This window comes from Zootoca vivipara, chromosome 9 (assembly GCF_965207765.1).
Source record: "Zootoca vivipara chromosome 9, rZooViv2.hap1.1, whole genome shotgun sequence".
NCBI lineage: Eukaryota > Metazoa > Chordata > Lepidosauria > Squamata > Lacertidae > Zootoca > Zootoca vivipara.
In genome coordinates, this window is record NC_142592.1 from 65,928,517 (window position 1) to 66,140,030 (window position 211,514).

The following is a 211,514-nucleotide window of genomic DNA, read 5'->3' on the forward strand; positions in this document are numbered from 1 at the left end:
ACATGTATAAAGAGCATTTACGTGGCTATACTCAGATTCTGCAGGAATTGCTTTATTCCGTTTTAAAACGCTGTACTCTGGTTCATGCCCGGCACTTGCCCGTGCAGGTAAGTGGAGTATGGCAGCTATCAGACCTCATAGAAAACCGTTTCTCGTTCCCTCCATTTGATGAGTCAGACACCCACGGAATGCAAAACAAGTGTAACATTTTTCATCTGACAACTGTTGGAAGGCACTCAAGCTATCAGCGCTGCTAACATTATCAGATGCTATTTCTTATTTAAGCCACAAAAATGAAGCTTGGCACATTTAAAGTTCACCTGGAGACAGAGATGAAAAACACATCCCAAAGTGCAGATTTTTTTAAAAAAAAATGGGAGCAGGGTGGGAGGGAGAGAGACCCTTCTGTGTTGTTTTTTCAGCAGACTTCACCCTGTGGCAGCCACGAGGTACAGCCCAGCCACAGCTGCCATTCCATTCCACCTGAAGAGGAGTTCTGTGTGGCCAGAAAGCTCACATACTGGTGGCTGGCAGACCAGTTAAAAATTAGGCTGACTTCTGATATCGCATTTGCAGGCAGGCAAGATGATGATGATGATTATTATTATTATTTATACCCTGCCCATCTGGCTGGGCTTCCCCTGCCACTCTGGGCGGCTTCCAACAAACATTAAAATACATCAAATATCACAGATTAAAAACTTCCCTAAACAAGGCTGCCTTTAGGTACTGTATTTTCTAAATGTCAGGTAGTTGTTTATCTCTCTGACCTCTGCTGGGAGGGTGTTCCACAGGGCAGGTGCCACTACCGAGAAGGCCCTCTGCCTGGTTCCCTGTAACTTGGCTTCTCGTAGCGAGGGAACCGCCAGAAGGCCCTCGGAGCTGGACCTCAGGGTCCGGGCAGAACGATGGGGGTGGAGACGCTCCTTCAGGTATAAATAGGTACCACTTCAGCGAGAAGGTAAATGGCGTTTCCGTGCGCTGCTCTGGTTCACCAGGAGCGGCTTTGTCATGTTGGCCACATGACCCGGAAGCTGTATGCCAGCTCCCTCGGCCAATAATGCAAGATTAGTGCTGCAACCCCAGAGTCGGTCACGACTGGACCTAATGGTCAGGGGTCCCTTTACCTTTACACTCTCCCCTTCTGTGTTTTCCAGCATTGCTGGACCGAGGCCGTTTAGGGCTTTAAAGGTCAGCACCAACACTTAGAATTTTGCTCGGAAACGTACTGGGAGCCTGCATTGCACTTCCTCCTTAATGTCGCATCAGCCCAGTTTAGAGGAGCTGTGGTTTAGCAAATGCGGGGGGGTTCTGAAGCTGTGGGGCAGAGAGATTGATTCCTACCCATTTCCTCCTCCGCTGGCACAGAGAACAATGCAACACAAAGGCAGGTTATGGGGGAGTTTACTGCCAATATTTCCTTTCACATGCAAGTTCTTTTCCCACAGAGACTCTGAAGCTCAAATATTGAACACCGCCCCGTCTTAAACACACACACACACACAGGGGGAATGATGAATTGCAGCAGAACAGAAGCTGAAGTTTGAAGCCAACAATTACTCTGCTCTGAAGACTTTTGTCTCTCTAGGAACCGGGGAACAAAATACCCTTGAATATATTTTTATATGTGAACAGGGCTTTTTCGCTTGTGCTCACAGCCAGCCGATTCTTTGAAAGAAATCTGGGTTACGTAAAGTTCTCTCTTCTGCAGAGGCACGAAGGAAATTACCTGGCTTGTACAGGAGCATTTTCATGCGCAGAGTTTGGGGAGGCAATTAATTTTCAGAGCGTTTTTTGAGGGAAGGATCACATCAGAAACACCATTCAAGTTCTAGATTTTTATTTTTTGCGGCAAAACAACAGTTAATTCCTATGCATGCGCACTCCAAATAAATCTAATTGAGTTTTAAGTGGGATTGCTCTCAAATAAATGGGCATAGGATTGCAGCATCTAATTGTTTTCTTTTCTGCATTGTAAAATGTGGGCGGGTTCAGTCACTGTTGCAACTGGTTAATGAGAGCCAGTTTGTCAGATTGTTCCAGACTTGAAAAATCCAGACTTCCAGACTTGAGTGCTGGATTACAGAATCACAGGCCTGGAAGGGGTCCCCAGACATCATCCAGAACGATCTCCTGCCAAAAAAAGACCAATTGAATAACAATAGCATCATTGTCACTATGACCATAGCTGCCAAGTACCCCGTATTTCCTGGGAAACCCCCGTTTTTCCTTACCGTTTCCCGGAGGTCTCCCATTCCAGCTCCTCTCCCGTTAATTTACCTTATTTTGGTTCCTGTCGGCGGCTATTTTGCTGGTGTTGCTTTGCCCATCTATGGGCACCAGAAAATGGCCGGTGCCGGGGCTGGAAGTCGCATCTACGCATATCCAGAAGTGTGTAGACGCAACTTCCGGTGTCGCTTTGCCCATCTATGGGCACCGAAAACGGCCGGCGCTGACACCGGAAGTTGCATCTACGCACTTCCGGACATGCGTAGATGCGACTTCCGGCGCCGGCCATTTTCAGTGCCCATAGATGGGCAAAGCGATACCGGAAGTTGCGTCTGCGCAACTTCTGGTGTCGCGCGACCGCCGATCCCGGATTTCTCTGCGGGAGACTTGGCAGGTATGACTATGACTTCTACAAGTTTGTGTTGCAACTGTTATTTCCTTTTGTAACCTGCCTGACAACAGGTCTGTCCCAAGACATTGTACAGCCTGAGACACCGGGTGGCAGTGGGGAGGGGAGAATGACTCCCAACCTCTACTAAATCAAGGTGAATAGTAAGGCTAAGGACCCCTGGACGGTTAAGTCCAGTCAAAGGCGACTATGGCGTTGCAGCGCTTATCTCGCTTCAGGCTGAGGGAGCCAGCGTTTGTCCAAAGACAGCTTTCCAGGTCATGTGGCCAGCAGGACTAAACCACTTCTGGTGCAATGGGGCACCGTGACAGAAACCAGAGCGTACGGAAATGCAGTTTACCTTCCCGCCACAGCGGTACCTATTTATCTACTTGCACTTGCATGCTTTTGAACTGCTAAACTGCTAGTTGGCAAGAGCTGGGACAGAGCAACGGGAGCTCACTCCGTCGTGGGGATTCGAACTGCCAACCTTCCAATCGGCAAGCCCAAGAGGCTCAGGGGTTTAGACCTCAGCGCCATCCGCATCCCTACATGCATAGTATCCAACCAAGACTAGCCAAGTGATTGTGGCTCCCCTTAAATCCTGCAAGCACCTCTTCCCTTCCCTGGAAGAGAAATGCAACATTTACAAATTAAACAACTAACAATTTGCTGCCCTTTCATGACAGCTAACTCAGCCAGCCGAGACAGGCACCTCACTCTGCCCAAAGGCTGGGGTTGCCCTGTGCCTCAACTTGTCATTTTGCAGAATGATTGGCAAGGCAGCAGAGATCTTGAATGGGGAAACCCCCTCAGCGAGAGCAAGAAACCTTCCTTTCTGCATTACTATGGCCACTTGCTGTATGGCGGAGAAGCTGGGCTGCTCTATGTGGTGTTTTAGCGCCACCACTCTAGGTGGCCAGAGGGTGGTATTGCAGGTACAGATGTTAGCCTGGGGAGGAAAGAGTTAATTCCGGCACCTCCTTAGCAAGGCAACAGGCGCCCTTCTGCACTGGAGTGTTCAGAGCCTTTGCACAGCAGTCACTGGCTTGAGAATCAAACTAATTACCTCCATAATTACCAAAACTAATTGTCTCGCTAATTGCCAAGGATCTTTGGAGCAGGCATTATTTCCTGCAAATGTTCCACCAGCCAGGGTTATTGAGCCTCTTTGTAGCTGAGAGGTACCTCGTGTCTCTCTGCCACCTCCCCAGCAACAGATAGCCTTGCCTTGATTTTCCTCATTGCCATTGACTTGCCCAATCCAAGATGGCTCCCTCAGCTATCCCACGTGCAGGAATCAAGTTCTCATGACCGTCAAGGGATGAACCAACCTGTCAGGAGTATGGGCAGGAGTCAGGCTCTGGGGCCTGTAGTGCTTTGCAGGACTGGGGCCTGCCTCAGCTTGTGCTGGAGAGGCAAGGAGTGACCACTCAGGTGAGTTCACTTGATATCTCACTGCACCTGGTGGCAGGAGCTGGGAGGGATAAAAGCTCAGCATTTCCCTTCGGCTCTTTGCCACAGCAATGCTATCCCTGCCTGGTTGCACCTGGCTCCTTGCTCCTTGGACCCTCGCCTTGCCGAAGCCTTGCTCCCTGGACCCTTGCCTTTGCCGACGCCTTGATATTCGACCCTTGGACCTCTGCCTTGCCGACGCCTTGCTCCTTGACTCCCAGACCTTCGCCTCTGCCTTGCTCCTTGACCCTGCGACTGCCTGCTGCTGGACCCTCAACCCTGCACCTGTTCCTGCTTCTACACCACCATCTTGCCTCTGGTCCTGACGTCCTCAGCCAGGGCTTCAACCGCCCGCCGACTGGACCGTGACACAACCATTGCCTGACGCAGTCAGGAAATGGATATTCTCTGAGCTTTTCCCTATTAGGATGGGGTCCTGGGTTAATTCTGAGGTGGCCATCTTAGGTCTCCTTCTCTGATTTAGCTTCTTCTGAGAGTGGAATATATTTGCTTTTAATTATCACCTGCAGCGCATTCAACACATAATGCTGCTAATGGGATTTCCCCTTCCCTTTTCCAGAAGAGTGAATCTTTCCTAGAGGCCTTGATTAGACTGAGGCCAAGCAAGAGAGAAAGGGCGCAGGTGGCGCTGTGGGTTAAACCACAGAGCCTAGGGCTTGCCGACCAGAAGGTCAGTGGTTCGAATCCCTGCAACGGGGTGAGCTCCCGTTGCTTAGTCCCTGCTCCTGTCAACCAAGCAGTTCGAAAGAACGTCAAAATGCAAGTAGATAAATAGGTACCGCTCCAGCGGGAAGGTAAATGGCATTTCCGTGCGCTGCTCTGGTTCACCAGAAGCGGCTTAGTCATGCTGGCCACATGACCTGGAAGCTGTACGCTGGGGCTCCCTCGGCCAATAACACGAGATGAGCGCCGCAACCCCAGAGTCGGTCACGACTGGACCTAATGGTCAGGGGTCCCTTTACCTTTAAGCGAGAGAGAGAGAGAGAGAGACAGACAGACAGACAGACACACACACACACAGAGAGAGAGAGACAGACAGACAGACAGACAGACAGAGACAGAGACACACAGACAGAAGATTTCCACCCTACGGTAGTTTTACCAAAGGGTATCTCTCTCAGTGCAAACTTCATGCTTCTTGCAAACTACAAGACTCCGTGGCTAAAGCCTTAGGCCTGTGTCTCAGATATCCAGCCTCTGCTTGGCCACGATGGAAAGATGTGTGGCCTTACATACCCCTGTCTTCTTTTTAGTTCTGTAAAATGTAGAAAGGTGGGGACCTTCAGCTCCCACAACTGCCTCATAGGGGCAAGATCTACCAAGACAACTTGCAGTGCTCACTAGGCCTGGCATTCCTGAGCAGCCCTTGTTTCTTCTAATAAAGAGTTAACTTCACTTCTCGGTGTGATTTATTGCTGACCCACTCCTGACACCAGCTCCTGACGATTTCCTTGTGAAACGGGATTGAGCGTGAAGCCACGCTGGGAAGTCTAGCTCTCTGAAGGGGATAGGGCCAGTAGCCATCGATGGACTTCTTTTCCATGAGTAGGGTCATCTGGCTGACTATGGGACTCTCTAATCTCTGGCTGTGTCCCCAAGAGGACGCCTTGGGGCAGCAGCTTGAGACATGGAGGGTTACCTGGAAATCAGGCAGGTTCCTGTGAACTACAGGAGTCCACTAAAGCAGTCCTTCCTGCCACTTCATTCTCTCCATTTTGATACTAATGAGGGCCTTTGCTGAGATGGTGACAGAATTTTCTTCTTGAATTACACTGGGCAAAGGAGCGGGCGGGGGAGATGCAATACTCTTCTACATCTGGCACCTCCTTTCCAGAGGTGACATTTTATTCCAGCAGATGTGATCCCAGTTGGGGGGGCATCCCTGCTCAGCTCAGAAGAAATTCCTCCGCCCTCCCCAGAACAAAGACCCCCTTCGCAGGGGCAAAGCGATGGACCTTTGAGCCACGGAATCCACCTTGTCAGCAACTACGCTCAAATATTAAAGATAGTATGCAAATGCCTTTTTTATTCTTTAATTTGAATCAGAGGTTACCTTCAAATGTTTTGGTTTTTTTTAAAAAAAGGAAAAAGTGCTATCTTTGCAAGGTTATAAAAATCATACGATTCTCCCGAGAGACGAGGCCAAGACGAGGCTGTCGAAATGTAAAGCTAATATTGAAAAGAATTTTTATGCCAGGAGTGATTGTTGGAGAAACAAGGTGTAGCTGCCCTTCTCATCCGTGCAATCTTATTACGTTGGGGCTGGTGGAGGGGGTCAAGGGCCTGTCCCTGCATCCCCGTGAGGTCCCATGTGTGTGGGGGGGGGATAAGGGGCAATAACATCTTCCTCGAGTGGTAGTAGACCAGGCATCCCCAAACTTCGGCCCTCCAGATGTTTTGGACTACAATTCCCATCATCCCTGACCACTTGTCCTGGTAGCTAGGGCTCATGGGAGTTGTAGGCCAAAACATCTGGAGGGCCGCAGTTTGGGGATGCCCGTAGTAGACCTTTGAGCCGTGGCTTTATCAGTGAAACCCAGAAGGTCATTAAACTGGATCTGTCTGTCTCGGGAGACAATGGAGGAATGAGCCTTTGGGGGTGAAGTCAAACTCAATCCATTGGAGAGTTATAGCACCTGCTGTGGTTGCAGAGACCGATGCAGGAGAGACATGTTTTGTTGCAGCTGGGGAAGATGAAGGCATCCGGTTGTGCTTCTGCAAATGCACCATGGCGTTTCTTCTTTCTGCGTTCCTCCCAGCAGTCATTCCTCCTCTGGTCCCTGCTGTGGATGCAAACCTGTCTGTCTCCAGGCACTGCGGTCATCTGCAAGGGATTCCCATATGGCAGGGTCATCTTGGTGTTGGTCGCTAGCATCACAATCTCCCAAAGCTTTTTAGAGAGGTGAGCTGTTGTCATAGCCGCCTTCCCGATACGCTTTTCCAGTTCTTCTTCATTATCATCATCATCACCACCATCATTTTTTATTTATACCCCGCCCATCTGGGATTTCCCCAGCCACTCTGGGCATCTCCCAACAAAATATTATTGATAATAATAATAATAATAATAATAATAATAATAATAATAATAATAAAGCAATAAAACATAAAACATTAAAAACGTCCCTAAGCTCAGTGTTCATGGAGAGGTTGCTTGTTATGGTGGATCCCAGACGGACAAAATAAGCAACCACCTCCAACATGTGGTGCACAAAAATGTTAATTGTGTGGCATCAAACAAAGAGGGATAAGAGGCAGGAAGCTCAGGCCTGAAGGCCAAATATGGCCCTCAAAACCAGACCACACCCCTCGCTGGCCTGCTTCAAAATCTCCTTGAACATTTTTGCCTGTTTGGAATGTGTCCTTAAACTCTGAACATGCCTGGGTGGAGGTTCGAGAGAGGTGTGTGAGTGCGCAGAGAGGTTAGAGTACTGCAGGAAGGTAAAATGCCCACCTGTTGCTTTGGCCAGTTTTGCCCCTGGCCCTTGCTCATCCCTGGTACATTTGCTTTGGCCAGTTTTGTGTCCTAGACCAAAGGATGGAGACCTGTTGCAGTGCAACAGCCGGCGGAAACCTATTCGGAGACCCCAGTTTTCATGGGCCTGTTAACAAGGCAGATAACTGTTTTAACAATTCACACATTACCCTGTCTATTGAGGCCCTGGGATGGCTCCTGGCACCTACGGAACATTATGGCTGTGCTTTGAAATTTGCTTTCTATATTTGGAAAGGCTGTTTCATTTTTAGATCTCTTACAAAGAAGCCCCGAAGGTCTCCCGAAGAGTGGAACAAGGTGAGGGAGGGGAAATGTCGGAATTTGTGCTGAGTCCAAGGACGGTGGAGAGACGTAATTTCAAATATCTCTTCCTCAGAATCCAGAGAGTCTTTAGGTGATTTTTTTTTCCGGAGAATGTCACAAAAGACTTCACAAGTTGTTTGATTCTGAAGGGCTAGGGTTTCCCATGTGACCAAGACAGAAAATATCACCCTTGCTCCAGTAGAATTCAGCAAACTTTTTCAGCAGGGGGCTGGTCCACTGTCCCTCAGACCTTGTGGGGGGCCGGACTATATTTTTTGGGGAAATGAACAAATTCCTATGCCCCACAAATAACCCAGAGATGCATTTTAAATAAAAGCACACATTCTACTCATGTAAAAACACGCTGATTCCTGGACTGTCCACGGGCTGGATTTAGAAGGCGATTGGGCCGCGTTTGGCCCCGGGGCCTTGGTTTCCCTATCCATGATGTATCCAAATACGTTTGTCTACTATGTGGCAAATATCATCATCTCCAAATGTGTCAGCTGATTCGTGTTTACCTCAAATTTCATATTGGTTGGGATCATTTGAGGAGGAATGGAAACTGGCTTCCAAAACAGGGTAAAATAGTAGGGTAAAATAGCAGTAGGACTGAGAGCTTTGGGTGAGGTGGGAATCTGCTTCCCATTTCTGCCACTTTCAAAAGCCAAAATATCTGGCTCATCACTAATCCACATGAGTAATTTAAACATTTGGTCACAGGCGCAGCAACTCTGGGGATCTGAGGTGTCTCCAACCCTCCCCCCTCCAATATTTGTCAGAAAGGGGGCCACGTTGTGCATTGCAGCTTCAGCGGCCAGAGTCTCCAGGGCTTTTTCAGGGGAAACTCACAGGAACTCAGTTCCAGCTGCTCTCAGGTGGGCGCCATTGCATTCTAAGAGAACGAGGGAGGCGTTCATGGCGAGCTCTGGCACCTGTTTTTCTAGAAAAAGAGAGCACTGGCCACTCAGCCTCCTCCAGACGACGCAATGTCGCACACACGATGCACACCGGGCCTCCTCAATCTTGGGAGTAACCTAGTGCCCTTGTTTGATCAGAGTACTCTTCTTCCTGGATATAACTTGCTGCTCTTGCGTCTGGTCTGGAAGCTGCAACTGGGACAGAATGCAGAGCCAGACTGCTCATAGGAACAGCAACATCTTACTTGGCTGCTGAGAGAACCGGACCACCTTTCCCTTCCTTCTAAAGTCTTTTGAAAACCTGAAAAAGTTTAGACAGGTCTTTGCAACATGATTTCCCCCCTTTTCATCAATCAGTATTTATGGGTGTTAAGTTGATAATTTTTAATGTTTTTTATGAACCTTTTGTTCATTCTCTCTCTGTGTGTGTGTGTTATAGATTCTTAAGTAATAATAATAAACCATTCCCTGGTTTTGCAGCATGATCTGGCCCTCGAATATTTTTCTTTCTTTCCGCAACACCTTCTGCAGGTAACCCACAGAACAGCTCTGCCAATGTCTTGGCTTAAAAACACACAACCATTATTTGCAAGTTAACTGATTTGTATAAACACTCCATCAAGCGCCCATATAAACAAGTCGTTCATGTGCCTGGTTTTTTTTTCCACCCCGTGTGCCAAGTTAGCATACCCGGGGGCAAGATTATTCCCCTCTGGAATCATCCTTGCTCCTTTCGCACTTCACAACCCATCTCCAGTTTTTGCACCATTTAAAACACACACACACACACACACACACACACACACACACACACAAAATACCATCAATTAAACTGTAATCACAACGCACCTCAGTAATTAATGCAGGAGAGCGACTGGAAGCTCTTCTGAATACCAATGAGCTATGCAGGTGTGCCTGCAATTCCACACTACAATGCAGTTCAAATGTTGCCAATTAGGGAATTAGAACAGGTAAATAAATAAGAGAAGGTTGCAGGTATTTAGCCAAGGAGATGCACACTTTAAAAGGCTGTCTGCGGAAACAGCAATGTAGGGAAAACCAACCTGAATGGAAGCCTCTTTGATTCACAGTGCCAAGACAGTATAAAACAAATTGGGGGGATGGGGAGGGGGATATAAAGGGTTTTGGGAGAAACCCAACCCTGACTTCTTATCCATGAAGACTGGGGCGGGGTGGGGGGGAGATCATTGTGCCTTTCCTGGACATAGAATGGGAGAGAGAGGGGCATGCTTTATAAGATGAAGACATCCCCAAAGGAAGAGAAAATGGGGACACAGCCCAGCACCTATGAAAGGTATTCAGAAGCATTGCTGCCTCCAATTGTGCAGCCAGAGCACAGCCATCCTGGCTAGTAACTGCCCACCTATGAGGCAAGGTGAGATGACCGCCTCAGGCGGCAGATCCCAATGCAGATCTTTATTACCCCTTGTTACTGATGTATGTCTTCTCTCACTCCTTCTTCCCTGGTGGGGAGGGGGGCAGCATTTTGTGGTTCGCTTCAGGTGGCAAAACGTCTTGGGCATGGCCATCGATGGCCAAAATGCACCCCTTGTCTCCATTCAAACACATTTGCCAGTCTGCCACCCATTCACTCAGTTTGGAGAGGTCCTTTGGGAGCTCTTTGCAATATTTTTTGTTTCCAAGGACCCTGAACAATTTAGTGCCATCAGCGAGCTTGGCGCCCTCTCTGCTCACTTCTAACTCTACAGATCGTTCATGAAGAAGCTGGAAAGCACAGGCCCCAGAACCCATCCTCGGAGGACTTGCACTTTCTACTTCTCATCATTTGAAGAACGGTGCATTTAAACTCCATCGTCTTAGGATGCAGCTCCCTGAACTCCTAGCCTAGCCTGGGACGCCGGGGCTTCTCTTTAGCTCTGCATCAGCAGGTCCATGTTCAGCCCAAGTGGAAAGAATGGGATCTTCTTCCAGCAGCAGCAGCAGCAGCAGCTCACTGGCCATATGCCACAGCAGTCCCTTAACAAACAGCTGGCTGGCAGCAGGGACCCATGTCAAAACAGTTGCACTGGAGCGTTGCAGCATCTTAAGATCGCAAAACAGGGGATCTTATTCAGAAGGTTAGGGACGTGGGCCTAGGGCTTGCCGATCAGAAGGTTGGCGGTTCGAATCCCCAAGACGGGGTTAGCTCCCGCTACTCGGTTCCTGCTCCTGCCAACCTGGCAGTTTGAAAGCACGGCGGGAAGGTAAATGGCGTTTCCATGTGCTGCTCTGGTTCGCCAGAAGCGGCTTTGTCATGCTGGCCACATGACCTGGAAGCTGTACGCCGGCTCCCTCAGCCAGTAAAGCGAGATGAGCGCTGCAACCCCAGAGTCGTCCACGACTGGACCTAACGGTCAGGGGTCCCTTTACCTTTACCTATTCAGGTGGTTATCTTCATTTACAACTGAAAAGAATTGGACCAAGCAGCTGGAGAGTTGTTTATCATTATTACTTATGTTTACACGCAGTAGTTGCATGTTGATCTGCTCTATGAACTGAGTGCAATTTTAAAACACTGCAGCAGGACCCCACAAGCCCTGTAAGTGGTACTATGTTACCTGTTTTATTAAGGGCACCATGTTGGCGACCCATGACTTAGATGCATTATTTGAGCTGGCTGCTCTGTGCGCACATGCATGGGCATGGGAGTCTGAAACGAGGCCCTTCCCGAAGCTACACAACTCCAAAGAAAACACATTCATCATTAGGGTGTAGAAATGCTAAAAGAATTAAACTTCGCAATTTGGAGAGGAGACTGATGAGAAATCGAAGGAGAGCAGCTGTTCACCATTATGCCAGGGACTGGCTGTACGGAGAGGAGTGGTGGGAGGCACCAATGGGTGAACCCCTGGGGAAACCTCAGAGGGAGGGAGGCTCCGAGCCTGGAAATTGGTGGTGGGACACAGAGGAGAGTTCAGAGGGAGAAGACTGAGAGTAGAGGCTGGATGGGGCAACAGGGTTTAGTGAGCAGGAGGAACCTGTGAAAGGAAGCAGTTCAGGCTCCGAGGCTGAAGTAGAGGAGCAGGCTAGAGATAGCCGAAGAAGCCAGGGAGTCCCTCATAAACATGGAAAAAGAAGGCTTCCAGAACACCACCTGGCTTAGCGTAGATTAAATCCCACTGACAGTCAGGCTGTCTCTCCAAGATTTACCATTTGAATACAGTTATCTGGGGGAAAAATTGATTTACAAGTACGTTCATTGATAGCAGGAAGTTAAGAGATATGAAATAAGAAGCCAAGCCGAAGTTGTTTTAAAAAGCCCTGAACTCCCTATGTTATCTATCTTTCTATTTTTTATTCTTTGTTCTGTTTCTTTTTTCTTTTTATATTCTATTTTTCTTTTTAGTTTTATTTATGTATATTTGATGTATTTACGTGTTTGCAACTAATAAAAATAAATTCAAAAAGAGAAAATTAAGAGGAAGAGGAAGAGGAAGAGGAAGAGGAAGAGGAAGAAGAAGAAGAAGAAGAAGAAGAAGAAGAAGAAGAAGAAGAAGAAGAAGAAGAAGAAGAAGACGCCGCCAGGGAGTCTCCCTCTCCTGCTGTGACAAGCTCCCTTCCTGCTGGCCTCTAAGAACTCACAGAGTAATGAGGGGAACAGAACAGAGGCCAGTGGTGCGCAGACGCAGTTTGAGACTGCTTGGGAAACATCTGGGAGAGGAGCCTTAAGGGTGGTGGAAGACCTTCAGTCCTGGCAACTGCTCCAAAGGGACAAGTCCTACTAGGGATTGTTGCTGTGACAACGAGGCTGAGTTGTATTTCCTTTCCATTTAAGTTCCCCAGCATGAGATATTTTCTTCCTTTCTTGCTGACCTGCGTCTGACTCCCGCATGGGACACATGAGCCCCAGTGAAATGAGTGGGGGCTCCCTTTCCTTTCCATGGGTCCTGCGACCTACCTAGGCTTCCCTCCCCGCAACGAGACGGCGTCAGGGAGAGACAACCCTCCGTTTCACAAAGCGCGTTTTATTATCGATGTCGAGAGAACATAATTGTCAGTACTTGGTGACAGCACAGCACAATCACAGGCTACGGTTACCGTGTAATCAAATGCCTTATTACAATTATAATTTGCAATCAATGAACTCCCATGCAATGGAGGTTTTAGAAACATGATTCCAGCAGAGGGGGAAAAGACAGATGACCCTCCCAGTGACACAATTTTGGCAATAAATTAAACCCACATTCTCATGATTATGCAAAGGAAAAACACAATTCTTTGAGGAACGCAGCAGCAGGAGGCCAACACAAGCCCAGGGAAGGGCTGGCAGCAAAAGCAGGTTCTGCAGAGAAAATGGCAGTGTTGGGACAAAATATTCTGCCTCCTCCTGAGGTCAGTGGAAGGTTTCTGCCTTGCCTTCCTGCAATCACCAGCAAGTGGGTTTCACAAGCTGTCCTCTGATGTGTGATATCTAGCATAATGAGATTCAGGTCTTGGCCACACTGATTGAGCTGCCGCATCCTATGGTCTTGATTTGGCCCTTCTAGATTCTCCCTCTCTCTCTCTTCCGCCTGCCCTGCAAATGGGCTGCTGGATTGCTCTCGAATAAAACGCCCCATTCTGCTGCTGGAACTGGAGTTGATGGATTGACACTTGACGCGGAGGGGCTTCTATCCTCCTCTGCCAGCCAGGCTCTGCAAGGGAACGAAAAGCAGCAAGGTGAAATTTCAAACCCACCGTGAAGGGAAACAGTGCGCCTGAAAACAGAAGGGTTGAGGGGGGCTGATTTGAGATTTCGACAAGGACTAGAACCTCCAGACACTTTTAGTATGATTTGGCATTCCTTTATTGTTACATATGGATTGGAACCATCCTTTGAAGATGACCCTCATCACAAGCCTGGCAGATTTGATAATCAGATAACGCAAATGTGCTTTATTTTAGTTATTTTAACCCATGTACTCATTCAACATGCCTACTTTATAGCTTGGTTTTTCCATCTTTCAAGTTTCACTTTTTTTGGTGTGTGTGTGATTTAGTAAGACCTTTCATAATACATTACACTGAAAAAACAAACTAATCTAAAAAGAAAGAAAGAAAGAAAGAAAGAAAGAAAGAAAGAAAGAAAGAAAGAAAGAAATAAAGAAGAAGAAGAAGAAGAAGAAGAAGAAGAAGAAGAAGAAGAAGAAGAAGAAGAAGAAGAAGAAGAAGAAGAAGAAGAAGAAGAGAATACAAAGTCCTCATTCACAGAGAGAGAGGTGAACCTTTCTAGCTCTCACCTGGCGAGGTTCCCTTTTTTCTGGGATATCTTCCCTTCCCTGCCCCTGGCACAGGTAATTTCCATCTGCTGTTAAAACTGTTCTCTCTGTTTTATATATATTATAGAATGAAATTTAAAAAACTTTACACCCTCCAACTCCCCAAAAAGGGGCCAGGACATCATCTGACCCAATGACACGCCCAAAAGGCAGGGCGATTATTCTCCCAACAGCAGCAGCCCCACTCCACCTGCCCCCACGACAAAATCTGAGCCCAGTTGCATGCCACCAGGAGGCTGCATGTGAAACGGCTGCAGACCAAGAGAGCTGCAGGTGGCTCAAACAAGTGAGCTAGAAGTGTTCATGTTTCTCTTAATTGGTTCTCTGGGAAACAATCAGACTCTTGCTTCTCAAACTAATAACTCTGGGAGTCAATTAAGACTGGGCAGAAAGCCAAGTTCTGCCAGAGACATAGCAACTACTCTCTCATTGGTTGAAGGTCAGCACTGAACTCTGTTATTAAGGAATGCTAGCACATTTGTGTGGTGGTGCAGGTGAGAGTTAGAAGGAGACGTGCTGTATCAGATGGCTCTCTCTCTCTGTGTGTGTGTGTGTGTGAGAGAGAGAGAGAGAGAGAGAGAAAGAGAGAGAGGATTTATTTTGCTTTGCTTTGTATATAGAAACTGTTTTTCTTTTTTCTTTTTCTTTTTTAAATTTAAAATAATCTTTATTGAAATTCTTTAAACAACATGTAGAAAAGTAAAATGTAGAAAGCAAATAAAATAAGACAAAAAACCAAACAATTAAACAAACATAGCAAACCATAATACCAGCACAAGAGTTCGCCTCAAATGAAAAATAATGTCTAACTTAAAATAACCTAACATAACATAACGTAACATATCATAACAAACATGACATAACATAACATAACGTAATATAACAAGCACAATTTAAGAGAAAAGAAAAGGAAAAGGAAAAAGAAAACACATATTTAAACCAATATTGAATTGCACATTGTTAAAATCTGTTATCCCACACCCTTCCCCCCCTCCACCATATCGTGACTTCCAAACTCTCCTGTATTCTGATGTATTCCGTTTTTCTTTTATTTAATAAATCCTGTATATAGTTATTCTGCGTCCAGACATCTAGTCATTGAAACCTCTGGAAGTTTCCGTTTTGTGCAGCGATACTCTGCTACGTTTGGGATAAAGCCGCTAGAGCTACGCCTGACACTTTATCAAAATTCTGCCCACAGGACTGCAAAGGAAGGCAACCCATGGTCCCAGTCAGAGAGCCCTCACCAACACCACCCTTTTGAAGTATCCTTTATGCATCCTGAATACAAACTGCCTCTGTGTCACCTTGCAGGTGGGGAGACAGGCAACATACTTTTTGCCTCTCTTTAAGTGAGGGAAGGCAGGTGGCCACTGCTTGGGGCTCCAGCCATATGCAACACAACTGGGCTCTGTCTGGTAGAAAAATCCTGGGCGAGTTTGGCTCCCTCCACCTCTTTGGTTGCTTCCTAATTCTTACCCGCTTCCAAACGCTCCACAAAGCCACTATTGCAGTGAAGCTGTTGGCTTAACTGACACCCCCAAAACTGATACTTGACTCCAATGAAGTCTAAAATGTCAAGATTCATCCCTCGTTACACCCCTTCTCCCCCCCCTCCATTTGGTACACTTGGTGCTCCCCTCCTTTTGTTGAAATGTACACTGTATGCTCCCTGGGGCAGGAACCTTTTCTTCCTTCCTTCATTGTTGTTGCTGCTTATTCTGCAAAGCTCAATGTGCCTTAAGGGTGCTATTTCAAATAACAAACAGCAGCAATATTGCAATGATCCCAACAACCTTTTTTTTGCGATCTATATGAAAATCAACACCTGCCACTCAATCTTGAGAAACAGCACTGCCAGCAGAACGGGGGGGAGCGCCGACGTGCGGAGACCAGACACGTCCCCTTTGCAAACACACTTTGCGCGAAAGCAGCTTGCACCTGTGATGAAAATCGGCAGCCGCGCCACATTTCCCAATCTTTTAGCCTATTACTAAGGGCTTGGTGAGTTCCTAACTGCCCCTGTGTGCAAATTGAGCAGATGAAACCAAACATGCTGTAAAACAGGCATGTCCAAAGTCCGTTTCGGGGGCATAATCCGGCCCGCCAGTCGGTTTAATCTGGACCCTGTGGCAGTTTATTTCCTAAAATCCTCAACAACTTCAACAATTTTGGGGTAAAATCATAAAAAAGCTCAACAATTTCAATCCTAAAAAGGTCAACAACTTTGGTTGGCCCCACGGCCCTTCACTTCATCAAATCTGGCCCTCTTTGGGAAAAAGTTTGGACACCACTGCTGTAGAGGGAAGTGAGGTGCAGACGGGGCTCGTCAACCCAGTTCGGCAGCCCATCTAGGAGAAGGAAACTCTGATCCTAAACCTCCACTGCCTTCCTTGCAGGATATCTTTGGGAGAAGAAAAGGCTAAGGAGCAAACCCTACAGAGATCCAGAGTGGAGTGCCCAAGATGGTTGGATGGTGCCTTGTACGCCTCCTTCCAACAGCTCCTGCAGCCAAGCTGGTGCCAAACACATTGCCCTCCTTTCTTTTGCATCACATCATCAAGGCCAAGAGCTACATCATCTTGTTTCCTGGGCAGCCCAAGACCTCCAGACACACTGGCGAGGCTTGCGCCCAGGGAGGTCCCTTTGGTGCTCCGGTGGCACCCTCCTTTGCCTCTCAAGACAGATGGATATCAACAACAAAGGCTCCTCCTCACATTACCATTGTGTTGTGGAGGCTCCTGAAGTGGGGTACAAAGGGGGAAAGTTTGCCCCAGCATATTTTCCCTCCCGGTGTTCTTGCAAGGCATTTTTTTCCCACCTGTGATGGCACAGTGCTGCAGGGTCCAGGGGTTTATACAGAGTGTATGCTTGTGAGATTTTACTTTCTTGGGCTCCTTGATCACTGCAGATGGTGACAGCAGTCACGAAATTAAAAGACGCCTGCTTCTTGGGAGAAAAGCAATGACAAACCTAGACAGCATCTTAAAAAGCAGAGACATCACCTTGCCGACAAAGGTGCGTATAGTTAAAGCTATGGTTTTCCCAGTAGTGATGTATGGAAGTGAGAGCTGGACCATAAAGAAGGCTGATCGCCGAAGAATGGATGCTTTTGAATTATGGTGCTGGAGGAGACTCTTGAGAGTCCCATGGACTGCAAGAAGATCAAACATATCCATTCTGAAGGAAAACAGCCCTGAGTGCTCACTGGAAGGACAGATCCTGAAGCTGAGGCTCCAATACTTTGGCCGTCTCATGAGAAGAGAAGACTCCCTGGAAAAGACCCTGATGTTGGGAAAGATGGATGGCACTAGAAGAAGGGAACGACAGAGGACGAGATGGTTGGGCAGTGTTCTCGAAGCTACGAACATGAGTTTGACCAAACTGCGGGAGGCAGTGGAAGACAGGAGTGCCTGGCGTGCTCTGGTCCATGGGGTCACGAAGAGTCGGACACGACAACACAATGCTTGTGTGCATTTTATTCCACGTTCGCTTGTTTCACCCATTCATATAACCTTGATGGCTTCTTCCTTGCAACAGGAGGGCATCTTCCACAACAGAATCTTATTATGAAAAGCCTGGCTACATGTTACCCTCATGGTGTGAAGAGCTTGAACTGGGCTCTGACTATTAAAAAACCTGAAGTTCCCTGGAGACAGGCAGGGTAACCTATAGGGGTTTGCAGGAAAACAGGAGCCCTTGCGGATCTTTCTCCCTCTTGTCTTCCTCCTTGTCTATGTCTCCACTCCTCTCCCCAAAGACAGTTAGCCGCTCAAGGAGCTATGCAGGGAGAAAGGGGGCCAGAACCCTCTCTATAAGTTCTCTTTGCCTGCCTCCGGGCAACCTTGGGAAATCTCAGCAGCTAAAGCCTGGCTTACGCTTGGATACTTTCCGTGTGATGAATGCAACACATAGCCAGGCTCTTAACATTCGACACTGCATAAATTTAAACACTGCATAAATTAACATAATATCTTTCAGGGGCAAAGTGGGGGGTGGGGTGAGAAATGCCACAACTTGAAAAGCAGAACCCTGCTACTTCTCTTTAGGAATCTGCCAGGTGAGGCAGGAAAATACAGGTGGCTGCCCATCACACAGATTGCTGACAGATTAAAAAACAAAACACCATTCCTACTGTAAGGATTGGGGGGGAAACAACCACCCCCACATTTCCACTGCAAGAGATGCCCTGTATGACACAGAGAAGATTGAGTTGGGTACGCAGGGGGTTCCATTCTGTGTTTTTGAAGCAGCAGCAGCTACACCTGCAACATTTTGGATTAATTGCTCAGAAAACTTGCTAATTGTTGGACATTTCCCTTGGTTAAAAACAATCTCTCTCGCATGTGCGCCAAATTATTCACTGCAATGACTTCAATCAGAACAGCAGGCGCAGGACTTTCAGGCAGAATCGTCTGTGCCTCCTCAGCATACTTTTTTAGCTGCTTAGATAAAGGACAATATTATAGCAACGATCAAGACAAACAATTCTGAGCACAAGGGGCTTGGCTGATGAAGGGAAATATATTCCCACCCACCCCCAATAGCTCTCAATATTATTCCTAGAACGAAGCTGATGAACCTGCGCTGGGAAATATTTAATTTTTTATGGTAGGAGGTGGTCGTGGCAAGGAGAGGCACTAGGACAGGGGTCCGCATGGTTTCCCTCGCCTGAGGCTGGTTCACTTCAGTGGAGATCCCTCCGTGTGCCGGATTGCGCCCGCGCCGGCGATTTTCGGCATCTGTGCAGATGTGATTTTCGGCACTGCGGAAGCAAGTCCCCGCACCGCGCTACGCCGGATTAGTGCAGCGTACGGGGACTCGCCGAGCGGGCAGCTCATAGGCCAGTTAAACGACCCCCATGGGCTGCTTGTGGCCCATAGGCCTTAGGTTGCCGACCCCTGCACTAGGAGCAAGACTGCATCTGGTTGCTTAAGAAATTGGCACGGTGCATGGGACAAGACCAACTGGCTACATCCCTGCTCAATGCAACCAAGCTAGCTGTCAGCCCACAGGCTTATCTAGTCCAGCAACCTGCTCTCACAGGGGCCAACCGGATGCTTATGGGAAACACAGAAGAAAGACATGTGGCAGTGAGTTCCACAGTTTAACTAAGCACTGCATGGAGAAGCACTTTCTGTTATCTGTTCTGATCCAACAGTCAGCTTCATTGAATGCCCATGAGTTCCAGTGTTATGACAGAGGGAGAAAAGCTTACTGCTATGTTTCCCCCACTCTTGCTGTAAGTGCGCATTAACGCTGATTGCCGTTGGCCGGCACTGCCTTGCCTTGATAAGCATGGTCACGATAAACAACTGTCGTAATCGGAACCCTGCTCTGGTGGAGGGGAGGAATATATCAATAATATGCTTCGCTTTATCAAACTGCCTTGAGAGAACTTCAGATAAAGATTTAACTCGAGATACAGCCAAGTGTCAAAGCCCTCAATATTAGCAGCTCCACAAGGTTTTTCTAAGGGAGAGATGGAGTCGGGAGATTACTGAGTGCGAAATACGGAGTGTGCAGATGACAAGACGAGCCGATTGCAATCGAGGCAGGAAGGAAAGAGGAGTCAATAAATTCAATTTATGAGCAGCACAAAAAGAGTCTTCGGCAGCATCACCACCTGGAATTCAGATTCCCTCTTGTGTCTGCTTCTCGGCGTTATTGAGCCAGTTTCCAAACACAATTTTTGTTGCTGCTGTTCTTCTTCTTTGGTAGCCGATTTCGGATTGACTTCGCCCCCTGATTTCCCTCTCCTTGGCTTATTTATCCCCTCACATGCATCCGTCTGTGTTAATCACAGTCTGGTTCTCATACAGCCTTTTTCGGAGCAGCTTCAAAGCCAACTATTTGTTTAGACTCTTCAGTCACCAGCAGCTTAAGGGGGGGGGGGAATTGCGCCCCCACCTACGGCACCACGAAGACTACAAAAACATCATCCCTCGGGATGTATGTGTAAAAATATAGCTACCTCTAACCCTTTTCAATCATGATAAAAGCGCTATCTGTTCCCATATGGGGACATCCAAACATATATGAGCATAGTTTAACTGCTATTGCTGCTCTCAAAGGACTCTAGGAAACACCATTTTGGTAGGGTACTGTCTTAGGGACCCCCAGCCTCCTCCTAACCTGCCTAGGATTCCTTGGGGAGAATCCAGGACCACCTGCTTTAACATGCACCGTAAGCTGTGTTCTGTATATCCATATCCTAGAACAGGTTCATAAGAGTGGAGTGAAATCCCACTAAACAGTTAGAAGGCCATCGAAACTTAACAACTGTCTGCGTCACGGAGGAAGTGTGGTACTGGGGTGCTTGTAATGTCTCCGGGAAAACCCTGGGCTTCGGCAATGAGGAAACAACGCTGCTAAAACAGTCTTTACTAAACTGCAGTCATAGTTTATTAGAAAGCTGCACACATGACGACATCCACCCGGAAAGGAGGAATTGCACAAGATGAATGAATGGGAGGGGAACAGGTTACCACAGGCATCCCCAGACTTCGGCCCTCCAGATGTTTTGGACTACAATTCCCATCAGCCCTTACCACTGGATCTGTTAGCTAGGGATCATGGGAGTTGTAGGCCAAAACACCTGGAGGGCCACAGTTTGGGGATGCCTGGGTTACCACTAAAATACCTGTATCCCAGCTAATAGGATTCAGGTGCACATAATAAGATTCCACACTTAAAGTCACATACATCACTGCAGAAGGCACAGCCGTGATAGTATGTGATGCTCAGCAAATATGCGAATGGCAGCCACGACTCCACCTTCTATTCCTGCTGTTTCGGAAAGTTTGACGGTAATGTCTAACTTTACGCTGCTTTCAACATGCTGCAATAATGATATTTCTTTATGCTCTCTCTCCGTTGGTTTGTTATTTATTAACAAAACCATTTTTTAAAAAATAAGTAAGAACAGCGACAGATTTTGGAACTGTTGGGGCATCGTTGCCAAGTAAGGAAAATGTTTCGTTGTCTGTCTACAGGAGGACTTGACAGACATACGTCAAGAATGCTTTGATGGTGTTTCCTGCTTGGCAGGGGGTTGGACTGGATGGCCCTTGTGGTACCTTCCAACTCTATGATTCTATGACTTCTGTGGCATGGGGGGAAATGAAGCACAAAATGAACCTTTGCTCAGGCATTAGGTAGGCAATTGCGCCTCATCAGTGGAGCATTATCTGAACTGGGTGCGCAATCTCTGGGCTTAAGCCTAGTTGGACCTGCGAGGCCTCCCCATTTAGCCTGCAATGCTGTTTCAGCCAAGCCACACCCATGCGCCCTATGCTTGGCATCATATATATGACACCAGGTGTGGGGGCAGGTGAAAACCTGGCTCAGCCAAAAGGGGGTTTGCAGGCACCGCCGACCAGGTGATCGGCAGTGCCTGCAACACCGTATGCAAGCCAATATGAAAGGGGTTCCCTAAGACCAAACCGTCAGCCGGCTGCCTGGGTTTTCCTAAGCTCCTTTCAAAGCGCTGTCTTGTGTGGAATGCTTTGAAAGAAGCCCTGAAAGTGCAGGGCAAAAAAGGTAGCACTGTGGTGTCAGGTGACTTGGCCCATCCACCTGTCAAACTTGGCCTGCAAGGGGTAGGGGACATAACCATCTGGCCCACCAAACAGATGCAGTTCTTCACCCTTGATGTGTAAGGAGACTGTGCAGGCCACACGTCAGCCTCAATAGTTATACAGATGTCATAGACTTTGGTGTGTGGGGAAGACTTGAATTTTTATAGCAAAACCAAATTGCTGTTTGGTGGCTGTGGGGTGGGGTGGGGGGAAACAGAGGCACGACTTACAGGGAAGATATCCAAATCCTCTGCAACAGGAGAGTTAGAATCATAGAATCATAGAGTTGGAAGAGACCACAAGGGCCATGCAGTCCAACCCCCTTCCAAGCAGGAAACACCATCAAAGCATTCTTGACATATGCCTGTCAAGCCTCTGCTTAAAGACCTCCAAAGAAGGAGATTCCACCACACTCCTTGGTAGCAAATTCCACTGTCGAACAGCTCTTACTGTCAGGAAGTTCTTCCTAATGTTTAGGTGGAATCTTCTTTCTTGTAGTTTGAATCCATTGCTCCGTGTCCGCTTGTCCAAATGGTGAAGAGAATTAAGCAAAGCCGAAATTCTAGGTTCTTATCTGAGTTGCACAACACAGACGCTGAGGTATCCCATAGAATTTGAGGGTGGAAGTGGAGACTGAGGTCATTTTGAACAGTGAGGACCAGTGGAACCCAGACGAACGAGATTTGCTTTTGAGCAGGGCAACGGTGGCTGGTGGTTTGAGTATCGGGATTATAAAGCTTCCTCCGTTCTTCCCCAGCAACCTCAGACTTTGTAGGCTTGAGTGGAGATAACAGAATAAAGGAGGACTCCGTGCTGCTTCACCAGCTGAATCAGAATAGCAGGAGTGCTGTGAGGGGCTACTATACTGGAAGAACAAGCGTGAAACTCGGAGACGACAGCGAGGGAGCGAGCAGCACACAGGGCAGGCAACGGGGAATAGGCAACAATCATGTATCTATAAAGATGCCGTAATTGGCCCTTTCCATCTCTCGGTTCCATGCATACGGTCTACGCCAGCTTACTGCGTTCTCTTGAGAGACTCCACAAAGTAAACTTGGCAAGCTGCCTTGACAACCATTATAAACTGGCGTGTCCCTGGATTTGCAGACATGCAAAGCAAGCAAACGATAGCCATACAAGCTAGAGCGCGGCTTCTGGCCCTGCCGGTCCACCGGGGACGCTCTCTGAAAAGAGAGCGGGCCAACTTCGTGGAAATGGAATTATAACAAGAGCAGAAGAGGATAATTTATAAAGCACCAGCAGAAGCGAGCCAAGAGGATGTGTGCAACTGCCTTTGCTGGCAACGTCCGCCGCCGAGCCGCTGGATGCATTCCAGCAAAAAGTTCAGAGCTCTGCTGAAATAAATGGGAACTGAGTAAGAGCAACGCTACCAAAAGAAAAAAAAAAGGGGGGGGGACACTTTCCTCTAATTATTGTTCTCCAACTGCCCACCACAAGGGAAACTGCAGATAAATGCCAAGGCGCTTGCATCACCTCCTTCTAGAAGGCGACCTGGTCAGTACTTCAATTGCATGTGGGGAAATGGTTAGCATAATTAGCAATGAACTATCACTTAAAAAAAAGATACAATTTATTAAGGTCTATAGAGAAAAATAAAAAACTTAGTATCATTCCCCCCCTTTTTTTAAAAAAAAATCCAAACTAAGACTTTGATCTAGATACAATAAAAACATTAAAAGGGGAGAGCAGAATAGAGAAAGAAAAAGAATGAAGTAAAGAGAAAATGAGCAGGGGGAAAAAGAGAAAGGCAAGAAAAAATAAGATTCAGAAAGTAAAAAGCTTCCGATTCTTCATCTGTCCCCTATATAAAAACAATATCCAAAAGAAACATATTGGACAAAAGCCCAGTCCAATATGACACCCAACAAAGCCACTTTCTATAAACAAACATTATCTCCAATCCTCAAATCCAAATACCATTATTTGTTTTTATTTTTCAAGCAAAAAGTCTATGAGAAATTTCAAATCTCTGACAAATGTTTCAACAATGACATTTCTCTGATTAAACCAATGCACCATCCGGAACAAAGCCCAGGCGTGTCAGGTGACCCCTCAGGTGCGCAACTTCTACCTGCCCCCCTGTTTTTGCAGCCTGTTTATTAAGCCCCTGGCAGACAGCTGTATATGGATGGTTGGCTTAATTCAGCTTGGTGGGTGAAATACTGAGCGGGTCTAGGCTACACCACCAAGCCCCTTGGCATGAGGGGAAGTGGGCAGAGTGTGTGACCGCAGACTTCGTGTTAGGAGAATGACACGAAAAGTGGCAGGCACAAAGGGTTGTATCCACTGATGGAATGAACTTTGATCCAGCAGAGGCTTCTACCTCCTCCGAGATCTATTAAAGAGGTTTGGGATGAAGTGGGAGACAGAACAGAAGACAGCAGAGGCGGATGGGGAACCTGGAGAAACAGTCTCTCTACCCATTCCTCTGAAAGAAGCTTCCACCGTATCGAAGAGCGCTCTGTCCGCCGTTGGATTGTTCGGGTTTTGCTAAATTAGTAGCATGAGAAACCATCAGATTGCTTCTTCACACAATCAACTCTAGGACAAGCAATTAACACTGGGCAGAAAGCCAAGGTCTACTTTTGTCATAGTAACTGCGCTCTCATTGGTTGAGTTCAGCACTGAGACCTGTTATCAGAGAAAGCTAGCACAGTACGTGGTGTGGTGAGTGTGGTCAGTGTAGGAGGAGAGGTGCTGTATCGGTTGAGAGAGAGACAGAGAGGAAAGGATTTATTTTACTTTGTTTTGAGTTCTAAAGTTGTACATAGAAACTCTGGATTTTCTTTATTTTAATAAATCCTGTATATAGTTTTACTCTGCATCCAGACGTCTAGTCATTTAAGTTACCGCCAGAAGCTTCCGGAAAAACCTGCACAAACTCTGCTGTGTTCAGGTTGAAGTTACACCTGACACTTAAAAACACTAAGAAACAATATTCATGGTGCTGCCATGCAAAGATCCAATAAGAAATTCTATCGGTCTTTTGTTCCCCAAACTTCTGGTTCATCGTTGAAGGGTTTGCCCTTAGCTTAGCTGGAACAGGGAAGGCAGACACAAGGCTGGAAAAGCCCAAGAACATTCTAAAATAGGTAGAGTGGTATTATTGGGGCAAGGAAGGAGGTTATATCTAGCAAGGAGGGTGCCAAGCGATGCTGTATAGATTTGACAAAATGTGAAGAATCTATACTTGCAACAGCGTAATTCAAGGCCAGCTAGAAGCAGCGAAAGGAGGGGGAGGATTTAAATGCATTTCAAATGCAGACATGGATCCCAACCCCTAGCAACTGCAGCTAAGCTCACCCGCCGTCAGTTTAAGCAAGGTGTATGGTGAGAACTACAAAGAGACTCTATGAATTGAAAGCAAATCGGGGGGAAGAAATCCAATATTAGATTGTTCACAATGCTAAGTGTTAAACAATACCGTAGAAATAAATGGAACAGAATCGGCCGGATCCCTAGACCACACCGTGAAATAATGAAAAAGAAGTGCAGAGAATGACAACGACCTTGCAAAATGGTCTAAGGCACGAAACTGCCCCAGAAGGCCCAGAGCAGGGGGTAGGCAACCTAAGGCCCATGGGCCACAAGGAGCCCACGGAGGTTGTTTAACCGGCCCCTGAGCCGTCCGCTTGGCAAGCCCTCATGCGCTGCACTAAACCGGCGCATGGACTCGCTTCCGCAGTGTTGGAAATTGCGTCTGCACATGCACAGATGCCAGAAATCGCGGGTGCGCGCTCATGTGCGTGCGCAATCCAATCCACAGAGGGATCTCCGCTGGAGTGAACTGGCCCAGGCAAGGTAAACCTTGCCGACCGCTGGCCCAGAGGGAGCTCCACCGAGGTACCACCGTTTCCCTGCCCCCCCTCTCATCTGCTTTTTGGGACTCACCTGCTTGGCATGGTTGACACACTTCAAGTACTCGCTGGCCAGAACTGAGCAGCTCAGTGTCTGGTGGGAGTTTTCCTGGTAGCACTGGAAGATTTTGCTCTGTAAGTCAGCACACACAGGGCGAGACTCGTAACGCCTGCAATGGAGAGATAGATGGAGGAGGAAGAAGAAGATGATAGGTGTTGAATAGCAGCTTTCACACCAATTTACACTAATTTTTATGAAACAATGTATTATTATATAGAATATGTCACTGGCAGAAAGCAGGTTATTTGTTTTCTTAATTATATGATCAAGATTCATCCAGTCCAGCACTCTGTTTCAATAAATTGCCATCCTCATGCCCTGAACCCTCCCCTGTTGCTTGATATCAGAAGATATCGTAAGGGTACTCTTGGAAATCAGATGAGACTGTTAGCTTCGTGTGGGCTAGTACATTTTTGGGATGGGCTAGCAAAATATATGGACTTATTTCCAAAGCTAGTTTCATACAATGTCCAAAAGAAACATTCATTCATTCATTCCCTTCACCCCAAGGTCCCAAGACTGGTATAGCTCAAGGAAGTAACACATGCAACATTAAAAGAAAACAGTGGACACAGCGCAATCACAGAGCATTTCTTCTCCCAAGAATTAATGAATGCGAACCAAGATTTCTCAAGTACTCAGTGTATATTGCCAGCCTTCCCTAATCCATGAAAACACAATACGTTTTGGCAGTTCAGCTGGTTTCCACAGTTCGCCCAGCCAGTCTTTCTACAACAGATTTACAACCAGCGTTTTCAATGTTGACAGAACCAAGATTAACTCAGTACCTTCCCTCCTTACAATCCGTCTTAGGAACCTACCTCGACATTTACTAGATTCGCAGGAATTATGTAGTCACTCGTGGTTTGGGTTACCTGAATTGCCTCTCTCCAAAGGTCTCCCATCATTATCATCTTTTAGAAATTACGCTGATGCAGATTTACATAGAAATAGCTGGCAATTTACTGGCCAATGTCTGCGCTGTCCAGCTGCATAGATGCTACGCAATCCTACGGCATTAGGTATCAACCTTTCTTCCTGTTGTTCTCACTATAGCAGAAATGGGAACTGAAAGTTCCCCATGGGCCAGATCCTCAGTTTTCCCCTCTCTGCAGGCCACCCACCTGTCAAAGTTCAAAGGAGCATTGAACGATAGAAGCAACTACAGCCCAGGTGCGCGCGCACACACACACGCACACACACACACACACGGTCCCTCTGCCATCATCACTCTCCAGCACCCACCACCAGACTTGAGAAGTGGTTGTTTCTGCTGTTTGGTAAATGAAAACCACATAGCATTCGAAATACACCTCATTCCTCTCTTTTGAAAATCAATATGTGAACTCACACGTTTTCCCCATAAATCCAATATGCAGCTCAATCGTATCTTCCATGTAGTATCATTTTAAGTAGAACATGGTAAGAGAGAGACGCTCATCTTTGAGTGTGTCCTCCAATGAATATTTTCATGCTCCTTATTTCGGATTGGGTTGGGGATAACCATATTTTAACAAAAAGGATGAAAGTGAGATGCAAAGCAGTAAACTGCTCCTTAGGAGGGCTCGGTTCTTGGCAGCCTTGCAAGATGTAGAAGCAAAAAAGAAACCAGAGGGTGACTGCTAAATCTCCTTTACTTTACAGCACATGCCAGATTTTTTTTTTAAAAAAAACCATCTCTCCAGCGCTCTTGATCATTATGCTGTTTCACTGCAAAATGTTGGGAAGCCAAATTCAAAACCCAGCCTAGTGGCCTTGCTTTGTAGGCTCCAAAAGTTGAGACTTCTGTAGATACTTGAGGCCAAGAGGCTTTCATAGGATCATCGAGTTGGAAGGGACCACAACGGTCTTCTAGTCCAACCCCCTGCAATGCAGGAATCTTTTTTGTCCAACGTGGGGCTTGAACCCACAAGATTTAAGAGTCTCATGCTCTACCAACTAAGCGATCTTCCATGTACAAATGTGCTCTTGGTAGCTTCTCCTGCTGTCAACAAGTACCCTGATAAAGCTAATGCTTTGAATGTGGAAGATCCTGGGTTCAATTCCTGGGTTCAATCTCCAGGGTTTTTTTTTATAAAAAAGATTCATGTAGCAGCAGATGATAGGAAATACCCCTCCCTCCCTCCCTCCCTGGAACCCCAAAGAGCTGCTGATGGACAAGCCAGGATAAAGGCAGCTTCCTGCATTCCACATCACAATAACATGTGTCACCCCTAAATGTTCCAGATCCAAAGACCTCATATTGAGAGAGGGGCTTCCCTGAGGAGGTGCAGGCTGCTGCCAATGGAGAGGCAAACGTCTGCCTGAATAGCCCTCCACCCCTTTGGATACAGGATGTGACCGAGTCAGGAGGCACAATCCAAAATGCACCCCTATGTCATTTGCAGAACTGATCTGCACATTGCATTTCCTAGTCAAAAAGTTGGGTTTTCTGTCTGGAGAGACAGGGTGCGGTGTGTGACACTGCTATGCCAACTGCTTCCTCACCAACTTGCGACCTTCTGGATTTGAGCTAAAGGAAGCAATTCTCCCGTATTAGCACATTCATCTACTATGCTTGCAAGGGCTGGGGGGAGCAAGAGCAAACTCACAAGGATGATCCAAAGACTGAGTAGCACAAAGGGAGCTGGGTATGTTTAGTAGGGTTGCCAGACTCAATAGAGGACAGGACTTCTGTGCCTTTAATTGCCCTGCTCTCTTTTGAGTCTGGAAACCTTAAAGAGAAACTAGCAGACCCTTTGCTTGGAAATTAAACAAAGGGTCTGTGGGTTTCTCTTTAAGGTTTCCAGACTCAAAAGAGAGCAGGGCAGTTAAAGGCACAGAAGTCCTGTCCTCTATTGAGTCTGGCAACCCAAATGTTTAGCCTGGAGAAGTGAAGGTTAAGGGGTGATATGATAGCCATGTTCAAATATATTAAAGGAGGAGGGATATAAATAGAGGAGGGAGAAAGGTTGTTTTCTGCTGCTCCAGTGAAGCGGACACGGAGCAATGGATTCAAACTTCAAGAAAGAAGATTCCACCTAAACATTAGGAAGAACTTCCTGACAGTAAGAGCTGTTCGACAGTGGAATTTGCTGCCAAGGAGTGTGGTGGAGTCTCCTTCTTTGGAGGTCCTTAAGCGGAGGCTTCACAGCCATCTGTCAGGAATGCTTTGATGGTGTTTCCTGCTTGGCAGGGGGTTGGACTGGATGGCCCTTGTGGTCTCTTCCAACTCTATGATTCTAATGTGTAATGGTGCTGGAAGCAGACTTTTGCAGACTGTCAAGGCCAGGAGCCAGAGTGTTGTCCAGAATTGGTTTACTTGTGACAGGTAGTTATAACCCACCTTTTAGGACAAAGGCCACCCCCCCCCATGTGTGCTTCCTCAGAGAGGCTCTTTGGGGAACCTCGGGACATGAGTCACTGAAAGGACCCACTTGCCTCTATAGCTCTTCTTTAGAGTGAGCAGAAATGGGCCTGAGCTGAGCGCCACCCTTCTTAATTGTGTCCTCAGAAGTTGACTGTGTCACAATATGAGAGCTGATGCTGCGGCTTTTGTGACTGATAACCGTGAAGGCTACAGCTGCATCCACCCCCCCCCCAAAAAAGCTCGGAGGGACGCAGCATGCACATGCTTCGTATGACTTATGACTCACCACTCTCATGATTCACCACTTCTAATGAAACCTAATGGAAGCCCAGCTGCGGACTGCTAATAGGGTTTGTTTGGAGAGTCACTGCAAGCAAAGCAATTAACCTAAACTTAGAACAGCTCCTGAACTGTTCAGATGAGGTAATTCCGATGGCAAGGCTTTGCTCCCTTAACAAAAGCATCCTCAATGTGCAGGACAGTTCAAATTAAGAGTGGTAGACACGCGGCCTCTCAAAATTCTCCACCCTATCATCCAGTTTATCAAGAGGGAGGAGAAATTCTTCCAGAAGCTTCTTGCAGGAGGGGAGCTCACCATTCGTAGAAAAGGTAGGACTGCTCCATTCCCTTTTTCTGTTTTTGCTGCCACAGCAAGTGCTGCATAGGCAGCTGCCTTAAACCGAGTCAAGACATTCTGAGCTTAGGATCTTCCTTGACAAACAGAATCGTAGAATCCTAGAATTGGAAGAGGCCCCGGGGGTCATCTAGTCCAAACCCCTGCAATGCAGGAATCTAACCAAAGCATCCACGACAGGGAGCCATCCAACTATAGTGGTACCTCGACTTACAAAGACGATCCGTTCCGCGGCCGTCTTCGTAAGTCAAAGTCTTCGGTTGTCGAAGCGCCCGTTCTGCGCATGCGCCGACCGCGCGCACTGCGAAAAGACTTCCGGGTTTGTCTACTTCGGAAGTCGAAACCTTCAGTCGTTCAGATGTCGAGGTATGACTGTATGTGTTTGCTTTAGAAGCAAAAGGGCAAGGGAGATTTGTTCCACAGTTAGGGGTGGAAGCTAATAATTCAGAGAGAAGTTCAAATCACAATTGTTATGGCCAAGGCAATGTATGCCTTAACGCAGTCAAGTGGAAGAAAGGTTTCACAGAGCTTCGGAGCTCTCAAGAAGTACAAAGCGTAGGCACTTTTTGCATGTGAGTTCTCCTATCCTCCAAAGGAAACCCTGAGATGACCAAGTATCAATATGTCTGGCTGTGTAAATGGGATCACTTCCTTAGCAGACAATGCACTATATTAGCCTACAAGAAAGAAGTCCTGGCTGCATATTGAACAATTCCATTTGCTGTGCTCCCCTAATGCGCTGTTTACCCATTTGGAAAAAGGCCAAGCAGCATTAACTGCCTAGCATGAGCTAGCTACAAAATGTGCAGTAAAGTATCCTCCAGTCCAGAGATTTTGCCTATACCTGTACAATACGACACAACAACATATCCAGCTAGCCTGCCCGTTCACTGCGATGAATATGCTGTATTATATACAGTCCTGTTAGTGATCTTCCAGAAGTTCTAGTATTTATTTACACCCAGCCTTATCGATAAAATAATGTCAAAGCTGCTTCCCAAAATAGGTCAGGATCCTGCAAAACACAGCCTGGAAACCGTTGCAACTAGGCTGTTGTTTGCAAACTGGCAAAACGGATCGGTCTGCTTCTACTTCCCAGTTCAACAGCAGTAACAAGCAACCAATAAGTTGAAACTGACACGGGGACAAATAGAAGAAGACGGTTTCACCCAGGTATGGTTCCCATTTATCACATACACAGCCCAACAAGACAATGGCAAAAATCCACCAACAGCATATGAATCAATATGGCTAACCTGACCCAAAACACTCACCCACCCCACTCACACACAAAACAAAGACCGCCACAGCCAACCACAAAGGAACAACCATATCCTAGGCCAACCCCAACATCTCTCACCACTAAAGGAACACAAGCGAACAGCAGAGAACCTACACAAGCAACGCTGACAACCCCCCCACATATTAAGCAAAATAGAAACATCATCACCCGACCCGACCCCACCCCACCCACCCTCCCCCATCTACCTCTCTTCCCCTTTTCTTCCCAATGTCTCAACAAATGAAACTGATTTGTAAAAATGTTATGACATTGCACATATCTTTGTAAACCAAGAAAACCTTTAATAAAACACAACAACAACAGTAGTAACAAGCAATATGGAAAACAATATTACGATTCCTCTTTGACCTTTCAAGCAAGCATTTCAAAACTGGATGATGATAAAGCTTTTGAGCCTTAACTGAAATGCTCTACTAGTTCCACCAAAGTGGAGAAGCACCTTCACATATACTTTGCAACAACAACAACAACAAAAAAAAACCACACACAAAACGGTTTTCTAAGAGACATGGAAAGAGCTGCAACGTGTGATCATAGCGCACTTGCTACATTGCTTTAATAACTGGCTTGTCAATTGAAAGCAGTCTTCTAATGCACAAGCAATATGATTTGGTGAACTGAAAATTAAATTCTGATTGACCAAGCCATTCCAACCCCCACCCCCACCCCTATCAAACTCTGAAGGTGGTCTTAAAAAATGTATAACCTGATTGTATTATTGCACACACCACTCCTATTTTGAGCAAAAACAGCTCTCCCGGGGCAGAGAGACTGTGCCAAATGGAAGGCTTTGCAGGTTTACATAAATCTAATTTAAAATCTGTTCATTAATTTATTTTTGTAGGGATGCTAGGCACTTCGCAACAACGTTACAAATTAGATGATTTACTGCTCGTTTAGGTGCTCTTGTTCTTTTAACAAAAATTCAGGGGTCAGCAAACTTTTTCAGCAGGTGGCTGGTCCACTGTCCCTCAGACCTTGTGGGGGGCCGGACTATATTTTGGGAAAAAAAGAACAAATTCCTATGCCCCACAAATAACCCAAAGATGCATTTTTAATAAAAGCACACATTCTACTCATGTAAAAACACCAGGCAAGCCCCACAAATAACCCAGAGATGCATTTTAAATAAAAAAGGACACATTCTACTCATGTAAAAACACACTGATTCCCGGAGCATCCGCTGGCCGGATTTAGAAGGCAACTGGGCAGGATCCAGCCCCTGGGCCTTAGTTTGCTTCCCATGAACAAAATCAACTCCACCCTTCCTTTTTCCGGATGTCTTCCTATGCCACTGAGAACACTCACTGTCCTTCAGTGTTACCAGCTCTTGACTGACTAACCATCCAAAATATATCCAGTGAAGTCTTCTCCATCCACAATTCCTGCCCCTCATTCACTGAACCTCGCATGAGACCTTATTTACCTTCTGGCATTCCTTAGCCTTTCTTAGCATGCCCCCTCAATGTTATGTGGCTTTTAACCTGTTTATAAATGTTGTGGAGTTTGGAGCAAGCAGTGAACTGGCTATGTTTGAATTATGACACCAAATTATTCGGGGTGAGAGAAGGATGTGGCAAAGAGCTCCAAAATCAATGCCCCAAACTGTTTGAATGGGCAGATGTCGTTCAATACAAATAAGTGTAAAGTGATAATCTTAACTGATGCACAGTATACACGGATAGGGTATGAACCAGCGGCAAATGTCCAGGAATGGGTTCTCAGTGGAAAGCTCAATGAAACGTTGAACGGTGCCAGTGGGCAGCTACTGCAAAAAATGCAAATTTCATGTTGGGGATCACTTGGGAAAGGTTTGAAAATATTCTATTTTGTCTGCTCACTTCGGCAGCACATTGGAACGATACAGAGAAGAAACAAAATAAAAAAATTCCTTCCAGCAGCACCTTAAAGACCAACTAAGTTTTTATTTTGGTATGAGCTTTCGTGTGCATGCACACTTCTTCAGATATACTGAATTAGAAGTCCCCAGACGCTTATAGGTAGAGAAAGGGTGGGGAGGGGTGGTGGAAATGGGTGATAGACTGACTGATCGCTGTTGACGACTGCAAACGACTGTAAATGGACTTGCATGAAAAAGCAAGGGGTGAGGTGGCCGAGGATCGCTTTATCATGTATAATGAGATAAGAATCCAACGTCTCTGTTCAAACCAGGTCTCTCCATGGTTTTAAGCTTGGTGATAAGTTGCAATTCAGCAACTTCTCTGGAAAGAGAGCTTCTCTGGAAAGAGAGCTTCTCTGGAAACTTCTCTGGAAAGAGTAGTTGATGAATTGCAACTTATCAACAAGCTTAAAACCATGGAGAGACCATGGAGAGACCTTGCTTTTTCAGTCAGTCTATCACCCATTTCCACCACCCCTCCCCACCCTTTCTCTACATATAAGCGCCTGGGGACTTCTAATTCAGTGTATCTGAAGAAGTGTGCATGCACACGAAAGCTCATACCAAAATAAAAACTTAGTTGGTCTTTAAGGTGCTGCTGGAAGGAATTTTTTTATTTTGTTTCGACTACATCAGACCAACACAGCTACCTACCAGTACCTGTAACTAGATACAGAGAAGATTAGCATGGGCCCTGTGCAAGGATGACACGCAAATTCGTGAAGCGTTTCATATTTTTGCCAGAAGCCTTTTTGCTGGGTATTTCAGGTCAAGAAATATTTATGTATGCTACAACAGCAGCAAGAGTTTTTGCTAGCCCAAGGCTGGAAGTACCAACGAAAGAACAATGGCAAGAAAAATCGATGAACTACGCTGAATTAGCAAAGTTAACAGACAAATTACATGAAATAGACAATAGTGACTTTAAAAAAGAATGGAAACCTTTCACAACTTACCTACAGAAACCAAAAAAAAAGAGATGGACTCACTGGCAGGTTTTGAATAAACATTCACAACTTTATTTAAGTAGACTGTGAAGAAAGACAGTGCAAAAACATGTATAGGTAGTTATTTAACATGCAGAAGATCACAAGTAATGTTAACAGGCACCCAAAAATTATCAGGAATCTCTCTCTCTCTCTCTCTCTCTCTCTTTCCCCTCACTTTGCAGCAATTTTTAAATGGTTAAGTCTCAGGTTGCTTTGTTCTATTACATGCTCCATGTAAAAAAAATTCTTTTTTCAGCAGATGATCAAATGCTTTGGAGTAAATACACTAATTCCTGTTGGTCTCCATGGCAAAGGGAGGGGGGGGAGTTCTACCTCTTCTTTTTCACAACAGAATGACACTCCGGGGATAATGATGCTGAAATTTAGTGTTGGGCACCTTTAAAGGTGTTTGATGCTGAGTATTGCAGTTGACCTTAGAGAGAAAGAGAGAGAAGCTGCTTCCACTTAAGGATAGAGTACAGTATATATTACTGATATAAAAGGAAAGCACAGTTTCTGTGGTAGTGTGAGGCACTATAAAGATTTTATTACTGTAAGTTTCAGGTGGCTGTATTGCTCCCAGGTCTACTGAGCCAGGAGTGAGTTATGCAGCTCTTCCTAAAAGAGTGCCAATAAAAAATTTACCATGCGACTGGACTGTCATGTAGTTGGGCTTCTGTGGGTCGTGGCTTTAGCCGCCTCTATTTTACTCTGAATATTTAGTTTTGCAGAACTGGAGCGGGAAAGCAAAGTACTGTATTACTTGTCTGCTCTTACCAGTAGTAAGTTATCCCCCCCCCAAAAAAAACCCTATCCTCATCACTGCAGTATGAACTTAAGGCTGAACTCAAGTTCTCAGCAGAGAACTATCAAAGTAAAATAAGGGTATGGTCCCTATGGAGGAGGAAGGATGCTCTGAAATCACCTGCTCTGAAATCACCTTTCTCAACACTACCTGTTAGACAGCTGCCCTGCTCAAAGAGGCTCCTAGCCACTGGTGGCTTCCATTGTTTTAACCCGGGGTCCCTTGAGCCAAGGCTGGAAGCCCTGTCCACATTCCAGCTGACAATTTGTAAAACTGTGAAGTTGAAGGGTCTGCCCAACCCCCTGCAATGCAGGAATCTTTTGACCAGCTTAGGGCTCAAACCCATGACCTTGGGACTATGAGTCTCATGCTCTACTGACTGAGCTATCCTACCTCACTCAAGGGTAGGGGTGGATATTTATCCAGATATTGGGCTCCAATCCCATCAGCCCCAGCCAGCATTGCTAATGGTCAGGGGATGATGACCACAAAGAAGACCAAAAAGAAGGCTGATCGCCGAAGAATTGATGCTTTTGAATTATGGTGCTGGAGGAGACTCTTGAGAGTCCCATGGACTGCAAGAAGATCAAACCTATCCATTCTGAAGGAAATCAGCCCTGAGTGCTCACTGGAAGGACAGATCGTGAAGCTTAGGCTCCAATACTTTGGCCACCTCATGAGAAGAGAAGACACCCTGGAAAAGACACTGATGTTGGGAAAGATGGAGGGCACAAGGAGAAGGGGACGACAGAGGAAGAGATGGTTGGACAGTGTTCTCGAAGCTACGAACATGAGTTTGACCAAACTGCGGGAGGCAGTGCAAGACAGGAGTGCCTGGCGTGCTATGGTCCATGGGGTCACGAAGAGTCAGACACGACTAAATGACTAAACAACAACAAGGGGATGATGGGAATTTTAATTCAACAACATCCAGCTGTAGGTTAGGCCAGGCACCCCAAACTTTGGCCCTCCAGATGTTTTGGACTATAATTCCCATCTTCCCCGACCACTGAACCTGTTAGCTAGGGATCATGGGAGTTGTAGGCCAAAACATCTGGAGGGCCAAAGTTTGGGGATGCCTGGGTTAGGCCATCCCCTGCAATGTTCTCCAGATATTTTTGGACTGTGACTCCTCGTCATCCATGAACACTGGGCTTAAGCTGGCCACCTGGGAACTTAAGGAGGAAGAATACTACTCTAGAGCAGGGCTCGGCAACCTGAAGCCCATGAGTCACAAGCGGCCCACGGGGGCAGTTTAACTGGCCCACAAGCTGCCCCCGAACCGAGCCGCCTTCTTGGTGAGTCCCCACATGCTGCGCTAAACAGGCACAGTGCGGGGACTCGCTTCAGCGATGCTGGAAATCGCGTCTGAACATGCCCAGGCACCAGAAATTGTGTGCGTGATCTGGCCCACGGAGAGATCTCCATGGGACTTGACCAACCCAGGCAGGTAAAACCTTGCCGACCACTGCTCTATAGGACTTCCAGGTAAAGACAAAAACATGAAAGCCACCGGCTGGCAAAACTGCATGCAATGCCGCCACCACTGGCCAGTTTTTGCCCTCCCCCTTTTCTTTCCTCAAAAACCATTGAAATGATCCCTTTGCTTGGAGACATGAAATTAGGGTTGGAGCAGATTTTCATTCAGCCCTATAAAGTCACATCCTTACAGGTTTCACCACCTCCTCTTAAAAGGCACAGTATCTTAGTCATTATTGGGAAGATTGTTTTTTAAGGGGGGAGGGGTTATGCACATAGCACAACAGACTCTTACCCACACCAATGTAAAGGCAGTTCCATTGCAGCCCCTGCTCAGTAGGGGCTGAGAACAACCCATCGAGAAGCGAAAAGCTCAAGGAGAAGATAATGAACATAATTATAGTTAGTTATTGTTTGGTCCCCGTACAGACCCATTTTGTAACACTTCTGCCAGCAGAGCTATTTTATGCAATGCCTTTTTCACGTGGCAATCTTTTCATAAATCAAAGCAAAAGCCAATAGCTGGCAGTTTCTCCTGCAGCCTGTTTGACAATAGAAGTTAACATGGAGCCCTGCCTGTTATCAATCTTCATAAATGCGCCCCCGCTATGGAAAAAGCTCATGTCACAGTTCGCGTGCCCTTCGCTAATAATGCAAGCAGAAGAGTGAGCCTGGGGCTTTAATGGGTCTTCAAAATTACGTGTGTGCGCGCATTTTAGTTGGGGATTTAAGTGTCTTCGGGGTTTTTAGCCATAACAAATGCCTGCTTCCTTCCTTCTTTCAACATTTGAAGTGAAAGACACCCCTGCTTCCTTTTCTTTCATTGTGTTCAACTGCAATGGAATTCACATATGGGTTTCCCTCCATCCTGGTCCACAGAGCAAAGATGCGAGGTAGCTACCCTCAAATTTGGAATTTCATTTCTTCGGGGATTTAAAAAGTCTAACTCTGTGTGTGCAATTTGCAAAGTAAGCCTTTTATGTACAGGAAAGCAAGTTATGGTAAGAAATGAGCAATTGTTTCTTTTGTGGCTGATTTTTAAAGTTTTTTTTTTGTCTGTGGCTGTGGAAATATTCCCTCCAAAAACTTTTGAGTCAAAGGAAGGAATTCAGGGGAGTAGTGAAAAGTGTCATCGTCATTTTTATCTACAGCTAGGGATGACGGGAGTTGTAGTCCAAAAACAGCTGGAGGCCCAAGTTTGGGAAAGCCTGATCTACTGTTTCAGCAAGTTCTCTTCCAAAAAAAGAAAAAGGAAAAAGCGAAAAGGAAGATAGGAGCCATTTCCTGTAGTATCCCATCCAATCCCACCTCAGTCAGGCAGAGGCAGGGTGATGACATCACACAGCTGCATTTGGTTCGATGACGACATCATAAGGGCAGGAAACTTTGCTTGGATAGTGTTGCCAGGAAGCCAAATCAAAGTGAAGGCAATCAGATTTGGCTGTATATAAGTGGTGACATCAGCAAGCCAAATAAGGTGAGGTAAAAATTCCCTGCCCTTGCTCTGAATTGGTGTTTTCAATTTTTCCTGTGAAACCACCCCCAAAGAGCCAAAACTATGTGTGCAGATATCTGCACCACGAAGGCAAACTTTTTTTTGCAAAGCATCTGCACCCCAAACAATCGGCTTAGCCCTTCGTTTTGGTCATATCTTTTCAAATGTCACCTACCCTGAATCTTAAGAGACTGAAAATCCTCCCCTTCTCCCACTCAAACAAATAAAATATACAGTTGTAAAAATTTTTAAAAAATTAATTGGGGGGGGGAGATATGGCAGTCATGGTGAGTTAAGCTATTGATAAGGAGCCTGTCACTTCTGTTTGATTCACTCCTTTTTAGCATGTATCTACACGAAAGAGGTTTGGTCTCCAGCAAAAGAACAAATAAACCACATCTGACTCAGATGTCATACATCAAGCCTGAGAAGGCCCATAAATCTTGCTTAATCATTACAGAGGAGGAGGCTGATTTATAGCGAGGTTTTCACAGAGCAGCGCAACCTGCGGTTCAGGAGGGGCCCTGACAGCTTTTGTATTTAAGCTCTACAAGGTCTAAGGGCAAGAACACATCTTGCTTGTCTATGCATTGTATGACTGGAAACTTTCATGGCCGTTCGATTTTTTGATTTTTGATTTTAAATGTTACCTAGGAACAGCCGATATCATCGTAAAACCACCTCCACATTTTCAAGTCTCATCACTTGGTAAGTCCCAGATATGCTAACATAGGCTGAAGGCCAGGGCTAATTCAGATGTTACAAAATTGTAAATGCGAACCAACCCCCCCCCCCAGCATGGGTAGGCAAACTAAGGCCCGGGGGCTGGATCCGGGCAATCGCCTTTTCAATCCGGCCTGCAGCTGGTCCGGGAATCAGCGTGTTTTTACATGAGTAGAATGTGTCCTTTTATTTAAACGGCATCTCTGGGTTATTTGTGGGGCATAGGAATTCGTTCACCCCCCCCCAAAAAAAACCAGTCTGGCCCCCCACAAGGTCTGAGAGACAGTGGACCGACCCCCTGCTGAAAAGGTTTGCTGATCTCTGCCCCAAAGCAACTGTAATTCAATAATAATAATAATAATAATAATAATAATAATAATAATAATAATAATAATTCATTATTTATACCCCGCCCATCTGGCCGGGTTTCCCCAGCCACTCTGGGCAGCTTCCAACAAAACACTAAAATACAGAAATCCATCAAACATTAAAAGCTTCCCTAAACAGGCCTTGAGATGCCTTCTAAAGGTCTGGTAATTGTTGTTCTCTTTGACCTCTGATGGGAGGGCATTCCACAGGGTGGGAGCCACTACCGAGAAGGCCAATTCAGATGTTACAAAATTGTAAATGTGAACCAAACCCCCCCCCCCCAAAGCATGGGTAGGCAACAACCAGATTACCAAAAAAGGACCAATTGCAAGAGTATGTCGCTTTATCAGCTCAAATTAAGCACTGTGAGCTCCCTTTGCATCCGTGGGAGAATTAAGGACATATTTAAGCCTCATGAACACAGGTAGGTTTTTTATGGAATAAGCTGCACATTAGAACCATAGAAATGCAGAGTTGGAAGGAACCACGAAGGTCATCATTTAGGTATAAGAACTAAGCGGTGATGTGATCCTCGCGAAGATGCCCCCTCTAAACTCCTGCGTTTCATCTGAAATAGCCTCCTCTGTCTAAGTCTACGCCTTTTGCTCTTTAGTGGACACTTTCATTCAAGATGGCAGCCAGATGGGGAGGGGAATCCAGAGAAACAGACAAAAGGGCAAAAGAGGAAGAGTTTACGCTGTCAGAATGAAAGGTTTCTGTGGCTTCAGTTACAAATCCTTTGCAAGACAGCAATTGTAATCACAAACACAGGGAAGCTAACTGCTACGGCACACAAAGATGGGTCAGATTTCTGACACTCATCACTTCTGCAGATTCTTTCGCTTTGCTTTCAGCACGGGGAGAACAAGGTTCGGTTAACCTTTCCCATCCACTACCACAAAATAGATGTTCAGACAGTAACTACAGCTAGTTAGCATCAGGTTCAATAGGAAGAATCTTAGTTTTCATGGACCATCCCCTCTGAAAAATTTACGAGATGGATCCAGTTCCTTATGAAATGAAACATGCCTTTTAGAAATCAGTTTGCCATGCACTAAAGCGATATTTTTTTGAGAGGACAATGCTCTTTGTGGTAGATTAATTTTGCACAACAGCTCAAGACTTGGGTGAGGCATTATATACAGCCCCCCACACCCTGGTAATAAAGAAATAAAAGAAAGAGAGGATTGCTGGAACTCATGCCCCATGCCCTCAGAGTAGTATGTTATATTAGGTGTCTCCAAAAATGTTTACACATCACTTGGGAAGACAGGCCCAACTAATACCAGTCTATTGGAAGAAGCAAAGATCACCAGTAGCAATGATTCTTCAACATCAACTTCACTGGACTGGTCACGTTGTGCGGATGCCTGATGATCGTCTTCCAAAGCAACTACTCTATTCCGAACTTAAAAATGAAAAGCGTGGTGGTCAACAAAAGAGATTTAAAGACTGCCTCAAGGCAAATCTAAAAAAAATGTCGTATAAACACTGACAACTGGGAAACACTGGCCTGCCAGCGCTCCAATTGGAGAATAGCCTTTACCAAAGGTGTCATGGGCTTTGAAGACACTCAAACTCAGGACGCAAGGGAGAAATGAGCTAAGAGGAAGGTACTCTTGGCAAACCCTCACCATTATCAACTCCTGCCTGGAAACCAATGTCCCCACTGTGGAAGGACGTGTGGATCCAGAATTGGCCTCCATAGTCACTTACGGACTCACTGTTAAGACCGTGTTTATGGAAGACAAACTTTACTCAGCTACGAGTGATTGCCAAAGATGATGATGATTAGGTAAAAGGATGACCAGGCTCCCAACCAGCCGAGCGGTAATGAAACAATGGGAGACCTGGGACTCAGAATGAAGTGGGAATCTGAAACAGCAAGGAAGCCTGACACTGAAGTTGCCAAGGAGAAATAAAGCAGAACTGGTACCTCCAAAGCTTTGGGCTGCTCCAGAGGCAGTGCTGCCCTTCCCATGAATTTAGAAATCCTGGCAAACCCTAGTGTATATTAAGCATGGCTGACAGATACACAGATTTAATGACTAACCTGTGGCCAGGGAAGGCTGGGGAGAAATTGTGCAGGAGAAGGGAAGGAGTCTGCCGCCCCAGACCTCCTTGCAGCCTCCTAACCATTGTTAAAGTGCAGGGCGAGTTATCTCTGCACCAATCACAATTGCACAAAACTAGAAAAGGAAGAATGATAAAATTGTGAGTCCACTGTGGACAGGCAACTAATGCGGATGAAAATGTTATAAGCCACCCTGAGCGCTCCATGCTATCCCATGAATGCAAAGCCATCAGAAAGGGGACGCACATACTATGTACTCCTAATAACTAATAATGGGAGGCAAGTCTGAACTTACTTCATGTTGCATTCTCTTTCATGAATGCTGGAAAGTACCTCCTAGTAGCAGCAGTTTCTGGCACTTGTTGCAAACAACGCATGTGCTGTTTAAATGCTTCTTCTCCCTGGCACCATCTTCCTTAAGTCTTTGCACTCTGGACCAGCCTCATTTCTTCACTTCCCATTAGCCAAGTGCTTCATCATGATGTCACTCAATGGTGCTACCATTCCTTGGGAACGAAATCAAATGGGCAGCCACAGCTAGATTAACAGCAGCGAGGGCAAGCTATGAGAAGGACCATAAGGGCAAAGAAGGACAATGGTGGCAAGCAGCAGTTGCAAAGCAAAAGGGTCCTGACCAGTTGTGAAATGTCATGAACACTTGGTTATTTACTGACAACATTTCAGCGAAATCTCTGTCTGTGTGTGTGTCCCATCCCAAGGAATTTGGTTACAGAGATTGTGCTACTGCCCAAGTGAATACTGCAATCAGAAAATATTTGGTACGATATTACTAACAGATCTTTCCCACACCAACTAAACAGTGCCAATTCCCACAAAACTTAAAGCTTTGGACAATTGGCTGGGTGAATTACAGGATCGTTACATGGGATTCATTTCCACTGAAGCATTAGACATTAGTCTTTGATGGAAGTGGGACTTTGGACTCGATGGATCATTGATCCAATCTGCTACAATAAGGCAAACGTATTGTTGTTGTGCATGCGTGTGCATATTAACTGAGACACAAACTTAACTGGATTTTGTTGCCAGCGTTTGGCAGCCTGAAATGCGTTATTGATCCACTGACTAGTAAAAAAAGAAGGTTATGAAGGATGCTTGCAAGAGGAACATGTCGTCAAATTCAACCTGCAAAGAACCATTTTTAAAAAAATCAAAGCTGTGTTTTGCAAGAAATTATTTTTAAACATTGACTTTGTTAGTAGGGGTTACACTGACTTGGATTCTAAAAGGTATGATGGGTTTTCCGTATAGAAAACCAACCCATTGAGTACAAACCTGGGTGCATAAGCAAAGGGCAAAAATTCCTTGACTTACACGAGGCAGCAAGTGAAGGTTATACCAAGGTGCAAGTGGTATCAACAATGCTCACTTGCTCAAAGCAGCGCTGATAGAAAGCACCTTGTTCAAAGAGTTCTTCCACTGCTCAAAAGGTTTCGTCTCTTCAGATTAATTCTAGCTTTGTCCCCATCCTCCTCCCTGCTGGGTTCTGTAAGGTCAGCACTGAGACCGAGGAAGAAGCTGCCAGGCAGTGCCAGCCCCTAGACTAGGAGTAAGTAAGAAGGGCAAGAGTAAGTAAGAAGGGTTGTGGAGCAGTGCCCCATTTGCTCTAATGCAGGGGTCGGCAACCTAAGGCCCATGGGCCACAAGCGGCCCACGGGGGTCGCTTTACCGGCCCACAAGCCGCCCCCGAACCGAGCCACCCACTCGGCGAGACCCTCATGCACTGCACTAAACCAGGACTCACTTCCGTGGCGCCAAAAATTGAGTCTGTGCATGTGCAGATGCTGAAAAACACGCCTGCGTAGATGCAGACGCCGGAATTCACGGGAAATCACACGATCTGGCCCATGGAGGGGGCTGCGCAGCAGTGAACCGGCCCAGGCAAGGTAAGCCTTGCCGACCCCTGCTCTAATGGACCAGCCTCTGGTGGGCACTGTTCCTCAATGTTTGCAAGCAGACGAGAGGCGAGGACAACCCTGCTCACAGCCATGTGCTCACACCAAACCTGCGAGTCCCCAGAGCTTTTCTCAGAAACTCACCCTTGGAGTGTGGGCAGGTGTTGGTGAATCCTTTCAGGGCCCTATAAATGGTCTCTTCCCACCAGGGACTAGCCATCATTTTCATTTATTAGAAGGTCTGTTGAGAATCCTGGAATGTACTTTTGGAGCACTAGTCAAGCAAAGATGCTTTGCCAGGCCCCTGTGAACACAGACCCAAACCTTGCACAAGTCAAGTTCCTGTCGCTTGGGGAGATTCTTTTGTAAAAAGGAGTGTATGAAGTTTAGCAGCTGCAGCAACAGCAACAGCAGCAACAGCAGCAACAACAACAGAGGTTTCAATAGTTTTTGTGTGAAGTGAAAATATATAGAGTAGAAGAAATGTATTAGAATAGAAATTTTGACCTAACAAGTAGAAACCTGAAGATGGTTATGAAAGTAATAGTAAAAACTGAAACTTATGCCCATGTCACAGTCCAGAACTGAACTCAGTTTTTAGTTTCTGAATTCCCATCTGGAAGTAGAGTGGCTTAGTGATTTGAGCATGCGCCTTCTGACCATGAAGGTATTTTATTCATAGTCCCTTAAAAAGGAACCGGTTGTCTCCTTTTACCTGGCTGTATGGAAAGATGGCAAATCCAGCTCTCCTAACTACCTTCCTGCAGTGCCAAATGTGAAGGTCTTCTTCTGCCAAGCTCCCCCCTCACCCGCCCCGCCTGGTTTGGCACCCAGCAACACCGGATGAGGCAGTTAAATCTTTGCCAGTCAAAATAGCTGAGGCATATTAAAGGGGAAAGTTGTTGGTACAGCACAAAATAAACTGAATTTCATTTTCAAAATTAATAACACCAGAGCTACTGTACTGATTGCATTAGTCATTTCCATAAATAATTAAAAACCTCAATTTGCACAGAATTCCCAATCTGCTGCACCACGGCAGCGCAAAACACAACGACCTTGCTGCAAAATCGACTCCGTCTTGCCAACAAGGACAGGGGACCTCCAGCGTTGGCACCGGTCCGGTCACCCTTAGCCGTGTTGTTGCCCCATGAGGCTTGATCCGCGGCCGGATGTAGCTCTCCGCAAAGACGCCTTTCTTGTTTTCCAGCCTGCTCAATAAATACAGCTCAGCTAGCAGGCCAGAAATAGGTAGGCTCAGTGCTTTAGATGTCATGGCAGCCAAGCACCAAACTGTGGTTTGGCAGTCAGGAGCGCCCCGCAGGTTCTCAGACACTCTCCCCCACCCGCATCATCCATATCACCTCCGTTTTCTAGTTTGCTCTAACGTCTGCATCAGCCAGTGAACTACGCTTAGTGCTAAATGACATTATTTTTCAGCACAGGGAAAATATTGGCTGCATGTGGGTCTGTCTCAAAAATGGCGATCTGAATCAGAGACCACTGCATGCCCATGTGCTTGTTATTTTAAGCAAAATGAAAAAATTCCTTCCAGTGGCACCTTAGAGACCAACTAAGTTTGTTATCTGTATGAGCTTTCATGCGTATGCACACTTGTTCGGATACACTGAAACAGAAGTCACCAGACTTCTTGTTACAGTGGTACCTCGCAAGACGAATGCCCTGCAAGACGAATTTTTCGCAAGACGAATGCGTCTTGCGATCTGATGGTGACCCGGCAAGACGAATTCGTTTTGCGAAAAATTCATCTTGCGAATCGCGGTTTCCCATAGGAATGCATTGAAATTTAATTAATGCGTTCCTATGGGCAAAAAAAGAAATTTCAATGCATTCCTATGGGAAACCGCGATTTGCAAGACGAATTTTTCGGAAAACGTTTCTTGTCACACTCAAGATCTGGTGACAGAATCAGAATTCAAAATGACCACAACAGACTGGAGAACTGGGCGCAAGCTAACAAAACGAATATCAACAGGGACAAATGTGAAGGTTCTGCACTTAGGCAGAAAGAACCAAATGCACAAATATAGGATGGGGGGACACCTGGCTTACTAGCAGTACATGTGAAAAGGATCTAGGGGTCTTGGTGGACTACAAGCTTAGCACAAGTCAACAGTGCAACTGCAACTTGGCTCAACCTTTGCCAGAAATGCCCCCATCACCAGCCCTCCCACCTAGTCATTATGGGACTTCATTACGCAACAGTACGAAAGAATCTTTACTTTAATTTGCTTGTTTTCCTCTTCCTCTTCCGTTCCTTCTATGCCATGCCTCTTAGACTGCAAGCTATTATTTTAAATGTAAACTACCTTGATTGCTTTGGGAGAAAGGAAGTATATGAATGTAATTAGTAAATAAATAAACCAAGCTAACCAAATAGAACAAGCTAAGAGAGAGAGACAAAGGGAAAGAAGACCGTCTTAAAGTTATGACTCAAGCCATTTGTGGCTCTACAGGTTTGGAGTCCTCACCTTGAACCGTGCCCAGGACACCTGAAAAAGCTGGCACAGTCACCTGCTGACTATTCTCTCTGCTGATCCTTCAGATCAACACAACTTCAAGAAGGAGAAAGGAGCCAGTTAATTACAAGCAGCATCAGCAGCAAATGAGCTGTAATGGGAGGTGTTGGGAATGTAAATCAGACCATGCCCACGATGCAGCTAAGACGGCATCTGTGCACGCAGCTTGCAAAGTAATGAGGCTGTGACGATGTCCTGGCATCCTGCTTTGATCGCTTCATCTTGTTCAAGAGCTCTGCAGGGATAAGAGAGGTTCGTGGCGCTGACCTCTTCCCTCCTGCAGCTTTGCCCAGGCACAAACGAGACACACAATTTACAGATATTTGAGTTGCAACTCCACCTGCCCTCCACTGTTACCCTTATGCAGAATACTGGCAGCTCAACAGGTGTGAGAAGGGCAGGAGGTGCGGAAACAGCATAAGCCGTTCCACGTTTTAACATGCAAAAAGGTAACTGACAGTCTATCCTTCCCCCTGTAACCAGAAACACTATCCTTCCCCCTATAACCAGAAACAGGTGGCCCGCTACTTTACACGAAACAAAAAGGCACCCATATAATCAGCCGTGCAGACGTACATCCCTTTTCATGCAAGCCGGTGAAGTCACTGGGATGTGCTTAAATGCGCACAGATGTTCAAAAATCTGCAAAGTGGCTCTCACTGCAAAATGGGGGTGGGCGGGGAGGAGAGCGCTTGCAAAACTCATCCATACAGGAGAAGAAGGCACACGAGATAGATTGCAGCTTTTAGCCTCCCACCTTGTTTCCATACTGTAATTGGGAAATGGGTGACTTGTACTCATGTAAATTCCCAACAAAGCATGTTCAATACATGAAAACAAGAGGCTTTCGAATCTCTGAAAGGAAGCTGGGAGCCAGATGTATCACGGCGAAGTATCACTTGCCAGCGTTGAGCGTGAACCGCTCCTTCCCATTGGAGGCGGAGGCTTGTGAAACTGCAGCCGGCAGCAAGAACTGCCCTTAATGAGCACATCTATCAATTTTCAGAGGACTTGGTTGATTACGGATACACAAAAATAAGAAACGTGCCAATTTAACTGTTGGGCACTGATGTGTAAAGAGAAAGAGAGAGAGAGAAGAGAGAGAGTTTCACTCACTCACTTGATTTCATAAAAGGTCTATTGAAAATTACGCCATCTATCCTTGTGAGCATGCATGGGAAGCTGCTGGAATTTTTCCACATGGACCACCAACTCTACCCATTTTAACAGTGTGATGGGGCAAGTCCCAGTTATCAAGAATGGACATTGGACTGGGTGCTTTCCTTCTTTTCTTAAAGTTATCAGAGACCAAGCCCATATGTTTTTTTTAGGAATCTTTTTTTTCCTTTAAAAAAATTAAGAAGATGCTTCAAGTGTTCAGCTGTGAATGTGACCAACATAAGTGTTATAGCTCATTGAGAAGCCTTTAAAGAAGACTGGGAACCTTTTCTAGTCTATATAAAAAGTCATTTCCATATGTGAAGACCACAGCAGGGTTTGAAGTGTAAGAAAACAGCAGAATATATTAAGAAGCATGGTAGAGAGGATGAAATTTGGTAAGACGGAACCTTAAAACACAACTGTATGTAAAAAAACAAAACAAACCACACACACAATTGTATGTAATTTGGGTTACAAACATCCATGTTGGGTGAGCAGGAAGCCACTACTTTTCTTGAACTGGAATATATATTTGTTGAGTAACAAATGTAATTTTCTATATGGAAAAAAGAATAAAATGTTATTATAAAAAAGGGGGAATCCTTAGTTGGCTGCTGAAGCTCCCTCATTGGTCTGCGTTCTGTGTCAAACCTGAGTTTCTCTGCGTGTAAGTCTTTTCCCAGTAAATATTTTGATGTTTTACTAATACCAAAACTGCTAATGGCATCTCAAATGAGTTTCCATTTCCCAACTTTCTGTGTTTAAAAGAGAAATTTTATTCTTCAAAGTACTAATACCAGAGGTGACTAATCTGTGGTCCTCCAGGTGCTGTTGGACAACAGGTCTCATCATCCATCCCCTGACCACTGGGCATTCTGGCTGGGTCTGACACATACTGGAGTCCAATATCAGCCGGAAAGGAACAGGTTAGACCATGGGTAGGCAAACAAACCAAACCCCCCAAAGCATGGGTAGGCAAACTAAGGCCCAGGGCCAGGATCCGGCCCAATCGCCTTCTAAATCCAGCCCACAGACAGTCCAGGTATCCGCGTGTTTTTACATGAGTAGAGTGTGTCCTTTTATTTAAAATGTGGGGCATAGGAATTCATTTATTTCCTCGCCAAAATACAGTCGTCGTCCCCCCAACAAGGTCGGAGGGACAGTGGACCCGGCTCCCTGCTTAAAAAGTTTGCTGACCCCTGGGTTAGACCTCCCTGTGCAACACTGCCACTCCCCAACTACATATATAAGGGCAGCTATGCAGACCTTTAAAAACCCAGGAAACTGCAACACAAAATCTCCCCACTTAACCTGACCTCAGGACCAGATCAGCCGAAAACACAAAGGGCTTGCAGCACAAATGATCAAATATGGATCAGTCTCCATGGCTACTAGCTGTGCTCTGCAATAATGCATCTGAATACCAGTTGCTGGAGGCCATGTGGGGCTGAGGGACACAGTGTGCTCTTATCTGTTTCCCCAGAGGCATCTGGTTGGCCACTGTGAGAACAGGATGCTGGCCCAGGTGGGCCTTTGGCCTAATCAAGCGGGCTCTTCTTATGATCTCCAGGGAGAAATGATGTGACGATCCTGGGGCCACCACCAAAAACAGCTTTAAAGACCCCCTCTTTGCATACCTATGGTATAAAGAGGAACTTTTATTTCATCTAATGACGGGGAGTGGGCAGAAACAATATGAAAAGGCTATCTACATCATACCGTGTTTGTGAATATCCCGAATATCTTCTTGTGCTCTGTAACAGAGCATGCAAGAGAGTCTGCCTATACAGAAGCAACAGCAGAAATGAACCCAAGTTGTTTGGGACACATAACAAACCAACAACTTGGATTATGCCTGTAAGACACTGGGAATCTGGAATGCACTCCATAGCATTGCTGTAAAGTGCTCTGGCCAACACCTCTGCATTGGCCGGCTGTATCACTTGCTCTTCTATTGTTTCTGCTTGCCTGCAGATCAATGCCAGAGGGACGCGGGTACCATTTATCAATGCCAAGTGTGATCAGGAGATTAAGCATAAAAACATAAGAATTTAAGACAGGTGAGGCGGATAAAACTGGATGACATGAGCATAATCGTGGCTCTTTGATTCAGAACTTCATAGGGTATCGTGCAATGACTTCCCATGCATTTAGAAATGGAAAAGTAGATTGGCTGGTTCTGTGTCCCGGAACAAGTTGGATCCACTGAACAACAGGTTCCCTTGACACATCACCAACACTAAATCAACCCATGACAAGCTATTGCATGATCTAAGGTAATCAACATGGTACGATTTCTCCTACTGATCTCCAAGCAAAGACAATGCAGTTTCAAGCACATTCTTATGTCAACACTGGAGATCAGCAGGTATCCAAAACAGTGGTTTAAAAACCTGTATTTTGAGGGATGCAGGTGTTCACTGGAAGCTTACCAGAAGGCTCCACAATCAGACAATCAATGATGGCAGACAGATGTCTCTCCAAAAGGCCATTTGCCAGCCGCTACTGATAATCCACTGCAATGCACATCCTTTCTGGAGTGCTAATTCAGAATACACAGGACAACGATGAAGTCAAATCAATCTGCTCAGAGCTCCACATAGACTGTGCACCTGAGAAGATGCCCCAGTGTGTGTGTGTGTGGGGGGGTTGCAATAAACACGTCAACGTGGAAAGGTTTATCTGGGGGACTACGGATTGAAAGCCAGTGATCTAGAACAGGGGTCCCCAGACTTACTGCGCAGTGGGCCGGAGGGCAGGGGAGTGCGCGCGCAGCGGGCCGGAGGGCGGGGGAGTGCGCGCCCGTGCGCATGCGCACACGCGCCCGTGCGGGGGAAAAATTGCCGAAAATCGCTTGTGCGCATGCGTATTGGCCTCCCCCGACCCGGAAGTGCATCGGAAATGACCTCTTCTGGGTCGGGAGAGGCCCATACGCATGCGCACAAAGGATTTTCGGCGATTTTTTGCCGATTTTTTAGATCGTCGCCGCGCCGCGTGCCGCAAGAGCGGGCGGCGGCAGCGGGCGGCGGGGGTCGTCGCGGGCCGGATTGGGAGGCCGATTGGGCCGCATCCGGCCCGGGGGCCGTAGTTTGGGGACCCCTGATCTAGAACATCAATTATGCATCAGGGTGCTTGAGACTGAAAGCATACTCATTTCTGTTAGGATTTCATTCTCCTATTGCTTGGGTCACGTGATCCTTATTTACATTCCATACTGCTGAAAGTGTGGGAACGGAAACTCAGACTACAGAACTTCCGTTCTTTGTGCTTTTGTTTTCTGCTCTCTGTTCTCTGCTCTCGGAGAGACAAGACGCAAGTGTGAGACGCTGTTCACACTAGCCATGTTTTGTTGTTTTAATTTGCTGTAAATAAAAAGAAACTTTGTGATGCCACATACCAACTCAGCCTCGCTTCTTGAGGAACTGTGATAAGCGTGCCTACAGCTTCATTGGGTGTATGTTACAGTTCTCCTCCATACAGGGGATGTACGGGAAATTTCACCTTTCTACCCAACATGAGAGGTTGGGATTTGCAGGGGAGGGCAGTTGCCCTGTGCTCGCCCCAAGGAAATGAATGAAGCATATGCCCTTGCACCTCTTCCATTCACTTCAACAAGATATCCGCAGAAGTCGGATATGCAGACAGCAGCCTTGACCTTCCTAATGAACACATATCTTAGGGCTTGTCAGCTTGTCTGCATATACGGCTGCTCTCCCTCTTTGTTCCAGTATAACTATGCTGGTATAGACTTCCATCTGGAATAAAGGGACCCCCAGGCACAAGGGAATTGCACTGCTATAGCTATTATGATCCCTTTAAAGCCGTTTTATCGGGATAAGAAAGTGTGCTCTAACCAGGCTCCACAATCTAACACATGCTCACAAATTGTCACAAAGGACATGCTCACAAATTGTCTGATGAAACTTTTATTTCAGAGGTCTATATAAAAGTATGCAGGATTTGCAGAAAGTGGCGAGGAAGAGGATTTTACTCCCTTTCTCATTATGCTAGACTATACCCATGAAGTTGATGGGCAGGAGATTCACGATGGACAAAAGCAAATACTTCTTCCCCACAACACATACATAGATTTATGGAATTCACCATCACAAGATGTGGTAATGGTCACTAGCTGCAATGGCATTAAAAGGCATTTAGACAAATTCATGGAGAATGTCAACCAATAAGTACTGGCCATGAGAGCCATATGGACTCTCCATCTTCAGCATGCCTTTGAATGTCACCTCTTGGGGGCAAACCAAAGCGAAAGGGCTGCTGGCTGGCTTCCTGGACCCAGTGAACTGGTCACCTTTGGAAACAAGGTGTTCCTTTAGATCAGGGTTTCCCAAACTTGTGTCTCTTACCGTTTTTGGACTACAACTCCTGTCATCCCTAGCCAGGAGGACCAGTGTTCAGGAAATGATGGGAAGTGTAGCCCCAAAACAGCTAGAGACCCAAGTTTGGGAAACCCTGATTTAGATGCACCCCTTGGTATGATCCAGAAGGCCTCTTGCAGATGCTCGGGCACAACAACGTGGCACATGGAAAGAGCACACATCATTATCATGCAAACCTATGAACATGTATTTATAGAACTGTGATTTGGTAAAATGGAAATACATGCACTCCTTTGGCACCTCCTGCTTTCACTGGATGCAGAGTACACATTTATCTAGCTAAAATGTGCTTAATTAATATTTCATATAGCAGTGGTGGATACTCTACATTCCTAATGGATTGTATTGATCAAAGGAAGAAAGGAAAACGTCTGTGCTGCTGTAGGGAAAACTAAAGTTGTCAGTTATAAAGCGATCACTGTTCAAAGGTTTAAGACTTGAATCAGAGCTTCTGTAAAATCTAGGCAACTCCTCCTCAACCTGCAAAGGAAGCTGCAATATTTAAGACAACTATCTGGGAACCAACTGAAGCGACGACCCCCACAAGGTAGAGCATCAAGTCTGTATTAGCAGCAGATAGTGCTAGACCCATGAAGACAGGTATGCAAGGCTGCCTTCTTTAGGAATTCCACTAACCCTGATCTTCTCTCTGAACTGCCTAAAGTCAGGAATATGTTTGCGGAAGTTTAAAACTAGTTGGTAATAAGGTTGTTGTAAGCTGCCTTCAGTTTGTAGAAAGGCACAAGTTAAGAAGATTTAAAATAAGAGCAACTTCCACTTTTATTTTTCTGATTTTGATTGGGTTTCCATTAGCAGCATTCTAATACACCTTGTACCTTAAAACAAGAAACACATCAAAGTCATGCCTAGTATCTAAGCTTCATCTCAGCTGGGCTATTAGCTTTCTGAGTAGTTCCAAGCAAGTGCCTAAAGAATGGCTTAATTCACTACAGAATATGGTTTGCTGTTCCTAGGGTTTGCCCTTCTTCCAAGCACACTATTCTTCCTTCCTATTTGTACCATGTTTTGAAAATGCAAAGTGCTCTCAAGACCTGCTTTCCTTTATCCTCACAATCACCAGGCTAAACAAACACGAATTCATCCCAAATCATAAATGAGGAACTGAGGCTGATGTGAGAGAAGATGTGGGTAAAATAAATCAATGGTCTTAACTTTCTAGATACAGGAATCAGATGTAACAATTGCCTTCAACAACTGATCTGCTTTAATTCGTTTCATTTATTTTTTGGCATGCTATCTTTTATCTGTCTGGCTTAGTTGTCTCAAAAAGCAAGGTGAGGTGGTGAACCTACGGTATGTCTGAACTATACCACTTCTGACTTCTCTGACAACATATCACAAAGAAAACAAAACAACAAAAGAGAAAATGGTGGCAATATCTCTGCTGCGACCCACTTGTTGAAGACTAGTGATCCTAGACCATTGTTGGTCTCCCAGTACAATTTTTTACTTTCTAGGTATGTAATTCCTACACATGGCCAAATCTGTGGTGTGGGTGCCGCAAATGTCGTGTTAGTGGCACACCTCCAGAAATGAGGAGAAAGACACTCTAAGCTCTGCTACCAGCCAGACAAACTGGGAGTTTGCAACCTGGAGAGCAGCCTAGCCTCAGTCATTGACAGAGAAAGGACAAGTGCCAGGGCTTGTTCTCACCTCCCTACCAGAAAAAAACAACAAACCTCTACTCTGGGACTGCAGAAGCAATGGGAACATTACTCTGGACTCTGATGCCAGCCAAAATCTCTGGGGAGTACTTTGCATTGTTGTAATGTGTTGAACTGCCTTGAAGGCAATTTGATCAAGGGCAGGGTACAAATCTTTAAAATAAGAACAAAAACAATGACCTGAGGGACCACTTGTAACATGCAGACAGGCCTCCACATCTGCATGGGACAACTGGCCAGCAGGCCAGAAGCCAAACAATATTATGGCAAAGCAGGATGAATATACTACAAAGCATCTTATATTGTTGCACGGTTGCCAAAACAAAATAAAAAAATTCCTTCAGTAGCACCTTAAAGACCAACTAAGTTTTTATTTTGGTATGAGCTTTCGTGTGCATGCACACTTCATCAGATACACTGAAACAAAAGCCACCAGACCCTTGTGTATATTCAGAGGGTGGGGGTGATGGGAATGGGTGATGGGCTGATAGGAGTGGTAAACCTGTTGATGACTGTTAACGACTGTTAATGACTGCAATTGGTCTTGCGGGGGGGGGAGCAAGGGCTGAGGTGCTAAGGAAAGCTTGATCATGTATAATGAGATAAGAATCCTATGTCTTTGTTCATTCCAGGTGGCTCCATGGTTTTAAGCTTGCTAATGAGTTGCAATTCAGCAACTTCTCTTTCCAGTCTGTTTCTGAAATTTTTCTGTAATAAAACAGCTGCTTTGAGATCTTGTATAGAATGTCCTGGGAGATTGAAGAGTTCTCCTACTGGTTTCTCTGTCTTGTGGTTCCTGATGTCAGATTTATGTCCATTTATCCTTTGGCGTAGGGTTTGGCCTGTTTGTCCAATATAGAGAGCTGAAGGGCACTGTTGGCATTTGATGGCATACACAATGTTAGAAGATGAGCAATTAAATAGTCCTGAGATGGTATGTTGGATGTTGTTGGGGCCAGTAATGGTGTTGTCCGGGTGTATGTGGCAGCAAAGTTGGCATCTGGGTTTATTGCAGGCTCTGGTACCAGTGTCCATGTTAAGTCTGGTGGTTGTATTATTGTGGGTGAGGAGTTGTTTAAGATTGGGTGGCTGTCTGTAGGCAATGAAAGGTCTTCCTCCCAGAGCTTGAGAAAGAGAGCTGTCATTGTCCAGGAGAACAGTTGGCCACCACAATTCTATGTCTTGGGGAAATCAGTGCAAGAGCTTGAGGCCCATTCCTGATCTCACTGCACATCAAGATGTGTAGGGAAACAAGTATCTATCTGATACTCCAAGAAATCGTGCAGTCAATGACAAGACAATCAAGTGGTCCACCAGAGACCTGGAATATCAAATCAGGCTTAAGCTGCCTGCCAAAAAGTCAACCAGACAAAGCAGGATAACTCCCCTCATACATCTATTCTATTGCAGGGCAGAAGCTTGGCTATTCCCCATTCTGAACCCCTAACTGAATGATCAGAATGTTACTTGGCCCTGATAGTCATGGGAAAATAAGATGTCATCCCCAGAGGTGCCAAGTTTCCTGCCTTCAGCCCTCGAAAGTGAAGTGTAAGAAAGGAATCCAAGAGAAATACAAAATGCAATTACCCAGTAAAAGCCCGAAGCCTTTTGCCCAAAGCCAAGCTTTTCCTGTAATACTGCACTTTCCTCTCCCCCACCTTGTTCTTCCTTATGTAAACTTTTCATTATGAACAAGACATCTTTGTAACATAATCATTCTGGTTATAATGCAACTGTGAATAACATAACGCCTGCATTAGGAAAAAGCAGCAGGGCCTGGTAATGTTGTTTTAATATCATTTGTGTACTGCAGGAACTGGCTCAACCTGATCATTTAGAATTCGATCAATGTGAATTAGTGTCTTCAAGGGAGATAAACCATTTGACAATTTAGGATTTGATCAATGCAATTTGAGCTTCACAAAGATTTTTTTTTTAAAATCATCAGGTATGTTTTGGAATATTAAAGCAAATTAATGCAGCACTGGAACAGGCAATAAGCAGGCATCAGGGTAAGTACTGCAGACAATGTACAGTGAGCGTGCCAGTTTCCCAATAAATTCTAGATAGGTTATGCAGTGTGCCCTCCATTCCTTTTAAACTTGGCAAATTAGCCATTAAGACTACTCAAACCACATCTCATGTAATTCAAAAGGACTAAAACTAAAAGTTAAACAGGAAGGGAATGGAAGCTCAAGGAAAGAGATGAGTTGCTTGTTCGTTTCACTCTTGGAAGTACTTTTGTGTCAAGACAGAAAATAATCACAAAGGCTGCTTTCAAAGAAGGTAGAGCTGAAAACTATGCAGAAAGTATAAAAATAAATTAAAAGAAAGCCTATCATACCCTGAATTAAGAACAATCAATTCTGGGGAAATTTCCAGGTTATCGATGGCTTAAAAAGCAGAGACATCACCTTGCTGACAAAGGTCTGTATAGTTAAAGCTATGGTTTTCCCAGTAGTGATATATGGAAGTGAGAGCTGGACCATAAAGAAGGCTGATCGCCGAAGAATTGATGCTTTTGAATTGTGGTGCTGGAGGAGACTCTTGAGAGTCCCATGGACTGCAAGAAGATCAAACCTATCCATTCTGAAGGAAATCAGCCCTGAGTGCTCACTGGAAGGACAGATCCTGAAGCTGAGGCTCCAATACTTTGGCCACCTCATGAGAAGAGAATATCCTTGGAAAAGACCCTGATGTTGGGAAAGATGGAGGGCACTAGGAGAAGGGGACGACAGAGGACGAGATGGTTGGACAGTGTTCTCGAAGCCACCAACATGAGTTTGACCAAACTGCGGGAGGCAGTGGAAGACAGGAGTGCCTGGCGTGCTATGGTCCATGGGGTCACAAAGAGTCGGACACGACTAAACGACAACAACAACAATCGATGGCTACTAGTCACAATGGTGATACGCAACCTGCAGGATGAGAGGCACCTTGCCTGTGAACATAGCTGGTGTGCAGCAACATCGCCCTCATGGGCTGCTCATAGGCTTCCCCCAAATGCGTCTGGTTGGCCACTGTGGGACAAGATAGGCCTTTCATCTGACCCAGCAATGCTCTTCTTGCATTTTGTGCCCACACGTCTGTACTGATCACCACTGATTATGGGAAATACCTTTTAATTGACTACAGTCATTGGATGACATTCATCTGAGCAGTGCAGGAACTAGCTCAACCTGACCGGTTAGAATCTGATCAATGCAAATGTTATGTCTTAAAGGGAGATAAACCGCAGCAGTAGTCATACATATCCTATAGGTTCTTATTATACCTGGAGGCTATTTCCTGAGCTGTGCCCACTGTCTTCGAGGAGCCACAGGTGGGAGCTGAGAGCTGGGGGGGGGGGGACGAAAGGTGGACAAGCTACCCCAGAAGGAGCACAACATAATTCCCCATCAGCAGTCCCATCCTGTCCCCCCGCTCCTAACACCCCATACACTCCAGCACAAGCCCTGTGTCCATTCTTGATTACCAGGCAGAGGGCCTTCTCAGTAGTGGCGCCCGCCCTGTGGAATGCCCTCCCATCAGATATCAAGGAAATAAACAACAGTCGACAGTGGAACTTGCTGCCAAGAAGTGTGGTGGAGTCTCCTTCTTTGGAGGTCTTTAAGCGGAGACTTGACAGCCATCTGTCAGGAATGCTTTGATGGTGTTTCCTGCTTGGCAGGGGGTTGGACTGGATGGCCCTTGTGGTCTCTTCCAACTCTATGATTCTATGAACTATCTGACTTTTAGAAGATACCTGAAGGCAGACCTGTTTAGGGAATTTTTTTATGTTTGATGTTTTATTGTGTTTTTGACATTCTGTTGTGAGCTGCCCAGAGTGGCTGGGGAAACCCAGCCAGATGGGCAGGGTATAAATTATATTATTATTATTTATTATTGTTGTTGTTGTTGTTGTTTAGTCATTTAGTCGTGTCCGACTCTTCGTGACCCCATGGACCAGAGCACGCCAGGCACTCCTGTCTTCCACTGCCTCCCACAGTTTGGTCAAACTCATGTTCGTAGCTTCGAGAACACTGTCCAACCATCTTGTCCTCTGTCGTCCCCTTCTCCTAGTGCCCTCAATCTTTCCCATTAATAATTAATAATTATTATTAATAATAATTAATAATAATAATAATACATTTAGCCTCTCTATTCCAATAGGAATTAATACTGGCAGCATACCTTCTGCAGCACAACTACTATCCAAATTAGACCCAGTATGTGAAAACTTCGCTTAGAAAATCAAGCAGGAAGTGAATCTTTCAGTGAAAAACTTGCTGAAAATTTTAGGCATGTTTGCCATTTTGAAGTGGAGCTGCTTTGCAACAATACCACAATTAGCTCTATTAATCTCACACTCCCAACTTGAAGTCACACTGACACGCAGCACATTGGTTTATGCATTTAACAGAATTATAAATTTAGCAGTTCAACCTTATTTAATTCTCCTTTTACAGACAATTAAGCAAGCTCTTTAAAGCACTTTTAGCTGGAAAAATCTGTCCTCAATCCTCACGTTCAATTAAACTGAACACGAGGCATCAGAAGAGCATCGATGTTTAGTTTTCCAGTGAATCTTTCATAATTTACTTATCGAGCTATACTCCAGAAGACAGTTAAAATAACATCTGTTTAAATTAAACTCTTGGGAGCATGAAAATAACACTGTGACTATTTTTTAATGCACATTTATGTATCAAGGCAGACAGGAAGCCATCTTCCCCCACCCCTCCTAATATTTCCACGGGCCGAAAAAGGGAAATAAAAAGATGTTAATGGGCTGTAAGAAAATCACATGCAATATAGGGTCTTGAATTAACAGTAAAATAATATGCCCAGTAATGTTTTAATATCATGTTTTATTAACCCAAAACACTGAATTATGGTCGTATCAAACACTACATGTCAATTGCTTCTGTACCCACAGAGACAACGTGTGCATCTAACCCACTGTTTCCCAATCTTGGGCCTGCAGCTGTTTTTGGACTACAACTCCCATCATCCCTAGGGATGACCAGTGGTCAGGGATGATGGGAACTGTAGTCCAAAAACAGCTAGAGGCCCAAGTTCGGGCAGCACTGTTCCAGTGAATAATAAGCTATGTATACATTTAAAGCAAACTTTGATATTTTCAGGTTCCAGAGAATATGCTGGTCTCTCTGCTTAAGGGACATCTTACCCACTTCCTTCCTATTGTCACTTCTGCCCTGGAAGTTGAAATCGCGCAAGCAAGAAAGGAGAAGGAAGGTCCTGTGGCTGAACTACTAGAAAAATGTGGGCTTCCTCTTCAAATAATAATAATAATAATAATTTATTATTTATACCCCGCCCATCTGGCCGGGTTCCCCCAGTCACTCTGGGCGGCTTCCAACAAAACAGAAATTCTAAAATACAGAAATCCATCAAACATTAAAATACAGAGATCCATCAAACATTAAAAGCTTCCCTAAACAGGGCTGCCTTGAGATGCCTTCTAAAGGTCTGGTAGTTGTTGTTCTCTTTGACCTCTAGTGGGAGGGCATTCCACAGGGTGGGAGCCACTACCGAGAAGGCCCTCTGCCTGGTTCCCTGTAACTTGGCTTCTCGTAGTGAGGGAACCGCCAGAAGGCCCTCGGAGCTGGACCTCAGTGTCCGGGCAGAACGATGGGGGTGGAGACGCTCCTTCAGGTATACCTGAAGGATGGGAAGGACTGATACCCTGCCTCCCAAGGAAATACACCTCTGGGTTTTCTATCTTTTTTTTCCTATAAAGGCAAACAGATAACTCCAGAGTGCTGTACCTTAATTGCATGTCTGCAGCTTGCAGGTATTATTTGTCGATATTATTTGTATGAAAAGGCATGCCTATTTGCATAAGTTTGCCAGCAGTGCTTTGTGTCAGGTTATACATAAAACATTTTGTACTGGGAACGTTTAGCTTGGGAAATAATGCAATCAATTGTTCTTCCCAGGCTGTCTTAATTTCTAGTCGTTTCAAGCTCTTAAGTAAGGAAAGCCTTAAACTAAACAAGAAAGTGAAGAATGGTCTTGCTGGATAAGATCAAAGCGCCCGTGCCCAGTCTATAGTTGTCATGGCTAGAAATTTGGGGTGACCCAACCCCCATGAACTTGCCTATTCTTAAATAGTTGGGGGGGGAGATAAGCCTGCTTAAGTAATTCATGGGCGTGGCGCTGAGCCTCTTGGACTTGCTGATCAGAAGGTTGGCGGTTCGAATCCCCGCAACGGGGTGAGCTCCTGTTACTTGGTCCCAGCTCCTGCCAACCTAGCAATTCGAAAGCACACCCAAAATGTGCAAGTAGATAAATAGGTACCGCTCCGGTGGGAAGGTAAACAGCGTTTCCGTGCGCTGCTCTGGTTTCGGGGTTCCATTGCGTCAGAAGCGGCTTAGTCATGCTGGCCAAATGACCCAGAAAAACTATCTGCAGACAAACGTCGGCTCCCTTGGCCTGTAAAGCGAGATGAGCACCGCAACCCCAGAGTCGTCTGCGACTGGACTTAACTGTCAGGGGTCCTTCACCTTTACCTTTAAGTAACTCATTATTATAAATAAGCCCCGGTACTACTTCTTATCAAGTGCTGTCATGACCCTTTTGAATGTCTGAGAGAACTCAAACTCATGCATGTGGCAACTTTGAGAATGAAAAATATAGAAGGCTTAGTCTTGCCCCCCCCCCAATTCTTTTTATTGATTTTCATAAGGCTTAGTCTTGAGTCACCATAAGGTGACTTTTCTCCTATACATCTATACTGTAAGGAAGTGTTTTTTAGTACCGTAGTACCTCTGGTTAAGAACTTAATTCATTCTGGAGGTCCGTTCTTAACCTGAAACTGTTCTTAACATGAGGTACCAATTTAGCTAATGGGGCCTCCCGCTGCCACAGCACCGCTGCCACCACACGATTTCTGTTTTCATCCTGAAGTTAAGTTCTTAACCCGAGGCACTACTCCTGGGTTAGTGGAGTCTGTAACCTGAAGCGTTTTTAACCCGAAGCATTTGTAATCTGAGGTACCACTGTATAGTGGAACCTTGGTTCTCAAACTTAATCCATTCCGGAAGTTCATTTGACTCCCAAAATCGTTCAAAAACCAAGGCACGGCTTCTGATTGGCTGCAGCATCTTCCTGCACTCAAGCGGAAGCCATGTTGGATGTTCGGGTTCCAAAAAACATTCGAAAACCAAAATACTTACTTCCAGGTTTTTGGCATTTGGGAGCAGATTTATTCATCAACTAAGCCGTTCAAGAACCAAGGTTCCACTGTATATGGCAAGTTCTGATTTTACCACACTGATTGCTTTTCGAGACCATTATACCATGCAACTATTGGTTTGTTTGTTTTTTAAAAAAAGCAATTTATTAAATTTTTCAAATAAACACATTAAACAAAACATTCAACAACAAACACAACACACACAATTTTCCTCTTTTTAACATCTATTGCCCTATCTCGAATTCCCAATGCTCTGCCGAGCTTTGACTTCCCTCCCTCCCGTCATTTGGTTTTCTTATCAACTCTTATCTCGCAGTTCCTTTACTCCTTCTATTTAAAGTCATTTCGTAGGATTTATTTCAATCCTGCAAGTGTCTTTAAACTTCTACAATTCCTCTCCATATAGTCCACAAATTTACTCCAGTCTTTTTGGAACTTTGCCTCTCCCTGGTTTCGGATCCTGCTAGTCAGTTTTGCTAATTCCGCATAGTCTATCATTTTTGTCTGCCACTCTTCGATCGTCGGTAACTCCTGAGTTTTCCATTTTTGGGCTAACAAAGTCATTGCCGCAGTTGTCACATACATAAATAATACTTGATCTCCTTTTACAATCTCTTGTCCTATATGACCCAATAAAAAAGCCTCCGTTTTTTGGGGGGAAAGTATATTTAAAAATCTTTTTCAATTCATTGTATATCATTTCCCAAAATCTTTTAACTTTTTCGCATGTCCACCACATATGATAAAATTCACCATCCTTCTCTTTACATTTCCAGCATGTTTTACTACTCATTCTATACATCTTAGCTAATTTTACTGGTGTTAAATACCATCTGTACATCATCTTCAAGACATTCTCTTTCAGGGCAGTACATGCAGTAAATTTCAATGTTTGATTCCACAATTTCAACCACGCATCATATTATACCCAAAATCTTTTGCCCATTTTATCATCACATCTTTTGTCAGTTCATCCTTCGTATACCATTCTAACAACAAATCATACATTTTTGACAACAATTTTGTTCTGCCTTCCAACAATTCTATTTGAAATTTGGACCTTTTATCTTCAAAACCTATTTTTTAAATCATTTATAAACACATCATTTACTTGGTGATATTGCAACCATCCAGTCAGAAATTCTTTAATTTCATCATAGGGTTTCAACTTCCATCCCTTTTCTGATTTCCTCAATATCTCCTCGTAGGTGGCCCTCCTCCCCTCCATATTTATCTTTTTAACCGTCAACACCTCCACTGGTGAAACGCACCATGGGGTCTTGGTTTCTAACAGCAATTTATTTATTTCCCACACCTCATATAAAGACCTCCTTATCACATGATTTGTAAAACCTTTCTGAACTCTTTTTTTATCATACCAAAGATATGCATGCCAACCAAATCTGTTGTCGCATCCTTCCAAATCTAATAAGTTTGTATTTCCCAATGTTATCCATTCTCTAAACCAACAGAGACAGAACGCCTCATAATATATCCTCAGGTCCGGCATGGAGAATCCAATATACCATGCAACTATTGAATGGGGTGTGGGAAGAGAAGGGGAGACTCCTCAGGAATCCCTGTAAATTGGGTCTGAGAGTTTCTGGGCATGAAGAAACCATCCAGCGACTCATTTTGCAGTCCAAAGGGAAAACCATGAAGGAGACTCCTTGAAAGGCTCCATATGCTTCCATATTGACAGGATTGCGCTTTTAGTGTTTTCCATTTCAGTTTGCTATCAGATGGTTCCTGCATTTCAATTCAACTACTACAGTGGTACCTCAGTTTATGGACTTAATCCGTTCCAGAAGTCCGTCCTTAATCCGAAACCATTCTTAAACCAAGGCAAGCTTTCCCTAATGAGGCCTCCCGCCGCCGGTGCCCCTCCACCGTTCGGCTTCCATTCGTAGACCAAGGTAAAGTTCGCAAAGCAGAACACTACTTCTGGTTTTGCAGAGTTCATAAACCGAATACAGTAGTTCGTAAAGAGGGCTGCTCTTAAGCCGAGGTACCACTGTATTTTAAACTGCCTTTTGTTCTATTGTGTAGTCTGTATTATGTGCTAAAGTTTATTTTTTAAAAAATGTTTTTAACGTTTAAATGTTTTTTAAATGTTGCTTTCTGTGGGTTTAACAGAAACAGGAATCGGGTCGGCACTTTATGATGTGGAAACATGCCAGATCACCGCAATAATTAATATAGAGCAGAGCTTTCCAAACTTTTCATGCTGGTGACACACATTTTAGACATGCATCATTTCATGACACAGAAATTCAGGGTTGTTTTTTTTTACTAGCAAACTGGAGGTTAAACTAACTTCCTTTCCAGCCCCAGGAGGGGGGCAGGGAGCATTTGCACGACACACCTACACACTGCAGCCAACATGCTAATGTGTCGTGACACTCAGTTGGGAAAGCTCTGATATAGAGCTACCAATATTTGCAGTGCATTAGAAATACTTCAGATGTTTTGGACTGTAAGTCCTGCCTGCCCCAGCCAGGATACAGTGGTGCCTCGCTAGACGAATTTAATTCGTTCCACGGGTCTTATGACGAAAAATTCGTCTAGCGAATCCCATAGGAATGCATTGAATTTTTTTTGATTTTTTTTTTTGCCCATAGGAACGCATTAATTGAATTTCAATGCATTCCTATGGGAAACCGCGATTCGCTAGACGAATTTTTCGTAAAACGAATTCGTCTAGCGAGGCAACCTCCACTAGAAAAAACCTTTCGTTAAGCGGAAATTTCGTTAAGCAGGGCATTCGTTAAGTGAGGCACCACTGTATACTGAAAAGGCAGAGAAGCATCCTTTGGATGCTTTCCTATGGGAAGGCTGACGACAAGGCTCCTTTATGCTCTTTATCAAGTTCTTAAGTAGCTATAATGATATGTTGTCATGGGGGCTGAGAGCCTTTCAGCAACAACAGACTTCCAGATAACAACAACAGAGTACTGGTCTCTGTCTTCTACTGACAGCATTCATCAGAAAACAGCAGGAAAATGGGGGGGGGTTAACATTTCTGAAATGAAAGCCATGAAATATGATGGATGATGCCTTCCTGCAAGAATTAGCAAAAGAAGAAGGAAAGACCAGGGCAAAAGGTCAGAGCCACTTCGGTCCTGCAATTACTGGATCTTCATTAAGCCCCCCGGAGAAATAAAGAGAATTCAACCCAACCTTCAACACAAGGGCAAAGTTAAATTACTGATTTAAATACCTTTCAAGGCATAGAAGAGGGGGAAAGAGATTTTACCAAAATGCCTGAAATCTAATCATAGAGGTAGAAATATAATCTAAGGTGCTTTAAAAAACAGAAAGCACTATATGATTAATAAAATTAAAGAAGGGCCCCTTGTCCATTGATTTGCAACCTAATGTAATATTTGGGATTCCTATGGTGGTAAGTAAAAATAGTGCTAGCAATCATCCGCTACATCTTGGTGGGCCTGATCCAGGAGGTGCATCCTTCTTTGAAGATTCTGTCCCATTCTTCCCAATATGCATCATGCAAAAGTTAAGGGCATGTGTCTGCTTTGAATTTCTATGCTGCGGCCAGGACACATTTCAGCCGATTTGGAGCCCTTGTCACAAGGCTTTCCCTGCAATGCCAATACCCGCAACTCATCTTATTTCCATTTTCACTTTCCCAGCAAAGGCTGGGGAAAAAATGAGATCAGATTCATGGTCTTCCTTCAAAAATAGTACAAAGGTAAAAAAGAGAAAAGAAAAAGAGGACTTACTTGAATCTGGCATCTACTTCCTCAACGGCTTTTTGGTATTGCTCCGTGGTGACTTTATAGAACTGCGAACTCTAGAAATACAGAGAGAGGGAGAGAAATGAGGGTGAACAAGCAAAGAAGTGCATGCCAAATGAGAAAAGCTTTTTTTTCGGGGGGAGTTTAGTAATTCGTGAGGCCCTAACGAGACATCCACAGCTGCTCTCATTCCAAGTCCGACAATTACTAACAGAATCTCGTTAAATTTGCCGCTACTCTAAGTGGTGAAAAACTTACTGGGTGGAATTCAGTGTCACCTTATTATGACTGTTCCGTCAGTGCAAGTATTTCTGCTTGCCAGATGGAACAATCTTCCCTCTCCTGCCCCTATGCACTGTTTGGGGGGGGGGTCTCCTAATCTGGGGGGTGGCACAGGGAGGGCCAGAAGGAGAGGGGAGAAAGCCCTGTTGCGGTAGGACGGCTCATTGCACTAGTTGAATTCAGCCCATTGCCTGGAAAGTAGATAACCAATTTACAGCGGTACCTCTGGTTAGCAACTTAATTTGTTCTGGAGGTCCGTTCTTAACCTGAAACACCACTTTAGCTAAGGGGCCTCCTGCTGCCGCCGGAGCACAATTTCTGTTCTCATTCTGAAGCAAAGTAAGCAGAGTCTGTAACCTGAAGCGTTTGTAACCTGAAGCGTTTGTAACCCGAGGTACCACTGTATTCCTAATCATTCCCACATCCAGCTTCTTCAGACGTGCTTTTCTCCCATCCTTCTGCTCCTCCCTACCTGTTTTCCTTGGTCCTCTTTCCCCTCTGCTTCTTGTTTCCTAGGCTCCCCACTTCCATCTATTTTCTGCTTCTTCTGCCCTCTGTCACTGGGCTCCCCTCTACCTGTAACATCCATGGCATTCGGGGCTCATGTCTCCTTGTCTTCCATTCTGACTCTGCTCCCCAGCCTTGCTCTCAGCTTTGTGACATCAGAACAGTTCAGCCAATGGCAAGATCAAATGCTCACAGCAGCTTCTACTGCTTTCTCTATTGCCCATTGCTAGAGCTTGCCGGGTTGTTGTTTTTTACAAACTTATATAACCATGAGAGGGAGAGAGAGGGAGTGGAGCTTTGCTTTAGTTTTACTGTATAGTTAAAATAATCTCTGTGCATAATTGGACCCAGAAATGGCACCCACATATAAACCTGGGAGGAGGTGGGGAGGGCTTTTGCAGAACCTCCCAACTGCTTGTGCCTCTCAAGGGGGACATGCTTTGCAGAATCAGAATTACTGCGTGGCAGAACCACACATTCTATCTCTACACATGTCGTGAAATGCCATCTGCAAAGTGAGGCTGGGGAAGGCAATTTTTAGTGGGGAAAGTGGTCCAATGAAGGCTCTGCAACCGCATCACTGCTCAGAATCTGCCACCCTCTGTAACAAGAAGATCCCAAACCCATCTTTCCAACCCAGATGTGGAACTCTAGCTGGTGGTTGGGGCAGGAGGGCAAAACTTCAAGGCAGATTAAAAACCGTGCCGCTAATTGTAATGAGGCCTAGAAGCTGGTTGCTAATTTAATGCAAACAACAGCTGGATTGCTTATCCATAATGCCGGGGGCATAGAAAGTGGATACAGAACCTAACCCAGGCACCCCCAAACTCGTCCCTCCAGATGTTTTGGGACTACAACTCCCATCCTCCCAAGCTAACAGGTCCAGTGGTCAGGGATGATGGGAACTGTAGTCTCAAAACATCTGGAGGACTGAGTTTGGGGATGCCTGATCTAACTCATCCTGCCTTGATGCAGGGGCTACATACGAGGTGATTAAAGGTTTAGAAGGCAAGTTGCAATAGCTGGCCTGTACCAACATGGTGATTAAAATAACACCTCTGTATTACACCATGATGCCTTATGCATTTCGTATTTATATAGACTACACTTCACGCATAATAAACAGACACCATGCTAGAACCCTGCTCTCAGCACTCTTTAAATGAGACTAGCTAATTTTTAGATTGGGATCTGCATATGCATTTCTTCTCTGTGCCCTGCTACAATCTTCATGGTCAACCAAGAATGTCCTCTTGGACCAAACCATAGTAAACATAATCCTTGCTATTAGAGACCCCTTTTATGTAGTGCATGGGTAGGCAAACTAAGGCCTGGGGGCCGGATCCAGCCCAATCGCCTTCTCAATCCTGCCCGTGGATGGTCCGGGAATTAGCATGTTTTTACATGAGTAGACCATAAAGAAGGCTGATCGCCGAAGAATTGATGCTTTTGAATTTTGGTGCTGGAGGAGACTCTTGAGAGTCCCATGGACTGCAAGAAGATCAAACCTATCCATTCTGAAGGAAATCAGCCCTGAGTGCTCATTGGAAGGACAGATCCTGAAGCTGAGGCTCCAATACTTTGGCCACCTCATGAGAAGAGAAGACTCCCTGGGAAAGACCCTGGTGTTGAGAAAGTTTGAGGGCACTAGGAGAAGGGGACGACAGAGGACCAGATGGTTGGACAGTGTTCTTGAAGCCATCAACATGAGTCTGACCAAACTGCGGGAGGCGGTGCAAGACAGGAGTGCCTGGCGTGCTATGGTCCATGGGGTCACGAAGAGTCGGACACGACTAAACGACAACAACATGAGTAGAATGTGTGCTTTTATTTAAAATGCATCTCTGGGTTACGGTATTTGTGGGGCATAGGATTTTTCCCCCCTTCAAAATATATTCCGGCCCCCCACAAGGTCTGAGGGACAGTGGGCCGGCTCCCTGCTGAAAAAGTTTGCTGACCCCTGATATAATGCATCACTTCCATTAAGCAAACCTGATAACAAACCTGTAAAGGAGACCAGTATTATTATGATCCTATTATGGACTGGGGGCTGAAGACAAAAGAGAGCACTTTGCTTAAAGTCATCCAGCAACTCCTTGGCTAAAGCTAGACCAATGGTGGAAACTTCCAGCTTAATTCTATCCTATATGCTTCAGAGACGGTTACATGATAAATCCTCCCAACAGCAACAGTAATAATCTAGCAGTAAACATTATCACGTTCCAAGTATCCCCACCTCACATCACTGGCTGCCACGCGGGTAAAGGAACTCACAATGTCCATGTGGTAAATATTATCAGACATTTGGCTTGGGGAGAGCTTACTTATGGGGGACATCATTTTTTGAGACATCTCTATGGCTTGCAAAATGGGTATTCTGTCCCTCGGGCACCAGCTTTCTTAAACTGAAAATCCCCCAGAGTTTTTGAATCAGCAGGTAGAAGCTTTAAACCTCAAGACACCCTCCTGCCTATCAGATCAAAACCACGGGTATGTAAAGTCAGAAGAAGGAAACATCACAAGACATTTTCTTTCTACTTGTGCCATGTTAGAGCAGAAGACAGGCAACAGGAAACAAGAGTGAAAGAAACTACTCCATCTGAAAAGGTAAAAGGACAGATATTTAATCATCTGAGCCTGTGTCTTATGCACTACCAGGCAGTTCTGAATTCGCTGGGGATCTACAAAAATCATTGGAAAAATCATTAAGCTGAGAAGAAGGGCAAGATTGTGTTTGGAGCCTCACACTTTTTACGCAAATTATAATAAATTGTGTAACAGATACCACAGTCAAAAGGGCACACAAATATTTGACAGAACATGGTGGTCTCTCAACTCGGAGCTTGCTCCTGCGATCCAGACCTAATAACTCATTTGTCTGCGGACCCAAGTTCCAAGCATGTGATTTTGGGGGTAGTTTATTTTTTAATAAATCATTGTTGGCTGCTAAGAAAATGAAAATGAAATCCTCTTCACACTGCTGACCCCCACTGCATTTAGCAATCTCGCTCGCCCAATGACAGTCACATCCAGGTTCCTCAGATACAGATAAAATCAATAGGGATGTGATTAGACAAGCAGACGGACGACAATGCACATACGGACAGGTCACCATTTGAGATGATGAATAGTCCTCTATCAACCAACAGTCCCCTCTGATGCTAACATTTACTATAATCTTATTTGGGCAGCGATTTATCTTTCTTGTGCCTGATCAATAAAGATGAACACAACAGTTGTAAGGATCGATTGCAATTTTTTATCATTTTAAAGCATGAAGGCACATTTCTGACACAAAGGCAATATTCATAGTGTAGTTGTTCAGCTTTTTCTTTCTTTCTTTTTAAATCTGCCATTTGAGCGAGCAGCTGAGTCGCTACACGTTGAGAGGCTTTAATCTGACTGCAGACTATCAAGCAGCCGTTTATCAACTTAGATTCAGTTTAGCGTGGCTTTCAAATGGCACAGCTTTCGCTTGAAGTTGTGTAAAGTATGTACGCACACACCACATATGCAGAGTGGTGTGCAGCAAATGAGCAAATGGGCTTTCATTGTCTAACGAAATTCTTTATTTTAAAGAGAAACTCCAGAACTATGCAAACATTAGCTAGAAATGATCATAGTTGCTTTAATGGACTGTCCATTAGAAACTGCTTTACTGTACAGGTTCTAATGTACTGCCAGAGAAATGGCTTTTCGCTTCTCGGCTGGTTAATTGAAATTGCCACTTAACAGGATGATAAATTGTGGGGATATATTAGCTTTAGGTCAGGGTAAAGAGGGGATCAAGGGTTCCATCCTGAAATGGGCTCTGGAACCCTTCCCCAAAACAGTAGGATGGAAACACGCAAGGTCTTCACATTTTCCACTTGTGGCATACGAACCAGAGACAGAGTATTAAATACAGAACCTAATGTGCAACAAATTCCAAACGTGCAAGAGACAAAAACTGACCACAGGCTGTCTTTTTGGATGCACAATCACATGCTGGGCCCTACAGTTTTAAAAATTCCCTGCATTTTAGATTCAACTTGCAGGGCAAACTATGTTAAAGAATTGCTGGCCAAAATGGCAGACATTTCCAGGTGGAATATATTTCAGTGGAACAGAAGGAGGGAAAAGGTACCCATGGCTCAATTTACTAGCACACCTTTGCAGCATGACAGCCGCCAGAAAAACAAGCCGCATGGGTCCTCTTCTCTTAGGAGAGCAGTGTGTGTGAAGCAGCACTTCATGAGGTTGCTGCCATTTTATTTTTGCCTCGTAAATACAACAGAAAAGCCAATTTTATAGCAATTTTCATCTTATAGTATATTACAAAATTGCATGTTGACACAATCAGAGCAAACCTAATGAGAAAGAAATGTGGTGGCATGCAGCTACTACAAATGCCTTTACACCAGAATATCAACTCAGTGTTTCTTCTACGGGAGCTTGCAGGGTATGCTGTAACAGAGCAACGGGCAAATCTTCTACTCTTTCAGTTCTGATGGGACTTGAGATTGTAACAGAACCTGAAGGTGGGGCTGGAGGGATAACAAGCAAGGAAACAGCCTGCACACCAACAGGAAGCTCTGGCAAGGAACGCTGGGGGAAACCAACTAGATCAGCCAGGAAGCATATGAGCAGCGATAGGCCTATTGTACTGCTTAAGCCTCTGTAAAGGTTTTCAGATCAAGCTCCCTCTATGACTAAGTGTTACTGAGTGCTCACTAGAAGGACAGGCCCTGAAGCTGAAGCTCCAATACTTTGGCCAACCCATGAGAAGAGAAGAATCCTTGGAAAAGACCCTGATGTTGGGAAAGATGGGAGGGCACAAGGAGAAGGGGACAACAGAGGACGAGATGGTTGGACAGTGTTCTCAAAGGTACCAACATGAGATTGACCAAACTGCAGGAGGCAGTGGAAGAGAGGAGTGCCTGGCGTGCTCTGGTCCATGGGGTCACGAAGAGTTGGACACGACTAAATGACTAAACAACAACAAAAGCTCTACTGCTCCCATGCTAGACCGTCTTTTCTTCGCCATCCCATTCCCCTCCTCCTGTGCCCCATAGCTCAGCAAGGTCCAACACAGGTAGATAAAAGTGATCTACTTGGCATTGCGTGCTTGGACGTTCAGAAAGCGCTTCTTCGCAAAGTGCTTGGTTCAGCTACGGAATATCCGCAATAAGCAGTGATGGACACCAACTTGCATGGCTTTAGTTGGATAGCTCAGTTGGTTAGAGCATGGTGCTGATAATGCCAAGGCTCCAGGTTTGATGCGACAGCTGTGTATTCTTGCATTGCAGGAGGTGGGACTGGGTGATCCTTGGGACCCCTTCCAACTCTATAATTCTAAAAGATAAATTCATGGAGGATAAGGCTATCAATGGCAAGTACCCAAAGTGGCTATGAGCCACCTACACTGTTAGATTTAGTGTGCTTTTAAATGCCAGTTACTGGGAATCCCAAAGAGGGAAAGTGCTCTTGTGCTCAGGTCATGATTTGGGGCTCCCCATGGGCATCTGGTTGGCCACTATGAGAACAGGATATTGGATTAGATGGGCCACTGGCCTGATTCACAAGGGCTCTGCTTATATTCTTCCCACATTTTTCTTTCTCCGATTTCAGTACTGTTGTTTCCTCTGTTACCGTACACTGTTTGCAAGTTATACTCAAGTGACTTACATTCATTCATTTACTTATTCATCATTCATTCAGATAATAGATCCTCCCAAAGCAGCTTAATAATAAGTAATTATTAATTACTATTGTTTTATTGTTTTGTTGCCACATTATTTCATTGCCAACTCCTTTGGGAAGATCTGTGACCCTGAAAAGTGGCACAGAAATAGTTTAAAGAAAGCACATAATTTAGCTCGTTAAATATAAATCAGGGGAGCGGGGAAGAATAAAACCTTTTAAGAATTCCAAAGTCAGCGCCTGCATTCCCAGCCCATGATATCAGCAACCTCAGCTCATCCCATCTGAAAGCCAACTGGGAAAGAAAAGTCTTTGGGCTCACCAGAAATAAAGGCAGGAGCCAAACACAACTCTCATGGAAGAGATTTCCATAACACACAGTGGCTCGTGGGTGGGTGGGGTATTCAATATATGTTTTTTTTCCTGCGTTAAAATACTAGTACTGGAAATAAATAAATAACCACTGAAAAACCCCTCTATTGTGTGTCCGTCATTCTAAATCTATTCACTGGCATTGGCAGACCCAGAGGAAAGGTCTCAGAATCCACTCCTGGGCAAGTTATATGGGTGCAAGTGGTTCTTGAATGCCTTTCTCAGACACTGTGATTTATTGAAAACGGGCCTCTTTTTCGATAAAGCTGTGGCAAGGGTTAAGTTAAAAACAAGTGAGGAGCTACTTCACCCAACCAACTTCTGATGTGGAACGAAGCTCACTGGCTTCCATTTAAAAAGTAATGTATGAATCACACCTTCAATGGGACATGCTCTACAACATCCTCGGGGGGGGGGGGGGGGAGGTCCCAGCAGAAAATGTTACAAGGTCAGTTGATTTCTCAGTGTTTGGAAACTCAGCAAGTATGTGTGTCTTTAACCTAAATTGAATATCATCTCAGGGTGCTTCATTAGAAAAGGTGCTAAAAGATCTCATGTCCTCTAAGCAGACGAAAGGTTATCACCATTGAAATGCATCTGAGTCCTCACTTGCGCTTCACAGAAACAGCTGCTGGAACAACCTTTACTTCAGAGACAGAGTGTATCTCCTTTCCGTTGTGGAAGTTTGAACTCTTATGCCTCATATTACAACAAATTCAGATGAAGTTTATGTTCACACTTTTAACTCACTCTGTGTGGGGATTGGCGAAAACCCACTTTACCAAATAAAAACTCTTAATGACAAATGGGAGTCCCCCTTAGGGTGGACAGGGGACCTTCAGGGTCAACAGACTGACATCAGAACCTACAAAAGGTCACTGAACTTGCAAGTTTACTGTACAGGGAAACAACTAGAGCACCATCACATGTGACAGAGACACACCTGTCTACCTGGTGAAACACATACCGTGTTTCTCATATTATAAGACACGTCTTATATTTATTTTTTCCTCAAAAAAACACACTATGGCTTATTTTCAAGGGATGTCTTATTTTTTTCCTCCTCCTCCTGCCGCGGCCGGCATTGCTGTTGCTCCTATCACTATGTCTTATTTTCGGGGTATGGCTTATATTCCTTGAATGCTTAAAAATCCTGCTATGGCTTATTTTATGGGGATGCCTTAAAATATGAGAAACAGGGTAGATGGGTGTCTCTCACACTAGTGGTGTATGAGATGTTTGCCTACACCATAGATGGAGAATCTCTGGCCTTCCAGATGCTGTTGGACTCGAAAAATCCCATCAGCCCTAGCCAGCATGACCAATTCCAATATCTGGAAGGCCACGGGTTCCATACTCTTGACCTAACAGCACAGATGTTCATGTAGGAACCTCGTGCATGTCCAGAAAGCCTTGGCAATAATCATAGAATCATAGAGTTGGAAAGGACCCCAAGGCCCATCTAGTCCAACCCCCTGCAATGCAGGAATCTCAGCTAAAGCATCCATGACAGATGGCCATCCAACCTCTGCTTAAAAAACTCCAGTGAAGATCTTGGAACTCCGTCAGTCCTAACAGTGAACTCCATTTATCCCTAGGCGATGTAGTTAAGCCTGTGAGTCTTTTCCCCATGTTCACACTCTCACACCGGGTGCACATGTGTTTTTCCTCCTAAAAGGGGACATCCATTCAGGAAATTGCCACATGTGAAGTAACCCTTAGTCCCTCATCAAGATAGCGATTTCCCCTTTGAAGACACTGCTGCCTGGAAGTGTTGCTCCATTCCTTGACAAGAATAGAAAGCAACCCATGTTTATCTTCAAGATTATGTCTGTTCACTGGAAAACATGTGTTCCCTTACATAATTCAAAACAAATGGCTACAACTCCAAGAGTACATGAACAATATTCATGTTAAAAGAAAAATCAAACAAGAAACATAAGCCATGTTAAAGGGGGGGGACACATTCTTCCCAACACATATTTCAGTTACACACTTACGCACTACCCTTCATCCAATTAGGATCACAGGGCAACTCACAGTATACGAACAAAACAATAAAAATACTATCCGTAAACGGTTTAATAAAACCAGGTGTTTACAACTCTTCATATCAGTACCAGTACGTTTCCGAGCACAATTCAAAGTGTTGGTGCTGACCTTTAAAGCCCTAAATGGCCTCGGCCCAGTATACCTGAAGGAGCATCTCCACCCCCATCGTTCAGCCCGGACACTGAGGTCCACATGGAGAGCATTACAGCAGTCTAAATGTGAGGTTGCTGTGGCAAGACTATCCTGGATCTGGAATGGCTGCAGGGTGTGAAAAGAGGCACTCAGCCACTGCACCCACCTGGGCTTCCAGTGGACGTAATAGAGATGGTATGGAGAAACTGTCCAGCTAGCACCTCCTGTACTATCTGTCATGGGGCAGAAGTCAGCTCTACCTGCTGAAGGGGGAGAGAGCAGAGTGACTCCACCTGCAGCTGATCAGCCTTCAAGGACACAGAACAGAAGGCACTGATGAGAACCAGCTGGCTCCGGACTTCTTAAACAGAGCTCTCAGCAGCAGTCAGATGCCGGAAACAACACCTGTGGTTCCTGGCCCTGCTTTGATGCTTCCTGCTCTCCATCTAGAGTCCCTGACCTCTGGACTGTCTGACTTGGTATGTGGATTCTGCTCTCAGACAAGTGTTCATTGGAGACTCCTAGCCCCTGCATGCTCGGCGACAGGACTTGGACGGGACTATGACACTACCTTGCCCCAAAAGAAGATATATGCTACTGAGCAGTAGCTGTTAACCTCAGGGTTAAAGGAAGGACCTCTTGAGAGTGCACAAGCACCTCTTTTAAGGTGAGTGGCACTGCCCCATTGTGAAGAGAGGCATTCCCTGCCACTTGACCCCACCAAGTCAATTTCTCCAACCTAGCTTTTTATAAGCCAATATGGACAGGAGTTGAGGGCCACAAGTGATCAGCTACCTAGTTTCAAGCATCTTTTGCTTCTATGGTGTCAAAGCATTCTAAGTAGACTGTCCAAACCCACCACTCAGGTAAAGCTAACTAACTGGAACCCCTTCTCCAAAGGTACGGATGCATCACATCACTACTAAAACATTCACCAGCTAATTTTAAGAGATGCGACAGAAAATGGAAACCTCTCATCAAAGGACGTACCTATTTCACAAGCCTTGTAGCTATTCACTCAACCATCTAATCTGCATGTAATTGAAGCACATTCTGCTAATACAAATGTTCTCGATCCCTGGCACATTCTTAGATGCTCAATGATATCTACACATTCTATTGACAGGATGCCTAATCAAAGCCATTCGTGTTTACAACTTTTTGTTCCTTGGCGCCTTGTATCTGGGATACTACATATTACAAATCTCATCCTCGCCAAGCCACTGTTTGTGATTCTTCTGTACTCTGAAGGCCCTCTGTCATCTCGCACTGCTTTGAGAAGGCTCCAGAGGCTTAATTGGCAAGCAAAAACTTGCCATTGTTCCCGCTCTGATAATACCAGCATTTCAGACTGTGAACACGCATTAGCAGAAATGGCACATCTATAATATTGCTGGGCATCTACTGAATTCTGTCCCGCAGGACGCTAGCATATTTCTTCACATTCAAAAATATGGAAAGGCGGCCGGGGGGGGGGGTGTAATTTAGTTTCTCACTGAAATGAAACCGTCTCTGGGGATTAAAATACCTGCTGATGAATGTTATTCCACAATGGCTTGGGCATCAAGACCAAAAGAAGACACCGCCTGCTTTGCATCCTTCAGTGCTATTTCAGGATCAAAGGAGCATACCCTCTTGAGGTGCCATCCAAGTAGCAGAACAAGACAGACAAGCCATAAAGTTAGTTGTCTGTGGCTGCCATAAAATATGGATCTCTGTCTCATATGGATCTCATATGGATCTCTGTCTTGGCAACTTACGAACAAAGAAAGGCAAGAAGATAGACATATGTCTTTATACTGAGCAAGACCACTGATGTGTCTAAGTCAGTACTGTCCACAATGTCTGGCAGGGGCTCTCCAGGATTTCAGACAAAGGTCTCTCCTAGCCCTTCCTGGAGATACTTGGGTCTTCTGCATACACATCAGATGCTCTGCCACTGAGCTATGTTAGGTAAAGGTAAAGGTAAAGGACCTGACCGTTAGGTCCAGTCGCAAATGACTCTGGGGTTGTGCACTCATCTCGCTCTATAGGCCGAGGGAGCCGGCGTTTGTCCACAGTCTGGCAAACCAGAGCAGCGTACGGAAACGCCATTTACCTTGCCGCCAGAGCAGTACCTATTTATCTACTTGCACTTTGACGTGCTTTCGAACTGCTAGGTGGGCAGGAGCTGGGACCGAACAACGGGAGCTCACCCCGTTGCGGGGATTCGAACCGCTGACCTTCTGATCGGCGAGCCCTAGGCTCTGTGGTTTAGAGCTATGTTATTTCCCCAATTAATATTGTTCAGTCCAGCAACCATGCCTCAATAATCTCTGGAGTCATTGCATGGTATCTCTGCTTCCAGTATTTTTTAAGGATGGCAGGGTTGATAAAATCCCATGCACAATGACCTGAGCAACTTAGATAGAGGGTGAGACAGAAATAAAACTCATAATGATGGATAATTCCTTGTAAGACTTTGGGCTTTTTAAGAATTATAGATTATATTTAACCAGGATATTTTCTATTTGTATTTTATTCTAAGAATTGCCCTGCTCAACCAAATCAAAGGCCACGTGCCTTTCAGTACTCCATCTTTAGCTCTGGTCTGTTGGAGGCCCCCTGAAAAGTTGGAAGGAGTTTGCAAATCATTCCTGTTCTTTACATTCATTCATGAATGGCGTTCCCTCAACTTATGAATGGACAAAAGGAACATACTCCCAAATTATTTCTTTATGCATCTCAATTTTACATACAGGTGAAACTCGGAAAATTAGAATATCATCGAAAAGTGCATTTATTTCAGTAACGCAACTTAAAAGGTGAAACCAATATATGAGATAGATGCATGACATGCAAAGCAAGATATATCAAGCCTTTATTTGTTGTAATTGTAATTATTTGTCATTAGGCGGGTCAATTATAAATGGAATGTAATTAATGACATGTAATAGTGATGTTTATTTTTGTATTTGTTTTATTACTGTGGAATTTCCAAAAGAAAGCATTTGTAAAAATAATAATAATAATAATAATAATAATAATAATAATAATAATAATAATAATAATAAGTTGCATTACTGAAATAAATGCACTTTTCAACGATATTCTAATTTTCCGAATTTCACCTGTAGGTACATTGAGGACCACAAAGAATTAGTATGTTGCTTTTGCCCACTCATAGGCATAAGTTTAGGGAAGTTCTTTATCTGTGATATTTTAATGTATTTTGGTATTTGTTGGCCTGAGTGCTCACTGGAAGGACAGATCGTGAAGCTGAGGCTCCAATACTTTGGCCACCTCATGAGAAGAGAAGACTCCCTGGAAAAGACCCTGATGATGGGAAAGATGGAGGGCACAAGGAGAAGGGGACGACAGAGGACGAGATGGTTGGACAGTGTACTTGAAGCTACGAACATGCGGGAGGCAGTGCAAGACAGGAGTGCCTGGCGTGCTCTGGTCCATGGGGTCATGAAGAGTCGGGCATGACTAAACAACTAAACAACAACATTTGTTGGAAGCCGCCCAGAGTGGCGGGGGAATCCCAGCCAGATGGGTGGGGTATAAATAATAAAGAAGAAGAAGAAGAAGAAGAAGAAGAAGAAGAAGAAGAAGAAGAAGAAGAAGAAGAAGAAGAAGAAGAAGAAGAAGAAGAAGAAGAAGAAGAAGAAGTCCTCAATCCATAGCATGAATGAATCCCAAATAGTGTTGGTGGAGGTGGCAAAGAATGTAGCACCTGCTCAGCATTTCACCTCACGTTGGCACATTCTCCAGTTGCAGACCAGAAGCATTGAGTCACTCTGTGACTTCCCCTCACACAGGCAGCAGTGCGCTGTTTCACGGTCAGCCTCTGCAAATGCTGTGCCAGTATTCTGCATCTCTTCCTTCCTCAATTCGACATTTGTCTCTGAGAATCAATGTCAGGCCTACACAGCTTAAATTCCCACCTGGTTCACATCTACCTACTAACTCGGTATGAAAACTTGCTGACTGTTCTCTGTTTCAGAGTTCTCACGGCCCCTTCCTTCACTACCCAACTACCAGCTCTTTCTAGGCTTTCATTATTTTAATTCTTTTTTTTTTTTAGGAACATAAAACGCCACAATCTTTATGGCAGCTTCCTATTCAGCATGATTTCCTCACTCAGCTTTGCAATTATCCCCCTTCTCCCTGCCCTGCCCGCCCCATCAGCTTCCACTGTCATTTTATCCACCCCAATAACTTTCACACGCAACTTACTGTAATGCATGCATAATCCCTCTCTGCTCTCATCTGCCCAGATCTCCTCCTCAAGCTCCCCCCGCCCCATCTTCATGTATTTCCATTTCTGCCCCTTTTCTGAGCACCGAAAGCAAACCCTAAACTCACATAGAAGCATGGGCATGCTATGTGTGTGGCTCCTAGGTGCGGGGTGGCTGTCTGCAAGCAAGCGCTTGCTGCCGAGTCAAAAGTAAAATTTGTCTCTTGTTTAGCATTCATTTCACCTTTTCCCAAAACCAAGCTTTTAAACCCACATAGCAATTGCAATCTGCCAACAGTTTGACCTCACTCCCAGAGGCACACTCCTCCATTGTCTCCCAAGACAGACGGATGCCAATCATTTCCAAGGAAAGTTAGTAGATATACTCTGAATGCTTTCTAAGTACAGCCACACCTCTTGTTAGGAATGCTGCGGGTTGCGTACGACACGGGATACGTACGCGCCGAACCCAGAAATACCGGAGCGGGTTACTTCCGGGTTCGGCGGTTTGCGCATGTGCAGACGCAATGAATGACGTCATGTGCATAAGCACCGAATTGTGCCGTGCACATGTGCAGGCGTGGCGCTTCATGTTGCATACTGCTCATGTTGCGTATGCGGCTCTGGAACGGATCCCGTATGCAACATGAGGTACTACTGTACAGGGAGGGGATTACAAGAACTGCACAGCTCCCTGACCTCATCTTAAACCCAAATGCTCACCACCGCCCCACTGATTGCCACATTGCTTGCCCCCTTTTAAGGTGCAAATGCAGTATCTGAAACCTGTTCCAGATCCTGCCATTTGTTTCTGCAGGAAGGACTACGGTTTAGTGGCAGAGCAGAAAGGTTGCACTGCAGAAAGCTCGAGGGTTAACCTTTAGCACCTCACATGGCAAGCTAAGGTGGAGAGCTGCTCCCAGCCAGGCACAGCAGATAGGCATAGTTCACATGAATCAGAGACCAAAATTAGCACAAGACCCAAATTATCATCCCAAAATCAGTGAACAATTGAGCCTTCGCTGTGATGAGTCCATTCAATGTTGCTAATAATAATAATAATAATAATAATAATAATAATTTATAAGCCCACCCAACTCTGGGCAGCTTCCAACAAAATATTAAAATACAATGATCTGTTAAACATTAAAAGCTTCCCTAAACAGGGCTGCCTTCAGATGTCTTCTAAAAGTCTGGTACTGCAGATGTTTTTCTCTTTGACATCTGGTGGGAGGGCGTTCCACAGGGCAGGTGCCACTACTATTCATTTCAGCACCCCTGCATCACTTCTAAAAGCTGTATGAAGACATTTTTCATTGTTTGCCTTCCTCTCCCTTTGTTTCAAATCCATTTTAACTGCAGTAAGTGATTTTATCATATTATGGGATTCTCCCAGAGCTCTATCAGGAAAGTGCTATATAAATGAAACCACAGCTCTTGTTGTGGCTCTAGCAGTTTCTTTGTGTCATTACATTTTCTATTTTCAGTACTATAATTTCCTTTAGTGTGCACAGAGTCCAGGGGAAAAAAGGAAAGAAAACTCTATATATTTAGTGTATGTCACACTTGAAAGTACGGTCATTACTTAGTAACTGAAGAATTCTGGGAGCCTGAGGATGACTTATTAGGCAGATACTATGCAAGAGAAGTGGTATTTAGCTAATCTGAATATAATAAAAGCCCAACACATACGCTATCTATTACCAACCAAGGGGTTTTTTTTAATAGAAAAAAAAGAGTTTGGCATTTAAATTTTCTTGTTAAAATTCACAGCACTAACCTGTCCAACTTGCATGCATCTGAATTCAGCAAGAAACACCTCTACATATGGAGCTTTTCACAAGAGAGGGAGCTTGCACGTCTATTTTTGTCACCTGGATATGGCAATGCTAGCGTTCCAGGGAGAATGAAAACGAACGGAACCCCATAACAATTTATGCTGCAGAAAGCAGAAGCAGATATTACTATCTTCAAAATAAAGCACTGAGTACTTCAGCTGCCAGGCATTCCAGCCTTGCATGAAAGTAAAACCAAGATGAACAGTTACCTGGATTAAAACAAGTTGTTTGGATAAACAGGTTTACAATTCAGCCTGGTTTTGATATTCAGTTGCTAGAGATTTACCCTCTCAGTTTACTGGGTAAAGATTATGTCAAGGTGATGGCTACTCTTTGCAATAATCACCCCCTGCATTTACAGTCCTTTATTTTACATATATATAGAAACAGCACAGTTATAACTCATGCGTCCGACTCTGAGGAGTCAGATTCAGGGAGTGGCTTTCTTCGACTGCTTCTCCAGCACAACAAGCGGGAAATCTCGTGTCTGATCCCTGCTTTTTAACTCTCTCCTTTCCTGTGCCGAAGGCACAGTCTCTCCCTCTGTCCCTGAACTGCCTCTGTGGTGTTGGGGCTCCCCTTCAGCATCGTAGAGCATTGACACCTCTTTGCTGATCCCAGCTCTCTCCTCCTCTGCCTCTTCCGTCACTTCCTGATCTTCTTCTTCTGACTGTTCCTGTTCTGACTCTCCTCCTCCTCCTCCCCCCCCCCCCGACCCAAGGGCGTTTCCTGGCTGTACCATGACAGATTATAGTGAATATCCACTAAGGGGTTATCTCCAGAGATGGTGAGGATTTCAGAGGCACCTGTTCCAATTGGGGTGGTTTTATTTTGTGAGCCACTTGAAGGACTTCAGTAGAAAAGCAGATGAGGCTGATAGGACAGTTGCACAGGTTCATCCAGTGAACTTTACAAGTGCATTTTTGTTGTTTAGTCGTTTAGTCGTGTCCGACTCTTCGTGACCCCACGGACCATAGCACGCCAGGCACTCCTGTCTTGCACTGCCTCCCGCAGTTTGGTCAAACTCATGTTCGTAGCTTCGAGAACACTATCCAACCATCTTGTCCTCTGTCGTCCCCTTCTCCTAGTGCCCTCAATCTTTCCCAACATCAGGGTCTTTTCCAAGGATTCTTCTCTTCTCATGAGGTGGCCAAAGTATTGGAGCCTCAGCTTCACGATCTGTCCTTCCAGGGAGCACTCAGGGCTGATTTCCTTCAGAATGGATAGGTTTGATCTTCTAGCAGTCCATGGGACTCTCAAGAGTCTCCTCCAGCACCATAATTCAAAAGCATCAATTCTTCGGCGATCAGCCTTCTTTATGGTCCAGCTCTCACTTCCATACATCACTACTGGGAAAACCATAGCTTTAACTATACGAACCTTTGTCGGCAAGGTGATGTCTCTGCTTTTTAAGATGCTGTCTAGGTTTGTCATTGCTTTTCTCCCAAGAAGCAGGCGTCTTTTAATTTCGTGACTGCTGTCACAAGTGCTGTTACAAGTGCATAGGATGAGGAATGTTAGGTCCTTCGTACCATGTTGTACTCCAGTGCCCATCAACCCCAGCCAGCATGGCCTCCTGTCAGGGATGATGCAAGTTGTAGCCCGACAAGAAATTTAGCATCACAGGTTCTCCACTCCTGCTTTAGAGGATGGAGACGAGTGAGGGGGTTCTGGTCCAGCACTCTATCCATCGCACAACACTGGCTCCAATATGACAGAGGATATGTCCTTCAAGAAGCCCATCTCTTTTTAAGAACAGTGCCCTCCAGTAGTTCTTCGACATCACTGCTGTGGCAACAGACCTTCAGGAAGGCAAGGCTTAGACAGCTTCCTGGGCTTCCGGCTAAAAGGCAACAGAAAGATTTCCAACAGCAGGTAGACGAACGAAGATCCCAGCGCAATGGCAGAACAGCTGGGGGCCATAGCTGCCAAGTTTTCACTTTTCTTGCGAGAAAGCCTATTCAGCATAAGGGAAAATCCCTGTAAAAAAGGGATAACTTGGCAGCTATGCTGGGGGCAGAGGGCCTTGATGGCTATCAAAAACGAAGGAATTCAGAGCCACCTGGAGCATCACTTTGCTGCAGTTTGTGTGTCTAGGTATGCACAAAGAAGCAATGCCATGGGAATACATGGTACACAATAAGAAAGGGTTAAATCCAGAATTTTTTTTGGGGGGGGGGAGTGTGAATGAAGATTTCAAAAGTGGCAAGGGAGTCACTATTCATTTCAAAAGGCATGATTATCTTCCTATATTTCAAAGGAAAGGCCTTTTGAAAGATCTGGCATGGAAATATGCATCTGAATAGAGGCATATTGAAAAGCTGGAGCTTTCAGGTATAATGGTTCTCAGTCAGAGCACTGGATGTGCTACTCGACTTGATTCCCTGTGGCACATTTTAACACAGCCGAGCAGAGCCATCAGACCTGCATTATCACCCCTGCCCAGCTACAAAAACGGATGGTTCATTAAATTTCCTCCCTTCCCCGCCCCCACCTCCGTCTCGCAGCCCTCTCATAGCTACAGCAAGCTCCCCATAAAATTTCTGGAGAAGCTGTATTCCTTTAGTGCAGATAATCTTATCTGAAGCAGACATTAAAAACCAAGAAAATAAAAAAAGAGCCTGAAATGTTTAATTTCATCAAAGAAGAATAAGGCAAGGAAGGCAGTTAATACGAGTCATGCAGGTTGTTAAAATATTAGTACAACACTCGCCTGTGCTGTGTGTGGAAACACAAATCATTTCCCCCACACGCATACACCCTGTCCTTCCCCTGCAGAAGAAATCCAGGTAGAAAAATTCTAAGTTAAAGCTAGTCAATGAATTTTCTTTCTTAAAAACTGAAAGTCATCACAGGGATGTGCCAAAGAGGTTCAGGATTGACTTCTTCATTGATTCCAGATGCTGTGTTAATCTAGCCTTCCTTCAAAATCTATCCCAAAATCTCGATGCCAATACAGCGCACTCTTCTTGCATCAAAACCCATTTCACTGCTCTGCCTCTAGAGCAGGGGTCCCCAAACTTACCCGGCTTTGGGCCGGATGCCCGCCACGCCGATTGCGTGGTGGGCCGGAGGGTGGGGGAGCGCGCAGGGGGCGCGGGAGCACGTGGCTGTGCGTGCCCATGCACATGCACAAACGCTATTTCTGGCACACTCCCAACCTGGAAAGCGCAAGAAAAAGCTTGTGCGCATGTGCAGAAGCCTCCTCCGACCCGGAAGTACCCCGGAAATGATGCTTACGTGTGCGCACAAGATATTTCCGTCACTTTTCCGGGTCGGAAGTCGGCAGCCACACCGCACCGCGCCGGTAAGAGCGGGCGGTGGCAGCGGGCGGTGGGGGTCCCCGGGGGCCGCATAAAAGTGCCTCAGGGGGGCGTATGTGGCCCCAGGCCGTAGTCTGGGGACCCCTGCTCTAGAGGGTACTCGTAAACATATTCATGCACAAAGGACATTACGCTGGGGTCCACAATCTGCAGGTTTCAACTGGACCCATATTTGTGTGCATGCACACAAAAGCTCATACCAATGACAAACTTAGTTTGTCTCTAAGGTGCTACCGTGTTTCTCATATTATAAGACATGTCTTATATTAATTTTTTCCTCAAAAAAACACGACATGGCTTATTTTCAAGGGATGTCTTATTTTTTAATAAAGTGCACGCGGGCGCTGTTTGCCGGGCTTGTCAAGCCCAGCAAACAGCGCCCGCCGATCTTCGGTGACAGGCGGGGGTGGGGGGAGAGCAGAGAACGATCTCCGCTTCCCCCCCACCCCCGTCTGTCACACAGCACAGGGCCGAAGATCGGCGGGCGCTGTTTGCCGGGCTTGTCAAGCCCAGCAAACAGCGCCCGCCGATCTTCGGTGACAGGCGGGGGTGGGGGGAGAGCGGAGCACGATCTCCGCTTCCCCCCCACCCCCGCCTGTCACACAGCACAGGGCTGAAGATCGGCGGGCGCTGTTTGCCGGGCTTGTCAAGCCCAGCAAACAGCGCCCGCCGATCTTCGGTGACAGACGGGGGTGGGGGGAGAGCGGAGCACGATCTCCGCTTCCCCCCCACCCCCGCCCGTCACACAGCACAGGGCCGAAGATCGGCGGGCGCTGTTTGCCGGGCTTGTCAAGCCCAGCAAACAGCGCCCGCCGATCTTCGGTGACAGGCGGGGGTGGGGGGAGAGCGGAGAACGATCTCCGCTTCCCCCCCACCCCCGCCTGTCACACAGCACAGGTCCGAAGATCGGCGGGCGCTGTTTGCCGGGCTTGTCAAGCCCAGCAAGGAGCGCCCGCCGATCTTCGGTGACAGGCGGGGGTGGGGGGAGAGCGGAGAACGATCTCCGCTTCCCCCCCACCCCCGCCTGTCACACAGCACAGGTCCGAAGATCAGCGGGCGCTCCTTGCTTGCGCTACGGCTCGGGGAAGCAGGCAGGGAGCTCCTGCTGGGTCCCGTGCCTTCGCCTCTCGCTCGGTCGGGGCTTTGCGATAGTGCTTATTTTCGGGGTATGTCTTATTTTTCACCAACCCTTTGAAATCCTGTCATGGCTTATTTTTTGGGGATGCCTTAAAATATGAGAAACACGGTACTGGAAGGAATATTTTTACTTTGTTTTGACTACGGCAGACCAACACAGCTCCTGTAACCAGAACCATATATTCAGATATCCCCACCTGATCTTCCGCAGTTACAAACTCAACAGACACATTCACTCAAGCTTCTGCTTAGGTAAGAACTAGACTTGTCGTTTCCCACCTCTGAGGGTCAAGAATACTGCAATGCAGTCCCGTATTCCTGCCCTCCTCAAACTGTATGTCTGAGAAAGGCATTCAAGGCTGATCTGGGAACTAGTTCTTTAGTGGAGGTAAAATAGGAGAGTCAAGGGGAGCAGGGGAGGGGGAGAGGCTGCAATACCCCAACATCTAGTGGTCTGTCCATTTGGTGCGATGCATCCATGCCTCAGCTCGTTCAAATTCTTGGCATAGGAGATGACACCGCACCGCACTGAGGAACTGGTAGGTTGATCAGAGGTATCGGAGGTGATGGTGGAACTCATTTTGTGAAAGGCAGTATGATTATTTTTGTCATATAAGCTTGCTCAGTGCACATGCTTAGTTTTGAAAGGAACTTCAGACTTATTTTTTTCTGTAGTCTATATTTTGAAGGCAAGGATCTGCACTGATGTGAGGAAGTATGAATTTGTGGGGGAACCACCAACAGGAGAGGGGCAAGCAGCTGGTAGAGTGGCTTGATGGTGAAGCCCTGAGCCCATTACCTTTACCTGTGGGTGACAGCAAGGTCATCTATCTAATGCATAACTGATTATTACCATTGTTGTTGTTATTACCTGCATTCATTAAGCGTGATACAGATTACCTGAACAAAAGACCTTTTGAGTGATTCTGTACATTTTGAAACATACTTCTTTAACAAAGTTTTCCTTTCCTAGTGAAAAATTAGTTTGTATTTCAGTTGTATTTCAGGTTTGCAGAATTTCATGGGAAAAGGCGCTCGTGGTCTCAAATTAGGAACTGGCAGCCAGATTATAGTTCAGTGCTTCTCAAACTTTTATCTCTGGGCTATAAAAAAATTGCTCGCACCACACCAACATTTTAATTGATAAGAAATACATGGGGTGGGGGGAGAAAGAGAAACAACCCTTAGCAGTGCTTGATTTACAGGTGAAACTTGGAAAAGTAGAATATCGTTGAAAAGTGCATTTATTTCAGTAACGCAACTTAAAAGGTGAAACCAATATATGAGATAGATGCATGACATGCAAAGCAAGGTATGTCAAGCCTTTGTTTGTTGTAATTGTAATTATTTGTCGTTAGGCGGGTCAATTATAAATGGAATGTAATTAATGAAATGTAATAGCGATGTTTATTTTTGTATTATTGTAACAATTTGTTTTATTACTGTGGAATTTCCAAAAGAAAGCATTTGTAAAAATTAAAATAAAAATAAAAAATAACAAGTTGCATTACTGAAATAAATGCACTTTTCGACAATATTCTAATTTTCCGAGTTTCACCTGTATAACACTCCACAACTACTTTATAATATGATCATGGGACACCCAGAAAATATAAAACAATGCAGCTACATATGAACAAGAATCATTTCCAAAATATAATACTGATTGTCCTTGAATCTTCACGCCAACTTGCCATCCTCCTTCTGCCACACCCTTTGAGAACCACTGTTCTAGCTCTTCACTTCCTGTGCCACCCAGGCGGCTTGCCAGAAGAGGGAGCCACAGACCCAGTGTGCCAAATGGTCAAGGCTCTCTTGCGCATTGCCAAAGCAACTGGCTACAAAAGAGCTTCAAGGGCTATGTCCGCACTGTGGATGGACGTGTGGGTCCTGAATTGGCCTCCACAGTCACTTATGGACACACTGTTAAGACCATGTTCATAGAAGACAATCTTACTTGGCTACGAGCGATCACCAAAGAAGAAGAGCAGGTCTCAAGCCTCCCAATATAGCCATTTGGCAGATGTCCTGAAGGACCAGTGATGTAGAAGCACTATGGGTCTTTAGAGCCTACTAGACTCACCTAGCTAATTAAATTTGCTAGCTGCCCTAGTCTCCTCTCCACTTCATTCTGTTTAGACAGTTTACCTGGCTCACATGCCTTCCTGGCACTGCCTCTGACTATGCCCCCAGCTACCACCCTTAGAACCACTGCACTTTCTTCTTCCATGGCGACAACCACATTACATTTTTAAACTTGCTACCCATCAGATGCCAGTTGGGACATGTTGTGAAGAATTGACTATATCTGGGATTAGAAAACAGCAAGTCCCCGGTATTAGATATTAAGCAATAACGGCTGATTTGTCACAGTCTTCAGTGTGCTGAGTCAATGGAGAAGTCATCACTCTGGCTTTGTGTACACTACCTTCTGAATTCTTCCCCAAAAAGAATCTGGAGCACTGTAGTTTGTCAAAGGTTGCTGGGAGCTGTAAATCTGCAGGGGACAACTGCGGTGCACAAAATTCTTTGGAGGGAAAGAACAAGCTTCCAGTGTGGTTTAAAGGGGTGGGACAGGATTCACTGCTATTCCTACTCAAGAGCAGACCTGCTGAAGTTAACGGAGATGACTAACCTAGGTTCATCAATTTCAATGGGTTTACTATGAGTAGGACTTAGCTGAACACAGCCCACAGTGTGTGTACACAGTCTTTGTATGCTAGATTTCTGGCTTGGGGCAAACAAAGTCTATTTTAGTTTGTTTGCATGTACAAGTGACCGTATGCACACACATGACTGCAACTGAAAGCTATACCTGACAAGATGTAACATGTGTGCTACTTTGGACGAATGTTCAGTTCCTACCAGCTGCAAGACAGAAGTATGTGATTTTTTTTCCCCCACCACTATTTATTCACTCAGAGTCAAGTTTGGGGATTTCACTTGCCGGCATACACATGCACTTACAGGAGCAGCGAACGAGCAATGCATCACGTGAGACGGGTTGTCTCTGAACCAGAGCTTACTGCTCAGTGAACCTAGAAAGCAGACCTACAAAATCCATCAGCTGCCACAGACAGACGGCCCTCTCTCCGGGCTTTGCCTCAGCAGTTCCCCGTGGCCAGTGAAAAGACCTCTATTCAGCTGAAGACCAAGTTATTAAGAAATGGTTTGTCGTCTTAGATTGGATTGATCATTTGTTTCCCGAATTCCTTTTCCCATCATTTACTCATTATACGCCTCCTCCTGATGGGAGAGGACATTTATTAGCTCCCACATTTATTGCACTGGCAAACGGAAACACTCTGGCAGCAGCATTTTCTGAGGGCTGACTCATTTATTTACTGAATAAGAGACTGAAGTTTTCTGAGGGGCAGAAAAATTAAAATATCACTCAGGCTGACAGCAGAGAAAATGAAGGTCTATATGCGGATGAGAAGGATGTTTGAGCTTTCAGTTTACAAGGCTATTGACTAAAGAGGGTTCGAAAATTGCACAGGGATAACACTCCTTGCATAATATCCTCACGCTGATAAATGAAAGGGCCTGGCTGTGTCCACTAATGCATGTTTTGCAAAATTCAGCAGCAGGACCGGGGAATGTGTCTGGAAAACCTACCCTTTTCGTGTCACATTTGTGCACAACTAACTGCCCAAGGCCACAAATATTTTACATGCTTCCTCTCATTTGTCACTCCATCTCAGCTTTGTAAATCAAAAAGCACCACACGTCCATTCATAACAGAGATCTGCCTACAAAAATATGGCTGGTTAAGAGTTAATCTACAGGTCACTTTTGCCTTCCTAAGCCTTAAGAAAGGAGCCTAGTCCTATCTCTTTCCCTCAAACTTCCCAAGGGCACATAATACCTCTGTCTTCCAAGCTGCTGCCCGAAATGTTTTCGTTTAACCAAGCCAACCTTCATCACAACAGCAATTTTAAAAAGGCCATAGTTAACAGGTCCCCTCCAAACACTCAATCAGGCCATGGACATTCCATGACATCACAGCAGTTCAGCAAAATGGATGGAGCAACATGAGGTAGTTCCTACCACCCTGCTTTTTATCACAAAACTGCAGAATACATGAGCTGCAAAGTTCAAACCAGCATAGCATCCCAGTGTGGCTGCTGAACAAAAGGTTCCGCACCACTCTCTGAAACGTCCCTTAACAGATGAGCAATTCCGAATGTCTCTTTAAACTTTTACTTCAGCCTTTGCGGACTCAAGCAATTTCTAGATAGGAGCCCCTTGGCCACCTAAACCGTACAGGATACTTTTAAAGTACAATACAGTGGTACCTCAGGTTAAGTACTTAATTGGTTCCGGAAGTCCGTACTTAACCTGAAGCGAACTTTCCCATTGAAAGTAATGGAAAGTGGATTAATCCGTTCCAGACAATGAAAAACACCCCCTAAAACAGCAATTTAACATGAATTTTACTGTCTGAGACCACTGATCCATAAAATGAAAGCAATAATCAATGTACTGTACTATAAAATAAATAAGACAGTATTGTAGATGAAATTTTTTTACAGTGGTACCGTGGGTTAAGTACTTAATTGATTCCGGGGTGCCATTCGCACCCCGAAGAGTACTTAACCTGAGCAGCAATAGCGTGTGTGCACAAAACGCTTCTGTGCATGCGTGAAGCATGCAGATCGCTTCTGCGCATGCACGCGCAGCAGAACCCGGAAGTAAACACTTCTGGGTCTGCGGAGTACTTAACCTGAAAGTACTCAACCTGAAGCGTACTTAACCCAAGGTATGACTGTACTAATAAGTTGGCAGTCTCAGCCAAGGGCAGGTACATGCAGGAAGCAGACAGAACCAATAAGTGAATACAGGCTGGGAGGAGCTTCTTCTTCTTCAAAAAAAAAGAGAGAACTGTTTCCTGTATTACAATGTGGCTTGTCGAACTCAAACTAACCAGTCTCTGTCCGAAACTGCCAAGTAGCTACAAACTTATTCCGATACGTCTCAGGCAGGGAATGGAGCAGAAGAGAAATGCCACGGATACAAGCCCTTCAAAAAGGACAGAACAAGGAATGTTTGGGTTTAAATGCAGGCATTAATTTCCATTAATAACAATGAACCGTTCTAGATGCTCAAATCATTTATTTAGGCAATCGAGGTTCGAGAAGGCTCTTCAATCAAAGAGCACTATCCCTGCACATGGGTGAGCACACAGGAAGTTATTTTCAACTGTGGTCAATGAAGTGTGAGATATACATGATCTTGACAGAAGATAGGGAGGGTGGGGGAGAGAGAAAGTGAGCAGAATCAGCTCTTCACTGGCTCTGAGCAGAGAATCAAGGGGGGAAAGGAATTTCAGCGGAGCTGTCCAAGGTAGCCTGCTCTTCAATCAATGATGCTGCAGTTACCTTCCTATGTATCTACCAAGGGCTTGCCCACACTTCTGCTTGCCGCATGCCTAAAAAGCCAGGGTCTAGGCGATCCGAGCAGTTTTCTGTCTGCCCCACCACTTTCCCCAGTAAAACCCACTTGAATAAAACAAGCATCAATCTGCGGAAAACCCGACTGACGTCTGCTCCAATTCAGTGGTAAAGATCGGGTGTCCCCATGAGAAAGCGGCGGGAGAATCTAAGTCTCCATTGGTCCAGATAATTGCCATCTTTGCCTTCTTTTGCACCAGTGTGCCACAAAGAATTCAAGAAGTATCTTCAAGCAATTTTTCGGTTTTTTCCCCTTTAGCCAATGATATTTCATCCCTTCTAGCTTCACTTCTTTGAACAAAAGGGGTTGATGTGGATTTCTTTTTTTTTGGGGGGGGGGGTAAACTTGCAAGCCAAAGCTGCATGCTGCAGCTCACAAGTCTTGTCTTAAAAGTTCAAAAATGAGAGGAAATCCAGAGGTAATCTGCATCAAAAACCAGACATGCAGCAACCAACACACTTTTATAAGCAAATTCTTTACCACTGCTGTTTCCCTACACACATTGCTTTAGCAGCTGATGGATAATATTGTTTCTAACTATGTGTTGTTGTTTTAAGGAGCTTCTAAGTAGGTTTTTTTAAAAAAAGTTGAGAACATTTACAACAATTTTCAAATGGTGAACACCATCTTTCAACACTTCCCTTGTTAAGTTACCTTTTATAAATTACAAGTAGGACCTGCAACAAAATGTGCTGGGTGCTCATGCTGAAAGCCCTTTTTTCAGAATACTCCATTCTATCCTGCATCCCCCTCAATTTTCCAATGCTGACCCCCCAAAGGCACTCAGTATTGTGTGGACAATGAGCATGTTAAAATCTCAATGGTCCATTTTTGCCCTCTCCTTTCTTTTAAGATTTGTTCTTAGAAGATTCTCTTTTGTATTTCTGCAAATCTTGGGGTCACTCAAGTCTGCGTCTGGATGTTGCCATTTTGATTATATAATGATTGGCACTCTGAAGAGTGCTCTGTATTTATTTCTGTATAATCCTGTGTGTTCCTTGTCTTCACCGGTATATGCTTTGAAAACTGAATGTTCCAGTAAGTAAATAAGGATGAAAACGTAACAAAACAAAGTGGGAGAGGGAACATGTTACTTATCATATCCACTAATGATCAATGATGGATAAGCCTCAGGCTTTGTTTCCATAGGAGTCATACAGGTAGCTATTTTGCCCTGGAAAATGGAAACAGGCCAGTCTTTCAACTGCAGGTGCTGTCTCTTTCCAAAGCACAGCTACCGCTGAGGATGTTTTAATGCTTAACACAAATCCTGGCACCAGGGAGAACCAGTCTAAAACTTAAATGGCCACGTTTAACTATAACATATGATATGCCTAGCCTGGGGAAAATATATATATATATATTGCAAGAAATATAAGATTAATGCTTATTATTCAATGTGAAAAACAACTTGGGAGTTTTTTATATAAAAAATTAAGTGATACTTCAGTGTTGTTATCTATCATAACGACAGTAATGAATGAGAAGAATAATTTCTTTTTAACAAAGGAAAGTGTCATCAAACATATAGAGGCTCTTTAAGCTGTAACCACAGTTGGGTAGCATATCTTTGCAATGATTAAATGCATGCAAGGATTTGTCCCTGCTGTCATATATAAAAATGCTTAGGCCTCACTGACAGAGGTATCATGAGAGTACTTCCATACCAACTAAAAAGCTGAAATTTTGTATGCGCACAATACAAGATAGTGCATCTCTCTCTCTCTCTCTCTCTCCCTCCCTCCTGAAAAACAAGGAGTGTCTGCATCCAATGGCTAAAGTGCTTCAGCAGAGGATAGAGACAAACCAAATTGAAAGTCCCTGAAAGTTACACCTTCATATACATTGAACGGATTGCGGGAAACAGGGGATCTGCAATGGCACTCCAAAATGGATTGATGATCGTAAAAGACAAGCCCTGTTTTAAGCGTGTGCATGTGTAATGTATGCATATGTGGGGAGGGGGAGAAGCAAATGAAAACGAGCACATAGCAATGGTCAGAAGAAGACTGTGCACAACTTAAGACAGTCGGAAACTGGGATATGGAGTTTGGAATGCAAATATAGTTGAAATTGGGTTGAACCCAGAGGCACCCGTCCAAAAGAAGAAGAAAGGTAATTTCTGCTGCTTTGCACACATTGGGGTAGAGCATCGGTAGGCAAGCTAAGGATCCTGGGATCCTGGATCCGGCCCAATCGCCTTCTAAATCCAGCCCACCGACAGTGAGGGAATCAGCGTGTTTTTACATGAGTAGAATGCGTGCTTTTATTTAAAATGCATCTCTGGGTTATTTGTGGGGCACAGGAATTTGTTCATTTCCTCTCCCCCCCCCCCAAAAAAATAGTCTGGCCCACCACATGGTCTGAGGGACGGTGGATCGGCCCACGGCTGAAAAAGGTTGCTGACCCCTGACTTAAGACAGCCGGAAACTGGGATGTGGAGTTTGGAATACTAATATAGCTGGAATCGGGTTGGACCCAGAGGCACCCATCCAAAAGAAGAAGAAGAAAGGTAATTTCTGCTGCTTTGCACACATTGTGGTAGACTGGCATTGTGTGAAGAAAGTGGAAGTAAATCCAAGCAGGTTCTTTGGCTTGCATAGAATCATAGAATCATAGAATCATAGAGTTGGAAGAGACCACAAGGGCCATCCAGTCCAACCCCCTGCCAAGCAGGAAACACCATCAAAGCATTCCTGACAGATGGCTGTCAAGCCTCTGCTTAAAGACCTCCAAAGAAGGAGACTCCACCACACTCCTTGGCAGCAAATTCCACTGCCGAACAGCTCTTACTGTCAGGAAGTTCTTCCTAATGTTTAGGTGGAATTTTCTTTCTTGTAGTTTGAATCCGTTGCTCCGTGTCCGCTTCTCTGGGGCAGCAGAAAACAACCTTTCTCCCTCCTTTATATGACATCCTTTTATATATTTGAACATGGTTATCATATCACCCCTTAACCTTCTCTTCTCCAGGCTAAACATACCCAGCTCCCTAAGCCGTTCCTCATAAGGCATCGTTTCCAGGCCTTTGACCATTTTGGTTGCCCTCTTCTGGACACGTTCCAGCTTATCAGTATCCTTCTTGAACTGTGGTGCCCAGAACTGGACACAATACTCCAGGTGAGGTCTGACCAGAGCAGAATACAGTGGTACTATTACTTCCCTTGATCTAGATGCTATACTCCTATTGATGCAGCCCAGAATTGCATTGGCTTTTTTAGCTGCTGCATCACACTGCTGACTCATGTCAAGTTTGTGGTCAACCAAAACTCCTAGATCCTTTTCACATGTACTGCTCTCAAGCCAGGTGTCTCCCATCCTGTATCTGTGCCTTTCATTTTTTTTGCCCAAGTGTAGTACTTTACATTTCTCCTTGTTAAAATTCATCTTGTTTGCTTTGGCCCAGTTGTCTAATCTGTTAAGGTCATTCTGAAGTGTGATCCTGTCCTCTGGGGTGTTAGCCACCCCTCCCAACTTGGTGTCATCTGCAAACTTGCTCAGGATTCCCTCAAGCCCATCATCCAAGTCATTGATAAAGATGTTGAACAAGACTGGGCCCAAGACAGAACCCTGTGGCACCCCACTAGTCACTACTCTCCAGGATGAGGAGGAGCCATTGATGAGCACCCTTTGGGTTCGGTCAGTAATCCAGCTACAAATCCACTGAATGGTAGCATTGTCTAGCCCACATTTTACCAGCTTCTTTACAAGAATATCATGGGGCACCTTGTCAAAGGCCTTGCTGAAATCAAGATAGGCTACATCCACAGCGTTCCCTTCATCTACCAGGCTTGTAATTCTGTCAAAAAATGAGATCAGATTAGTCTGACATGACTTATTTTTCAGGAACCCATGCTGACTTTTAGTGATCACAGAGTTTCTTTCTAGGTGCTCACAGACTGTTTGCTTAATGATCTGCTCTAGAATCTTTCCTGGTATTGATGTCAGGCTGACTGGGCGGTAATTGTTTGGGTCCTCTCTTTTCCCCTTTTTGAAAATAGGGACAACATTTGCCCTCCTCCAGTCTGCTGGAACTTCGCCTGTTCTCCAGGAATTTTCAAAGATTATTGCCAGTGGTTCTGAAATCACCTCTGCCAGTTCTTTTAATACTCTTGGATGTAGTTCATCTGGCCCTGGAGACTTGAATACATCTAAACTAGCCAAGTATTCTTGTACTACCTCCTTACTTATTCTGGGCTGTGTTTCCCCTGCTGAATCATCTGCTCCATATTCTTCAGGTCGGGCGTTGTTTTCTTTCTTGGAGAAGACTGAGGCAAAGAAGGCATTGAGGAGTTCTGCCCTTTCTCTGTCCCCTGTTTGCATTTCACCATCTTCTCCTCTGAGTGACCCCACTGTTTCCTTGTTTTTCCTTTTGCTACGGACATACCCATAAAAGCCCCTTTTGTTGCTTTTAACCTCTCTGGCGAGCCTGAGTTCATTCTGTGCTTTAGCTTTTCTGACTTTGTCCCTACACGTGCTGGCTATATGTTTGAATTCCTCTCTGGAGATTTCCCCCCTTTTCCATTTTTTGTACATATCCCTTTTAAATCTTAACTCAGTCAAAAGTTCTTTAGATAGCCAGCCTGGCTTCTTTAGGCACCTTCCATGTTTCCGTCTCATTGGTATTGCCTGAAGTTGTGCTTTTAATATCTCCCTTTTAACAAACTCCCAACCATCATGAACTCCCTTCCCTTTTAGTATTACTGTCCATGGGATTTCACCCAGCGTTTCCCTAAGTTTTCTGAAGTCGGCTTTCTTAAAGTCTAGAATTTGGACCTTAGTATGCTTGGTTGCTCCTTTCCGCTGGATAATAAACTCCAGAAGAGCATGGTCACTCCCACCTAATGATCCTGCCACTTCTACCCCACTAACCAAGTCATCACTATTGGTTAGGACCAGATCTAAAATGGCTGATCCTCTTGTTGCTTCTCCCACTTTCTGGACAATGAAGTTGTCTGCAAGGCCAGTGAGGAATCTGTTCGACCTTATGCTCTTGGCCGAGTTTGACATCCAACAAATATCAGGATAGTTGAAATCCCCCATTACTACTATCTCACTTCCTTTGGAATGCTTGGCCATCTGTTCCAGGAAGGCATCATCTGTGTCCTCAGTTTGGCTTGGGGATCTATAGTAAACTCCCACAATGAGATCACTGTTGTTTTTCTCTCCCTTAATTTTGACCCAGATACTCTCAATTTGGCTTTGAAGTTTTAAATCCTGGATCTCTTTACAGGTATACATATCCCTAACATATAAAGCTACTCCTCCTCCTTTCCTGTTTGGTCTATTTCTCTTAAATAGATTGTATCCCTCTATTACTACATTCCAGTCATGAGACTCATCCCACCAGGTTTCAGTGATGCCTATTATGTCATATTTAGTTTGCTGTACCAAGAGCTCAAGTTCATCTTGTTTATTTCCCATGCTCTGTGCATTAGTATACAGACATTGAAGACCGTTGATCATTCCCCCATGTCTCTTATTTAAGGATATTTTCGTCCCACCACTAGGTCTGCATGCTGCTTGCTCCATTTGGTCCTTGACATTTGGATGATCATCTTCAGCATTTGATAGACTCCTACCTTCAGGACCACTGTCTCCCTCCCCCACATAAGTCAGTTTAAAGCCCTCCTGATGAGGTTTTTGAGTTTTGTGGCAAAAACATTCCTCCCAACTTTTGTGAGGTGCAGTCCATCACTTGCCAGAAGTCCATCTTCAAGAAACTGCAGACCGTGATCTAGGAATCCAAACCGTTCCTGTTTGCACCATTTGCGAAGCCAGTTGTTCACTTCCCCTATTTTTCCCTCTCTCCCTGGGTCATGTCGTTCAACTGGGAGGACAGAAGAGATGACAATTTGTGCATCTAATTGCTTCAACTTCCTGCCCAGAGCCTCATAATCATTTTTGATCTTCTGTAAGCTATGGCTTGCAGTGTCATTGGTTCCCACATGCACCAAAAGGAAGGGGTATTTGTCGGTGGGTTTTATGATTCCTTGCAGCCGTTCTGTTACATCTTTGATCTTGGCCCCAGGTAGACAGCACACCTCTCGAGACATCTTGTCAGGCCCACAGATCACTGCTTCTGTACCCCTCAGTAGGGAATCCCCAATCACCACTACACGCCTCTTCATAGGCTTGGTTGGGATTCTTCTATGTGCTGTCCCTTCCAAGGTTACCTGCATATTTCCAGAGGACTGACTTGGTTGCTCGTCTTCATATTCCTCATCAACTGTGATGAGGGAGAGATCCTCAGGTGGAGTCTGTTCCTCGTCTTCCATGAGCACTTCAAAACGGTTGTGTAATTCTAAGCACTCAGAGCGATCCCTGGGCCTTCTACTTCTATGAGTCACGTTCCTCCATACATCTGGCTGCTGTGTTGGGGAACTGACCTCCTCCTCAGGGAGATCCCCTGTCTCCTCCTTGGTGCAGACAGTGTGCTCTGCTGCATCCAAGAAAAGCTCCAGCTCTTTAATTCTCTGGAGCGTAGATACACGCCCCTGAAGCTGCTGCACCTTCTCTTCCAGAAGGGCAACCTTGTTTTCTAGTAGGGCAACCAACTTGCAATTGTTGCAGGTGTAGCTACCCACATCCTTTGGCAAGAAAACAAACATTGCACAGGAATTGCAGGTGACAATGGTTGTTCCCTCCACCTCCATCTTGAAAACCTTGAGGTCAAGGGGGAAAGAGGAAGAGGCCTAGGTCCCCCCTAACAAACGTATGAGACTTGCTGCCCTAGGTCAAAAAGGTGGGTCAAACTGCGCGCGCCGCTGCACTCCAAGCTCTGACTAGCTCCGCCCACAGCTAATCACCTGAACTTCCTGACTCACACTTCTAGGTGAAAGGTCACAGCCAGAAACAAACAAGGTCACAGCCAGAAACAAACACCCACACAAGCCTGGACAGTCACCCAAATCCAAGAGGCAGCAGCCCTAGAAAACCAGCACAAGCACACAAACAAGTAAGAAAACAAATAAGCACACAAACTTACTCACACACAGCCCCAAAAGACAAAACCACAAAACCTACATAACCTGCATAAACATGAGAAGAGCTACACTCCTGTAACACAGAGTGTCTGCACCCAGTCTTCTGCTACGGATATTGCAAGTGTCTGCACAGCAACTAGTGGTTAGCTTCCTTCCACTTGCACTTCTTCAGATCCAACTCATCGTTTAAAAATGATACTTCATTTTCCACCTGCACCAGACAAGCTGAGGTCTGAGATACTATAATTGTCATTGACAAACTTGCTAGTCTTTCCTAACTGGCACAGAGTTCTCCCATCACAATACCCTCTCCAAATGCAGTGCAATCTACAGAGAGGAAGGCAGGAGCGCTGATGACAGAGTGTCATGTTTTAGACCCAACTGACAGCTCAATTGTGTGAAGCTGCCTGCAATATTAAACTCTGACCCACAATACAGAAGGTATTGTGTTAATCAATGCATTGTTGTGAAGCTGTGATGAACTCTCTGTTTTTAATCTTTCCGGTGCAGAGCCCAGAGGTTCAGAGAGTTGAAAAATGGCCACTGCGGACAGCATCGGAGCCGAGACTCATCCGAGTCTCAAGCAATATTTGGTCCTGGGATATCGCCTGCACGCCAAAGCAACCTGTCCTTCGGATCCTCGGAAATGGAGGGTAATGCCATTTAGGTGACAAGAGTGATCACCTCGAGCTGCAATCCAATGATGTCTGCGCACATGACCCTAAAGCACTTTTGTGAAGTCGGTGGGTTTATTAGAATCCCGAGAATCACAGTGTTCAGTAAATTACAAGGCCTCGTAGTTGTGGTGATAAGATTGAAAGCAGTAGGCCAGTGTGCCTGAAAAGCTCCAGAATGCTTGCAACCAATGTGACAGTGAGGAACGAGAAGATGCAAGTCGGGACTTGTGCTAGGATATCAAGAACATCCCCTACAAATTACGGGCAACTGAAATAAAACCATGTATTTTCCCCTCTGCTTATCTCTGCCTCCATTTTCCTCCCCTATCCATATTGCCCGCCCTCTATTTAATTAGTCTGCTTGCTCATCAGGACAGTGACCTGTCCTGTCACTAAAGCCAGGTTATTGGTATCCAAGTAGAGCTGTGGCTGCTTGAATTAAATGGAACCGGGGGGGGGGGGTAATTCAATGGGGTAATTCAATGGGGTTGATCTGAAGTTCCTCCAGCAATAACTTCAGAAAATGCTCCTCCAGGTGTAAGTGGAATCACTGTAGATAAGCACCACCCTCACCCAGTTTGGACATCCTTTGCAGAAGGATGCCATGGTTGATGGTACTGAAAAGTCCAGGGAAATCAACTGGGCTGCCCTCCCTCATTTCTCTCACCCAGCAAAGGTCATCCCATAAGGCTGTTTCAGTGCCAAAACAAGGCCTAAACCAGGCATAGGCAAACTCGGCCCTCCAGATGTTTTGGGACTACAACTCCCATCATCCCTAGCTAACAGGTCCAGTGGTCAGGGATGATGGGAACTGTAGTCTCAAAACATCTGGAGGCCCAAGTTTGCCTATGCCTGGCCTAAACCCTAACTGAAGTATTAATTAGCGAACACTCATTCAAGCACACTGCCCAGGAATGAGCATTTTCTTTTCAAGGGTGATCGCACTACGACCTCCTTTGCCTCATATGCAGAATCTATCGCAATTTGGGGAGAGACAGAAACACAGCTTGGTTAGGTGGTCTTGGCCTTTCCTTGGAGCTTGTGGGGTTCTTCATTTGCTAAGCAAATCACCTCTCTCTAAAGGGAGGGGCCTGAATCCTGTGGTGAACATTATAATTGGAATGATTCAGTACAAATAAAGTAGGGAGCCAATATTGGGTGAGATGACTTTCTGCTCCCTTTACAATTACGATTTTTGAAAGCTCAGTGTTTTCACACGAGAACCAAGAGTGCCTACCCTATGGCATTTCAGTTGCCGCTGGACTCCAACTCCCATCATTCCTGATTGGTGGTTCTGCTGGGAGTTGGACTCCAAGAACGTCTGGAGGGCTATAGGCCTGCCATCTCTGTGTTAAGACATTCAGAACAAAAAAAGCCGACACAACTTTCTAGAAAGCCCAGCAGGTAAGACAGGACTTCCCACTATCAAAAGTTCTAGTGTCCACCACACTGATGCAAATTAAATTCATGAATGTGACAAGAGTAGATGCTGCTTAGTGGCTGCCCTCCAGCTTGCAGTACATTTGCAAAGCAGCCCCGGGGTACTTGCCCCCAAATTCCACAATAATGAGTTCCAGGACAACGGTAGGCAAGAAAGGAATTGGACTGCAAGTCCCACCTCACAATTGTTTCAATAGGTCTTGTGCAGTCCCTTGGAGGTAAACAGGTACTTCAGTCCCTCAAAGGGGGCTTTATGGGAGTGGGGAGGTCCCATTATCATATAACAACACTTTCTGCTGAAATTAATCAAGCTCCTCGTTTCAGAATATTGCCACTGAAATCCAAAAGCAAGCAGTCAAGACTTGCACAAAGACTACACAAGGCTTAAGGAGCAGAGTATTTTTTAACTATACCGTTGCCTTCTATTCCCAAGGGAGTGATGCGTTTACGGTGCCAAACACATGCTTCAACTATTCACGGAAACTGCAGGGAATAAAGAGGTCTGAACAGCCTTACTTCATTACAATATATAATCATGGGCTGTTCTTACCACAAGTACAACATTCCCAGATTCAGAGCTGCTAGAAAGAACTGTTTAGTACCAGGGAGGAACAGATATCGGTGAAATCTAAAGTCAGTAATAGGGCCTGACCTGGTAATGTTACCACTGGCTGGCTGTCATTCCTGGAAGTCATTATTTGGGGGTGGCGAATGCCAACCTACTTTCTGAAAGCCAAATATCTTTGCTTGTATTTAGCCATCTACTCATTTAAATGTGCGCCTTTGGGATAGGTTGGGGATAATGTACTAAAACCCTGCTGAAAGTTAAGATCAATAGCTAAAAACCTATACTAATATCCTAGTCTTTTTCCAGTTAACCCTAAAGCAAACCTAAAACAGAGAGATTTTAAAACTTTTCCGTAATATGCTTCTTTAGCAGAGTACAAAGCTTATCCTCTTCCCAAGTGTTTGGAGTGGGTAACTTTATTCTAATTCTCCTTCTTGAGCCCTCTCTTACCCCAGCTGCGAAAAGCTGATTTGAATAAAAACATCTTTGGGGGGGGGGGCAACCAAAACAGCCCATTGGTAGCTGAGCATGACTGGTGGGTACAGAATGCAAAGTGTCTGTTGGGGGGGGGGGGCGGGTCAATGGAAAATTAGAGGGAGGGGTGCAATGGCATAGCCTGGCAGGCTGACTGGCAAAGTGAACAGAAACACTCTATGCTGCAACGTTTTGTTGCAGGTCCCACTTATTTACATTCCCCGTGGATAGCGAACTTCATGGAAAAAGCTCAGGTTGAATGAGAGACGACCTCTTACATAATCTGCAGCTGTAAGACATGCAATAAAAACCTCTGCACAACATTGCTGTGGAATCAACGTGATGCCTAAATTCCAAAGAACGTGCTTTCTGCCTTTGAAGTTATTATGTGGCTCAGGGGGCAACACGGTCCCTTTGCTATAGTTAAGCCTAACATATAGGTCAGAAATGTTTGCACAGCTACAGCCAACATTTGCAAGCCAGAGTTCACCAAACAAACTATCCAATTGCTGGATCGTTCACCTGCTGAACCTCTGAGAAGATGAATACAGCCGTGTGTGCAGGGAAATCTGAAACCTGTGTGGCTTGCATTGTAATACTTTTGTTCACGGCAAATGTACACACACACACACACACAGAGAGAGAGAGAGAGAGAGAGAGAGAGAGAGAGAGAGAGAGAGAGAGATGATACTTGGCTTAGAAGCTGAATTGTGCATTATCTCCTTTGTCAAAGCCCTAGAGCTATCACTGCAAAAGCCCAGCATTCCTTTCTGAGCTTTGAATGGAGTGGGGGGCGGGGGTGGGGGGGTAGTGAAGAGATCATTAAATTATAATTTCTCTACACAATTGGGATGAGGATTTCCTACCAACAGGATTAATGCGAGCACAAAAATCCAGACTAAAGCCGCTCAGCGGAGAGGAGAGCAGTTTAGTGTCTAGTAAATTTGATTGCTGCGAAAACCCTGACACATCATAATAGCAAAATCCTATTTACTGCAGCAAGCGGGATGGATAATACTGGTTAATACCAGGTATAGTGTGTGCCATCAACTCGCAGCTTTACTGTCTGTGTGCTCATCTTATTTGAAGTTTAATACTCCTTGACAGCCTGTGCAGTAAACTGATGCTGCAAATGAAGCGCCGATCCTATGAGCTAATAATCCTACCTGGAAACATAAGCCACAGAGGAAAAACAGAAGTTATATAAAAAAAGAGAGGATTGTAACTCGTGTCTGCTTTTTCGGGAATTTGAACCCAAGCATGATTCATGAAAACAGGATCCGATTAGGCTGTGCGAAATGTACCTGTCCAAAGAGTAGCAAACACCTTTGTGCATCTTTTACCCCAAAGGCAGCCAAATCTAGTATGAAAGTCAATCGATGGTTGGATTTGGAGATGTGCGAGTTGTGAATTAGCATACTGATTCTGCATAACTCATAGAATCCTAAAACTGAGTTGGACGCTGTCACAGGGGGCGCGTTGCGACTACTCTAGAGTAACGACGCTGCACGTTCTGGCCTTTTCATGCTTTTATTATGTGCAGTATATTTACAGTGATAGAGCTATACAGGATACATCCGTCTAGTCCGAACCAGAACCCTGGAATGGCTCGCTCCGCGTTTTCTTCCAGCATAAGAGTCTGGGCACGCCAAATCGCCTTCCGCGTTTTCTCCTTCGTAATTCCGGAACCGGAGGGGAAAAGGGCCTCCTTTCCCTGTTTTCCTTCTCCCCCTTTTCCCCCTCGCTCTCTTCCACTCCCACGTGTAGCAGGGGCTCTCCTATGCTGCCAGAGCCCCGTCTCCTCCTTCCTCTTTCCTCACTTGACTCTTCCCCCTCCCCGCTGGCACTACTGCTAGTGGAGGAGCTGCTCCTCAGGATGGGAGGGGGCTCTCTGTACGTTTTGCCCCTTACAGACGCTAATCAGGGTCATCTATTCCACGCCCCCGTACCCCGCAATGCTGGAATCTTTTGCCCAATGTTGCCTACATCCTTGTCAAAGCTGCAAATAAATTCATGTCTTCCCTCTGCTATAAAAATCACTAGGTGGCCTCAGGCAAGCCTCCATTTCTCTCTCTCTGTATGTGTAATTATCCCTACCTGCGCTTCTTGCACTTCATTTCCCTCTGAACTCGCTGGTGACACCCTCTACCCTCTTTACATTTGTGTGTCTTTTGGGCCTGCCGTTTCATGATTACACATGATGCATTTGCTGACATGGGCTCTGATCCTGGAAAATGTACACCTTAATAAATGTATTCTTCGTTTTTAAGGAGCCTGCCATCCACAATATGGAAAGAACAGCCAGGACCTACATTGCAGAGTAGCTGTAAGGAGATTGCAACCAGGAAATGTATGCAAAGTGCTTTTAAACACTACACAGCATTATATAAATGCCAGGTGTTCGATAATTGTCCTTTTTTGGGGGGGGGGGGAATCCACACTTTACACTGTAGCATATGCAGCGTGGGTTCAACATGTAGAGAGTTTGCCACAAGAGCAGGGGTCAGTCTCAACGCTGGTATTTCCTTTTTCTATAAGATTTTATTAAAGCTTTGCCATAATAAGGTGCTAGTATTTCTGAAGCTGCTATGTGGATCACTTCTGTTCTATAACAGCGGAGGACCGTAAAGAGTAAATGGAGGCAAGAGTTTGACTTGCGCTGGAGAAAAACCTCCATGAAGCACTCAGGCCAGTCAAACTCTCAGCCAACCCTACATCACGGTGTTGTTCAGGAGTAAACTAGATTTCCTTCCACATATATCATAACCACTCTGATTTCCCATAAAATTTTGAACTGGGAATTTTTCAGTAATGCAGTATGCCCTAGAGCAGTATGCCCTAGAGCAGTGGCTCCCAAACTTTTTGAGTCACAGAGCACTTTCCAGGAGAGAAATTCGTCACAGAGCACTATTGTCGCCCTTATGCTAAGGGCACATATTTCACAGAATCACAGAATTGTAGAGTTGGAAGGGACCCCATTGCAACCCCCCTGCAATGCACAAATATGCAGCTGTCCCATATGGGGATCGAACCTGCAACCTCGGTGTTATCAGCCCCTGTCTCTAACCAACTTTTTCTTTCCAATCTCTTCGCGGAGCACTTGGGAGATGCTTCGGGGCAACACCAGCGCTCTACGGATCACAGTTTGGGAACCACTGCCCTAAAGAATGATCTAACTTAGTATGCTAAAATTACTTGTATTTTGCAAACAAAGCTAAAAAGAAAAAAGAAATTGGCAGGCTTCCCTAACACTGGGTTGTATTCAGTGCTAGTCAGAGCAGGCTCACTCACATAACATTAATGGCTCATTTAGGTCCATTAATTTCAGTGGGTTTACTCTGAGTAGAACTTCACTGGTCTGTCTATCCACATCCTGCTGCTGTAATTTGGGGATATGTGCGAAACTGCACTAACTGCTTGGTCTGTGCTTCAAGTGGCCCTTCTCCTGCATCTGATTTCTGCTCAAGGTTAGGACGCCAGCCGTGGTCGGCCTTTCAAAAGAGCTCAAGGCCACAGGCCTCCAACCCTGCATTCTGCAGTGAAGTGTGTGATGGCAGTGGCGGTGGATCTCTCTTCAAACTTGGACCTCTCTGTATATTCTAAGATCAGGTTACTGTATTTAGTAGTATAGCATATTACGCAGCAGCATCTCTTAACTTTAGTGACAGAGTGTGCCTGAATTGTCTTGTGCCTTCGAGTTGATAAAACTAAACTGTGCGGGCAAGGAGTTTTCTTCACCGTCAGCTCTGGAAAGGATGACAATGGGAAAGGGAGAAGACTCTGAAGCTTTGCTGGACTACTCTTTGGGTCACACTAATATAGGTGTGATATCAGAATGCTATCACATTCTACTCCCAAACCGCTTTGTGGAGAATAGCATTTGAAAGCTGTTTGGAGAACCTGCGACCTTTCGACTGGGAGAACACCCAACCTTCCTCCCAAAACACATCCTATATAATAATGTCCAAGATGTCCCTGCGTCCAGTTGTCCCGTGTGTCCCTGAGGTACTGCGCATGTACCCCAGAGACACAGGGATTGGACAGCAGAGACTGCCCGCGCGCACTCTCCCCCCCCCCTCTGCCTCCTCCAACCGCCGCTCCCGCCGGACACCGCCTCACTGCAGGGCACGTCAGGGAAGCGAGGGTGGAGGCCAGCGAAGGCCTCCTCACAACCCTCCCTGGCCCGTGAGGAGCGGCGGTTGGAGGAGGCGGGGGGGGGGAGAGTGCGCGCGTCCTTCCTGTCGGCGGCTGGGGGAGAGGAAGGAAGGAGAAAGCGCTCCTCCGTTCCTGTCCCCCTGCCGCCGACAGCAAGGACGGGTCCCAGGGTTCGGAGAAGCGCTGCGCAAGCGCTTCTCCGAACCCTGGGAGGTCTCCTTGCTGTCGGCGGCTGCGGGAGAGAACGGAGGAGGAGAAAGCAGCGCTTTCTCCTCCTCCGTTCCTGTCCCCTTGCCGCCGACAGCAATGACAGGTCCCAGGGTTCGGAGAAGCGCTGCGCAAGCGCTTCTCCGAACCCTGGGAGGTCTCCTTGCTGTCGGCGGCTGCGGGAGAGGAATGGAGGAGGAGAAAGCAGCGCTTTCTCCTCCTCCGTTCCTGTCCCCTTGCCGCCGACAGCAAGGACGGGTCCCAGGGTTCAGAGAAGCGCTGCGCAAGCGCTTCTCCGAACCCTGGGAGGTCTCCTTGCTGTCGGCGGCTGCGGGAGAGGAACGGAGGAGGAGAAAGCAGCGCTTTCTCCTCCTCCGTTCCTGTCCCCTTGCTGCCGACAGCAATGACAGGTCCCAGGGTTCGGAGAAGCGCTGCGCAAGCGCTTCTCCGAACCCTGGGATGTCTCCTTGCTGTCGACGGCTGCGGGAGAGGAACGGAGGAGGAGAAAGCAGCGCTTTCTCCTCCTCTGTTCCTGTCCCCCTGCCACCGACAGCAAGGACAGGTCCCAGGGTTCGGAGAAGCGCTGCGCAAGCGCTTCTCCGAACCCCAGGATTCTAGCGCCCGTTATTAAACGGGCTGAAAACCACTAGTTGGGGAATAATATTGCATTACTCTCCTCGACCAGCCTTAAATGGCATATTCACTCATTAGACCGATCGCAGACCTATTTACATGCCTACATCCTCTACCATATTTGGGGACTCATCTAATTTTGGAGGGGAGATTTTAGGCAAATTCTGAAATAGAGAGGTGGTTTACAATGGCAGTGGGTGGTATCTTCCTTTGAAAACAACAACACAGTTTTCTGCGTAGACGTTGGATAGGTAAAGCCCACTGCTAAGGAACACTGGCGCCGCCACTCACTCATCTCTCAACTACCAATGAGGAGACTGAGAGGAGATATGATAGCCATCTTCAAATATCTAAAGGGCTCTCACATGGAGGATGGGAGCAAGCTTGTTTTCCCCTGCTCCAAACCAACGGATTCAAGTTACAAGAAAGGAGATTCCGACTCAACATCAGGAAGAACTTTCTGGTGACAAGAGTTGTTCGACAGTGGAACAGACTCCATCTGAAGGTGGTGGACTCTCCTGCCATTTGAGGTTTTTAAGCAAAGGTTGGATGGCCATCTGTCATGGATGTAGATTCCTGCATTGCAGGGGGCTAGACTGGATGACTGTCATGACCCTTCCCACTCTACAATTCTACGATTCTATCTCTACACTGACTCTCCCATCATCACACTGTCACTATTTGGTGGGTGTTTCCTCAGTAACAAAGGCAATGGTGCCTTTATTTTATCTATCTCCCATCACGGGATTTATGGATTAAAGACTAAGAGCTGTGAGAGTTTCTATTATTCTCAGTTAGGGTCAGGCACAAGTTCAAGGGAATGTTGTGCCCTCTTTTTCAGGCACAGAGGCTGCAACTGGTTCAGAGAGCAGCTGCCCTCACCCCAAAGGATTTGAGGGTAGAAGACTGCTAACACGACTGCATCCTTACATTTACTGAGTTCACCTTTCATCCCTCTATGGGTTAAGAATACATGCATTTTGCTCTAGGAAGTTACATACATAAACCGCTCAGAGCATTATGCCTTTTCCATATGAAATTAAGGCTGACTTTGGGATGCTTACACTCATGATGAGTGTTTGCCCTGTATGTTGAGGGTCTTCATTATATCCATATTTTGGTTTAGAGTCTGACATTCTCAGGATCATGACACAGCAGGGCAGCCCACTTTTGCACTTCTTAGGTATGCCAGTTCTAGTCACCAAGGGAGCAATCGCTAGTCACAACTAGGCAACTGGTTGAATGGCAAATTGCAGGTCTGATTAAAAACCCAGATCTCCCAGGTCTAAATCCAGCAGATAATGTGCTGAGCGAGACTGGCTGTAATTATGCGCGTCCTGGCATGCGCATTTGAAACAAGACGATGTGTTTTGTCTCAACTACTCGTGCACAATTTTGAAACATGCCAGGCTGGGGCTGGGGCTGGGGGAGGCTGGTAATGATAGATTGTGGATTCTCTTCCATTTTTAACATCTGCACTTTGGAAATGAAGTAATGACGCAGTATAATGATGGAGTATCTCAGGGCGTTTTGCTGATGTCTCCTGCTGGAGGGAAAGTGAGCGCTTCCCTTCTAAGCGGCTTCATTATTTCAATCTATTTTCCCATTGATTTGCCATTTCCCATACAAGAATGGCAATTAGCCCACTATGGGCTCCGAGTGCATTAGATGCAGCTAGTGGGTTTTCAGCTAGTAGTGTCAGCTAGGACGTTTCCATTCAAAATTAAGGCAGGGGGTGGAGGGGGGGGAGAGAATCAAGCCGATACCCTTATATCCTCTCCTATTGTGTCTCATGCTGAAAGCTCAAGAGGGCTGCTCTGATATCAATGTGAGTCAGGAGAATTGGCTCATATTTTCTCAGGGTCTGAAGAGGGAAAGGTCCCTTTAGTACTGATGAATGAATCTCTCTCTTGAAATCTAATGTGGGAAACTCTTAAATAACGAGTTTATAGCCTGAGCAGATATACTGCATAGGAAGGTTATTCTTTAACTCCTTTGTTAAACTATTCCATCTTGCTTAGCCACCGTGAAGCAGGCAGTAACTCACAACCTATATGCCATTGCTGACCTACAAATACTGTCAGCTGTTTGGGGAATCACTTCCTTCCTTTTCCTTTTTTTCTTTTTAAGTATCAACTCCCCCCACCCCCATTTTTCTTTTTTTCTTTTTTGCACATAAATGAAATTTATGGATGGCTATTGCCCCCGGGGAACAGAATTGTTTATGTTTCAGCATCCCAGCCTGTCATGGATGCAGTGTCATTTTGTCCTGTATTAATCCTCACCAAAAGGTTGGCGCGTCTTCACTCCAGCCTCTGAAATATTTCCAAAGTGACAGGCGTCATCTGAAAGTGAATATGTATAATAACTCGGCTCTTGAAGGAGCACACGGGGCTGACACTAATCTGTTCTGTTGTCATCTCCCTTTATTATCAATGACTACGGTGGTGGTTTCTGCTGCAGAGAGAAACATGAATATGAAATTCCTAATTGGAAAAAAAAACTAATAAAAATGGCCAGTTAATTATATGGAGGAGCTCTGACACTTAGAGATGCAATATGCTCAAATGCCACCTTAGCAGGAACCAATATGCTTTATCTGAGAATTGGTCTAGGATTTAATGAGCATTCTTTGCCAAGACGGTCAGTGATTGCTTGCTTTTCTCTCTTTTGGTTTTGAGAGGTACACTAACTCAAGCCTTCCTTAAACACACAGCTTCTGCTCACTAGTACCCAGGATTCACTCTCATCATTGCACAATCGACTCTTTTATCAATTCACATATTCTTCTTGCTTTAGCCTTCTTAGAGGATTAGACATATTCATAACCGTACACCTATCAACAGCCACCAAAAAGTAAAACAAAACCTCTGTATTCAGAGGTGGTACATATTTAATTGGGGGGACACGGGTGGCGCTGTGGTCTAAACCACAGAGCCTAGGGCTCACCGATAAGAAGATCAGCGGTACGAATCTCCACAACAGCGTGAGCTCCCGTTGCTTGGTCCCAGCTCCTGCTAACCTAGCAGTTCCAAAGCACGTCAAAGTGCAAGTAGATAAACATGTACCGCTCTGGCGATAAGGTAAACGCCGTTTCCATGCACTGCTCTGGTTCACCAGAAACGGCTTAGTCATGCCGGCCACATGACCCGGAAGCCTGTCTGCGGACAAACGCCAGCTCCCTCGGCCTCTAGAGCGAGATGAGCGTGCAACCCCAGAGTCATCCACGACTGGACCTAACGGTCAGGGGTACCTTTACATTTACATATTTGATTACAAACTGGTCAGTACAATTCCACTGCCACCCTGGACTCCTTTGGGAGAACAGGTACAGTATAATTTTAATTAATTAATTTTTTAAAATAAAATAAAATAAATAAATAACAGTGCTGGGGAGAAGCCACATCACAGTAGCAAAGCACACGTTTTGCAAAACGTAAGACCCAAGTTCAGTAACTGGCATCCCTAGTTAAAAGGATTTCCATCAGCAGGTCTAAAAAATACCCTCTATGTAAAACATTGGAAAGCCATTGCTGAAGTATTGAACTAGACATACCAATGAACTCGACATACTCAGTACACAGCAACCAACATACAGTCCATAAAAACAAACTTGCCAACTTTTTTTTATTAATATAGAAATGAGAGCCATTGCTTCTTTGTCTCAGTATAACTTTCTGCAACCAATCATTTTTTGCACTGAACACGATCTCATCTGATTAGTCGGAAAAGGGATGTGTAACATGTGTTGACATCCCTGTAACGTATTGCAAGAATACGGAAAATCTACCATGCTCCCAATATATTACTTTTTCTTTCCCCTTCTTCCTCACCTGCCTCCCTCTTTCAGGTCTTGTTTTAACATTGAACCAGAGGAAGAATCTTAACAAAGGCCTTATGTTATTATCCCCTATTACCAACTTGGGCAGGGGAAAAGGGAAGGGCAGCTGTTTCACTGTAACAGCCACTTCATGCATATTTTAAAGCCAAAAAGCCAAAATATAGCAAATATTATGTGAGTCATCAACACAAACAAATAACATGAGAACATAGAAGTTTGGACTGCTCTCTAACCACATGGAGATGCCCTTGGGGGTAGACCAGGGATGGGGAACCTCTGGGCCATGAGACCATCCCTGAGAAGCCAAAATGATCCCCACAGCTCCCCCTGGCCAGGCTAGGCTTCAACTGTGGAACTGCTTTCCTCCAGGGATGTGTCAAAATCAAAGCCTCAGCAAAAAGTTGAAAGTATTCTGAAATTGAACTGCCTTCCAATAGCTCTGGTTCAGCCACTGAAACAGGTTAACATCATTGCTGAGACACATCCATCCAGGGTGTGGAACGGTTTTACAAGAACCCTGAACACACAGAATGCCATTTTTTTTTCCAAGAGGGAAAAGAGCTTTATGACAAAGTTCTTACCCCTCCTCCCTGAGCTCCACACCCTATTGAAAAGCTAGCCAAAAAGCAAGTGCAGAACGGGAATTAGCAGCAAACCCCTTCATTAAAAGAGAATAAACTTTCTCACCCTCTCTTCCAGTCGAGCCAGCTGCTCTTTGTAGTAAGCATCATGCTTCTTCAGCTCTCTGTCTTTCTCTTCCAGCTGCTTAGCCTAAAAAAAGCAACACACACACATGCACAAAAGAGAAAACTGGATCAGAAAAAAGGAACACTGGCAAACCAAAAGTCTAGTGCAAATTGGGCCCGTTAACTCTTGCATAGAGACTGAAGCCTGCAGCCGGCACACTTTTGCCAAGGCAGTATATTAATAAGATCATGATTAGCGTATTGAGAAAGTTAAGTGCTTGCCCATTGTATTTCCCTGTTTGCTCAACAGCTGTGCCACAGTTCATCCGAACGGAGCTGCGAAGAGTCAGAAGGCAGTGCCAAGAAAACAGCATTGGGGTGAATGCTTAGTGGAAAAGTGGTACCATGAATCAAAAGAAATCTGAAGATCAATGATGAGGTAGGCAACATGCAGTAACATTCCTGGAATATGTGTTTTGAAAAGAATGCTTGGAGCACAAGGTGAAATATTTCAAAAAGTGTCTGATTAGATTATTAGATCCAGCACACACTCAAGTAAAACTGTTTTAAATTGTCAGGGACCCCCCTCAATGAAACCTAGTAAGTAACTGTACATTATGAGTGGCTTATCAGGGCTGGTAGTATATTCTGGTTAGTGTTGTAGCTCTTCAAAATGGAGATTTTTATCCCAGTTAGCTTCTGCACTGGATTTGAAATTGTTTTCATATATGTGGTTGTTTTAACTGTTTTTATGCAGGCAATGGTTTTTAGGCTTTTTTTATTGTATTGTGAAATTGCTTCAAGATGCTTCATAAGAAGTGATTCTTACATGAAAGCAATGCTATTGTTTGTTTGTTTGTTCTGGGTTGTCCAAAGCAGTGGCCTAGAAATAGACAGATGTTTTAACAGGAATAGGCATTGTGGCAGCACATGCGCTTGAACTTACTATGCTGAGGAAGCCAACAGCTTTATTGTATCTAATGTAAACACATTGGTTCCTTATATCACATGACTTATATACTAGACTGGTGGCAGCGGCACCCTCTGGCCACCTGCAGTTGGCAACGCTTTGCAGTGGATATTAAAGATGCAGGTGTAAATCAACAGTCCCCTATCACATCCTTTTTTGAACCTCCTTGCAGTACCTTACAAGGACGGTGTAAACCCCCAGTTAGATGCTTTTAAATCCCCTGCAGATCTCCAATTATTTTTCAGCATTCATGGAGGCAACAGCGCATCACAGTAGTCAAAAGAGATAGGGATTTTACCATAGGTATCCGAGCCAAGATGGCAAGATTACGGTACTCAAATTCTTTCAACTACACAAAGGGCTATAGGTTTGGTGAGAACATTACCCTTTTAAACACAAGCTAGCTCCAAGAAAACTACCACTCGTTATCAAGTAATTTTTGTGAAACTTTAATGTTTGTGATGACACTGATACATCCGCACACATTTTCAGCTAAAGTATATGTCTTTCATCTTCAAATAATATTTTTGCTTACAAATGGTTTTCCCAGCTGCTGATCAAAGAGATCATTTTAGTCCCTCCCTGACCAGAGCAGGCTGTGTAGGAAAAGTGAGCCTTGTGAAGAACAGTCCTTGAGAGTGGAATGATTATCAAGAGATCAGGAGGACGTGGGATATTTCAACTCTGTGAAATTTCATCCCAAACTGACTATAATGAACCTGCCATTAACAAAACCTTGGCCTACTGGTGACTTTCATAAAGCAAGTTTCACTGGGCCCGTTTCAGCCAGTCGGTTCTCATATCAAAATTAATCACTTGTGTCAAAATTAATTAATCCTGGCAAAATCTGCAGGAAACTTTGGAAATTGATGCTTTACTCCTCAAGGTTACTTTGTTAGTTCTTAGTCCCAGTCAAAGAGCCAGTTTTGTAACCGTAGTGAAGACCTTCTGAGCCTGATACACACTAGGAATTTGATGTATTTTGCAGAATTTAACCTGAATCATTTGCAACTTTAATTTCCTAGTAAGAAACAACTCCATGCAAAGGAGGCTTTCCTATAAAAAGGAAGAGTGGGGACTCTTGTGCGAAGTGGAAGGTATATCAACAAAATAACTCCTTTGGAGAGAACTTGTCCCTTTTTAATGTTTTCTGTTTGTTACTACCTTGCTTTGTCCCCCATCCACATAGCTATTGTTCCTGAAGAAGTAGAAACCCTATTTCCACGCACAACTTATGGTGCATATTCTGTACTCCTTACAGAAACTCTGACTTTACTGCTTACCTTAATTTCCATCTCCTGAAAGCATGTAAATCCAGAAAACACAGCCATCAATTTATGAAAGAAACAGAATATAAATAGAACCAAGAAATGTGCAAGAGACAATTATGAAACTCTCACAGACACCTAGACCACTTTTTCTGTTTGGTTTTGAAAACAAAACAACATTCATAAATTTGATACAAAAACAGATGGGCAAGATTATTTACTTTTCAAATATATAGAAGGTCAAACTAGATAGTCCCAGTATCTGAAGATGTTGGGGCATAAGTTAAATTAACAGTATGGCAAAATGAAATTGGATCACAGGCAAGTTTAGCCATCAGTCCTCTTCATTTGATTCTGTTTACAATTACTTCTTAAAATGATTTCCATGCCCTCCAAAATTTCATGGGTGAAAAAAACGGATAGGTCTATCAACAGTATTTAATTTATTTATAATAAAATCTTCACCCTGCAATTTTATCTTCAAACAGGGACAATCAATGTGTCTAACAAAAACAGACCAAGCAATTCAAATGCAGTAAAACCAAAAAATAGCTCACCTTAAAATATTAAACCAAAACTGGAGCAAGAATAGAAAGCACATATAATAATCTAAGCAGCAGTAGACTCTAGCATCTGTTGAAAAAGATGCCTTCAGAAAAGAACAAAACACGGATATAGAGGTAGAAAGTCTAAAGTCTCAGAAAGGAGAGGAAATATTTCTTTGAATACCAGGTCTTCCAAACAAACAGTGGGGGAGGGGTTATTGCCTAATTATCATTATTATTTATTAACTTATTCATAACCTACTATTCATTCTTTGCACAATCCCAGAACAAGAAACATTATAATGCAACAATATTTTATTTGAATACAATTTTATGTAAAGACAGATAGTATACTAACAACATAACTGCATCAGCCAAGCAAGAGACATTCCTTGAATGAATAACCTGGCATCTAAACCCCATCAATGTTGTTTTTGTTGCTATTTAAATTTGTATACCACCCTTCATCCGAAGATCTCAGAAGGGTTCAGAGCATAAAAATGCAAAAGAAAAACATGAAATACGTAAGAAAAACATGAACAAAATAAACCACTAACACACACAACCCGTCCCACATTCTTTTGGTGCAACATAAACTAGACCTGGAGCCCTACTGAGGTTGTTGGACTAGAGAATGCGGGTGGCACTGTGGTCTAAACCAATGAGCTTCTCGGGCTTGCTGATCAGAAGGTCGGCAGTTCGAATCCGTGCAACGGGGTGAACTCGTATTGCTCTGTCCCAGCTTCTGCCAACCTAGCAGTTTGAAAGCACACCAGCTCAAGTAGATAAATAGGTACCGCTGCGGTGGGAAGGTAAATGCCATTTCTATGTGCTCTGGCACTCATCACAGTCCTCCATTGTGCCAGAAGCTACTGGCCGCAGGACCCGGAAAGCTGTCTGCGGACAAACGCCGACTCCCTTGACCTGAAAGCGGAGATGAGCGCCGCACCCCACAGTCGAATTTGACTGGACTTTACCCTCCAAGGGTCCTTTACCTTTACCTGTTGGACTACAACTTCCATCAGCCTTAGTCGTCATGGCTAAAGGTAAGAGATGAAAGAGCTGTAGTCCTCCAACATCAGGAGGGTCACTGCCCTGACCAAGACATACACAGTAGTCTTTTAATTTGCAGTATGTGAAACGGTAGAGTAAACACTACATATTGGCATGCATGCATGTGCTGAAGAGTCAAGATGCATCAAATAGCCAACTAAGATATATCTTCAAGAGATATGGGAGAGGCAAGTGAAATCTGAAGAAGAGTCGGCCCCAAACTTCCACTTTAAGACCAACAAGCATGGTAGTTTACCATGGACAGGTATGAGAACATTAGGACCATCTCTGGTACATGGGGATCCATGGAGCATGCAGATTTTAGTTCTAAGAAATTCCTATCCATATTAAGCCCCAGTCTCTTCCCACTCCTTTACAGAGAGCGAGTTTGAAAAGTCAATAGAGTGGAAAGAAAAAAAGTCACAAGGCAATTTGAATTTCCAACAATTTACTGTTCTAGGAAATTTAAAGGTATTTTAAAAAAGAGAGAAAAAGAAAAGGTCACCTATGCATAGTAAGCAACTAGGGGAGGCTTCAAGCTACCTAATCACAAATAACTTCTCCTCACCTACTTCAACAGATCAATTAAAAGCAATTGCCTGGACCTCTCCGAAGGAAAACAAAAGCAACAAATTAACAGACTCACTGCTGTGGAACGAGGAGAAAGAGAAAGAGAATTAAAGGGATTCTAAACTTTAAACAGGAAGCGAACAAACACAAATAGCATTTTGTAAGCCACAGTTTGCCCAGGTTTAGACAAAGCCTGGTTTTTCCAAACGTTTTGCATCACTGGATCCCCCGTTCAACACTTTTATGAAATGCGCAAACTGAGTCTCCTGAAAAGCATTAGTGAAAGGGGATGTGAGTCACATTAGTCGCTGGTGTTTGATCTTCGGTGGCCCCATTCACACAAGCAAGTCAGCCCTGGATGTTGCAGTAATCCAGTGGTGAAAATGCATGTGTGAAGCCCTCTCTTGTTCCACACACACAGGGTATGGCGCCACTGCATATTAGGAAAAAAATATGGAATACTAAAATGTTGAGGTGCCCACTAAAATATTAGTGCTGAATATTAATGTGCAACAAACAGGCTTTGTGCATTTGAGAATTATAGGGCCACTATAATCTGGACCAACTGACAGGACTATTGTGGGTTAGCGAATAGAAGCCTGCCTTTCAAAGGACAAGCTTACCCAGCCTGCCCCACCTCCCACACCATAACTCCCTGGTTGGATGGCCATCTGTCATGTATCATCTCGCTGAGATTCCTGCATTGCAAGGGGTTGGACTAGATGACCCTCGGGGTCTCTTCCCACTCTAAAGTGCTACGATTCTATGTTTCTCAACACAGGCATTTAGCTGCTACACTACATTATAGCGGCTCTGTTACAGTGTCAGTGGCATAAAGAAATTACTCCTTGCTGCAACAAAACTGATTCACTGACAACCAAGAAGTATGGTTTTTCTGTTCTCTAAGAGGAATTGCAAGAATTGCCAAGCACATAAATAATTCACAGGAACAGTATCCACCAAATGGCCAATGACATTTGTATTTTCCAAATAATGCAGAGCAAGCAAAAATAATTATAATCTAAATATATATATAAAAAAGGAAGTCACGGCAACTTTTATACAGGGGACAGCATAAACATGCCAGCGGCAGAGAATTCATTGCTGATAAATACACTTGGCGAGGTAATATTATATTTATGGGGCTACAGAACATGATCTCAGTGAATATCAATTAGCCGTAACAAAAATAATTAACAGTGGTCATGTATTCAATTAGCTGAATGTTGCACTTTAGTTGTAAATGAGAAATTGTACAAGGTTCACTGCTTCTTTTGCAGAGTGGTTCAAACACACATAATGCTGAGCTTAGGAAGACTTTAAAGAAGGAGACCACCGCTGAAACTTTAGCCTTAAACACTCCCAATAACTCAGGCTAAGCCCATGTCAACTCACATGTGGCAATAACGGTTCATTCATTCATTTGAATACTTCTGATCCGCACTTTCATGAAATATATCAAGGCGGCTTACAACATAAAACACAATCAAAATCAATCAATAGCTATAAAGCATAATTTAAAAAAGCAATAGATACTGGTGGGTCTGCAGGTCGTTGACTCTGTGGACCAATGCTTTGCCTGTATCTCCTTAATCTTCAACTTCCCTAGGAAATGTGTTTGTACACTTAGAACTATATTGCATGTGGGGTTCCCTCCCCTGGAAGTAGAATGTGGGAATGTTCAGGGTGGCAGGAGAGGATATATTGTTTATTAATATCCTTCCTAACTTGCGCTAGCAAGTTCCTTTACTTAGCAGAGTGCATTCCCCTTCACACAGCAGAAAACTAGTTGCAAACTCGTGTGAGTTTCACTCTGGCTTGTCCAGATTGAAATGTGTTTTAATATTTTCCTGGTAAGACCCCTTGAATCCCTCCTAAAAGAATAAAGACACCACAGTCTTATTCATAAGTAACAAAAAGAAAGTTTACTCATGATCAGGCAGAGCACAGTGTGATCCCTGAAGGAAGGCTTTAGGCTTGAAGTTTCAAACATATAAAAACAGGTTTACCCCATAAGGGAGATTTACCTAGTGGCTGCAGGCTAGCAGTCCAGCAGTTCACATGATGAAAAGAAGATGGAAAATAGAGAAGAGAGTGGCAGCATGCCTTGTCCTTTTACCAGGTCTAGAAAGGTCACGCCCACCCACTAGTCACATGCAAGGAAGGAATGCTCCAGCCCAGGAGGAACAGGAAGTTTCAACTGGCTGCACCAAACATCCCCTTGCATGTCCATTCTAGGAAAACAAGGAATGTTGTATTTGACTGCTCCCAGTGGATTACATCCCACATAGAAAACTACTCTCTTTTCCTACATGAGAACCATCAAGTTGCAGACAGCAGCTTGGTCCTTTATTCCTTCTGTGCAATAATACGCTAGTGGTAATCAATGACTTCATCTCAAACAAGGTATCTGAGAGATCAAGATGTTAGCAAGAAGAAGTCGTAGTCGAAAGAAGTCCAAAGGAGGGGGGGGGGAGCAGCAGGATCTGGGAAAGATGATAGCAAAAGGCTCAGCACTTAAGAGAACCGAATGCCATAGACATTAAGCCAACTACACAAGAAAAGTTGTACATTAAAGGGATAGAGTGGAGTTCTGTAATGACTCGCCTATGTTACTTTCTACGGCAGCCATCCCCAACCTTCTGCCCCCTTCAGAGGTTGCTGGACTATGCTCTCATGAACTTAAACCAGAGGTCCAGACTATGGGAAGCCTGGAAAAATTAATAATTTGGATTGTAATTTGGTTGTTTTTTATTTTAGTTTATTGCTTTTAATTGGATTATGATTATGATTTGATGGATATGTTAATTGGCTGTTTTTATTTGGAAATCAATAAAAATGATTTTTTTAAAAAAAAAAATAGGGATGATGTGAGTTCTAGTCCAAAATATATGGAGGATAGTGAGTTAGGAAAGTCCTATGGAGTCGGATTCTGATAACGTAGGGTAATTTAAATTCCCAGTGCCCCAGACAAGCAGCATTTCAGTTTACCCCATTCATTCTCACTGAGGTCAACACATTCTCTCTCTTTTTTCTCATGGGGCTGAAATATCATAAAACTAATCAATCCTCATTATAGGAAAACACAGAGACTATGAAGAGATACAGATTAATGTGGAAAGTTGTACGTAGTTTATATACTCCTTCCAGGCCAGTTTTGATCCATATAAATGGGTACACACACACACACACACACACACACACACACACACACACACTCTTAGGGTGATATTCAGTCAACTTTTACTCAGAGTAGACTCACTGAAATTAGTGAACATGTCTAAGTTATGGTAAGTTGATTCATTTCAGCAGAGCTACTCTTGAGTAAAACTTGGCTGAATGCCACCTTTAAAATGTAAGGATGTAACAATTGTTAAATATATACCAGGTTCTTAGAAAAGAGGTTTTGAGATTGAACTGATTGCCATTCATCTGGGGAAAATCCATCCCTATATTTACCATGCCACATTAACAACCTGGAAGAGTTGCAGCCGTTCCGTCTAAGCTGGTTAAGCCACTTCCTCCTCGATCCCAGGAGGAGAGACAAACAGAGAGATGGGTCAGATGAAGGATGAAACAATCTCTCTGCCTGAACGGGCCGACAACTGACATGCCTCATGTTTGTGAAGGGAATAAAGATCTGTCCATCAAGGCTGACTTGACAGGGCTGCCCGGTGAAATGTTAAGTGAAGAAACAAGGGCTTTTTGCACTGAATAAAGCAGGAGGTTGTAAAAAAAGTGTCTATGGGCCTCGAGGCGCAGTATAGAGAGCTTCAAAGGGAAGGTTAATGTTAAGAGAGAGCAGCTGCTTAAGCACAGGGCTTGTGTGGGGCAGGGAATGCAAAGTTCTGCCCAGAAATCTGCTGGTGAGGTTTCTCAAAGCAACAGGGTCAGTAAATGCCATAAAGTTATCTTACATGATGTTCCCATTTTAGGACCATGGAGGTTGTAAGACAGGCTGACGGGTTGGGAGTGAGGAGTTAAAGGAAAGCACAGGGCAGCATGACTGCTAGCCTTCCATTTCCCGTTTGTTAAGTGTACGAGCTCCATGGATCGCATCTGTTTTTGTCCATGCAACACTGCCATCTGTTTATCACCCACTGCATCTCAATGTGCCTTGCAGTCTGACATTCTGTTAATCTCTCTTCTCAGGCACTTTGGTGCTACTGAACGGTGTTCCCTTGCTGCTCCGCAAGCCAACTTCACACTGTATGAAGTGTGCTTGTTTAAACCGGTAACCATGAACGTTAACCAGAGTTCCTTGTTTGAACGGAGCAACAAGCTTTGGTTTATCGAAAACAGAAGGCTTCCCAATTCCTTATGGTGGGTCTGGGGCTGTGGGGAGTGGGGTGTGCAATCTCAGGAGGCATCTTGGTTTGTACACACGGTGCTGAACTGTACACCCGAGCTTGCCGTGACATGCAAACCAGGTCCAGCCTTAGGTGTGCACGTCCCAGTTTAATCAAGGACTTCTGGTTTCAAGCACAACACTCTCTTCTAAAACGGTGCTAATGATTTCCATAAGCTTTGGCCCAAAACCAACACACTCTGACTTTTATGGGAAGTCATAAAAGAAATGGAAGACACGAAACACTTTACCTGAGAAAAGGAGTTGCTAAACCTTTTTTAAAAAGTTTACAAAGCTTCAAAACAGATTTTTTTGAGCTTCCATAATTTCCAAGGAATTGCCAACCATCACCCCTCCCTCTCTGTGGCTTGGGAACCACCCTGCTGTAAGAAATGAATCCAACACATTGTTTTACTCCTCATTCCTCCAGTGCCCTTCAGCTTTGGGTTTCTGCTGGCTTTGTCACTACTAATGGACCGCCTAATTGCTTGTAATATGCTCTTTTAAAAAGTTTATATGGAATGAGCTGCTCAGGTGGAATGCAGTAGTAATACATACACTTACAGTGTAAGGGTAGGAAGCAGGCTGTGTCCAGTGACACACAGCCTTTCTGAAATTCACATATCAAGCTGCCTTTATAAATTACTTTTTTTAAATATTGTGTCCCCCTCCCCCCAAAAAATGTTTTAGCCAGTTCTGTTTTAGGCCCCATTGGGTCTCTGTCAGGGGGGAAAGCAGGATACTGTATACCATCATCATCATCATCATCATCATCATCAAATATTATCATCATTATTATCAACAGCAGCAGAAGCAGCATCTCTCCAAGGTCTCAGGTGACGATCTTTCACTGCCTAGCTATCCTTCTAACAAGGAAGTACATTCACCTGGGATTCCTAAATAAGACTCTTTCATCTCCCTCCTTGCCAGGTAGTATGAGGTTTGCTCCTTGGCTAAGGGAGCAAGTATTTTGCGAAACCGCACAGGGGCTCTCAGCCAAAGGATAGCCACTGGTGGCACACCGGAAGAGTTTCAAGAGCATGAAACACAGCCACAAATATTTCTGCTGGCGCTAGGGAAAGAGTGTGGGGTAGTTGGGAGAGGGGGCTGGAGACTGAGCACTGTTCGGGTGGGAGGTGAGAAATGGTAGCAGATGAGGAGGAAGAGAGCTCAACGTCAGGTGGCAACCCTAACACGAATGAGCGTCATTTGGTGAATGACATGCACTGCTGTTGTTTTTTTAAATGGGGTTGGTGGGAGTACCAGTGTTGCAGTGTGGTCTTTCTGTATCTGTACCCAGGGGGCCGTTTGGACCAGTAATTGATAAGAATGGGGAGAGAAAGAGAGAAAATGAATGTGTGCAGGAGCAGGCCGAGTGTGGTATGTGTGTGTTAGTGGATGTGGAATTTGTGTGGGTACAGAGTGAATGGGATTTCGAACTACTCTCAAGGTTAATAAGGTCTTCTTAATTTTGCCTTCCTGTATTTTAAATCTACTCCTTCCTTTTTATCCTCAGAGCACTGGGTGAAAACCCCCCTCTTCTTCTGACTGTTTCAGAATAAATACAGTACATAAATAAATAAAGCTCAGGAAAGCGGGATCCTGGCAAGTAAATCAAAAGAGTCACTTGCAAAGCCATTCCCATATTACATGAATACCTACCTGCTTTCCCCAAATCGGATGCTAACACCAGCAGTTAAAGCAGCAGGTGAAGCCACCTTCAGGCTGAAGATATGGACCATAGAGCAAGAAGACATTGGAACAACAATGGGCATTCAAAGAGAAATATACTGATAATCTTCAGGGTCAAACCTGATTCTGAAAGTTTGCTTCAGAATCCAACTATGCATATTCCACACTGGATGGTGCCCATGCTTTAATCAATAAATATTCCTCAATTCCTCGAGGAGCATTGGCAGAACCAACTTCTGATGTGCTGGCGGGCATATCTGCCAGTTGCAAATCTGGAAGGAGCCTGGGCTTCAAAGGGGAGAGCCTCAGATCAGTGGTAAAGTTCATGTCACATGCCAAATGCCACAAGTTCAAGTGGGGCTGGGAAAGACCCCTGCCTGGTATCTTGGGAGAGCCACTGCCAGCCAGTGTAGGCAATACTGAGCTAGATATGACCAATGGGACAACTCAGAATGAGGCAGCTTCATTGCAAAGTAACCTCTCTATCTTAATACGTCTCCAAGTCTAAAAAAAACCCCTGAGTCACAGACATATCCAGAGAGAATTGCCGCATGTTACAAATTTCATGCCAATAAGAGTGCTCTCAGTTTTGAAAAAAGAATATGCCTGATGATCTATAAATATTAAATATATTTTAAATTTTAAACTATATATTTTAGAGTGCTGGAGATCACTGTTCAAATTGTTTAATGCAATCTAACCCTGCAGACAGTCATCTTTTGGAGGCATTATCCTTGACCTTTGTATCACAATGGGAATTTCTGATGTGCTGATTTCATCAGTGCTTTTTCCATAAGTGACAAAGATCATTATCATGGCAAACATATCTAGGATGTTTGCGTGCCAGCGCAGAGAAAATCATATGGAGGTTGTCCACAAGAGCACTAGAGTGGATTTTTCAACTCTTTGCTGATTTTCCTTTGCTTTTAGCATTTCTGAAACCAAATCTGAAAGAATACCAGTGTGTTTTTCTGCCAGCTACTCTGCTTCACTTTAACTTAAGAGTGTCCCAGTACTCCTAGAAGTAAACATTGCCTGCCCTCTGCTCAAAATGAGACAGCAAAAATACTAAAATCCTGTGGCACAAGTCTCATATGAAAAAGGCAAAAAGAAAAGGAGACTTGCTTTAGTTTAGAGTAAGGATGACAAGAAAGCAGATCAGGCATTTCCATGCTTTGCTTTCTGTTTGTTACGGTAAGAAAAGGGGGTTGACCAGTGAACAGTGAAATTGAAAAGCAACAATATCTGAAACAGATTAAATGCACAGTTAACCTTAAGGACTCATGGCCACAAGGAACACCAACGTTTAGGTTAAAAAAGGGGGGTTACTCAGGTGTTTATATTAGCTGGGCCATAGAAAGTCAATCCTCTTTTAAACAGCAGTTCTTTGGTGGTGCTTTTTATATAGTTTATTATTATTATTATTATTATTATTATTACTACTACTAAAGAAGGAGTATTAAAAGTGCCTCTTATGCAGAGTGAACAGCAAGCAGATCTAATTCCTAGACTCAATTTGTTACGAAGATTCTTTCTTGATATGAATTTCTGCAAAATGTGCACAAATTAACACTTTCCTCTATCAGGGAGACTTCTAAAAGAGGGCATGGGAGTCCAAACTACACTGGAAGGGAGCTCTTTCATCCATGGATGGCTTGATTGTCTTTATCAGGGGTCAGCAACCTTTTTAGCTATGGGCCGGTCCACCGTCCCTCAGACCCTCAGACCATGTGGTGGGCCGAACTATATTTTGGGGGGAAATATGAACGAATTCCTATGCCCCACAAATAATCCAGAATTGCATTTTAAATAAAAGCACACATTCTACTCATGTAAAACACCAGGCAGCGCCCACAAATAACCCAGAGATACATTTTAAATAAAAGGACACATTCTACTCATGTGAAAACACGCTGATTCCCAGACCACCCAGATTGAGAAGGCTATTGGGCCGCATCCAGCCCATGGGCCTTAGGTTGCCTACCCCTGGTCTTTATCATACAGAGGTTGATCACCTGCATCTACCCCATCTTTCACAGATTCATGGACCATGGTAGACATTGGAACAACAACCAAAAACACCCAAATCTCTTAACTATTTAGGATTGCAACCAATCTTAATCCCACTCAGTGTAAACCCACTGCAATTAATACCCATGGCTCACTTCGGTCCATATTTTCAATGAGACTACTCTGTCTAAAATTTAGCTGGATACAATCCACAATAATTAAAACCCAACTCTTGCATAATACTTAAGCCCTACTTTACAAATATTAACTAACAGGAAGCACCTCTGCTGTTCTCAAAGGGGCAAATAAATAATTATGTTTATTACCTGGTACAGTGGTCCACGGGACGTGGGTGGCGCTGTGGTTTAAACCACAGAGCCTAGGGCTTGCCGATCAGAAGGTCGGCGGTTCGAATCCCCGCGACAGGGTGAGCTCCTGTTGCTTGGTCCCTGCTCCTGCCAACCTAGCAGTTTGAAAGCACGTCAAAGTGCAAGTAGATAAATAGGTACCGCTCCAGTGGGAAGGTAAACGGTGTTTTCATGCGCTGCTCTGGTTCGCCAGAAGCGACTCAGTCATGCTGGCCACATGACCTGGAAGCTGTAGGCCGGCTCCCTCGGCCAATAACGCAAGATGAGCGCCACAACCCCAGAGTCGGTCACAACTGGACCTAATGGTCAGGGGTCCCTTTACCTTTACTACAGTGGTCCACAGTTAGGAAATATGCTGCCCTGCATAATTTCTGAGAATTTTCTGCATTGGACTAGATGGCCCATGGGGTCCCTTCTGACTCTACAATTCTATGATTTTGCACCCGAAACAAGGAACGTAAATGATGCTGGTCAACCTCTCTGTCTCTGAAACAACTAATATTTGCATTTCATCTTCCCAACAACTCAGGTACAGTATAATGAGAGGTGGCATCCTGGCTGGGGTTTACAAAGGAGCTTTTATGAGTGAAGAGGAAGTTGAACCCAAGATTTCCTGGTTTTAATAATAATAATAATAATAATAATTTATTATTTATACCCCGCCCATCTGGCCGGGTTCCCCCAGCCACTCTGGGCGGCTTCCAAAAAAACAGAAATTCTAAAATACAGAAATCCATCAAACATCCAATTTTCAGATTTCCTTCAAACCGTTAAGAAAAAAGTTTAGACAACAAGTTCATGGTGTCAGAACATATGCAATGGGGGCAAAACCTTCTTGGCAATGACCTCTGAAACGAGTGCACAAACTTCCATTACCTTCACAGCACACATCATCAGCTAAGAAGCAGATACGGGTTGTAAAAAAAATCCAGGTTACATAAAAGTACAAAACAAGCTGAAGAATCATGCAGTGTTCAGGCATCAAAAATTTTAGTACTGCCCAGGAAGTAGCTTATACACATTGCTCACTACAATTTATGGGAGGATTCCTTCTGACAAATATTTTATGTCTCTTTCTCTCTGTTTATAGCAGGCTTAACAGCGAAGAAGTTGTACACCTGGGGTTGACAGCAGTCGCAGAGTGAAACGGCCACCCTATCTAATCTCCGAAATACCTAAACCACTGGCTGCGGAGAGATTACTATTTCATTTAGACTGGTTGAAATATTGATGCATTAGTACGGAGCTACTAAAAGAAGAAAAGAAGCTAGGTCCAAAAGGATTCTACATTTCTCACTTCTTTACAAACTTAAAAATACGCAAGGCACCATTTCGGGTGAAGGGGTGTGTGCTTTTATTAAAAAACAATTTTTTTGTTTGTTTGTTCACTTCTGTTTTCTGTGGAGCTTCAGGCTTTGCAGCAAGCCGGGGGAAAACTGAAGTGCAAATTGGCCCATTCTCGCTCTGAAGCCGATGGAACACTGTACGTAACTGCATGTACAACACTGCAATGCAGCACAGCTGCAAAGAAGGTTCATATCATAGATGCACTGCAATTTCCAGTGTCTGGCCAGTGGAGTTAAATCGGATGGTCCTGGAGGTTCCTGAATTCTACATGGAAGGAGGAACTCCTATCTGAGTACCCACTGTGATCAACTGGCTACACACTTCAAAGATAAAGTTGTTTGACTTTGGATGAAGCATTCAATGCCCGAGTCAGTGGTGTCTTGTGGGATCAGTTTCAGCTTATGGACAAAGTGCTGCACTCTAACAGCCCCTGTCCCTCCTGGCTTATTAAATCCAGCAGAGGGGAGTTGACTGGTTGGGTCCAGAGCATGGCTAATGCTTCTCTGCATAAAGGGGGGGGGGGGTCCCTGCTTCCTTGAAAGAGGTGGTGCTTCAGGCATGCCTAACATGCTGGCCTCGCACATATATATTTGCAACTCAGGACTTCGTCTCATGTTCTATGACAGGGACGCCCAACAGGTAGATTGTGATCTACTGGTAGATCACTGAACCTCTGTGGTAGATCGCTGGCTCCCCCCAAAGAAGCTCCACAACTTTGCCCTGAACCCCCTAAAATGGGGCTTTCCTCCTCCCTAAAAAAACAGAATACCCCAAAACCGGGGTTTCCTTCCTAAAAAAAACTCAACAACTTTGACCTGAACCCCTGAGGCAAAGTGATCTCTGAGGCAAAGATATCATATAGTGATCTCTGATCTCAATCTCTTGTTATCTGTGGCCCATTAGCAGTAGGAATCCACTATGGGTTTTATTTTCAGACTTTTCACCAAAGCCAGATTAAATGTATTCCCAACAGAGGTGTTAAATGGCAGACTGAGAGGTATCCCTTATAAAAATAGGATCTGTGTATGCTCTCAGGACGTCGACTGCATGAGGCATATTTTATTGCATTGCGGACAATACGATCAAGCTAGGGAACCATTGATTAAACCACTATTGGCAAATCAGCCAGGTCACTCTGAAGCCTACTATACCAAACATATTCTGGACGACAAGTCCAATGATATCACAGTGGCTGTGACAAAGTTTCTTTCAGTAGTCATACGAATCAAAGATCAACATACCCATGACTAAACAAAGAATGCTTCAATCTCCCTTCCCTGGGGGTTGTCTGTATGAATCTGTATTTTATTTTGAATCCATGTTATGGGTCGTTGGACCGCAATAAAGATTATTATTTGACCTGAACCCCCAAAAGGAAGATCACTGCCAGCTTTTAACTGGTCTCTTGGGAGTTCGCCGCCCCTGTTCTATGATAAAGCACACATAAGCATGGAAACATGGAAACAAATGTTGTAGTAATGTAGTTTGCCGTGAGTAACCAGATTCTGAGGACTCTGAGATGATAGATCTCACAGGGGACTGTTGAGCCAGGCCATGACATCAGCATTGCCAGTCAGTCAGTATCCACATGTCTGCCCATTGCTGACTTTGCAAGTGCCATGTCTCACCTTGAAACACCCGCCAGCAAAAATGTTCAGTCTCTCCCCAGGTGATGGCATCAAGTTGTGTAACAGCAAATCACTTGTGCAGCCCCCACTGATTGCGCACCTGCTTTGCCTATAGGCATGAACTCAAAGCCACCTCTGAGCTCACATGTCTATGGCAGAGCCAGATGTACAGACAGCATATTCTCATGTGTAGGCGTGTGGTCATTGTGCAGCTGCAAAACTATGCCTAGAAATTCCAACCGGGTTAAAAACAAAAAACAAAAATACGCAAACCTCTGGCAACATTAGCCAACAATCAACAGCAAATATGACTTCAGAATCATCAACAGAAGCAATCACTGAATAGGCATCTAATTACTCTTTATTTGTTTAATGCCAACTATAACTGTCAGGAACGCTTCCTCATTTAAAGGATGCAAGAGATTTCATAGATGCAATATCAGCATATCTTGCAAGTTTCAATTAAAAGAATAAGCAATGTGTAAGAATTACCCTTTAATTACACAAACCACTTGAGACTGATGGCAAGAAATTAAAAGGGGTCATGTAACCATAAAAGCCTTGCTATTCTCAACCGTAGAAGCTTGTTTTTTGGCTTTCATAGCCTGTTGTTTGACTGCTGTTTGACTGAAGACTCATTTTGATACATTCTAAGCTATTAAACACAGCTATTCCATTCCAGCATTCTCGTGGCTGTGTTTTTAAATTGCAGAAACAGGGAGTGCCCATCTGTGAGCTTAACCCAAGCTCCCAGGCACTCTCAGGAGGGTCATGCCCCCTCCCCTTCACCGACCGGGTCTGTTGCCTTCATGACTTTCCTGGCAGGCAATGCTCCTTTCCACATGATTGCAGTGCCCGCCTGCATACGTAGCTCGCCCCTCTGCCCATGTCTAGGAAGCCATTCCAGGAAATGTTGGGGGTCCCTCACGAGAGTTCGGCTATAATTGGAAGCACTTAAGCATTTTCAGCAGCCCTTGCCCATTACTGGAATGTACTGCCCACCTTCCAATGCAATGGTTCCCCCAGGAACCTGTTTCCAGTCCAAATGGAGAGGACTCTGAGAGGTCTGGGCTAAGCCAGGAGAGAGAGAGAGAGAGGGATCGTGTTGCTCATATCCAAATTAAGCAAAAGGGCATATTTAAAATTGCAGAAATGGGTTAGCCTGGCATTGCATGAAAGGCTTTCTTTCTGTTTGGGAGAGGCTCACACGTTCTCTCAATTGACGCTCCTGAGGTTTGCAAAGGAAGAGCAGGATAAGGGTTTTGAAATAGCAAAAAGTGCAGACAACGGCCATTTTGCACACATTCAAAGCAGGCACACAGCATCACTGCAAACCCAGAAGTGACAGGAAAAGGCGGGCTTAGATGCACTCCACTGTTGCACGTGATGACCCCATGCAAATTGGGGGTCGCCTGTAAAAAACCACAGTCACAACTACTAGGACCCTTGTACTTACGGGACTGTCTCTCCCAGTATGCCCTGCGGAGGACCTTAAGGTCCATAAATAGTTAATACCTTAGAGGTTCCAGGCCCAAAGGAAATCAGATTAGCCTCAACTAGAACCAGGGCCTTCTCAACACTGGCCCCGACCTGGTGGAACGCTCCGTCCCCTGAGACCAGGGCCCTGCGGGACCTGATTTCTTTCCACAGGGCCAGTAAGACAGAGTTGTTCCGCCTGGCATTTGGCCTGGAGCCAACCTGATCCCCTCCCCCATTTTCCCTTTCTTTTTCCCTTTTGTATGAGGCTGCATTTTTAATTTGAATGTATTTAGTCTTGTTGTTGAGTTGTATTTTAACTAGTTGTTTTATATTTGGTGTTAGCCACTCTGAGCCCGGCTTTGGCTGGGGAGGGCAGGGTATATTAAAAAAAATATTTTATTAATTTATTATTACTAAGATTGTTTGTTGCATAAAATAGAATAGCAGAATATTCTCTAGTAAAATGTGCCAAATTAAATATCCGAATCCCCTTTGCAGTTGACAGCTATTTTATCTAGTTCTTTCCTCCTGATCTTCTTAGCTGCCAACCTGAGAATGCTACCAGTATTTTATAAGCTACAAAGTCATCAGTATCGCTCAGCTACCATTTCACCCTTTCCACCCTATTCAAGTGAGTTCCATTTGGAAACAGGGGTTTTATGAATCTGGGTTGTCTGTATTCAACAATGGGGGGGAAATGAGGACTGTATCATCTCCATGTTATTACCATACCCACAATTTGGTCATGAAGCCAATTTGCTTCATTATATGTAGATGGTGCCATACTTACACATGCATACATACACACCACTGTACTTTACTAAGAATGACTCTCTCTGCCCAGTGAAAGAAAAAACAACAACAGAGTTCTTTGTGTCTGTCCCTTAAAAGGGCAGGTTTTCTATGCAGTTATTTTTATTCCAGTTACTTCATATGGGTTTGCTTCACCCAAATAATCCAGGGTATACAACAACCAGTTAGCCAACATGTTGTCTAAACCTGCTAGATGCAGTAAGATAGAGGTGGGGGGGGGGATTCTAAATGCTCAAATTCTGTCATCTTCATTTAAACAAATGAAGGTAAGCCATGCTATCAAAGACCTCTCACTGACCTAAGCCTGGGAGACATGATGCCCATCGGAATGGAAATTACTGGGCTGACAAAGCGGAACTCAACCGTCTATGCTGATATCGAATTGGGAAAGTTCCATATAAAGGACAAAATCAGTCCCAGAAGAGCCCCATAATGGAATTTAACTGGAAAAGTCCTATGAATGGAAGCACAGAAATCAGGTCGTAATATACAGTGGTACCTCGACAACCGAACGATTTGACTTCTGAAGGTTTCGACTTCCGAAGTCGACAATCCTGGAAGTCTTTTCGCCCTGCGCGCGGTCGGCGCCTCCGCAAAGCGGCGCACACGGTCGGCGCATGCGCAGAAGCTGCGCTTCAACAACCGAAGACTTCAACTGACGAAGACGGCCGCGGAATGGATCATCTTTGTAAGTCGAGGTACCACTGTATCTTGTTTTGACATTCTGTTGAGCCACAGAGGTTCGGGGTGCAGTTTTTCCAAAGGAAACTTTGGGGAAGAGTTTGTCCCCACTGTATTCAATTTGCCATGCTTTCCGGCAGCATGGATTATAACTTGCTAAAATCTTGTTTTATCATTTTTCCTGGTAAAGAAATTACACCGGCACACTCCTTGAGAAAAATGCCACAGCTTATCCCACAAATGGATGTCTTGGAATTTTCATTTTACCTTCACGAATGGCTTTTCAAATGCATGGTTCTGTTTTAAATAGATTCAAAACTCTTTCAATGTCACCATTCTGCAGCGAGGTCTGTATCAATAGACCATTGTCACGGAGCCTGAAAACATAAAACTCCTATCTATTTTTTATTTATAAATAACCGAAATCCATCACAAAAGCAAGCACTCTGCACGCCTTCAGAGAGATCTAAGACAGCAACAAATTAAACTGGATCCTATTACTTGAAGGTCCAGGACCACAAAGAGCTGCTGAACACCGGCGGTGAACCGGTGTCACTTTGATCTCCATTGTAACAGAAAAGCAAAATGACATGTTCAAATGAAAATCATTTATAATGGATGAAAGCAAGGCTGCACTTTCTCTGAAACAGATATGTCTAGAGGGAAGCCAAAAGGGGAGTGGTGTGTGTTCAGGAAAGCAGGGGACGGGTATCATCAGAACCGCGTGCTCCGAGGGAGGTGACATTAAAAAATGGAATTATTAGGGTGTGCTTTTTGGAACTTTGCATCTCATTTAGATGCTGGGGACACTGACCTCATTTCTGCAACTGAATTTGTGGCTTTCTGCACTACCTGCCCCGCAATGTACCTCCCCACAACCTGCAAAAGGTGGCTTTTTGAGCCGTAAGGATTTTGTACAAACCTTTTTCTGAACACACATCAACCTTGACCATTGGCCATGCTGGCAGGAGCTGGCAAGCAGGGCTGATGAGACCAGGGGCCAATGAGACAACGCTGAAAGGGGTGTGGCAAACAAAAGGGTAGGATATGAAAGATTGGGGCCTCCTCGTGCCCCAATCAGAAACCCACCAGCTCTTAACAACTACTACTACTACTACTACTACTACTACTACTTTATTATTTATACTCCGCTCATCCAGCTGGGTTTCCACTCTGGGTGGCTTCCAACAAAATATTTAAAATACAATAAAACATCACACATTAAAAACTTCCCTAAACAGGGCTGCTTTCAGATGCTGACCCAGAAAGAGATGTCACATCCCTGGCTGTAGGCTGTGGTCTGGAAGACATGTGGTCAGAGATGTCACGATTCCCTGTCTGGGGACGAGCACACAATGGCCTTCAGTGCAGATGGACCTCTCCCTGTCCTTTTTGAACTGACAAGGAACAGCCCTGATGACCAGACCCTATCTATTCAAGCTTTAGGAAGAAACCTCTGACAGTAAGAGCTGTTCCGACAGTGGAATGGACTCCCTCGGGAGGTGGTGGACTCTCCTTCCTTGGAGGTTTTTAAGCAGAGGTTGGATGGCCGTCTGTCAGGGGTGCTCTAGCTGAGATTCCTGCACTGCAGGGGGTTGGACTAGATGGTCTTCGGTGTCCCTTCCAACTCTACGATTCTATTTCACCAGTTGCCCAAGAACCTTGAAGAACCCAGTGAAATGCACAACATCATCTAGACCAGGCATCCCCAAACTTCGGCCCTCCAGATGTTTTGGACTACAATTCCCATCATCCCCGACCACTGGTCCTGTTAGCGAGGGATCATGGGAGTTGTAGGCCAAAACATCTGGAGGGCCGCAGTTTGGGGATGCCTGGTCTAGACCCCAGGCCACTCATCACTGAAGAGGTGAGGCTTGGGGCTGTTTCAGTCACAATCTTGGGTGGGGGTACTATATATTATTGATCTGATATGTAATGCAGATCCTCTACCACTGAACTATGGTCTTGCCCAAAATGCTGGAACCCACCAAACATAATCAGTAGTGACTAGGCACCAGGCAGCCACTCTCAAGACCTTGATTTTTTAAAAATAAATAAATCCTAAATTGTCAACCTTATCCAAGAAACAGCTTTGAAATCTTCTTTGAACCAGTGCATAGAAATGCCAGGTACCACTCCTGGCCAGGCCCAATAGCCTCCTTTTATAGCAACCTTGAAGAACACACTTTATACTCAAGTGCTTCCATCAGATGGATAGTTAAATGAATGACCAGGGAAGTACCAGGCTTTTTGCTACACTTAGCTCTTATATTTGCACTTACAGATGCTTTTAAATAAAATATGACACTTGGGGCTCATTCAGGTAATTTAAAGCCATGATTCTCAAAGTGAGTCACGGGCTTCCATGAAGGTAGTAGCAGTAGCGTTCTCTTGTTCCCCCTCAGCTCCACCTTGCGTGCGCCCCAACCGAAGGCCAATTTGTACAGCAGAACTAAGTGGTGTAGCTGGAACACTTCAGATTGCAGGTGGGGGGGGGGTGAATGTTTGAATGCTGCTCCTTGGGGAGAAGAGACTCCTTGCAAATAGAAGAGTAGCACATCAAGAAGAAGGGTTCAACCCTAGGAAGATTTTTGGCATTTTTGAATGGTCTTCCATCCAATCTGATGTGACACAGTTCAAGGCCTTCTCTCATGCTGATCCATAAACAGTAACTAGAGTGTCAACCTATCCTCCTCTCCCAATCATTGCTTCAGCCCGGACACCGAGGTCCAGCTCCAAGGGCCTGCTGGCAGTTTCCTCACTGCAAAAAGTGAAGCTACAGGGGACCAGGCAGAGGGCCTTTTCAGTGGTGGCACCCTCCCTGTGGAACGCCCGCCCTTCAGATGTCAAGAACGACACAAACTTTTAGAAGACATCTGAAAGAAGCCATGTATCATGAAGTTTTTAATGTTTGATGTTTTATTATGTTTTTATATGTGCTGGAAGCTGCACAGCGTGGCTGGGGAAACCCAGTCAGATGGGACAAGGTACAAATAATAAAATTATGGAAGAATATGATAGGATTGTCTACTAAGTGCTGTACGAAAGACTAGGGAACTGCCTGCCTAGAGCAGAATGAGGTAGTTGATAGCACTTCCCAACACCACCACCCCCAATATAACCCCAGGATCAGTAACCAAAAAATAATCTTTTGATTTGAGGGTCCTGACGTGACCCTGCTTCAGAAGAATTTTTTTAAGAGACAGCTAAATCTTTATTCTGTTAAGAAATATATTGTATTAGAATGGATATTTATATCACAATTGTATACACACACTCATTTTGCCATGAACTATCCCTCATGGTGTACCCAATGCCTCTAAGAAAGCTATGACGTATGACAAATAACGTATGAAATATCTCACCAATCACATAAGCACATTCCTTAAAGGATCAACATCAAAAACTTTCCATCCAAGGGCACGAAGTGTTCGTAGTTCAGTGGCAAAATGCCTGCTTTTTGTGTGGACTGCATCAGGTCCAGCCTCTTGCAACACCATTGAAAAGGATTGCTTGTGGCAAGGCGGAGAAAGCATTTCTGCTCTGCTCAAGACCCTGGGGAGCCGATGCCAGTCATAGCTGTAGCCAACCTTGAGGAACTGGTGGTACGCTCAATATAAGGCAGTTGAGTCAAAGGTGTGGCTTAGTTAAAGGTAAAGGTAAAGGACCAGTCACAAACAACTCTGGGGTTGTGGCGCTCATCTCGCTTTACTGGCCAAGGGAGCTGACGTTTGTCCACAAACAGTTTTTCCGGGTCATGTGGCCAGCATGACTAAGCCGCTTCTGGCGAAACCAGAGCAGTGCATGGAAACACCATTTACCTTCCCACCGGAATGGTACCTATTAATCTACTTGCACTTTTTGACGTGCTTTTGAACTGCTAGGTTGGCAGGAGCTGGGACCAAGCAACAGGAGCTCACCCCGTCACAGGGATTCGAACCGCCGACCACCCGTATGCCTGTGGCTTAGTTACACAGCCCCAAAGGAATCCTTTCTCCTCCAACACATCCCTAACAAATGAACTAGAACAGATTCACGTGGCGAATTATTTTCTCCCACACACACAGACACATAGCGTGAAACCAGACTGTATATCCATATTTTCCGCTCTTGGAAAGGCATACTTAAAGAGAGTTACTCAAACAGATTTTTTAAAAAAACACGTTTTGCTTATTTTGCAGTAGGTGTTAAGGCAGCTTTTCGTGGCATCACAGAATAAAAACACTGCCTGGGTATTAGAAAAACACGAGGAACAGAAGGAACCTTCACATACAGTTACAAATATTATCGGCTTAATAACTGAATCGGCTCATTTTGCTATATTCTGTGGGCTTGTCGTAGGTGTCTATACTGCGCTGGAAGAATCTTGCAGGTCAAATGCAGCCTCTGTTTATCTGCAAAGAGCTTCCATCAATCAGGTGTAGACAACACTTTCAAAACAGCCTTTGATTCCAATTAGGAAACTGAAGAGAGAACCTGCTGCTGCTCCTTTGTAATGTTGCCAATTAGAGCACTTATTGGGTGCTCAGCAGGGGGGGGGGGGAGTTGTGGCACCCCGGGTCAGCTGAGAGAAGAAATGCACCTTGACAATAAGGAAGCTGAGGCACCGTGTGGGGCAGCACAGAGATGCCGAAGAAATGGGGGCAGGAGAAAATCTCAACAGGTATCTTTCAAACAGGCTAAACCAAACAGGTATCTTTCAAGCCCATTTTTCATATGGGCAAAGGGAAATGAGACCAAGGAAAATTGAAATCCCAGCCTTGAAAGAAGAGTTGACCAGTTGAATTGGCCACAAACTTTGGCGGGTATTGCTAAAAAAAAAAAAAGTTTGCTATTTCGGCCGAGGTTGAAGGGCTCATTTGTTTGGAAGCCCCATGCCTTTCACTCAATCACTAGCAATTATTTAACCAAATAATTAAACCAAGTGGAATCCTGTCATTTCAGTGCTTTTGAGCCAGTAATAGCCAGCTTTCTAAGTCCCGTTTTAAAGGATTTCCTCTCAGAACCTACTGAGTGTATCATCCATCCAATAGCACTTGGGACTGCGATTGCTCTAAGCAACTGGGAAGACCAAATTCAACTCTCAGATTACAACAAGCTGTCTGTTCCGAGTGAGGTTGTATTCCCTTTGAAGGCACGGCCATATGGTTTGAAGGTGCTCCTCGATCCAGCACTGAAGCTGGAGGCACAAGTAGCATCCATGACAACGAGTACCTTCTGCCAGATTCGGTTGGTGCACCTGCTAGAGCCACTCCTGGAAGAGGTAGCCTGGCCACAGCGATCCACCTACCAGTAACCTGAAGGTTGGACAACTGCCGTGAGCTCTATGTGGGGCTGCCTTAGAAGTTGGTCTGGAAACTGCAGTCAGTACACAATTCTAGACCAGTGTTCCCCATGCTTGGCTCTCCAGCTGTTTTTGGACTACAGATCCCATCCTCTGAGTCCTGCTAGCTAGGGATGGTGGGAGTTGTAGTCCAAAAACAGCTGGAATCCCAAGCTTGGGAAACACTGGTCTAGGCCATTATGAGGGACAGCCTAATGAGAGCACTTTACACCTGTTGAAGGAAGTGTAATGGCTGCATATATATATGCTGCTGAGCCAAGTTCAAGAGGCTTCCATTCACATACGAAACTCTAAACCACTTAGGATCCTTCTCTTTCCAAACATGGCTGGTGCTGACTCTTATGGAGTTTCCGGCACCAGCTGCAGGCATATATCTATTTATCTAGGACTTTAGAGAAGCAGAGCAGCTTGCTACGTTTTGTTATTCATCGGACTTGAATGCCTGTTGTACTGTGATTTTTTACTTCTTTCGTTATTTTAAGGTGTCTCCTATTTTTTAAATGACACAACCTTGATGGCAGAAAGCGAGGAGGAATTAAAGAACCTTTTAATGAGGGTGAAAGAGGAGAGCGCAAAATATGGTCTGAAGCTCAACATCAAAAAAACCAAGATCATGGCCACTGGTCCCATCACCTCCTGGCAAATAGAAGGGGAAGAAATGGAGGCAGTGAGAGATTTTACTTTCTTGGGCTCCTTGATCACTGCAGATGGTGACAGCGAAATTAAAAGACGCCTGCTTCTTGGGAGAAAAGCAATGGCAAACCTAGACAGCATCTTAAAAAGCAGAGACATCACCTTGCCGACAAAGGTCCGTATAGTTAAAGCTATGGTTTTCCCAGTAGTGATGTATGGAAGTGAGAGCTGGACCATAAAGAAGGCTGATCGCCGAAGAATTGATGCTTTTGAATTTTGGTGCTGGAGGAGACTCTTGAGAGTCCCATGGACTGCAAGAAGATCAAACCTCTCCATTCTGAAGGAAATCAGCCCTGAGTGCTCCCTGGAAGGACAGATCGTGAAGCTGAGGCTCCAATACTTTGGCCACCTCATGAGAAGAGAAGAATCCTTGGAAAAGACCCTGATGTTGGGAAAGATTGAGGGCACTAGGAGAAGGGGATGACAGAGGACGAGATGGTTGGACAGTGTTCTCGAAGCTACGAACATGAGTTTGACCAAACTGCGGGAGGCAGTGGAAGACAGGAGTGCCTGGCATGCTCTGGTCCATGGGCTCACGAAGAGTTGGACACGACTAAACGACTAAACAAGAACAACAAATTTTAAATGTGACCTGCTCTGGGATAATTTTTAGACATGGAACCTGGGGAGGTGTTTTAAATGAACAAATAATAAAACCTGCTATAAAGCTCTGCAAACCTTTACTTATACTGAACGTGCTCCAGCCACAAGTTGAGAACTGTGAATGCCTTTTGGTCCCAAGGTAAGGAGAAGGAGAAGTCCACACTCAACCCTCCCATTGACATCAATGGGACTTCCACGATAATTAACACGTACTGGAGCATCCCCTTTACCTTTTAAATATTCTATTTACTTCATTAAATCTCCCAAACCTCTTTTAACTTTCCCTACTCCTCAACCTGCATTATATACATTTCACAGTTCCCTAAGTGTCTTTAAAATTACAAGCACTTTAGGTCATGATTCGTGTACCGCAGATTCTGTGCTGTTCCCTCTTCTCCCTACCCCCCCCCCCGGCTCAATTATATCTTAACATTATGGGGACTGGAATGCATTAAATAAATCATATTGCACAGACTCCCAGTAAAGTAATAATACTTACATGCGTTTTGGAAGAAATTGGCCTGCGTTATAGATGTATGTATAATGTCATTACCTTATTTTCAGCACTGACTGTAATATCAAGCAGCAAGCGGCTGCTTCCAGCTACGGATGGAAGCTTTTAGCAAACCTTATGTTTATTCTGTTGCTGGTAATTAGCTGCTTTGGTTAATGTAATCCAACATTTACAAACAGCAATTTACCCAATATATAAACCCGCTCCAGCAATTAACAAAGCATTGTTATTGATTAAGATTTAATACAGCAGTTACTGGTTCTGCAAGGCACCACATAACAAAAATGATCCCCCATTTGTCAGGGGATATTTTATTGTCAAAAGTACTTCACTGGCAGACAAAGCGTTTGAATCACATCTTCTTCTAATCCTTAAAAAAAAAAAATCAGCTTCTAATGCCCAGGTGGGGAAGAGCAACAGGTTGAATGCTCAATACTTTGTCCTTAATTAAAAGCATGACATTGTGAATGGATTAATGGCATTTATTTACCCCAAAAATTAAACATATACAACCTTATACTACATAATTAAAAACTAATCTTTATTTCATGATGGAATAACCTTTGGATGGTAATATGTTTTCCTCAAAAAGCATTTTATTTAAAAAAAAATCCAATTTAAATCAAAAAAATCGATTTAAATCAAAAAAATCCGATTTAAATAAAAAAATCCGATTTTTTTGATTTTTTTAAAAAAATCATTGATTTTTATCCACCCTGCTCCTTAGGGTAGTGATAAAGCAGGATATCAAATCCAAAACACTCCCCCCCTCTCTCTCATACTGCCTGCCTGCATTGCATTACCTTTATGCCTCTTTGCACCATAACCATGGAGAAATTTGTTCTGCCAGGAAGCCACACAGGATTCCCTCGATATCTGCATGCAACAAGACCCACACACAGCTTTTTCTCACTAGGGAAAATCAAGCAGCCCATCTGCCCTGGCTTCCCAGACCCATTACTTTGGTTCAGTTGTCCAATGTCCCCGACATTCACCGAAAAGAGGAATGACGGGTCATGGTGCCCATTAATGAAGAATTCTCACAACAGAACACTGACACTCTTCACGAACCTGAAAGGGAATATTGCGGCAAGGGGTGGGCGGGGGGGGGGGTACTCTTCCAATGCTCAAAGAAATTAACCCAAAGTATATTTGCTCCTTGATATATGCACAAGCATAATAGCATTAATGGAACTGACACATAAGCATTTGCTGGCAACTATATCCCTTATCTCCGAGTCACAGATCTGGTGTAGTCAGCTACCCGTTAGCCATATCCCATTATTTTAACGCTTACAAACACATTGTTTGCTTTTCATAAAAATGCTAACAGTTGTAGGAAGAGCAGTATCAGGTATTTAATTAGACTTCCAAATCACTCCAACACCTTCCTACAGCATAATTTAGAATGAGGAGGAAGCTCCAGAATTCTTCTATTTATCTTTATGACCAACAGGCACTCGTTTGCAGAATAACCTACTGTTTAAAAGATTCAACCGTTGTACAGTATACTTTTTTCAACCACCATATACCGTGTTTCTCATATTATAAGACATGTCTTATATTTATTTTTTCCTCAAAAAAACACACTATGGCTTATTTTCAAGGGATGTCTTATTTTTTTTCTCCGCGGCCGGCGTTGCTGCTGCACCTATCACTATGTCTTATTTTCGGAGTATGGCTTATATTCCTTGAATGCTTAAAAATCCTGCTATGGCTTATTTTATGGGTATGTCTTAAAATATGAGAAACAGGGTAATTACCTCACTGTCTTAGGTCAAGGCTTACGTCCATCTGTTTTATGAACAGAATATGAGTAATCGACCACCACATGAGGGGAAACTGTTCCCCAACAGCGAAACACATCCCTTGGATGAATCTTAAATACAAGCAAGTTTAGGCGTTTATGCTTCTTTATTTTCATTTCATGGTCTATGAAACTCCCCGGCACAATAGCTCAGTGCACCTCAACATAATAACCCTTTGCCACTGCCACCATTCCCTCAACATGTCCTGTCCTTATCTAGAAAGGGATAGCCGAACTACGATTGTCTATGCTCTGGTAACCTCTAGGTTACATTACTGCAACGCATTCTACATAGGGTTGCCTCTAAAGACGGTTCAGAAACTTTGGCGAGTGCAGAATTCAGCGGCCAGGTTACTCACTGGAGCAAGATGGTTTGAGCAAACCACACCAATCCTGGTCCACCTGCACTGGCTACCAATTTGTGTTAGTTTGGACCTATAAAGCCTTAATGGCTCAGGGCTGCAGTATCTCAAGGATCGCCTCTTTCCATATGAACCTACCCATCCGGACCCTGATACCATCATCTGAGCCCCTCCTTCCATAAGAGGTTCAGAGAGTAGCAACACAAAAAGGGGCCTTTTCTACAGTGGCTCTCCATTTGTAGAATGCTCTCCCCGGGGAGGTTTGCCTGGCGCCTTCATTATACATCTTTAGGTGCCAGGCAAAAATGTTCCTCTTCAATCAGGCCTTTGGCCTTTAACTATCTGTGGTCTTTAAGAAGTGGGGTGGGGTGTTTTCAATATATTTCTCGTTCCTGGAGAGTGGCCAGTGTGCCTTTCACTAGTACCATGTCAAAGAAGTTAGCACTCACTAGAAAAACACAATGTGTAGGGCCACTTGTAATCATGCACATTCATCCCTATTCAAAAGTTCAGTTGCCTGGTGCTCATTGAGTAATAGCTGCTTTCTCCATGTGAAAATCCACAAAAAAAGTTACCATCACATTATTTACAAAGGCACCTAACACACACACAGACACACACAGACACAGACCGCATGGAGTCAGACAGCTGCATTCTACATATTAAAATCCACTTTCTGATCATTTAATCCTGTTACAATTATACAATGACCATGGGAATTCAAGAATCGCACAGCTCCGTTTTAAGAAAGTGAGAATAAAGAAAACTATTACGTTCATTAAAATGCTCCGAAAATGACTAGTTTATCATCTATGTTGCAGAATAGAACGGGGCTGAGCATAAATTATTTATGATGTGTAACAGTTTAATGGAGCATAAAATGGATTTTTCTTTTCCTCACTATTAGCAAAAGTTGTGGGTTTTCTGTGTGTTAGTTCCAAACTTGGCAGTGTACCTTACCCATTTAGAATTATGACAGATGCATCAATTTTCTAAATTGTTCTATATCAACTGCAAGTTAAGAGAAAATTGCTTGCAGTAGGCTGTAACTGCTGTTTTCTAAGGTGCCACACTGGTACCCTGCAGAGATCTCTCATGGTTGCTTTATGGAGTCTTTCAGCAAATGCATAACTTTTGACAAAAACCTCCTGAAATTTGGGGAGCTTCCATCAGCAGAGCAGCACACCAGTGGAGAATGGCAGCAACAGCAAAAGCTATCATTTTGAGGTGGCTGGAGTGTGCTTGCTGCTATAATTCACTGCAGCAAAGGCGATGCACTGCTTAAGCTAATGAAGGAAACTGCAACCAGAAGGAAGCGGCAGCCACATACACTATTCAGATCATGCACTGTGTCCATCTTCTGGTAAGCCATGGAAAATGGGAAACATTTTTGAAATGGGGAGGGGAGGAAGAAGAGGAACTGGACTAAGTAAAGATAATTCCAGGAAAAACAGCATTATATATAATCAACAGGCCATATACGCTTGCTTATCACTGTGAATGCAGATATGCAATTAGGCATACAGTGGTACCTTGACTTATGAAGACGATCCATTCCGCGGCCGTCTTCGCAAGTCGAGGTTTTTGGATGTTGAAGTGCGCTGTTGGCGCATGCGCGAAGCGCGATTTCACATGTCTGCGCATGCGCCGGCCGTGCGCGCTGCTCTGCGCAGGTGGCAGGACGCGCACGCTTAGCGTGCGGCGAAAAGACTTCCGGGGTTGTCGACTTCGGAAGTCGAAGCATTCGGATGTCGAGATATGACTGTACTATGATTAAACTTTTTGGGTTAATGGTAAAATGACCACCCTTGAGATAGAAAACAACAGTGCAGTGACTCTTTGCATTCCTGGAGGAATAAACGAGGAATGGTCCAATGTTTATTTATTTGTAGACTTATTGATTGCTATTTATACCCCACCCTTTAGCCAAAAAAAGCTCTCAGCGGAAGGAGAGAAAAAAGCAAGCCCAAGCACATATTCTTAAAGTTCTTAAAGTTGCAAACTTCAGATAAAGTAATAATGGGGGCTATTTATTTCCCATGTACATGGAGCATTAACAAAAAAGTTTTGGAGGCAAAAATGTATGGGTCCCAGCTTCGAGGAACTTCGAGGAGTTTTTAAAAATGCATCTTGTGCACAAAATGCAGGTGCAGTGTTCTAGGCCAGAGATCTTCCTGCAGATGTTTGCCGGACGACAACTTACACCATCCCCGACTATAGGTCATGCAGGTTGGGACTAACATCTCTGGAAGACACTATGCTGGCTACCTGTGATCAAGGTCAATCCGAGCTGCCCCTTCCACCGCCCTGGGTCCTCATGTTTAACCAGAACGTTACTCTTCAAAACCATTTCTCTGGCCCCAGCTCCCATTGCAAGTGCTAAAGGAAACCCCAATTCATATTCTGCTCAAGTTGTTCCTCTCTTGGGCTGAAAAAGCAATAGTGCTTGGCTCTCACTGTGATGTGTACTACCTTGACTTCATTTTGCAAACCTGGCTGGCGGCCTTTTGGCTTTCGCTCACGTAATGCAGAATGTCTTGGCTGCTGTTGCGTTCTATATATTTCTGTCCCCTTTGTTGAGATGCTTCAAGTGGCACTATGCTCGACATACTAATATAAGCAGTACAGACACTGGATGAGGCTGAGACCAGGGCTGTCAGTGGCTTGCTGGAGGGGAAATGCCAACTCCGGGTGTTTGTGGGGAAGGGGAGGAACTTTCGAGCATAAACTAGTAGCCCGAAGTGCATTCAAATAGCCTGTGACTGTGCAGAAGAAATGCTCTCTCACTGCAATACACACACACACACACAGGCAAGAACATTTTCTTGGATTCAGAATTCTCTTCTTCCTGATGTATTCTAAATGCCCTGGCAGAAATTATTATGAAAAGAAACCATTAAAGGTATGCTAATGACTATGAATTGTGACAGATGCTATAGAAACAGGGCTGTTGGCTCAGTCACAGCACCATTAACTATCTATCATAAAGTACTCTGAACTTGCTCATTTATTACTACTGTGCCGCCCAGGGGGGGGGGGAGCAGCAAGAGAGTTTCTCCAAGGCAAAATCATAATCCACTTACTTATCCTAATGTCATGATCCCTACTGTTTATCTGCATGATAATTAGGAAAATGAGAAGGACTGAAATATTGTTTTTAAAATCGTGACTGGAATCACACGGCCCTGTAAAACAGGGCAGGGGGGCACCACACTATATCTTTGCAGGCCGCATTATTTCCAAAGCGGGGAACTTAATTAGATGCTGCATCTTCCACGTTAGCAGAGAGGGAAAGGTTACTAACCTTTGCTGTGGATGGCTGGAGAAGGAGGGGAGAAGAAGGGGATATAAAAAGCAAATTTCTATCAAGCCAAAAACAAAACTAGCAGAAATGCTTATTTGCTCATTGAAGCTACATTCCCAATCTTGACTGCGCCAAGTGAAAACTATTCCTAAGAACCATTTACACAGCACTTAAATGGTGCGGACTGCTTGCTATGAATCCTCTGTCTACAACACAGCTCTTGACGTAATGCATTGCTATTCTCATTGCATAGCTAAAGAACCAAAACAGAGAGTGCTTCCAAGACCACACCACATAAATAACCACCAATACAGGGGAGGAAAGCAGGCTGAACGCTTTACTCGGTGAACCACTTTGGTCTTCGGTTTTTTTAATAACTGGTAATACCATTCATTCAAAAGCCAAACACTATCAATCACACAAGAGAAAACTGGGCAGGATCCAGTGTTGTGATCATACCGCTTATACCAGACACCAATTCCCGGTTCTACCTAGGCTAACACTCAGTGGGTACTGCAGACCTTTTAAAGCTAGAAAACAGACACTGAAGAGTCTAGCAATCCAACAGATTGCTACTATCAGCATTTTACTGATTTAAACTATATGCAACTACAAGGTCTCCCTCCCTCAGACTGGCTACCTTCAACTATGTAAAGGGCCGTCACATGGAAGATGGAGCAAACTTGTTATTTTCCTGCTGGCATCCAAACCAAGGGATTCAAGTTACAAGAAAGGAGATTCCAACCAAACATCAGGAAGAACTCTGTGATGGTGGGAGCTGTTGGACAGCAGACTCTCCTTCATTGGAGGTTTTTAAGCAGAAGTCGGATGGCTATCTGTCATGGATGCTTTAGTTGAGATTCTTGCATTGTAATCAGGACAGAAGAATTGATGCTTTTGAATTATGGTGCTGGAGGAGACTCTTGAGAGTCCCATGGACTGCAAGAAGATCAAACCTATCAATTCTTAAGGAAATCAGCCCTGAGTGCTCCCTGGAAGGACAGATCGTGAAGCTGAGGCTCCAATACTTTGGCCACCTCATGAGAAGAGAAGAATCCTTGGAAAAGACCCTGATGTTGGGAAAGATTGAGGGCACTAGGAGAAGGGGACGTCAGAGGACAAGATGGTTGGACAGTGTTCTCGAAGCTACGAACATGAGTTTGACCAAACTGCGGGAGGCAGTGCAAGACAGGAGTGCCTGGCGTGCTATGGTCCATGGGGTCACGAAGAGTCGGACACGACTAAACGACTAAACAACAACAACAACAACAATCAGGACAAGCCTCATGGCCCCTTCCAACACTACAATTCTATTATTCTACTAGCTGGCTCTGCACGCGTTGCTGTGCGTTAGTCTGTCAAATGGAGGGTAATAGGCCCCCTTCAGATCCCCCTGAGTCTCAGAGTCCCCCTGTTTTACAGGATCTCGTGGCGGAGGCGGGGTTTGTGGGTGTGGCTAATCCCTGTAACTGCCCCCACGTGTCCCGCTCCATGATCTATTCTGTTTGTCCCCCCCCCTTCTCCGTGACCGGCGTATCTCATGACATTTTGAAGGATGGTATTTATTTTTGTCTTGTGGTTATTTGGTGGGGGATTTGGGGGGGGAGTGGTACTAAATTTTAAAGTAAAAACCCCTTGCCGTGCCCCCAAGTGCGTTGCTGTGGGTTATCCCCCCACCCAGGACTATTGGGGGCCTGGCAGGGGCCTACATAAAACAAAGGCCGTGCTGCGGCCTGCGATCCGGGCACACGCCCTCTCCCCCCCCCCGGGCCTAGTGGGGGCCCAGCAGCCTGGCAGGGGCCTAGGGGTCTGATAATGGCCGACTTGGTATTTCAGTTGCTTGGTTGATGATGTCATTATTTGGTTTGTGGGTGTGGTGTAGATTTCACAGGAAGGGAGGGGGTGTAGGAGGAGGGGCTGAGGGAATAACGCCACTTGAGGGCACTGTTTGACTGCCCAGGTGTGAGATTTGAGGGATTTTCTTTTCCAACAACACTCGGGGAGTGGCCTGGATCGTTGTGTCGAAATTTCAGGACGATCGGTCAAGTGGTTACGGAGAAAAGTGGAACACGCACTTTCACGATTTTTACATTTTTATATATACAGTGGTACCTCTACTTACGCATGTTTCTACTCACGAATGGAGCTCCGTCCGCCATCTTGGATGCGGTTTAGATAGGATTTTTTCTACTTACGAATTTTTAGATAGGGTTGCTTCTACTTACGAATTTTTTCTCCCAATTCATTCCTATGGGATTCGACTTAACAAATTTTTTCGACTTACAAATGTGTGTTCGGAACGCATTAAATTCGTAAGTAGAGGTACCACTGTATAGATGAAGACCACTCAAGTTATCCCTCTGTCCTTGCTTCCCTTCTTACACCCATTCTTCCTCATCTGTTCTCGAAGCCTACAAAAAACTTCCAATGAAGGAGAGTCCATCAGCTTCCAAGAGAGTCTGTTCTACTGTCTTTTAGTGGTATAACCAGAAACATTTAACCAAATAAACTATTAGTTGGAATCTACATTTTTAACCAAGCATACTTAGTTATAAGCATACTCACTAAAAAAATCAAATCCCATTAAAAAATAAACAGGACTTGCTTCCAAGTAAACACAGTAAGGATTGGGCTGGAAGTTTATTGTATTCCCCCCCCCTCTTCCCCCTGGAAATGGGTACTTTTTGTCAGGGATTTTAGCTCCTGCGTGCAGATATATAGACAGACTATACTGCAATTCATTCTTCAAAAGGCACATTACATAAATTACAGAAATCTACCATGATTGCAGGCACTTATATAGCTGCACATAACTTTTATATTGTACAAATGTCTAGAAAACCTGACTATTTCCCCCCACCCTTTAATAATACAGGCAATTTCCCTCTAGTTTTGCTACCAATCAAAGAGAATATGCTAGACAAGGAAAGTCCCTTTACAATTCTCTCTCTCTCTCTTCCCCATCCCACTTTTTTCTTTTTTTCTTTTTTGGCAATACGAAAAAACCAAACAATGGAATAAACTAACAAGCAAGTTCTTCAGCTCCGGGTTAAAAAATATTTATGCTTAAATAAGCAAAAATGTATTAGGACAGACTTGTCAAGCTAAGTCGTCGGAAATCTTTAAATGCAGCCAAAGTTCCATCAGGGACCTGGTTGTACTCTGTGGCACACACTTGCATCATAGCATATAGAAAGTCACCTTTTTTATTCAGCTTCTGCTCTGTCACTCAGCTTGTGGAGGAAGGGGGAGAGGCCCAGAAGTTATCAAAGTTTTGGGGAAGGGAAAGTAAGAAAGACCTATACATCACATGTTGTTTAGGAATTACTTCCTCAACTTTGTATCTTGGGGAAGCAAGATCCCTTGAGAGAATGCAAAGTTGTGTGAATGTGGGTCAGCATGCTTCTCCCTTTCCTGGACATCACAAAAGATGGTGGAGCTCTTTTCATCATGACGCATGTGGATCTCGTTCAATTATAAAGGCAATGAGTTCATGCAGAAACTGCTATGAGGGAAGTACAGTGGTACCTCTGGTTGCGAACAGGGTCTGTTCCAAAGATCCGGCCGCATCCTGAGGAATTCGCAACTGGAGGTGCTGTTTTCTGTGCATGCGCGTGGTGCAGTTTAGCGCTTCTCACATGTGCACGCGATGAAACCCGGAAGTATTGCTGTGTTCGCATCCTGAAAGATACGCAACCAGAGGTGTGCGTATCTAGAGGTACCACTGTATAGGGAAAGGACTAGCAAATATGAACTCAATTCTAATAACAGGTAGGTAGCCGTGTTGGTCTGAGTCGAAGCAAAATAAAAAAATTCCTTCAGTAGCACCTTAAAGACCAACTAAGTTTATATTTTGGTATGAGCTTTCGTGTGCATGCACACTTCTTCAGATATCTGAAGAAGTGTGCATGCACACGAAAGCTCATACCAAAATATAAACTTAGTTGGTCTTTAAGGTGCTACTGAAGGAATTTTTTTATTTCAATTCTAATAAATTACAGTTGTACCTTGGTTGTCGAATGCCTTGATACTCAGACGTTTTGGCTCTGAGTGTTCCGGTGTGCAAATGTTCTTTGGAACCCGAACATCCGATAGGGCTTCCGATTGCTTCCAATTCCAATCAGAAGCCGCGCTTTGGTTTCCAAGCGTTTTGGAAGTCGAACAGACTTCCGGAACGGATTCCGTTCGACTTCCGAGGTACAACTGTATAACGAACAACAGGAAAGGGTGGGGGGGGGAACCTATTATATAATATTAAACATTTGAGTTTTGAACGTCAGTCTGGTTTCGAACGTCAGTCTGTTTTCAGTCTCCTAACACTTAGAGAAGAACAGACCAGCAACTGTCTGTTTCTTCCTCTGTCCCCAATGACTGGCCAGTCATGCCCTTCATGCAGGCACTTCCAGTCCAGGCACTGATCAGACCCAAATCTCTTTAGCATCAGAGAGTTCCCTGAATGATGGACCATGTCTTGGGAGCGTTCTCTCCAGGATCTCTCCAGCTTAGATCTCAAAGAGGGGCGAGGATACACATAAATATTAAGATACTAGGCACTGAAGATTATTATTTCACTTCTGGCTTTCAAGTTGGCAGGCTATTGCAGAGTAAACTAATCCTGCAGACAGAGACCTCAGCCCATGAGTCTTTCCTAACATTGGAATGATACAAGCAGGCCCCTGTTTTCCTCTGCAAAATGTTAGCAGGAATGGGGCCTCTAAAACTATTTTTCATAAACCTTCTGTGCATACACCATTAAACTTGAGGAAACGTGTTGGGACGGAATTCAAGTTTCTGAAAGTTAAAATACTTCACACAAACTCACAGAGGTTTACTTTTAGAGAGTGAAAGGCTAAATAATCACCCATCCTCAGCAGAGTCAACCCTTTTTCTTGCCATGCCTCCTCACTGAAAAGAGGACAGCCCAGTGCAGTGATTCAATGGGCAACCTCCCCGAAGGGTAATTCTTCTCCACACGGGAAATGACCGAATGATCCAGGCACACCTGATGCGAAGATGTGGTAGAATTACAGCAAAGAGATGGCAGGAGACGACTGAGCTTATGTCCTCCTTTGTGCTTCCTAAGAGGTTTCTGTGGAAAAGCAGCATGTTGCCCTAGAAAGGCCTCTGGTCCAATCCAGCTGAGCTCTTCCTATGTTCTTACTCAGGCCAAAAACAATGAATCAGGCAACCTCTGCAATGAGTTGGTTCTCTAGGCTCACATGAGCCTAACTAATGAATGAATTTATTTCTCACAGCCTTCTTGCTATTTTCTCAGCCAATTCACAGCTTGGCTGCATGCAATCCAAATGGGGGAAATCCCCACTTATTTCCTCAATGGACTGTCTCACAGACTGACTGTGACAGGCATCAAAACAAAAGTGCATTCAGCGATCTATGCAGGATTTAGCATTTAATGGTTGAACAATAATTTTATTACAAGAGCTCACAGGACACACATCATCCTAGGGTTATGCCATGCAACAAGGGAAAAAGCTGCATCACCTACGGGGCATTTCAGTTAGCTGCGTTGTTTAACTACCAGGAGGAATTAATTCTTAATTCTTTTGTGAATTTTGCAGGTGTTTGCTCGAGGCACTGGACAGTACTACAACAGGCAAATAAATTGTTTTCCTTTTACTCAAGGTTCACAGCAAAGCTGCCCAGAAACTGCATTATAGGAAACAAACGATGTGCTGGATGAAAAAATTGTGGTAAGTGATAGGCGGTGCTCCTGCCTACAAAAAACGAACAAAAGGTCTTCCGCAATCAGTAGCCAACTTGCTTGATGCCTCTCGATTATACTCTAAAGCAGGCATCCCCAAACTCTGGCCCTCCAGGTGTTTTGGACTACAGTTCCCATCATCCCTGACCACTGGTCCTGTTAGCTAGGGATCATGGGAGTTGTAGGCCAAAACATCTGGAGGGCCACAGTTTGGGGGTGCCTGCTCTAAAGCAAACTGAGGCCTCCTCTTTATCAGCAGTTATTAAAACTAGTCCTGACCTCTGCCAGTTCAGATTTTAGGATAGATGCCTGAACACTTCTGGCACCAAAACAGAAGTTCACATTGGAAACTAGCACATCAGCGAGAATGTTGAGCTAGAATGGTTCTCCCCAACGAGCTCGTTTTCTATGTGCAATAATTTAGCAACATAAGAAGGGCCTGCTGGATCAGCCCAGTGGCCCAACTAGGCCAGCATCCTGCTCTCACAGTAGCCAACCAGATGCCTCTGACACACCAACATGAGCACAAGAACAAAACTCTCCCCTCCTGTGTTTCCCAGCCACTGGTATTTAGACGCATTGTAGCTAACTTGCTTTGCTTTGTGTGTGTGTGTTTTTTATGGAGAACCTATTCATGTAGGTCAGCCCTCACCTGCGGGCTGACGTGGTAGAGGCCAGGAGCAGTTTTACTATTTCATTTATATATGTGCAGACCGGCCATATCTGTATAGCCATTAGTACCTCAAGCATTATTCACACTTTTATCTTAAAAATAAATAAATCATGACAGCAAAAACATGGGGCCATTGGGTTTAAATTCTGTTCTGGGGCCGGCCCTAATTTTTAAGTATAAACACTAATCCCTTGAAAATTTTCACCACACAGCAAGTAGTCATTACTAAACTTTCTAGTCTTGCCATTTTTTGTTTTTCTGCTTGGATGGGCCTAGAATAACTAATTGCATTCAGTTTTAGGCTATGTAGCTCCCCTCGAATAATTTCAGAATCATATAAAAGAACTTGTTTTTCTATTAAAATGATGAATGGGCTAAATGAGGTATGTAATAAAATACTGCAGGCTTGTAAACAAACTAGTGTTCTCTTACGGGAAAGTGCTTTACCTCGTTTAGCAAATTCTGCCCTGCAGTATTTTCTAGCCAAGCCATCCTGAAAACATAGTTAGGAGAGGAAGGATTATTTGGCCGGCAGCAAGAAAGGTCAAGTGTAATCTGCTTCAGAAGAAAATCAGAAACCTTCCTGCACTCAAAGGTGAGCAAGTGGGGGGGGGGGGCGCAATGGAGACAAATGGGGATGATAGTGAAAACCCAATCTGTGTAGTTTGAAGGAGATGGATCTAAGAAACATAGGGGGGGGGGAGATGGAATTATCTGGTTTACCCAATATCATTTGCATTGGAGGAACTTAATCAAGCAGAGTGCAAAGGTGAAGAGAAACTGACTGTTGATGTCAGTGCTCTCAGCTTTTGAATGAAGCTGCTTTCATGGCAAAACTATAGAAAAATAGGGAGGGGAGCAGCTTTTAGAACACCTATGCAGGCCCGTTCTAGCCATAGAGGCTAGTGGCGCGGAGAACCACGGCGCCGGGCGCTGGAGGGCGCTGGAAGGGCGCCAAGTGAGCGCAGGGTTCCGGCGATCTGGCCAGGACTGCGTTGCACGAGATGAGAGGCTGCGCTGCGTCTCTCTCCTTCTCCGAGGACTGAACCCAGCGCTGGGGAAACGAGAAGGAGGCGCAGCGCGGAGTCCTCAGAGGTGGCCTCCCGCTGCTGCCGCGGTCTGCTTGGCACTCCCGGGTCCTTGGAGGGGCTCTGGAGGGGGGCGCTGGAGGGACCTTAGCGCCAGGGCGCTGGATGGGCTTAAGACGGCCCTGCACCTATGGCCTTGCTCAGTGGACATGCTAAGAGCTAGAGCAGCCCCCATAAATGCCTGCCCAGCCCTTTCTTAAATCCCTAACACCACCCTTCTAGGTAATTAGTTTCACTGCCAAACTGCTACTACTGTGATGAGGTTTTTTTTTCTAATGTTCTTGAAGTGGTAAAGGTGACCACACACTCTGGACACTTGCTCCTCTTGGCTGATAAAAGCCAGCAGCGAGGGTACAGCTGGCCTCCCTGGGAGCTGGGGAGGTCCCTGCCTTTTTTTGGCACAGAAACTGGTTGCAATTTCAACTACTGTAACTGCAGTTCCTGGGCACCCTTCAAAAATATAGCTCCACATATAGTACATTACAATAGCTGGTCCTTGAGGTTCTCAAACATGGATTAAGTACGGCTCTTTATTATGCTGAGCTGTAGATGTCAAGATGAAAGGACTACCGGTACTTTGTTTTAATTAACAGAGACAATGAATCTGAAGCGTGAGCCCAGGACAAAATGCAAAAGACAGTGCACAAAGGTTTCAACACTATGGACCATTCTTCCAAACAATTGTCAGCTCCAAGTGCACAGAACTACATTTCTTTGGCTCTTCGATAGGAAATGAGACTTTAATGTTGCTGGCAACTCAAACAGACCTGCTTTCCAAATTGCAAGGTTTTAAATGACATCTCATTTCAGTCCAAGCAGTAAAGCAAATAGGTTAACAGCAAATGCCAGGTCGTTCTAAGGAGAGGGAAATATAACTGCCTTCGGGCACCATAAATCTATAGATTTATTTATTTTTTTAACTCCGTGTTCTCCACAGCTCACCTTGACACTTGTTGTAGCTCCACTGATGGAATGTCAATAAGATATTTGTGGCGTTGTCACCACATTGAAAATTATTCCAAGATGAATGAATTCAGCTGGTCCTCAAGCAGTTTTTTGCGACACAGAACACTTCATGTGGAGTTCTGGATACAGATTTGTTGTAGGCTTAAAAGGCTAGTCGCTAAAATGACCTGTGGAGCCTTCTGAAGCAAAATAATGCTCCTGTGAACACCTCATTGCTATGAAAGGTCTGCTTTAAGCAACTCAATTTACTTGCAGTGCTTCATCCAATTTCCAATGCCTCCTTATGAGCAGCTTTAAAAGGCTGAAAGTTTGCCTTCTATTTCATAAGCTCGGGTCCATGGAAGATTATTATTGTTGGTTTTTAATACATAAAAGAACTTGAAGGCCAAAGTAAAGAGCCTTGCGTGCGTTTTTGTTCCCCCTTGATGAATTATATTCTGACATTGAAAAATCTGCAGCACAAGAGGAACACAAGGAATATTTTTAAAGCTTGGTTTGGGGTGAGGAAAACAAGGCAAGGCGGCTTCCTGCACAAGGAGACCACTAGGGCATCTTTTAGCCACACAGTGGCATAGATCCAGTGGCTAATTTAAGGAAGGCCACAGGTAGGAAGTTTGTGGTCCTCTTCACTTTCCTGAAGCCAACTTCAGCTCCCCGAAACCCCCTCTAGAACAGGGGCCAGCAAACTTTTTCAGCAGGGGGGTCGGTCCACTGTCCCTCAGACCTTGGGGGGGGGGGAGCTGGGCTAGATTTTGGGGCGGGTGGGGGGATAAACAAATCCCTATGCCCCACAAATAACCCAGAGATGCATTTTAAATAAAAGCACACATTCTACTCATGTAAAAACACACTGATTCCCGGACCGTCTGCAGGCCAGATTTAGAAGGCGATTGGGCCAGATCCGGCCCCCAGGCTTTAGTTTGCCTACCCATGCTCTGCATCAGAGGAACCCACCAGAACATGGTGGGGTGGGATGCAGAAGCGAGGAAAGGATAAAAATAGATCCCTTCAAGAACTTCCTTACATTACTTATCATAGGATCAAAGCCATTAAAGCTGAAGCAAAGATCTTGAAAAGCTTATTTAATCTGAAACGATTCCATTTTGATATTTTTTTTTAGTCCTTTTAGAAAATAGTTCCATGGAGAATCTTTGCAACCACATCAGCTGCAGGGATGCAAAGAGGAAGCACACCCAATGCCAGATTTGTGACTTAGCATCTTCATGGGAGCACTCAGATACTGTAAGCATGACAACCTCTCCAGTTATCTCTTCATCATATACCAAAATACTGTTTCTCTGTCACTACCTATCACTCAGCACCTAGATGGATTCCAGCCTGCCTTGAACTGGTTCTTCTGCAGCACCCTCTCACTGCTTGATAATTGGGGGAAAGATGACGACTTTACACTTACCAACAGCTGTGCCTTGAGGCGCTCGTCTTCGGTCGCAGCTCTCTCTCTAAGGATGGCTCTGGACAAGTGCTCGTTTGAGGCAGCCCGCTCTCGCTCAAGAACTTTGCTGATTTCATCTCGTACGTGCATTTGATTCTGCTTCAGTCTACAAGAGAGTAAAAAAAAAGAGAAAGGCACGGAAATGTGAACTGTGTACTCAAAACACACTTAACTCCTGGTTGGGTCAAAGCAACACGACGCACATTTATTACACCTGTGTTCCACAGATATCCTGCAGATATCCCATTTCTACTAGTATTTCATGTCAACAGAAGCAGTGCAGTGAGGCACGAGGAAGCATTTCCCACAGTTTGTGCCCATCGATAATACCACAAGGTATCCAGCAGCTCTGGCAGGGAGACATAATTACTGGTTTTAAAAAGGCACAAGGAGCATATAAACATGAATGCCAAATTTTACAATATGCATAAAGCTTGAAGCATCGCAACCAACGCGATTTCAACTTATCAGTGCTACACCCAGATATAAAATCATTATGACTGTAAAAATCCCATTTCCCAGAAAGATTAAATACATTATTAATATCTCTTCATCGGCACATGGAGTATAACCCGGGCAGAGAGTTTAAAGTAAATATGTTTATCCTTCACCGCCTATTTGCTGCCACTAAAAGGACTTAACAACTTTGTGCAAGAGTTGTTAACTGTTTACCATCAGGAGCTTCCCCAGAGAGGGAGAACTGCACATGGGTGAAGGTATCCACCCCCAAAGAGCCATACTGTAGACTAGAGAAGCAGAATAGGTAAGAAATTATGAGAACTGGAGTGGAAGAAAAAACTAAGATGACCCAACAGCTTGGGTCAATGGATCGCCCCCAATTACAAGCGTAGTTATATTAATAAAACGATGCTGGAAGGTTCCATTGCTTCCAGGATGGACTAAAATGTTTCTGCTTTTCCTGCTCAAGTTCTCCCTGGGCTCGAAAGACCCAGGCTCTTCTCCGAGTGTCACCGGCTTGTGACACCACCCTAGAGACCGATGAGGATTTTAAGCCTGTATTTTGCATTACGCTTTGGGATCCTGACCATGTTGGCAGTGTTCTTCGGATTGTGTGAGGCAAGAAGGAAGCCTGATCCAAGTCTGTCTCCCTGTCGTGGGGAATTCGACACTCCGAGCGGACAACCTCTGAAGCCGGCAAAACTAATGAAATCATTAACAAAATACCTGCCGTTCTAAAGCTGCAAATTTTTATATGGAGACTAAAATATGTATTAAATAATGTAGCTAATAAAATACACCTGCTTCATGTGTGTTCTCATGCTGAGCACAAAGTCAACATCTGAAAGTTTGCCGCTGGTGACAGAATATCAAACACGGCTCTTCAAACGGGCTTTGGAAATTGCAGCAGAGATGAGGTTTCGGAGTTCTTGCCGCTTTTGTGCATTACCGAGGGAGCTTCTGAGAACAAATCATCATGTCTAGGGTCACTTTGTGAAAGGTACACACACACACACTCCATTACAGAGCTTTATATTCTTCCCCAAGGAAATGGTTAGAGGTTGGGGATGGTGAAAGCAGACAATAACAATTTGAATTGCCTTTGTGCTCCAGATACAACGCTCTGGAATGTGAACCAAATGGGAGTTTTTTTATCAAGATTATTAAGCAACGTCTTCAATTACTCAAGCAGAAAGCTAGATTATGCAGAGACGGACCAAATTCCATCAAGTGATTTCCCAAGATCCTCCAAATTATTCCAACCAAATCGCACAATCAATGATGCAGAAAACAGGAAGGCCAAATCAACATACACAAATCTGAGTTTAGGGAAGCCGAATGTAATCCCAAACAGAGGTGTTTAAAAGAAACAGCTCCTCTTCACTGCTTTATCAGTGTTAGATTTCGTGCAGTAACTAATTTGTGATCATCATTCGGGGTAAGTTCTACAACAAAGGGCAAAACCGGTGGAAATTTTGACACACACGTGAGAACTCCAAAGTGCCATAATATTTGCATGGTGTTGTGGTAGGCTTGGTTGTCTACAGGGAGAGGGTGCAGTAACCACCTGTATTTACACTCAGGTTTCTTATGGCAGAATGACTGTTAGGGAAGTGAAATCTCATAGCACCTGTTTGGGGCTCACAGGGAACACCCTCAGTTTTTCTCATCCTCCTGAAACTCCCCCCCACACACACTAACCATCTAGTGCTGAAATTCTCAGAATTAGGGCCAGTTGTCAGGTGCTTAGCTGTTTCCATGTAAATAACTCTGAAGCATTCATTAAGATATGCCACCTTTTTTTAAAAAAAAAAACTCTTTTTCAGCATTATCTTCAATTACTATTTTCCCGCAAGGGTTTCATGGCATTATTATTTTTATTGGGGGGGGGGCTGCAGTTAAGGAACACCAAGTTTGCTTTATTAATTGCAAATATCCCCACAAGGCATGGAAAGAAACCAAGAAATATCACCTGGAACAGCCTAGAGATGAAGGCAAACAACTCAGCCTCTTCTGGGGGGGGGGGGGGGCGCGAGTAATTTCTTGTTCTGCATTCTTTGCAATGTCATTGTTCTCATTCCTCACTTCGTAATACCATTTAACAATCATTAGAACTAACTCTGTTTAAGAGCCAAAATATATGGGATCGTATCCAGAGTGGAGCAAAGCGAAACTCTTCAAACTGAATACTCCCATGGATAGAAGACAGAAAACAATTTCTGCCAATTCCCCATCACCTTAAAGCCCCTCCCCCCCAAAAAAAACCCACCAATCTGTGCTGGAAGGTTGGGGAACCCTCCAGAATAGTATGGGAGGTGGAATTATGGGCTGCAGGAGGGATGGAGAATCAGCAAGAACTGCCTTTCCTTCCTACTGCAGAAGCATCCAGTTCAAGGACAGGGAATCTTCCACTGGGTCCAACTCACTTCCAAAAACATAAAGGAGTCCTTCTGTTTGTGGAACAGCTGGTCTGGATCCAACCCAAGGTGAACCCATTATTTAACCTCCTCAGCTAAACCCTGTCCACTGAAATGGAGAAGTAAAGGTAAAGTTCCAAAGCAACTACTCTATTCCGAACTTAAAAATGGAAAGTGTACTGCTGGTGGTCAACAAAAGAGGATTAAAGACTCTCTCAAGGCAAATCTTAAAAAAAAATGTAGGGTAAACACCAACTACTATACAGTACTGGGAAACATTGGCCTGCAAGCACCTCAGTTGGAGAACAGTCTTCACCAAAGGTGTCATGGACTTTGAAGACACTCAAACTCAGGACGCAAGGGAGACACGTGCTAAGAGGAAGGCACACTTGGCAAACCCTCACCGTGATCAGCTCCTGCCCAGAAACCTATGTCCTCATAGGAGGTGTGGATCCAGAATTGGCCTCCACAGTCACTTATGGACTCCCTATTAAGACCGTGTTCATGCTAATAATGAAGGAGCAGGTAAAAGTCAGAACTACTGTAAAGCACTACAAAGATCTGACAGGCCAAACACCTACCGGGAAAATGGTATTTAGCCAAGAACAAAATGTCAGCAGGAAAGTGCCAAATAAATACCCTGCGGTAGGGCATTCCAAAATGGTTAGGTGCTAACACAGGCACCCCCCAAACTATGGCCCTCCAGATGTTTTGGACTACAATTCCCATCTTCCCCGACCACTGGTCCTGTTAGCTAGGCATCATGGGAGTTGTAGGCCAAAGCATCTGGAGGGCCGCACTTTGGGGATGCCTGTGCTAACACAACCCCAGTTAACAGCCATGCCTCAATCACGGTTGGTTGAGGTATTCCGATGAAGCACTTATATCACACTGAAGTCAAGCAGCCCATGGTTGGGCATTATGTCTGCAAAGGACCATTATATAAACAGGCATAAAAGGCACAATTATCCAGATGAAATGAAAGGAGGCAAGAAATGGGCACATGGGCCTTTCAGCTTCCTACAATATAGGAAGTTAAAAGCCCAGGCTTTTTAATGTTAAAATGGGGAAAGGGATATGAGAAAGCCATCTTAGTAAATAAGACTCATTCCAGGCCTTCATAACAAGGAAGCCTTTTTTTCCTTGGAGTTTTCTCAGAACAAAAACTATTTCAATTGAACTTTGACCTTCTGTGCCTTTTCTGACATCATACATCACCACTGCAACGATGCCAGCCAAGTATTATTGACAAAAGTTTATGGACAAATATCCCAAACTCATTTTAGATTCACCACCGTTTCAGTGCAAACCAGGGCCGTTTTGAATGCAACCTGACTTATTTGCATTATGTAATTGCCTGGCTTGGAGGAGCTTAATGAAACAAACACAAGCCAGCGCTGTCCTAAGATCTCAAACACTTGCGTGCATCAACTTATAGTAGTTTTCTCTCCCAGCACATTTGATTGGCATTCAGTATGCGCCACAACTGAAAGAAAACACACACCAGCTAAATCTCCAACAATGAACACTACTAACTACCTTAATGTTAAAAGAAAACCTGAGACCTAAAATTTATATGCAAGCACACAGATGCACACCATGCCCTATCATTTTAGTTTAATGACTTCAAGAACTATTCAAATATACAAAAAAAAGTATCAAAATGATTTTCCCTGCACTGCAATCAAGTTCAGCAGCTCCTGCAGTTCAATATGAAACAGCAAATCAAAGGGAAATTACAAAAGATGGGAAATGACATATTTTATTGGTGGCTATGCACCAGCAAATGTACCAGGAAAAGTATCACGCTTGAAAATTTGCAACATATATACTGATCCAGCATCTTCAGCACAGACAAACTGATTTAATAAATTAATGGGACCTAGCCATCATAAACATAGAATACCGCATTCAACGATCAAAAGTCTTATGCTACAATATAATATCACAGAATCATAGTGCTGGAAGGGACTACGAGGGCCATCTAATTCAACCCCCTGCAATGCAGGAATGTTTTTGCCCAACACAGGGCTCGAACCTACGACCCTGAGATTGAGAGTCTCATGTTCTACCAACTGAGGTATCCTAGCTAGCAGGACCAGTGGACAGAGGGATGATGGGAATTGCAGTCCAATAATAATAATAATAATAATAATAATAATAATAATAATAATAATAATAATAATAATAATAATTTATTTATACCCCGCCCATCTGGCCGGGTTCCCCCAGCCAATCTGGGCGGCTTCCAACAAAATATTAAAATACAGAAATCCATCAAACATTAAAAACTTCCCTAAACAGGGCTGCCTTAAGATGCCTTCTAAAGGTCTGGTAATTGTTGTTCTCTTTGACCTCTGGTGGGAGGGTATTCCACAGGGTGGGCGCCACTACCGAGAAGGCCCTCTGCCTGGTTCCCTGTAACTTGGCTTCTCATAGCGAGGGAACCGCCCGAAGGCCCTCGGCGCTGGATCTCAGTGTCTGGGCAGAATGATGGGGGTGGAGACGCTCCTTCAGGTATACTGGACCGAGGCTGGAGACCCACGTTTGGGAAACCCTGGACAGCAGATCACTGCATCTTGTAGAAGCCAGTCCCACAGTTTAACTATGTGTTGTGTGAATAAGTCTTTTATTTTCTGGTCTGTACTGTACTGAATTGTCCCAACATTCAGCTTCCTTGGATGCCCCCTTGTATTCAAAGGAAAGGAACCTGCTCTTATCTACTTTCTCCGCACATGCATGATGTCATACTCCTCTGTCACGTCCCCTCTCCCTTTACTCACCTTTTTCTACACTCAAAAGCCCCCACCCCCAAATAAATAGCCACTTGATTATTTCCATTGCCATTCTAGCTGTTTTATACTGTGGCTCTTATTATCTTGCATTTGTTGTCATCACGACATTCATGGAGGAATTCTGGGGGAAACCTGGCTAGATATAGAGCCACGCCTAGATTTCAACAAAATGTTTCTCCCATACCACACAATCATGCAAAGGGTCATGGGCATGGTACCAATAAATAAACTTCCAGTGTGGGAGAAGAGAATGAGAATCCCAGAGCAATCAGCTGATTATAAAAGCACATCACCTTGACCCTTGGCATCTGCACCAGATTTACGCGGGCAAAGGCTGTGCTGTGTCCTGCAATCAATCTGAGCGTGTTCGGGAGGGCAACAAAAAACCTGGCGCACAAGGTTCTTTGCACCAGTGAAAAGGATGGCGTTGAAAACACTGAGGCCTTTGAACATATAGGAAAGGAAGCTGGTCAGCTTTGTTCTTGAGCAAACACAGCTGTTAAAGAAATAATGAAGATAGAATCAATGGGCAAAGTCAGACACTGCTATGTAGAAGGGATACCTGTAGGCATTTGTATAGACTTACTGCATACTGTATTGCATAGTAACTGTTGTGGGTCTGTTCTAAGAAAGCTATGAGAAAGGAGAAGAGTCAGAGGGGCTGCTTTACACCCTACTTTTTGTACTCGGCCATACTTACCCGAATACCAAAATATTGGTTTCCTAACTTATGGTTGGACAGTGTTCTCGAAGCTACGAACATGAGTTTGACCAAACTGCCGGAGGCAGTGCAAGACAGGAGTGCCTGGCGTGCTCTGGTCCATGGGGTCACGAGGAGTCGGACACGACTAAACAACAACTTATTTAAATGATCACTTTAAAAAAAAAACAACAATCCAGGACAAAACATGTACTTTGGCCAATAAACTGCAAATATAATGAAAATACAATATAGCATCAAAACGAGCAACAGCAAAGAACATAACTAAATCAGTAACGCCTGACTTCGATAACCACAGTTTAAGCATCTGTTTTAAAACCACAACTTCACTGCTCACCGAGCAGCAAGCAAATAAGTGGTTAGGCAGGCCTCTCTTGGGAGGGGGTTCAGCAACTGAGGCTTTGATATGGCGCAGGCTTTGACCGCCACGTTACCCTCCCCGATTCATCACCTGTTCGGCAGTGGCTGCACAGTGCTGGGGGGGGGGGGATGGTGGCTCTCTGCTAGCAGCTGCCATGCAGGGGAAGGAGAGGTGGTCAGCCCCACTTTCTTTGCCCCCGCCCTTCATTTCTTCCTTGAAAAATTGTATTGTTCACACCTCTCCATCCACTCATTCCTCCCTTCTCTGTCTCCTCCTGCCATGCTCATTCTCTCTCTCTCTCCTTTCTCATCTGTGAACATTTTGGAAGTTAAAAGGGGTCCTTGAAAAGGTTGGGAGCCACTGCTCTAAATCATCAATCTTCAACTGGCATATCAGGGCCCCTCTACTGGGTCACGGCTAATCTAAAGTGGGTGCAGCACTATCAACCATGCAAACATTGTTGGCATCTGTCTGTCTCGAGAGACAATGGGGTGTGGCTCTAGGGCAAAGGTCAGCAAACTTTTTCAGCAGGGGGCCGGTCCACTGTCCCTCAGACCTTGTGGGGGGCCAGACTATATTTTGGGGGGGTGAATAAAGGGGCACATTCTACTCATGTAAAAACACGCTGATTCCTGGACCATCTGTGGGTCAGAGTTAAAAGGCATTTGGGCCAGATCTGGCCCCCAGGCCTTAGTTTGCCTGCCAATGCTCTAGGGCAGGGGTGGCCAACTTCCAATAGACTGCGATCTACTCACAGAGTTTAAAACTTTTAGGGAGGAGGAAGGCCCATTTTGGGGGGTTCAGGACAAAGTTGCTGAGCTTTTTTGGCGGAGGAGGAAAGCCCAATTTTTAGGGGTTCAGCAGGGCAATGTTGTTAAGCTTTTTTAGGGAGGAGGAAAGCCCCATTTTTTAGGAGGGCAGGGCAGATTTGTTGAGCTTTTTTTAGAGGAGCCTAAGTTGTTGAGCTTCTTCGGGGCGAGCCCGTGATCTACCAGTGATCTACCACAGACGTCCAGGGATCTACCAGTAGATCACGATCTACCTGTTGGACATGCCTGCTCTAGGGGGTTAAACCACTATGGTAGCAGCACCGAACTGACTTCCTTGAGATGCGAAAAAATGCACATTTGTGTTAATAGTGGATCCAAAGTCTAAAAGGGCTGGAGACTACTGCTTTAAGTCTTAAGCTGCTTACAGTAATAATTGATATTAAATAATGTATTGGGGATGATCCTGCATTTCTACTTAAGACTTTTTTGTGGAGGTGCGGGGGGGGGGGGGAGCCATATATATTCTTCCAAGCAGGATTCATAATATTTTCTGAAGCACATTGTTTCCTAGGCCCCACTTCCATATTGAACTGACAATAATGATGCTGTAATTAGTCTACGATACCATGCTAAAAGTCATTCCACACAGCATGAACCCACGTTAGCTTGACAAAATGAATAATTTAACTTAGCCAGAGAGGATTCACTCCGCCAACTACGCCACTTACCCGGACATATTGGTTTTCCAATACTCAATAGCGCAGCCAAAGGTACTGGGAGGCTATGAAAGTCGGCCGTGCTTCTAGGTCTAATTGCTTTAAAAAGACCGAAAGAGTAACTCTAAGACAGTCACAGGTAGGTAGCCGTGTTGGTCTGAGTCGAAGCAAAATAAAAAAATTCCTTCAGTAGCACCTTAAAGACCAACTAAGTTATATTTTGGTATGAGCTTTCATGTGCATGCACACTTCTTCAGATCTGAAGAAGTGTGCATGCACACGAAAGCCCATACCAAAATATAACTTAGTTGGTCTTTAAGGTGCTACTGAAGGAATTTTTTTATTTTGTCTAAGACCAGGCATCCCCAAACTTTGGCCCTCCAGATGTTCTGGACTACAATTCCCATCGTCCCTGACCATTGGTCCTGTTAGCTAGGGATCATGGGAGTTGTAGGCCAAAACATCTGGAGGGCCACAGTTTGGGGATGCCTGGTCTAAGACAGTCAGAAACACTTACCAGTAAAGGTATGTGTATCTGAATGTACTGCCTACATAGGCTCCCAATGCCTACACAGGTGCTCCTATGCTTGTCATAGACTCATAGGATTATAGAGTTGGAAGGGACCCCAAGGGACATCTGGTCCAACCCCCTGCAATGCAGAAATCTCAACTATTGCATTTGTGGCAGGTGGCCACCCAACCTCTGCTTAGAAACCTCCAACGAAAGAGAGTCCAGGTTCGCCTGAATGTGCTCCTGAGGCCCCATGATTCCCAAGAGCCCTTGCAACCTGAAAGATTAAGACACACTACCAACGCATCCTGAAATCTATAAATAGCTACCTAGTCTCTACTCAAACCTGGTTAGTATTTCAATAGGTTCACCACATTAAACGTCCATGGAAGAACCCTACTGGTGGGAGGGCACATCCCACGAGAGCTGCAATTTTAAATGGGTCAACGTGCACCTGCACAATTGCAGCTCTTGCTATCTCGTGGTCTCCGGGGGTCAAGAAAATGATTAGCATTTTACTGTGCCTTATGTAACAAGGTGTGAATCTCCTTGCTGTTGAACAGAATACCAGGATCCCTTTATGTTTAGCGATGATGTGCAGCAGATGTTTTGGTGAATCAAAATACCCATCCCATCTGGTTGGCTTCAACTTTTAAAAGGTCTTGTCAAAAGAGCACTGCTGTGTGTGCGCGCAACAGCTCCAGCCTAAGAGCATTTGCACCAAGCCAGACGCACAGCGCAGGACACATTTACGGTGCAAGGCCATTTGTCACTTTGCGCTTACTTTCAACGTGAGCAAGTTTGTTAATGTCGTTTGACAGACTTGTGTAACATCCTAAAATGTTTTGAACAATGCAGTTTAGGTCACAATGCAATATTGATGAACGAATAATGTTCCTGAATGCCGACCTCAATATTTAATGAGCCTGAGTGCTGCAGAAAGAGATGGAAGCTGGAAATCACTGCAGTTGTCAGGGACCCGAGGAAAGGGCTACCTACTCTAAGGAAGCCTTCAACCCTTAGCTTGAGCTGGGAAATGAGGAAGGTGCAAAATGTGAGGGGTAGGGGAAAGGTTACTGGAGGCAAGGAGCCTGGAAAAAGAGGATGAGAGAAGATAGCATAGCAATCTGCAAATATTTCAAGGGAAATGGAGCAAGCTAGTTTTCTCCTCTCCGGAGGGGAGGACTCGAACCAATGGCTACAAGTTACAAGAAAGGAGATTCAAGGTAAACATCAGGAAGAACTGTCTGACAGTAAGAGCTGTTCAATAGCGAAACAGACCGTCTCAGAAGGTGGTGGACTCTCCTTCACTAAAGGTTTTTGAGCAGAGGTTGGATGGCCATCTGCCATGTATGATTGAGTTGAGATTCCTGCATTGCAGAGGGCTGGACTAGATGACTTTTGGGATCCCTTCAAATCCTACAATTCTTTGATTCTATAATTTACTACTATACATCAATTGAAAGGTCGGAGGCAATGATTCCAAAGACAGGCCCCTTTGGGAGGAAGAGCAGAACACAAGTTAAATAATAAGAAAGGCAATCATGTAATGTACAATATCTCCACGCCTTAACAAAAATCAATGAGAACTGGGCAGGGCGACAGAAGGTCGGCTGAGCATCTCCCCTGCATTTCAGCAGGTCCTTCCCAGTACTTTAGATGCCCATTAGTCCTTCAGACAAATAAATGACAGATTAACACGAAACAATAATCTGAATGGCTTTTCATTGCTTATTCCATTTGCTATTTTACAAAATGAAAAATCTCCATCTAGAAGCAAACATTCCTTCTGAATTCCCACTGGTGAAGATGATGAGGAGAAAATTACTTCTCCAGCAAGTAATCTACAGTGGTATAGTATTTACCAAATGCTCCATCGGGGACGTGGGTGGTGCTGCGGGTTAAACCACTGAGCCTAAGGCTTGCAGATCAGAAGGTCGGCGGTTCGAATCCCCTTGATGGGGTGAGCTCCCATTGCTCGGTCCCAGCTCCTGCCAACCTAGCTGTTCGAAAGCACATCAAAGTGCAAGTAGATAAATAGGTACCACTACAGTGGGAAGGTAAACAGCATTTCCGTGCACTGCTCTGGTTCGCCAGAAGCGGCTTTGTCATGCTGGCCACATGACCTGGAAGCTGTACGCCGGCTCCCTCGGCCAATAACGCGAGATGAGCACCGCAACCCCAGAGTCGGTCACAACTGGACCGAATGGTCAGGGGTCCCTTTACCTTTAATGCTCCACCCAAAACATAGAAAAGTAGCTTCCAATGTCTCATTTCTCCAGTAAAACACAACATTTATCAAGTTGAACCTCTATATACAATCTGTTGAAATACCACATTTTAAGACTGAAGTGGGGGAGGGAACTCACCTAGAAATTGGGGTTTTATGAGAGATATCTTTCTAATTCCTATTCCCATGCTTTGAATTCTATTTTCTCATGTGACTTTAGCACTTATCTTCTCCAGACGTGTCCATGTTTTTAAAATGAGTCCGAATAAGCAGCTCCTGGGAAGAATTTAGATCCAGGAGAGAGCTGGCAGAGCACAGGAGTTTACCTCTTTACCGCTGAATTCCTCCCCATTATTAGCTCAGCTTGGACAATTCAACAAACCATAGTTTGCAGACTGGGAAATATGAATTGAGCTCATATTAGTCTTGTCTGGACACTAAGTTAGTTATGGTAGAATTTTGTGAATAAGCCTGTGTGACCCTCGAGCTAATGCACACTCTGCTCCCCTCTAGTGTAGTCACAAGAAAGAGATGACTTTAACTAAACTGTGGTTAGCCTGAACTATGGTTTATTCAAACAAGCCAGCTTCAAACTGTGGCTTATGAAACTGGCCTGTTTCAACAAAATATTATAAAGATTAACCACAGTTAATAATGCCAAACTGTGGCTAATTAAAAACTGAAGCAAAAAGTTTCCAATCCCATACCTTACGGCAATACCAGAGGAAAGGAGGGGAGTGTGCAATTCGCAGGTTCATTCATATAAAGCTAAACAGTCCTTGAGATATTGGGAGTCCTGAGCTCTATAATGTTTGAATAGAGGCCAGAAATGATCAATACAGTACTGGGATAGGAAGGGATGGGTCCTGCATTGGGTCCCACATTGTCAGAAATGAAACAAAAAATGCACAACTGTCCAAAAAAAAGCACTCGGCAAGAGGTATTATAAATATTTTTCTGCATCAATATTGAACTCGTTTTGAGAGACAGAACAGCCATCAAAATCTGAAAGACTGCACAGTGTGCCTAGATTTCATCATGACATATAGCAAATATCAAAACAGCTCTGGAATCCGTTACATTACCACTCACCACGCTGAGCAAACACAAGGCGCGCACACAAAATAATTCATCAAGTGTTTTGTTCAAAGCCAGGTACAGAAGAAAAATTTTGTTTTTTATATTTCCTCAGATCTTTGCCAGTCCTCTAAAATAAACATGCTATTAAAAGAAAAATCAATAGAAAGCTTTAAAATGTACAGTATCATAAAAGGTCAAGGCCTATCATCGATTTTAATATCACATTTTCCGGGGCAGTTTCCCAATGGGTTCTTTCTAATGTTCCTCTTCGCTTCTCTCTCTTTTTGTTCATTCTGAAGATGAAAAAAGCAAGACAGCATCTCGCAGCAAGGTTACTCAGAGACTGAAAAGCTGAAGACAGGCACGTTCTGGCAACAGCCGCAAGCTAGAAGACCCTGGGTCACAGGGAGGCTGAGCTCCCTGCCTCCCAAGAAATGCAAGCAGAGCCCCGTTGGCTCAGGCCAAAGTCCCATCATGGGAACTGCAATTTAGCCCTCACAGAGCTACAGTTCCCAGCACCCTTAACAATCTGCATTTCTCAGGATCCCTTAGGGAAACCATGTGTTTTAAACGTATGGGGTGGATGTGACTCTTCTCCTCCAGCATCCTGTTCTCACAATGGCCAACCAGATGCCTCATTGAGAAGCCCATGAGTGGAACCTCAATATAACAGCGCTCGCCCCACTTGTGATTCCCAGCAACTGGTATTCAGAAGCATACTGTTTCTGACGGAAGAATCAAGGAATCATAGAATTGTAGACTTGGAAGGGACCACGAGGATCATCTAGTGCAACCCCCTTGAATGCAAGAATCTTTTTGCCCAATGTGGGGCTCAAACTCACGGCAATGAGATCAAGAGTCTCATGATCCATATCTAACATTGTCTAGTAGCCACTGAAAACCTTAAGCCCCATAATGTCATGGCAAGGACATCATGGCAAGGGAGCGAACAGCCTGGTGCCATCCATCAGTCAGTCACTGAAGAACCAGCTACTCCTAGACTTGCTTTCCTCTTCCCTCCTTTTGCATGCACCAGGTCCATCAGCTGGTCAGCTTATCACCTCTCTTTTATTGTCCATTCTGGGAAGCCCAACCACTGCCACAGTGTTCTTTCTCTTGGCACAGGTAGGTAGCCGTGTTGGTCTGACGTAGTCAAAACTGTGGGATGGAACACCGGGGCAGACAAGTCACAACTGTTCCTAGAGTGTCCACTAAGAGGAACTCACCTGGAGGGACACCTGACTAAGTTCAGTTCCTGTTCCTCCAGATATGCAGATGAGATGGATTAGCTGGCAGACAAAAGCCCCTAGCCAGCAGCCATTCTCTCTCTTAGCCATTTCTTCTTCAATGGGAACACATCTCCAGAGAATCTCCAGTTAGGATGGTTCTCCCTCTCGGCCTGCTGCAAAGAGAGAGACCAGATGGAGCCTCACTTTACTAAGTGGACTCCAGATGTACATATTTGTAACTTTTCTACGTAAGCCTGCCTTTCTGAGATTACGCTGTTAACTCAGGATGTCATGTGAGTAAACTCTATCTTATTTTAATACTATTGTGTCGTGTATTTCTTTTAAGAGGGAGAAAGGGGATTTGCCAGGAAGTATAATATTGAAGTATAATATTGTTGCAGAGGTTCTAGCAAACCTAACGCTCACGCTTTGCTGCGCACAAAAGGGGAATGTCACTCTGCTAATATTGGAAGCTTGCTAACACAAGCTTGGATAGGATCTATCTAATAATATATCCTAATCCACATCCCTAACATTCCCACAAAAACAAAATAAAAAAACTCCTTCCAGTAGCACCTTAGAGACCAACTAAGTTTATCATTGGTATGAGCTTTCGTGTGCCTGCACACACACTGGTATCTGAAGAAGTGTGCATGCACACCAAAGCTCATACTAATGACAAACTTAGTTGGTCTCTAAGGTAATACTGGAAGGAATATTTTTATTGTCCTTCTCTTGGCAGATCAAGATAAGCAGGTGACAGCAAAGGTTGCAAGGTTTTTTAGCTGGGGCAATCAGAATAAGATCCACTATTTGACTATTGATTCAAAACCCTAAAATGTATTTTACATAACTGACTTATTGTTTCTATTCTTTGTATATCATCTTGTTGTTTTATTGCTATGGCCGATGGACGACGCAAAGATTCATTCATTCAGCTGGTCAGCATCCAGGTACAAGTTGTGTTATTTTTTTACTACCTGTTTAAGTTTAGAAAAATATTAGGTGCTACGTGAGTCAATAATGACGACGGGGATAATATGACACAGTTTGCTATATCTATGATGTACTGCTGAGGAACAACCGAAACAAGACTGGGGAAAGGGGAGAGGTTCACACAGGATGGAATATCTATTAATTTACCATGATACTTCATTCTTCTACACACACACACACACACACAACTCAAGAGAAATTAATTATTTCTATCTCACACTCTTCCACTGAGTGCTACATCCAGGCACTGCCATGTACACATTTTCAAAGTTGATTTAGTGTTTACAGGAATTTTCCTCAACAAATGGATGTGAAGATTTAGAAATATGGCGAGCAAAGGTTGCAGTATGTTATCTAGCAAATGACAGATAAAAATGCCACACCATATGGAGTCCAGCTGCCCCTTGCTGAACACGCTCATTATTTGGGACCGTCTGAAGAGCTATTTGGAGCACTGCGCAGAAGAAGGGAGGGGAAATACATTTGCTGGGAGCTTCAAAGCCACATTTCTAGAAGCCACCGCTTCCAAATGGAAGGCTAAAAATGAGAATGTTAGCTCTTGCTAAGTTGTTGCCATCTGTTTGGCAGCAAACAATGGCTTGAGGGGGTAGGAAATCGCACAACTGGATGCCCTGCCAGAGAATGCATGGAAATTAGACTGTGGGACAGGCTACCTAGAGGGTGGCTTCTTCCTATAGCAGCCATTGCCAACCGGGTGCCCTCCTGGCGTTTGGAGCTACAACTCCCAATGGCCAAAGTCAGAACGTCTGGCGGGCACCAGGTTGGCAAAGGCTATCTTAAAGGATCTCAAAGTCCAGGATCCAGGGGGCAGGGAGGGAGTGATGTCCAAGCCTCCTTTACAACAAGGTGCCAAGACAAGAACATGCAGGGAGCCATAGCTGAAGATGAGAACCAAGCATGGCATGGCTCACTATTCACCATGTCAAGCATTCCACATGAGGAATATAGTTGGGCAATAACATCAAACACCACTGTGACTCCCTCCCCCTGCAGTTTAATAAAAAGGCGAGAACTTCCTCGGTAAGTGTGTGCAAAACAGATTATAAGCCAAAGAGAAATGTTAAGCAAAACACTGTTTATTAGTCAATGCCGGGGCAGAATAGAGGAGAAAGAGACAGGAGCAAAGTTGTGAGAAAGTTTTAATTATCATTTATTTTATTTTATTATCATTTATTTTAATATCATTTATTGGGAGCCACCAGGTGCAGACAGTTTCAAACATCAACTCAACATTTAATAACAACAGCACACACTGTTCAAGGGTGCTGTGGGGTATCTAATCCACACCGAGAGTCATATTGAATATGTGCATTTTGGAATAAGAAATAAGGGGAAACGGAGAGACAGGACGTCGGTGCTGGAGAGGTACAAACACTTCAGTTGAGGAACAGGACATTCAAAGCACATACAACCAAAGTTCAGGGTGCCAACATAAAACATTTGGGGGGATGGAAAAGGCTATCCCAGAAATTCTGAAAATTCTCCAAAGTGGACAGAGAGCAGGAAGGGAAGAAGGGGCCACCTGCTTAAGGTTAAGGGTTATGTGGTACGGTTCAGTTATGCTTGTGCACCTCTGTCCATCAATCTGCAGTATACACCCCACCTCTCCTCCAAGCTCACAACAGTACGTGTGTGTTCTTGCACACTTTATCCTCACAATCACTATTTCAGAGAGGCTGGGCCTAAATACAAACTTGTCCCAGACGTACATGTCATAAGCATGGAGGAGAGTCTTTATCCAGTATCACCTTATGTCCATCTAACCATGATTGAAAACTAAGTACAGGCTGTGTAAAAGTGCAAAAAAATATTAAATACTAGGGGAAAATTGCTTCATAGATTTTCATCTTCACTACCACCACACATCCTCCTTGTTCAAGCATCTTCAGTACATATTTCAGCTGTGGAAATCCAATATTCCATTGAGGATGACAACACAAGCCTCAGTAGTGAGTTCATCAATAGCATAATCACTATAATAAAACCGCTAAGTTATCCTCCCACTTTTGATTTCCCAGGGCATCCCAATCCTCTCTGCCTGTCATTTAGACTGTAAATTCACAGAGGTAATTGGATCTCCATCTTGCAAAGCACCCAAGTCAAGCACTGGGTTGGGGGTGGGGGTTATGCTTCTCAATGATGAAAATGCTGTCATGATCACCCTATTTGGAAGTTGGTACTATAGTAGTAAAAGAAGAAAGTGAAGGTACTGTAGCCTGGATAGCTCAGCTTGCTAGAGCGTGGTGCTGGTAACGCCAAGGTTGACGGTTCGGTCCCCATATGGGACAGCTGCATATTCATCCCTGCATCGCTAGGGGTTGGACTAGATCAGTGTTTCCCAGCCTTGTGCCTCCAGATATTTTGAGACTACAATTCCCATCATCCCTAGCTAACAAGACCAGTGGTCAGGAATGATGGGAATTGTAGTCTGAAAACAGCTGGAGGCACAAGGTTGGGAAACACTAGACTAGATGGTCCTCAGGGTCCCTTCCAACTCTATGATTCTATGATCTACAGAACACACACAAATCTAAATTAGTGCAGCAGTTTTTCACATTCCCCAAACAGAGGGAGTGATGAGGTTGGATGCAACAACCATCGCAGACTGCCAACTCCACATCTGCTCAGACGTTTCCAAGTTCCCTCAGACGTTTCCAAGTTCCAAGTCAGAGCTCTTGCACACTGTCTCCAAGGTCTCTGGTCACCACTCATCACTGGCTTCCTGGCAGAAGTGTCAAGAACATAGCAAGACCCCTGCAAGGATCACACCAAGGTTCCTTCTAGTCCAGCATCCTGCCTCCCACCGTGGCCAAGAAGATGTCTCTTGGAAGCCCAGAAGCAGCACATGTAGCCAAGCCCTGCTTTTGCTCTCCAGCAACTCACAACCAGCGTCATGCTGCCTCTGAACATTTAAGTTTCATATACCCATTGTAGTTCACAGCTCCATGCATTCATCCCTAAGATTTATGATAACCCAACACTGCCAAAAAAAGAAGAAGGAGAAATTAGCTCATAGGCAGGAGAGCATTAGCAAAAGGGAGATTTGGCCAAGGACACAGCGGGGGGGGGGGGCTATGGTAACAAAGTGCCAAGGGTGGGAGGCGATATGAAATAATGTTCTGGATAAGTTACTTTCTTGGCAAGAAGCCCTAACTTCACTACGCAGAGATTTTTATATATATATTGTGGATTGTTATTCAGCTATCTCTGGCAACTGGCTGCAATTTGTCACAGTGTCCCTAAGGCAAAGCACACGCTGCTCCACTGAGTTGTGCAGATTTCTCAGCAGGCTTCTCCACGGGGGTTGACAGAGCAGGTGCATCTCGTTGACCACAAGCAGATTTCTCATCTCCAAAGTTCATGAGCCATGGCACCCATCTGGCACAGCGCACGCCACCTGCATGCCACCAAGAAAAATGCTTCCAACTACAGGAACGTTCTTCACTGGCACGTCAACAGCAAGTTCAGATGGTCACCTCGTCACAGCCATGAGCAAGAACGCACGATTTAGCAGATGAGTCAGTCAATGAATGTTCTAGATATACAATGCTCATCTGAATCGAGGGAACATAAACCAGCAGGCTTACAAGCGCAGGAATTGAAATGGAAGATATTTCAACCCTAAATAAACATTAATTTACCCCCATCTAGACACTACCTTGGGACCTGTGGGTTAAACCACTGAGCCTAGGGCTTGCTGATCAGAAGGTCAGCGGTTCGAATCCCTGTGACGGGGTGAGCTCCTGTTGCTCGGTCCCAGCTCCTGCCAACCTAGCAGTTCGAAAGCACATCAAAATGCAAGTAGATAAATAGGAACCGCTACAGCGGGAAGGTAAACGGCGTTTGCCAGTGTGTAGTGGTTAAGAGCGGTAGACTCCTAATCTGGGGAACCGGGTTCGTGTCTCTGCTCCTCCACATGCAGCTGCTGGGTGACCTTGGGCTAGTCATACTTCTTTGAAGTCTCTCAGCCCCACCCACCTCACAGGGTGTCTGTTGTGGGGGAGGAGGGGAAAGGAGAATGTTAGCCGCTTTGAGACTCCTTCGGGTAGTGATAAAGCGGGATATCAAATCCAAACTCTTCTTCTTCTTCTTCTTCTTCTTCCATGTGCTGCTCTGGTTTGCCAGAAGCGGCTTTGTCATACTGGCCACATGACCTGGAAGTTATACGTCGGCTCCCTCGGCCAATAATGCGAGATGAGCGCGCAACCCCAGAGTCGGTCACGACTGGACCTAATGGTCAGGGGTCCCTTTACCTTTAGACACTACCTACTGTTGGGAAGGTGGCAAGCACACACACAGAATCATAGAATCATAGAGTTGGAAGAGACCACAAGGGCCATCCAGTCCAACCCCCTGCCAAGCAGGAAACACCATCAAAGCATTCCTGACAGATGGCTGTCAAGCCTCTGCTTAAAGACCTCCAAAGAAGGAGACTCCACCACACTCCTTGGCAGCAAATTCCACTGCCGAACAGCTCTTACTGTCAGGAAGTTCTTCCTAATGTTTAGGTGGAATTTTCTTTCTTGTAGTTTGAATCCGTTGCTCCATGTCCGCTTCTCTGGAGCAGCAGAAAACAACCTTTCTCCCTCCTTTATATGACATCCTTTTATATATTTGAACATGGTTATCATATCACCCCTTAACCTTCTCTTCTCCAGGCTAAACATACCCAGCTCCCTAAGCCGTTCCTCATAAGGCATCGTTTCCAGGCCTTTGACCATTTTGGTTGCCCTCTTCTGGACACGTTCCAGCTTATCAGTATCCTTCTTGAACTGTGGTGCCCAGAACTGGTCACAATACTCCAGGTGAGGTTTGACCAGAGCAGAATGCAGTGGTACTATTACTTCCCTTGATCTAGATGCTATACTCCTATTGATGCAGCCCAGAATTGCATTGGCTTTTTTAGCTGCTGCATCACACTGCTGACTCATGTCAAGTTTGTGGTCAACCAAAACTCCTAGATCCTTTTCACATGTACTGCTCTCAAGCCAGGTGTCTCCCATCCTGTATTTGTGCCTTTCATTTTTTTTGCCCAAGTGTAGTACTTTACATTTCTCCTTGTTAAAATTCATCTTGTTTGCTTTGGCCCAGTTGTCTAATCTGTTAAGGTCATTCTGAAGTGTGATCCTGTCCTCTGGGGTGTTAGCCACCCCTCCCAATTTGGTGTCATCTGCAAACTTGCTCAGGATTCCCTCAAGCCCATCATCCAAGTCATTGATAAAGATGTTGAACAAGACTGGGCCCAAGACAGAACCCTGTGGCACCCCACTAGTCACTACTCTCCAGGATGAGGAGGAGCCATTGATGAGCACCCTTTGGGTTCGGTCAGTAAGCCAGCTACAAATCCACTGAATGGTAGCATTGTCTAGCCCACATTTTACCAGCTTCTTTACAAGAATATCATGGGGCACCTTGTCAAAGGCCTTGCTGAAATCAAGATAGGCTACATCCACAGCGTTCCCTTCATCTACCAGGCTTGTAATTCTGTCAAAAAATGAGATCAGATTAGTCTGACATGACTTATTTTTCAGGAACCCATGCTGACTCTTAGTGATCACAGAGTTTCTTTCTAGGTGCTCACAGACTGTTTGCTTAATGATCTGCTCTAGAATCTTTCCTGGTATTGATGTCAGGCTGACTGGGCGGTAATTGTTTGGGTCCTCTCTTTTCCCCTTTTTGAAAATAGGGACAACATTTGCCCTCCTCCAGTCTGCTGGAACTTCGCCTGTTCTCCAGGAATTTTCAAAGATTATTGCCAGTGGTTCTGAAATCACCTCTGCCAGTTCTTTTAATACTCTTGGATGTAGTTCATCTGGCCCTGGAGACTTGAATACATCTAAACTAGCCAAGTATTCTTGTACTACCTCCTTACTTATTCTGGGCTGTGTTTCCCCTGCTGAATCATCTGCTCCATATTCTTCAGGTCGGGCGTTGTTTTCTTTCTTGGAGAAGACTGAGGCAAAGAAGGCATTGAGGAGTTCTGCCCTTTCTCTGTCCCCTGTTTGCATTTCACCATCTTCTCCTCTGAGTGACCCCACTGTTTCCTTGTTTTTCCTTTTGCTACGGACATACCCATAAAAGCCCTTTTTTTTGCTTTTAACCTCTCTGGCGAGCCTGAGTTCATTCTGTGCTTTAGCTTTTCTGACTTTGTCTCTACACGTGCTGGCTATATGTTTGAATTCCTCTCTGGAGATTTCCCCCCTTTTCCATTTTTTGTACATATCCCTTTTAAATCTTAACTCAGTCAAAAGTTCTTTAGATAGCCAGCCTGGCTTCTTTAGGCACCTTCCATGTTTCCGTCTCATTGGTATTGCCTGAAGTTGTGCTTTTAATATCTCCCTTTTAACAAACTCCCAACCATCATGAACTCCCTTCCCTTTTAGTATTACTGTCCATGGGATTTCACCCAGCGTTTCCCTAAGTTTTCTGAAGTCGGCTTTCTTAAAGTCTAGAATTTGGACCTTAGTATGCTTGGTTGCTCCTTTCCGCTGGATAATAAACTCCAGAAGAGCATGGTCACTCCCACCTAATGATCCTGCCACTTCTACCCCACTAACCAAGTCATCACTATTGGTTAGGACCAGATCTAAAATGGCTGATCCTCTTGTTGCTTCTCCCACTTTCTGGACAATGAAGTTGTCTGCAAGGCCAGTGAGGAATCTGTTCGACCTTATGCTCTTGGCTGAGTTTGACAGCCAACAAATATCAGGATAGTTGAAATCCCCCATTACTACTATCTCACTTCCTTTGGAATGCTTGGCCATCTGTTCCAGGAAGGCATCATCTGTGTCCTCAGTTTGGCTTGGGGATCTATAGTAAACTCCCACAATGAGATCACTGTTGTTTTTCTCTCCCTTAATTTTGACCCAGATACTCTCAATTTGGCTTTGAAGTTTTAAATCCTGGATCTCTTTACAGGTATACATATCCCTAACATATAAAGCTACTCCTCCTCCTTTCCTGTTTGGTCTATTTCTCTTAAATAGATTGTATCCCTCTATTACTACATTCCAGTCATGAGACTCATCCCACCAGGTTTCAGTGATGCCTATTATGTCATATTTAGTTTGCTGTACCAAGAGCTCAAGTTCATCTTGTTTATTTCCCATGCTCTGTGCATTAGTATACATACATTGAAGACTGTTGATCATTCCCCCATGTCTCTTATTTAAGGATATTTTCGTCCCACCACTAGGTCTGCATGCTGCTTGCTCCATTTGGTCCTTGACATTCGGATGATCATCTTCAGCATTTGATAGACTCCTACCTTCAGGACCACTGTCTCCCTCCCCCACAAAAGTCAGTTTAAAGCCCTCCTGATGAGGTTTTTGAGTTTCGTGGCAAAAACATTCCTCCCAACTTTTGTGAGGTGCAGTCCATCACTTGCCAGAAGTCCATCTTCAAGAAACTGCAGACCGTGATCTAGGAATCCAAACCGTTCCTGTTTGCACCATTTGCGAAGCCAGTTGTTCACTTCCCCTATTTTTCCCTCTCTCCCTGGGCCATGTCGTTCAACTGGGAGGACAGAAGAGATGACACACATAGAGAGATTTCAGGTGTGGCTTGGTTGGTTTATTCGGAAGACTTCACCACTGAGTATACAGATGAGCAACTACTATCGATTTCTAAGTTACAGGCATACAGGGTCTCATGATCTCACAAAATCACACATCAGCTTTTAGGTGATATACTAAAGTTACATGTGAGATCTTGCAAGGGGGGGGGGAATCAAGCTAGGAAATATTCTTGATTGATTAACATGCCCCTGAGCAAGAAACACACAAGACATGTTGACCAGCGTCTTTATGTATTAACTCAAGGATGTAGCAAACAAGTTCTCAACTCTAAGTAGCTGAAATCCTAGCTTCGGGGAATAGCCCAGTTTCACACTGTTTTTCCTCAAATATACCTTTCACCAGCACATGACCTATAGAAAATTTCTGTTTGCATCATTTTCTACAAGAACATCTCTCTTTAGCGAACAGTATCTTCAGCTGAAGCAAGCGTTGGTTACACAATCAAATATTGTTTACCTGCCAAAAACTCCAAATACAGCATTCTGCATATCTTGTCTGTCAGACTTATGCTAGCTTTTGAGTCACACACAGTCAGGAGTCCACAGGCTATTAACAGCAAAACAATATATGAATAAACGGCCCCAAAACCACCCACATCCAAATGCACACACCTACACCTATCTGGAACCACAATCCAGTATGGGCAGCAACCATTTCGTGCGGGGGTCCTATTCCCAGCCCCCACATGTATACAAGCCCAGCCCACCCCATTACGCCCCCCCTTCCACCTCTCTTCTGCCCTCTTCCAGGTCCTGCACGTCAGCAATCACACATTTTGGACGCTCCTAAAATGGTTGTCACCTTATAACTATCCAAATTTGAAGGAAGCCTCTTCTAGGAGAGACCCTTGTCCAGTCCCTCTCAGAAGTATAACTAAGCCCCATAACGGACCGGAGACTCCTCCTGCCTCCGTTTGGGATGGGTTTCACTTCAGTGTGCCATGCGTCCACCTGAATGAATATCACTCCTTGTGTTCCGTTTCTGAGATACCTGTGATTACAGAAAGCTAGACCCAAAGGCTCAGCTGGAAAGGAAGATGCCATAAGTTGCCTGGAGAAAGAATTGCAAGCAAGGGTGTTGCTCTCAAATGGGAGCTCTGTGGCCCTGATTCCAGCAGGGCTGGGGAGGCTCCTACTCTTGCTATAGCTGTCAGGTGACTCCATGATGAAATTTCAAAAGGTAAGTTGATTCTTACACAATTTGACAGTGGTCAGTTCACCAACATCCCAACCATATTGGGTTGGGTACTGAGAAGTTCCCACACCCTGAAACTAAACCTAACTAGATGTTTTAAGCACATATTGAAAGCCATTCCATATATTCAGACGACTCCTTCTATTTTGCTCTCGGAAAAGCATACAGCACAGAAATAAGAGCAGGGGGGAAACAAGAGATATTTAGCCTGCTTTCGTTTTGTTTTTCCCTAGCAAATCTCAGCATGAAGAATTATGGCTTTAAAGCATCTTGAAAGCATCTATGTTTGATGAAGATTTTATTAGGAGAAGGCAAATAAAAAATGTATGAAAAGGAATGAAAATACAGCTATGCAATACATGTCACTGTGTGTAAAAAAAAAAAAAAGATAGGAAGCTCATTTTAAAGACATGAAGTCATCAACTCGCAGTGGATTCTGAATGTCACCTTAAGTACTTTGGCAAAGAAGAGCTAACAGTGACAAAGTAGAACAGTCCAAAATTAAACTGCCAACATTAGACATAAAAAATCCACAGCGCAGCTCCATTTTATAGCCTTAAGAGCTTGCTAGCTTTTTACATCTGCTAATGTAAAGTGCCCGGGTGAACCTCAAACAAAGAGTTTTTGATGCATGAGATTTCTGACATGAGCACACTGTGGCTGCGCATCTCTGGTAAAAGGAATTAGATGAGCAAGGCTCCTATTTGCGCCACCAGGTAGAAGGTGGAACTCTAATGTCAAAGGCTAGGGGGTCAGAATGAGTGGCATTTTTCTCCCTGTCAGAGAGCTTGACATATGGACTGAGGGAGCCAATGGAGAAGTTAATCACAGCAGCAGAGCGCCTGCAATTCGCATGTGTCCCATTAGAAGCCTGCCATATTGTCTTAGGACAGCAGCCATGGTATATAACCCCTCAGAGTATTCTTTCAATCAGGGAAAGAAATAGATATTTTGAACACAAGACCACAGGGACACCTGAGTGTTTTGACCCAGCTGCAATGCTTTCCATGCAATTCTATCAACCCATCATGGCACTCGGAAGATAAATATTCTCAGCCTAGAGAAGTGGGGTTTCATAATGGACCCACCACAAAAACACCTTACTGCTTAAAGAATGCTTAAGGGGGCAGAGGGTGAACCAATTAGAACTTGGCCATCTTTACACCTTTCAGCACAAGCACAGGTCCCACTTTAAGAGCTAAGTAGCTACTGCCCACACGTAACAGTGTGCGTGTTCAGCAAAAGAAGCATCCAACAAAAATTATATAGGCAGCAACAGATCAATGGTTTTATCTTCTCTGTGTGCAGGAAGAACAACATTACAAGAAGCTTTATTGAAATAGCATTCTTATAGTAGGAGCAGCAGCAGCAGAATTCTGCACGGTGATTTGCAAAATGACTGTTGTCAGCAGGAGACAATGGAGGAGTGAGCCTTCAAGGGTGAAGTTACAGCACCTGCTGTGGCTGTAGAGACCAATACAGGAGAGACATGTTTTGTTAGAGCTGGGGCAGATGAAGGCATCTGGTTGTGCTGATGCAGGTGTAGCATGGCTTTTCTTCTTTCTGTGCTCCTCCCAGCCGACGTTCTCCTCTGGTCACTGGTGTGGATACACAACCTCGACTTGACTGATTGTCTCCAGACACTGCAGTGGTCTGCAAGGGGGTGACCACGATTTTGTCTACCTGGGCTTCACCATAACACTGCCAGCCTCCGTGTCGTGTTTGCAGACATCTTTGTAACACAGAGTTGCTCTGCCAACGGGACTGGTGCCTGAAGCCAGCTAAGCAAGGTGATCCTGACCAGTGCCTGGGTGGGAGAATACTGGGACACACACACACACACACACACACACACACACACACACAGCTTACTAGAAGTGAAAGCTGGGCATAAGTACAGTCAAATCAGTCAATCAATAAAATTGGGCACTGATTAATTTTTAAACGTAGCTGCTTAGATTTCATTTTATTAATGTATAATTGAAAGCGCTGCACTCTTCTGACCTGTGCCTTCAAGACCTACTAAACATTTATGACTAAAGCCCAACTTCAGCGTTTCAAATGCAAAAACAAAAAACAAAAAAATTGTAGAAGAGTAAATATTGCTGTTTTTCACCCAAGATACACTATAGTATGCCCATAGCATGTCCAGTAGAAAAGGCAACAGCAGTTCCCTCTCACCACCCTCCATCCCCACACAGACACACACAGCATCTCTCTACGTATTTCAAAGCCTAATGTATGTAGTCTTCTTCAAAGCAGTTCTACCTGTTCCCCTGCTGTTAGAATTTACCTCTTGATCAATCTGATGAGTTCAGCGACACAAGCCTCCGTGCTTTTTCCTGAGCAATTCCATTGCTAGGCAAACAGTTTAGTAAGGCTCCAGAGAGGGTGGGAAATACAAAAACATAAAAGGCAGAACATAAAACCCTCCCCCCTTAAAAAAAGAGCAGACTAGCATAGCACTTCAAGTATGTGAGGTCAGAGAGATGTAGACAGAATGCAAGCCACAGAGAAAAACAACTCTCTAATAATTTATTTTTCTGTTTACCACCATTACACACCAAACAAATAGAAGTCGGGTCACACCTTACTTTAAAAAGACATCCTAATTCATCCAGAGACCTCTGATTTCCCCACTTACCACAACATTGGAAGAAGCATGCCTTTAAAACACAAATAGCGAGGAGGAAAGATCTATTCCTGACCAAAACAAACCTTTTATGGGCTTCGGCATCTCTCCTGGCTTGTTCTAATGCCAATTCTTCAGCTATTCTTTTCTTCAGGTCTTCCTCATTCACTGGAATTAAGAAGTGGGAAAGGATTAAGTGTCATGGATGGGATACAGAGGATGCCAGAATGCAAGCCATTCAGAACGACCCGATAAAAGAATAGCCAGGAGGGTTTGTTCGGTTTTACCATCACATTTTCAACTCATACCAACATAATCACCAAAGCACCTATTGCAGGGATGGGGAGACCCAGGTCTGGGGCCGAAACAGTGACTCTCCAGTCCTATCTGGGCCTCGGGGGTTTCCTCGGGTCATACAACTTCCTGCCATACCTCTCAACAGTTTTGCACCCACCTTGAGTGTTTTTGCCTGGCTGTAGTGCATCCTTGAACACTGATCATGCTCACCTGGGTGGATGGAGGCTAGAAAGGGACATGGTATGGGGTGTAGAAACTAGCCTACTATACACAAGTAAAAATTACATTCATTGCTCTGCCCCACTGTTGCTCTGGCATGTTGTGAGCATCTCTAGTGTGTCTCGTACTGTAGCTACAATTCCTGCATTGCAGGGAGTTGGACCAGATGGCCCTTGGGGTCTACACTTCTATGTGTCTATGTGGCCCCCAGAAGGTTGCCCAGAAGGGAATGAGGACCCTCAGGCTGAGAAAGGTTCCCCACTCCTGAATGAACTATTGCAAACTGCTTCTTATAACAGGGCCTCTTGACAAAAGACAATGCCTAGAGATGACCTTCATTTCTTTGACAACCGTTGGGGAGGGTTGTCTGGTGAGTTGCCCTCCCAATGTTGTCCTCCAACTCCCATCTGCCCCAGCTAGCATGGGCAACCTTCAGGTAGAATGAGCCTTGCAGTCCAACAACATCTAGAAGGCAGCACTTTGCCCAAGCTGGACAACCCCTCTCAATGCTCAATCAACTGGAGTCATTTCGGTTGTTTCGAAAATAGGAAAAGGATGAAAACGTGTCTTCCAAGCTTCCCACTAAGGAAAAACAAATTTTACTCATGCTGCTTCTGAAATGCACCTACCACTGTCTCTTTTTAAGTCACTCATTAGAGCTTTGCCAAAATCACATGGCTTTAAAAGACTGGTGGGCAGCATAAATGGCACAAACCCCACGCAGTTTCAAAAAAAAACCCACTAACCCGCTTATAATTTAGGCTGCAGTCCACAAGGATCTTCTTCTGTTCAAACACAACTGTCCTATTGGGATTTGCTCAGCCAACACGCCCAGAGGATTGTGCCCTTTGTTTGGTTTTATCTCTTCTCTGCCCATCTGTAACCCCCTGCAAGCAGCTTTCATTCACAGCTGCACTACAAAGGCAGCAAAACATTTTTTGCCACAATTGATCATTAGAGTCATCTCAACTCTGGAAAGATACTTCAAGTGTCTGGTTTGGCGCCTGACAACAGACATACAATGCATAACAATTAAGGTGTCCACCAAGCTATGTATCACAATTTTTTATTGCTCCTGCATGTAAGAATGGATAAAAAAGGCTAATGGACCGTAGAACCAACTTCTGAGGAACGATAAATAAGATTTGGGTATCAGCCAATAAAGACATGGCACTTTTGACCTTAACAATCAATTAGGTTATGCATTGATCAGCTTGATCCTAACAGGGAATAAAAGCGGAGCTGTAGATCATTAAATAGAAATTCTATTAACCCTTGCAAGCAAGATGGTTCCCAAATGAGAAATTGAAGCAAGCTGAGTAAAACCTAATCCTGGAAGGAGGTCACTGTTTGAGAAATAACTCCTGCAATTTTATTTATCTGCCCAAGTGCTTTAAAATAAAACAAATAATTTGACTCAAATTGCTGTGTTAAAACACGTAGGCACACAATTCCTATATAGTTGATGTGAATAAATTGCGTGCAAATAAACCACTGGAGAATACAGCACAGTATAATTACCCCAAGTCTGGTCAAGTTAAGGTCACCTAGAGAACACAGGTTATTGGCAGGGAACCCAGTTTTTCTCAGCGCAAATTCTGAGGTTATACCAGACACTCATGAGATGCGTTTGAGAGTTATGTCAAGGAACAGCAGAGTAGCTTGCCTTTTAGATAGCACCAAGGGCACTTGAGCCACAAAATTAGTGTCCAGTTGAAGAAATACACCCACCTTGGCATGGGTTGTTTGTTCAGATGAACCTCTGTTCTATGAATGGGTGGACAAATATGCAGCAGCTAAAGGCAGAACCACATCTTTGTGGGACACATGCCTGTATTCAAAATGGGTACCTCTGTATCATGCTCCCTCCCTACCATTTACCTGTGTTTCATCACACTGCGTATTTCCCAGCCTCCATCAAGAACATGAAGCAGCATGAGGTAAGCACGCAAGGATGCTGCCACAATACAGGTTAATTGATGCCCCACATTGCAGAAGAGAGAACTCAACATGGACTTCCCTTTTGACAGAAGACCCATGGCCTGTACCAATGGGTACTGTTATAAGAATTTTGAGGTCATATATATATATATATATAATAATTGTTCATAAAACATGTACATGAATGTACAGTACAGGCACATGTCTGAAGCAGCACAGGAAGACAGGCCTTTCTGACACCATTTTGACTCTCTCTCTGACCAGGTGTTCCTCTGCAAGGAAGAAGGGGGGTGGGGGGGAACCTTCTCATTGTCTCAGGAATTAAAGTGATAACCCTGGCATCCTGATACCTGAGTGCCAGACAAAAGGGTGTGATTAACTTGGCTGGGAAACAGGGAAATGTAAATATCTCTCTTTTTTGTTGATTAGGTTTTGGGGGCAGGGGGCAGGGTCCAGGATGCTCAGATTACTGCCACCAGACCTCCCCTTTCATGATGTACCTATGATGAATCTAGGGAGGGGGGGTCTTGGGCTACACCCCTTCTGTGACATATGGATGATGCTTCTGGGGGGTGGGCTGAAACCAATTTCAAATTTCTTTTTAAGGACAGGACACCTTTGTTTGGGGCCCTTCCTTGTTCTCCTGCGTGAGAGGAAGGACCCTGTTGCAACAGCGAAAATAAAAGTGCCTTGCTTCGTACGTCCTGGTTTGGTCTCTGTTATTTGGTGGGCAGGAGACGCTTAAATTCGTCTGTTTGCCTGGATCCTTGGGCTCTCCCTGGGCAGGATCCATTTCTCTGGGTTCATAGGAACCAGCTTAAATTTTACTTCAGTACCTAGCAGACACGATCCAATTCTTCCCTTGTGTGTTCATTAATGTGAGCAGATTCATTTGAACATAATTTCCCAACCTTGGGCTCCCAGTTGTTGTCAAACTAAAATTCCCACCATGCCCAACCATCTGACACGCTGGCTGGGGTTGATGGGAGTTGGAATACATTTCCGAGCACAATTCAAAGTGTTGGTGTTGTTGTTTAGTCGTTTAGTCGTGTCCGACTCTTCGTGACCCCATGGACCATAGCACGCCAGGCACTCCTGTCTTGCACTGCCTCCCGCAGTTTGGTCAAACTCATGTTCGTAGCTTCGAGAACACTGTCCAACCATCTTGTCCTCTGCCGTCCCCTTCTCCTAGTGCCCTCAATCTTTCCCAACATCAGGGTCTTTTCCAAGGATTCTTCTCTTCTCATGAGGTGGCCAAAGTATTGGAGCCTCAGCTTCACGATCTGTCCTTCCAGGGAGCACTCAGGGCTGATTTCCTTAAGAATGGATAGGTTTGATCTTCTTGCAGTCCATGGGACTCTCAAGAGTCTCCTCCAGCACCATAATTCAAAAGCATCAATTCTTCGGCGATCAGCCTTCTTTATGGTCCAACTCTCACTTCCATACATCACTACTGGGAAAACCATAGCTTTAACTATACGGACCTTTGTCGGCAAGGTGATGTCTCTGCTTTTTAAGATGCTGTCTAGGTTTGTCATTGCTTTTCTCCCAAGAAGCAGGCGTCTTTTAATTTCGTGACTGCTGTCACCATCTGCAGTGATCAAGGAGCCCAAGAAAGTAAAATCTCTCACTGCCTCCATTTCTTCCCCTTCCATTTGCCAGGAGGTGATGGGACCAGTGGCCATGATCTTGGTTTTTTTGATGTTGAGCTTCAGACCATATTTTGCGCTCTCCTCTTTCACCCTCATTAAAAGGTTCTTTAATTCCTCCTCGCTTTCTGCCATCAAAGTTGTGTCATCTGCATATCTGAGGTTGTTGATATTTCTTCCGGCAATCTTAATTCCGGCTTGGGATTCATCTAGTCCAGCCTTTCGCATGATGAATTCTGCATATAAGTTAAATAAGCAGGGAGACAATATACAACCTTGTCGTACTCCTTTCCCAATTTTGAACCAATCAGTTGTTCCATATCCAGTTCTAACTGTAGCTTCTTGTCCCACATAGAGATTTCTCAGGAGACAGATGAGGTGATCAGGCACTCCCATTTCTTTAAGAACTTGCCATAGTTTGCTGTGGTCGACACAGTCAAAGGCTTTTGCATAGTCAATGAAGCAGAAGTAGACGTTTTTCTGGAACTCTCTAGCTTTCTCCATAATCCAGCGCATGTTTGCTATTTGGTCTCTGGTTCCTCTGCCCTTTCGAAATCCAGCTTGCACTTCTGGGAGTTCTCGGTCCACATACTGCCTAAGCCTGCCTTGTAGAATTTTAAGCATAACCTTGCTAGCGTGTGAAATGAGCGCAATTGTGCGGTAGTTGGAGCATTCTTTGGCACTGCCCTTCTTTGGAATTGGGATGTAGACTGATCTTCTCCAGTCCTCTGGCCATTGCTGAGTTTTCCAAACTTGCTGGCATATTGGGTGTAGCACCTTAACAGCATCATCTTTTAAAATTTTAAACAGTTCAGCTGGAATATCATCACTTCCACTGGCCTTGTTATTAGCAATGCTTTCTAAGGCCCATTTAACTTCACTCTCCAAGATGTCTGGCTCAAGGTCAGCAACCACACTACCTGAGGTGTACGAGACCTCCATATCTTTCTGGTATAATTCCTCTGTGTATTCTTGCCACCTCTTCTTGATGTCTTCTGATTCTGTTAGGTCCTTACCACTTTTGTCCTTGATTATGGTAATCTTTGTACAAAATGTTCCTTTCATATCTCCAATTTTCTTGAACAGATCTCTGGTTTTCCCCATTCTATTGTTTTCCTCTATTTCTTTGCATTGCTCATTTAAGAAGACCCTCTTGTCTCTCCTTGCTGTTTTTTGGAAATCTGCATTCAGTTTCCTGTATCTTTCCCTATCTCCCTTGCATTTTGCTTGCCTCCTCTCCTCCGCTATTTGTAAGGCCTCGTTGGACAGCCATTTTGCTTTCTTGCATTTCCTTTTCCTTGGGATGGTTTTCATTGCTGCCTCCTGTATAATGTTACGAGCCTCCATCCATAGTTCTTCAGGCACTCTGTCCACCAAATCTAAATCCTTAAACCTGTTCCTCACTTCCACTGTCTATTCATAAGGGATTTGATTCAGATTGTATCTTACTGGCCCAGTGGTTTTTCCTACTTTCTTCAGTTTAAGCTGGAATTTTGCTATAAGAAGCTGATGATCTGAGTTACAGTCAGCTCCAGGTCTTGTTTTTGCTGACTGTATAGAGCTTCTCCATCTTTGGCTGCAGAGAATATAATCAATCTGATTTCGATGCTGTCCATTTGGTGATATCCATGTGTAGAGTCGTCTCTTGTGTTGTTGGAATAGAGTGTTTGTGATGACCAGCTTGTTCTCTTGACAGAACTCTATTAGCCTTTGCCCTGCTTCATTTTGAACTCCAAGGCCAAACTTGCCAGTTGTTCCTTTTATCTCTTGATTCCCTACTTTAGCATTCCAGTCCCCTGTAATGAGAAGAACATCCTTCTTTGGTGTCATTTCTAGAAGGTGTTGTAGGTCTTCATAGAATTGGTCAATTTCACTTTCTTCAGCACCGGTAGTTGGTGCATAAACTTGGATTACTGTGATGTTAAAAGGTCTGCCTTGGATTCGTATCGAGATCATTCTGTCATTTTTGAGATTGCATCCCATTACAGCTTTTGCCACTCTTTTGTTGACTATGAGGGCCACTCCATTTCTGCTACAGGATTCTTGCCCACAGTAGTAGATATGATAGTCATCCGAACTGAATTCGCCCATTCCCTTCCATTTTAGTTCACTGATGCCCAGGATGTCGATATTTATTCTTGTCATCTCATTTTTGACCACATCCAGCTTACCTCCACTCATGGTTCTTACATTCCAGGTTCCTATGCAATATTTTTCTTTACAGCATCGGACTTTCCTTTCGCTTCCAGGCATATCCGCAACTGAGCGTCCTTTCGGCTTTGGCCCAGCCGCTTCATCAGCTCTGAATCTACTTGTACTTGTCCTCCGCTCTTCCTCAGTAGCATGTTGGACGCCTTCCGACCTGAGGGGCTCATCTTCCAGCGTCATAACTTTTATATGCCTGTTGTCTTTGTCCATGGAAGTGTTGGTACGGACCTTTAAAGCCGTAAATGGCCTCAGCCCTGTATCCCTGAAAGAGCGTCTCCACCCCGTCGTTCTGCCTGGACACTGAGGTCCAGCTCCGAGGGCCTTCTGATGGTTCCCTCAATGTGAGAAATGAGGCTACAGGGAACCAGGCAGAGAGCCTTCTCGGTAGCGGTTCCCACCCTGTGGAATGCCCTCCCATCAGATGTCAAGGAGATAAGTAATTTATGCAACCTGTATACAGAGGATTATAATGTTTAATGTTTTATTATGTTTTTGTATATGCTGGAAGCCACCAAAGTGTCTGGGGCAACAGTCAGATGGGCGGGGTATGAATGTTGTTGTTGTTGTTGGTTAAGGTGACTCTGGAATCCAAAAGCTATGACCAAATCATGTAGCAGATGAGATACAACCAAGAGTGCTCTACTCCTTAGGCCAGGCATCCCCAAACTTCGGCCCTCCAGATGTTTTGGACTACAATTCCCATCTTCCCCAACCACTGGTCCTGTTAGCGAGGGATCATGGGAGTTGTAGGCCAAAACATCTGGAGGGCCGCAGTTTGGGGATGCCTGCCTCAGGCTGTCACCATCAAAAGGACAGATAAGAGGGAGGGAGGAGGAAGAGTGTCTTTTAGTGGCTCAGGTGTTTATGCATTAATTAATTATTTCATAAAATGTATGCACAACTTGATTATAAATAAAAATAAAAGTGGTTTACAAAAGAGTTTTGCTAGAACCAATGTCCATTTTTCAGCCACCTTCAGGCAAAGAGTGATGGTTTTTAAGCTTCCGTTTAAAAGCCTGAAGTTGATAGAAAATGTGGTATTTCTAGGCCTGCCCTAGGCCTACATAAATCAAGTTAGCCAATGTGGTCCTTAGAATCACTTGCCTCCAGGATAATATGTTATTCTGCTCCAGATCTCCACACTTCCCAACAACCAGCGCAGCACTCAAACCCCCAACAGTTGACTGAACCAACAAGTACACATAAGGCAATTTCTCTGTGGAAGTATGTTATAACATTGTAAGACCTTCTGAAATGAAGTGAATATACGGTTAACACAGCCAGCTAATTTGCTCATTTAACTCAAGTACAAAATGGACTGGATTCTGATCTATCACAGACTAGAGAGCTTTACTGCAGTCCCAAGTAATTTGGATGAGAAAGTTCATTAAAATACTAGAGTTACAACACACCTGAACAGTTTGTCACATCTAGTGCATAATAATTCTTCAAGCATGTGAACAAAAGAGGGGATGAAGGAACACCTGCTGACATTATTTTGTTTGGTCTTTTAAGGTGACTTTAAGAAAAATTCCCTCACAAGCAGCTATTAAAGCAAACCAGTAGTTAGTCCCAAGGTGAGAGGCAGGGCTTTGTCATAAGCCAGACATATGCAAATCCAGACTGAAAGGCAAAGAGCAATGGAGAAAAATGCATCCATAAAGGCGGCAGACACAAAGCTAGGGAAGACACAAGCACCTTTTTAAAATAATTACAATAGATCAGGCATAGGCAAACTGCAGCCCTCCAGATGTTTGGGACTACAATTCCCATCATCCTGGACCACTGGTCCTGTTAGCTAGGGAGCGTCAAGAGCAGGGTTCAGCAAAGTTTTGGTGGCTTGAGCCGATTCACAGTCCCGCAGACAACACGGTGGGCCGGAGTGTGTATGCGTGCACGCACACATGCGCAAACACTATTTCCGATGCTCCTTCCGGCGTGGAGATGTGCACAGCTTCCCATTGGCTGCAGGAGCTTCCTGAAGCCAATGGGAAGCCGGCCAGCATCACGGAAGGCGGTCCCCCGCTCTGCTCTGCGCAGGTTTAGCGCGGTGCACGGGACCCAACCGAGCAGGCGGCGGGGGTCCATGGGCTGGCTAAACAACCCCCACGAACCGCTTGTCAATGGTTCCTTCCTCCAGCGGGGCACTGCTGGCAGAGGGAGTCAAGAGCGGAGGTGGTTTCACCAGCAATATATCGCTAAGTGAAACCGCCACCCCACTCTGCCCTCGTACCACAGAGAGGGAGAAACAAGCTGCATTGGCAAGGCGCCGATACAATTCGTTCCTCCCTCTGCATCTTTAAACTGATCGATTGAGAAGTGTGCAGCCCCCCTTGCCTCATTCAAGCAGTAAAAGGAGCCCCCAGGCCGGCGCTGGCTCCTGCAGGCCGGCGGCGGGGTGGGGGCTCTGTGAAACTGCTCAGCCTTGGGAAGAGTGGTTGCCACTCCCCGCAGCGAACACTTAAAGGAGTCCCAATGCTCTGCCCGCTCACAAGCGACAAGAGCACCAGGGCTGGCTGAGCTGGGGGGGGGGGGGCGATAGGGCTATGCAATATATATCGTCCCGACCCGGTTTGAAGTCCATAGGATGATATAGATTTCATAATTTTTGATCTGGAAATACATCAGGAATCATGATGTGTATTTAGGCTGGGCAATATCAGGAGTGGTTTTACCAGTGCTTCCTTCGAGCAGGGTGGCAGGGACCCCCCCCCCCTCTCAAGAAGGCATTAATCAGCTCCCTGGTCCAGCCAGCTGCTCCCTCACTGTTACTTTTTATCAGCCAAGAGGGGCAAAGGTCCAGAGCATAAGTGGTCACCTTGACCAACCCAGGCACCTTGTCCACATCCTCGAGCCTTACTAACTGAAACTCATCCAATATAATAGGAGTAGACAGTGTTCTGGAGATCTCTCAAGATTCATCTGCTGTAACAGTGGAAAAGGCGGACTTGATCTAAGCAGCCTTTCTAAATTTAACCCCTGGTATCACCTGAGGGCAAAGGAATGCAAACTCCATTTCTCCCCCAGTCCTGCAGGAGATCAGCTACATTTGCTTGCACACAGCCATTCAGAAATATGTGCTGCCCTGCATTATAATCAGAATTCCATTCAATGAAATCAGCCACTGACAATCTTTTCTACTTTTTCGAAAGCACGTCAAAGTGCAAGTAGATAAATAGGTAAGGTAAATGGCATTTCCGTGCGCTGCTCTGGTTCGCCAGAAGCGGCTTTGTCATGCTGGCCACATGACCTGGAAGCTTTACGCCAGCTCCCTCGGCCAATAATGCGAGATGAGTGCGCAACCCCAGAGTCGGTCACGACTGGACCCAATGGTCAGGGGTCCCTTTACTTTTTTAAACAGGATTTGCAGCTGTTTGGTCTATCCCCATGGAACAACAAAAACCCTCAAAAGCAATTCTATCACCTGAATATCACTGACATACATTTGTATTTGCAGAATATTCTCTCTTATAAATAATAATTGATTGCAATGGTTTTGAATGTCTTTGTTTCATATGAGTTGATTAACTTTGTATTTGTAAATACCAGTAGCAAAAGTCTGATATGGTTCCAAAGCAGCCCCTTTTGTGGGGAGAGGATTACTACTGTATATTCCTGCGTATAAGACTACTTTTTAACCCAGGAAAATATTCTCAAAAGTCGGGGGTTGTCTTATACGCCGGGTCGTATTTCTTACACGGCAAGTATATCCCAAACTCTATATTTAAACTGGTAAAGTTGGGGGTCGTCTTATACGCCCAGTCGTCTTATACTCCGGAATATACAGTATTAGTCAGTTGATCAACCTTTGTTTGACTGGTCATATTACCAACTTTAATTCAAAAAGATTGACATGCAGGCAATGTACAGTTTGTTTTATATATACTGCATATTCCTGCGTATAAGACTACTTTTTAACCCAGGAAAATCTGCTCAAAAGTTGGGGGTCGTCTTATGCGCCGGCTCGTATTTCTTATATGCCGAGTATATCCCAAACTCTATATTTTAACTGGAAAAGTTGGGGTTGTCTTATACGCCCAGTCGTCTTATACGCCGGAATATACGGCATCTCTCTCTTATTGCAGACCTGCTACCTGAAATGACAAACCTCTGCACTACAGACAATGCAGTGAGTGCGGGAGACAGAAAAGGAAACACTTAACATGCTAATAGTCATAAATAATGAAAAGGGGACAGACTTATAGCTTGATGACCTGAAACACTGACACCACAAAGCAAAGATTTTATTATATTTTACTGCTCCCTTGCAGTTGACCTTTCCTCCACCTCCTGTTTATACAACACGCAAGTCATCTTGCATTCATTATTTGGCTTCCTAACAAGCTCTCCAGCGCAGGCCATAGCTAAGTTCCATAAACACACCAAGAAGGGAAGGGAAGCTGGCCATGACAAGAGCAGCACCAGTGGGTGGCTGACAGGGAAACAAGAGCAGAGCTGGAAACCAGAGCATGGGGGGATGCAAAAGGTATTTGCAATGCTCATCATCCAAGGGCACTTTTACAAAGGGCAGGAGGTAAAGTTAAAGGGACCCCTGACCATTAGGTCCAGTCGTGACCGACTCTGGGGTTGCAGCGCTCATCTCGCGTTATTGGCCAAGGGAGCCGGCCTACAGCTTCCAGGTCATGTGGCCAGCATGACAAAGCCGCTTCTGGCGAAACCAGAGCAGCACATGGAAACGTCCTGACCCAAATGTGAAGTGGCCCTAAACTTAAGTTGATTCTCTTCTGCGTAAGCCACACTTCAATAAAATTCCCAGGGTACGGTAGCTGCATATCCAATGCCACTCCCACACAAAATCACTCATCGTTCTCAATTCAACGATGCAAGGTTTTAAAAATCTGTCCATTATGCACAACTGGACGGCAACATGTGAAGCATTCTGCAGTTTTGCCAAGAAGAGCAAAATGACTTCCTCACTATACAGCCTGTCATGAAAAATAATAACCCCCAAATTTTTAAGGAGACATACATGAGTTGCCAAATAATAAAGGCATGATATTTAAAATCATCCCCAGACACTGCAAGATTAACGAACCTGCCTCTGTCGCCACAACTGGAAATAAGCCTCTGTTTTAGGTATCAAACAGCCTTTCCTTGTTCTAAGAAAAAAGGAATCCCGCAGAGGCATTCAGGAAACCTAACAGTTTGTATACCAAGGTAAGAATTTCAGGGGAGGAAAAGCAACAGCCCATGGGGAAGGCATGCCTGAGTCACTTCTGAGAGTGACCTTGTTACACGCTTTCTAGATTTCTGCATTTCTGAGCAACAGGTCAGCTCACAGGAGGATGGTTGTCAAGAATGCGGTTTCCTGGATTCTTTTTCAAAGGAAAAAAAGGCAAAACCTACCCTAAGAATCACACAGGAGCATATTGATTCAAAAAAGGGTGTGGGGGGAGAGAGAGAGAACTAAAATAAGGATGTGCCGCTGAGAGGGACGAATCTCCTGGCAATCTCACTGTAACTGGAAAATGCAAAGGCAGATGCTCCTTGATACGTCGAATGCTACTTATGGGCTGCTATTAAGAATAGTCACTCAGTTTCATTGCTCCCAGCTGTGCCCACTGACAACAGACCCAGACTGCGGTGGAGAGGACAAGCACAACTACTCCAAGGGAACGACGGCCACCATTTTTTTTAATGGTTATTATCAGGGAGGCAATGCAATTCACTTAGTAAAGGCTACTTCATGCTTTTTCAACAAGGCCATTATGGCAGAGGTGGGGAACCTCAGGTGCAGGGCCAAATGTGGCAGCTCCAGGCCTCTCCAGCTGGCCCTCGGGACCCATGCATGTCTTATATATTGCATACATGCATGGGCTTTTCAAGCTATCACCATTTCCATGAAGACTTTCTCCTTGTCCCCTTATAAAGCTAAGAGCAAGTACATCTGGAGTTGCCAACACGAGGACTTCCTGTGGTGCCTCTGAACACCCACATCACCCACTGGCACCTTCATTTTTCTCCCATCTCCCCATTGCCTCCTCTGAATTTTAGACTGTATGCTCCTAGAGGCAGGATTGGGTCTTTCTGTTGCTACTCTGTAGAGCATAGTACATATAGAATATACAAGGGATGCCTGCTCATTGCAGTTAGTGACCAATTTATGAAAATATAGATTAGTGTATATATGGTGCTCAATGTCCTTCTAGCTGCACTCCCAAAGCATGAAACTTGATAGCGCAGTTAACATTGGACAATGCCTTTATAGAAACTTCTAAGTGCCTTAAGATGAGCCCTCGTAATACATTCATTTCCCCCCATGAGGCACGAAATCTCTTTTCAATAGCTACTTGACCATATGTCGATTTACTGTCGGAATGCCCTTCTCCTTTGGGAAAACTTTTGCAAATAAGGAGGCAAATGTTCCCTTACCCCCAATTGTTGTGACTTGCATTCCCTTAAATCCATTATAGTACAAGCGATTCCCTCCTGCGTAAGCACAAAGCTGGAAGTGCATTAGTATAGCTGTTTGTAAGGCTTTTAACACAACAATAGGCTGGAGTATTGGAATTTTAAAACTTTCATATTAAATAACGATGCAACGGATGATGATATGAAGGATTTACAATGCTGCTTTCAGTAAGATAACATGAACACAGAACTGTGCTATTTCCCGCCCCCCCACCAGAGCGATTCACAAATTCCTTAAGAAGCTATTCAGCCTGACAAAAGAAGGAATTTATTGGGTGACCCATTTTATTTCCTTTCAACCTCACTGAAATCATACCTAAAAATGAATGGAAGGGGGGAGAATGGAGCTAGGACTCCTTAATATTTATTTTCAGCAATTCATGAAATGCTATTCTGTTATAAAAAGTATATCTTGAAGTATTGACTCCCAAACAGGCAACAGTTAAGCTAAGGCATGCTTGTGCAAAAAACAAGCCCCACTGAGTTTGGTGGGGCTTAATTTATAATGAGTGAGTTTAGGACTGCAGCCTTGATTCTTTGCAAAAGTGCATTGCACAGCATGCCCTAAGAATTCAATACGCCAGGTGTAAACTACTCCTTTATGCATTGACTATTAGTTAAGGTAAATGGGGAGGTTTTGGGTTAGTGCATTTTTCAAGTTCAAACATGGCGTTAAAAGTCTCCAGATTTGCAATCCAGGGAAATAATTTCAGTTCAGTAATGCAAAGGTAAAGGTACCCTGCCCTGACCGTTAGGTCCAGTTGCGGATGACTCTGGGTTTGTGCGCTCATCTCGTTCTATAGGCCGAGGGAGCCGGCGTTTGTCCGCAGACAGCTTCCAGGTCATGTGGCCAGCATGACTAAGTCGCTTCTGGCGAACCAGAGCAGCGCACGGAAATGGCGTTTGCCCTCCCGCCGGAGCAGTACCTATTTATCTACTTGCACTTGACGTGCTTTTGAACTGCTAGGTGGGCAGGAGCTGGGACAGAGCAACGGGAGCTCACCCCATCACAGGGATTCGAACCACCAACCTTCTGATCAGCAAGTCCAAGAGGCTCAGTGGTTTAGACTACAGCGCCACCCGCATCCCTATTGCAAAGGTACCAGGCAGAAAAAGATATTGCTGCTGTTGAGAAAGTGGGGCCCCCACTTTGAAACAAATCCGGATACTCCATTTCCCTCCCTACAGTCTACCTACCAGATTGCTCCCTGTTCCCTCACACCCTCGTGGTTCCTTTCAGTTGCTCATATCCTCTGGGTTAAGGCCCTCCGAGGTGGAGACCAAGCCCCAAATACAATTCTAGTCCAACCCCCTGCAATGCAGGAATAGGTAGCTGTCCTGTATGGGGATCGAACCTGCAACCTTGGCATCAACAGCACCACACTCTAACCAACTGAGGAGGGGTCATAGTCACTCCGATGAACAGGGAGCCCCAGACTGGAGGAAAGGCGGGATATAATAGGAATAGGAATAATAAAATATCCATTGGAAATGGGAGGGCAACAGCAGGTTAAAGCTGTGAACCGCCCTGAGAGCTCCGAGTATAAGGCAGTATATAAATTCAATAAATAATAATAATAATAAAGCAGGAATGTGGAAGCTGTCTCCATCCAGATATTGTTGGACTCCAATTCTCCTCGGCTCCAGACAGCGTTGTCAGGGATGACTAAAACTGCTTCCCTCCCCCCCCCCCTTTAGCTTAAAGAAGATTTCTGTTGTCCATGCAGCTCAACCTGATTCGAAGGATTTGGAGACAGTGAAAACTCCAGTCTGGATGTGCTTCTAATGAATGCTGGGTTGAAGGTTAACAAGGCAAGTGTCCTCCAGGAGTTGCTTTGCAAGAGGCTACTGGCCATTAACAAAGACAGGCTTCATGTTACTGCAGCACTTCTGTCCCAGGTCAGAAATCAGCTTTGTTGGAATCAAACCAGAAATCAGTGCCGGGGGGGGGGGGCACACAGATTTGTATTACTCTGTAAGGAACTTAGCCCATTTTTCAAGTATGCAATGCAGAGTATGCAAGCTTTCCACATGGACACCAGGGAGTGGAAACCAGGGATAGACTTCAGAGTCTACTAGCATAGCCTTCCTCTCCCCATCCCATCCCATACCTAGATTTAGTAGAAAGAAGTGATCACAGATCTGGAGCGGAGAACCCCCAACCTCATACCACTGTCTTATTAGGTGTGGCCACAATGGTAGACAACAGATTTAGCCTAGTATAAAGCATAAGGAAAGCCTGCTGGATCAGGTCAATGGCCCATCTAGTCCAGAATCCTGTTCTCACAGTGGCCGACCAGATGCCTGTGGGAAAACCGCAAGCAGGATCCGAGCACAAAAACAACTCTCCCTTCCTGTGGTTTCCAACTGGTATTAAGAGCTATACTGTCTCCGTGGAGGAAGAACTTAGCCATCACGACTAACAGCCATTCATAGCCTTTCCTTCCATCCTCCTGATGCCATTCAAGTTGGTGCCCATCACTGTCTCCTGTGGGAGGAAGTCCCACCGTTTAACTATCAAATTTCACCCAACTCATTAGAAGCTGAGTTGTTGGCACCAGCCATCACTTAGTTCCTCCGTACCCAAAGCTGACTCCTTTGAAAACTATTTCCACTTGGCAGTAATCACATGAAACTGGAAGACAGTGAATCACAGAATTATAGGGCTGGAAGGAACCCAACGAGTTATCTTTTCCAACTCTCTGAAATGCAAGAAAGGCACTTCTCCATCAACCAGATTGGGACCAAACGGCCTGAAAGTGAGTAGCCAATTCCAATTGTTGGTCATCCCATCGGGTAATTACACAACTTTAATGAAACTGAATTTTCTTATTTTCCTCTTCCAGTTCATTCTTCCATCTATCAGACATTTTGGCACAACCCTCTTTTATTTTTGCATGCCACTTAGTTGAATTTTAGGGGGCGGGGAACAGGGCCGAGCCAATGGACTTGGTCTTTTGGAGTTACCGTATACTGGGAGCCCCACACTAAGACGGGATTATATCTCCCTTCCTATGCACAAACTATTTATTACCCAATAAAGGCCAACACTAAAATCAATACTGAGGTGGGTTGATTAATTGAACAAGTCATTAATTGAGTTCTGAAGAACAACTAAAAACCAAGGTATAACAAAAGGAGAGGAGTAGCCACACATTCTTAAGAGCTGGACAGCTATTGATAAACAACCATTTTTGAGTGGAGGGGATGTTAGAAGCAGACTAGAATGTAAAACACACACACAAAGGATTTCCTATTTGTCATTCTAAATGAAAAGATAATTTCATGTGTAATCACTTAGAAATGTAAAAGGCTTAATGAGTTATAAATAATGAAATCAGCCTACTGTATCTACATATAGTTGCAGGCAGTGGACTAACACAACCCCATGTATGTACCAGTTTATCTACAATACCCAAGTACAGGAAGAGAAGTTAATTACAACTGTCTGACAGATTTAATATAACCTGAACTTAATTTTGGCATCTTAATTTCCTTTCAAGCTGTCAAGCTATTCTATTGAAATATAATCTAGCTTCCCATCTGCAAAAATGCAGCTTAATTTTTTCTAAAGGCTTTGCCACCCCTTTCATAAACATCTTTCACAAGATGCTTCACCTCAAAAGCTCGGTGTTATCTTCATCAAGGGAGAGGGGAGGATAAGGATTTCATAAGTTTCAGCTATCTTTTCAGTTTGACATCTAAGGCTTGTGAAGTTTTCAAGAGAGACCACAGCATTCAAAAGCCCCCTAGAGAACAGGTTTCTAAGAAACCCAAAGGGATTTGGAGCCAAACATTTGCATGTATTGTCAGAAGCATTCCAAGAGTAAACTAGTTTTAAGTGTTGCATCTCAGGGCACAAGGCAAACAAAGAACAAGATTTGCACTTCTATTTACACTGGCCTGACCAAGGTCATCATCTAACAGATCAACATCATCACTCATCATCTAACAGATCAACAGCAGGCTACTCTGCAGCCTCTCCCCATCTTCTGCATCTAAATCTCTCCAGCTCTTCTCCCAACCACTATAATAAAGAGCCATGTCTGCACTGCCTTCTCCTACAGTATTTTTATTTGCCATTATGCAAAGATGCAAGGGACGCAGGTGGCGCTGTTAAACCACGGAGCCTAGGGCTTGCCGATCAGAGGGTTGGCGGTTCGAATCCCTGTGACGGGGTGAGCTCCTGTTGCTCGGTCCCAGCTCCTGCCCACCTAGAAGTTCGAAAGCATGTCAAAGTGCAAGTAGATAAATAGGAACCGCTACAGCGGGAAGGTAAACGGCGTTTCCATGTGCTGCTCTGGTTCGCCAGAAGAGGCTTTGTCATGCTGGCCACATGACCTGGAAGCTATACGCCGGCTCCCTCAGCCAATAATGTGAGAATGAGCGCCGCAACCCCAGAGTCGGTCATGACTGGACCTAATGGTCAGGGGTCCCTTTATCTTTACCCTTATGCAAAGATGCAGCTAGTTTTCTACCGTGGTGTGGTGGGTTTTTTGGTTTGTTTTTTTGCTTCAGTTTATTTTAATATGCATGTTGTTGTAAACGTTCTGAAGATTTTTAAAAAATTATTTTCCCCAGCCATTCTAGGCGGCTTCTGGCGGATATAAAAGCATAATAAAACACCAAACATTAACAACTTCCCTATACAGGGCTGCCTTCCGATGTATTCCAAAAGTCAGATAGTTGTTTATCTCCTTGACATCTGATGGGAGGGTGTTCCACAGGTGGGTGCCACCACCAAGAAGGCCCTCAGCCTGGTTCCCTGTAACTTCACTTCTTCTTATCTGAAGAAGTGTGCATGCACACGAAAGCTCATACCAAAATAAAAACTTAGTTGGTCTTTAAGGTGCTACTGAAGGAATTTTTTTATTTTACTTCGACCCAGACCAACACGGCTACCTACCTGTAACCATCACTTCTCACAGTGAGGGAACTCCCTGAAGGCCCTTGGAGTTGGACCTCAGTGTGCAGGCAGAACGACAGGGGTGGAGACACCACTATTATTTTTCTTACATAATGTTTCAAATGAGCTCAGCAGGTGTTTCATTCTGGAAGCAGAGAACTGTTTTACATCAGACGTTCATTCCTACGCTCCCACAAAGAAAACATCTGCAGCTTGAGCTGAAACCTATTTAAGCCCTTACCAAAAATCCATGTAGACATGTCATGCCTTACAAGTATCCAGCTCTCCATGGTGTCTTCAAGCAATTGGCAGAGCTAGGTAGTCAAGATAGAAGCCCTGGTCCAGCAATGCTGCATCTGGCCAGCTAAAAGGCAGTCCATTTTTTCTGCAGCCATTAGCAATGGGGTTTCAAGCTGTGGGAACTGCTTTGGGAAAGCCCATCAGAGCTGTCCTGATCCTCCAAGGAGTCTGTGGACTAGTCATTTAGGGTGGCAATGGTATCTCCTCAGTCCAAGAGATGTTAGGGGGCTCTGGTGCGAATGGATTCACACTGGAGGGACTGGGGAGCAGCTCTAACTCCTCCTGGAAACTGCTGTTGTGGGAGGAGTCTTCATCTGAAGGCCATGGGTGGTGCTGTGGTCTGAACTACTGAGCCTCTTGAGCTCCCATTACCCTGTCCCAGCTTCTGCCAACCTAGCAGTTTGAAAGCACGCCAGTACAAGTAGATAAATAGGTACTGCTTTGGTGAGAAGGTAAATGGCATTTCCATGCACTCTGGTTTCTGTCACGGTGCACCAGAAGTGGTTTAGTCCTGCTGGCCACATGACCTGGAAAACTGTCTGTGGACAAACACCGGCTCCCTCGGCCTGAAAGCGAGGTAAGCGTCGCAACCCCATAGACGCCTTTGACTGGACTTAACCGTCCAGGGGTCCTTGAGCTTGACCTTGACCTACAGCTGAGGATTCCTGGTCCAGGACTATAACATCAGGTTGCAACACCAGGCCGGGTCCCCAAGCCACCTCTGATGGAACAAGGCACGCTGCCTCATTTTACAGCCCCGTTTTTACCTTAAACCTTCTGAGGTCGTAAGTTTAAGTAAAGCCACCCTTCATTTTGATGCCAGGAATTCTATTTCGGGAACAGAGATTCCACATTTACATACTCACTGTCCGAATCTAGAAAATGCTATGTTACAAAAGCAGTTCTCAGGACAAGTGTAGAGTAGCCTCAAGAAACAAGATGCTACCAGAGCAGGTAAAACATCCAAGTACTAATGCAAGGTGTGGGAGGGAAACATTAATATGCAGGAGGTGCTTATTAAGGGTCTTGTTAAAAGACAGCCGCAGCATTTTTCCACCATCATCTTGCTAACACCCTGCAAAAATTGTAAATTCCACTTCCATAAATAGCAAGAGGGAATTCTGCCCTCCAGGATATCCCTCACACATAAACCAAGAAGGCATGAGCGATGTGTCAGTCAACATAGGAAGCAGAATCTTTATACATTATTCTGAAAATTCATATGCTGCCTTATAGCCCAGAAAGAGAGATCCTCAGGTTAGCTTACAAAGAGTTAAGACGTATATTATAAAAAACTGTTCCATGGTCACACCAGAGTGTGACAGACTGGTAAGTGTGACAGAAAGTTGGGAACTGGTTTTTACATATACAGATAAGAATAAAAGCAAATGCCTCCTAGATTATCTCTGCTCTCAGAGCAATAGGCAGTGGTGGTTGGGGCTCTGGAGTCATTCAAAGCTCCAATTTTCAGCATGCACAGACTCAGACCATCTCCGTCTTGAGTGGCAGGTAGCCACAAGGAATAACTCACCGCCAGACATCAAGCCCTTTTCGTAGGCAGCTGCTCAGGTTACAACCAAATTGCAAAATCACATTTTAAATCTGTTTTTAATTAATCCATTAACCACAGCAATTAAACTGATTAATGCTTTCAAGATCTACCGTGCTTTTTTAAAAAACTTGGCTGCACGTTTTCAAATTTCAGGAAGCATTTCGTAAGAAGGGCTACTTATCATTCTTTTTTTTAAAAGAGCTGAACCCATGCACGCCATTTGGAGTGGGGGAGAATCACAGAATTGTTGAGTTGGAAGGACCCTATTAGGCTATCTAAGTCCAACCCCCTGCAATGCAGGAATCTCAGAGTGATAAATAAAACAAAGGAAGTAGCAGCATGTGCCTATTGTTCATCCACAGGCAAAAATGAGATTTGGCTTCAAGAGGATGGTTCACTTTTATTGGATGAAGCACTCGTGGTCGGACTGAGAGGAAATACCACAACAGCCCCTTAGCCTGTTTGATTTGACAGCCGATCATAAAGCTTCAGTATGACTGCAAGAAGATCAAACCTATCCATTCTGAAGGAAATCAGCCCTGAGTGCTCACTGGAAGGACAGATCCTGAAGCTGAGGCTCCAATATTTTGGCCACCTCATGAGAAGAGAAGACTCCCTGGAAAAGACCCTGATGTTGGGAAACATGGAGGGCGCAAGGAGAAGGAGACGACAGAGGATGAGATGGTTGGACAGTGTTCTCGAAGCCACCAACATGAGTCTGACCAAACTGTGGGAGGCAGTGGAAGACAGGAGTGCCTGGTGTCACAAAGACATGGACAGGAGTCCATGGGGTCACAAAGAGTCGGACACAACTAAACAACAACAAGAAGAAGACTTGTCAGTAGCGCACGGATGCAGGTGGAAGATTATAAAGCAGACAGCAGGTCCATGACTTTAATATTACATTAAAGATGTTCTGAACAGCAGAGAGCTCAGTGCTGAAAGCAAGCGCTTCCTGCAATAGTTGAGAGGCCTCATGATGAGCCCAAGATGAATGGTGGGTCCCTCACTGCTCCTTTCACCTTGGGTGCCTGTGTACACAGAGCTCCCAGCCAGATGAGCGGGGTATAAATAATAAAATGACTCCTAGGCTGCGCACCTGGTCCTTCAGGGGCACAGTTACCCCATTTAGAACCAGGGAGTCCTCCACACCTGCCCACCTCCTGTCCCCCACAAACAGTACTTCTGTCTTGTCAGGATTCAACCTCAACCCATTAGCCTGATTGTAGGTGGGGGACTTCAAAGCGATTGCTATTGGATTGCTATCCCCCACCCACCCACCCACATGCCATTGTGCTTGTAGAAAAATATAAGAGTGGCACTGAGGGATAGTGACCTACCTGATATAAGACAGGTGAAATTAAAAGCCAAGTATCCCACAATGAAGCTCAGTCTTCTGTGCGCTGCGTCAACTCTACTCATTATCAAAACACTGTGCTTCCTGGTGGTCCTCTGAAAGTTCAGCCACTTCTACTAAATGTGGTTGACCTGGTTCCCCCATACACAACCAGATGAAATCCAGCAGCTTCCCAGGCAGATGAACAATAAGGAGGAACACATATCAGCCCTGGTTCTGGTCTATCTCCAGCTGCAAATACTTCTGAAATGTTTATTTTGCTGGAAAGAATACGGTAGTTTGGTCTAAATCTTTCATCTGCCTGAACTGTTCTTCTGCAGCTTTAATGTGCAAAATAATGCACCTTGAATACTGCATTCAGCAGTAGAAACATTAACCAGATGCCATCAAGCCTTTATATTACATTTTACTTCTTATTGCTCCAGCAGGTAGATTTGCTTTTAGTACAAAATCCAGGGGGGGTGGGCATACACACCAAAGAGTATGCTTCTTCAACCCAGAGAACCCGTTGATATCAACTTGGCAAAATATGCCAGCTGCTGTGATCCCAATATTTTTTGCTTTATCTGTAAAATGTGCAATTATGGAGGGGGTGGGCACATTATAAAGTGTATCTCTGCATTTAGTAGAAACCAAAAAAGAGCACTTCTAGGCTTGGGTCAAAGAGCGTGAAATTTAATTTTGAATAATCCACCTGAGACCAAAGAAGCTCATAATATGCTGTACCAGAATTACCTGTTTTATAGCATCTATTGAAACAAAAATGGCACTTCTAAGTGAACAAATTCTACTAGCCTGCATACTAAAATGGCCAACGCTATCTGCAAAGTCATAACCCTGATCAGAGCTTCTATTAGCTAGACTTAAAAATATTATTATACACACACACAAACTCCACTAGCAGTGTTGATAGAACCAGCATATCCTCCCATATAACACTAAGCTGTTTCACATAGTACGCAGATCCAAATTACTGTTTAGCCTGAACATGCAGCCTCCCAGAAAGGTGGTTGTGGACACTTTGCTCCCACTACCTTATTTCCTGCATGGCTGAGAGCCAAGCCATCGTTCAGCTTAGCTTGTCGTCTGACCCTGGGCTGGTGCTTTGTCTTGCTCCAGACAAGTGATGAGGATAGATCCTGCGTTTACAGCTCATGGTTTGTCTGGAGTGAGACAAACCAAACGCCCTGGTTCGGACAATACACTAAACCAAACCATAGCTTAGCTCACAGTGGCAGCACCACCAGGGAAGGAGAACAGGGACCACAATATCCTCTCCAGGAACTCTCACACGTGCGAAACCACCATTTGTTTTAACAATACAGTACAGTATGTGCAAACTAGCTCATTGCTTCTGTATTGCCTAATTTAAAAAAACAAAAAACAAACTTTACCAAAACATTTGCTTTTGGCAAAGCTTTTCCAGTGTCTGTACAGCATGTTAATTAGAGTTCCCTTTTTGCAGTCAATTGCCTATTTCCACTTCTCACCCTATTCCAAGAACTCAAATAGGATTGTAATGTGACCTTAATTGTATTGTTAACAGTTAATTGAAGTTAACAGTTCTGTGATTGATGGGGTGCCAGAGATTAGCAATTTATCCCTGACCACTGAGCAGGGATACAAACCTTGGGTATCCCACACTGAAATCCCACACTGAACAAGACATCTGAGAGGTGGGCAGTTATGGAAAGAGGGCTTTCTCTTCCATCATGTGCCTGACCTCCAGGCTGCCATTTGCAGAAGAGTAAGAGACGTGTTATGACAGAAGCCTAAGGAAGTGCAGCACAGAAGTGGCAGGGAAATAATCTGCATTCTCTTTTGCACCCATCCTTTAGGCACCTCCATTGTCGCAGGCTGACTTGCCTCTGAAAACCATTTCCGGTGAATTGCATGTGAAAACAGCGCTCCTGTCCCAATTGTGGTCTTCCCATGTATTCCTGCACTGCAGTGGGTTTGTGTAATGACCCTCAGGGTCCCTTTCGAACTCTATGATTCTAAATATCCAACCGGACGCAATGGATGTTTGGGTGAGCATATGCGTTAAGTGTGACCAACAGAAGAGCCTATGATATACCAAAGCAAATAAAAAATTGGGTTTTTCACTATGAGTTTGCCCTGCAGAGACTTTTGTCTTGCACCGTCCAGTAACACAGGTGCACAGTTGAGTTGGAGATTAACAATTATACTGGAAAAATAATGTTCACTGCTTCTCCTTCCCCCCACCTTTCCTTTTTTAAAAGAAGCACCCTACTGGGGAGGCATTTCACCTTCCAATACATTTACATTGACCCTGAAACCTTTCCTCTAAAAGAATGTCGGGCCTCTGAAAGAGCACGCAACTAACCAACAGCAGCGCTCTGTGAAACTGGGGAGGAGGAGAACAAAGAACTTGAGTCAAGGACATTGGGGCAAGCCACTGCTCAATCAAACTGCTGCAGATTCTTTAGAAGCTATCACAGGGAGGTGAGCTAAGCCCTATCTGATCGGTCAGACACGTTCAGCAGATCTTTTCAAGAGAGTAAATTGAGTTTCACCCTCGCCAAGGTACCCTAAATTAAACATCTATCATATTCATCCTCACTTGGCTCATTCTATAGATCCTTCAAAGTTTGTTACACTCCCGTTTCATATTGGCTGGCGCCACGGCAGCACCACACTTAAATGGATCTCGTGCTTCAAATCACTCCTTTTTACATACAGTGGTACCTCTACTTACGAATTTAATGCGTTCCGAACGCACATTTGTAAGTCGAAAAAAAATGTAAGTTGAATCCCATAGGAATGCATTGGGTGAAAAAATTCGTAAGTAGAAGCAACCCTATCTAAAAATTTGTAAGTAGAAAAAATCCTATCTAAACCGCATCCAAGATGGCGTACAAAGCTCCATTCGTAAGTAGAGTTATTCGTAAGTAGAGGTACCACTGTATCTACACTGATCTCCAGCCTGGCTTCACATTTTCCCTAGATGCAGGCAGACTTGGAGTGGGGAAAAGGGAAGCTGAGCGTAATAGCTACAAGTTCTGGCATAACCAGAAGTATTACAGCAATGCAGTTCTCAGCATGGACACAAACACACACACACACACACCACAGTTACAAGGGAGTGTCGGGACTCAGGATCTGCGAAAAGCAACAAGAATGCCCTGCTGTGAGTGCTGAAGACCACTCCCTGCAAGGGCCTTTTTCCACCTAGCCTTGGGGGTGAGGCCCAAACTCACCCTGCTCAACGTAAGAGACTCCTGGAAGGCTGGAGGGACATTGCCTCCTGCGAGTGCTGAAGAGCCCAGATTCACTGGAACAAACTCTAGGGTGGGGCAGCTGTCTAAAATAATAAGTATACACTAAGGTTGGTGGCTAGCACCTAGGACAAAGATAGTATAAGGACTCTTATCTTTTAAAACTATGCTCTGGTTATCTCCCACTTGGATTACTGCAATGGGCTCTATGTGGGACTACCTTTGAAGGTGACCCGGAAACTACAGTGGTACCTCTACTTACGAATAACTCTACTTACGAATGTTTCTACTTACGAATGGAGCTCCGCCTACCATCTTGGATGCAGTTTAATAGGGTTGCTTCGACTTACGAATTTTTTCTCCCAAACCATTCCTATGGGATTCAACTTACAATTTTTTTTTACTTAAAAGTGTGCGTTCGGAACGCATTGAATTCGTAAGTAGAGGTACCACTGTACAACTAATCCAGAATACGGCAGCCAGACTGGTGACTGGGAGTGGCTGCTGAGACCATATAACACCAGTCCTGAAATACCTACATTGGCTCCCAGTACGTTTACAAGCACAATTCAGAACCCTGAAAAGTCCTAATCAGTTGAAATGTCTTGGGCACCATGGTACTTAGAGAATAATTTCTTCCATGATGTTCATCTACAGCAACCTACAGCAAGCAAAGAATGCTCTCTTCGTGTGGTACAATTTCCCTGGAGGCTGGAGCCAAAGCCAGGCCACTTTCGATAAGTACACACTCGGGTTGGCTGCTAGTGGCTAGGACAAAGATGGTATAAGGTCATTCTAGTCTAGAGGAACAAATAATTACTAGTTTTATTGGACTGTTCTTTTAGGATTGCCTTCCCACACAACCACAAAAGACTGAAGTAAAAGGGTGGGTCAGAAGGTAGGGAAATACCTTTTAAAAAAAATACCCACCCCATAGAGGGCAGAAATATCTAAAAAGATGCAATTCAGAGTATCCACGCGAAACAGAACAATGTTAAATCAGCCCCTATCATTCTTCTCTTAGATTAAGAAGGGCTGTAAAGGGTATTAAAGAGATTTATGGTTCCAAAGGTCAAGAATTTTAAGCCTACTGCTTGGATTACCCAGCTAAGGGGATGCAATAATAAAAGTGCACACAAGGGAAGAAGGGAAATGTACATTCGGCTTCACGAAGGAATTCCAAAGTCAGAGTCTAGCCTTACTGCGTGTATATTTTCTGTTTAAACTAGTAGACTTCCATATCACCGAACAAAGGCAAAAAGTCTGTGATAGAGGGCATACACATAACTTTAAGCTGTTGCCACCTTATACTTACATGATATCCCAAGTTTGTGCTACCCGCATAAGCCGAAGATTTAAAATGTATTTGGGGCACACTCAAGAGCTTCATTCTGCCCAGATTTTTTGTTTTGTTCTGTTCTGTTTTTAAATAGCAGACCCCCATGCCATGTCAAAAACCACTTTAGAGTTTCAAGAAAAATGTGGCCATGTATGCTGCTAACAATCTTATTTTCTAGAAATCAAAGGGATTATCCATTAACAAATGCTCAAAATAAGCCCCAGCCTAGGGGTAATTATAGTAAAGCAAATTAGAATACCCTTACCTCTCCCCCTTTAAGATACCATAACTGACTAGAAAACATCCAGAAAGGTATTAACATTTTTTCCTGGAACCTGGCGGACTGGGATAATAAAAAGGCAGATAAGGATTTTATCCGTATGCTCCAGCAATTTGATATAATATGTTTGCAAGAGGCTTGGTCTCATGAATTTAACCCTCCTCCCGCCCCACCATACAATGCTATAAATCTTTTAGCTAGCAGCCAGCTGTTAGTAAATTTATACAGGGCTGAGAAAGTGGGGGCTTGACTTCCTTTATACCCGGTATCACTTTGGATAGCAGATTTTGGAACTCAAAATAATTACATTTTGCCAGTACAAATCAAAACTGAATTAGGAATCTTCCTTTTCTGTATAAACATCTACCTTCCCGCTACTATTAGTCTGTCACTGACAACCAAGATTTGGTCAGATTTAACTTCACCATTTAAATTCCCCATAGCATTTATACTTCTCTGTGGGGATTTTAATGCCCGAATTGGAACAACAGCCGAGAGCTTCTTGCTACCTTTAGGCTTAGGCTTGGAAGATATTTTCCTAACCTCTCATTATTCTTTGGACAATAAATATAATGTGCAGGCTCTAAAGTTGTTGGATATTGTATTCCAACATAATTTATATATCCTTCATAAGAGCCCCGTAGACATTTCTAAGGGTCAGCATACTTATTTGCACAAATATAGGGAAGTGCTATCAACCAGATAATTTCTCCACTTTTGTGGACACTTTTGAAGTGTTAGAACGAACAGAAAGGGACCAGTTTCCAGAATCAGTGACCAGAAGTCCTCCAATTGAAGACCTGCTTCTAGCTGGCGATCTTCAATTATCGAAAGCAGAGGCTTTCAACCTTTTGGAGTCCACGGCTCCCTTGACCAGCTACATTCTCGTGGACTGGCTGGCTGGGCTCCCTCGCCTGCTTACTTCAAAGCCACCTCAGCTCCTGCCAACCAGCACCCCCTGGCCAGCCCCAGAGGCACCATTCGCCTGCGGAGCTTGTAGCCAGGGCTGCTGCAACAAACAGGCACACAAGCCTTTGGGAGGCAGAGACGCAAGAGGGCATCAGAGGAGGGAGGGAAGGAAAGAGGGACAGAGGCACCCCTGACCTTCATTCAAGGCACCTCAGGGTGCCACGGCATACTGGTTGAAAACCACTATTCTAAAGGGTTGCCACGTGGAGGGTGAAGCAAGCTCTGGAGTAGGACCTTTCATATGGAGGCAGTTAAAGTCAAAGGACAGAAAATCAAAGGGGCATTGATGAAGTTCTAATACAATAAAGGCAGCTGACTCTGTGTCTCCTCATTTTTGTCTCACTTGGTGTCTTGATACCATTCTATGCAATTTTAAAGTTATTTGACTTGATGTGACCAAAACAGTTTTGAGGTTTGCCTTTGTAACTTCATCTGTTTCCATCTTCTGTTTTATCATGTAGAGCTCTGCAGAGTATTTTCTGTTCCAGAGCAGATCACCTGGTTCTCTGGCTGGTTTGTTGGGTAATGCAGGAATACAGCCCAGGAAAGCAAACTCGCAAAGACCTCATCCAACTGGAATCAACTGTGCTTTATTCCATCACAGCAAAAGCCAAGGGACGTGAAAACAGAAGTGAGCTTTCCATAGCAAAGCTGCAATCATGGCTTTGGCTAGGATCAAAGCTCCGGTTGCACAAAGCACCTAAATGCCAGCACAGCCCTGCCCTTCACTGCCAGCCCTACTAAACTCTGCCACTGACATGGTTCTCTCTGAGCCCTCGGATTCAGATCAGCAGCAAGGGGGCACGTAAGGTTGAAGACTCAGAAAGGGAGATGGGGAGGATGAGGCCATGGAAGGGGAGACAGAGAAGACAAGATTATGCAGCAGAGCCTGCCTGAAGAAGCCCTCCCAGATGCCTCAGGTGCAAGACCTAGGAGTTGCCCCTTCCAAGCCTGTGGAGGGCTCCGGGGCACAGCCTGCTGGAGAGTATGAAGGAGGCGGCTCACCAGGCGATGTCTCCAAGGGAGAGCTGGTGCATCAAGAGGAGTGCATATGCATTATGAGGCCTGGGCATCAGGCACAAATGCAAAACAATGAACTACAACCTATGACCCCTCAGTCTCACAGTAAGGGGGAAAGGACTCTCTCGTTCAAGTTATGCCATGCCAAGTTGAAGGATTTGGTATTAAATTGTACATTTTTAGGGGGGAGCCTCATCTCCTGGCTATTCAGCAGTGCCTAGTTCGGGGGCATATTTGATATTCACTGTTTGCTGTCAATTGTTTCACTTGGGTTTTCAGCTAATGTTCAGTTCTGTAATCTGAAAGCAATCAAGAACTACACTCTGCCATTCCCAAGAAAAATGTAAAAAAAATTATGTATGCTACAACGGCGGCAAGAGTATTACTAGCCAAGAACTGGAAGACCCATGAATTACCAACAGTGGACGATTGGGAAATGAAAATGATTGAGTACATGGAACTGGCAGAGATGACCAGGAGAATACGCGACCGGGGAGAAGAAGCGACAGAAGAAGAGTGGAAAGATTTCAAAGTTTATTTTAAAAAATATGGTAAAATTGCATATTAAGATTAGATTTAGAAGTTTATAGAAACTGCGGTTTGAGAAATATGTGAAGTAAATTGATGTATGAGAGATTTGAAAGTGTAAGGAGTTTTAAATAATGAATTGGAAATTGCTAAAGATAAAGGAGAAATGAACCGCAGATAGAGGGAACTCGAGGAAGTCTCCTCATACAATGTTAAAGGAAAAGGATTTCGTATTTTGATTTTTGTTTGTTTTTGTTATTGTTGTAATGTTGTTTTTTCTTTTTTTCTTGTTATTTCTGTTTGTATATTATGTGTTTAAAATATCGTGTTTTGTTGTAAAATCAATAAAAAAATATTTTTTTAAAAAAAAAAAAGAACTACACTCTGCAACCAAGAAGATGTGGAAAGTATTAGCCATGTGAGAAACCAAAGCAGAGTTCAAAAATAATCTTTTGTTGTATTTTAATCTTTTGTTGGAAGCCGCCCAGTGTGATTGGGGAAACCCAGCCAGATGGGTGGGGTATAAATGAATAAATATTATCATCATCATCATCATTCAAGAGCCTTTGTCATTATTTTTATTTTTACTCATTTTGCCTCAAGGTCAGTGAAACTTAAACACCTGCCTATCTTTCTATGATGGTCTACCAAAATATATCACATAACCAACTTTTAACTTGCCTTAAAGTTTCCAAACCACCAAGGAACATAACCAAGCAAAACTCCACATACATATATAAATCACACATATATGAATACTGGTAAATGCACACTGCACTTGTCCTCATCACAGAGAGAACAAAAAACATGAAACTTTGCTATGCACTGATTTTTATAATCAAGTCTGTTCTTCCTTTCACCTCCAGCTGAAAAACTTACTGTGACTTCTCCAGCCTTCGTACTTTGTTAAATATTCTTTTCCAGTAAAGGTGAACTTTGCAGAAGCTGTGACCTCTCCTGGTAACAGTGACCTACCTGCCTAAGTTCATGTGTGATCTCCCTTCTCACCAGCGAGGCACCATTAAGCCATCTGAGTATTGCTCAATTTGTATGCACAATCACAAGGAGGACAACTTTTGCACAATTTATCAGAGCCAAGTCCATTATATGCAAACCTAAGTGGCTGCAGGCAAAATTAAACTTATCTCTCTTGATGGTATCCGTGTCCCTTCGCCTCATCTGCTCATTCAAGGACCACAAGAACTAATATGGCTTTCATATCAAAATGAGTCCATATCACTGTGCAGCAGCATATATTCAACATGTTCATACATTTATGTGTTCTGCCCTTCTTGGCCATCAAGTTAGGCTCTGTGAATTATTACTCGGAATCATTACATAGCAACTTCATCTCAAAAAATAATCTCAAGGTAATGAAAATGTGACATGCAACTGAAGTGTGGCACCCCTTTTACTTTTAGCTGGCTGAAATAACAGCTGTTATCTTTCCTAATATAAATTTATCATTATTGCTGTAGTTCCTGAACATTTCACTAAAAAGTACTTACAAAATTCATTGTACTTCCCCTCCCCACCTTGCCCCCACCCAGATACATCTGTGTGCAAAAATCACAGAAGTACCCCTTGAGAATGAAGAGGCTCCTTCTCGAAATCACACCAGCCTGAGGCACATTGGGTGAGATGTCACAGGTGGCAATGAAGAATAGAAGATCACAGCTCTACAATAGACAGAAAGCTATGCAGTCTACCCTACAGTCTCAGGCAGGATTAGCCACCCTGAGATACACCCACGCAATCTAGAATGCAGTGTGCTATAAATACACTGCAGGAATGATATGAAGATCAAATAGCTCCAAATGTCAAAAGCCAGTCATTCGTTGTAGGTGGCAACTATACTTTCACACCCTATGTCCAGCCAGCTCAAAATTTTAGGAGCAGACAAAACCCACCTACCAAGAGAAGTTGCATGTGTGCAACTGAGACAGTCAATGTGCTGTAGCGGCGCAATCCATGGAGATCTGTGTTCAAATCCAGGCTCGCCCATGAAGCTCGCTGGATGCCAATAGGCCAGTTACAGCTCTCAGTCTAACCTAACTTCCCATATTGAAAGCGTGCCACCCAGCTGAAGGTTCGAAATTGCCAGTCTCTTTAAGAGCCACATATGGAAAGCTCTCCACAACGGAGAAAGCGAAATGGCAACAACTGATCCTTCAATGAAAAGCCACAGCAGAGAAAGCAGATGCTGAAAACGGATCCCACACTGAAAATCCCGCTTTTCCTTTTTCATAACCTTTTTGTGCCTTCCTCCTGAAATAATACACTGACTTTTCAGGAATTCAGTAGCGTTAAAAAAAATAAATTAAGCCATTAAATTTGTCTATTATGGCTAAGCGCTGCTTTTAGCACATGCATTCAAGAAACGCACTCGAACTAGACTGATCGAATTACTTGTCATCACACAGCCCTAGGAAAGAATGACAGATGTACTTTAAAGATTTTGTGCTTGTTAAATATTTCAGTATGTTTAAAGTTACTCAAATAACTGAAAGACGATGTTTGCAAGAAGCAGGCTGGAGATTTCTTTATTATGGTTGTAACTTAATTTCTGCCCTACTTGAGATCAATAGATCCGTCTTATACTGGCAAGCACAAACATAGGATAGAAATACTCTAGAGTATGGGAGGAGGGGGCCTTCAAATATTTTGATAACTTGCAACGGCCTTGTTTAAGGATGCCTATGAACATCTCTTAAAAATGGGATACTGCTGTTCTCTGTACTACAAGATGAGACTAGCTTGCATCGAACTTCAGGGTGAGAGACAGATGTACCCACTAGTTACCCGTACCCCAATTCTGCCAGCAACACTGGCCCTTCCTAAGTACCATTTGTGGATATAGCTCAGTCAATAGAGCAGGACACTCTTAATCTCAGGGTCGTGGGTTTGAGCCCCACATTGGGCAAAAGATTCCTGCATTGCAAGGGGGTTGGACTAGATCAGGGGGGCCAACTTCCAAGAGACTGCGATCTACCCCCGTTTTTTAGGGGTTCAGGTCAAAGTTGTTGAGTTTTTTTAGGGACGGGGAAAGCCCCGTTTTATTGGGGGTTCGGGAGGCATAAGTTGCTTAGCTTTGGGGGGGGGGGACAAGACCATGCAGGGATCGACCAGTAGATCGCGAGCGACCTATTGGACATCCCTGGACTAGATGACCCTAATGTTCCTTTCCAACTCTACAATTCTATTATTCTAAACATACATTTGTCCCCTTTTCTGAGGTGGGGAAGAAACTCATTTTTAAAAGTTTCAATACAGCTCTGGAAATGAGGAAGATGGTGGTATATTATGGGAGTCAGCTAATTAGCACTATGAAAATCTAGGCAATTTCTAACGGGAAAATCTTCATCTACTGAGGGCACAGGAAGTATGCTTCCATGGTAGTCCCACAGATCAAACTATGTGCATGCAACTTAACTTCCAGGTGTACATTCTGCTGAGTATCTTTTAAGGAGCCTCACGGCTCCCAGAGGTAAAGCAGACATATCATCTTATAATGCAAAAGTTGCAAAGTCAGATCTCCAAAGTAAGGTGAAAGTACAGCAGAGAGCAAACGTTGTTTGCGTGCAACAAGGGAGAAACTCAGTAGGGTGCGTAAAAACAAAAGCATCGTAAAAAAATCCACCCCACTCTTGCAGAAAGTCAAAAGAAGGCAAATGAATGGTTGGAATCAGCTCTGCAAAAAGACTTCAGGGTTTACTGAAATAATTTCAGAGCTGCATTTTGATTCTTATCTCTTATAGCCAGAGGTGTGCACATACCTGAAGTGCCGTGACCACCTGAGCCCGATTTCTGAGATCTCCCACTTGCTGAAGAAGGGTCCTTCATACGCTCTATAACATTTTCAGACAGCTGAGGAGACATTGAAGCAAAAAAAAAACACAAAAACATCATAAGTTGGCTTATCAAAAATATGTATTTCCCACACTGTCTTTGGGTCTAGCTCCAGGTATAATGTACTTCTCTCCCCCCGCCCCCCATTTTATATTAGCTCTGAGCAGCAGAAAACACATTCTTTTAGGTATCGAAATCTGATAAACACTTTTTAAAGCAACTAACAAGAATGCTTTGGCAGTCCTGGAAATACATTTGCCCCAGCCTATCTGAGCTAAAAACACCGTTGAATCCTCACTATGCAAAAAATAAATCATCTTCATCAACATCATCAACATTTATATACCACCTTTTCCTCCAAGGAAGCTCAAGGTAGTATACATGATTCTTCTCCTCCTCCCCATTTTATCATCACAACAACCCTGTGAGGTAGGTTAGGCTGAGTGTAAGTGACTGGCCCAAGGTCACCCAGGGAGCTTCATGGCCGAGTGGGGATCTGAACCCAGGTCTCCCAGGTCCTGCTCTGACATTATTTACTACCGCATGCTTTTGCAGCTACTACCTAGAGGCTACAATCCTAGAAAAAACTTCAGCATAAGTAAATACATTTTAAATCATTGGGGCTGCTATTCAAGTGTGGATAGAACTGGGATGCATGTGCCAAACTAAGGCAGAGGAACTGAAGTTCCATTGTGCTGCAGAAATATCAGTTTCGTGGACTAACAGGATATATTAGCTTGCCTATTCCACGAAGCCTATGCAGGCCATTAAGAATACATCTTTCCATAATCGTCATCTGATTTTTAACTTTTTTATGTGTTTTTTTCTTACATGGTTTTATGTTCTATTGTTGCATACCGCTTTGGTTTTTTCAAAAAAAATTAATAGTGGTATACAAATATTTTCATAAAGAAATAAATAAATGAAATATACGTGTAAATGTTAAATCCCCAAAGGCAAACATTATGCACACTATCCCATAGGCAAGGCTTCCTTGTCTATTTGGTAAACTAACACGCTGTTGCAGCAATGGATATCCAGGTGCTATCCAGCATCAACTCTACAGTTTCTTGAGGAAACAGGACTTCAAGCTGTGTTAAGTGTCACAGGGACACAAGCGTGCCTGTTTACAGGTGAACGAACAAAGGGAGGAGGAGGAATAAAAGAATTGTTGGCAGAGACTAACGGAAAGCAGGGGCCAGGAGAAGTGTGAAGAAATCAAAGAGACAGAAGGAACAAACTCTTCCTCGAGTGCCACCCCAATATTTCCCTGTTTCATCATTCGCCTTTCATTTTTCTTTTGAAGTGCTGTTGGTAGGAGCTTTTACATAAGCTTCAGAAACGATGACCCCAGGTTCCATGGCACAGAGGCCCTTTGCTAAGTTTCTTTGAGAAAAGGACAGGAGTCGTCAAGACAAAAGGAAAATATAAGTGCAGGGACATGACAAGGTAAGGAAACAAACATTGGAAGGTGGGCATTAGAAGCTCTAATTCCAGGGTTCATTATCGTCTGTGTTTATTGAAAATATTTGTATCCCACCCTTCCGCGAGATTGTCCTCTAAGGGGCCTCACAACAAATCATTCAAGATACAATCCATTACAATAGATTAAAACTGCTCCAGCAGCCAGTAGGAGACAAATGGACAAAACACGCACGCACACGGACCTACCCTCCTCAAACCATAACCTATGGCGCTTTACAACTCAAATTCAAACTCTGGCTAGGTCCCAGGGAGAGGAGTAATTTGGAACTCAGTAAAAATTACCCTACTGACAAGGATGCAGCTCTATCATAAGAACCTTTAGCTATTACAGTCATACCTTGGAAGTCGAACGGAATCCGTTCTGAAAGTCCAATCGACTTCCAAAACGTTTGGAAACCGAAATGCAGCTTCTGATTGAAAACCGAAACACTCACTTCCGGGTTTCGATGGTTCGGGAGCCAAAACGTACAAGTATCAAAGCGTTCTGACAACCAAGGTATAACTACTTCCTAGCTTTGAAAACTGCAGTCCTCAAACCATATGCAGCCTGGTCCGTTGCAAGCTCACTAAGAGAGACGACCTGTTGCGCTCAGTATGGCTTACTATCAAGCAACTGTGCAGCCTTACACAAACCCTTGTGCTTAATTAGAAAATAAACGAGTTCCAGGGCACTTGCCTCCAAGTAACAATGTGCCTGGCTGCAGGCTTACCTTGCAATCCTATGTGTGTTTACTCAAAAGCTGTCCCACTGCATTCAGTGGGCGTTACACTTATGTAAGTATGTACAGAATCACAGCCTTTGTTGAAAGTTTATGCAGTTCAAGACTAAAATGTGTGTTTTGTCATTAACACAAGCTAGAAACCTTTAAGTTATTTTCATGCTATGTTTCTCAGCGAGACCTCACTAAGACCTGTGTTTCATCACAGACTGAATCATACGCGGCACTGTATTGAAGAGGATCACACCAGAACAGCCAGACACCTGTTCTGCTCATCTCACACCCACAAATTTCCCCGCTGCAAGCCAGGCAAAATTTCCCCCTGCCGTGACAATGATAGAACGTGCTTTCAAAAATATTTAAGTAATGAGAGAGTTGTGCACCCTGTAATAGAGCGGAAAGGGCAAGGTTAAAATGGAAGGAACAAGAAGGTTAAAGGAGAACCAGGAGAAAGCAGCAAAGCAGGGGAGCAGGATGGAAACCCTCCGCAGATTTGACACGAAGGAGCAGAAATACTGAAATGTGATACCGTCTACCCAACCCTGCCAGGCTATTGTGATGGATACCAGGGTCAGTGGTGTAGAAACCAAGATAGGCAGAGGCAAGGTGCCCATGTTGATTATCGCCTGGCATGGGAGGTATCGATGGCTACTAGTCATGACGGAATATGTTCTGCCTCCACTGTCAGAGGCAATATGCCTCTGAACATCTGTTGCTGGGAGTCACAAGCAGGTAAAATGTTGCACTCAGGTCCTGCTTTCGTGCTTCCCATAGACATCTGGTTGGCCACGGTGGGAACAGGATGCTGGACAAGGTGGCCAGTGGCCTGGTACAGCAGGTCTTATGCTCACGGGTGTCCCACTAGAGTAGCCAAGGCATTTTCTGTCCGAAAACTGAGCCTGAAGCTCAGCTGGTCAAGGAAATCACTACCATGCAGAAGTTCCAGCAGTTAAGTTGCTACCACTACCCACTGGATCACCTGAATATGGGAGACCAGATGGTTAAGTCTAGGAATCTAACTTTATCTTTTTTTAAAGCAGCAGTTTTACAAATAGCTTCTTCAAGGCAGTAGGGCAGAAATGCCCACTCTGAGAGTATTTCACCATAGCCCCTAGAACAACTGGCCAGTCTCTCTGAGCAGGCAAGAACCTACCAAGAAGAGCAGGAATCAAAGGTGCACAATGCACATGCCTGAGTGAATGTTTCCTTGGGCATCATAAACTGAAATTATCCATGTTGCGTAATGGCAAGCTTTATCAATGAGCATTATGCACCTGGACTGCACAAGCTGAACTTAAAATAAAGGTTCAGGCAAAAGGTCCACGTGCAGAGGAAAATACTTGGCCTGGCCTGTTCTTGTGCCTTGAAAAGCAGCTTGAACTGCAACAGCAGAAAACATCATGCTAAACTGTCCTGGGAGTATACACCATTGAACATAACGGTGCTTTTTTCTATTCACGCAGGACAGAGTTATAAAGTTAGACGCAGTAAATCAGCAGCAGCTGAGATCAAGGCAGCAGCCCTTCTGTGCACGACAGCCCTGCAAGGTCGGCCTGTCCTCTTCCCTCCCTCCCTCCCTCTCTCTCTCACCCGGACGCCCTTCACCACCGTGATGTTGTCATTCTCGTCCGCCTCGAAGGTGACCCTCCGCGGGGCGCTGCCTCCGCCGCCCATCACGACCCCGGTTGCCGGCGAGGGTCGCGCACTCGAGCGCCGACTAGGCCGCAAAGAAGAAGGGACAAGGTGCCCGAGGAGACCCGCGCCACGCCCACCGACGCGCTATTGGCCCGCCGCCCCTCGAGGCCCGCCTCCCGCCCCCCGCGCGCCGGGCTCCGGTTGGCTGAGAAGCTGGTTGCCCAGGGCAACAAGCCCGTCCCGCGGAAGGTGGACTAGGCCGGCTGGAAAGTTTTTTCCGACTCGTGGCTTTCCCGAAAGAACTTGTGGGAGCTGAAAAGGGGAGGGGGTAGACTTCATGTCCCAGGGTGCCTTGGGGCAAAGGGGCGTGTTCGCAAGGCAGGCTGGGTAAGAGGGAGCCAGGCCGCAAATCGCGCGCGGGAGCCGCAATGGATTGTGGGCTGTGTAGTTCAAGCCTGCAGATGCTGCTTTTATTTGCTATTTTATTCTACAGTACTTCCTTAACTGAATTTGAATAGCGACAAAGC

General features: G+C 44.6%; 1 protein-coding gene and 1 pseudogene across 2 annotated transcripts; one reads left to right on the forward strand and one right to left on the reverse strand.

Moving 5' to 3' along the window:
- Window positions 1–1,823: 1,823 nt before the first annotated feature.
- CHCHD3 (coiled-coil-helix-coiled-coil-helix domain containing 3) lies at window positions 1,824–211,078 on the reverse strand. 2 transcript variants are annotated; one of them, XM_088651751.1, is made up of 8 exons: window positions 210,943–211,078; window positions 207,076–207,166; window positions 175,150–175,231; window positions 149,316–149,460; window positions 108,055–108,138; window positions 63,374–63,444; window positions 25,584–25,719; window positions 1,824–2,133 (listed from the first exon to the last, which is right to left on the reverse strand). In XM_088651751.1, exons 1-8 carry the CDS (start codon window positions 211,024–211,026, stop codon window positions 2,089–2,091), a joined length of 738 nt encoding a protein of 245 aa, XP_088507877.1. In that variant the 5' UTR covers window positions 211,027–211,078; the 3' UTR covers window positions 1,824–2,088. The 2 variants fall into 2 exon arrangements, with proteins under 2 accessions (XP_088507877.1, XP_034983881.1); XM_035127990.3 differs by lacking the exon at window positions 1,824–2,133 and adding an exon at window positions 12,779–13,467.
- Window positions 33,442–33,535, forward strand: LOC118091602 (U6 spliceosomal RNA; annotated as a pseudogene).
- Window positions 211,079–211,514: the final 436 nt, after the last annotated feature.

Bases quoted from the DNA above. Each gene is read 5' to 3' on its own strand.
- CHCHD3 (XM_088651751.1), bottom strand. From the start codon at position 211,026: ATGGGCGGCGGAGGCAGCGCCCCGCGGAGGGTCACCTTCGAGGCGGAC. The intron at 207,167-210,942 runs GTGAGAGAGAGA...ATGTCTCCTCAG, and splicing joins CGGTGGTGAAGGGCGTCCGG to CTGTCTGAAAATGTTATAGA. The intron at 63,445-108,054 runs GTGAGAAAGTTT...CTGTATTTCTAG, and splicing joins TGGCTCGACTGGAAGAGAGG to AGTTCGCAGTTCTATAAAGT.